This window comes from Microcebus murinus, chromosome 12 (assembly GCF_040939455.1).
Source record: "Microcebus murinus isolate Inina chromosome 12, M.murinus_Inina_mat1.0, whole genome shotgun sequence".
Lineage (NCBI taxonomy): Eukaryota > Metazoa > Chordata > Mammalia > Primates > Cheirogaleidae > Microcebus > Microcebus murinus.
The window spans coordinates 92,573,738-92,828,472 of record NC_134115.1 but is presented as its reverse complement, the minus strand read 5'-3'; the positions used below and the strand labels follow the sequence as shown (position 1 = coordinate 92,828,472).

Genomic DNA, 254,735 nt, shown 5'->3' with positions numbered 1-254,735 from the left:
ACGGGGCAGGTGAGAAGGGCTGCTCATCTTCTCTGCCGCTCCCCGACGAAATGCACGGGTCGTGCAGATGCGCTGCGTAGCCACGGCCGTCACTAGGTCTTACTTTCGGGGTAGGGCTTCTACTGCGCACGTGCTTAGAAATCCTGCTAGGGCTTATTGTATGGGTAGGTCCTATTTTCAGGGAAACACGGTAGAAGCTGAGACTGCAGGTACGCGTGCACAGCCCTGGCCGGCACCTCTCGCCCCATCAGGACGTGGGGTGTTTCCTGCACCCCAGGAGGGTCCTCCAGGAGGGCACGGTGCTGCTTCTATCATCAGAAAACTTTGAGAAGCTGCCAGAACGTCGAGGCCCCCGGTGGCCTGCCTGAGGGTGCCCAGGTCTCCATGGTCAGTGGAGAGACCACGTCGTGGCCACGAGGAATCTACTCTGGTGGAGAAAGAGATTCCACTGCAGTTCCTCCCCTCAGCAGCTCCAGACTCCCGGCGTCTGGCCCGAGAGGGCTGGGGTGGCCTGGTCCCTCTCTGAGCTCAGGGTGGGGGGACCCTGGGGGAGGCCCGGGTGCTGTGTAACAGCCCCAGGGTGGGGGGATCCTGGAGGAGCCCTGGGTGCCGTGTGTGGAACAGCCCCAGGGTGGGGGGATCCTGGGGGAGCCCCGAGTGCCATGTGTGTAACAGCCCCAGGGCGGGGTGGGGGGATCCTGGGGGAGCCTCGGGTGCTGTGTGTGGAACAGCCCCAGGGTGGGGGGATCCTGGGGGAGCCCCAGGTGCTGTTTGTGGAGCAGCCCCAGGGTGGGGTGATCCTGGGGGAGCCCCGGGTGCTGTGTGTGGAACAGCCCCAGGGTGGGGGGATCCTGGGGGAGCCCCAGGTGCTGTTTGTGGAGCAGCCCCAGGGTGGGGGGATCCTGGGGGAGCTCCGGGTGCTGTGTGTGGAACAGCCCCAGGGTGGGGGGACCCTGGGGGAGCCCCGGGTGCTGTGTGTGGAACAGCCCCAGGGTGGGGGGACCCTGGGGGAGCCCCGGGTGCTGTGTGTGGAACAGCCCCAGGGTGGGGGGATCCTGGGGGAGCCCCGGGTGCTGTGTGTGGAACAGCCCCAGGGTGGGGGGATCCTGGGGGAGCCCCGGGTGCTGTGTGTGGAACAGCCCCAGGGTGGGGTGATCCTGGGGGAGCCCCAGGTGCTGTTTGTGGAGCAGCCCCAGGGTGGGGGGACCCTGGGGGAGCCCCGGGTGCTGTGTGTGGAACAGCCCCAGGGTGGGGGGATCCTGGGGGAGCCCCGGGTGCTGTGTGTGGAACAGCCCCAGGGTGGGGGGATCCTGGGGGAGCCCCAGGTGCTGTTTGTGGAGCAGCCCCAGGGTGGGGTGATCCTGGGGGAGCCCCGGGTGCTGTGTGTGGAACAGCCCCAGGGTGGGGGGATCCTGGGGGAGCCCCAGGTGCTGTTTGTGGAGCAGCCCCAGGGTGGGGGGATCCTGGGGGAGCCCCGGGTGCTGTGTGTGGAACAGCCCCAGGGTGGGGGGACCCTGGGGGAGCCCCGGGTGCTGTGTGTGGAACAGCCCCAGGGTGGGGGGACCCTGGGGGAGCCCCGGGTGCTGTGTGTGGAACAGCCCCAGGGTGGGGGGACCCTGGGGGAGCCCCGGGTGCTGTGTGTGGAACAGCCCCAGGGTGGGGGGATCCTGGGGGAGCCCCGGGTGCTGTGTGTGGAACAGCCCCAGGGTGGGGGGATCCTGGGGGAGCCCCGGGTGCTGTGTGTGGAACAGCCCCAGGGTGGGGTGATCCTGGGGGAGCCCCAGGTGCTGTTTGTGGAGCAGCCCCAGGGTGGGGGGACCCTGGGGGAGCCCCGGGTGCTGTGTGTGGAACAGCCCCAGGGTGGGGTGATCCTGGGGGAGCCCCGGGTGCTGTGTGTGGAGCAGCCCCAGGGTGGGGGCATCCTGGGGGAGCCCCGGGTGCTGTGTGTGGAACAGCCCCAGGGTGGGGGGGATCCTGGGGGAGCCCCGGGTGCTGTGTGTGGAACAGCCCCAGGGTGGGGGGATCCTGGGGGAGCCCCGGGTGCTGTGTGTAGAACAGCCCCAGGGCGGGGGGATCCTGGGGGAGCCCCGGGTGCTGTGTGTGGAACAGCCACAGGGTGGGGGGATCCTGGGGGAGCCCCGGGTGCTGTGTGTGGAGCAGCCCCAGGGTGGGGGGATCCTGGGGGAGCCCCGGGTGCTGTGTGTGGAACAGCCCCAGGGCGGGGGGATCCTGGGGGAGCCCCGGGTGCTGTGTGTGGAACAGCCCCAGGGTGGGGGAGATCCTGGGGGAGCCCCGGGTGCTGTGTGTGGAACAGCCCCAGGGTGGGGGATCCTGGGGGAGCCCCGGGTGCTGTGTGTGGAGCAGCCCCAGGGTGGGGGGATCCTGGGGGAGCCCCGGGTGCTGTGTGTGGAGCAGCCCCAGGGTGGGGGGATCCTGGGGGAGCCCTGGGTGCTGTGTGTGGAGCAGCCCCAGGGTGGGGGGCATCCTGGGGGAGCCCCAGGTGCTGTGTGTGGAACAGCCACAGGGTGGGGGGATCCTGGGGGAGCCCCGGGTGCTGTGTGTGGAACAGCCCCAGGCCGGGGTGGGGTGATCCTGGAGGAGCCCTGGGTGCTGTGTGTGGAACAGCCACAGGGTGGGGGGCATCCTGGGGGAGCCCTGGGTGCTGTGTGTGGAACAGCCCCAGGGTGGGGGGATCCTGGGGGAGCCCCGGGTGCTGTGTGTGGAACAGCCACAGGGTGGGGGGATCCTGGGGGAGCCCTGGGTGCTGTGTGTGGAACAGCCACAGGGCGGCGGTGGTGGTGGCAGGACCAACCCCTGCCTGGGCCGTGGACGTCTGTCCTTTTGGCCCCTGCTGTGACCCTGGCTTCACAGTCATTCCTGGGAAGCCAAAATCATTTTGACCAAACTCAGCCACCAGGTGACCGGGAAGTGCAGCGGCCCACGGCTCTCCTCTCAGCTGGATGAAGGAGCGGCCGGAGGCAGGGGCCCCAGCGGACCAGGAGGAGGAGAGCGGAACGGGAGCTTGGCCGTCGCCCCTCTCGTGTATTCTGCACCGGAGGAGCCGCCAAGGAGAGGAGAGGAAAGCAAGTGAGGAAGAGTGGCCATGGTCCTCAGGCGCCTGCGGGTTGGACCCGTAAGGAGGCCGGTGAGGGGCCGCGGAGCTGCACGGCCACGGGCTCCCGTGCTCGGAGCGCCAGTGTCTCCTCTCTGCGATCACAGAAACCGTGCCGGAGCGGGCCAGACCTGCAGGCAGAGGGCGCCGAGCTTCCCTAAGGGCCTGAAAGGACGTTGGCGGGAAGCGGGGGCTCTGCGTGCTGGATGGAGCCCCTACGGTGAAACGGTGAATGCCACAGAAGTCTGAGTTCTCTGCAGACGCGGCCTGCATCCCACGCGGCCTGCATCCCACACGGCCGCGACCGGGACGGAAGGTAGATGGTGACAGGTTGGAAAGAGCTGTCCCAGGCACAAGGGCGTGTGCACAGCCAGCTGGGCGGGGCGGGGGGGGGGGATGTCCTGGCAGAGGGGAGGGGAAGGGACGAAAGAGAAGAGAGAAGGGGAGGAAAGGGAGAAGGGGAGGGAAGGGAGAAGGGGAGGGAAGGGAGGAGGGGAGGGGAGGGGAGGGGAGGGGAGGGAAGAGAAGAGAGAAGGGAAGGGAAGGGAAGGGAAGGGAAGGGAAGGGAAGGGAAGGGAAGGGAAGGGAGAAGGGAAGGGGAGGGGAGGGGAGGGAAGGGAAGGGAAAGGAAGGGGAGGGAAGAGAGAAGGGAAGGGGAGGGGAGGGAAGGGAAAGGAAGGGGAGGGAAGAGAGAAGGGAAGGGAAGGGATAAGGGAAGGGAAGGGAAGGGAAGGGAAGGAAGAGAGAAGGGAAGGGAAGGGGAGGGGAGAGAAGGGGAGAAGAGGGCAGAGCAGGGCAGAGGGAACAGAAAGGCGAGGCACAGAGGCGCAGAGGTGGTACGTGGCCAGGCCCGGGCGGGGGTGGGGGTCGTCCGTAGCCTGGAGAGTGGCGCGTGACAGAGCAGGTGGCTGCCTTCACCCCCTGAGCAGTGGGAGGCCTGTGGAGGGTGGACCTGCTGAGCATTGGCCCTGAGTGACCCCCATGGACGGCCCTGGGTGTCGGGCCCCTGCCCACCCAGCTGCCCTGGGACCGTGCTCCTGGGTGTGGCCACAGAGCAGGCGTGCTCTCCGGGCCGTGCAGACAGGCCTCCCAGCCGCCGGACAGGGGCCTCTCAATGTCACAGGCAGCCAGAGGCTGGGTCTCGGCCTCCCGCCCCAGGTGGCCCCACCTGCAGCCCCTGGCTAGACGCAGGTGTGGCGCTGGGGACGCCTGATCTGGCTCCCGCACCCCCGGCTTCCTTTCTGCTGACACAGAGCAGCACTCAGACGGGCGTCTCTGAGCGTCACGATTCCCTTCTCTCAAACCAGGCGGAAGATCCGGCAGGTGGGTTCTGTCGTGGCCCATTTACAGGATGGAGGATGAACACAGAACACAGAACACAAACGCAGAACACACAGAAAAACGCGGACACACACACAGACGGTTGACTCGAGTCATAATACACTGGGTCAGTTTTATTTTTGTACTCTAAAAAATTAAAGTTAGTTCCTTGTACGTAACCACCCAGGCATTGCAGCAATGGCCATAAATTCTGGAATACCCTTAGGGAAGCAGACGTCCCCTGACTCAGAATTTCCAGGTGGTTGCTCTAGGCGCCAGGCATAGATAAAGGACCGAGATTAGCAAGGATGGGCAAGGTGAGCCTCAGGGGGCATTTCTCATCCCCAGCTTCTCTTAGGGTGACCCCCTAAGATCTTTGGCTGAACCTCGGCCGCTGTGCCTGGCTTAGGTCGCCCCTCCCTTGAGGGGTCTTACCCGTCATTGACTAACCAGCCATCTTATGGGGTGTACGCAGCAATCACAGGAACAATGTATTTATCGTGTGGCCTCCAGACCCCCAATGCCGTGGGGCAGAGCAGCTCTTGCTTACTTGCAACTCAGGTCCTTTGTTATGCCTCTAGGCAACAGCCTTGTTTATCACAAGAAGCTTGTCCGGAACAGATTACTTTCAAACGCTCAGGGAAGAACACGTACATTACTCACTAACTTTAATTCTTAAACTAGGAAAATATATGTCAGTCCCCTACAGGTTTTCCATGGCAGTGGCTGTCCTTGTCACCCGGAGTACAACCAGTGGCTCCTTCTGCCCCTTCCCTTGCTGGGCTCCCTAACGCAGGTCTGCAGGGTGCAGGTGTCCCCCGAGATTTCATCACCAGCGGACCCTTCCCGGCACACTCCCTCCCCACCGCCTGTCACTGCCCCTTCCCGCTCTCTGTGTCGGGAACACTTAAAGGCCCCCTGGCTGGCCAAGCGTGGTGGCGTTTGCAACTAACCGATCACAGCCTGTTACAGATTCCTTTGTTCCTTCTCCACTCCCACTGCTTCACCTGACCAGCCTTCAAATAAAAACAAAAGAAAGGTCTTCTATTTACTTATTCACAAGCTGCCTTCCCCCGTAGACTGTGAGCTGCATGAAGTAGGGGTGGGCAGGACCCCCAGAGTCCAGGGCTCTGCCTGAGTTCGGGACACAACAGTCGTGAATAAACAGGAAAGCGCGGGAGGGAGGAAGGAAGGGAGGGAGGGAGGGAGGGAGGAAGGGAGGGAGGGAGGGAGGGAGGGAGGGAGGGTGGGAGTAGACACAGCCACGGGGGAAGGTGTAAGAGGACCCCAGGCCCACAGTGGCTGGCAGTGGCCGTCCCCGGCTGGGCCCGCACCTAGGACCAGCTTCCCCCGGTGCCCTGGAGGTGCCACCCAAGGACCCTGCCAGGTGAGGCCGCAGGTGCAGGGTGTTTGCTGCCGGTCAGTTCCTGCCTGCGTCTCCTGCGCACCTGCCCCCCAGGCTCCTGCAGGGACTTCCCAGACAATGGGCAGAACCTGCGGGCAGGTGCGTCATTATGACGCTGGCAAGGTCCACGGAGCCCGGTGATGTCACCACCCACAGAAGACTCCGGGACCAGGGTCTTTGATCCAGACCCGAAGACATGCTGCTCGGGAAGTGCCTGTCCTCCTGGGCCGAGGCCGGCCGGCCCTCCTAGTCCCCCTGACCCAAGATACGGGGGCCCTTGCTGAGGGACAGAGCACAGCTCGCAGGCCGCAGTAAATCGGGTAGGGTCATCCCCTGGCCTTGACCTCTGGCAGGCAGACGGTGCTCAGAGGTGCAGCCAGGAACGTGCCAGGGGGACGCCAGGGAGGAGGGCGTGCCGCCGAGGGGGCTGGCGGATGGCCCTGTCTTCACCCCTCCTGTGGCATTTTGGATGATCCTGAATTTAAAAGGTGGTCGATTTCAAATTGCAGGAGCGCAAAACCGTGCCCGGCTGAAGCTCGCCCGGGACGGCCTCACACGGAGCACTGCCTGCTAGGGATGGGACGTGGGCCACGACCGTGATGCCCACCTTCCCAGTGGCCACGTTATAAAAGGTGAAAAAAAAACAGTGAGCAGATTCTCATCGTTTATTTTTATTTAACACGGTTTATGCAGACTGCACTCCCCAGACTCAGCATTTCGACACACAGTCAACGTGTTATATTCGAGATTCACAGGGCCGCAGGGCAGAGAGACAGAATCACCGAGGCTGTAATTATCAAAAAGAGTTTTATTGTCTAGCTCGAGCTAGGGTCCGAGCCCCCAGAGTGCAGCGCAGTGGTCTCATCTCCGGGCAGGGACCTTCCTTTGTATATTAGTCCCTTTTTTATAACTCAGTTGTTTATACACTGGTCATGCATCCGCCCCACAGAGATTCTTACTTCATGCTGCCCCTGATACGCTCTAACCTGTTCTCGCATCTAGCTGAAGGACCCCAGTTGCCGCATTCCTTTGTCTTTTTCTTCTGCATCCCATAATGTACTCATAATGCCTTGCGGTTAGCAAACAAGCAGTAAACAGAAGCTAGAAGGTGTCCATTGTACTTACAGTGTAGTATCGTACTAACGTAAAATTATCAGCGAGCTGTTTAGATTCTATTCTCTCATGCAGTGTGTCCCCGAGACCCAGTATGTTATGCACACTTGCGGCCCCTACGTCCCAGGCTGCGGGTGCCTAACCCTAACCCTAACACTCTAACCCTAACCCTCTAACTCTAACCCTAACCCTCTAACCCTAACCCTAACGATCTAACCCTAACCCTAACCCTCTAACCCTAACCCTAACTCTCTAACCCTAACCCTAACCCTCTAACCCTAACCCTACCCTCTAACCCTAACCCTAACCCTCTAACCCCAACCATAACCCTCTAACCCTAACCCTAGCCCTAACCCACTAACCCTAACCCTAACCCTCTAACCCTAACCCTCTAACCCTAACCCTCTAACCCTAACCCTCTAACCCTAACCCTAACCCTCTAACCCTAACCCTCTAACCCTAACCCACTAACCCTAACCCTAACCCGCTAACCCTAACCCTCTAACCCTAACCCTCTAACTCTAACCCGAAACCTCTAACCCTAACCCTCTAACCCTAACCCTAACCCTCTAACACTAACCCTAACCCTCTAACCCTAACCCTCTAACCATAACCCACTAACCCTAACCCTAACCCAATAACCCTAACCCTAACCCTCTAACCCCAACCCTAACCCTCTAACCCTAACCCTAACCCTAACCCACTAACCCTAACCCTAACCCTCTAACCCTAACCCTCTAACCTTAACCCTCTAACCCTAACCTTAACCCTCTAACCCTAACCCTCTAACCCTAACCCTAACCCTCTAACCCTAACCCTCTAACCCTAACCCACTAACCCTAACCCTAACCCTCTAACTCTAACACGAACCCTCTAACCCTAACCCTCTAACCCTAACCCTAACCCTAACCCTAAGCCTCTAACCCTAACCCTAACCCTCTAACCCTAACCCTCTAACCATAACCCACTAACCTTAACCCTAACTCTAAACCTCTAACACTAACCCTAACCCTCTAACCCCAACCCTAACCCTCTAACCCTAACCCTAACCCTAACCCTAACCCACTAACCCTAACCCTAACCCTCTAACCCTAACCCTCTAACCCTAACCCTCTAACCCTAACCCTAACCCTCTAACCCTAATCCTCTAACCCTAACCCACTAACCCTAACCCTAACCCTCTAACCCTAACCCTAACCCTCTAACCCTAACCCTAACCCTCTAACCCTAACCCTAACCCTCTAACCCTCTAACCCTAACCCTAACCCCCTAACCCTAACCCTAACCCTAACCCTAACCCTAACCCTAACCCTCTAACCCTAACCCTAACCCACTGTGGCTGGTGGCTGCCACGCCGACCAGTGCAGAACCGATGCCTGCGTACAGACCTGAGCTACCAGAGAGCCCCGATGTCTTCAGCACAAAACTCAGAGGCGCTGCCCGCAGGCCGTCCACACACAAGCACGCAAAACTCCTGCGCCAGCTCAGGGTGCTGGCTGAGCCAGAAAGTCCGTTTTAGAGCTTAACGCCTTCCACTGAGACTTCACTCCCTGCTGGCGAGCCCCTACCTTTGAGAACACTCACACACTTTTATTTTTTATTTTTTTTTGAGACAGAGTCTCACTCTATTATCCGGGCTAGAGTGCCGTGGTGTCAGCCTAGCTCACAGCAACCTCAAATTCCTGGGCTCAAGCGATCCTCCTGCCTCAGCCTCCCGAGTAGCTGAGACTACAGGCATGTGCTACCATGCCCGGCTAATTTTTTCTACATATTTTTATGTTGGCCAATTAATTTCTATTTTTAGTAGACACGAGGGAATCTCACTCTTGCTCAGGCTGGTCTCGAACCCCTGACCTCGAGCGATCCTCCCTCCTCGGCCTCCCAGAGCACTAGGATGACAGGCGTGAGCCACCGCGCCCGGCCTACACTCACACGCTCTTAGACTAGTGTGATCCTGGGACAAATTACCCGTCTTACTATCTCTGTGAGGAAGAAAAGATGAAAAGTCAACTTGGGGGCCAAAATTCGTTCTCTCCCAGTGCAGGAAGTCGCCCTCGCCAGGACCTCGTTCCATGTTCACAGTCAGTGAGTTTCTCCCGCCTGGCCGAGGTCTGCTTGGCAGGCTCACGGGCACCAGACACTCGGAGGGCACCCGCCCGGCCTCGGGGAGCAGCCCGCACCGTGGGACCTTGAGGCAGAGCTGACGCTACCCCCGCACACCCTGGGCATCTCCCAAAGGCTGAAGGTTCTAGAAGCACGCCCTTAGGTTGGAGTCCTAATGCCTATCCATTAATCTGTTGTTAGAAGGTCACAAAGTCGTGGTTTTTTTACTGCTGAAAGTCTACTTTTTTCTCCCTTTTCCCCAGGAGACAATGAATTATAAAAGAAGGATGCTGTTACTGATCTCGTCTACTTTATTGCTGATCTTGGTGGACCGTCATTTCAGGTGAGTATGAAATATTGATGAATCGTCATGACCTTTAGCAATTGGCAGAGATGACCTACACCACTGAGTTTTGTCCAGAGATATTAATAACTGTCTCTAAATTAATCAGGAGTTACCTGCTGTTTCTGGGACAAAGCAAAGGAGATATATATATATATTTTTTTTTTTTTTTTCTTTTTTGCGACAAGGTCTCACTCTGTTGCCTGGGCTAGAGTGCCGTGGCGTCAGGCTCGCTCACGGCAACCTCAAACTCCTGGGCTCAAACGATCCTCCTGCCTCAGCCTCCCGAGTAGCTGGGACTACAGGCACATGCCACCATGCCTGGCGAATTTTTTCTGTATATTTTTAGTCGGCCAATTAATTTCTTTCTATTTTTAGTAGATACGGGGTCTCGCTCTTGCTCAGGCTGGTTTCAAACTCCTGACCTTGAGTGATCCTCCCGCCTCGGCCTCCCACAGTGCTGGGATTACAGGCGTGAGCCGCTGCGCCTGGCCAAGGATATATATTTTAATTCTTTGGTTTTAAACATGCAACAATGATTAATCTTCCCGGTGCCGGTCTCTGACCTGGGTGTGGGGACAAGGAGTGCCCACAGCCCCTGCCTCTCGAGCTCTGCGTGCTGGTGGGGCAGGCTGAGAACAGACAGACGTGAAATGCAATGCCAAGGGTATCGTGCTTTGTAGCATAAATGCCGTAGAAAATAAAGCAAGGTGAGAATGCTATTTTAGATAAATTATGAGCTTTCTCGAAGTTCCATCTTCGTGTCTAATGTAGACAAGACTGAAATCAGCCTGCTCTCTCTCTCTCTCTCTCTCACACACACACACACACACACACACACACATGTGTGCCGGAGGGTGAATCTGCCAACCTGCGAAACAACGCTCTCTAGAGAAATTCAAATTCTTCCTCCCACCTGACGGTCTCCTATGTAAATAAGCAAGGCAGTCTTTCCGGACGCTGTTTGAAGAGTAGCTGTATTGTGAGGGATAACGCCTCCAACAACCAAGCCTTTGCCCAGCACGTACCTGATAGGGGACTTACCTCGAAAATATGCAAACCGCCTTTACATCTCAACAAGAAGGAAACGAACGACCCAGTTTCAAAAAACGGGTGAAAGAACCGGGACAGACACCTCTTACCCTGGAGAGGACACAGGTGGAAAATGTCAACGGAAAAAAGCCAAACTCTGCAAAATAATTTTAAAGAGATTTATTCTGAGCCAAATTTGAGGACCATGACCCGGAGCCACTGCCAAGAGGCCTTGGGCAAGTGGACTCGCTGTGGCTGGGTTACAGTTTGGTTTTTATGCATTTTAGAGACAAGGGTTACGGGTAAAGCCATCAATCAATATGTGGGAGGCAGACATTGGTTTGGCCCAAAAAGGAGGGCCATCTCGAAGCGGGGGCTTACAGGTTATAGGTGGGTTTAAAGATTCTTTAGATTGTAATTGGCTAAAGACATGGAGCTTTGTCTAAAGACTTGGAATGGTCTCTCTTTGCCCCTCCTTTTACTGGCCATGCTGTGATGACGGGTCCGGTCATCATCTGTGGTGTACGTAATCCTATATCTTGCTCTTGCCCAATAATCCTATCTTTCTCTCCTCAGTGAACCTCATTTTCGAGCTTGCCTAACTTTGGCGTGTCTGGTCATTCTTTGGCCATGAGCGCGCCAGGAACAGACATTCCAAACTGAAACCTAACACTTGCAAGACATCTGCCCTTCCACCTAAGCTTTGAATCCCACCCTCTCTTCCCCCGGAATCTCACATCATCAGTTATTCCTTCTCTATGTCAATTTTTTTTTTTAACATTTCCCCATCTACTGGCTTCTTCCCGTTGACGTTGACCAGGTGCCTCCCAGCTTCAGGGAAAGCAGCTGATCTTTGGCTCTACTCACTCCCCTCCAGGTATCCTGCATCCTCTTTCCACAGGCAACCTTATCAAACCACCGAAGTTATTTTCCTTTACTCTTTCTATTCCCCTACTACAGTTATCTTTAGCTCACTCTGTCCTCTGCTTTAAGTATATCCCAGAAACAGTCCTCAAATAAAAATAATAAAAATAAAGACTTGGAATGTTTTAACATAAACTGTCTACCAGAGGTAAGCCACCATTTGTTGCATAAATTGAGGACCTGCAGGTTTGTCTTGCATACCCTTAGGCCTGTTAATGGGTTACAAAGGAAGTCCCCAAGGAGGGAGGGGGGCATGATGAGGCCTGTCTGACCTCCCTCCTCTTAGGATATTCCTTTGGCCACGAGGGGGTCCATTCAGTCAGCCGGTGGGGGGTAGTGGTGGTGGTGGTGAGCATTTTAGTTCACAAAAATAAGATGTAAAAAGATGCTTGGCACGCACCATTCCTCATGAGGGAATCACAGACTAAAACAATGGGGTGACGCCACATCCTCCGTGGAACGGCCAGCATCTAGCAATGTAACGTCCGAACACCCATTGCTGCTGGGGACACAGCCGGGGCCTGGCCCCGGGCCTGGGGGCTTCCTGCTCGAGGCTGCCCTCCCCACTTTGTCCCTGGGTAGAGGGCCAGCGCCAGACAGCGCCCGCGCGGCCGGACGGCACTCAGCCAGTGAGTGCTGAGCGCGACGGTGCCTCGAAATAACCTGATATCCTCCCTTTGTACCTAGGAAGCAAGAAGAACTTCAGCTCTCAGACTGGTTCACACCCAGGTGAGAATGAAAGGCTGTCATGTGCATGCAGAAATGATAGGTCTCAGTTTGAGGTGATAAGTCCCCCCCCCCCACACACACACACACACACGCGCCAAGTTACAGCTGTCCTGGGAGGTTCCAGAATTGGAGTTCTTGTTTTCAAGGCTCCTCTATACAAACCTAGGGTCTGGGCCGGGCGCGGTGGCTCACGCCTGTAATCCTGGCACTCTGGGAGGCCGAGGCGGGCGGATTGCTCGAGGTCAGGAGTTCAAAACCAGCCTGAGCGAGACCCCGTCTCTACTAAAAATAGAAAGAAATCAATTGACAAACTAAAAATATATATATATAAAATTAGCCGGGCATGGTGGCGCGTGCCTGTAGTCCCAGCTACTCGGGAGGCTGAGGCAGGAGGATTGCTTTAAGACCAGGAGTTTGAGGTTGCTGTGAGCTAGGCTGACGCCACATCACTCACTCTAGCCTGGGCAACAAAGCGAGACTCTGTCTCTAAAAAAAAAACACCTAGGGTCTGTTTATGGAGAACCGGGCAATGGCGATGGTTATGGAGAAGCTGACACACCCTGCCTGGCTGAACTCTCCTGGTGTGGTCAGTGAACGAGAATCTCTTTGGAAATAGCACGAAAATGCCACAGGGAGGACTCTTGATTTTGGAGCCCAGCCGGGGTGGCGGTTTATCCTTTGTTATGGTGGTAGTGTTCTGTGTGGTGTGGACCACAATATTCAACCACTTCCCTAAGGGGTTTACAATTGTTTATAGTTGGGGGCTATTGTAAACGAAGTCCTGGCGAATAACCTCGAACATGTTTTTGTACACCCATGTGTGGGAAACATTCTGAAAATGGGGTCAGTAGGTCAGAGTGTGTAGCCATTTAAACTTTTGATGTGGAGTTAAAACTGTGAAATTTCCCTTTAATAACTGTGCCCTGGCCGGGCGCGGTGGCTCACGCCTGTAATCCTAGCTCTCTGGGAGGCTGAGGCGGGCGGATTGCTCAAGGTCAGGAGTTTGAAATCAGCCTGAGCAAGAGCGAGACCCCGTCTCTACTATAAATAGAAAGAAATTAATTGGCCAACTAATATATATAGAAAAAATTAGCCGGGCATGGTGGCGTGTGCCTATAGTCCCAGCTACTCGGGAGGCTGAGGCAGGAGGATTGCTTGAGCCCAGGAGTTTGAGGTTGCTGTGAGCTCGGCTGACGCCACAGCACTCACTCTAGCCTGGGCAACAAAGCGAGACTCTGTCAAAAAAAAAACAACAAAAAACTGTGCCCTTTTATTTCCTCACCTGCAGCCGCTAAGCTAAAGTATCATCGAGGCTTCTATTCTGGGCGTAACTGCTGGTTAGAATATCTCAATTCAGTTTGCATTTCTATCATTGTTACTGTTCGAACATCTTTTTATGTGTTTACCATTCATTTCGCATTTTGCACATTCCTGTTTCCCCGGTGTATTTCCAACAGACCCCTGGGGACACAGAATCAGACTGGCCGTAACCGGTCATTGCTTGTCCGAGTAACACCTGCTCTGGGTGCTCATGTTTGTTTGCGTGTTTTTAATGAGACAGAAACCGGAACCTTCCACACTCACCACGGCCCATCCTGAACCCTGGCGATCGGGAGAATGATCCTGGTTGGTCACACTCCCGCTTTCCGGCTTATACAATTCTATCCCGTCTATGTTATTCTGGAAAGGCCCATTTAAAAATGTTGGTGGCTCATGACTCTAGCAAGAGGATCTCCTGCTTAGAGTCTCCTGGGACTCGCCTCATCCCTTAATGCAAGCGTCTTCAAACCACGACCCTCGGGCCACATGCAGGTGTTTTTTGCCCATTTGTGTTTTTTTTGTTTGTTTGTTTTGGTTTTTTTTGCTTCAAAATAAGATATGTGCAGTGTGCACAGGAATTTCTTCATAGTAATTTTTTAAACTGTAGTCCAGCCCTCCGACGGTCTGAGGGACAGAGAACTGGCCCCTGTTTAAAAAGTTTGAGGACCCCTGCCTTAACGAAACGTTGCTAAGATTCACCCAGATTTTGCGTGTCGCCGCAACTCATCTGACAGCTGTGTGACCAATCCGGTGTGGAGCTACCCCAGCTTATTTCCCACTGTCCGGCTCACGGTATTTCGGTTCTTTTTGCTATCATGGATAGTGCTGCTACAGACACCCTCAGCATTCTCGTCGTAAGAGAGAGCGAGATTTGGGTGCGGTCAGAGCCGTGGGCTGTCGGTGCCTGTGGGTGCCCAGCGTGGGAGACAGAGCCCGTCTCAGCCTGGCCAGGCTGCTGTGACAGAGCACCGCGGACAGACCGGGTGTCTCTTTGTAACAACAGGAATTTATTTCTCACGGTTCTGGAGGCTGGAGGTCCAAGGTCAGGTGCCGGCGGGGTCACCGTCTGGTGAGAACTCCCTTCCCGGCCGGCAGACAGCCGCCTTCCTGCTGCGTCCTCAGGTGGCAGAGAGAGAGAGAGAGAGGGCGTGAGCGCTCCTTCGATACGGGCGCTAACCCCACCCCGAGGGCTCCAGCCTCACGACCTCATTAACTCCCGAAGGCCCCACCTCTAAATGCCGTCACAGCGAGGATTAGGGTTTCAGCATACAGATTTTGGGGGGGGGGATGTTCCCAAGTAGTGTGCCGGTGTGAATTCCCAAAGGTCTCCCCGTTCTTTGATGCCGGAGCTGCCAAAAGAGCGGACATAAGAAGTATCTCTTGAGTTGTATCAGGAAAAATGACGGAGAAGGATCTCTACTATTCCCTAGTCCATCAAACCCATGAGAAAACGGGCAGTAACAGTCAGAATCACCGTTGCCAGAGCTCTGGGAATTAGCTGAAGGCTTGCAGCAATCTGGGGGCCCCGTGCTGAGCTGGATCTCAGTGAGGATGGCGGGATTTTCAGCATTTTAACTTGTATCTTCTATATAGACAATCGAGTGATCTGCCGGTAGGGACAGCATTATGTTTCCCTTTCCGATCTGCTGCCTTTTATTTCATTTTTCTTGTCTTATTGCAGTGGCTACAACTTGCATTACTGTGTTAGAATGTCTCATCTTCCTGATTGTAGGGAGAAAGCTCTCACTCTTGCACCGTTTAGTACGTTGGTGTTTTTGCAGGTGTTCTTTACCAAGTTGAAGCGACTCCCCTCTATTCCTGTTTGCTCCTGAGAGATTCTATCACAGATTGGGTATTGGACTCTGTATCATGCTTTCTCTGCATCATGGGGCGTGGACACGCGACTGTTCTCTAGCTTTTTTTTTTTTTTCTTTGAGACAGAGTTTCATTTTGTTGCCTAGGCTAGAGTGAGTGCCGTGGTGTCAGCCTAGCTCACAGCAACCTCAAACTCCTGGCTCAAGCGATCCTCCTGCCTCAGCCTCCCGAGTAGCTGGGACTACAGGCATTTGCCACCATGTCCGGCTAATTTTATATATATATATTAGTTGGCCAATTAATTTCTTTCTATTTATAGTAGAGACGGGGTCTCGCTCTTGCTCAGGCTGGTTTCGAACTCCTGACCTGGAGTAATCCGCCCGCCTCAGCCTCCCAGAGTGCTAGGGTTACAGGCGTGAGCCACTGCGCCTGGCCTGTTCTCTAGCTTTTGACCTGGCTGTTTCCACAGATTGATTTTCATGTGTGTGGAACTGGTCTTGCATAATTTGAATACTGTTGTTGTTGTTTTATTATTATTTTTATTTTGTGAGACAGAGTCTCACTCTGTTGCTTAGGCTAGAGTGCCGTGGCATCAGCCTAGCTCACAGCAACCTCAGACTCCTGAGCTCAAGCGATCCTCAGCCTCCCGAGTAGCTGGGACTACAGGCGTGTGCCACCATGCCTGGCTAATTTTTTTCTATATATTTTTAGTTGGCCAATTAATTTCTTTTTATTTTTTAGTAGAGACGGGGGTCTCGCTCTTGCTCAGGCTGGTTTCGAACTCCTGACCTTGAGGGATCCTCCCTCCTCAGCCTCCCAGAGAGCCAGGATCACAGGTGTGAGCCACCCTGCCCGGCCAAGTTTTATTATCATTATTGAAAGCAAATTCTCTCCCTTTTTGGACTCGTCTTCTCATTTCTGCTGTACCGCACGGGTGGCTGAAGGTGTGAGGGAGAAGGTGAGAAAGGGCACTCCTAGAAACGTCCGGGAAAAGGGGAGGGAGAGAAAGAAAGAGGGAAAACAACGGGATCGCTAGGGAGGCAGCGTCGGGCCCAGCCCTGGCTCCGGGAGACGCCGGGGCAGGGCCAGCTCTGGGCCACCTCGTTCTGAGCCGCGGTGAAAGCTCAGCAGACACAGTAGCTCCTGGGCTCACAGGGACATCGCCAGGGGGGACGAGTGATCTAGAGCTCAGACGCGGGTCCTGCCCGCGGAGGCGGCTGCTCTCCACGCGGTGGGTAGGGGTGGCCGCCGCTGCCTTCCCGAAGCCACCCCCGTCTGCCTCAATTCTTGCTTGCTCCGCAGTAATCGCTTTGATGTCATCACGACCACGGACTGGCTGGCTCCGGTCATATGGGACGGGACTTTCGACAGAGAGGCCCTGGAGAAGCATTACAGAGGGCGGAACATCACCGTGGGCCTGGCTGTCTTTGCTACCAGCAGGTGGGTGCCGCTGGCCTCTGCCTTTTTTATTTAGGGAACATGGGGACATACACACCGGGGGCCCTTCCACCTTTGGGCAAGGCGCCGTAACCAACGGCAACCATGGCCGTGCTCTCCCTAGGCAGAGTCTGCTGCCGCTGTTTTCTCCGCCCCTTGGGAACCTGCCGACTGATGCCCGAGGACTCTCGCTCCGTTTCCTCACGCATGTCAGCGGTCCCCAGCTGCCGGGGCCACGCCCAGGCCTGCGGGGGCCACGATCTCACGCACCGGGAATTCTTTTTCCTTTTTTTTTTCTTAGAGTCTCGCTCTGTCGCCCGGACTAGAGTGCCGTGGCGTCAGCCTAGCTCACAGCAACCTCCAACTCCTGGGCTCAAGCGATCCTCCTGCCTCAGCCTCCCGAGTAGCTGGGACTACAGGCATGCACCACCATGCCCGGCTCATTTTTTCTATATATTTTTAGCTGGCCAATTAATGTCTTTCTATTTCTAGTAGAGACGGGGGTCTCGCTCTTGCTCAGGCTGGTCTGGAACTCCTGACCTCGAGCGATCCTCCCGCCTGGGCCTCCCAGAGTGCAGGGATGACAGGCGTGAGCCACCGCGCCCGGCCTCACCGGGAACTCTCTGGCCTCCCGGGGCCTGTTCCGGCCGGCCGGGCAGTGCGTTCCGTTCCTCGGCGTCCCCTCTCCCGGGAAAGTAAGTGGGGACTGGCGAGCCTCTCTCTCTCTCTCTCTCTCGCTCCCTCCGTGCGCCGTTTCTTCGCAGGGTCTCAGAGAAGTACGTGAGGACCTTCCTGCTGTCGGCGAACAGGCACTTCATGCCGGGCCACAGAGTGATCTTCTACGTCCTGGCGGGCGCCCTCTTCAACCGGCCGGACGTGGTGCTGGGCCCGCGGCGCTCGCTCCGGGTGCTGCCGGTGGGCAGGGAGAGCTGGTGGTTCGACGCGAACCTGGTGCACATGAGGAGCCTGGGGGAGTACATCGTGGGCCGCATCCAGGCCGAGGTGGACTTCCTCTTCAGCATGACGCCCAACCAGGTGTTCCAGCACGAGTTCGGGGTGGAGGCGCTGGGCGCGTCCGTGGCCCAGCTCCACCCCTGGTGGTACTTCAGAGACGCCAAGGACTTCCCCTACGAGCGGAAGCCCGGCTCGGCGGCCTACATCCCCTTTGGGCAGGGGGACTTCTACTACGACGGCTCCCTGGTGGGCGGCACGCCCCTCCACGTCCTCAGCTTCATCGAGAAGTACCTGTACGGGGCCACCCACGACGTCCAGAAGGGGCTCAACAGCACCTACGAAAAGCACCTGAACAAATACTTCTTCCTGCACAAGCCCACCACGGTGCTGTCGCCCGAGTACAACTGGGACGCCGCCTTCTACCCGCCGGCCCAGGTGCACTACGTGCGGGTGGTGCACCACTCGGGGAGGAAGCTGGACGACCCGCCCGGGTTTCGCGAGGACTGGTAGGCGCGCCCCGGCGGGCGGCGGGGGACGACGCGCCTCCTCACCCTGCGTCTCCCAGAGGCGAGAGAACCCACGCCCTTCCGAAACGCACGCCCCTTCCTCCCGCGGGCCGCGAGCCGCCCAGGCCAGCCAGTGCCGGGCAGAGCGGCAGCGCCCCTGCGCCTGACGCCACTGTGTACACGCCGTGGGCAGCGTGGGGGTACTTCCCGCGTGGAAGGGACTTTATTTTTTTATTTAACGTTCACAGCGTGGGAAAGTGCTGATATGCGAAGGGGGAAAATAAATCTTAGCTCCTCTGCAAACAAACGTGCAGCCGGCTTCACAGCGTTGGGGGGGCGAGGGGGACGGCCGCGCCCTTGTGTCCCCCTGCGCTGTGCACCCAGTGAGTCCACAGAGGGATCCAGCAGGCACTCATCTTAGTGGGGTTTTTTTAGACATTGTCTCTCTGCTAGAGTGCCGTGGCGTCAGCCTAGCTCACAGCAACCTCACACTCCTGGGCTCAAGCGATCCTCCTGCCTCAGCCTCCCGAGTAGCTGGGACTACAGGCATGCGCCACCATGCCTAATTTTGTCTATAAATATTTTAGTTGGCCAATTAATTTTCTTTCTATTTTAGTAGAGACGGGGTCTTGCTCTTGCTCAGGCTGGTTTTGAACTCCTGACCTCGAGCAATCCTCCCACCTCGGCCTCCCAGAGTGCTAGGATTACAGGCGTGAGCCACCTCGTCCGGTCCTCCTAACCTGCCCTTTTTTGTTTTGTTTTGTTTTTTGAGACAGAGTCTCACTTTGTTGCCCAGGCTAGAGTGAGTGCCGTGGCGTCAGCCTAGCTCACAGCAACCTCAAGCTCCTGGGCTCAAGCGATCCCCCTGCCTCAGCCTCCCGAGTAGCTGGGACTACAGGCGAGTACCACCATGCTCAGCTAATTTTGTCTCTCTATATATTAGTTGGCCAATTAATTTTCTTTCTATTTTTTAGTAGAGATGGAGTCTTGCTCTTGCTCAGGCTGGTTTTGAACTCCCGACCTTAAGTGATCCTCCTGCCTCGGCCTCCCAGAATGCTAGGATTACAGGCGTGAGCCACCTCGTCCGGTCCTCCTGATCTGCCCTTTTGATGAGGACACCAGTCACACTGGATAAAGGACCCCCCCACACACACTTGTAACCTCTGTAAGGTCTCCAAACACGGCCACGGCCTGGGCTGCGGGGCGCGGCATGGCTCACCCTCCACACCCGCTGGGGCTGTCCAAGCTGCTCCCCACAGCTCGTCGGGTCCTGGACACTCTCCCTCCGTGGCCGCAGCTGCCGTGAACCGAGATTTCCTGACCGACACCCCGAGCTCAAGGCCTGGCCTTGTCACTGCCCACACGCTTAGACACGCAAAGAAAGTGCTGCAGCCTCAGCCCCCGCTAGACTGTGGCTGCTAAAGACACAGCCATGTTCCGGACACTTCTGTCCCCAAGCACTGCTGGCAGAGGGCCTTTGCCACGGAGGAGGGTAAATCTCTCTGCTTTAGATAAAATAAAGCGCCCGTGGCTTTAAGACGACAACCCATCATCTGTCTTTGTAACAGCAAAATTAAGCTGAGGCCGGCGCGGTGGCTCACGCCTGTAACCCCGGCACTCCGGGAGGCCGAGGCGGGAGGATCGCTCGAGGTCAGGACTTCGAGACCAGCCTGAGCAAGAGCGAGACCCCGTCTCTACTGAAAATAGAAAGAAATTAACTGGACAACTAATATATATAGAAAAAACTAGCCGGGCATGGTGGCGCATGCCTGTAGTCCCAGCTACTCAGGAGGCTGAGGCAGGAGGATCGCTTGAGCCCAGGAGATTGAGGTTGCTGTGAGCCAGGCTGACGCCAGGGAACTCACTCTAGCCTGGGCGACAAAGCGAGACTCTGTCTCAAATAAAAAAAGAAGGGCAGATCAGGACACTGGCACCCACGGGGGCGGGCTGGGGGTGGGGGAGAGCAGGCCCAGCCCCGCCCACGCCCTGGTCGCAGCGGTCCGGCCTCCAGGACCGGCAGAGGTGGCTCCTGTCTGAGCCACACCCTGTGTGCCTATTCCTTCCAGCAGCCCCGGGGGGACTAACGCAGGACACAACCCCAAAAATCAGGGCCACTGAAACGCCTGGTTGGTGGCGCTGGCCGCCGTGCTGTCCTCCCAGCAGCCCCCTGAGCGCAGGCCGGACCCGGAGCCAATCCAGGAGTCCTCTCTGGCCGCTGCCGCTGGCCTCCCTCCTGCTCCCAGTTCGTGGCGAGGACCTGCGTGTGGGGGGGGGGCTCGCCCCGCCCTTCTCCGCACTTTGTCTCCTTTGGCTAAAATGAGATGACGTTTCAGAGGAGCTCTCGGTTCTAAAGAATCTATGCGTGTTTCGGAAGGGAGACAACAGATAAGATATCGGCCACAGACCCTCTGTCGGCCATATCCGTGATCAGCAGTCCGGGGCCAGGTCTGGACGTGGGGGGCGGGGGTGGGGGAAGACCCTACCACTCGGGACAAAGCTAGCTTTTGCTGCCAATGTACGGATGAGGCTAGAAAACTCACCGAGAGGGTTCCTGAAATTTGACCACTAAAAAAACCATGGGCTCAATGTTAAAACATTATAAAATCCTTGATATATTGGGGAGGACGGCGGGTGACCCCAACTCTAATGCTTAAGAGTTTCCCCCGGGGCAGAGAGCGAGCCCAGGTAGGAGACTCACGGAACCTGGTCACCGCCCCACGGTGGACGCTAATTCACTTTCTAAACTTTAATTTGCCACGTTGCTAAGCAACAAAAGCATCTCTTTTTTATTATTATTATTACTTATGAAGCCAAATCTTTTAAATTATATTTCCCGGCCTTTAGACCTGTGCATGCAAATAGCCTTTTTCTGTCTTCTGCTCCTTTTTTCTAATGCTTCTTTTGTCCTTGGAGGATTCTGATGTGTGTACTCAGGCCGTGGCCGGGAGCCTCGGTCAGGTTTGCTGCAGAAATTATCTCTTGTCATCAATTGCTTTTTTTTTTTTTGAGACAGAGTCTCACTCTGTTGCCCTGGCTAGAGTGCTGTAGCGTCAACCTAGCTCACAGCAACCTCAAACTCCTGGACTCAAGCAATCCTCCTCCTCGGCCTCCCGAGTAGCTGGGAACACAGGCATGTGCCACCATGCCCGGCTAGTTTTATTTATATATATATATATATATATTTTTTTTTTTTTTTTTAGTTGTCCAGCAAATTTCTTTCTAATTTTTTAGTAGAAACAGGGTCTCACTCTTGCTCAGGCTGGTCTCGAACTCCTGAGCTCAAACGATCCACCCACCTCGGCCTCCCAGAGTGCTGGGATTACAGGCGTGAGCCACCGCGCCCGGCCCCATCAATTGCTTTTAACTTTGTTGGTGCCGTCTCTGACATCACCAGAGCTTAAAGCTTTCGTAGCTGCCGTCTCCCCCCCTGCAGTGTTACAGAAATTCCCCTCCCCGAGTCACAGAAATTGTAGAACTTCACGTTTTCTTTTTATTCAGAATGAGGAATCACTTTAAGACAATATGCTAGGTGACATATCTAACCTCGTCTTTCCCCTACATGTCTTGTTCATTTCCTCCGACACGATTTTCATGGGATAAATACGCTCTTCTCGAAGGGCTGCCGTGTGTAATGTTGGGGTTTCCCGCCGGGCTGTGTCCGTCCCCCGACTCCCTGTCCGTTTCCCGGACTTTGTGCTGGTTTCCCCGGCCTGGCGGTCCCCAAGCTGCCGCCATCGCCGTCACGGTTCCACAGGAGGGCGGAATCCTGCGTCCACCCGCATCACTCTTCTTCTTAGAACGTGTTGACACTTTTTATTCCCTCCTGTAAATTTTAGATTCAGCTTTTCAGGTTCAGGGGGAAAATCCCACTGGAATATTGACTGAACCGCTTCAAGTGTGTAGATCGATTTGCGGGTGATTAGGTCCGTGCTGTTGGGGAGTCACGGAAATTCGAGAGCTCGGTTCATTGGAGTCAGTCAGTGCCGGGAACCGGCCGCTTCTCACCGTCCTCATACGGGTTCCCTGAGTCTCTCGCTAAGTGGATGGGCAGGTACCGTGTTTCCCCGAAAATAAGACAGGGCCTTATATTTATTTGTCCTCAAGAAGACACCCTAGGGCTTATTTTCAGGGGATGTGTTATTTTCCCCTCAAAGCCTCAGCTTGCAGCACGCACAGGATGGCCGGGACCCGACAGGGGGAGCTGACCTTGTTGGTGGGGCTGCCCGCACCCTTCCAGTCACCTCTGGGGTAGCAGCTGTCACGACGGGGCGGATGAGAAGGGCTGCTCATCTTCTTTCCCGCTCCGCGACGACATGCACGGGTTGTGCAGACGCGCTGCGCAGCCACGCCCGTCACTAGGGCTTATTTTCGGGGTGGGGCTTCTATTGCGCACATGCTTAGACATCCTGCTGGGGCTTGTTTTATGGGGAGGTCTTATTTTCGGGGAAACACGGTACTTGTCGTTTCCCTCACGTGTTTCCGGCTGGACTCGCCGGTTTGCGGGAAGCGACGGTGAGTCTCGTGTGATTTGTGACCACGCCCCTCGCCTGCTGGCCGGGTTTGTGTCGCCGAGGTGGATCATGGTGGGAAAGGTTTTGCCGAAGGGCGGCGTCACTAGGGCGTTTTCCGGGCAGCGTCTGGCTGTGCCTGTCTCAGCCTCTCCCAGAGGGTGAGCACCCAGGCCGTGACCCGGTTTCTCAGGGCCTGTCCTGCCGGGCCCCGGCGCAGGAGTGGCCCCGGCTCCAAGGTGTGGCCTCGTGTCTGCTCACCTGCGCACAGGTGCACAGCCCTGACGCGCACGGCTGACGCCCCGGCCCTCGCCGAGGCTGCTCTGCCTATGACACGTTCCTGAGGAGCCTGGGGGCCCCTCCTCACCCCACCCCCAGGTGTTCTTCAAGCCTGTGGACCAGGCTGGAGGACAGCGCCAGTCCCTTGGCTGTTGGTGACAGGACCCGGTGACCCACAGGGAGGAGGAGCCCTTCCCAGCAGGGGTAGGGACAGAACAGAGGCTCCAGACGGACGGGGCCAGGCGGGAGGGCCCAGGAGGCGGCTGGACTAGACCCGGGGAGGGGGACACTGGCCTGCGGGAGGAAGAGGAAACGCGGGTGATCTCCATTCGTTCATTTTGAAATCGATCAATCATCCGCCACGCAGGACAGAACAGACCGTGGCCGGGACCACCCGGCCCCTGCTGTCCAGCCCCCCACGGGGCTGTGTCCCCCTAGTCCTCACGGGACCCCCAGGCCCCACCTGCCCTTGGACTTTGCCCCACTCCCACCCCACCACCCGCTCCGGCCGCCATGCCAGCCGCATGATCCCGGCAGCCACGGGCTTCCTCCCCCAACTTCTCCCGGGATGTCCACCTGGCCGCCCGGCACACGCAGCCTGGCCACGCCCAGTCACGCTGCTGCCCGCAGTGCAGCCCGCACGGGGCTGGGGAGGCTGCCTGTCCTGTTCTGAGTGCATCCCACGCCCCCAGAACAGGCCTGGCCCGTGTGTTTGCTGATCGACTCAATGATGCCCAGAGAGGTGGCGCAAGGGGGAGGCCGGCAGGGCACTGGGCTCAGGAGGCAGGAGCTGTGGGCCACTTCCAGCTCCTCCTCTTCCTCCTGGCTGTGCGGCCTCAGCCTTGTCTCTGAACGTCTCTGCGCCACATCGATGCGAGGGACCCGGCACTGTGCCCGCGTCGCCGGGTCACTGGTGCCCCGTGAGGCCCGCGGGGGACGCGCCCGCAGGGGCGGAGCTGGGCTGCAGGCGGCGCTCACCGTCCACGTTGAAGACCGGAGCTTCCTGCAGGTGGAATTTTCCCACGAACCCCAGGTACTTCCCCAGCCACTGCGGGTCCTCCAGCTTCCCTCTGGCTGAGGGCAGAGCAGGGCGGGTGAGGGGCCAGGCGGGAGCCTCTGTCTCTTCCGCCCCACCCCCACCAGGACCCAGGCTGGACCTTGTGCAGCCGTGCCCCACCCCCACACTGGCCCCGGGAAGCCCCGGTTGCAATGGCCACCCGCCCGCCCGCCTCTCAAACGGGCTGCTCTGGGCACAGCAGGCAAAGTGCACCTTGCAGGGGTGCGTCGGGCCCCGCCCACCTCAGTGGAGGGTCCCCCTGCAGCCCCCACCCTGCTCCGCTGCCCCGGGCTCTGGCCAACGCCCTGTCACCGGGCTGCCCGGCCCCTCCCGTGTCTGTGTGTCACTCAGGCCGTGGCATCTCCCAGTGCCCACCCCTCCCCGGGTCCCTCCCAGCCAGCACGGAGACCCCCTTCCCGACAGCAAGCCCAGCGCCCCTCCCCCTCCCCGCCGTCCGAGGGCCCCTCCCCCTCCCCACCATTCTGGGGACAGCCGCTGCCTACCCAGCAGCACCCACAGGCTGGTGACGTCCTCGTCCTCGAAGCGCACGTGCAGGATGAGGCTGCTGTAGTCGGTGCCCACGAAGCGCACACGCAGGCGGCCCCCCTCGACTGCGGACACCCAGCTGGTGATGGGGGCCCCTCCCCCTCCGCCCCCCCCGCCCGAACCCCCACCCCAAGGCCTCGTGGGCTCCCCCAGTGTCACCGCCGGGACAAGGACGGGGTGTCCGTGTGTCCTGTTGGGGGGGACGCCCGAGAGGGGTACTCACAGGAGCCTCGGTACTGGCCTTGCAGCTCAGTGGGGTGGACGGTGACGTTTTCTCCCCCGCACACCCCCGCGCCCCTGGGAGGAGGGACAGGGACTCAGGCCGGCCCCGCTCGCCCCCGTTGCCCTACCCAGGACTCGGTGGCCACACCAGGGGGCACCAGAGCTGCCCGGCAGGTGCCCGGGAGCCCCTCCCCCGGCTCAGAGGCCTCGTGGGGCCTCGGGAGGAGGGGTGTCCGTAGGGCGCCAGGGATGGGGCTGGAGGGTCCTCCTGCAGCGGGGGAAGCAGGGACTTCCTCGCTTCTGCCAGGAAGCCAGCCTCCCTGCAGGGCGGACCCGCCGGCCTTGGCTCTGAGCCAAAGTCTGGGGCGGGGCCAGAGCGGGTGTCCGTCCGTCCGTCCTCCCCGGCTGCTGCCACTCTGCGCACAGACAAGCCCCACCCCACGCCCTTGCCGGGGTCCTCAGCCTCTCACCTGGGGCGGGGGCCCTGGGACCCCACAGGGCTGCCGTGGGGTGTCTGTGACTGAGCGACTGGCCAGTGTCACAGCTCGGAGGGGCTTGTCCCCCCCCATGTTTTCTGTTGCCGACGGCACAGCCCCCCCCCCAGCAGGACCACCCCCCCGGGAGGAAAGGGGTTTGTGCGGGGCGGCTGGTGGGCCCAGCGGTGCTGTCGGGAGCCGGGGGCCACTCTGACACCGGAGCCGGCCCAGCTGAATGCCACGCCGGGGCTCCCGCTGCGGCAGGAAGCTGCGGCCACACCGGCCCACGTCCTTGACGGGCGTCCCCCCCCCCCGGAACTGGCCGAAGCCCTGCGGCCGGGCTGCGTGTCCTTCCTGCTGGCCCGGCCCCCCGGAAGCCCGGTAGCGTCCAGCTCCCTGGCGGGGCGGGTGGAGGGGCAGTGCCATGTGTCCCGGCTCTGACGGCCGTCACTGCCCCCTGGGTCTGAGAGCCACGCCTGGGTGCCGGGGCCCAGGCTCACCTCCAGAGCAGCAGGAACGCCACGTCCCCGTTGTCCTCGACATGGATGGAGTGCAGAGCGAGCCTCAGGGGGTCCGTCGGGGACACTAGGTCCCCGTGGCTGGCCGCCAGCCGCAGGGTGAACCAGCGTCCCTCCACCTACGGGGACCGCGGGGCCAGCTAGCCCCTACGTGGGGCACCCTGCCGCTGCCCACCACCCCGTCCGGCCTGGTCTGCGGGGCCAGGCGGGATGAGCCCCCTTCCTTCCTTCCTGGGGGTGTTCGCCTCCACCCCACCCTCAGGGCCCCCACTTCCCCCAGCTCCTCCCCTCCTCAGTCCTGGGGGGCTGAGGGGCCACCCTGCCCTGGAGCTGAGCCCTAATTGGGACCCCAGAGGAGGGCAGGGGGGCCCTGCAGGGAGGAGGCACAGGACACTCTCCTTGCCCCCAGGGCTGTCCCCTTCGAGCTACCTGGGCGGATGCCTGGCCCTGCCTGGCCGGCTGAGGGCTCTGCTTCCCCAGCCCCCGCCTGGCCGCCTTCAGGGCTGGCTCTGGGCCGGGAAGAGCAGGAAGGGCCGGAGGAAACCGGCGGCCTGTGCACTGAGCAGGACAGAGCTGGCCCGCCTAGGTGGCCAAGGCCTGGCACAAGCTGCCTCCAGGGTTCCTCAGGGCCAGGCTGGGCCTGAGTCTTGCCCCCATCATGGCCCCCCACCTGACTCTGATGTCCAGGTCTCGTGGACCTGACTCACCCTCCGCGCCTCAAACCCCGGCTGCAGCGGCACTTCTTCTAGCGTCTTCTGGGCACCGGCCAGGCCCAGGCCCAGCACCAGCAGCAGGAGAGCCGCTCTGTCCAGGGCCATGGCTGGGGCGGGCGGCAATCCCCGCTGGCTGCCTGTCCCTGCCCAACTCCGGCGGCCCCGAGCCACCACCGACCAACCCTGCCGTCCCACCCGGCCTCCTCAAACGCCGCACGCCCTCCCCGGGAATGACGCCGCCCGCCCTGTCTGGGGCGAGGGTGTCACCCGGAGCAGGGTGTGGAGTGGCTGTCGGGGCGGTTCAACCGCATCGCGAGTCCATCCCGGGTGTCACGGGCGAGGCTTGTGGCCGGGCGCGGGCAGAGGAGGGCGCGGAAGGGGCGCAGGAAGGGGGCGCAGGCCCTGTGTGCCGCCCGTCTGCCCTTAGCTGCCGCTGCCAGCTCTACCAGGCCCACCCCACGGTTCTCCGGAGCCCCTCTTCGGGCAGGACCGCCCAGGCCCCCAGACCAGCCCTTGGCCCCCACGGATGGGGCCTTTCGTGGGTGACTGTTTTTTTGAGACAGAGTCTCACTCTGTTGCCCGGGCTAGAGTGCCGTGGTGTCAGCCTAGCTCACAGCAACCTCAAACTCCTGGGCTCAAGTGATCCTTCTGCCTCAGCCTCCCGAGTAGCTGGGACTACAGGCATGTGCCACCATGCCCGGCTAATTTTTTATATATGTTTTTAGTTGTCTAGCTAATTTCTTTCTATTTTTAGTAGAGACGGGGTCTCGCTCTTGCTCAGGCTGGTTTTGAACTCCTGACCTCGAGTGATCCTCTCGCCTCGTCCTCCCAGAGTGCTGGGATTACAGGCGTGAGCCACGGGGCCTGGCCTCGTGTGTGACTTTTTTGGCTCTGCGTGGAGCCTGCTGTGTGCACAGAGATTCCCGGCGACCGCTCACCCGTTCCCGCTGCACGGGCACCTGGGCTGCCTCTCGGATTGGCGCCGGTCGGCGGAGCTGCGGCGGGCACTCACGCGCACGTCCAGGTGAGGGCAGGCGCCCCAGCCGCCCGCCGACACTCAGGAGGGGCGGCGGTGGGGCGGTCAGAGGGGGAATCGGAAACAGGAGAAACCGCCCGTGGGATCCAAAGTGGCCACTCCCCTCCTTGCGTCTCCCCTGCCATCGGTGGGTGAGGGTCCTGCGGCCCCCCAGCCCCGCCCGCGTTTAGCGCTGCGACTTAGTGAGATGTTAGCCGTGCCGCTAGGTTGCGGGGGCGTCTCGCTGTGGTCCTGATTCACGTTTCCTGGGTGACGAGTGGGTCTGAGCACTCTCCCCGGGCTCATTCATCATCCCTGTCGCTCACTTGGAGAAGCGTCTGTTCAGATGTCGCGCCCACGTCAACAAGCTTCTTATTTTGAGAGATGATTTTAAGACTCAGAAAAGCCGTTCCGTGCCGCCTTCATCGAGGGTCCCCCAGGTTAACATCGCACATGACCACGGGATGTGCACGCGACACACACACATGCACACAACACACACACATTCACACACATGCTACACATGTGCACACGTACACATGGCACACACGTACACATACACACGACACGCAATGCACATATAGACGACACGCACACGTGCACACGTGCGAAATGTGCGCGTGCACATACACACTACACGTGTGCACATGTACACGCCTGCACATGCACACGACACACACACGTGTGCACACGCGCGACACACACACGTACTCGACACCTCCCAGCTCTGCGGGAGGATGGCACTATGACTCAGATCACGGCCACACTGCTGGCCTGACCGCGCCCACACCGACCAGCCCTGGACTTCCCCAGGAGCCCCCGCTCCCTCCAGGGCGCCCCGCTGCCCCTGCGCAGCCTGGAGCGGAGCTCAGCTCTTCCCGACCCTACGCGCAGAAGTTGCTGAGCTACTGCAGGAGCCGCTCCGACAACGGGCTGGAAGGCTGGCCGAGACCCGGCCTCCCGGCCTCCTGCAGGGGGGCTGAGCCAGGGGCTGTTTCTAGCGCAAGGATCTGCACCCGTGGGCTGCCGGGATCTGCCTCCCTCGGGCGTGGCAAGGCAGTCGTGGCCACCACTGTGTTTAGGGCAGAGGTTTGTTCCCTCACAGGTGCCAGGGACAGGGGAGGGCCCGTGGGGAGCGCCGGGCCGGGCGAGCAGGTCTTACTGGCGCAGCACCATGGCCACTGCCCTGCCCCCCCCCACGGCACCTGCCACCCAGCCCTGCAGCCCCGTGGGTGGCCCCTGCAGGAAGCACCACGGGACCCTCGGCAGAGCCGCCTACACCCACCTTTGCCCAGCCCTCGTGCCCCTTGGCCTGTGGCACCCACTGCAGAGAACCAGGACGAGGCTGGGTCCCCTGGTGCGCCCCACCCCCACGCCCCTCCCCCTCCCAGCAGACCCCCGAGGGGACGCCCAGGGCAGCCCACCCGAGGGGCCCCACAGACAGGCAGAGTCACTGGGCACGGCTAAAGCTCTTTATGCAGAACCAGGGGAGGGGGTACGGGGCGAAGTGGGGGTGGCAAGAGGGGGTGCAGCTGGCCAGGCTCCGGGGACTCTTCCCATATCCCTGCGCAGGACACAGGAGCTGGGTGGTGCCGTCATAGGGTGCCGAGGTGCACTCTGACCTGGAAAGGAGTCGGGGTCAGTGAGGACAGGATGGGGGTGGGGGACACATGGGGGCAGGGTGGGGACACATGGGGGCAGGGGACACCGGGTGGGGACACATGGGGACAGGGGAACACAGGGTGGGGACACATGGGGGCAGGGGACACAGGGTGGGGACACATGGGGGCAGGGGACACAGGGTGGGGACACATGGGGGCAGGGGGACACAGGGTGTGGACACAGGGTGGGGGCACATGGGGGCAGGGGGCACAGAATGGGGGCAGGGGGCACAGGGTGGGGGCACATGGGGGCAGGGGGCACAGGATAGGGGCAGGGGACACAGGGTGGGGGCACATGGGGGCAGGGGGGCACAGGGTGGGGGCACATGGGGGCGGGGGCACAGGGTGGGGGCACATGGGGGCAGGGGGCACAGGATAGGGGCAGGGGACACAGGGTGGGGGCACATGGGGTCAGGGGACACAGGGTGGGGGCACATGGGGGCAGGGGGCACAGGATAGGGGCAGGGGACACAGGGTGGGGGCACATGGGGGCAGGGGGCACAGGATAGGGGCAGGGGGCACAGGGTGGAGACACAGGGTGGGGGCACATGGGGGCAGGGGGCACAGGGTGGGGGCACAGGGTGGGGGCACATGGGGGCAGGGGGCACAGGGTGGGGGCACAGGGTGGGCTCTGGGTTTGCAGCCACCAGCTCAGAGCAGACAGAGCAGGGCCCTTCCCGCAGGCTGCCCACAAAGCTCAGCGTGTGAAGAGGTGACAGGAGCTTTCAGGCCAGCGGGAGGGTGAGGGAAGGACCCGATGCTGTTCTGGATTCTGGCTCTGCCCACACCTGGGCAGGTGACCTTGGGCAAGTCTCTGAGCCTCCAGTTCCCAAATGACACGCAGCCATGTGGGACCCAGGAAGCCCGAGTCACTGTGGCACGCCCGCCACGTGCCTGAACCTTGCAAGCAACTCATCGGCTAACGGGGTCACGGTGACTGCGGAGGGGTGGGGGGTGCTGAGGAGGGATCTGAGTCCCACACCGGCCGCAGGCCCCTTGGGGACCTGGGGGATAGGCATTGTCCCCCACCAGCCGCCCAGCAAAAGGGGTGTTCACCACGGAGGGTTTCCCAGCTGCCCACAAGCTACACCCAGACCGGGGTCACCGCAGCCCAGGGGGGGGACAGGGGTGGGTGGGAGAGAGACCGCATGGCCTCTCCAAGTGCCACTGAGCCCCAAGACTCGGATTTTCCCAAGTGTCCTCTAAAACTGTTACTTACCTTTTTGTTGCCTGGAGGACAGGTTTCTGCAGAAAGAAGGAAACACACCTGGCTCAGGAGCCCCCAGGGACCCAGGGCCCTCCGTCAGCCAGCATGTCCCGTGACCCCAAAAGGACAAAGTCAAAACAGGATGCAACACGTTCCCGTACAACGTCGCTCTGCTGGCTTTCCGCCATGGGGACACGAGAGGGCAAAGCAAGTGAGTCCTTCCTACCGGTCTGCTTGAGCACAGTGACGCGTCCCGAGCTGATTCCTCTGGCCGCTGCAATCTCCTTAAAGTCCTCCAAGGCTTCCTGGTTGTTCTCGGGGTCTCTGCCTGCAGGCGACCAGGAGGAGCCGTGAGCGGCCCGCAGAACTGGGGGGCCGCAGGCGCCTCCGTCCAGCCTGGAGGGCTGAGGAGCCGCTGGGCTGGGGAGGAGGACGGCCCACTGCCGGACGGGGACCGGGGCCCTGTGAACCTGCCCCGAGGCTCTGCGGCAGCAGGACCAGGAGAAGCTGGCCGCGCTCTCCACTCGGCCCCAGCATTGCCCGGGAGGGAGGGTGGGCGGCGGGACCCCAGCGTGGAGAAGACGAGTCTCCCCCCGGGGGGAACCAGGGCACCACGCCTGTCCCGCTACTCTGTCCTCTGTCCTCTGCACGCTCCCGGCACCAGGGAGAACACAGGGCCTCCCGGGGTCTTATCTTCAGACGGGAGCGGCCCCGATGCCCCCTGTCTGCTGGCGCCACCGAGTCGGGGCTGTAACCCCAGGAGCGGGAATCTCCTCTCCACGCAGACCCCTCTTCACACCCTCCCCTGCCGGACACCCCCAGCGGTGGTGCTCAGGGGTGGCACTGCAGGCCCATGCTGTGGCACTGTGGCCTTCGCATCTGTGCCCACAGCGGCGGCTCCTTCCTGCAGGGACCTGCACCAGGACACCCTGATGCTGGACTCGGGGGCGGGAAGCGGGGCTCACCCACGAGCTTCGCCATCCGGACCTGTATCCCGAACAGCTTGCCCTCACAGTAGAGGACGTAGTGGTCCTTCACAGACGACTTGATGATGGACACCCGGCGCATGCCCCAGACTGCAGAAGGACAGCGACACCAGGCCTGAGTTGGCAGCCTGCGCCTTCCCAGAGGATCGGGGGACCCCCCAGCACCCAGCCCCACACAAGCCCCTCTGGCCGCCCAGAGCTCCCAGAGACCCAGGTTCCCCACCAGGCCTGAGCCCCAGTCTCAGCCCAAAGCAGCGGGTCACAGGGAGGTTTCAGGGGGAGAGGTTCGCAGGGGCCGGAGCCTGGGGTGCTCAGCACTGCCGGTCAAATATGACCCTTCTCCTGGCTCCTGCCAGGACACGTCCGAAACCACAGGGAAAGCCCTGGGTGGCCCAGTCCCTCCAGGGACGAACCCACCACACCTGGCATTTGGGGTCAGGTGTTTGTATCCGTAAGTCAGATTGACCGGGGGAAGTGGAGGGCGGGGTTTCTTTTTGAGACAGAGTCTCACTCTGTTGTCCAGGCTGGAGTGCCGTGGCGTCAGCCTAGCTCGCAGCAGCCTCCAACTCCTGGGCTCAAGTGATCCTCCTGCCTCAGCCTCCCGAGTAGCTGGGACTACAGGCATGCACCACCATGCCCGGTTAATTTTTTCTATACATTTTTAGTTGGCCAATTAATTTCTTTGTATCTTTTTAGAAGGGACAGGGGTATCGCTCTTGCTCACGCTGGTGTCCAACTCCTGACCTTGAGCGATCCACCTGCCTCGGCCTCCCAGAGTGCTAGGATTACAGGCGTGAGCCACCGCGCCCGGCCAGGGGTGGGCTTTTCATGGTGTCAGAAGCCTGCCCTACAAAGGGCCCAGCTCAGGCTCCGGGACTCACAGGCCGTGTATTTGCCAGGCTTGTCCGCTTTCTTGAGGTCGACCTGCATCTCCTCGCACTGGCCGTTTGCCCTGGAAAACAGAAGTTCCGTGGGCAAAGGGGTCCTGGCTGTGCCTCCCCTGCCTCGGAGCAGCCCCGCTAACACGCCCCGCGAAGTCCAACAAGCCCCCGGTCCGTGGCGGGGCCTGGGAGGCTGCCTCTCTGGCAGCCGCTGGGCCCTCTGGTCACGGGTGGCGGCCCCCGCAGTTCTCGCGGTTCTGCTCGGGGCCTGCCTCCCACCCCACCCTCGCTGGAGCTGGGGGGCCCCGGGCCGCCTGCTTTGCCGGCAACATCTGTGGCCACGGGCCTGCGCCCTAAGCCACAGTTCGTGGACCTCTTCCCCCCAGCGTCCTCTCCTGCTGGCCCGCTTCCTTTTGGAGACATTCAGGGACGAGGCCCACATCACCAAATCTGGCCCAGTGAGAGGCTGAAGTGGGGGCTTTGGGGAAAAAACGCAAACATCTGGGTCATTTCCGGGTCAATGGCTCCCTAAGGGTTGGCCCCAGGACCGGAGCACAGACACTGCTATACCACGCAGGTGGGAGCTGCACAGGTGTGAACCATGCAGGTGGAAGCTGCACAGGTGTGAACCACGCAGGTGGGAGCTGCACAGGTGTGAACCATATACAGGTGGGAGCTGCACAGGTGTGAACCACTCAGGGGGAGCTGCACAGGTGTGAACCACTCAGGGGGGAGCTGCACAGGTGTGAACCACTCAGGTGGGAGCCACATAGGTGGGGAGTTGTGTAGGTGGGAGCCACACAGGGATTTCCAAGCAGTCTCTGCCTCCCTGGTATTTCCCTGCTATCTCACCTTGTCTCTCGGTCATCCTGAAAGCCCGTGCCTGTGGTCTCCAAAGCAGACAGTTACTGCAAGTGCAGAGCCTGCGAGGCCCAGCCTGCCAGTGCTGACTCTGGCCTGGGCCGAAGACACCTTTTCCCCAAAGGGCCTGCGCGGCAGGCAGGTGCTCCCCAGGCAGCGGGCGGGGTGGGCAGTGCCCTGCCCCTCACAGCCACGAGGTTTGATCCGGGGACGCCCTCAGTGGCACCGTTTGCCCTTGAAGCTGCCCGGTGCTGAGTGTTTCAGGAGGGGCTGAGCACGGCCCCCCAGCGTGGCCTGCCTACCCCTCCCCCGGCCCCTGGGTGAAGCCCAGGTCCCCGCCGCCTGGCCCCAGACACTCACACCATGGTGACCTCGATTTCCAGGTTGCCCCCCTCCAGGGCCGTGATGGTCATGGGAGTCACAAATTGCACCTTCCTCCCAGGCATCTGCTTGTCGGCTGTCATGGCCTTCATATACCACCTTCCTGACATCTGGGGAAGGCTCCTCTTCATTAGGGCTCCGGGCGACCCCTCCAGGGCCTCCCCCTTCCCTCGTCTGCAGCCCCAGAATCTGTCCCTGCCCAGAAGGGCTGGAGACATGCAGCGTTTCCCAGTTCCTCACCCAGCCAGGACATCGCCAGCGCCTGCCCCAGACCCACCAACGCCGCCCCCAGCCCCTGTGAGTCAGCCAGGACCCCGGGACCCTCACTCCTGGGGGACAGGTAAAGCCACCTTTCACAGACTCCCGTCCTCCTAATCCAGTGCCCTGGCACCCTGGGCCCACCCTCTGCTGTCTGGCCGTTCCCCCAGGGTCGGGTTTAGTGCCGACCCTAAATGCGGGTCTCTAACCAGCAGCCTCAGCCTGTCCTGAAGCCCCGGCCCGCCCGCCTGCCCCGTCTGGGCCTCACATCCTCAATCTCCCCATCCTCGGCCGAGGGGTCCTGGGCCTGCAGGGTGGCAACGAGGCCGAGGCTGATGGCCAGGAACAGGGTCTTCATCTCTGGGGTCTGCGCTCACGGCCACCGACGGGACACTCGCTGCAGCTCGGAGAGGCTGTGCCGGCTCCCGCACGGCGGCCCTTTATGCCGCTACACGCGTGTGCCCCAGGGCACTTGGCTCCCGTGACTGACCAGTGCCTTCCTGGGCGTGAACCGTGGCAGCTCTGCAACGGAGCAGGTAAAATGTCATTATTGTTGGACGTTGATGAATAACAGTTTGTTCAATCCCCAAAGGACCATCTAGACGGGCACCTGCCAGAGGCTGCAGGCTGGAGTCAGAGGGGCGTGGGGCTCAACTGACCTTCCTGTGTCCTGGGGCAGGTCACTCACCCTCAGATTCATCATGGAAAAGAGGGACCCTGCTGGGAGAACAAGGTACCATGTGCGTTTGAAGAGCATGTTCATGCTCCTGAGCAAGGTGTGCAGTGAGGCCCCTGTGTGCTCCACACACACAGCATGACAGGTGATATATATATATATATATATATATATATATAAAACCAAGACAGGTGTGTGTGTGTGTGCTTGTGTATGTGTGCACATATGCATGTGTACACACACACTTACATACATAAAACCAGGAATGGAAGAGAAGCACAGAGTGGTGAAGGGGGCGGAGGCCAGGACCCCCGGCTCCCAGCCCTAAGGCGGCAGAGAGGGCCTGGGGTCCAGCTCCCGGGGCGATGGGTGGGGACCCTTGACTCCGGAGAGGAGGCTGAGAAGCCCTTCCCGACACATCCGGGGCCGTAGCTCGTCATAACTGAACGGGGAGCCATGGGCGCAGGGAGGTGAGAGGGCATCAGTGCAGCCTCCGGGGCAAAACCGAGACACGCCGTCCTCTGACAGGGTGACTTCATTGGTGACACCCTCCGTGTCACAGCAGAACAGAAGCTTGGGACCAGGGACGGGGCAGAGGCTATGAGACACTGCTGCACAGAGAATAATGACAACAAGGTGACAAAGAAACGCAGACATACACAGACACGACAGCCTCGCCTTAAAAGGAGCCAGCAGGCCAAGGCTCCGAGTTACCCAAATACACACCACACTGGGAAAGACAGACGACAAATGAGCCACTGGTGCGGGAATTTATTCCAGCTAACAAAGTCTGACACGTTAAAATTGCAATCGTATAACGAAGATGCCTAAAGATTAAAAAGAATAAGAAAATGTAAAATTAAAACTGGCCAGGACATTTAAAAAGGAGATATGAAATAGTTATAAATCAGCTGGGTGTGGTGGCTTACACCCATAATTCCAGCACTCTGGGAGGCTGAGGCGGGAGGATTCCTTGGGCTAAGGAGTTCGAGACCAGCCTGAGCGAGAGCGGGACCCCGTCTCTACTAAAAATAGAAAAAAGTTAGCCAGGTGTGGTGGTGGCGCCTGTAGTCCCAGCTACTCAGGAGGCTGAGGCAGGAGGATCGCTTGAGCCCAGGAGTTGGAGGCTGCAGTGAGCTATGAACACACCACTGCACTCCCGCCTGCGTGATAGAGTGACAGCCTGTTTCAAAAAAAAAAAAAAAGAGAAAGAAAGAAAGAATTATAAATCCTGAAGATGAACATGCAGGATAAGGTCTAGACTCAACGTGGTGAAAGAGACTTTGTGTGATACAAGAGAAGGCAGTACTGATGAAATCAATGAAAACACAGAAAAACTTGAAAGAGAAATTTAAGTGTTAAGAATAGATTCAGGCCAGGCGAGGTGGCTCACACCTGTCACCCTAGCACTCTGGGAGGCTGAGGCAGGAGGATCGCTCAAGGTCAGAATTAGAAACCAGCCTGAGCAAGAGCGAGACCCTGTATCTACTAAAAAAAAAAAAAAAAAATAGAAATTAATAGGCCAACTAAAAAGATATAGAAAAAATTAGGTGGGAATGATGGCGCATGCCTGTAGTCCCAGCTACTCGGGAGGCTGAGGCAGGAGGATTGCTTGAGCCCAGGAGTTTGAGGTTGCTGTGAGCTAGGTTGATGCCACGGCACTCTAGCCTGGGCAACAGAGTGAGACTCTGTCTCAAAAAAAAGAATACATTCAGAGTCTCCAGCCTGTTTCTAGGAATAAAATGAATGGTATCGAGGAAACCAGCCAGAGTATAGCACCTCTGAAAAACAAAAAGAAACACACATAAACATGCACACATACACACACATACACATATATACATATACACACACAATATACACGTGCACACAATACACTAATATACATATACATATACACACGCACAATATACAAACTCACATACACATATACACATATACACAAACACTAATACACATGCACATAAACACACATATACACATACACATATACACACATACGAACTCATACACATATACACACATGCATGTGTGCACACACATACACATACACTAATATACATACACATATATACACACACACAATATACAAACGCACACATATACACACATACACTAATACACATGCACATAAACACACACACATATGCACACAGACACATGCACATATACACACATACGAACTCATACACATACACACATGCATATGTGCACACACATATATACATGCACACAAATACACATATACACACATGCACACATACATACACTTGCAGAGACTAGATCAAAAGGCTCCAATAGAAATGCAATAGGAGCTTCAAAAGAAAAGCATTAAAAAATGGCAGAAAAGCAACGTGACAGCTAAGTTACAAGCCAAGTGAGGATCAAAATAGAGAAGTGCACTCCCGGGATATGCAGTAAGCTGCGAGTCCTCCAGGACAGACAGAAAACATCAGAACCACGGGACAGCAGTGACGCATCACCCGCAAGGGACGTGGGCGTAGACTGACGGCAGTTCTCAACAGCGACGCTGAATTCCGCGGCGCAGACCCAGGCAGCCGGCGGCGCAGGCGTTGGGCAAACCCACCGTCAGAACTTCTCTGCCAGAAACAGAGCAACGGCTTCGAAAGTTCGTGCCACCGTGGAAGATTTGAGAACAAAAACTACAAAATATACAAGGACCTTGCCCCCAACAGCTAAACAGTTATATCCTCTTTTTTTTTTTTTTTTTTTTTTTTTTTTGAGACAGAGTCTCACTCTGTTGCCCAGGCTAGAGTGAGTGCCGTGGCGTCAGCCTGGCTCACAGCAACCTCAAACTCCTGGGCTCAAGCGATCCTCCTGCCTCAGCCTCCCGAGTAGCTGGGACTACAGGCATGCGCCACCATGCCCGGCTAATTTTTTTTATGTATGTTTTTAGTAGGCCAATTAATTTCTTTCTATTTTTAGTGGAGACGGGGTCTTGCTCAGGCTGGTTTCGAACTCTGGACCTTGAGTGATCCTCCCGCCTCGGCCTCCCAGAGTGCTAGGATTACAGGCATGAGCCACCACGCCCGGCCCATCCTCTTTAAGTACACACAGAATAGTTATAAAAATTGACGACGTACCAGGCAGCATAGGAAATTTCACAGAATACAACAGAGCCTGTTCTTCTCAGCTGCCAGGCAATGAGATTAGAATCCATAACGAAGAGAACGTTATATAAAGTTGAATATAGACTTTTAAAATGCACTCCTCTGGCCGGGCACGGTGGCTCACGCCTGTAATCCTAGCACTCTGGGAGGCCGAGGCGGGAGGGTCATTCAAGGTCAGGAGTTCGAAACCAGCCTGAGCAAGGGCGAGACTCCGTCTCTACTATAAATAGAAAGAAATTAATTGGCCAACTAATATATATAGAAAAAATTAGCCGGGCATGGTGGCGCATGCCTGTAGTCCCAGCTACTTGGGAGGCTGAGGCAGAAGGATGGCTTGAGCCCAGGAGTTTGAGGTTGCTGTGAGCTAGGCTGACGTCACGGCACTCACTCTAGCCTGGGCAACAAAGCGAGACTCTGTCTCAAAAAAAAAAAAAAGAAAGAAAGAAATTAGGCCAGGCGCTGCGGCTCACGACTGTAATCCTAGCACTCTGGGAGGCCGAGGCGGGCGGATTGCTCGAGATCAGGAGTTCGAAACCAACCTGAGCAAGAGTGAGACCCCGTCTCTACTATAAATAGAAAGAAATTAATTGGCCAACTAATACATATAGAAAAAATTAGCCGGGCATGGTGGCGCATGCCTGTAGTCCCAGCTACTCGGGAGGCTAAGGCAGGAGGATCCCTTGAGCCCAGGAGTTTGAGGTTGCTGTGAGCTAGGCTGACGGCACTCACTGTAGCCCGGGCAACAGAGCAAGACTATCTCAAAAAAAAAAGAAAAGATGGAAAATGCCTTTGAGACCTGGAGGCGCGCCCGGAACCACGTCTCACAGAAGCCGAGACGGGCCGGGCTGGCGGAGGCCTCGTGGTACGCACAACAGCACAGTTTTGGTGCGGGCGCTCGAGGAACCCCCACAGGTGATTCAGACACCAACAGGTGGAGGGGAGTGGGCGAAGGACGTGAAAAGGCAGAGGCGGGAGAGGAGACCGGACGGCAGTGCGGACGGGAAGAGCTGCTAAAAAGGAGGTGAATCTAAGAGGCCTGGGGGTGAACACATCGTGCAGTCCGGCGGTGAGGGTCAGCGGGGCCGGGTGAGCTGCCACACGCACCAGTCCCCACCCACGGAGCGACCGCCCCGCAGAGCCACGGCTCCGGCTGGCAAGGCTGCAGACGGCAGGCCCTGGGACTCGGTGGTTCTGCTGGCCCCCAAAATGCCCCCACGTGGCCTCTCCACGCACAAGCCAAGCTCCCCCCCGTCCCAGGATTCTGCACGACTGACCAAAGCCGTCTTGTTCTGAGGCGCTGGCAGGGCCGCTTGCTGGTTTGGTTTGCGCTAGGGCCAGTGGACGCTCACGGCCACGCTGGCGTGGGGGCTGGGCTCCCGGCCTTCCCAGGGTGGCCTTGTTTTCCGGAACATTCCCACCTGTGCCGGTGGCCCTGGCGTCATGACCCCAGGATGCTGGGCCTGCAGGTGGCAACAGGGCGTCGTGGAGGCCAGTCGGTGCCACGTGGCCAGTTTCGTTCCGAGTGAGGCCAAAAGCCAGTCTGTGGCCGGGTCCCCGAGCCCCCAGTGAGCCCGGCTGAGCTCGGAGTCGGCCAGTCAGCGTCCGCCGGGAAGGGAGTCCCCTGTCCCAGATGCGCTTGGTCACGCAACACGCACAGACGTCCCGGCGGCTTTCCGCTGTTCCACGGTAATCACGCAGAGTGGGAGCGCTCAGATCTCTTGTTTGCGGGGCGAGAGCCACCAAGGGACCACGATAAGCGCGTGTTTTCTGCAGGAACGTTGAGCTCCCTGCTGGAGGATCGTCTGAATTGTCTTCACAGGGCCGGGCGCGGTGGCTCACGCCTGTAACCCTAGCACTCTGGGAGGCCGAGGCGGGAGGATCGCTCGAGGTCAGGAGTTCAAAACCAGCCTGAGCAAGAGCGAGACCCCATCTCTACTATAAATAGAAAGAAATTAGCTGGACAACTAAAAATATATATACAAAAAATCAGCCGGTCATGGTGGCGCATGCCTATAGTCCCAGCTACTCGGGAGGCTGAGGCAGGAGGATCGCTTGAGCCCAGGAGTTTGAGGTTGCTGTGAGCTAGGCTGATGCCACGGCACTCACTCTAGCCTGGGCAACAATGTGAGACTCTGTCTCAAAAAAAAAAAAAAATCAGTTTCACAGGAAGCAGCAACCAAGGAGCAGCAGCGAAAGATAGAGAACAACGTTGTGTAGACTCGCCAGGTGGTAATTACTCAAGTTCTGTGTATTTCCCCTCCCTCTGGTGCTGCTTACCGCAGTTATCAGGCTTATTTATTTTTAGCTACTGCTCATTCAGGAGAGACCAGCTTTCTGTTTGTTTGTTGTTTTGAGACAGAGTCTCGCTCTGTTGCCCAGGCTAGAGTGAGTGCCATGGCGTCAGCCTCGCTCACAGCAACCTCAAACTCCTGGGCTTAAGCGATCCTCCTGCCTCAGCCTCCCGAGTAGCTGGGACTACAGGCATGCGCCACCATGCCCGGCTCATTTTTTATGTATATTTTTAGTTGTCCAGCTAATTTCTTTCTATTTTTTTTTAGTAGAAAGACAGGATCTCGCTCTTGCTCAGGCTAGTCCCTAACTCCTGACCTCGAGCAATCCTCCCGCCTCGGCCTCCCAGAGTGCTAGGATTACAGGCGTGAGCCACCTTGGCTGACCAAGACCAGCTTTTAAACGTGTGAGCTTTTGTGATTTCTTTCTCGCCCCAAATAAATATCTATTTCCACACCTGGACAGGGTTTGTAATTTGTATTATTGTTTAAAGTGGCCTCCAAATTTCACACACATCTTGAGCCCCTCGGAATCCATCCATTCCCGGCTGTATCTGTGAGTTTCATTTCCTTTTAAAACAATCCGAAGCAGAGAAATAGATAGCTACGTGGATGTTTTTCAGAGCCGGGTGAGGGTGTCTGTAGTCCCCGCGTGCTCCCTGGGTGCTGAGCCGCGGCCAGGCAAAGCCCACCCTGGGGAGGGCCGGCCGCACTGGGATCCATAGGTAAGCGGGAAAGGGGGCGCTGGGGGCTGTGCAGTCTTTCATTTGGATTTTTGCCATTTCCGTAAATTACTGGAATATTTTTTGATGGAGTTTGGGCAGCAGACGCCCCACGGCCAGCACGGCGGGGGGCAGGGGCCAGTGGCCCCAGTGGGGCCGAGGGCAGAGCCTCCCCTGTCCCTGGGGCGTCGTCCCTCCTCGGGGCCTGGCGGGCTCTGCCCGCTGCCCTGCAGACCAGGCCACGGTCAGGCTGCACGGATCCCTCCCACCCCGGAGCCACCCGCGGCCACCAGGGGACACGGGCAGAGTGCCCGTCCACCGTGGAAGGTGAGCAGCATCCAGACGCACACGGCGAGGGAACGCTGGGACTCCTCCTGCGCGGACACAGCGCCCTCGTGGGGCCGCCCCTCAGCACACGCGTGTGGCATGACACGCGTGTGCGACCCCGTCGTGGACGCTGGCAGAGGAGGGACAGTCACCCGCCATCCAGCCGTTCCGAGGGGCTCACTGTCACGGCCCGGGCGAGTCCCTTCCACCCGTTTCCTAGCAGAGCCCCTTGCTGGACGCAGGAGCAGCAGACGAGTGAGGAAGGACGCCGCGGGTGGACACAGGGACTTGCCGCCGCCCGCCGCCCTCTGCACTCCACACGCGACGGAAAGGGAGGCCAGGCCCGCGGACGTGACCGGCAGTTCCGCCGCCAACTCGGTGCCGTCTTCTCCAAGGGGCCAAGGTTCCGGGTTCCCGTGTGCGACGGCCGCCCCCAGCAGCACCCTGTCCCCTGCCTGGCCCTGTCGCCCCGGGTGTGGACCCCACTGTGTGTGTTTGGGGCCTGCACGGCCTTTCCCGCCCATCCCCTGCGTCCCGCGGCCTCAGTCGTCCTTGGGAGCCCAGCACGTGCCACCTCCTGGGGGAGGAAGGGCCCTGCCCGCCCGCCCGCCCGGCCTGCGGGCCTCTCTGGCCAGGCCAGCCCTGGCCGTCCCTGCGTGTCCCAGACGCGGGCGGTGGTGCCTGCCCCCAAGGAGCTGGGTCATTCGCACACTAGGGCCTCTTCCCGCCACGCGGCCTCGCCCGCCCTTCCGGGGGCTCGGCAGGGGCCTGAGGACCGGAGCGAGCGGATCCGCACCCGGCCACAGAGCCCGGGGCGGTGGGGAGCTGCTCCCCAGGAAAGGTCGGCCGTGTTTGTGTTCCGGCTCTTTCTCCTCCCTGAGGTCATGCGAGGCCCGGCTTATCTGAGCACAGAACCTCTTTGTGCCTCGGCTGGCACCGGTCACGATGAATGTCACGCAGAGGGGACGTGCCTGGAGGCCACCTGGACCCGCGTCCCCCGACCCGGCTGCCAACCCGGGGCGCCCCTCCCGGGCCCTGGGCACCCCCACTCCCCAGGCCGGGCCCAGGATGGCGTCGCCGGTGCTGGGCAGCCACGGCCAGCGTGGGGTCCTGGCAGACGGCCTTGGCCAGGACAGGCCACGGACAGTGGGGGAGGGGACACGGCACGGGCACACACGGGGCCCTCAGCCTGGCTCGTCCTCCTGGAGGACCAGCCACCCTCCCGAGCAGCTGGGGCTCGGGGAGCCGGGACGTGAGGCCCAGCCCAGGAACAGCCTCCAAACCTCACTACAGGACTCGCTTTCCCGAAGACCCCAGGAATGAGGGAGAGGGGAGCAGGCGGGAGGGAGGGAGTCCCGAGCCAGGGACCACTGGGAGCGAGCAGCATGGACCTGTCTGGCTCACCTCCTGGGAAACTGAGTCCCAGCCAGGCAGAACCGGGTCTCCCGCTCCAGTCCCGCCCACCAAACAGGCACCTGTTCTGTGGGCGGCAGGAGACATTCGAGGTGGGACCTTCAGCCCGTGAGCCACGTGGGAGGACACGTCCTGCTGTCCCTGCACCCGGCACCTGCCCTGGCCCAGGTGAGCACCAAGAAGCCCCTCTCCAGGTGGGATGTGACGCTAACGTCTGTGCAGCTGTCTGATTCAGAGGAAGGTGCGTCCAGGTGATGGGGCTCGGAGGAGGCTGCCTCAGACGGCTGGTGCCGGGCTTGTGCTCCCTCGGGGAGCTGCCATCCTGCACCCATTCCCCGGGAGAGGGAGGCTGGGCTGGAGGGCCAGGAGGGGCCGAGCTCGCTCAGGGGCCGGCACGGACCCCAGACTCACACCCGGCGCCAGGCAGAAGGCCCGTCTCCCTTCGACCCTGCTGAGCCCTGTGCAGAGCGTCCCTCACGCTGCCCCGTGGCCCAGGGCTGAGATGCACTGCAGGAACCCCTCCCCCTTGGCCTCAGCTGAGATGCACTGGAGGGCCCCTCCCCCACAGCCTCCCCTCCCCCTCCCCCGCGGCCCCAGGCCCACGCCCGGCTGGGGCCCAGCAGAGCCCCCTCCTCAAACGGTCTCCGTCTCTCTCCTCCTTCTGCTCTTGGTTTCTGAGCTGCAGCTGTGACTGTCGGTCAAACGTCCCCACCAGGAACCAGGGGCTACGGACAGGCCGCCCCCTGCGTGGGGACACGTGAGGGTTTTAGCTCCTGCTTCTGAGTTTTCTGCACTTCCTCGGTCACCTGTGTGACCACATCAGAAGGGCTTGGCACCGAGGAGAGCACAGTGTATCTGTGTTATAGACAATTTTATATTTTTAAGAAAAAATACAGAAACCTCTGCATCCAGTTCCCTCTTCCTCACCCCCTAAAAAAATGCAAAAAATACAAATTGTCTATGTCACACACCCCCCCCAAATAAGAGCTCCTTAGGGCCTTACTGGGCTGCTGCTGGGTATTTAATTAATTTGGGACAATTCTCCCCATCTCATTTGCTCCCCATTTAACCTGTGGCCGGCAGCGTCCTGCAGGGCAGCTGGTCTCTGCCGTGTGCGTCGTGCACTCTTGGGGGGCTCCGGGCACCTCGCAGGCCTAGTGAGACTGGCCCCAGCAGTACCTGGACAGGTGCGCACACCGGGACGCTGTTCGAGCAGGAAGTCAGGGCCATCGGGGCCTCGGGAGGCTCCGTGTACGGCTGACCCAGACCCCGGCCCCTCCGTCCACCCCATGTCCTGGGGGACTAAGGGATGAGGGCCGTACTCCGGCCCAGGGCAAGTCGCACTGCGCTGGCGTGGCCGTCCCTCCGGTCTGCGACTGCTCCGGAACGGGCCGGGAGTCCTGAGAAAAACACGCAGGGGGCACCTGAGACCCCAGCAGAGGCCCCCGTGGGGAGGGGCCCACCCCGGGACCCTCAGGGAGAGAGGCAGGGGGCACCGGGGTCCTCGAGGACACCAGGGACGCCCGTCTGACCCTGGACCCCGGCCACGTGGGCCGACGCCTGGCCAGGCTGACCCAGCAGTTCGAGGCCGAGCACGGTGCCCAGTGTGGGTGCCGCCGTGTGTGCCTGAGCCAGCTGCACTGTAGACGGGACAGTGACAGCGGGGGGTGGGGGGGGCATGGGAGTGGGGGATGAGGGTGGGAGATGGGGGTGTCCGGGGATGGGGAGCGACAATTGCTGTGAGTGTCATGGGGAGCGTGGTGCTGGGCAGCAGGGAGAGGTCGGGGGTGGGGGTGGGGGTGGGGCCTCGGGACGGCCACTGGCCACCGGCCACCATCGGGGGCAGCGCCACTGCCGATTCCCAGCCACGGAGCTCAAGGAAGCTTGGCAAGCAGCGGGCTGTGTCTTCAGACCTGCAGCAACTGACCTTTAAACATCAGAGGCGAAGCACGCTCGTCTCAAAACGTTTAGGGCCTCACCCCTACGATTGTGCATGTCACTGTGCCGGTGGACAGCCAACATCAACACTGCGTGCTCACTGGCCTCGCCAGCTTGGCCGTTCCATGGGGGAGGGTATCAAGCCATTGTGCAGGCCACTGTGCCCAGGGAAAGCCGGCAGTGACAACTGTACACGATGGCCCTGCCAGCTTGGTCGTTCCATGGGGAAGGGTATCAAGCCATCGTGCAGGTCACTGTGCCCATGGAAAGCCGGCAGTGACAACTGTACACGATGGCCCTGCCAGCTTGGCCATTCTATGGGGAAGGGTATCAAGCCATCGTGCAGGCCACTGTGCCCAGGGAAAGCCGGCAGTGACATCTGTACACGATGGCCTCGCCAGCTTGGCCGTTCCATGGGGAAGGGTATCAAGCCATCGTGCAGGTCACTGTGCCCATGGAAAGCCGGCAGTGACAACTGTACACGATGGCCCTGCCAGCTTGGCCATTCTATGGGGAAGGGTATCAAGCCATCGTGCAGGTCACTGTGCCCAGGGAAAGCTGGCAGTGACAACTGTACACGATGGCCCTGCCAGCTTGGTCGTTCCATGGGGAAGGGTATCAAGCCATCGTGCAGGCCACTGTGCCCATGGAAAGCCGGCAGTGACAACTGTACACGATGGCCCTGCCAGCTTGGCCGTTCCGTGGGGGAGGGTATCAAGCCATCGTGCAGGTCACTGTGCCCGTGGAAAGCCGGCAGTGACATTTCTGCACGCTGGCTGCAGGTGGCGTGGACGTGAGGAAGTGAAACTGGTCACCAGCTCGAAGCCCCTGGCGCCAGACGGGGGACCAGGCCGGTCCAGCATCTTCCAAGGTCAGTTCAACCACAGCCCTTCTGTGGCCCCAGGGAGCCAGAGCTTTCTTCACCCCCATTCTCAGAGATTCCTGCCTTCCCTCCCTCCCTCCCTTCTGATTTTAGGGGATGGGTGAGCTGCTTTGTTCCTGCAGATGCCACCCCAGAGCCGGGTGGGCGCTAACCGGGCTGTCACCCCTCAGCGAAGAGCTTCAGCCCGAGCTCTGCTGCAGCCGGCCAGCAGTGGCCAATCCCTGTGAAACTGCTGCTTTTGTTCTAGGAACATCTTTAAGTTCTCCCTCCCTCCTCTCCCCCGGCGGTGGGGCAGAGTCACTTCGGGGTCACCTCTGACCGCTGCCTTCCACAGCTCAGGGACAACAGCGTAGGCACCACGATGCCACGCCGTGGCGTTCACCATTTACCCGGGCGGCCCCGTGATTTCAACGCACCTGCGGGCTGTGCCGCCCCGTGGGCGCCATCCGGCTTCGGAACACCCCCACCGCCACCCCACGACAAAGGCCCTCCCGCCCCGGCAACCCATTTCCAGCTGCACCCACCCCCACGCCCACCCCGGACGCAGGAGCCGACTTGCACCTTGGAGGGCCCCTCCATTCCGGGCCCTTCCGAGAGTGGGGCCGTGCACCTGTGGGCTCCGACCCCGAGCGTGACGGTTTCGGGGTTCCCCCGCGCCGTCTGTGGCACCTGTGGGTGCGTCACGCAGAACAACGACGCTCCTTCGTGCGGAGAGGTCGAACTTCGCCCGCGCGTCCCCTGTCGATAGGCGCTGGGGTCGCCTCCACCCCGTGGCTGCGACGGCCCCTGCGAACTCCCGCACCCGGGTTTCGCGAGGGCGAGTCTCCCGCGTGCTCGGCTGTCTCGTGCGCGCCCCGGGGAGGAGCCGCTGGGCCGCGCTAGATGCGCCGTCCCGGCCACGGCCGGGGGGTCCCCGGAGGCTGCGCCGTCCACGCCGCCGCAGCGCCAGGGCCCCTCTCTCCACGTCCCCGCGACACACGTGCCGCTGTCCCTTCTGGGGCTGGCGCCGTCCTCGTGGGCGTGAGGCGCTGGCTCACTGCGGGTTTGATGGGCGTTTCCCTGACGACCAATGACGTTGAGCGACTCGTGGGGCTCACCACGCCCACCCTTGATCACCAAGCACAGGTGAGCGCCCCAGAATGCTTGCCCCGCCCCGCCCCGCTCCCTCCGCCTCTCTCCATCCGGGCTAAGCTAAGCCCCCGCCGGCCCCCCGCCAGCCCTGGGCTCCCCCAGGCCACGGTCTTCTCGGAGGTTGTTTCCTTGTGGGGGTGCCGCCTCTCCCCCCCCACCCACCCCCGGGTCTCGGCGCAAATGCCGCTTCCTCCGAGAAGCTCGCCTGGGCCCAAGAAGGAAGGAGTCAGACCCGCTGTGCCCGGACGCGCTTCTCGGGGTTGAGACTTGTGGGGGGTGGGGGTCACGGCCGTCTGCCTCCCCTGGCCGGAGCCGCCGTGGCCTGCCTGGCCCCTGCCCCGCCCCGGAGTGGCGCGCGGAACGGGCGCGTGCGCACGCTCGGCTTCCAGGACAGCGTCGGCGACGAGGACACGAGGCAGAGGGAGGCACACAGCGAGGACCGTGTTGGGGCCTCTGGTCTATTTGGCGGCGGCAGGTGAGCAAGGGCAGCACGGCTGCTGCAGTGGGGGGGGGGCGCCCGGGAGGGCACGGGGGAGGGGCCTGGCTTGGTGCACCCTCCCTGCCCATCCCTCTGCCCCCTAGAGCGTCCCTCTGAGGTCAGAGACCCTCCAGCGTCACGCCGTCAGTGGCCTGGGGTCACCAAACACTTCTGAACGGCCGCTGGACGGAAGAGCTGTCTTCTGGAACAATGCTCCCGGGGTCTGGGAGGACCACAAGTCGGAAAGAAAGAGCAGAGGACGCTGGGTCTCATGGCAGGATGGTGTGCGCACAGGACGCTGCGGGGAGGACAGGGGCTATGAGTGGGCCGGCTGGGGGGGTGGGGGGACACATCCGCCACAAGCATGTCCCGGGGGGCCACGGCATCGCCTGGTCGGGCAGCACTTGTGCCACCTTCTGCAGTCTGCGCGAGGCCCCGCACAGGCCAGGAAGTGCGCTCAACTCCAGGTCTTTAAAAATGCATCCGGGGAAAACGGACCCTTTGGTCTCACTCCCTTGTTATGTTTTATTTTTATTTATTTATTTTTTAGACAGAGTCTCACTCTGTTGCCCCAGCTAGAGTGAGTGCCGTGGCGTCAGCCTAGTTCACAGCAACCTCAAACTCCTGGGCTCAAGTGATCCTCCTGCCTCAGCCTCCTGAATAGCTGGGACTATGCGCCACCATGGCTGGCTGATTTTTTTCTATGTGTTTTTGGTTGTCCAGCTGACTTCTTTCTATTTTTAGTAGAGACGGGGGCCTCGCTCTTGCTCAGGCTGGTTTCAAACTCCTGACTTTGAGCGATCCTCCCACCTCGGCCTCCCAGAGTGCTAGGATGACAGGCGTGAGCCACCGCGCCCGGCCTCCCTCTCCTGTCAATCAGCTGCCTCGTGGGCCCAGGCAGGCGAAGCCTGGGTCAGGATTTACCGTCTTTCGGGAGAACGACAGCGGCCTCGCTGAGCGCCAAGACGTCGCACTTGTCCATGAATTCTTTCAGATTCTGGAAGCTCGATACATTCTGTCTGTCTGCGGTCGGGGGTCAAGCCCACGCATCAGGGACTCCACCCGGCCATCGGGGGGCTCACGCTGACCCCCACCCGGGGAGAAGCCACCACCCCATGAGCGAAGGAGCAGCTGGCCGGCCACGACTGGCAGGAGCCTGCACCCCCATTCCAAGGCCTGAACACGCCCACCCCTCGGCTGAGACCCAGGACCCCCCTCCGGCCCCAGTAGGCTGCTCCTACCCGTGTACCCCGAGTGCTGACTTGGGTCCCATCCGGCCACCTCCACGTGCCCCCCATCCGGGGCAGGCCCTGCCCAGACCCCTCCCACACCTCCTCCCCCTCCCTGGCACCCAGGACTTTGGAACCTCGACCCGCCACCAGCTGCCCCTCTCCCGTGCCCTCGCTGGCCCCCCAGGCTCCTCCTCCTCCCCCCTCCGCGCCCCCCCATAGCACTCACGGAAGAGCAGCAGGGTCTTGTGGTTGCGGTCTGCACGGCCCAGCTGCAGGTAGACCAGGCCATAGGTGTAGTCGGTGGACACCACGCGGAAGGCCTTCACCCCTCTCACTGGAAGAGACCCCGGGGGGCTGGGAGGCCCTGCGGCTGCAGCCCTGAGCTCCGGGACCCAGCCAGGGCAGGCGGCGGGAGGGAGCAGGGGCCGCACCCCCACCTCACCCCCCAGGCCTGGCCAGCCCAGAGCCAGCCTGACCCCCCTGCCCCCACCTTTCTCTCAGCCCCCCATACGCACAGGTGTTGCGGAACACGGCCTTCTTCCTGTCCTTCTTCAAGGTCACCTCCTGGGACTGGCACCCCTGCGGCCTGCGGGGAGGCAGGGGCTGCAGCCTCCAGCCTGCGAACCCCTCCTCCTGCCCTCCGGCCACTGAGCCCCCCAGGAGAATGTCTGGGCCCCTCTCCTGCTCCCCCTGGACCTGGGGGAGGCAGGGGCCTGGGGGCTGGTGGCCATCTGGGGCTAGCGGGGGTCTGGGGGTGCTGGGGTCTGGGGGTGGCTGGGGTCTGGGGCTAGTGGGGGTCTGAGGGTGGCTGGGGTCTGGGGCTAGTGGGGGTCTGAGGGTGGCTGGGGTCTGGAGCTAGTGGGGTCTGGGGGTGGTTGGGGTCTGGGGCTAGTGGGATCTGGGGGTGGCTGAGTCTGGGGTTGGCTGGGGTCTGGGGGTGGCTGGGGTCTGGGGCTAGTGGGGGTCTGGAGTAGCTGGGGTCTGGGGGTGGCTGGGGTCTGGGGCTAGTGGGGGTGTGGGGGTGCCTGGGCTCTAGGGATGGCTGGGGTCTGGGGGTTGTTGGGGTCTAGGGGTGGCTGGGGTCTGGCGGTGACAGGGGCTGGGGGTGGCTGGTGCCTGAGGTGGCTGGGGCCTGGGAGTGGCTGGGGTCTGGGGGTGACTGGAGTCTAGTAGTGGCTGTTGCTGGGTGTAGCTGGGTCTGGGGGTGGCAGGGTCTGGTGGTGGCTGGGGTCTGGGAGTGGCTGGGGTCTTGGGGTGCCTGAGCTCTGGGTGTGGCTGAGCTCTGGAAGTGGCTGGGGTCTGGCAGTGGCCGTGGCTGGGTGTGGCCGGGTCTGGGGGTGGCTGGGGCCTGGGAGTGGCTGGGGCCTCGCAGTGGTGGTAGGGGGAGCCTGGGTCTGGGGTGGTGGGGGGCAAGCTCCCCAGTGTTTTCTCTGCCCCCACCCTGGCTGGCTGGAGGCTCTGGGTGGGGCCTTCTCCGTGTGGCCGGGGCCTGCCGCCCGGCTCGGGGACACAGCAAACTGCACCCCCATGCCCGGACTGCAGCTTCTGCCAACATCTGCCCTGTGCGCTGTCGGGGGCAGGGGAAGTGGGGGGACAGCCCTCCCGCCTCCGGAAAGGGGCTGCCCCTCGCCGTGGGGGAGGGCGTGCTGGGCCCCCACCAGTGCCCACTCACCGGCTAAAGGCGACGACCACCTTGAGCTGGGCCCTCTTGTGCACCCGCAGCACGGACGCCCCCAGCTTCCTCTTGTCTCTGGCCGGCAGGAACCCCTGCGTGTCCGTGGCGACAGCCAGAATATACCAGAAGCCTGAAAGCTTCAGGGGAGGTTGGGGGGACAGTGTGGACCGTGGCCCCCGGCCAAGAACCCGGCAGACAAGGGAGCCGTGCCCTGCGCCCGGCCCCACCATGGCGCACCTGCAGGCGGGCTGGCAAAGGCTGCCCCCAGAGTCTGCCCAGCACAGTTCCAGAACCTTCTACTGACCAGAGCCGTCTCCCACCCCAGGACATGCCCCCCATTCTGCATCCCACTACCCCCTCCATGTCTCCCAGGGCCTCTGCACCCTGACCCCTCTTGGGGTGCTGGCCCTGGGCCCTGCACCTCTTGGGGTGAGAGGAGAGACTGTGCCACAGGGCATGTGTCCGGGCTGCCCTGCCGCCGTCTCCAGTCTGGGTGGCCCGTGCCCCTCTCACCTTGTTCCAGTTGAGGGTGTGGGCCTCCTTGGGTTTCTGCTCCTGTGGCAGGGGCCTCACGGCCAGGGCCGGAGCCAGCACCAGCAGCAGGACCGGCTGCCCCGGCCTCATCCTCTCCCTCCCTCCTCAGCCAGCCGGGCTGGACACGGCGTTTAAATCTCCCTGTGCCCGCCCCATGGTGGGCGTTGGGCCTGGGCTGGGCCGGAGGGGGGGGGGTTCGGGCTCGGCGGGCCCCAGGTGCTCGGCCTTGGCAGCCCCCAAAGGCAAGTGAAGCCACGTGTGCACCCGTCATATCCCTGGGCCGTCTCACCTGGGCAAGATGGGTGCTCACCTTAGACCCCCCCCCAAGTGAGAGGCAATAGGCTGGGGCTTCTCAGGGCCGGGTGGGCGTGCAGAGTGCTCTCTCTGCGACCCCGGCTCAGACCTGGCCACCTGTTCCAGGCCTCACTGGCAGAGCCTGAGCAGGTGCCGGCAGGTGGGCGGGGCTGGATGAGCGTGTGCACAGGCAGGTGGGTGCTCGGGGAGCACGCGTGTGCCTGCCCAGCCTGGAGGGCCGAGTCACCTTGTGGGCACCCCACCTCCGTGAGGACGGCAGGCAGCCCCCAGCCTGCGTCCTGCCCAGCAGCTCCTGGGCCTGCGCCTCTCCCGGGACTCCCAGCAGCGCGGCCCCCAGAACGCGGGGTTACCCGTGGGTGCAGGCCCTCCAAGACCCCAGGCCCCGCAGCAGCCAAAGCCCGGGCCCAGGAGAGTCAAGATCCCTCCCAGGCCCCCAGGTGGGTCCAGCACCTGCGGCAGCCCCCTCGCCCTGGGCGGGCCGTGGACACCAGTGCCAGCTTCCTCGAGGGCCCCACGTTGGGTCCGGGCAGGAGAAGTGGCTGTGGCCCGTGATGTCCCCAGACCAGCCACCCCCTCCGCCCGGGGCCTGAGCGAGCTGCCCCGACCCAGAGGAGCCCCCGGGAGGGGTCAGGTGCAGCCTCTCATTGGATGGCTCTGGGTCCTGTGGTTTGGCCCCTGGTGATGTCCACTGGCCCCGTGCCTGTCTCCCTGGGCGGATCAGAGCCCACCTGGCCCCTCTGCCTGCCCGTGGGGCACCACCTGGCTCACGCTCGAGACGTTGGCGGGTTTCCTTGCAAATCACTTTATTCTGATCTGGATTGGGGGGGGGCCTGACCGACTTCCACCGGGACTCGGCGGGCAAAGTTCCCGAGAGCTGCAGCTGTCACTGAAAACCCAGAACAAGAGTGTGGGGACCCCGGCTCCCCAGCGGGGCCCCCCAAGCCCTCAGCCCCTTCAGGGCAGTGGAGCCACCAGCCCCGCCTACTTGGGGGAGGGTCCAGGGGTGTGGGCGGTCCCTCCTGCCCCCTGGGGGCTGGGGAGGTGCTGGAGATGGCGGCTTACCTGCAGGATCCTGTGTGCGCAGGTGACTAGAGGGGGAGGCGAGACGGGCTGTGAGGTCCGGCTGTGCCCAGGGCCCCGTCCCTGCCGCAGGCCTCGCCTGGCAGAGGCCAGGAACGGGCCCCAGGTCTACGCCACCCGTCACAGTCCTCGGGCACTGGCCCGGGCCACCCCTGCGGCCACCTCGGGGACACTCACGGTCCTTGCGCAGCTGGGCCTGCTGCTGAGACAGGAAGCCCAGGCCACGGCTCCACTTGGAGAAGAGCCCCAAGGCCTCCTGGCTGGCCGTCTCGTTCCGACCTGCGGGCGGGGGGCGGGGGTGGCAGCTCTGAAGGCAGGGAGGGGATGGGGGATGGGGCGGGGAGGGGTCCAGGGTCAGGGGGCCGGGGAGAGGCCCTTGCGGCCACTCACTGTACAGCTCCACGGTGTTGAAGGCCTCGTCCCCAAACTCGAGCTGGGTGAAGATGATGGCGTAGTCTCTGAAGTTGGTGCCCAGCACGCGGTACTCCAGCACGCCCAGGGCTAGAAGACAGCCCGGCCCCCAGCACGGTCACTGTCCGGGGGCCGCTGAGCGGGTCTGGCCACCTCGGGGGGCCAGCACAGGGCGAGAGCCGTCAGACCCCGGGAGACCCCTCCCGGGGGCCCAGAGCCCCCAGGTTCTGTCTCCCCCAAACCCCACCCGGCGCCCGAGTGGAGCGGCTCAGTGACTGACGGACAGACGAACGGACGAGCCCTGGCCCAGCCCCATCCCTGAGGGAACAGACGGCCGCCGGCCGGGCACGCGGGCCGTGCAGCCGTCTGGGGCGGAGACCTGGCTGGGCAGCGTGGCGCAGCCCGAGCTCCCTGCGCCCCCTGCACCTGCCGGCGGCCCTGGCCAAACCAGGCTCTCTAGCTCCCCGGAGAAGAGCCACACAGAACTCTCCGGAGTGGAGCTGGGCCCTCCCTGCCGGTCACCGGCGCCTGTGGCCACACTTACAGGGGTTCTCAAACACCCATCCAGAGCTTTGTTTCTGCAACTCCACGACATTCTGGTTGCACCCCTCCATCCTGCAAAAGAAAAGCCCCCCGCCCCCAGCGCAAGGTCAAGACCCCGCGACCCCGGGCCAGGAAACAGGAGCTCGGTGGTGGCCGCAGAGGGAATTCCATGTTCTTGGTGCCCCCAGTTACTCGGAAACCTGCCCTGGGTCAGTCTGCCCCGTCTGGGTCACAGGTGGCCTCCAGGGTGGGGGGCCTGGGCAGCAAGACCCCTCGTTCCCCTGCCGAGCCCTGTGGCTCCAGCTCTCCACACGGGACATGGCAGGAGCCCCGGACCGGGGGCGGGAGGTGAGTGTGTCTCCGGGGAGAGGCCCCCGGGCTCCCTGGGCTGCCTGTCCACAAACGAGCGACCCGGTAAGGTCAGGTGTTTGCTCGGAGAGAGGGGCTGGTGCCCAGGTGCACGCCGGGAAAGGCCGGTGGGAGCTGCCGCCTCCACGCAGACCTGCCCCTGCCTGCGCTGCGGCCAGGAGGGGCGGCACCTCGGGGAGGGGGGAGGGCCTCGTGCCTGGCGTGGTGGCGCAGCCTGCCGGGGGTGATGCCTTGGTGCCACCACCAGGCCCTCCGCCCGGTGAAAACAGACGGGTGCTGACACCTGCCACAGCCCGGCTCCCCCGCCCCGCCCCCAGGTGGCCTGGCCTCCCCGGCCTCGCACGTGGTCTGCCGTGGTGAGCACGCACTCATGGCTCTGTGGGCCGAGACAGGCTTGGCAAATGGCCACGGGGCCCCGTTCTGTGGGGTTCATGCTGCAGAAGAGTCAGGGGCTCTCAGGCCCGGGGCACGAGCTGACTCTCGGGACCGTGCTCGAGAGGATCTGCACAAAGGGGAGGCTTGCCCCACTCTGCAAGAGCCCCCAGCAGGGGTGACCAAGGACAAGTGGCACAGGCGGGGGGGGGGGGGGGGGGGAGGGGGTGTCAGAGGCCGCCCGGCTGCGACCTCCAGCGCATGCGTCCTGGCCGGACGCCAGCCAGGCCCTGGGTCCTGGGACGCAGACGGGAGTGGCGGGGCGGAGGGCGGGCAGCTTGGAGCACAGCCCGGGCAGGCGAGCAGGTCCACGGGGCTCTCGCCTGAGCCGGCCGGGCCCGGCCTGTGGGACCCTTGGCCAAAGACACCTGCCAGGAAGCCCGGGCGGGGCCCGGCGCACACGGGACACGGCCTCACTCACCCGTGCCGGGAGGACAGCACCTTCAGCTTGTTTTCTGGAGTGAGCGTCACCATGACACCCTCAATGTTCCTCAAGTCCTTGTCCACGGCAAAGTCCCTTTCCCGGGAGGCCACAGCCAGGACATACCAGGGCCCGAGAAGCTGCATTGAGGGCGTTCAGTGAGACAGCCCCCCTCGGAGACCCCCGGTGCTGTCCCAGAGCCCCGGGGCCCCCCATGCAGGCCTGGCGCCCACCCCCGCCATCCCTCGGCCTGGGCTGGCATCGGGGGACCCAGGAGCCAGGCGGTCTCGGAGGAGGGGCCCGGCCAGACCCACTGCGGGGCCCACGCTGAGCAAACCGCGCTGTGCACCCCCACGGTGCACCTGCTTGGGGTCCAGCCTGCCCAGCCACACCGCCTGGGCCCTGGGCACGGAGGCCAACACCAGGAGAAGGCCCAGCAGGAGGCCCCCCATCTGCCCGGAGGCCCTCACGCCCCAGCACACACGGGCCAGGTCGCGCGGGCCCTCCAGGCCCTGGAAACCGTTTATAGGGCCCCGAACGCCTCCATGTGGGCGGCGTTTAACCACAGGGCACTGTCCCGGGGCCTCTTGCAACGTGGCAGAATCACCCAGGGGGGTATTATGCCGGGGGGACCTCTGTCCATGGGCATGCCCCCTGCAGAGCCGAGACAGGTGCCGGAATGTTCCAGAACAAGCACCCTAAACCCGGGCCGTTCGCCTCCCCCTCCCCGGGGATCCGACCCTCTCCCGTGCCGAGTCTGGGAGGCAGGAGGCCCCGCTGTCCACCGCCAGGCCCGTCCGGAGGCCACGCCAAGTCCAGGAGAGGCACAGACTGGGCAAGGACAAGTAGTTCTTCCAGAAACTGCGGTCGGGGTATCTTTTGTTCCCATCGTTAGAGGTACAAAAAGTCCCAAAAGTGTTCCTTCCTGGCCTGCCCACCTCCCGCTCTTCGTGCCGGGCCTCCCGCCCCCAGCCGGCACCCGCCAGCCAGGCCAGGCCGTTCCCGCCACCCCCGCACCCCTTCCGGGCTGCCCGCTCTGCAGCCTGGGCTTCGCCCCCGGCCGTCCCGGACTCAGAGGACAGACGGGCTCCGCAGGGTCTGTCTGAGCCCCCGAACCCCTCGGGGTGGCCGGGAGGGTTTGAGGATCCCTCAGCCACCTGCCGAGGCCACAGCCTTGGGCCTCGCCCTTCGCGGGTTCACCGTCCACCCGCCGGGTGCACTGAGCCTCTCTGCCCAGCCGCAGGCCCCTCTCAGCCAGGCGCAAATCGAGACCCGGCCCCTAAACGCCAGCCGGCTGCCGTCCCTCGGGGCTGTGGCCCCGAGGCTGTGCCACGGCCAAGCGGGCAGGGGAGGAAACCACGACCCCCCGGGGGACAGAGGCAAAGGCTGTTTCCCCAGAGCCCACCTCCAGAGGTGGCCGCGTGGCCCCGTCCCTGCGTTTGGCGGGACCCCCAGGCGAGCGGGGACGGAAGCTCCCCAGTGGGGCCGCAGGTGGCTCTTCGAGGGATCAGCCAGGGCCTTTCACTTTCTGTGCGTGGCCCTAAGTCGGAAGCGGAGAGGAAACTTAGGGGAGCGGCCAGTGACGGCTCACGTCCTGGCGCTTTGGGGCCGATGGCGGGAGGGGGGCACTGGTAGCCTCCGGCTGTACCTGGAGATAGCAGCCGACTTCCCGCCAGGTGGCTCGCTGGGCCGGGGCTGCTGGGTGTGGGTCTGGGCCCTCCGCCTTCCGACTTCCACTCACCGGGTTGCCAGCTGGGCAACAGAGCATGACCCTGTCTATACAAAAAAAATAGTAAAAAAAAAAAAAAAATAGCCAGGCCTGGTGGTGTGCACCTGTGGACCCAGCATTTTGGGAGGCCGAGGCAGGAGGATTGCTTGAGCCCAGGAGTTCAAGGCTGCAGGGAGCTGTGATCACTCCTGCCTTGGGGACGGAGAGAGACCCTATCCCTAAAAAAGAAAAAAAAAAAGTGCAGGAGAGAAGTACAGGGTCCTTTAAGATAAAAGAGAACCAGCCAGGCACGGTGGCTCACACCTGTCACCCTAGCACTCTGGGAGGCTGAGGCGGGAGGATCACTTGAGGTCAGGACTTGGAGACCAGCCTGAGCAAGAGCAAGACTCCGTCTCTACTAAAAATAGAAATTAATTGGACAACTAAAAATATATAGAAAAAATTAGCCGGGCATGGTGGCGCAGGCCTGTAGTCCCAGCTACTCAGGAGGTTGAGGCAGGAGGATCGCTTGAGCCCAGGAGTGTGAGGTTGCTGTGAGCTAGGCTGACGCCACGGCACTCACTCTAGCCTGGGCAACAGAGTGAGACTCTGTCTCATAAAAAAACAAACAAACAAAAAAAAAAAAAACCAGAAAAATTCCTCGGGGCCTCCAGGAAAAATGATGGAATTGATTTCGAAGGTGAAGGAGGAGCTGGCGTGAGACTCTCTAGGAGCGATGTACAGAGGGAGCCCAGCGGGCGGGTGCACCAAACCCTGGCAGACCCTCACCCTCCCTCGATGTGTCCTAGAGCACGTGGACACAGTAAGCAAAACAGAGACGGCTCAGAAAACGTTATGCCGTAGATCTGTGGATTTACATGTAATTTTTATCTCACTAGTACAGAGTAAAACATGCACGGAAATGGATCGTTTGTTAGGCCACAATGAAAGCATCAGTCAGTTTCTTACATCAGAAATATTACACAAACAGCCCTCTCTGATCACAGTACAATAAAACTGGGATACTTTAAGCATGATAGTTAAAAAAATACTCTTGACACTACTCATGGATGAAAAGAAAAATACAGACTGAGATGATAGAATTCCGTTAAAATAAGTATAATAAAAATACAACGTGAACGGTGACCGGAGGAAAAGTCATACTTTAAACGTTCTCACCATGAAAGAAATGAAAGAATGAAAATAAATGCATTAAATTCCCAACTCAGAGGCTAGGAAAGGGACAACAAAGCAGCAAAAGGAAATCACGAGGAAGGAAATCCGGGACGTCTCCGAGTAATTATAGTTTCGCTTCCAGGCCGGGGCAAGATAGCACCCACCCGCGCACAGCTATTCGTGGGAGCGTTGTTTGTAACTGAGAACTATGAGAAACCACCTGAATGTCCACGCACGGAAGACCCGCCAGATAAGACTCTGCAGCCACAGTCGAGCCACGAGCGGTTGTAAATCCACAAGGACGGCCTCTGCGAACTGAGCTGCAGGGCCAGGCTGGGCTGCAAAGCAGGGAAGCAATGCGCCGAACGGCAGGTAAGACGTACACAACTTTTCCTGTAAGACCGAAGGGAAATTTTAAAAATGCACATGCGGGCCGGGCGCTGCGGCTCACGCCTGTAATCCTAGCACTCTGGGAGGCCGAGGCGGGCGGATTGCTCGAGGTCAGGAGTTCAAAACCAGCCTGAGTAAGAGCGAGGCCCCGTCACTACTATAAATAGAAAGAAGCCACCGGGGCGCGGTGGCTCACGCCTGTAATCCTAGCACTCTGGGAGGCCGAGGCGGGCGGATTGCTCAAGGTCAGGAGTTCAAAACCAGCCTGAGCGAGACCCCGTCTCTACCATAAAAATAGAAATTAATTGGCCAACTAATATATATAAAAATCAGCCGGGCATGGTGGCTTGTGCCTGTAGTCCCAGCTACTCGGGAGGCTGAGGCAGGAGGATTGCTTGAGCCCAGGAGTTTGAGGTTGCTGTGAGCTAGGCTGACGCCATGGCACTCACTCTAGCCTAGGCAAGAAAGCGAGACTCTGTCTCAAAAAAAAAAAAAAGAAAGAAAGAAAGAAATTAATTGGCCAACTAATATATATAGAAAAAAAAAACTAGCTGGGCATGGTGGCGCAGCCTGTAGTCCCAGCTACTTGGGAGGCTGAGGCAGGAGGATCCCTTGAGCCCAGGAGTTTGAGGTTGCTGTGAGCTAGGCTGACGCCATGGCACTCACTCTAGCCTGGGCAACAAAGCGAGACTCTGTCTCAAAAAAAAAAAAATGCACATGTGCACGTTTATTTCTGCAAAAAGAAACACAAGAAGTAGGAATCGGAGTCTAAGGAGACTGGTTCCCCACGCAGGGTGAGCTGGAATGTGCAGCTTGACTCTGGAATCACGGTGGTTTGGTATAGCACACTCAAAAATAAAATGCGCAAATCCTTAAAATGCAGTGCAGTTGTGGTGTGAGTAAATGCCATAGCCACACCGAAGGGAAAAAAAAAGAGCTACCCTGAGTATCTTTTGGACAGAGTACGTTTTGCTCTGCATTCTCAAGCTAAAGACTGAAGAAGCTGTGAAACACAGAGTTCCAGTTAGCAGGTTTGCTTTTCCTGGTGGTTTGGACGAGCAGTTCTGAAGCTATTTCCACCTGCTCCAGGGTAGATCAGGTGAGTGAATACATGGAAGGGAATGGGTTTTCCAGTGTTGGAAAAGAGAGTCGCAAATGCAGAGGAGAAGAAGGAAGGGGGGTGTCCACGCTCTGCCTGCTGAGAAGGTTAAGATGCAACTGCCTCCCAGTGAGAGCAAAACTGAGCACACCAAGCACTCGGATCTTGGTTTTTAAAACACTGTTCTGTGCAAAAGGAACCAGGACTCCTTGGAGAAATTATCCGGAGCCTGTGTCGCAAAAAAACGTAAGAGGAACTTGGAATGTTTTTGGTGCCAGAAGCAAATGTGCTCAAGGCATCGTGGGGGTGTCACACTCTGAAGCTGCCTGGAAGGCACTCCCACTGGGTGGATCTGAGCATCAGAATCAACGATAGTACCGGGTTTCCCAGAAAATAAAACAGGGTCTTATATTTACTTTTCCTCAAGAAGACAGCCTAGGGCTCATTTTCAGGGGACGTGTTTTTTTTTTTTTTAGTACGGTACAACAATCTACGTTTATTCAAATAGAGTTAAGTTGTCTTCTTCTGGAACATCATCATCACTCTCCAAACCCCGAATTCCATCCTGAATGTCTTGTGACTCTATTTCCGTTAGAACCAACGGCCCCAATCTCTCATGTGGAGCCATAGAGCTCTCATGGGGCAGATGAGAAGGGCTGCTCGTCTTCTTTACCGATGTGCGACGACATGCACGAGTTGTGCAGATGCGCTGTGTAGCCACGCCTGTCACCAGGTCTTATTTTCGGGGTAGGGCTTCTATTGTGCAAACACTTAGAAATCCTGCTAGGGCTTATTTTATGGGCAGGTCTTATTTTCAGGGAAACATGGTAATAGACTGTAGCCTACATAAGGAAGTAAGAGCCCTGCATCCACCTGGTGTAGATAAACAAGTAAACAGAGGAGAGGAGAATCGTGTGCTCATAGGACCCGGGCAGACCCCAGCCCTGGCGCACAGCTGTCCTGCTGGTGGATCCGTGTTGCCGTCTACCATCATTTCCTTCTCCTGGACAACATCCTTAGCACTTACCTGTCGTACGGAATATGCACTAGACATAAATCCTCTCCACTTCCTTTTGTCTCCAAATATCTTTATTTCACCCTCCTATTTGAAGGGCATTTTCCCTGGGCACAGAACTCGAGGTTGAGTCTTTCCTTTTGGCAAAGATGCACTTCCATTGTCCCCTGGCTTCTACTGTCTGCCGCGAGAAGTCAGCCGTCGTGTCCCCTGCCGTGACCTGTCTTTTATCCACGGCTCCTGTAAAATTTTCTGCTAATCATGGTTTGCAGTACTTCGAAGACGGTGTCCCTGGCTGGGGATTTTGTGAGGCTTTTTCCTTTATTTTATCTTGCTTAGGTTTCTCTGAACTTATGGGGTCTCTAAGATGATGTCTTCTGTCAAGTTTGGGGGTATTTTGGCCACCATTTCTTCAGATAATTTTTCTGCCCAATTCTCATTCTCTTTTCTTTCTGGGACTATGTTACAGGTTTGATCTTGCCCCTCCCCCCCAGGTCTCAAGGTGCTGTCAACCACTCCCTTCTCTGTCCCTCAGATTGGACAGCTTACATTGCTTTGTGCTCAAATTCATGGACACTTTCTTTTGTCGTCTCCAACCTACTATTAAGTCCACCCAGTAAATTCATCTTTCATTTGTTGTACTTTCCAATTTGTTTCCATTTGTTGTAATTTCCATTTGTTGTACTTTACAGGGGACTGACATATATTTTCTGAGTTTAAGAATTAAAGTTAGTGAGTAATGTACGTGTTCTGCCCAGAGTATTTGAAAGTAATCTGTTCCGGACAGGCTCCCTGTGATAAACAAAGGTGTTGCCTAGAGGCATAACAAAGGACCTGAGTTGCAGGTAAGCAAGAGCTACCCCGCTTCACGGCATTGGGGGTCTGGAGGCCACACGATAAATACATTGTTCCTGTGATTGCTGCATACACCCCATAAGATGGCTGGTTAGTCAATGACAGGTAAGACCCCTCAAGGGAGGGGCGACTTAAGCCATGCACAGTTGCCAGGGTTCAGCCAAAGATCTTAGGGGGTCACCCTAAGAGAAGCTGGGGATGAGAAATGCCCCCTGTGGCTCGCCTTGCCCATCTTTGTTAATCTCGGTCCTTTATCTATGCTTAGTGCCTAGAGCAACCACCTGGAAATTCTGAGTCAGGGGATGTCTGCTTCCCTAAGGCTATTCTGGAATTTATGGCCATCGCTGCAATGCCTGGGTGGGTACGTACAAGGAACTAACTTTAATCTTTTAGAGTATAAAAATAAAACAGACCCGGTGTATTATGACTCGAGTCAACCGTTTGTACGTGTGTCTGCGTTTTTCTTTGTGTTCTGCATCTGTGTTTTATGTTCTGTGTTCATCCTCCATCCTGTAAACAGGCCACGACAGTTCACTCATTTATTCTCTCTTCATTAATTAATTAATCTTTTAATTCTATCATGCCATTAATTAATTGTTAGGTTTGTTTTTTTTTTTTTTTTCCTTTTAACTACTTATAATGGCTGCTTTAGACCTTTGTCTTTGAAAACCAACTTTAGGTTTTCTCAGAATCCATTTTCAGTAACTTTATTTTAACCATAGGTCTTATTTTTTGTGTTTCTTTGGATGTCTAGTAACTTTGCAGGACATTGCTGATGGTGCGTTGTAGAGACCTGTATCCCATGATCACCCTCTGAGTCATGTTGACTTTTGTTGTAGACCGAATTGTGTCCTCCCAAAATTCGTATGTTGAAGCCCTAACTCCCAGTGCCAATGTTTTGGGAGACAGGGCCCTTAGGAGGTAGCAAAGGTGAAGTGAGATCAAAAGGGGGTGGCCCTAATTCCTTGTGATAAGAGGAAGAGACACCAGATATGACTCTCTCTGCCCTGTGAACACAAGACAGGACGGCTGCTACCCATAAGCCAGGCAGAGAGTTCGGAGATTGAATTTCCCAGGACATTAATCTCAGACCCCTGACCTCCAGAAATGTCAGAAAACACATTTCTTTCTTTTTTTTTTTTTTTTTTTTGAGACAGAGTCTCGCTTTGTCGCCCAGGCTAGAGTGAGTGCCGTGGTGTCAGCCTAGCTCACAGCAGCCTCCAACTCCTGGGCTCAAGCAATCCTCCTGCCTCAGCCTCCCGAGTAGCTGGGACTACAGGCATGCGCCACCATGCCCGGCTGATTTTTTCTATATATATTAGTTGGCCAATTAATTTCTTTCTATTTTTAGTAGAGACGGGGTCTCACTCTTGCTCAGGCTGGTTTTGAACTCCTGACCTCGAGCAATCTGCCCTCCTTGGCCTCGCAGAGTGCTAGGATTACAGGTGTGAACCACCGAGCCTGGCCAGAAAACACATTTCTATTGTCTAAGCCACCCAGGCTGTGGTATTTCACTCAGCCAGTCCCAGCAGCCTAGAACCTTCTAGCAGGAAATCCAATCCCAGGCCGAGCTCCTTGGAACTGCCGCAGCTCTGGACAGGCAGGTCTGGGGAAAGTCGCAGGTGGCCCCCAGCACACCTTACCTGCTCTGAAATGTCTTTCCTGTGGGTCTTCCGGGGCTCAGTTCAGGATTCAAGGTGAGTCTAGGGTGTTGTCTTTGCCCCTTGCAGGGACCTTCCGGTCCCTGTCAATACCTGAGGGTCAACGAGGTCCCTCCACAGTGTTGGGTGACCCCCAGCCCCAGCACTGCATGACCTCGAGGATGAGTCCCACCTCAAGCTCCGGCAGCTGCTCCGTCCGGGAGCTGCTCCCGCTCACTGTCCACTTCCTCGGTGCGGAGCACCCGCCACCCTCCCCCCTCACTGACGGGGCAGCACGGCCCTCCTGGGACACTCACGGAGCCAGAGAGGACACCCCCAGCCTGGTGGGGACACCCCAAAACTGACACTGAGAAGCCAGACCAAGTGGGGGGCCCAGGGAAGCCCACCCACCTGCCTCCCACCAGCCCTCGCTGGGCCTGGCTGGAAACCTGGTGCACACAGGGACACACAGGGACAGTGACCTGTCTTCTGTGACCAGGTAAGAGGCCAGGCAGTCACTGGGACTTAGGTTGGTGCCCACATCCCTAAGCCTCACCTCGGTGAGCCCCGCCCGGCCCCCCGCCGCCATGCCACCCTCCCTCGGATCATTGCCCAGGAAGGACATGCGGGGCCGTGGCTTTGGTGGCACAGTTTATTCAGAGCAGGTGCAAGAGCCCCTCAGGTAGGGCTGGAGGGGGAAGGGGAGGGGGAGGGGGAGGGGGAGGGGCGGGTCTTGGCAACCGTCCGGCAGCAGAAGCTCCGCTAAATCCCCTCCTGTGGCGAGAGGGCAGGCTCAGCCCGCTCCGCCCCGGGGACTGTGGCCAGTGGGGGCCGCGTGCCTGGCCGTGTGCAGCCGCCTGGCTCTGGGCAGAGCGCCCAGCTGCCTGAGCCGCCACTCCTCCGTCTGCACGGTGGGGTGACAGGCCCCGCCTCCGGGGGCCAGTGGAGGTGACGGGCCAGCACAGCGCCAGACGCGGGGCCCCGAGACGGCCCCCCAGGGCCCCACCCGACCTTGGGCAGACCCCGCAGGGGCGGAGCCGGCCGCAGCCCAGTGTGGTTCTGCTGGACAGAAAGTCGGGGCCACGGGGCCACCCCTTCCGCCGCCCTCTGCACCTCCACCTCCCAGCACCCAGCGTCCCCGCCTGGGCCCAGCGCCCTGGAGGCTCCAGCTCCATCTAGGATCCCCATCGGTGCCGGGGGGCGTCCTGTTCAGAGCCAGGGGCGAATGGGCCCTCCCACCAGGCCCGGGGGCATCAGTGTGGCCGAGGGGCACAGGCTTACCTGCTTCAGGGGCTTGGTGTACTTGCCTGCGGGACAGGGTGGGTGAGGGGCTGGGGGGACCCGACGGCAGGACACCAACCCAGCCACTGTGGCTGGAGGCGGAGCCGGCCCCGAGAGCACACACCGGACCCCGAGGCTGGCTCTGTTCCCCGGATCCCGGTCTCCCCACGCCAGTGAGCGTGGCTGACACACTGGGCCAGCACGCCGAGGACCCCAGACCCCTTCAGCTCGGCCCTGTCACAGGTCCCCAGAGGACCCTCCCCCGGGTGCCCAGAGCAGCCCCCGGCTCAGGGACAGGGTGCACTCACAGGCTGCAGCAGCTTCACGCAGGTCACTGTGGGCAGAAGCGCAGGGGTGAGGAATGGGGAAGGCGGGCCGGGTCTGTGCCCGACCCTCCCTGGGCGGCCACTCACGGTCTCGCTCCAGTAGGTGGATGTCCGTGCTGCGGAGCCCGCTCTTCTGGGCCAGCTGCCGGAACATCCCCAGGGCATACTCATTGCTGTCCGGGGTCCGGGCTGCGGGCGAGCGTGGGTGCTAGGCTGGCTGGGGCCTGCCTTGGCCTCGGGGCTCCGTCCTGTCCCCTCTCAGTGGCGAAGTCCCCACGGCCCTGCCAGTCCAGCCCCGGCTTACTGTACAGCTTCAAGATCCTATGCGGAGTCACATCCTCTATGGATGACACATCCATGATGGCGAAGGTCCTGTAGTCCGTGTCCATCACGAGCACCTCCTTGTCCCCTGCGGGGCCACCGCCCTCTGAGTCTCAGCCCCGGGTGGGGCTGCCCCGCCCAGTCCTGCAGCAGTGAGGGCTCTCGGCCCCAGGCACACTCCTGCCTGGCCCGTGTCCACATGCATACACACGTATACACACACATACACATGCATACACATGTATACACACACATACATACACATACACACACATATATACACATATACACAGGCATGCACATACAAGCACAAGCATGCACACGGCTCAAATGGGCCTTTGGTTCTCTGAAAAGACCTCCCTAAGGATAGGGGACAGGGACTCTCATTGACCAGGACACATAGACGCCTCCACAAACATTTTCTAGCATTCGAAAGAGGAGGAGACGCTGGGCACCGGGCATGGCAGGCCTGGCGCTGGGGGCTGCACGTGAGGACTCCTAGCCGGGCGTCCACACGGCGCCCACGGGGGCCGGGTCCTCGCAGGAGGGGACAGGCCCTCCTGCTCAGGGCAGCCGTGAGCGGGCGGGACACAGTCCCAGAGCAGGACCCAGCACAGCCGAAAGACGCACCCCACCAGCCCCCAGCCCCTGGCGGCACTTACCAGACAGTCTTGGGATCACAAACCTCCCCGAGTAGCCCACCTGCATAGCCCCGTCCTTCTCCGTCATACACTGGCCCCCTCTGGAAGGACAAGGACACGCCTGCCACCAGCTGCCCTCAGCCCCACCCAGCAGGAGGACAGGCCCAGAGTCAGGGCCTGCTGACACCCGGCGGCAGGACCTCGCCCAGCCTTAACCGAGCCCGGCGGGAAGCTGCCCGGTGCAATGAGCCACCTCCCAGACACACCACCAGGAAGACTGGGCCAGGCCCCAGGTGTGGCAGCAGGTGGAAAGTGCACACCGGAGGCCTGGCCAGGCTCCGCCCCAGTCACACACAGGCCTGTGGGCATGGCTGCCACCTCCCCAGCCTCGCAGGCGGCACAGTGGACGTTGGAGGTGGTGCCGCACCCTACACTGTCCCTGAGGTCGTAGGTCACCCCTTGAAACTGCCTCAGGAGACACCAAGGGGCGTCCCCAGAGGGCAAGATCGTGTCCTGCTCTGGGGACTCTCTGCCCGCAGGCCAGTCCGACCCCCAGCGAGCAGAGACCCCAGCAGAAGGGCTCGCGGCCCCCGGTCGCCCCGCCCGGCCGGCTCACTCGAAAAACGTCCTGATCAGGACCGGGCCGTTCAATTCCAGCTCAAACGCCACGCCGCCCGTCTTCCCCACCTTGCTGTGGGCGCCGTGCACACCCCTCTTGGCAGCGAAGGCGATCTCGTACCAGAGGCCTGTAAACTGAGGGGTGGCGTTTGCGGGGCCACCCGGACGCACTGCGTCCGGGATCGGGGCCCTCGGGGAAAATTCCAGGGCAGCCTGGGTCCCCCCACACAGCCGAAGGCCCCAGAGGCACTGGGTCCGGAGAGCCTCCTGGGCAGCCGGGCAGCGCCTGATCCTCGGGGACTTGCGCTACCTGGATGAGGTCCAAGTTCTCCAACTCTGTGACCCATGTGCCAGCGCTGCCCAGCGCCACGCACAGCCCCAGCAGGGCCAGCACGGGACCCTCCATGCTCCTAAAGCACAGGGGCCTCGGCCGCGGCCCCAGCCCGGGCGCACTTTATACCCCACCGTGGGCGAGGCTGCGGCACAGGCAGCTCCCATTAAGCCGCTGGCAGCACACCGAGGGCCGGCCGGCGGCTCGCCCACCTGCCAGGTGGCCAGGGCCTCCGGGAGACTCCGGGACAGACGCTGGACGTCCACCCAGTTACTCATGCGTGTGTTCAGTCGTGCCCGTCACAGGCTGCCGCATGCGGTGGACGGCACTGGCCTCAGTGTGCGGTCCAGGCCCCACCTCGCTCCGTGGATGCGGGGCTCCCGCGGAGGCACCGAGCACCCGGCCCGAGGGGGCCCCCTGCCCTCCAGGGCCCAGAGTGGCGGGGAGGGGGATGGGCAGCCGGGGATCAGACACCCCTGAGCCCCCCAAGTGACATGCAGTCCTTATTCTGCCCACGGAGTGCAGGACGGTGGCTCTCGGCACACATAGACAGAGCAGCCATGGTGGGGGGACAGAGAGAAGGACGGAGAGCGGGACAGAGCGGGGGTGGGGGAGTCCTCAGGGACACCCCGGTGACAGGTGGGGTCCCCGGTCCCCAGGGAGCAGCCAGGTGACACAGACGAGGAGCCAGGGGGCAGTTCAGATCCGCTGGCTGCGGGAGCAGCTTCCCGTCTTCCCTCATTCCTAAGAGCTGGGGGACAGCTACTCGGGGGCCGCCCCAAGGGCCCCGGCTCCTCTGCCTCGCCCCCGACGGTGTGTGGCCCCACGTTCCGCCCGCGTCTGCCCCGCTGCCCCCTGGGCTGTGCTGACGGCAGCGACCTCGCCCTAGAGCTCCTGCTCCGTACACGAAGTCCACGGACAGGGGGCCGGAGTCTGGGTCTCGGGTCCCCCATCAGGCTGCGTGCCCGTGTCCTGATCTGGGGCGCGGCTGGTACCTGCGAGGTCTGGGCGTAGAGAATCCCGTGCCCAAGGAAGGAAAAGGCGGGTTCTCTGCTCCATGAACGGAGCGCCCGCGTTTCCACCGTGCACCGGCTCTTACACGTGACGCGCCTGGCCCCGTCCAGCTCCCGGCAAAGGCCACCCCGCCCCGGGACACCGGCCCGCCTGGCCTCAGCCGGGGTTGGGGCATGCCCAGGCAGGACGTCCTGGGCCCCAGCCTGCGTGTGCGCCTGGCTCTGCCGCCCAGCCATGAGCACCTCCGCCTCTCTGAGCTCCGTTTGCCCAGACAGGGAGGCGAGCAGGGCGGTGGGAGCCCCCGGCAGGGGAGTACGGCGAGCTGGGGTGCCCAGGAGCAGCGGCGCCCACCTGCCGGGACCAGACACCTCCTTACGCTCTGGGCCGGGAGTGTGAGGCTCGGGCACTGCCCCGGCCGGGGCACGTGGTACCTGGCCCACACCTGAGGCCCTGGGCCTGCCCTGCCCTCCGTGCCCAGGGCCTGGCTGGCGGGGCCGCGTCCCTCTCCCCAGCGCAGGATGGTGGAGAGTCAGGAAGGCCAGTGCCGCGGGGCTCCACGTGGGGCGGAGCGGGAGGGACCCTCGGTGGGGAGGACAGGGCTGTTCCCAGGGTGAGCCCCAGCTGTGGGGTGCCGTCACTGCGATCCCACCGGTGGCAGCTGCTCTAGGAGCCCAACCTGTAGGCCCTCAGCTCCCCCGGGACAGATGTGCGGGCGGCGGGTTCACGCCAGGGGGGCCTGGGCTGGGACACCGAGCCCGGGGAGACGGGTGCACCGGACTCTGGTGAAAACCCTCGTGCGGGGGCTGCCACCGGCCAACTACTTCTTCTCAGGCCGGACGCTGTCCCCCAAACCTGCCCTGTCCCCGCCGAGCCCCCACAGTGCAGTTCACTCACAAAATGACCCAAAAGGGAAATGCAGAGACACCCCCAGCCAGGGGGGACACCCCAAACCTGACTCTGAGAACTCAGACACAGGGGCTTCCGGGGAAGTGCCCACCTGCCTCCTGCCAGCCCTCACTGGGCCTGGCTGGACACCCGGTGCACACAGGGACACACAGAGACAGCACCTGTCTTCCGTGACCAGGTAGGTGGACAGGCAGTCGCAGGCACTTGGGTTGGTGCCCACATCCCTAAGCCTCACCGCTGTGAGCCCCCCACCGCCCTGCCGCCCTCCCGAAGTGAGTGCCCCACCATCCTACCACCCTCCCGAAGTGAGCACCCCACCGCCCTGCCACCCACCCGAAGTGAGCACCCCACCGCCCTGCCACCCTCCCGAAGTGAGCACCCCACCATCCTACCACCCTCCCGTTGTGAGCCCCCCACCTCCCTGCCGCCCTCCCAAAGTGAGCACCCCACCATACTGCCACCCTCCCGTTGTGAGCCCCCCACCGCCCTGCCGCCCTCCCGAAGTGAGCCCCCCACCTCCCTGCCACCCTTCCGTTGTGAGCCCCCCACCGCCCTGCCACCCTCCCGAAGTGAGCTCCCCACCTCCCTGCCACCCACCCAAAGTGAGCCCCCCACCGCCCTGCCACCCACCCGTTGTGAGCCCCCCACCTCCCTGCCACCCACCCCTTGTGAGCCCCCCACCTCCCTGCCACCCACCCGTTGTGAGCCCCCCACCTCCCTGCCACCCACCCGTTGTGAGCCCCCCACCTACCTGCCACCCACCCGTTGTGAGCCCCCCACCTCCCTGCCACCCACCCGTTGTGAGCCCCCCACCTCCCTGCCACCCACCCGTTGTGAGCCCCCCACCTACCTGCCACCCACCCGTTGTGAGCCCCCCACCTCCCTGCCACCCACCCGTTGTGAGCCCCCCACCTCCCTGCCACCCACCCAAAGTGAGCCCCCCACCTCCCTGCCACCCACCCAAAGTGAGCCCCCCACCGCCCTGCCACCCACCCATTCTGAGCCCCCCACCTCCCTGCCACCCACCCAAAGTGAGCCCCCCACCGCCTTGCCACCCACCCATTCGGAGCCCCCCACCTCCCTGCCACCCACCCAAAGTGAGCCCCCTACCTCCCTGCCCTCCACCCGTTGTGAGCCCCCCACCTCCCTGCCACCCTCCCGTTGTGACCCCCCACCGCCTTTCCACCCTCCCGTTGTGAGCCCCCACCTCCCTGCCACCCCCCCAAAGTGAGCCCTCCACCTCCCTGCCACCCACCCAAAGTGAGCCCCCCACCTCCTTGCCACCCTCCCGTTGTGAGCCCCCCACCGCCTTTCCACCCTCCTGTTGTGAGCCCCCACCTCCCTGCCACCCCCCCAAGGTGAGCCCTCCACCTCCCTGCCACCCACCCAAAGTGAACCCCCCACCTCCCTGCCACCCCCCCAAGGTGAGCCCTCCACCTCCCTGCCACCCACCCAAAGTGAACCCCCCACCTCCCTGCCACCCACCCGTTGTGAGCCCCCCACCACCCTGCCACCCACCCAAAGTGAGCCCCTCACCTCCCTGCCACCCACCCAAGTGAACCCCCCACCTCCCTGCCACCCACCCATTGTGAGCCCCCCACTGCCCTGCCACCTTCCCTCAGCCCATCCCCCGGAAGGACACACAGGGCCGTGGCTTTGGTGGCACAGTTTATTCAGAGCAAGTGCAGAAGCCCCTCAGGTGGGGATGGAGGGGGCAGGTGGAGGTGGCAGGGAGGGGGAGGGGGAGGGGCGGGTCTTGGCAACCGTCCAGCAGCAGAAGCTCCACTAAATCTGCTCCTGTGGCGAGAGGGCAGGCTCAGCCCTGGGGCCTGTGGGCAGTGGGAGTCGCTCCTCCGTCTGCACGGTGGGGTGACAGACCCCACCTCCGGGGGCCGGTGGAGGTGACGGGCCAGCACAGCGACAGACGCGGGGCACCGAGACGGCCTCCCAGGGCCCCGCCCGACCTCGGGCAGACCCCGCAGGGGCGGAGCCGGCCGCAACCCAGTGTGGCTCTGCTGGACAGAAAGTCGGGGCCACGGGGCCACCCCTTCCCCCGCCCTCTGCACCTTCCACCTCCCAGCACCCGGCATCTCCGCCTGGGACCAGCGCCCTGGAGGCTCCAGCTCCATCTAGGGGCCCCAATCCGTGCTGGGGGACGTCCTGTTCAGAGCCAGGGCCGAACGGGCCCTCCCACCCCAGGCCGGGTTGGGGAGCCAGCTAGGGGCCGAGGGTGCGGGCTCACCTGCTTCAGGACCTTGGCGCACCTCCCTGCGGGACAGGGCGGGTGAGGGGCTGGACGGACCAATGGCAGGGCCCAGCCCAGCCACTGTGGCCGGAGGCAGAGCCGGCCCCGAGAGCACACACCGGACCCCGAGGCTGGCTCTGTTCCCCGGATCCCGGTCTCCCCACGCCAGTGAGCGTGGCTGCCACACTGGGCCGGCACGCCGAGGACCCCAGACCCCTTCAGCTCGGCCCTGTCACAGGTCCCCAGAGGACCCTCCCCCGGGTGCCCAGAGCAGCCCCCGGCTCAGGGACAGGGTGCACTCACACGCTGCAGCAGCTTCACGCAGGTCACTGTGGGCGGAAGCGCAGGGGTGAGGCGTGGGGAGGGAGGTCCAGGTCTGTGCCCGACCCTCCCTGGGCGGCCACTCACGGTCTCGCTCCAGTAGGTGGATGTCCGTGCTGAGGAGCCCGCTCTGCTGGGCCAGCTGCCGGAACTTCCCCAGGGCATACTCATTGCTGTCCGGGGTCCGGCCTGGGGGCGAGCGTGAGCGCTAGGCTGGCTGGGGCCTGCCTTGGCCTCGGGGCTCCGTCCTGTCCCCTCTCAGAGGCGAAGTCCCCACGGCCCTGCCAGTCCAGCCCCGGCTTACTGTACAGCTTCAAGATCCTATGCGGAGTCACATCCTCTATGGACGACACATCCATGATGGCGTAGGTCCTGTAGTCCGTGTCCATCACAAGCACCTCCTTGTCCCCTGCAGGGCCACCGCCCTCTGAGTCTCAGCCCCGGGTGGGGCTGCCACGCCCAGTCCTGCAGCAGTGAGGGCTCTCGGCCCCAGGCACACTCCTGCCTGGCCCGTGTCCACATGCATACACACGCATACACATGCATACACATGTATACACACACATACATACACATACACACACATATATACACATATACACAGGCATGCACATACAAGCACAAGCATGCACACGGCTCAAATGGGCCTCTGGTTCTCTGACAGGACCTCCCTAAGGATAGGGGACAGGACTCTCATTGACCAGGACACATAGACGCCTCCACAAACATTTTCTAGCATTCGAAAGAGGAGGAGACGCTGGGCACCGGGCATGGCAGGCCTGGCGCTGGGGACTGCACGTGAGGACTCCTAGCCGGGCGTCCACACGGCGCCCACGGGGGCCGGGTCCTCGCAGGAGGGGACAGGCCCTCCTGCTCAGGGCAGCCGTAAGCGGGCGGGACACAGTCCCAGAGCAGGACCCGGCACAGCCCGAAGACGCACCCCACCAGCCCCCAGCCCCTGGCGGCACTTACCAGACGGTTTTGGGAACACAAACCTCCCCGTGTAGCCCACCTGCCTAGCCCCGTCATTCTCCTTCATACACTGGCCCCCTCTGGAAGGACAAGGACACGCCTGCCACCAGCTGCCCTCAGCCCCACCCAGCAGGAGGACGGGCCCAGAGTCGGGACCTGCTGACACCCGGCGGCAGGACCTCGCCCAGCCATAACCGAGCCTGGTGGGAAGCTGCCCCCAGGGAGCAGATGCGGGTGACGGGCTCCCCGGCCGGTGCAATGAGCCACCTCCCAGACACACAACCAGGCGGACTAGGCCAGGCCCCAGGTGTGGCCGCAGGTGGAAAGTGCACACCGGGGGTCTGGCCAGGCTCCGCCCCAGTCACACACAGGCCTGCGGGGATGGCCGCCACCTCCCCAGCCTCGCGGGCGGCACAGTGAACATTGGAGGTGGTGCCGCACCCTACACTGTCCCTGAGGTCGTAGGTCACCCCTTGAAACTGCCTCAGGAGACACCAAGGGGCGTCCCCAGAGGCAAGGTCGTGTCCTGCTCTGGGGACTCTCTGCCCGCAGGCCAGGCCAACCCCCAGTGAGCAGAGACCCCAGAGGGAGTGCCCCCTGCCCCCCGTCGCCCCGCCCGGCCCGCTCACTCGAAATACGCGCTGTTCAGGACCAGGCTGCCCGATTCCAGCTCAAACGCCACGGCGCTCGTCTTCCCCACCTTGCTGCGGGCGCCGTGCACACCCTTCGTGGCAGCGAAGGCGATCTCGTACCAGAGGCCTGAAAACTGAGGGGTGGCGTTTGCAGGGCCGCCCGGACGCTTGCGTCCAGGATCGGGGCCCTCGGGGAAAATTCCGGGGCAGCCTGGGTCCCCCCACACAGCCGAAGGCCCCAGAGGCACTGGGTCCCAGAGCCTCCCGGGCAGCCGGGCAGCGCCTGATCCTCGGGGACTTGCGCTACCGGAAGGAAGTCCAGTTCCTTCATCTCCGTGTCCCGTGTGCCGGCGCTGCCCAGCGCCACGCACAGCCCCAGCAGGGCCAGCACGGGACCCTCCATGCTCCCAAAGCACAGGGACCTCGGCCGCGGCCCAAGCCCGGGCGCACTTTATACCCCACCGTGGGCGAGGCTGCGGCACAGGCAGCTCCCATTAAGCCGCTGGCAGCACACCGAGGGCCGGCCGGCGGCCCGCCCACCTGCCAGGTGGCCAGGGCCTCCAGGAGCCTCCGGGACAGACGCTGGACGTCCACCCAGTTACTCATGCGTGTGTTCAGTCGTGCCCGTCACGGGCTGCCGCATGCGGTGGACGGCACTGGCCCCGGTGTGCGGTCCAGGCCCCACCTCGCCCCGTGGGCGTGGGGGTCTGGCGGAGGCACAGAGCACCTGGCCCGAGGGGGCCCCCTGCCCTCCAGGGCCCAGAATGGCGGGGAGGGGGCTGGGAGCCTGGGATCAGACACCCCTGAGCCCCCCAAGTGACACCTAGTCCTTACTCTACCCACGGAGTGCAGGACGGTGGCTCTCGGCACACATAGACAGAGCAGCCATGGTGGGGGGGACAGAGAGAAGGACAGAGAGCGGGACAGAGTGGGGGTGGGGGAGTCCTCAGGGACACCCCGGTGACAGGTGGGGTCCCCGGTCCCCAGGGAGCAGCCAGGTGACACAGACGAGGAGCCAGGGGGCAGTTCAGATCCGCTGGCTGCGGGAGCAGCTTCCCGTCTTCCCTCATTCCCAAGAGCTGGGGGACAGCTACTCGGGGGCCGCCCCGAGGGCCCCGGCTCCTCTGCCTCGCCCCCGACGGCGTGTGGCCCCACGTTCCGCCCGCGTCTGCCCCGCTGCCCCCTGGGCTGTGCTGACGGCAGCAACCTCGCCCTAGAGCTCCTGCTCCGTACGCGAAGTCCAGGGACAGGGGGCCGGAGTCTGGGTCTCGGGTCCCCCATCAGGCTGCGTGCCCGTGTCCTGATCTGGGGCGCGGCTGGTACCTGCGAGGTCTGGGCGTAGAGAATCCCGTGCCCAAGGAAGGAAAAGGCGGGTTCTCTGATCCATGAACGGAGCGCCCGCGTTTCCACCGTGCACCGGCTCTTACACGTGACGCGCCTGGCCCCGTCCAGCTCCCGGCAAAGGCCACCCCGCCCCGGGACACCGGCCCGCCTGGCCTCCGCCGGGGTTGGGGCATGCCCAGGCAGGACGTCCTGGGCCCCGGCCTGCGTGTGCGCCTGGCTCTGCCGCCCAGCCATGAGCACCTCTGCCTCTCTGAGCTCCGTTTGCCCAGACAGGGAGGCGAGCAGGGCGGTGGGAGCCCCCGGCAGGGGCGTACGGCGAGCTGGGGTGCCCAGGAGCAGCGGCGCCCACCTGCCGGGACCAGACACCTCCTTACGCTCTGGGCCGGGAGTGTGAGGCTCGGGCACTGCCCCGGCCGGGGCACGTGGTCCCTGGCCCACACCTGCGGCCCTGGGCCTGCCCTGCCCTCCGTGCCCAGGGCCTGGCTGGCGGGGCCTCGTCCCTCTCCCCAGCGCAGGATGGCGGAGAGTCAGGAAGGCCGGTGCCGCGGGGCTCCACGTGGGGCGGAGCGGGAGGGACCCTCGGTGGGGAGGACAGGGCTGTTCCCAGGTTGAGCCCCAGCTGTGGGGTGCCGTCACTGCGATCCCACCGGTGGCAGCTGCTCTAGGAGCCCAACCTGTAGGCCCTCAGCTCCCCCCGGGACAGATGTGCGGGCGGCGGGTTCACGCCAGGGGGGCCTGGGCTGGGACACCGAGCCCCGGGAGACGGGTGCACCGGACTCTGGTGAAAACCCTCGTGCGGGGGCTGCCACCGGCCAACTACTTCTTCTCAGGCCGGACGCTGTCCCCCAAACCTGCCCTGTCCCCGCCGAGCCCCCGCAGTGCAGTTCACTCACAAAATGACCCAAAAGGGAAATGCAGAGACACCCCCAGCCAGGGGGGACACCCCAAACCTGACTCTGAGAACTCAGACGCAGGGGCTCCCGGAGAAGTGCCCACTTGCCTCCTGCCAGCCCTCACTGGGCCTGGCTGGACACCCGGTGCACACAGGGACACACAGAGACAGCACCTGTCTTTCGTGACCAGGTAGGTGGACAGGCATTCGCAGGGACTTGGGTTGGTGTCCACATCCCTAAGCCTCACCGCTGTGAGCCCCCCATCGCCCTGCCACCCTCCCGAAGTGAGCCCCCCACCATCCTACCACCCTCCCGAAGTGAGCACCCCACCGCCCTGCCACCCTCCCGAAGTGAGCCCCCCACCTCCCTGCCACCCTCCCGAAGTGAGCCCCCCACCTCCCTGCCACCCTCCCGAAGTGAGCTCCCCACTTCCCTGCCACCCACCCATTGTCAGCCCCCCACCTCCCTGCCACCCACCCAAAGTGAGCCCCCACCTCCCTCCATCCACCCAAAGTGAGCCCCCCACCTCCCTGCCACCCTCCCGAAGTGAGCCCCCACCTCCCTGCCACCCTCCCGAAGTGAGCCCCCACCATCCTGCCACCCTCCCGTTGTGAGCCCCCCACTGCCCTGCCACCCTCCCGTTGTGAGCCCCCCACCACCCTGCCAGCCACCCAAAGTGAGCCCCCCACTGCCCTGCCACCTTCCCGTTGTGAGCCCCCCACCGCCCTGCCACCCTCCCGTTGTGAGCCCCCCACCGCCCTGCCACCCTCCCGTTGTGAGCCCCCCACCATCCTACCACCTTCCCTCAGCCCATCCCCCGGAAGGACACACAGGGCCGTGGCTTTGGTGGCACAGTTTATTCAGAGCAAGTGCAGAAGCCCCTCAGATGGGGGGGGAGGGGGAGGTAAGGTGACGGGGAGGGGGAGGGGGAGGGGGAGGGGGAGGGGCGGGTCTTGGCAACCATCCGGCAGCAGAAGCTCCGCTAAATCTGCTCCTGTGGCGAGAGGGCAGGCTCAGCCCGCTCCGCCCCGGGGACTGTGGGCAGTGGGAGTCGCTCCTCCGTCTGCACGGTGGAGTGACAGTCCCCGCCTCCGTGGGCCGGTGGAGGTGACGGGCCAGCACAGCGCGCCAGACGCGGGGCTCCGAGACGGCCCCCCAGGGCCCCACCCGACCTCGGGCAGACCCTGCAGGGGTGGAGCCGGCCACAGCCCAGTGTGGCTCTGCTGGACAGAAAGTCGGGGCCACGGGGCCACCCCTTCCCCAGCCCTCTGCACCCTCCACCTCCCAGCACCCTGCGTCCCAGCCTGGGAGCAGCGCCCTGGAGGCTCCAGCTCCATCTAGGGGTCCCCATCGGTGCCAGGGGGCGTCCTGTTCAGAGCCAGGGCCGAACGGGCCCTCCCACCCCAGGCCAGGTCGGGAAGCCAGCTAGGGGCCAAGGCTCACCTGCTTCAGGACCTTGGCGCACCTCCCTGTGGGACAGGGCGGGTGAGGGGCTGGACGGACCAATGGCAGGACCCAGCCCAGCCACTGTGGCTGGAGGTGGAGCCGGCCCCGAGAGCACACACCGGACCCCGAGGCTGGCTCTGTTCCCCGGATCCCGGTCTCCCCACGCCAGTGAGCGTGGCTGCCACACTGGGCCGGCACGCCGAGGACCCCAGACCCCTTCAGCTCGGCCCTGTCACAGGTCCCCAGAGGACCCTCCCCCGGGTGCCCAGAGCAGCCCCCGGCTCAGGGACAGGGTGCACTCACAGGCTGCAGCAGCTTCACGCAGGTCACTGTGGGCAGAAGCGCAGGGGTGAGGCGTGGGGAGGGCAGGCCGGGTCTGTGCCCGTCCCTCCCTGGGCGGCCACTCACGGTCTCGCTCCAGTAGGTGGACGTCTGTGCTGCGGAGCCCGCTCTGCTGGGCCAGCTGCTGGAACTTCCCCAGGGCATACTCATTGCCATCCAGGGTCCGGCCTGGGGGCGAGCGTGGGCGCTAGGCTGGCTGGGGCCTGCCTTGGCCTCGGGGCTCCGTCCTGTCCCCTCTCAGAGGCGAAGTCCCCACGGCCCTGCCAGTCCAGCCCCGGCTTACTGTACAGCTTCAAGATCCTATGGGGAGTTGCGTCCTTGTTGGACGACACGTCCATGATGGCGTAGGTCTTGTAGTCCGTGTCCATCACGAGCACCTCCTTGTCCCCTGCGGGGCCACCGCCCACTGAGTCCCAGCCCCGGTGGGGCTGCCACGCCCAGTCCTGCAGCAGTGAGGGCTCTCGGCCCCAGGCACACTCCTGCCTGGCCCGTGTCCACATGCATACACACGTATACACATGCATACAAACGTATACACACGCATACACATGCATACACATGTATACACACGCATACATACGCATATGCACATATACACACATATACACAGGCATGCACAAACAAGCACAAGCATGCACACAGCTCAAATGGGCCTCTGGTTCTCTGAAAGGACCTCCCTAAGGATAGGGGACAGGGACTCTCATTGACCAGGACACATAGACGCCTCCACAAACATTTTCTAGCATTCGAAAGAGGAGGAGACGCTGGGCACCGGGCATGGCAGGCCTGGCGCTGGGGGCTGCACGTGAGGACTCCTAGCCGGGCGTCCACACGGCGCCCACGGGGGCCGGGTCCTCGCAGGAGGGGACAGGCCCTCCTGCTCAGGGCAGCCGTGAGCGGGCGGGACACAGTCCCAGAGCAGGACCTGGCACAGCCCGAAGACGCACCCCGCCAGCCCCCGGCCGCGGGCGGCACTTACCAGATGGTCTTGAGATCACAAACCTCCCTGAGGTGTCCACCTGCAAGGCCCCGTCCTTCTCCATCATACAGCGGTTCCCACTGGAAGGACAAGGACACGCCTGCCACCAGCTGCCCTCAGCCCCACCCAGCAGGAGGACGGGCCCAGAGTCGGGACCTGCTGACACCCGGCGGCAGGACCTCGCCCAGCCATAACCGAGCCTGGTGGGAAGCTGCCCGGTGCAATGAGCCACCTCCCAGACACACCACCAGGAGGACTGGGCCAGGCCCCAGGTGTGGCGGCAGGCGGAAAGTGCACACCGGGGGTCTGGCCAGGCTCCGCCCCAGTCACACACAGGCCTGTGGGCATGGCTGCCACCTCCCCAGCCTCGCAGGCGGCACAGTGGACGTTGGAGGTGGTGCCGCACCCTACGCTGTCCCTGAGGTCGTAGGTCACCCCTTGAAACTGCCTCAGGAGACACCAAGGGGCGTCCCCAGAGGCAAGATCGTGTCCTGCTCTGGGGACTCTCTGCCCGCAGGCCAGGCCAACCCCCAGTGAGCAGAGACCCCAGAGGGAGGGCCCCTGCCCCCCGTCGCCCCGCCCGGCCGGCTCACTCGAAATACGCGCTGATCAGGGCCAGGCCGTTCAATTCCAGGTCGACCACCACGGCGCCTGTCTTCCCCACCTTGCTGCGGGCGCCGTGCACGCCCCTCGTGGCAGCGAAGGCGATCTCGTACCAGAGGCCTGAAAACTGAGGGGTGGCGTTTGCGGGGCCGCCTGGCCACACTGCGTCCAGGATCGGGGCCCTTGGGGAAAATTCCGGGGCAGCCTCGGTCCCCCCACACAGCCGAAGGCCCCAGAGGCACCAGGTCCTGAGAGCCTCCCGGGCAGCGGGGCAGCGCCTGATCCTCGGGGACTTGCGCTACCTGGAAGAGGTCCAGGTCCTTGATCCCCGTGTCCCGTGTGCCGGCGCTGCCCAGCGCCACGCACAGCCCCAGCAGGGCCAGCACGGGACCCTCCATGCTCCCAAAGCACAGGGGCCTCGGCCACGGCCCCGGCCCGGGCGCACTTTATACCCCACCGTGGGCGAGGCTGCGGCACGGGCAGCTCCCATTAAGCCGCTGGCAGCACACCGAGGGCCGGCCGGCGGCCCGCCCACCTGCCAGGTGGCCAGGGCCTCCAGGAGCCTCCGGGACAGACGCTGGACGTCCACCCAGTTACTCATGCGTGTGTTCAGTCGTGCCTGTCACGGGCTGCCGCATGCGGGTGGACGGCACTGGCCCCGGTGTGCGGTCCAGGCCCCACCTCGCCCCGTGGGCGTGGGGGTCTGGCGGAGGCACAGAGCACCTGGCCGGAGGGGGCCCCCAGCCCTCCAGGGCCCAGAATGGCGGGGAGGGGGCTGGGCAGCCCGGGATCAGACACCCCTGAGCCCCCCAAGTGACACGCAGTCCTTACTCTGCCCACGGGGTGCAGGACGGTGGCTCTCGGCACACATAGACAGAGAAGCCATGGTGGGGGGGACAGAGAGAAGGACAGAGAGCGGGACAGAGTGGGGGTGGGGGAGTCCCCGGTGACAGGTGGACCCGGCTGCTCCCCAGTTCCCAGGGAGCAGCCGGGTGACACAGATGGGGAGCCAGGGGGCAGTTCAGATCCGCTGGCTGCAGGAGCAGCTTCCCGTCTTCCATCATTCCTAAGAGCTGGGGGACAGCTGCCTGGGGGCCGCCCCGAGGGCCCCGGCTCCTCTGCCTCGCCCCCGACGGCGTGTGGCCCCACGTTCCGCCCGCGTCTGCCCCGCTGCCCCCTGGGCTGTGCTGACGGCAGCCACCTCGCCCTGGAGCTCCTGCTCCGTACACGAAGTCCAGGGACAGGGGGACGGAGTCGGGGTCTCGGGTCCCCCATCAGGCTGCGTGCCCGTGTCCTGATCTCGGGGCGCGGCCGGCACCTGCGCGGTCTGGGCGTGGAGAATCCCGTGCCCAAGGAAGGAAAAGACGAGTTCTCTGCTCATGAACAGAGCGCCCGAGCTTCCACCGGCTCTTACACGTGACGCACCTGGCCCCATCGAGCTCCCGGCAAAGGCCACCCCGCCCCGGGACACCCACCCGTCGTGAGTCCCCCACCGCCCTGCCACCCTCCCTGGGCACATCCCCTGGAAGGACACGCGGGCTGTGGCTTTGGTGGCACAGTTTATTCACAGCAGGTGCAGGAGCCTCTCAGAGGGGCCGGGAGAGGCGGGGGGGGCGGAGGTCGGTGCATCTCGGGCACCGTCCTGCAGCGGATGCTCTGCTAAATCCGCTCCTGTGGCGAGAGGGCAGGCTCAGCCCGCTCGGCCCTGGGGCCTGTGGGCAGTGGGAGCCGCGTGCCTGGCCGTGTGCAGCCACCTGGCTCTGGGCAGAGCGCCCAGCTGCCTGAGCCGCCGCTCCTCCATCTGCACGGTGGGGTGACAGTCCCCGCCTCCGGGGGCCGGTGGAGGTGACGGGCCAGCACAGCGCCAGACGCCGGGCCCCGAGACGGCCCCCCCAGGGCCCCATCCGACCTCTGGCAGACCCCACAGGGGCGGAGCCGGCCGCAGCCCAGTGTGGCTCTGCTGGACAGAAAGTCGGGGCCACCCCTTTCCCCGCCCTCTGCACCCTCCACCTCCCAGCACCCAGCGTCCCCAGCAGGGCCCAGCGCCCTGGAGGCTCCAGCTCCATCTAGGGGTCCCCATCGGTGCCGGGGGCGTCCCGTTCAGAGCCAGGGGCAAACGAGTCCTCCCGCCTCAGGCCGGGGGCGGGGGCGGGGGAGCCAGCTAGGGGCCGAGGGCTCACCTGCTTCAGGAGCTTGGCGCACCTCCCTGCGGGACAGGGCGGGTGAGTGGCTGGCGGGACCCGACCCACCCCTCCCCCACTGCGCCCCGCAAAGCACCCGCCCCAGCGGCCCCCTGTCTCACCGGCCCGGGCCGCCAGGTAGAGGCCAGTGTCCGCCGTCAGCTCTCGGAACTTCCAGAACCCCGGCGGGTCATCGTCCTCCAGGCTCCGAGCTGTGGGGCACAGGGGCTGGGTGGACCGTCCCCGGGCGGGGGGGGGGGGGCGCGGCAGGGCAGACCCCGGGGGGAGCTTACTGAAGTACTTGAAGGCATGGAAGTCCCTGTTGTTCCAGCGCAGGGACACCCTCAGGATCGCGTAGCCCTGGTAGTCCGTGTCCAGCACGTGGATCTCCCTGTGGCCTTTGGGAGCCAGCGCGGGTTGGTGGGGGCCTCCCGCGGTTCCGGGCGCCTGAGGGGCGGACCTCGGAGGCCAGGGCCTGCAGAGTCCAGCTCCGTGCTGTCCCCAGCCCATGCCCAGGCCCTGCCATGGTGCCCTGGTGGGGACACCAGAGCAGCCGGCCAAGGGTGACCCAGCATGCTGTAGAGAGGATGGGAGGGTGTGGGGCACGAAGGACAGGGAACAGCATGGGGAACAGCAAGGGGAACAGCCAGAGGAACACCATAGGCAATAGCACCAGGAACAGCGTGGGGAACAGCACCAGGAACAGCATGGGGAACAGCACAGGGAACAGAGTGGGGAGCAGCACAGGGAACAGAAAGGGGAACAACAAGGCCTAGTGAAGCTCTTGAGTGTGACGCCAGGGTTGTAACTGTAGCAACAGGGCAACAGCACTTACCAGGAAAAGCAAATTTCCCTGAAACGTCTATTTCTGAGCCCACTATGTTTTCTGTCTCACAGCTTCCTGAGCTGAAAGGCAGCAAAGTGCTCATCAGGGAAATCCCAGTCTGCATCCCATCTGCTGGGCACATTCCCAGAGCAGGGCGTGTCTTCGGGAAGGGTTCAGGCAGCCCCTGGAGCACCCCGGAGTCTGGAGCAGGACCGGGAAGGCAGAGGGCAGGGCGGGGGCTGCACCGGCCTCTCCCCTGGGGCTCTGTCACCTGCAGTGAGTCACCTGCCCGGGGCCCATTTTCCTCCTTTATAAATTATGTTTGGAAATGTAAGTCTGGGGCCGGGCGTGGTGTCTCACGCCTGTCATCCTAGCACTCTGGGAGGCCGAAGCAGGAGGACCATCGCTCAAGGTCAGGAGTTTGAGACCAGCCTGAGCAAGAGCAAGACCCCCCCACACCCATCGTCTCTACTAAAAATAGAAAGAAATTAATTGGCCAACTAAAAATATAAAGAGGGCCAGGCGCGGTGGCTCACGCCTGTAATCCTAGCTCTCTGGGAGGCCAAGGTGGGTGGATCGTTTGAGCTCAGGAGTTTGAGACCAGCCTGAGCAAGAGCGAGGCCCCGTCTCTACTATAAATAGAAAGAATTTAATTGGCCAACTAATATATATAGAAAAAATTAGCCGGGCATGGTGGCGCATGCCTGTAGTCCCAGCTACTCAGGAGGCTGAGGCAGGAGGATCGCTTGAGCCCAGGAGTTTGAGGTTGTTGTGAGCTAGGCTGATGCCACGGCACTCACTCTAGCCTGGGCAACAGAGTGAGACTCTGTCTCAAAAAAAAGAAAGAAAATGTAGGTCCGGGAGCCCGGGGTTCCGGCTTTCCCTGGGGTCGAGGTCCCAGGCAGGTAGGCGTGGGGAGGTCCCACCCAGGGGGGGCCCGCAGCCCAGGTCCCACTGAGGCGTGTGGGCCGCAGCCGCACTTGCCTCTGCCTCCCGGCGGGGCCCAGGCCGCTTACTTGTTATATGCAGCCTTCACGGTCAGGTTGCTCCCGCTCAGGGTGAGGAACAAGCCCTCCACCCTTTTCGGCGCCTTCAGGGCCAGGTTTTGGTCCGAGGCCACACCGACTTCCCTCCAGAACCCCGCGAGCTGGAGAGAAAGCCGGAGCCGCGCCCAGCTCTGAGTGGCTGGGCTGACCGCCCCGCCCAGGGGGGCATTTCTCAGACCCCAGGAAGGGAGCTGGGGGCTCTGAGAGGTCCGCGGATGGCTGCAAGACGCCCCTGAGCCCACGTGTCCCCACGTGCCGTCCTGCCGGGGGTCCCCAGGCTGTCAGGCGGTGAGGCCCCATAGGCAGGCAGCGCCCCCCCCCCCGGGGGCCACCTGCAGCTTCTGCAGGGCCCGCACCACCACCACCACCACCACCCCTGGGCCAGGCGCCAGTGGGCAGCAGTGGTTGGGGCCGGGAGGCGCCCGGAGAGCAGAGCAGAGTGAGCGGCTGTCGGAGCCTCAGCCCCGTGGGAGTGGCGAGTCCTGCAGCCAGCGGTCCTCCCCGAGCCTGGAACCTCCTCTGCCATGTTTGCACACTGATTCCTTGTACAAGAGAAAAGAATCGGGGTCCTCTAAGATAAAAGAGAACCAGCCGGGCGCGGTGGCTCATGCCTGTAATCCCAGCACTCTGGGAGGCCGAGGAGGGAGGATTGCTCAAGGTCAGGAGTTCGAGACTGGCCTGAGCAAGAGGGAGACCCTGTCTCTACTAAAAATAGAAAGAAATTAATTGGCCAGCTAAAAATATATAGAAAAAATGAACCGGGCATGGTGGCGCATACCTGTAATCCCAGCACTCTGGGAGGCCGAGGAGGGAGGATCGCTCAAGGTCAGGAGTTTGAGACCAGCCTGAGCAAGAGCGAGAGACCCCGTCTCTACTATAAATACAATGAAATTAATTGCCCAGCTAAAAATATATAGAAAAAATGAGCCGGGCATGGTGGCGGATGCCTATAGTCCCAGCTACTCGGGAGGCTGAGGCAGGAGGATCGCTTGAGCCCAGGAGGTGGAGGTTGCAGTGAGCCAGGCTGACACCACGGCACTCTAGCCCGGGCACCACAGTGAGACTCTGTCTTTAAAAAATATATATCTGCATCTCCAATGGGGGTTACCTCGGGCCTGCTCAGGTGTGCCCGGCCCAGCGGCCTGCACGGACACGGCGGAAAGCACCGGACGGACATCAGCGCCCCCACCCAGCCCCCCAACACACCGGGAAGGGCCTCTGGCTCCCAGAGTGAGCCAAGCCAGGGAGGCAGGAGGAGCCCCCACACCCTGCAAAACCCCAGGACCGCCCAGCCTGTGCCCGCAGAGGACCCCCAGGCAGGCCCTGGCACCCGGGAGAGGAGGGACCAGCCCGGCCGGGCATGGAGCCCACGACCAGGGCCCTCCGCTGCCTGGCTTCCTGGGCGTCCAAGACCGGGCGGCGGGGGTGGGGCTGGGGTTAGGGCTGCAGCAGCCGGACACTCCCTGGGGCCCTCCCCGCCCCCCGGCCCCTCTCCGCCCCCCGGCCCCTCTCCCCCGGCGTTTGCCTTCGTGCTGACAAGGAAAGGCCACCTTCTCCCGGTCCAGGTCCTCCATGGCGGCCTCCGGCTGTGCCTGGAGCACCAGGAAGACGCCCAGGACGGCGGCGCGCAGCAGCTCCATGGCGGGGTCTGGGCTCCCGCAGGCAGCTCCGCTCCTGCAGCGCCCGGGCTTTTATTTGGGGAGAGAGCGCGGTCGCCGGGGACTGTCGTGGGGCAGACTGGGCTGCCGCTGCTCAGGGACTCCTGGTAACTCTGCACAATGCCATCCGGCCGGGCGGCTCCACACCCACAGCAGCCGCCGCGGCCGCCTTCCTGGAGCCTGGACGCGGGTGGACACGGTGGCGGGGCCGGCGGGGCCCGGGAACAGGAGCAGCCCACCCACGCCAGGCTGGAGCTCTCCCCCCCCCCCCGGGACACTTGCTGGCTCTGTGGGTTCTTTCTGGTCGTCTGGGGACCGCAGCACGCTGCCCACGGCCTGCCGCCAACAAGCACGAGGGGGGACTTGAACCCGGGCCCATCCCTCGGGCGCCTGGCCTGAGCCCCCCCCCATCTGTGCCTCGGACCCCCCCCCCCGTCTGTGCCTCGGACCCCGCCCCCCGTCTGTGCCTCGGACCCCCCCCCCCAGCAGCAGCATGTTCTGAGCCGCACCAGCAGGGACGGCTGTGTGACTTGTGGGGCGGGGGTGGGGGGACAGAAATCGGGCTTGGTGGCCCAACCCCAGTCTCGGCTCGCACCCCTCTCCCCGGGGGTCTGAGCCTCTTCCTCCCAGTGACTGACGGGCCCCACCGGGGACCAGAACGAGCCGGGGCACACACGGAGCCCAGCTTCCAGACCTGCCCCAGCTCCTGCCTCCGGCCGTGTGGCCCAAGACAGCGCTCTGCCTCAGTTTTCCCATTTGCCACGGCAGCTGCAGGCATTAAACAAGCACGGGCCCTGCGTGACGTCTCCCCCAGACCCTCCCCCTGCACCCTCGGGGCCGACCCCTGTGTCCAGCTTCTCTGGGCCACAGAGACGATTTCTTTTTTTGAGTGACAATTTTTATCTTCAAAAACAACTTTATTTGTGATGCATACTTAAAAAAATAAATAAAAATCAAAAAAACTCCCACCCTCCAGAAATGAGCTAAAACATGGAAAAATCTATCTTCCCCCTCCCGTTCCCACTCCCTCCTTCCGGGCCGTCAAATACGGGGAAGAGGCCAAGGGTGGCGCAGAGCACCCGTCCGGGACACCCTCCTGCGGCGGGCTGGGGGGCGTGGCAGGCTCCGGTGCTGGCACCAGGGGGGCCACAGCCACCCCGGGGTCCGAGCTCCGGCTCCCAGCACAGGGCAGGTGCCACGTGGCCAAGGGGGTCCAGGGTGCCCGAGGCAGCTCCTCCCGGACCAGCATCCCGACCCGGCCCCGGCGGGGGGTGGAGGAGGAGGGCAGCCATCCCACCACTGGGGCTGGAAAAGCCCACCTGGAATGGCGCAAGCAAGGCCCGGCCAGCTACGCGGTCGGTCCCCGTCACCAGACCCCACTCCCCAGGCCGCCCGGGTGGGCTGGGACCCCGGACGGGCGGTCAGGCAGCACAGGGGCAAGTCAGGGCCGGGCCACCCAGAGCCGGCCGGCACTCTGGAGGCCCAGAGGGATGCCCAGAGGGCAGGAGCAGCGCCTGGGGGACAGCCGGGGGGCTGAGGAGCAGGCCCCAGGGTGGCTCCAGGCAAAAGAGGGAGGTGGAGGCCCCTGGCGACCCGGGGCAGGGTAAGGGCAGACGGCCTCAGGGATGACCGCTTCCGCCCCTGCCCTGCGCGGGCGGGGGCACTCATGAGCATCGGACCGGAACCTCCAGCACCTTCCTGCCACCCCACCATGCGCCCTGTGAAGTGTGTGCCAGACCGCAGGGCCTCAGAGCTCCCATCAGGGCCCCAGGGCACAGCGCCAGGGACAAGGAGGACAGCTGGCACAGCCCCCAAGGAGGGCCACTCCCCTGCCCCAGTCTCAGGGGCCCCTGGAGCCCCAGCCCGTGGCTGCTTGCTGGCCATGTCAAATGGGGTGAGTCCCCTCCCTGTGCCTCCCTTTCCCAACCTCTGAAACCGGGAGCTCGGCAGGGGCACTACCTGTGCCCAGGGTGTCTCCTGGGGAGCCCCAGGCCAAGGAGCGGGGGCCAGGAGCCCACTTCCGGGGCCTGAGTGAAGCGCCCACGGCCACGCCAGCGGAGGGAGATAAAACCCACAGGTGCCCGACCCCAGGCCTGTGCTTGGCCAGCGGAGCCACAGGGCCGTCTTCATGTGAGCCTGTGGGGCTGGGCCCGGGCACGGGGTTCCCCCTGGGGCTGCAGCCCCCTGCCTCAGTCTCCAGGAGCGCTGGGGTCGGCGTGGGGCCCCCTGCGGCCCCCCCAGGGCCTCTCCAGAGAGGCAAGAAACCGTTGGTCATCGGGCTGCAGAATCTGTTTATTGAGGAGCAGGAGGAGGGTCCCTGGGGGCAGGGCTGGCGGGCGGAGGAGGGGGCCACGTCGGTCCCCCCAGAGCTGGGGGTTTGGGCTCCTGGGGCGGCAAGGCCTGCTGCCGGGGCCACCTGCAGGGGAAGGCATGGCTGTTCCGTCCACCCGCGCCCCGCAGAGGCCCTTGCTGCCCCCATGGGCAGGGAGAGCGATCCTGCCACGCCTGTTAACCTGGACGCACCTGCCCACCGCTGCCCCGCCTGCCCTCGGGGGTCCCTCCCTCGCTCAGTGGCAGGGATGACAGCCCCTGCCCTCGGTGAAGAGGGCAGCGTGGCAAGGAAGCCACGGGACGGCCACCAAACCACAAAACCCACAGCCGCTCTGGTCCCTTGAGACATTGGTGGGGAGGGGGAGGGCGGGGGCAGGAAGAGGGGGCTCACACTTTCTGCCAATAGAACCTTCTGGGGGGTGACTTGGCAGTGACGCCCACCCCCACCCCTGTGTCCCAAACTAGCAGGTGTGACATGGGAGACTCAGCAGCCCCGATGTCCCTGCGGCAACCAGCAGAGAGAAGGATGCCGGCCGCTGACCCGAAGCTCATGGACAAGTGCAAAGACACAGGAAATGCGGGTGCCAGGACAGGGAGCAGGCTGCAAAGCTGAGGGCACGCCACCCCCAAGGGGACCTCAGGAACATCTCTCCTCGCAGGGTCCCTCCAGAGGCTGGGGGGGGCGACCTTGGAGTCTCAGCTCTTATCCCCGGCTTTGCGGGGGTGCCACGTTCTTGGCAATGAGCCTGGGTGAGCCGCCCAGCGTTTTCCTGGTGCCTGGTGTGGGGGAGGGTCCCCCCAGGACCTGGGTCTGGGGCCCTGTGACAGGCACTGAAGGACAAGGCTGTGGGTCTGTCTCACGCGGCCCTCAGGGGGAGACTGAGGACCAGTAACCCCAAAGCAGGGTCCGTGCCCTGGGAGGGGGCCCAGGCTCCGGGGACACAGGGTGTGGTGAATCAAATAGTGTCAAAACTTCACGTCCACCTAGAACCCCCAGATAGGACCATGCTTGAAAATAGGGGCTTTTCAGATACCGTTAGCTAAGGATCTAGAGATGGGATCATCTTGGGTTTAGTGTGAGCCCAAATGCAAAGCCTGGCGCCCACACAACACAAGGAAGATTCAGACGCAGCCCTCGGAGGGAAGATGGCCCTGGGACAACGGCTGCAGAGATTGGGGTGATGCCTGTACATGCCGAGAAGCGCCAGGACCACGGCACCCCCAGAAGCTGGAGTGGCCCGGGGCAGACTCTCCCCAAGAGCCTCCAGAGGCCCTCGCCCTGTGGACACCTGGACTTGGACTTCTGGCCCCCAGGGCTGTGAGGGGACAGTTCCTGTTGTCCTAAGCCACCCAGTTTGTGGGACTTTGTTGTGGCAGCCCTAAGGCACCAGGGGGGCTTCCCAGGAGAGGCAGAACCGGGGCCTCGGGGGTCTACACGTGCAGAACTCGAGCTGCAGGGGAGGCAGGGAGGCGGGCAGCCCTGCGGGGCCCAGAGAACCCGGGGAGTCGCCCTGCCCCACCTGGGGAGGGCTGAGGTGGTGTCCGGAGGTGTCAGGGCGCCTCCTTGTCCTTGCGGGAGCACAGGTCTGCAGGAAGGAGGACGGCGGTGACATGCCCAGCTGGCCGGGCTGCCCTCCACTCCCCGGTGAAGACCCCCCACCATGCCACCGGGACCTGTCCCTTAGTCTGTGTGGGGGATGGTGGGGCTGGAGGGGCTGGAGGGGCAGCCAGCCCACCCCTAGAAGAGAGGACCACCTGCCGCCCCTCGCTCCGGGCTGGGGCCGCGCTGGGCCACGCACCTGACTTGGGCAGCAGGACCATCATGTCGTCAGGCAGCCCCACGGTGGGGTAGAAGTCCCGCAAGGCCTTCACCGCCTCGGGACTGGCATCCTGGGTCCTGCCTGGGGCGGAGCGGGGGTCACTGTGAGCCCAGCAGCTCACAGGGACTGTGGCAGGGGCAAAGGGCAGGGGGAGGAGTCTCCACTTCCCTGAGTGCTGACAGCAAGGCGCCCAGGTGAGGCCAGGCAGGTTGCCCACCGCACGAAAGCGCCTGCCTGGCTGGAGTCACACGACTCCCAATTCACTCGATTCACCCTGGGGGCTGGGGTGCCCTGGCAGCTCTGGGCCAGGTTCTGCTGGGCCCCACGCCCCCTTAAGCATCCTTCTCGGCAACTGGCATCCTTCCTGCCAGCCCCCAGCCTCACCTAGCCCTCGCCACCTTGGGGGGCCCCAGGAATTAAAGGAGAGAGCCTCAGCCCCAGTTCAGGGACTCAGGCAGCAAGGCCAAGCAGGGCAGGGCGCGCCACCACCCCCAGGAGGCCGGCGTCTGGCCCTCAGGGACCCCCTGCAGCCGACCCCCTTCCCATCCAAAGAGCCGTGGGGTCCCACCCCAACCCCTACGCCCAGACTCGGGAGTGAAGAGGCGGGGGCAGGGGGGATGGGGCGTGTCCAGGGAGACGCTGCCCAAATCCTGGGCAGGGTCCAGACGGTGGGGGCGGGGCCTCACTGTAGAGCTGCACCATGGTGCTGAGGGCCCCCTCCAGCTCCTTGTAAATGTAGATGAGTGCGAAGGAGCTGTAGTCCGTGTCCACCACACGCACGTCCAGGTAGCCCAAGGCTGCGGAGGAGACAGCGGCCGTGGAGAACTGGACAGAGCCCAGCGCCCGCCCACCCACCCACGCCCGGCCCTGCGGGGCTGTGAGCCAGTGGGGGGCAGAGGGGGAGAGGGCCAGCGGTCACCCCTGGAGAGAGGGGTCCAGGGCCCCAGCGCTGTGTAGGGCAGGACCTACCTGGGACTCTGAAATGCCCCGGGGAGCCCACCTTCAGGTACTCAGCATCCACCTGGTTACAGCCGTCTGCCCTGGGGGTGCACGGCCCGCGTCACTGCCGAGCCCATAGCAGGTCCCTAGCCCAGCCGGCCAGCCCGGGCGGCTCACCTGGGGAACTCCATGTGGACACTAAGGCCGCCCCCCGCGGTGGCCGTGATGGCCCTGGTGGACATCCGCAGGTGGCCCTTCTTGCCCAGGAAGACTTTGCAGTCGGACACCATGGAGACCACGTACCAGAGGCCTGAGAACTGTGGGCGGCTCCGTGACCGCCAGGCAGGGCAGCCCGGGCAAGGGCCCTCCTTCCCCCGGGGGCCCGGAGGAACAGGGCCCTGCCTGCAGTCACACAGCGCACGGTCTCAGTGTCCACCTCTGGCCCAGCGTGGGCAGGAACTGGCCTCGGGCAGGTCACAGCCCAGCTCTGAGCCTCAGTTCCCCCAACTGTGAGATGGGCCCAGGAATTACCCCAGGTGCAGGGTGGCTTCGGGGCTAAACGGAGAGCAGCTCCACAGCATGTGCAGGGCAAGCCCTCCAGGAGAGGGGCCGTTTCTGTCACCACCGTGGCTGTCTATCGCGTGCAGCAAGGGCTCGGCCCCACCCACCTGAGGCACAGCCCAGGGGTCCCTGGTACCTTTTCGGCATCAAAGTCGGGCTGCACCAGGACCTCAGCCTGGGCTGTGGACACCCAGAGCAGGGCCAGGACCAGGCTCAGCAGGAAGGACTCCATGGCCACGCTGCCCTCCGGCCCCTGGTGCCCTGAGTCCCCAGGCCCCAGCAGGCCCAGCTTTATAGCCCGGCCCACCCCCTGGGCCCACCCGCGGAGCAGGCTGGGCAGCTCCAGCCCTTGTCCATTGTTGGGCACAATCGCCCGAGTGGCTCCACCAGCTCCAGGGGTCACTTCCTGGAGGGCTCCAGACAGCCGGGCTCTCTCCTGACGCACACAGCCTGAGGATTTGTCTCCCAGACCTGCCAGGCACCTGACCAGGTGACCGGCCTCAGGGTCCGAGCGGTCAGTGCCCCGCTGAGGCTCTCCCAGGTTGACACCTCAAGCACCTCTGTCCACCCTCCGGCCTGGCTGGGGCCGGGGGCCCAGAGAAAAGTTGGGGTGCAGCTCTGGCCAGCAGGCCCCCACCTGGGACCTGAACACCTAGCAGTCCTCACTCCCTCTCATCCCCAACACAGGGGTGGGCTCACCCCTGGCCAGACCTCTGGACAGAGCCTGCGCTAGCACAGCCGTGAGAAAGGCCTGGGCACCCCTCACTCCCGACACCCCACTGCCCCCAACACATCAGCAGCAGGGCCTCTAGCAGGCACACCTGGGACAGGATGGGGCTGGGCTGGCGCTTAGGGAGGATTATGGTACCGGACGCTGCCTTATCGCTGGTTGTGTAAGTGTACAGGTGGGAGCGACGCCAGGAGGCGCCGGGGGCTGCTGGAAGCTGGAGCCTGGGAAGGTCTCTCCGGTGACCTCTGTCCGCACAGAGCACCCCGGGAGACTGGACGGGGTGCAGCACGTGGCCTCGGGGCCCACCACCCAGGGAGGAGAGCGCTGCCAGCCCTCCAGAGGGGAAGAAGGAACAGGGTCAGAGACAGACCTTCACCGCCCAGCCGGGAGGGAGGGGAAGGAACTGAGGGCTCCTCCTGGCCACCGCCCACACCCCGGGCTTCAGGAGGTGCCAGTTCTCAGGCAGGTCCCTGCCAAGGCCACCGAGAGCCACCAGGTGCAATGCCGTCCAAAACGCTTGCAGAACTCCCGAGAGTCAGCGATAAGAAAACAAGCATGCCGGCCGGGTGCGGTGGCTCACGCCTGTCATCCTAGCACTCTGGGAGGCCGAGGCGGGTGGATCGCTAAAGGTCAGGAGTTCAAAACCAGCCTGAGCAAGAGCGAGACCCCGTCTCTACTAAAAATAGAAAGAAATTAATTGGCCAACTAAAAATATATAGAAAAAATTAGCCGGGCTTGGTGGCGCATGCCTGTAGTCCCAGCTACTCAGGAGGCTGAGGCAGGAGGATTGCTTGAGCCCAGGAGTTTGAGGTTGCTGTGAGCTAGGCTGACGCCAGGGCACTCTAGCCCGGGCAACAGAGTGAGACTCTGTTTTTTTTTAAAAAAAAAAAAAAGAAAGAAAACAAGCATGCCGATTTAAAAACCAAAGGCAGGCAAAATATTTGAAAGGACCTTTCACCAAAGAAGACATCTACATGGATAAGCAGAAGAAAAGGTGCTCAGCGTCATTAGTCATTAGGGAGACGTAAACTGGAGCCATTTCAGGGCACGGCGGCTGCACCTGTCAGAACGTGGGTCCCAAGAGCCCGTGGCTGAGCTGCGGCAGGGCCTGCTCGGGGAGACCGGGGTGGTTCCACTCCCTGGAAGGCGCGCCGGCAGATTCTCATGAGGCGAAACATCCACTCACCGTGCAGTTCAACACGGCACCCCCAGGCGTTCCCCGAGAGAAATGAGACCATGTTCCCACCAAACCTGCCCCTGGCGGTCACAGTGACTTCATTCGCAGTCACTAAAAACCCGGGACAACAACCAAATGCCCCCCGGTGGGCATCTGGATGAGCAAGCCGTGGTCCATCGTGCCCTGGAATATCACTCGGAATAAAGGAACCGGCCGCTGACCCACACGGCACCACGGCCGCGCTCAGACGTGCAGCGCTGCGGCCGGTGTGAAAACTCTGCAACCCGAGACTCCTCTGGTGTGACACTCAGAACCAGGCAAGACCACGGGCACAGAAGGCTGCTCCGTGGTTTCCAGCGGCTGGGGGTTCGGGAGTGATTAGCGGCAAAGGGCTACAAGGAAGATTGATTTGGGGTGACGGAGCTGTCCTGTGCTGTGACTGCAGGGGTTCCGGGACTGTTTGCAGCTGTCAAAACGTGCGCCACTGTACCCTCGGAACTAAAAATAAAATCCTAAGCCTCGGCCAGGCGAGGTGGTTCACACACCTGCCGTCCTAGCACTCTGAGAGGCCGAGGGGGGGAGGATCGCTCAAGGTCAGGAGTTCGAAACCAGCCTGAGCAAGAGCGAGACCCCCGTGTCTACTAAAAATAGAAAGAAATTAATTGGCCAACATAAAAATATGTAGAAAAAATTAGCCGGGCATGGTGGCGCATGCCTGTAGTCCCAGCTACTCGAGAGGCTGAGGCAGAAGGATTGCTTGAGCCCAGGAGTTTGAGGCTGCTGTGAGTTAGGCTGACACCAGGGCACTCTAGCCCAGGCAGCACAGTGAGACTCTGTCTCAAAAAAAAAATAAAATCCTAAGCCTCCCTGCTGACGGAACAGACCCCCTCGGCCTAGAGGACGCCGGCTAAACCTCAGAACTAAGTTCCCAGCAGTGATGGGAGGGGAGGTCGAGCACACCATTGTCACCCTGTCTTGCTAAAGCCACCAGACTTTAGTCCCTAAGGGCCAGACCGGCACTCCCTCCTGATAAAAGACCACTAAGCACAGAGTGGTTATCATGGTCTATGCAACTTGGCAGACAGGGTGTCCGTGTCCTTGTTTCACATTTTTGACATAGAGGGGCCGTTTGTAACACGGACCTCAAAAGAACAGAAAGCCCCACTGTGCAGGCACCTGGCTCCCCTTCCACAAATACTCAGGACTCCTCCGATAGCTTGTTGCATATGCGTATAGCCACCCTGCTCAGTATAAAGTCCTGTTCCCTGCCGGGCGCGGTGGCTCACACCTGTAATCCTAAGCACTCTGGGAGGGCGAGGTGGGAGGATTGCTCAAGGTCAGGAGTTCAAAACCAGCCTGAGCAAGAGCAAGACCCCGTCTCTACTAAAAATAGAAAGAAATTAATTGACCAACAAAATATATTTAAAAAAATGAGCCAGGCATGGTGGCGCATGCCTGTAGTCCCAGCGACTCGGGAGGCTGAGGCAGGAGGATCGCTTGAGCCCAGGAGTTTGAGGTTGCTGTGAGCTAGGCTGACGCCATGGCACTCTAGCCCAGGCAACACAGTGAGACTCTGTCTCAAAAAATAAGTAAATAAAAAATAAAGTCCTGTTCCCTTTGTCCCTGCCTTAAAGCACCTGTTCCTGGCTTGTGTCCGGGAGCCCTGTTTCCCAGGCTGCTGGAACGGCCACCTCGGGCTGATAACCTTTATAAGAAACAAAGATTTCCTTTTCCAAATTATAAACCTCATTTTTTTTTCCAGTTAACACCAAAAAGGGTGACTTCTACTGTATATAAATCATACCTCAATTTTAAAAAGCAGGTATATAAGTGTGCTGTCTCTCTTTCCGTGTGTGTGTGCGTGTGCGTGTGTGTGTGTGTGTGTGTGTGTGTGTGTGTATGAAAAATCTTCCCTAGAAATGCCACCACCTGGATTTAGGAGCAGGGAGGCCCGAAGGAGCATTAGCCCAAACCCACGAGGTGCACCCCAAGGATGACAGCAGATGACTCAGGTGAGCCCGTGGAGCTGAGCGCAGGGCCAAGCCCAGGACCACGTCACATGTCCTGCAGCTCCTGCAATGCCCAGAGCTGCAGAGCTGGGGGAGGGGGGGGTATGACAAAAGCCATGACCTCCAATGACAGGACTACTGGACAGAGAGCGAAGCTTCTGGAGAGAGAGCTCTGGATCAGCAAGGACAGAGGGACAGACTGGCCCGCAGACCCCTCAGCATGTGCTGGCGATGAGAGGTGCAGGGCGGCCTCCTGCCCAGGGGAAACTGCACCCACCCCCCTCGACCACCATCTCCTCCCTGGCCTCCCCACTCCTCCCACCCCTGTTCTTCAAAGGCCATTCTCCACTCAGTGGCCAGAGCAAATCTTTTCTTTTTTTTTTTTTCTTTTGAGACAGAGTCTCACTTTGTTGCCCAGGCTAGAGTGAGTGCCGTGGCATCAGCCTAGCTCACAGCAACCCCAAACTCCTAGGCTCAAGCGATCCTCCTGCCCCAGCCTCCTGAGTAGCTGGGACTACAGGCATGTGCCACCACGCCTGGCTAATTTTTTATGTATATATGTTTTTAGTTGGCCCATTAATTTCTTCCTATTTTAGTAGAGACGGGGGTCTCGCTCTTACTCAGGCTGGTCTCAAACTCCTGACCTAGAACGATCCTCCCGCCTCAGCCTCCCAGAGTGCTAGGATTACAGGTGTGAGCCACCGCGCCCGGCCCTGAGCAAATCTTATGAAGCATAAATCCAATGCATCCTGCTTAAAATCTTCCTGGGTCTGCCCCAGCCCCACTCTGCACCCTCCTACCCCTCCCTCCCACCCTGCACCCTCCTGCCCCTCCCTCCCACCCTGCACCCCCTTACCCTTCCCTCCCACCCTGCACCCTCCTACCCCTCCCTCCCACCCTGCACTCCCAGCTCTCCGGGCTCCTCGTCTCCCTCCTCCCTCGCTGGCACTGGGCCCAATGCATGTGGCCTCCCGTGTTTGGGCAGTGCCTGCTCCCCACACGTGCACATTGTAAACTGCCTAGAACAGCATCCTCGCTTGGGGTGTTCACTCCGATGTCCCCAGCGCCTACAGGGGCCCCGAGTTAGAAAGCAGGTGCTCGGTGTACCTGTGCCCGTGAGTGAGGCTAGGTTGGCCTGCAGCTCACTGAAGCCTGGGATCTGCAGCTCACGGCAGCATTTGCAGCCAGATGGCTTGGCAGCAGCAGCACATGCCCAGCAGGAGGCTGCCTCAGTCCCCAGCCCCCACCCTGAGGTCCAGCACAGGCTAGGCTGCCAGGGCCCAGCGTCCTGTCTGCCGGGCTCCCCGTGCATGCTGGCACGCCCGGGATACCCGGTGGGCAGCGTCCCAGAGGTGCATGTGGGGCCAGGTGGACAAGCGTCCTTAGGGCAGGAGTCAGACCTGCAACTGTGAAGCCCCTGGACCTGCTAGAGGAGCCGGCAGGTGCGGTGCCCACCATGGCCACGGGGACGGGTCAGAGCGGAGGGCGCCGGCAGGACCCACAGGCAGGCAGGTAGAGTGTGGTCTAACCTTGCACTGGAAGGGAAGGAGGCTGGCTCACCCAATGAGTGGGGGAACCCTGAAAACGTTATGCTCAGCGAAAGAAGCCAGACCCATGTCTTATGATTCACTTCTCACGGAATGTCAGGAACAGGCAAATCCGGAGGCGGGAGTAGATGGGTGCTTACCGGGCTGGGAGAGGCACAGGCAGTGATTGTTAGTGGATGGGGGGTCTCTCTTTGGGGTCATGAAAATGTCCTAGAGTTAATAGTATGGCTGCAAAACTCTGCTGATGTACTAAAAACCACTGAGTCGAAACTCTGTGGTCCGCGAAAAAAATCTCAGTAAAGCTGTTAGAAATAAAATTTGCTGACAACCACCATCCCACCTTGCAGAGGACAGAAGCTGAGGTGCTCTGAGAATGGCAGAGACAATCTCAGGGGAAAAGAGGTGCCCCTGCGCCCCAGGGTGCCCTTTGAGCCCCTGTTTACCCTGGGTACCCCCTGCACCCTCAAGTAGCCCCTGTGCCCCCTGGTAACCCCTGCACCCCCGGTTCCCCCCTCCCAGTTCCCCCTGCATCCTCTGGTAACCCCTGCGCCCCTGGTTCCCCCACCCCCCCAGTTCCCCCTGCATCCTCTGGTAACCCCTGCTCCCCCATAATGCCTGCGCCCCCGGTTCCCCCAGCTCCCCTCTCCCAGTAACCCCTGAGCCCCCTGCATTCCCCTGAGCCCTGCGATGCCCGGGGCCCAGGCCCCCGCCGGCTTCTTGCTCCAGTTCAGACCAGCTAAGCCTCCACCGTGGGCGGGGCTGGCACCCTGCACTGATTGGCTGAGAAGAGCTGCCTGTGCTTTGCTCTAATTGGCTGGAAGCTGTCCAAGGCTCAAGTTGATTGGCTGAGAGAGCTAGACTCATGCTGTGTGCTGATTGGCCCGGACGGTCTGGGTCCATAGTATGCGCTCAGCAGGTGTTGCGAGCCAGGTGTGACCTGACCTGTCCCCCTACGCGCCTCCCTTCCAGGGACATTGTGGCTCCCAGGCTGAGCGGGACTCTTTCTGAGCCTCGGAGACGGCTCCAGGCTCCAGTTGGCGGGCTCCAGGCTCCAGTTGGCGGGCACCAGGCAGACGTCACTGCTGGGCAACGGCTGACTTTGTTTCCCTCTCAGTTCCCTTGGGGACAAAGGAGCAGGTGGACCTCAGTCAGGGCCAGCACCCTCCCTGCCCAGCCTCCACCCGGCTACAGACACACCCTCCGAGCAGGACTCTTCGGGCAGGGGCTGGTCCGGCCTCCTACAGGGCTCCTCCAGGGGCTGCCCCAGGAGCGTGAGCTGCGGCCTCGGCCTCGGAGCCCAGCTGAGCCTGCAGGACCACGTGGGAGCACTCCGGACCGGTCAGGCTGGGATGTGGAAAATGCAGGGAAGGGGGTCTCTCCAAGACAGACCACATCCTGGACTTTCCTGCCCCCGCCCGCACTCACTGGACACCTCTTGGGGACACAGATTCTCCACGGGGGGATCCCCGTTCTAGGGGTTGGAAGAGGGGCCCACTAAATATCAGGGAGTCCGGGGCCGCTAGAGACGGTCCCCTCACCCATCTTAGAGGAAGACACCCTGGGCCTCAGAATATGATTGTATTAATATTTGGAGACAGGGCCTTCAAAGAGGTCGTTAAGGTAAAAAAGGCCAAGGTGTGGTGGCTCACACTGTAACCCCAGCACTTTGGAAGGCTAATGGGGGAGGATCTCTTGAGGCCAGGAATTCGAGATCAGCTTAGGCAACATAGCAAGACTCCGTCTCTACAATTAAAATTTTAAATTTTAAAAATTAGCTGGGCGTTGTGGCATGTACCTGGAGTCCCAGCTATTCAGGAGGCTGAGATGGGAGGATCGCTTGAGTCCAGGAGTTCCAGGCTGCAGTGAGCTATGATTGCGTCACTGCATTCCAGCCTGGGCAACAGAGCAAGAGTGTGCAGCAGAGTCGGCGCCCAAGGTCCCGCATCCACTGCTCTGAGAGGGCGCCGCCGGCGCAGGGCCGGCAGTGCAGGCCCCGCCCCGCCCAGCCTCTCTCCCCGCCCTCTGCGCCGGGCTGCCTCAGGCCCCGCCCTCCAGGCCCCGCCCCTGCCCAGGTCCAGCCCTCCAGGCCCTGCCTTCTGGGCCCCAAGCTCTCTGCCTGCTCCTGAGCAGGTCCCGCCCTCCAGGCCCCGCCCCTGATCAGGCCCCGCCCCTAGGCCCGGCAATAGACCCGGGGCTCTCTGCCCGCTCCTGCGCAGGCCCGCCTTAGGCCCCGCCCCCTAGACACCGCCCCGCCCTGCCCAGGCCCCGCCCTCCAGGCGCCTCTCCTAGACCCGTGGTCTCCGCCTGCTCCTTGCAGACCCCGCCCTCCAAGCCCTGTCCCACCTCTCTCCCCCCTCTCTGCTCAGACCCCGCCCCTAGTCCCCGCCCCGCCTCTGCCCAGGCCCCGCCCTCCAGGCCCCGCCCTCCAGGCCCCTCTCCAGACCCGCGGTCTCTGCCTGCTCCTGTGCAGACCCCGCCTTCCAGGCCCCGCCCCACCTCTTCCCCCGCCCTCTGCTCAGGCCCCGCCCCGCCCCTGCCCAGGCCCCGCCCCGCCCCTGCCCAGGCCCCGCCCCAGGCCCCTGCGCTCTCAGCCGGCGGCTGCGCGGGCCCCGCCCCAAGCCGGGCCAACCATGGTGAACCTGGGCCTGTCCCGAGTAGACGACGCTGTGGCCGCCAAGCACCCGGTGAGAAGGCCGGGATGGGACGTGGGCCCAGACCTCACTCTGACCCGAGCGGGGCAGGGGACCGGCAAGGGCTGCGGGGGCCCGGGCGGCCTGGGGGCGGCGAGTTGGGCCCAGGCCCCGGTCTCCGCGCAGCCCGGCCAGGAGGGGCGGCGAGGGAGGCGAGCTGGAACGGAGCCTTCCTCCCCCGCCCCCTGCAGGGACTCGGGGAGTATGCCGCGTGCCAGTCGAGCGCCTTCGTGAAGGGCGTCTGCACCTTCGTCACAGGTAGGCTGACCCGGGCGTGGGAGAGCTCGCCTCCTGTCTCACCCCGACGCGCCAGCAGGTGGCGCCAAGTCACCTGCCCTGGGTGCTGGGGCCTGGCAGGTGCCTCTCAGGCCGCGCCAGGTGGGCCCCCGGCCAGCCCCCGCGTACAGGCTGACTGATGGGGACCTCGGCTCCTGGCAGGCACCGGTGCGACCCTCGGCCTGCAGATGTTCCTCCAGAGGCGGTGTCCGTACCCTTTCCAGTGGAGCCTGCTGGTGGCCGTGGGTGGGTACTCAGGGTCTGCGCCCCAGGGTTGGTGCTCCGGCTCCTCGGCACGGGTGGGCTTCCACTAGGGGTGGGAGCTGTGGTGCTGCCACCGCCCCCGGCGAGGAGCCCTGCCCAAGCCCACCCAGCATCTCCGCCGGGGCCTGCGCCAGTTCCCTCACGCCCAGGCCCAGCCCGCTGCCCTGCCCCTTCCTTGTCTTCAGTCGCAGGCTCCGTGGCCAGCTACGGGGTGACAAGGGTGGAGTCGCGGAAATGCAGCGACCTCTGGCTCTTCCTCGAGACAGGGAAGCTCCCCAAAGACGTGAGCACAGGTGAGCATGGCCTTCAGTCCCCCCCAACCCCAGGCAGGGCCTGGAGGGTGGGACCTGGGCAGGGGCGGGGCGGGGGGGGCAGCGTGGAGTGGAAACCGAGGCTCTGCTGCCCAGACTTTCAGGCAGGCCAACCCGGGACCTCAAGCGGTAGGCTGGACAGGGCCCCTCTGCCAGGCCTGTGCGTCCTGGACGGCTGACCTTGCGGGCAGGCAGGCACAGCGTGCCCTTGGAGGGCCCCCTTCTCAGGAGGAGACCAGGAAGGATGAGGTGCCCTGAGAGGCAGGGGAGGAGTGTGGGTGCCACCGCAGCCACATGGGCCCCACAGGGAGTGGCTGGACTGAGACACCCCTTATGGAGCACCACGCCAGTTGATCTCAGGCCTGGCCTCCACTGCCTCCCGACCTCCTTACGGGACTCGGGTTTTGCCATGATAACGCGGGTGCTCAGAGCGGCAGTGGATGTGGTTCTAGCCGTCTCCCCTTGTCTCCTACAGATCAACGCAGCTAGGAGAGCTCCGGCCGTGCACGGGGGACCTGGGCAGGGGGCATCCTGGAACATGGCCCTCAGTGCCCCCCAACCCCAGGCTGGCCCTCCCCATACCCTGGGGTGCCCCAGCCGTGTCCTCTGCACGTGTGCATGGCCAGGCCGGACAAACCTGTGTGCACTGTCCCTGCCCCAGCCTGGCACCTGCCCCGGAGTGGGGATCAGAAGAGTTCTGCCCAGGTGGCGTAACAGCGCTGCTCTGGGGCAGCAGGAACCAGGGTGGGCACCGTGAGCACACGCCTGTCTGGGGCGCGGGTGGAAGGACTTGCTCGCCCTCTCTGGTGCTGTAGCGCCCCCATCCTGGCCCTGCACCCTCACGAGCCCAGGGTAACAATTGGTGCTGGGATAGGAGGGCTAATAAATGACTTGTCCCTTTCCCCCACCTGAGCTCTAAACTGAGAAACAAAGAGGTGAGAAGGGAGATCAAAGGTCACCTTCGTGGCCACAGCCACATGTGAGGGTAACGTACCAACTACACACTGAGGATGTTCCTAACGCTGAGCCCAGGATTAGACCCTCCTCCCAGCCCTGCAGGCCGTGTGAGACCACCAAGGCCTGAGGCCAAGGGTGGGAGGTGGGGGCAGGGGTCTGAGTCGGTCCCACTTGCGCAGGTGCAGAGCACAAGGGGCGCGGGCAGGGCCAGCTGCCGATGGTTCCGCACCCACCGGTCAGGTGGAACCGCCCCCGGCCCTCCCCACCTAGCTGGCAGTTGGGGTGCTGTCCTCCCTGGGCACCCGGCCCGGAAGGAGGCGGAGAGGCTCCAAGCCTTGGCGAGTCCGTCGTTGGACACTGGACGCCCGGTGACAAGCAAGGCCGCGCAGGGCTGTGCGCTCCAGCCCCGCTTAGCCTCACCTGGGCCTGACTGGTCGCTTGAAAGGATGTTACAGAGTACCTGGCGCACCCTCCGAGTAGGCAGGAGGACAAAGTGACAGAAAGCCCAAGAAGGGGGCTTAAGCAAGCTAGAGCTTTTATTTTTTCGTTCATGTAAAAGTGCCGGTGGGTGGGTGAGGCTCAGCAGGGAGCCGGGCCCCCAGCTCTGTCCCTTGAGTTAGACCCTGCTGTGGTGACCTCCATTCTCAGAGCGCCTCCCTTGCTCGCCTCGGGTCTCAAGCAGCTGCACCAGCCTCAGCCATCGTGTCTTTATCCCATTTAGCAGGAAGGAGAGAGGGGGAGGAGGGCGCTCACCGGCCACTTCTGCTCACACACTTCGCCAGAGCCAAGTCATGTGTCCATCGAGCACCAAGGTGCCCAGGAAGGGCGACTGCCCCACCGAGACTTGGGCTTCTTGATCTGAGGAAGAAGGGAGAGCCCAAACTCGGGGACCGCGGGTGGGCTCTGCCTCAGCAGGACACCAATCCGGGCCCCCTAGAACCAGGGGAAGTGAGCGGACCACACCTCTGGCAGGTGCTGCCAGCCCCTGAGGGCAAGGCCTGGGCTGGGAGGAGGGCAGGGGTGAACGTGGAGTTTTAGCCTGGACTGGCCTTCTAAAAGCAGACAGTGACCAGAAACATAAGGGATCCGTGTGAGAGGTCACAGAGGACGGTGGGCCCTTTGTTAGGGGCTGAATTGTGCCCCACAGTTACTGCTTTGGAGCCCTAGCCCCCAGGACCTCAGCATGTCACCGTGTTTGGAGACAGGGTCTTAACGGTGTAATTAAGGTTAAAATGAGTCCATGCAGGTAGGCCCTAATCCAACGCGACAGGTGTCCTAAGAAGTGGAGATGAGAACAGGGACGTGCACAGAGGGACAGCCATGGGGGGACACAGGGAGAAGACACCCATCTGCAGACCAAGGTGGAGGCCTCAGGAGGAACCAGCCCTGCCCACACCTTGATGTCCGACTTCCAGCCTGCAGAACTGTGGGAAAATAAATGTCTGTTGTTTGAGCCTCCAATCCATGGTGCTTTGTCATGGTGGCCACAGCAAATCAACACAGCAAGGCTGGGGGGAAAGTAGCCCAATGCGTGTGTACCCCATGGAGTCTCAGGCTGTTGGGTGTTCTGGGCACGCCATTCACTCGAAGGGAAGGTGGGGGGCTGCAGAGACCGGCACGGACCTCACCCCTCCTGGGGTGAATGGCACCTGCACCAGAAGACCCAGGAGTTCCCAGAGGGAAGTAGGGGCAGAGCAGCAAATGTCAGGGAGGGAAGTGGGAGGTGGTGAGGTGGTGAGGGATTCGGCTTGGGGTCTGGTGAGCCAGGTCACTCAGGGCATGGCGTTTGAACTTGGGGAAGTGGTGGGGAGCAGAGATGCTGTGAAGCAGTGGCAGTTGCAGGAGGCACAACCCAGCTTTGCGCAGGGCAGCCCCGGGGGCACGGGTGTGGCATGGGGTGCTGTGCCAACCCATCACACATCACCTGCCCAAGGAAAGAGGCACCCCAGCCCCAACACAGCTCCTGAGCCACGGCCAGCCTCCACAAGACTCATCTAAATTAGGACAAGAGGGTGGGGCAGGGAGGGCCGGCAATTCCAGGGTTACCTGGGCATCGAGAACCTGGCCCCCGTCACAATGGGCTGGGATTCTGGGGGACCCCCTGGACCTCAACTCTGTTGAGCAGGCCAAGGCGGAGGAACGTGGGAGGTGCACAGGGTCCCTGGGGGACCATGAGGGCCACCATGAAGAGCCTCAGCGAGGCAGATGTGGAGGAGCAGACGCAGGAGCTGAGGACCATCACTCGACTCCAGGGTAGGCCGACCAGCTGCCCTGGCCCACCTGTGGTTGGGGTTCTGGGAGCAGAACTTTCAGTTTTAACACCAGGAGGTGGAAGGGCAAGCAGACACTCTATTGCCCACTCCTAACGAGGCCTGGGGGAGGGATCAAAGGGACCTCCCATGGGGGGGGGGTGTGTTTCAAGGAGATTCGTGGGCATACAAGCAAATGGGCCCCAAAGCCAGAAGGAACCCACCTGCCTCTGTGGGCAGCAGCTCTGGAAGGACCACAGGACACCGACACCTCACCCCTGTCCTTGGCCTCAGCCTCCCCACTGCCACACCCTGGCCACTGAGAGCCTCTCAGATAAGCAGTGGAGCCTTGTCCCCAGGGCCAGGATGGGAGGACAGAGCCCTGATGCCAGCCCCTCCCTGGGGGATTCCGGGCTGGGGGGCGGGGGGCCCTAGCCTACATCCTGGCCACCCTGTCCCCTCTGCCCGCAGAGCAATGTCGGACGCTCCAGATCCAGGGCATGAAAGAGAAGTCAGCCCAGAACAAGGCCACGATAACCCTCCTGCGTGGCAACATCCGCCGCGGGATCCATGACTGGGCTTTGGCCAAGAAGGTGCACGAGCCCCACCCCTCCCAGCTGCCTGGGCGTGAGGGGGCCCCTGCCAATCTTTCTGGAGCCGGGGTGCATCCCGGAAGGGGCTCCAGTCAGCCCAGCAGCGTGGCCGCAGGTTCCTCCCCACGCACCCCGTGAGGGTGCCACCTCCGGGTCCACGTCCTGCAGCGGGGCCCCTCTGGCTCTCTGGCCAGCTAGGGAGTCCCGGGCCCTCCTCACCTACTCTACCACAGAGCTGGGATGCCGGTAGGGCCCGCAGCAGGGCCTGACGGGGCCCTGAGGAGGACGCCTGCGGGGCTGCGGCTGGGGGTTCCCGCAGGGGCGCTCCGACTCAGCCACCGCCCTCCACAGTGCGACCAGTGGACCGTGTCCAGGGCCTGCGGGAAAGACACGCTCTTGAGGCTGGCGCACTGCCGCAGCACCGTGGAGGTAACGGGGCAGGGGCAGGGGCGGCCCTCTGAAGGACCTCCACCCCACCCCGACACCCTGCCTGCGCGCCCCGCTAAGCCCGCGAGGGCAGAGCAATCCACCTCCTGCAGCGGGGCCCCTCTGGCTCTCTGGCCAGCTAGGGAGTCCTGGGCCCTCCTCACCTACTCTACCACAGAGCTGGGATGCCCAGCCCCGGCCCTGCGTCCCTGCGGGGTGGCCACGGACGTGTCCCTCCCCTGCCGGCTCCTGGCACTCTGCGGCGCCCCTTACCCCGCACCCACGCGCGGATCGTGCCCTCCCGAGCAGGTGGCGCGGGAGAGGCTGCGCAAGTACGTCTTCGACCGCGTGAACGTGCACAACGTGCTGATCCACCTGGTGCGGCGGCGCGGGCAGAAGCTGGAGAACATGCAGCTGGAGCTGGCAGGCCTGAACAGCTACCCGGACGGCAGCAAGGAGGAGCAGCAGCTGCTGCAGGTGGCCGGGCGCCAGGCCCCGGGGAGGGCGGGGCCCCGGGGAGGGCGGGGCCCCGGGGAGGGCGGGGCCCCGGGGAGGGCGGGGCCCCGGGGAGGGCGGGGCCCCGGGGAGGGCGGGGCCCCGGGGAGGGCGGAGTCTCTGGGGGCGGGGCCGCAGCGGGGGCGGGGCTAGCGGGAGGAAGGGGCGGCGTGAGGCAAGCACCCCTCCCCACCCCCCACCCCCGGAAAAAGCCCAGCCCGACGCCCTGGGGCGGGCCCCTGGGCCCCCGGTTGCCAGTCCCCGCGCACTCTCGAGGTGCCCGCGGTCCGCCGCCAGGTCATTCGCCAGCTGGAGAACAACATCGAAAAGACAGTGATCAAGATCACCACGAGCCAGCACGTGCAGCTGCTGTACGTGGACCTGCTGGACTACCTGAAGCAAGTGAGCCCCCCACCAGTAGAGGGCGGCCCGGAGGGGCAGGGCCAGGGCTGGCACCCGCCGCTCCCCCAGGGCCCGCAGGAAGACCGAGTCCTGCTTTGGGAACCAGCTAAGCGGGACACTCCTTTACAAACTTGACCGTTTGCTAATCCAGAAAAGCACGTCGTGGGCGCATCAGAACCCCTTGGACTTGCTTGTACTTTTTAAATGGTTTGGGCTCCTTTGTACTTTTTCATTGCCTGGGCCCCCTAATATATTACAAGGCAGGGCGCCTTCTGCACGTGGAAGGGTCTGCTCCCCACTCGAGCCAGCCCCACCGCCAGCCCTGCCCCTCGGCCTCCCACGAAGCAGAGCACAGGCCTGTGGACAGTAGATGAGGAGTAGGAGGAAGACAGGAGGGGCTGGGGGACAGTGCTGAGAAGAGCAGCAGGGATGGGGCAGGGAGAGAGAGGGGCTGCAGGAGCAGAGAGCCTGGGAAGTGGTAGGGGAGCCCCCCAGACACCCTCCCCCTACAGCTGGGCAAAGGGGAGCCTGGAGGGTGGTGTGTGGCACAGCCACATGGTGGAAGTGCAGTGTGTGTGGGGGTGAGGATGGCTGGGGCACTGCAGCTGTTTCCTGCTGGGGTCCTGCCCCTCCAGTCCTGTCCCTGCTGTCCCTCCTCCTACTGCCTGTCCCTCTTGCCTCAGCCCCTGGTCCTGGGGTCTCACCTGGAGGCCTTACCCACCTTTCCTTCCTGGCCTACCCCTCCCACACCCCACCTACACCTGGGTGCTTTATGTCCCCCTGGTAGCACCTTCTTCTTACTTTTTAAAATTTATTTTATTATTTATTTATTTTGAGACAGAGTCTCGCTCTGTTGTCCGGGCTAGAGTGCTGTGGCATCAGCCTAGCTCACAGCAACCTCCAACTCCTGGGCTCAAGCTATCCTTTTGCCTCAGCCTCCCAAGTAGCTGGGACTACAGACATGCACCACCACACCCAGCTAAATATATATATATATATATATATATATATATATATTTTTTTTTTTTTTTAGTTGTCCAGCTAATTTCTTTCTATTTTTTTAGTAGAGACAGGGTCTCACTCTTCCTCAGGCTGGTCTCAAACTCCTGAGCTCAAACGATCCACCCTCCTCAACCTCCCAGAGTGCTAGGATTACAGGTGTGAGCCACCACACCCAGCCTAAATTTATTTTTTAGAGATAGGGTCTCACTCTGTCACCCAGGCTGGAGTGCAGTGGTGTCAATCATAGCTCACTGCAGCTTCGAACTCCTGGGCTCAAGTAATCTTCCTGCCTCAGCTTCCCCAGTAGCTGGGAATACAGGTGACACCACCGCCCCTGGCTAATTTTTGTTTTTATTTTTGTAGAGACAAGGTCTTGCTATGTTACTCAGATTGGTCTCAAACTCCTGGCCTCATTCAAGCAATCCTTTTGCCTCGGCCTCCCAAAATGCTAAGATTACAGGTTTGAGCCACTGTACCCAGCCTCCTCTTCTTTTTAGAATATACACACTCAAAAAAAAAAAAAAATTCCCGTAGTCTTCCATGTTTTTTAAAAACTGACAAAAATTCGACATTTATAGTCATTAAAACCAAAATACTAATAGCAAAGCTATCTTGGACCTTTATGCAGCAGGTCTGGGCTAAATACTTAATTTTACATTCTCAATTGATCCTGACAACAACCTTCTGAAAGAGCCATTATCTATCACCTTTTACAGATAGGGACACCCGGAGAGGTTAAGTAACTTTCCCAACTTCACACAGTTATCTAGTCTGAAGCAGCCTTGGCCTGAGCCCTGACTCTGACCCTTGGCTTCACTTCAGACGAAAGCTGTTCCCAAGCAGAGTGCCTCCCTGGGTTTCAGCCAGCCTTTCCTGGGCAGAACATCTCACTCACTACCTTTTTCAGTGTCTCTGGGCCGCAGAAGAGTCCACCAGGCCACGGCTGTCTGCCCCTCCCGAAACACTTCCTTTCACCTGCTCGGTGCCCGGCTGGGGGCTGGGGCCGTAGCCCAGAAGCCATCGTGGAGGGGACGCACTCGAGCTGCCTGTGGCCCCTGTGCCCACCTGCCCTTGCCCTCACAGGTGCTGGTGGTATACCCCACAGAGCTGGACAAGCTGCAGAATCTTGTGACCAGCTACTGCTCTGAGCTGTCGGATATGACGGTCATGTCCCAAGACGCCATGATGATCACAGATGAGGTCAAGGTGAGCTGGGGGCCCGGGGTTGAGGGCCTCCAGGGCTGGCTCTCCCAGACCCATCTGGCCCCATCGGTCCATCAGGAGACCCCCACGCCCACACTGCCTACAACCCCTGGAGGGACCCAGCAGCCAGCCCCCAGCCTCTGCTCACCCACAGGACAGAGGGGGTCCCACTGGGCACAGAAGCCATGAGGTAGGCGGGAGGGAGAGTCAGCCTGGCCAGGGTGGGGTCACCCATTCACCCCATCTGTGCGAGGCCCCCACAGGGCCCTGGGGATGCAGCTCCTCCTCCTGGAGCAGGCAGCAAAGGAGGCAGCTGCTAGTCCCATGTTCTATGAGAAAATGCTGCGCAGCTGCCGGGCCAGGGTGGCAACAAGGTGTTGGCCGCCGTGGGTGCCCATCCTGGGGTACTAGCCTGTTCCAAGGAGGCAGGGCTCGAGCTGGGCTCTGAAGGAATGAACGAGCAGGGACAGGGGTAGCCGGAACTTGGCAGGAGGAGAGACAACGAAGGCAGAGGTGTGGGGTTGGGAGAAGCATGACATGCAGGTGACATGGCTGGGGGCAGAGAAAGTCCAAAAGGTTCTGTCCCCAGGAGTCAGTGGAGACAGTGGGGCCAGCAGGGCCAAACTCCTCACCTGGAGCCCTGGGAGGAGATGGAAGGGACATGACCAGATTTGTGCTTCAAAAAGGGTGTGTTCTAGCTGCAGGGACTGGACAGTGCCAGGGCAGAAATGCTGGTCACTTGGGCAGGCCAGAGGGGGAGTGGGGGTGGCCAGAAGTACACGGAGCAAAGAAGCCTCTAAGAGGTAACCCTGGTGAGCTGTGACGACGGCAATGGTGAGGGAGGCAGTGCCCAGGACGTGGAGGCAGGGGCAGATGGATGGTGGCTTTAGCGACCAAAGCAGGATGCACTGGGAGAGACCAGGTTTGACGGGACAATGAGTTAGTGTTTAGAGCTGGAGAGGGAACACTGGGCGCGTGTGAGCCAGGGGTCCCAGAGGACTCTGGGAAGCAGGTGGTGGTGGAGCCGGCAGCACTGTTGGTTTGGGAAGAAGGCATGGCCCACAGCCTTGGGTGCTGTTCCAAAGTCTAAGATGAGGGCTGACGCCCACCCACGGGCTTCAGTACCAAGGGGGGCCTTGGTGAGACAGCCCCGCCTTGTCCCCAGAGGAACATGAGGCAAAAGGAGGCGAACTTCATCGAGGAGCGCAGGGCACGGGAGAATCGGCTCAACCAGCAGAAGAAGCTGATTGACAAGATCCATACCAAGGAGACCAGTGAAAAGTACCGCCGGGTGAGCCCCAGGCCTGGCCCCTCCACCACCCCTGCTGAGTGGACGCTCCACCCCCTGCAGAGGGCATGGCTCACCCTCCTCCTCCTCCCTCTGCCATCAGGGCCAGACGGACCTGGACTTCCCTACCAACCTGATGAGCATAGATACCCCGAGAGGCAAGTGCTCCGCTCCCTGCCTGCCCCCGGCCAGGGTCTTGAGAGGCCAGCACTGGCTCAGGCAACCCAGTCAAGGCCACCCTGAGGCAGGTGTACCATGCAGTCACTGGGGTGAGGGACACAGACGAGCCCCTGCCTGTCCCCAACGACCCCTGCATAGGCTGACAGCCTGTGGGTGATTATGGCCACAGTAATGCTGTCCTGCCACCCCAGGACTCTGTCACTCAGTGACTTCTCAGAGGGGATGAGTCCCCTGGACCCCAAGCTGCCTCTGAGGAGCATCACTAAGCCCCACGGTGCCAGGCCCTCCCCTGCACTGGGGCTGCCTGGAGCATCCCAACCAGGCAGATAGCAGGTAAAGGTGCAGGGCCCCAGCTAGAGGGCATCAGCTGCTTGGGTGGCCTTCTAGACACTGGGCGTCTGATGGCCTCGCACAGAGCCCCTGGTCGTCCTTGCATGCTGACAGCCTCTTCCCCTCTGCCAGTGAGGAAAAAAGAAACCTCTACAACTGACATTGAATACCAGACGGATGTGACCGCTCTCGTGGATAAAGTCAAGACTGCTGTGCGGTGCTCCCACCTCTGGGTAATGTTCCCTGCGCTCCCCGGGCTGAGCTGGGCTGGGGTCTGCAGGCCCCCTGGAATGGACACAGAAAGCTGTAGCTCTCTCGGAGGACCCCGAACCTTCAGGGCCAGCCCTGCTGCTCCCAGGACTGGAAGGAGACTTGGGACCCGCAGAGCAGGTTCGGGGCAGAGGACACTCTCGGGACTAAGCTGCGTATCCCATCCCCACTCCAAGCGCAGCAGGGCACCTGCCAGAATTTGAGGATCCAGAGGCCAAGGATGTGGCCTCTGCTTCCAACCCCCAGTCTCTTCCCAATCTGACACTCACAGCAGGCAGCTGTCTCCACCTCCTGCCTTTCATTTTAATTCCATCTGGGTTTATTATTAGGTCCTGACACAAGCTTGTTCACGGTCAGACAAGTGACTCAAAGTGACAGAACGTCCCTCAGCGGTGGTCTCCTTGTCTCTCCTGGGGTTATCCACCCTCTCTCCCACGCAAAGTGCTTCACCCCTGCCAGGGGGTACCTGTAGTCCCAGCTACTCTGGTGGCTGAGGCAGGAGGATCATTTGAGCCCAGGGGTTTGAGGTTGCAGCGAGCTATGATGATGCCACTGGGCTCTAGCCTGGATGACAGAGTGAGACTCTGTCTCTAAAATTAGAAAAAAAAAAAAAAAAAAGCGCATCACCCCCTGGCTGGCTCCTCACAAGCCCATGATGCTGGCAGCAGTTCACATTATCACTAAGCCCTGAGTGCAGACAATCTATGCTGGCCACTGGGAGGGCCCCAGAGGAAGCCAGTTCTGTGGAGCCTTCACCTGCCTCTCTCTCTCCTGGACCGGCCAGGACATCGCTGGCCGGTTCCTGGCCCAGAAGAACACAGAGGAGAACCTGCAGCTGCAGATGGAGGACTGTGAGGAGAGGCGGAGGCAGCTGGAGGCCCTGGCCAAGAAGCTGCAGCTGGAGGAGGCAGTGCTCAAGTTCCACCAGGCGCCGGATTCTGTCAGGTGCCCCAGGGCTTCCAGGGCGGCTGGGCCACCCCAGACGCCTCACAAACAGCCCCTATGGGCTGGGGCTGGGCTGGAAGCGTGCTCACCCCTGCAAATGAGCAGGGGACCCACGGCCAACATCTGAGCCCGACCCTGACCTGAGGACAGCACCCAGCTTCCTGAGGGGCCGCTCATCACTGTGCTCCCATCGCCACCCCCAGCTATAACTCCATTGAGAAGAAGATGAAGGACACACTGAGAGGGGAACAGGAAAGGCTCCAGGTGGCCTACGCCAACCTGACCAAGAGCCAGAAGCTACTGCTAACCCTCCAGATGGGCATCGACAACCTCTACATCCGGCTGGTCGGGGTGGCCCCGTCTTCTATCCAGGTATGGAGTGGGGGAGCTGCCTGTACACAGGTCCCCGTAGGGCCAGAGGGGAGATGAGCCCCTCTCCCGGCCTGCAGAAAGAAGCGGTGGTCCCCGACACCCTCGATTTGTACAGCAAGCTGGAGTACTGCGAGGGGAAGCTCATGTGGCTGATCGACCGAGTGCAGGCCTTCTCCAGGACCGAGGAGGTAGGCTGGGCCAGGAGCCGTCCCCAAGGCCTGTCCGCTCAGGGAGGGCCACAGCTGAACGGGGCTGCCCCACAGGTCAACACGATGGTGAGGGACGCCCTCGAGTCGTCCACGCTGAAGGAGAAGCACAACACCAGGATCAGCTTTGAGGACCTGGAGGAGGATATGATCGGTACAGGCCCAGGCGCTCAGCCCCAGGGGCGCGAGGGTGGCGGGGTGGTGCCGCCTCCCCTCGCCCAGGACGTCCTGGAGGGCAGTGGGGGCCGCGGGGTGTGTTGCGCCGCGGACTTTCACGAAGGAGGGGCTTAGTGATGTGTGTGCGGGGGTGAAGCCATGGCAAAATCCCACTGAGTGTTCCCGAGAGGAGGGGCCCGGTGCCTGGCGGGGCCGCGGGCTGGGGGCGGCGCGAGGGGACAGCGGGGCCACTCGGGATCCCGCCCGTCCGCCCGCAGAGACCTTCCAGTTCGCCGACGTGGACCACAGCTACGTGCCCTCGCGCGCCGAGATCAAGGGGCAGGCCCAGCAGCTGATCGAGGGGAAGCTCAAGGTGGGGAAGGTGAAGAAGAAGAAGTAGCCCCGCCCGCCCCGCTTCGTTACACAAATAAACATTTTTCCAGGACCGCCCGGCTCGCTGGGCGACAGGGGCTCGGAGGAAACAGCCCAGGTCGCGGGCCGGCGCAGGGAAGCCGGCGGGAGCGGGGCGGGAGCCGGAAGCAGAGCCGACGCGGCCGGCGCCGGAACTGGGTGTGCGCATGCGCAACCCCGCCGTGGCCCTCGCGCCGCCCCGTAGTCGCGCGCCCCGCGCAGCCGGCGCCAAGATGGCGGCGCGGACCGGCGGAGAGCGGCTGCGCCAGGGGCCGCGGGGCCCGGAGCGGAGTTGCCGCGACTGAAGTACCCGAGGTGCCGCTGGAGGCCGCGCCCCGCCGCCGGGACCCCGGCCTGTGGCCGCGCCGGCTCCGGCCGCGGGGAGGCCCGGGCCGCCGGGACATGGTGCGAGCCACGCCGCGCCGCCGCTGAGCTCGCCGGCCGCGCCGGGGCTCGGACGTCTGAGCAGGAAGATGTTTTCCGCCCTGAAGAAACTGGTGGGGTCGGAGCAGGCCCCGGGCCGGGACAAGAACATCCCCGCGGGGCTGCAGTCCATGAACCAGGCGCTGCAGAGGCGCTTCGCCAAGGGGGTGCAGTACAACAGTGAGTGCGGGCGGCCGCCCTCCGCGCCCGCGGGTCCCGGCGCGCTTGGCAGGGCGCCCGGCGCCGGAGGAAAGTGGGACGTGTCGTCGGGGACGGGCGCGGCGCGGCGCGTGCGGGGGGCCCTGGCCGGCCTCGGGGGCGGGCGTGGGCCCCGCGGGCGCCGGGCACGCGGCAGGTGCTCCAGGGGCAGGTCCGGAGGGACGGGAGGTGCTGCCTGGCGGGGCGGGCCGGGCCCTCGCCGACCCGAGGGCGGGCTCCTCCGAGCGCCGTCGGTTCTGAGGAGCGCTTGCCTGTGGGAAAGCCGTCCGGCGCGGCCTCGAACCGTAAACTCGGTCCCAGCGGTTGCGGTGCGTCATGCGGTGCCCCGCCGGCCCAGGCGACCTGGCCGAGGAGGAATCGTTACATAACGCGAGGGAAGAGCCGGTCTGTCGGTCGGTCGGTCTGTGGCGCTGCTGCTGCTGCCGCCGCCCGGGGACTGTCTCGCGACGCCGGGCGGGGGGCCGCTGGCTGGGGGCGCTGCGCCCACCTGCACGAGGGGCGCCAAGATCCAGGGGCTCTGGTGGTTTGCGCCCTGGGATTTTTCTTTGTTGACTTCTGCCGAGTTTGAAGACGGAATATCACCTGCGCCACGCGTTCTCGCTTTTCTTTTCTTTTCTTTTCTTTTTTTTTTTTTAAGAAGAGTTTGTAAGAGACATATTTAGAAAAGCTCCAGAAGGCACAGCCTTCTTGTGATTGTAGGAGATGTCCTTTTCCCTGTGGGAAGGAGGAGTTATTTGCAGACAGACTCGGGAGCGCCCTGTCCCTTGTTATAAGTTATGTAAATTGTCCTCGTGACCTCTTTTTACTTTTTCCGTTTTGAGGGTTCTTTCTCCGCAGTATTTACAGGCTTTTATGTTGTTCCCTGCTTCCCCCCCCACACCCCGATTCCGAGACAGAGTCTCACTCTTGTCACCCTGGCTAGAGTGCCGTGGCGTCAGCCTAGCTCACTGCAGCCGCAAACTCCTGGGCTCAAGCGATCCTCCTGCCTCAGCCTCCTGAGTAGCTGGGACTACAGGCTCACGCCACCAGCCTGGTTAATTTTTCCATTCTTTTTTTTTTAGAGAGGGGATCTTGTTCTTGCTCGGGCTGGTCTGGAACTCCTGGCCTCACTCAGGCAATCCTCCTGCGTCAGCCTCCCAAAGTCCTAGGATTACAGGCTTGAGCCACTGCGCGGGCCATGCTTTCAAGTTGTTTCCCTTTCAGCTGTGTGCGTATATTGCTACCAGATTTTAGACGCACACACCCCTTTGGTCACTTTAAGGAGAGCCTTACAGGCTCAATATTTTGATGATAATGTGAGATATTGGGAACTATTGATTAGGAAGACTTTTGTGCAGGTTTTAAAGTGGACTTGATTTTAGATATGTCATACTTGAAATTTTGTGTGTATTTCTCTCACATTTGCAGAAGAGAACATTGAGTCAAAATACTCATTCACTCAAGTGTTTAGAATCTGCATTTGGATCCCTTGTTTAATTTTTTGCGTACAGTACTATTTTAAACTTAATATTAGTCTCTTGGAAATTAGGCCAGAAACTGGAAACTGTTCCCCTTCTGAAAAGGCTCCCTAGTTAGTCACACCCCTAGGTGTGACCAAAAAGACAACCCTCCGGAGGAGGAGACCCAGTCTCCAGTAGTTGGAGACCAGCCTAGACCTATGTGAAAAGGGCTGAGATTGAGAGAAATTTGGATCAGTTCCTAAATTACATTTGAGAGGGATATTGTCTCTCTAGTTGAATAATATGTGCTAGGTCCAGAGGAGAAAGACACGCGCATCAAGCCTTAGGTGCAGCAAAATGCTATTTATTTTTGGGCATCTGGGTGCAGATTGTCTCACCCCGCAGAGAATAAGGGAAGAGGGTAGTTCCTTATCTGGGGGGATAGGAATGCCTGGGCATCTGCTTGTTAGATTTTACACCCTCCTGGGACTCTCCAGACCCCTGATGCTATTTCACAAACCTCCATGTGTACTTTTCTGAGTTCCCACTTGGCAACATACACTTATGAAACTTTGTAAGTTTCTGTGTTAGTAGAATAGAAAGTTTCTAGTATTTATTTTTCCACATATCTTACTTAAGAAAACAAACCAGGAATATAATAATTACAGATTCAGGATTTTTATAGGTAACTGTTGCTGTTAATTATTGATGTTTTTCCAGTGTCTGAGTATCTCCTGTAGAAAGTTATCCTCTTGGGCCAGATAAGTTGTCTTCTTTTAGATTTGCTAGGATAATGAAAAATGACTCTTGCCAACTGTGCGTAGTGCATAGAGTCCCAGGACACCCGTCAAAGTTTGAATCAAAACTTGAATGAGACATTGGACCATATTCCCAATTTGGGAGTCATTTGCATATAAACTCAGAGGAAAAAACATTACTTATGTGGGTCTCTTTCTGCTGGGATTGGACACAGTGTATTAGCTGTGTTTGGTGGACAAGTTTCCATGTGGGGCAGCCTCCAGAATGAGGCGATATTGGGACAGCCAGAGTCCTTTCTAAATAGGTCTCAGAAAATTTAAAAATGGGAAACACCTCCTCACTAAGAAACTTTGTGGAAGGTTGATTTCAGGGTAAAACAGCTTTTCCTTTAGGAAGTAAATAGCTTTGTTTAGCAAATTATTTGACCTGCCGATTTGCAAATTCCTAAATCTTTGCTGGCAGTGATATGACATATATTTTTTATAGTTTTTTCTTGTCTAGCATTCATTCCTTTAGCAAATATTTATTAAGTGTCCATCAGTGGGGAAAAAGCAGACAAAAATCTCTGCCTTTGTGAAGCTTACATTCTGGTGTGAGGTAGAAGACAGGACAGTAAGCACTAAGCATAATAAAGACATTAATTTATAATTTGTTCCAGGATTAAGTGCTATGAAAGCAAATAGCACCAAGTAGAATGGTAGGACATGTCCCCAGATAGGGACGGGCCTGCACTTCACTCAGGATCAGAGAGAAAGGTGAGGTACCCCAGGGCAAAGGGAGTCCTGCGGGTGAGGTGCTCTGGGTGGAAAGGGCTGGGTGGGAGGGGAGTGAAGCCTCCAGGCCATGGGATGGGTTTTGACTTTTGCTGTTACGGGATGGGAAATTTAGAAGGGCTTAGAGTAGGAGAGCAATCAGACTTGACCGGCACTGACTGCTGGACAGGGAAGCTAGCCCGTGTCTTGCAGGGTGCTGTCAGAGTGAGAGGGCACAGTCGGGATTTAAAGATTGTGCATCTGAGATATTAATAAATCATATGCTCTTTGGTATGAAAATACAGGGAAATGATTCCATATCTTGGAGAAAACGTATGGGAATGTGAGTGAATTAAAATTGAATCAGGGTAAGAGAAGTTCAGGCTTCTCTAATAGAGCCGTGTGTTTTCTGCACTCTGTCTTCCAAAAGCTTAGAACAGTGACACTTAACAGCCTGCTTAGTGAAACAGCTGGTCTACTACGTGCTTCTTGAGTAAAGGGCTACTTTTGTCACTTCTTGGATGGATCTTAGAGGTTTTCCAGGTGAATCGCTTATTCAGTTTATTCCAGCCAACATCTAAGGTTCTGATTTTTTTTTTTTTTTTTTTTTTTGAGACAGAGTCTCACTCTGTTGCTGCAGCTAGAGTGCCATGGTGTCAGCCTAGCTCACAGCAACCTCAAACTCCTGGACTCAGGTGATCCTTCTGCCTGGGCCTCCCGAGTAGGCATGCAGGCATGCGCCACCATGCCTGGCTAATTTTTCTACATATTTTTAGTTGACCGATTAATTTCTTTCCATTTTTAGTAGAGATGGGGTCTCGCTCTTGCTCGGCCTGGTTTTGAACTCCTGACCTTGAGCCATCTTCCACTTCGGCCTCCCAGAGTGTTAGGATTACAGACATGAGCCACCGTGCCCGGCCTAATGTTCTGAGATTGATAAGACTTTTTAACTCAAAAGCAGAGGCTAATTACTTTTTTAAAATGATGAAACTAGATTATTTTACTTATTTTATTTCTGATAATAGTTATTTTATTTTAAGATATTTTATTTCTTTAATTAACTTTTAAAAAAAGTAAATTTCAGTTCAAGGGAGAAAAAATAGACTTTTCATCCCCCAAATCTGAAGGAAAATAGAAAACAAATGTATGTTCACATTGATAAAGATGTAAAAGAAGGAAGCAGCCCTAAGACCTGTATATCAAGACTATGTCCGTAAATATGTATAATTATTATATATCAGTTATAAATTAAAAATTAACACAAAAAAGACTATGAACAGACAAGTCGTGTTTGAAAAAGAACAAAAAGAGAACGAAAATGTCTAGACATGAAAAATATGGTCATTACAATTTAAACAGTCAACAGAGAAGTGAAGCAGGGCAGTAACTCACTGAGGAGAGAGAGTTAGTGTCTGGAAGAGACTTGTGGCCCTAGATTAAGCCGATTCCAGCACATCTGGTACAGCTTTCGAAGGAAGGGTAGCAAGAATGGCAAAGAGGCCATATATGAAGAAGTGGAGACTGAAATGAAATACGTGAAACCCCACGAAGTCCAAGTCCAGAGTTAAAAAACATTCATAGCTAGACACATCATTGGAAATTTTCAGGACATCAAGAAGAAAAAAAAAAAATCTCACATGCAACCAAACAAAAAGACTGCCTTTACAGAAACAGGCAGTGAGCCGACGACAGAGCTTACGGCAGCTTCCGTGGCTGCAAGACACCGTCGCCAGCCTGGGCATCTCTGTCTCATTAAGCAGTTATGCAAGAGCCAGCATGAGTAGACTTAATTTTTGTCTACGATCGACAGTTTACCGTGCAAAGATTTTTGCAGAAATAAATAAAGAAGGATATACTTTAGACAGGAAGAAGCTGAGCTCAAAAGATAGAAGTAGGGTTCAGAAAGCAAAACTAGGCAAAGACGCTGGTAAGTATGTGGTGAAGTCTAACTAAATGCTGCTTATATTGATCACTGGTGATGAGTAGAGAGGGAACACAAAGGAAGAAACCAGAATGCTGGGAATAACACACACCCCAGGACGGAGCTGGCGGGACCAAGGCGTCCGGAACTCTGACGTCACGCAGAGGAAGGTGAACGTATTAACCTTGGGCTTCACTGCGGCAAACGTGAATGTGGAAAACGTAAGGGTCGCCGTGCAAAGACTAAACATAGATCGCATCGCAGGGCAGGTGCCTGTGGGGGGGGAAATAGATAGGTTGCAAATCTTCCAAATAAATACCAAACAAAACAAACAGTTTTAAAGAAAACCCTTGTTCAACTTAACAGAAGGCAGAAAAGGCTGGGGGTGGGGGTGGGGAAGAAACCAGGGTAGAAACTAAAAATTCTGAAATGAAGTGGTATAAATAATCCCACTTGTATCAGCAATCACAGTAAATGTAAGCAAGCAAAACTCACCAGTTCAAAGAAAGAATGTGAGATTTGATTTTTTTCTTTAATTTGGTTATTTGGCATATGAGAGACATGTCTATCACACACTGACATAGAAGGGTTGAAAGTAAGGAGTTAGAAACAAGACACAGGTAAACATTGACATACGAAAGCTGCTCCAGCTGTAGTCATAGCTGCTGTAGCTATGGTAACTCACCCAAAGTGCACTTTAAGATAAAAAAGCATGGGTGGGAACAAGAAGGGTTACTGCAGACTCATGAAAGAAGCAAACCATCTGTACCTAACCGCTCTCAAAGCAGGAAACATTCATAAAAATTGATTATCTCAGCAAACACCCAAGAATATACATCAAAAAGACCCCAGTCTGTGATGGCAATGAGTAAAATTAATTTTTTTTTCTTTTTAAGAAACCTTGTCTTTTTGTTTGTTTTGTTTTTTGTTCTGTTTTGAGACAGAGCCTCACTCTGTTTCCCGGGCTAGGGTGCTGTGGTGGCATCATCATAGCTCACGGCAACCTCAAACTCCTGGGTTCTGGTGATCCTCCTGCCTCAGCCTCCCGAGTAGCTGGGACTACAGGCACATGCTACCATGCCCGGCTAATTTTTTCTATATATTTTTAGTTGTCCAGCTAATTTCTTTGTATTTTTTTTTTTTAGTAGAGATGGAGTCTTGCTCTTGTTCAGGCTAGTCTCAAACTCCTGAGCTCAAAGGATCTGCCCGCCTCCCAGAGTACTAGGATTACAGGCGTGAGCCACCACGCCCAGCTAAGAAACCTTGTTTTGTTACCCAGGCTGGAGTGCAGTGGCTTTTCACTGGGGTGTTCGTAACTCACTGCAACTTCTAACTCCTGGCCTCAAGTGATCCTCCTGCCTCAGCCTCCCAAGTAGCTGGGACTACAGGTGTACCTCCATACTTGCCTGATTTTTTTTTTTTTTTAAACAAGGTCTCACTATGGTGCCCAGCCTGGTCTCGAACTCTTGGCCTCAAGCAATCCTCCTGCTTTGGCCTCTCAAAGTGCTGGGATTACAGGCAGTGAGCCACTGTCCCCAAGCAGAAGGAACTTCTTTTGTCTACCAAAGGGTATCTACCAAAACCAATATGGAATAATGACACATAGCATTCCTTTTAAAACCTGGACCAAAACAAGGACACTCCCTGCTTCTACCAAGTTTTTCATTGGTATACTGAAGTCCAGCACAAGATAAGGAAAATAAATGTATGTGGGGACAGGAGAGGTTATCCCTTTTTCAGGGGTAAAATTAACATAAAATTAGAAATAATGAGTTTTCTCATGTGTAAGTAACTATACTAAAACATTAGACTAAAAAATAGCTTTTACATAGCACGCAGTTTGGTTTTGGCAGGATAAAGTTGATAACCCGAACAGCCCCGTCCCCGAAAACCACAAAAAGGGCTTAAATAAAACATTTAGAAAAACATTAACACATCACATAGTTCTTGAATTTGGATGCAGGGTACCCAGCTGTCCAGTCATCTATTCTCAGAAACAAGGTGGGAGTCGGATGCCGGGAGGGAATCGGCGCCGGAGCTGCCTCTTCCCCAAACCCCCGTGGCTGCGGTTCTGTTCCGACGGCCGTGGGCGAGAGGGAAAGGGCACTCCAGAAGGGGCATCTGGTGTGAGCGCCTGGCATAAAACTCGGTGCCCAGTGTAGGGACCCTGTCTCCTGGTATCTGTAAGCACAAGTTGGCCCCCATGTGGGTTTGCCCTCAGAGTCATCTGTGTGGTCCCAAAAATCTCAAATGGAACATTGGGGTGTTCTCTTGTTGGTAACAGTCTAGGCAACTGGCAGCCACGTCATAGATACTTTCTGATGGATTCAGCTTCCACCCATGTGTCAGAGAGGTCCCACGGATAAAGTTCCAGGAAACAGGAGCTGCTGGTAAAAGATGAGAACGTGCAGGGGGCAGGACACGGGGAGCGGGAGCCGCAGATGCAGCGAGTATCAGACTCTGGCCTGTAAAAGATTTCAGAGTTTGGAAAAGAACTCCCTCCCACAGCTAAGAAAAGAAACTACAACTACGAAATAAGGATGATTCTTAATTTTTTTTGAGAGAGAGTCTCACTTGCTCTGTCATCCTGGCTAGAGTGCAGTGGCATCATCATAACTCACTGCCTCACTACAACCTCCAACTTCTGAGCTCAAGCGATCCTCCTGCCTCAGCCTCCCAAGTAGCTGGAACTGCAGGTGCACACCACTATGCCTAGCTAATTTTACTATTTTTAGTAGAGATGAGGTCTCGCTCTTGCTCAGGCTGGTCTTGAACTCCTCAAATCGAGCAGTCCTCACACCTTGGCCTCCCAGAGTGCTAGGATTATAAGAATATGATTTTATAAAGAGTAATATTGAGAAATTTAAAAAGTTATTAAAAATAAAGGAAATAAGATTTAAAAATAAAAAAATTAAGGAAATGAAATAAAAAATAAATTCAAAAAAGAGTTTAGAGGATAAAATTAAAGGAAAATCTCAGTGCAAAATGACAGGTGGTAAATGATAGGAAAAACATTAAATTTGAGGGTCAGTGGAGAGGTCCATTTATCCAGATAATACAAGTCACAAAAGGAGGCCCAGCGCCATGGCTCAGGCCTTTAACCCAGCACTCTGGGAGGCTGACATGGGAGGATCACTTGAGCCAAGGAGTTTAAAACCAGCCTGGGCAACATAGTGAGACCCTGTTTCCACAAAAAATTTAAAAATTAGCTGGGCATGGTGGTGTGTGTCTGTAGTCCTAGCTACTGAGCTGGGAGCATTGCTTGAGCCCCGAGGTTATGGCGAGTCACGATTGCACCACTGCACTCCAGCCTGGCTGAAAAAAGAAGGAAATTATGGGGCTGGGCATGGTGGCTCACGCCTGTAATCCTAGCACTCTGGGAGGCTGAGGTGGGTGGATTGCTCGAGGTCAGGAGTTCGAAACCAGCCTGAGTGAGACCCCGTCTCTACTAAAAATAGAAAGAAATTAATTGACCAACTAAAATATATATATATAAAATTAGACAGACATGGTGATGCATGCCTGTAGTCCCAGGTTCTCGGGAGGCTGGGGCAGGAGGATCGCTTGAGCCCAGGAGATTGAGGTTGCTGTGAGCTAGGCTGATGCCACGGCACTCACCCTAGCCTGGGCAACAAAGTGAGACTCTGTCTCCAAAACAACAACAACAACAAAGGAAATTACAAAAGGAGAACAGAGCAAAGAGAATAATGTCAATGAAAATTCAGGGAAAATAGCAGCCAAGATGTCTTTCAGTAGGTGAATGGGTAAATTAACTAATACATCCAGACAATGGAGTGAACATATATACATTTTGTATATTTTTTTCTTTCTTTCTTTCTTTTTTTAAGAGACAGGGTCTCTGTTGCCCAGGCTGGAGTACAGGTAGTGCAATCATAGCTCACTGTAACCTTTAAATTCTTGGGTTCAAGTGATCCTCCTGCCTTAGCTTCCCAAGTAGCTGGGACTACACAGGTGTAAGCCACCAGGCTCCGCTAATTTTTTGTAGAGACGGGATCTTGCTATGTTGCCCAGGCTGGTCTTGAACTCCTGGGCTCAAGCAGTCCTCCTGCCTCAGACTCGCAAAGTGCTGTGATTATGGTCGTGAGCCACTATGCTTGGCCCAGACAATGGAATATTAATTTGGTGCTGAGAAAAGAGCTGTCAAGCCATGAAGAGGCAAGAAGGAAACTTACATGCATGTTGCTGTGTGAAAGACACTGGTCTGAAAGGACCTGATGATTCCACTGTTACGACATTCTGGAAAAGGCAAACCTGTGGAGATGGGAGAAGGTTCAATAGACGGATCGTGGGAATTTCAGGGCACCGAAGCTATCCTGTGTGCTACTGCACTGGACACGTGTCACTGCGTTTGCCCAAGCCCCAGGGCTGTGTGTGGGGAGGAGCCCCTGATGCAGACTGTGGCCCTGGGTGACTGTGACAGGTCAGCGTGGGATCATCAGTTGTATCAAGTTGGCCACTCTGGGGTGGGGTGGGGTGGGCTGCTAAGTCTGTTAAATGGTTTAATTCAAGAACACAACGTGAGAACTGGCGGATGTGTGTTTTCAGGTGGAAAGCGCCCCCTGCATGGTGGTAGGAGACGCTCCCACCAACGGATGTCGTGGTGGCATTTCAGAATATCACAGGAGGAGGGGAGAGACGGGCACAGGTCTGAAGGGACGTGATTTCCAGCCTGGAACCCACGTCCAGCCAGGTGTGAGCGTCACATGAAGACATTGTCAGGCACACAGGCTTTCAAAAATTTGACCTCAGTTCTCTCATCAGGAAGATACTGGAGGGTTTGCTTAACTGAAACGATGGGACAAAACCAAGTAAGAGAAATTCAGTGTAGACCCGGCATTAGAGACAGGCATAGTGGCACCGGGGCTGAGGGCTGAGGGATCTCCCAGGGTCATGGCAAGGACTGACCCGCCCCCCCACAGTCCTGGGGCCCGAGAGCTGGGGAGAGACTGGTCCAGGGGGACGGACAGACAGAGCACACACTTCTTAACCTCAGGAGATCCAGACAGCTGGCACAGAGCATGACCCACGGAGAACTTAGCAAAGCAAAACGTGAATGAAAACTACGGGAAATACAGGCACCGGGGGAAGCAGGGACGCGTGGACGGGCGCTCAACACTCTTCGTTAGAGGGAGATGAACGGGTAATGCCTAAAATGGAGAAGTAACAATAGAATTTCGTTCAGAGATTTGGAAACAAATACCAAAGGAATTAATAAAAGAAGTGACCAACCCGAGCAACATAGCGAGACACTGTCACTACAAAAAAAATTTGTTTTAATTAGCCAGGCGTGTTGGCACACTCCCTAGTCACAGCTACTCAGGACGGTGAGGCAGGAGGATCGCCTGAGCCCACGAGTTTGAGGCCACAGTGGGCTATGATCATGTCACTGTACTCTAGCCTCCGTGACAGAGCGAGATCCCATCTCTTAAAAAAAAAAAATCGGCCGGGCGTGGTGGCTCACACCTGTAATCCTAGCACTCTGGGAGGCCGAGGCAGGCAGATTGTTTGAACTCAGGAGTTCAAGACCAGCCTGAGCAAGAATGAGACCCTGTCTCTACTAAAAAAATAGAAAGAAATTAGCTGGACAACTAAAAATAGGTAGAAAAAATTAGCCAGGTGTGTTGGCCCATGGCTGTAGTCCCAGCTACTTGGGAGGCTGAGGCTAGAGGATTGCTTGAGCCAAGAAGTTTGAGGTTGCTGTGAGCTAGGCTGATGCCATGACACTCTAGTCCAGGCGACAGAGTGAGACTGTCTCAAAAAAAAAAGACATATGCCAGAAATGCTAACCGAAGGTTGATTTCATTATATTAAATTCAGATAAATAGACTGAGGCAGAAAGCAGTATCAGAAGTTGAGGATCACCAAAAATGACTTTTTAAATGTTCAGCTTACTAGGCAGATAATTATAAACTTACTGTACCCAGTAATATATCCTGCTATACGCATAGGAAAAATAACAGGTCTGCAAGAAGAAACTGACTACTGTACCACTATGGCGAAAAATTTCAACTGGTTTCTTTTTTTTTTTTTTTTCCGGCATATTATGGGGGTACAGATTTTAAGGTTTCAATAAATGCCCTTTCCCCCCCTCCCCCCACAAGTCTGATTTTCCAGCATGACCATCCCTCAGATGGTGGACATGTCACTCATTATGTGTGTATATACCCACCCCCTCCCCCCCCTTCCCCAATACCCTATTACTGTAGTACCTATGTGTCCACTTAGGTGCTGCTCAGTTAATACCAGTTTGCTGGTGAGCATATGTGGTGTTTTCAACTGGTTTCTTGCAGTAAGTGAAGGTAAAGCAGCCAGAGGGTCGGAGTAGAAGAAGAGGATTTGACTAGCGCGATAAGCAGGATTTCTAAGCATGTGCGCAGTAGAAGCCCCACCCTGAAGATAAGACCTAGTGATGGGCGTGACTACGCTGCATATCTGCACAACCCATGCGTTTCGTTGCAGAGCAGTAAAGAAGACGAGCAGCCCTTCTCATCTGCCCCATGAGATTGCTCGACATGAGAAATTGGGGCCAATGGTTCTAAAGAAAATAGAGTCACAAGAAATTCAGGATGGAATTTGGGGTTTAGAGAGTTATGATGATGTTCCAGAAGAAGGCGACTTAACTATATTTGAATAAATGTAGATTGTTGTACCATACTTAAAAAAAAATAACATATCCCCTGAAAATAAGCCCTAGGGTGTCTTCTTGAAGAAAAATAAATATAAGACCCTGTCTTATTTTCGGGGAAACATAGTAGTTCAAAAACACATTCTTGGGCCGGGTGCGGTGGCTCATGCCTGTAATCCTAGCACTCTGGGAGGCTGAGGCGGGCAGATTGCTCAAGGTCAGGAGTTCAAAACCAGCCTGAGCAAGAGCGAGACCCCGTCTCTACTATAAATAGAAAGAAATTAATTGGCCAACTAACATATATGTAGAAAAATATTAGCCAGGCATGGTGGTGCATGCCTGTAGTCCCAGCTACTCGGGAGGCTGAGGCAGGAGGATTGCTTGAGCCCAGGAGTTTGAGGTTGCTGTGAGCCGGGCTGACGCCACGGCACTCACTCTAGCCTGAGCAACAAAGCGAGACTCTGTCTCAAAAAAAAATAAAAAACACATTTTTTTCAACCCATGTGAAAAATTAAGAATGACCATAAAGCATGTTTCCATACACTTCAAAGAATTAGTATCCTACCAATTTCTCTAAAAGTCAACAACAAATGATAATCAAAGCTTTAAATCTTGCATTTGGGAATTTAATCACAGGCACAACTTTAAACAGAAGGAATCATGGAAATAGGAAAGTACTTAGAAGTGAATAACAGAGAAGCCACCTGTCAGAACTGGCAGGACACGGCCAACGCAGCGCTGGAAAGAAATTTATAGCATTGTCACATGTTTAGTAACAAAGAAAAGCTGGAAAGTACTGAGACCACTTCAGACATTTTTTTAACAGAACAGTGGAACAGACCCAAAGAAAGCAGATAGGAAGACCATCAAGACCAGAGCAGAAACAGCACAAGTACACAGTTGGGGGTAGCTGATAAAGTTCAGAGGCAGTTTTTTTAAAAGACTAATAAATTTGTCATACCTGGCAGGAGAGATCAGTAAAAGATAATGTGTACAAATAAACTTAACTTGCTAAAGGACATGAGCGTACATAAGCCGTCCCTGGTGTACTGGGAGACCGGTTCCAGGACACCCTCCGCCGCCAGCATCTGCCGCAGTCCACACACGCTAAACACAGTCCACACACGCTAAAGTTCTGCATTCAGCCCTTCAGGACCCAGGTGTCTGAAAAGTCAGCCCTCCGTATACACCGATTTCGCATCCCTCAAAAACTGTATTTTCAATCCACATTTAGTTGAAAAAAATGCAAATGTAAGTGAACCCTCACAGGTTGAACCGGTGTTGTTTAAGCATCAACTGTAGTTGCTCCAGAAAAAACAGGAGAGGAATTTTAAACAATGTCATGTCAGTAAGTTTGGGAAAATTGGATGTAATCGATAAATTCTTGGAAGAATGAAACTTGTCAAAACTGGCTCAGGAAAACCTGAAGTCCTACAACCTTGAAGTAAACAGAATCAGGTTAAAGAGCCCCGAGAAAACACCAGGTGGCTTCCCTGGAGGTTCCACCGAACCGTCAAGGAACAAATAAAACCTTAACAGATGCTTCTGGAAACTAAAAAAGCACAGAAGGAATACTCACCAACTCATCCATCTCACGTGTCCAGTGTCACCTTGACACTCACCCAAGAGGGATAGTTCTAGAAAGGAAAGCCGCACACCGGTGTCGCCCACGGGTCAGGAGGCAGGGAAACAAACCCAGCAGACAGAGCCCGGGGTCTTCCCAGCCCACCGCCCAGGAGTACGGAAGTGGTGTAACCCTAGACAATCTGCTAACATAACTCACTTCAAGAGACTGAAGGGGGAGTTGGGATTTCTAATATCCATTTGCAAAAACAGCAGTAACAGGCTTTTGGCTAACCAGGAGTAGACAGGACTTCCTGAGGTAAAAGACTGAAAAAATTGGCACATTCACACCGTAGAGTGCACAGAAAGGGGGACGTTCACACCGTGGAGTGCACAGAAAGGGGGACGTTCACACTGTAGAGGTGATGAGGGTGAGTTTTGGGCTTTGGTATGTGGAAGTTTTTACGTTAATTTTTGTACTTCTCTACCTTGTTTAAGTCCTTTAGAAAGACATGTATCCTTACAAAATCATAGTGAATTTTCTTTAAAAATACAAAGATCAGGAACAGATACATCAGGATGTTAGTATGGGTGACCCTCTGCCCCCAGGGGAGGACAGACCTCGGCTGTTACATCTTTTATCTCTGGCATTGTTAAAGCTCATACCCCCGCCCCAACACAAGAAATGGAAAGACTAGGTAATTATATACTATATAAGAAAAGAAAGTAAAAATTATATGAAAACCGGAGAACATGGAAAGAATCGTGTGGGGGCAAGAAAGAGCCCAGAGGTCAACCCGCAGTGTGTGCCTGTGGGCAAGCAGGACAGGTGGTCGCCCTGGCACCCCGGGTCTGCCGCAGGGCCCCGCCCACTCTGTGGCTCGGGGCAGTTACTTAAGGTCGCTGAGCTGCAGGGTGGGCGTGGACTGACAGCACCTTCACGTTGAGGTTCCGGTGAGATGCTCACACGGCCTGGCTCGGTGCATTCCCTGCAAGACCTGCCAGCTGTGCATCAGAGCAGACGGTGCTCTCACGACCCAGTCGAGCCGGGACAGTGGGCAGGTCCTCAGGTTCCTGCCTCGTGGCCACGCCTGGCAGAGGAGAGCAGCACCTGCCGTCCCCATCTCTGATCCTCCCACACCCTTGTACTTGTCTATCCTCGTGACCAGCAAAAGGAAAGTGCCTTTCCTGTGGCTGCATCTGGACACAGTGTCTTCCTTCTCAACCCTGGCCAGCAGTGTCCTGGGATACTGGGAGCCGGCCATGTGGCCGGGTTAGGTTGCAGTGGGCCTCTCTGTCCACCTGGTCCCCAGAGAGGGGAAGAGGAGCCTTACTGTGGGCGTGGACCTCCATACACCTTGCACGTCAGCTCTGGCTCAGCACTTGGGCATCCTGGCTTTTCTCGGTGTGGTGCATGTGGGGCCGGCCACAGCCTCGTAGTGAGGGCCTCTTGTGCGCTCTGGTGACATCCAGAGGCTGGAGGACCACTTCTGAGATCTCACGAGGGACTTTCAGACGGCTGGAGTTGGGCTTTGGGGGACACGTGGAATGGGGCGAGGAAATTAATCCAGTGGACGAGCCTCGTGGAAGAGGAGCTGAGGGTCTGTGGGGGTGGAGGCTCCTCACAGGAAGAGGACACAACACAGGTCAGCACACACCTGCCGGCTCCGACAGGTGCCATCTGCGCCTGGAACCCAGGTCCTCCGTTACCACAGGATTTGGATAGGGCGGACGTGGTGTTGCCGTCGTCAGGGAGATGTCATGGGGAAGAGCAGAGAGTCAGTGGGGGAACCTTCCACCTGCTTCTGGCCTCGGGCCCCCACCTTGGAGGGCTTCTTGATGGCGTCTTCCTTCCAGCCCCCACCAAGGGCTGTCACCTGGAGCCAAGCCCTTGCCCCACACCTGTTGCGGGCCCTGCGCTTCCCCTAACTACTCCCCTTTCTAAAGTAAACTGAGTCACCATTCCCAGGAAACCACGTGGTGCCTCTGACCCTAGCCGCGCCCAGCCATGGGGTGTGCCCATCCCTGCGGGCTAACACTCAGATACCCACAGGCAGGGGTCCCGGCCTCAGGTTCTGGGAAAGACTATTGTCCTCCAGGTAAAATCCTGACCCAGGTGTGGTGGCTGTCAGCCTCTAGGCAGGGCACCACCTGCCAGGCACCTTCATGCCCTGGGAGCTGTCCCCGCCTGTGCAGACTGTCCCCTGCGTGGCAGTCACCTGAGAAATAGCAATGGTGTCTCAGCAGAGCAGGCTCTGTATATATCTGAAGTTGCTTCTAAAGTTGCAGCTTCGCTTGGTTAGTCTTATGGGACTGTCTTTCTCCCCGCAGTGAAGATAGTGATCCGGGGGGACAGGAACACGGGCAAGACGGCGCTGTGGCAGCGGCTGCAGGGCAGGAGGTTCGTGGAGGAGTACATCCCCACGCAGGAGATCCAGGTCACCAGCATCCACTGGAACTACAAGAGTGAGTGCTCCCCACACCGGGGTTCGGCCTTGGATTTCTCTCCCTCAGCACCGCGGTTCCCGGCAGACGCTGCCCTGGGTTTGGATCTTCCCGGGGCGCCGGCTGAGGGAACGCCGCGTGTGGAGCCCCTGTGAGCGCAGGCCCTTTGGGGTCTCCCGCTGTCTGGGTGTTGAGCTCTCACGCTGGACACGCAGGCCTGGGGGCAGGAGCTGCGCGAGAGCCTGTCCCAGCACGCGGGGCCGGGGCTGACGGAGCGCCCCAGCTGCCACACGGCAGCAGGAGCCCCCGCTCCTCTGCGCCTGGACTCCTCACAGCTCACAGCGACAAGGAGGCGCGCAGTGGCTGGCTGGCTGGGTGGGACGGCCCCTCGTCCCTGGTCTCTGCTGAGGGGGGCTGGGCGCTCGCTGGGGCCGCAGCGGGTGGGGAGGGGCGTGTGGGAGCACCAAGGACAGCGCGCACTTGGGCCCTCGGGGAACAGGACGGCTGTGGGCAGACTGGCTGCCACAGGAGGCAGGGCAGCTGCTGGCCCGTGCGGGAGTGCTGACAGCAAAAGGCCTCTGAGCCATTTTAAACACTTCTTGTTTTTATTAGAAAAAAAAATCTAGTGGGTTAACAGTGGGATGGGACACATAGGAGCCTTTTAGGAGATGACTTCCAACTCCCGAGATGTGACAGTTGACACCCTGGACAGCTGAGGGTACGGCCTGGGGTCAGTTTGGCTGCTGCCCCTGGGGGGGTGCTGGCTGCCCAGAACTCAGAGCCTGCAAGGCCGGCAAAGAAGCCCTGCCCTCCCAGTTTGGGGTGAGGCTGGCGTGAGTCCCCACCACCACCACTGGCACCTCGCCCAAGCACGCCCCAGAGCATAAGATCGCTGCTGGGGATGGGGCGCAAGGGAGCGTCAGAACAGGGGCCCTTCCCCACGCTGTGTGAAGAGACGAGGACCTGCAGCTCCCAGGAAGCCTGTGGAGTGGACCTGGCCAGATAGGGCCCGGGAATCATGGAGCTCCAGCCTCCACAGTGAGCGGTGGGCACCGCCCTCAAACTGAACTGGAGCCGGTCACCAGAGGAGGTGACGCGGGCAGTCAGTGACCTTCTGACCTGTCCTACAGGACAGCACCTGCTGGGGCCCGAGGGGTCTCCTGCAGGCCCTGGGGTCTGCACGAGCCTTGCCTCGTGCCGTTTACAGGTGGGAAACAGACCCGTGAGGCGGGTGGCCGCCACAGGGCAGAGTGGCGACCAGCCCTCCTGAGCGCAGCACGGGGCGATGCCTGGAGGGGACGTGTGCTGATGTCCGGCATCCGCCTGCGTGCAGAGGCGCTGGTGGGGGCAGGTGGCCCAAGGGCAAGCAGAAGCCCACCTCTGTGAGGCTAGAAGTTCGTGCTGGGCGCTAATCTTAGGATTTTTCCCTGTTTCAGCCACGGATGACATCGTGAAAGTTGAAGTCTGGGACGTGGTTGACAAAGGTGAGGTGCATCTTCCCGTCTCAGGTGTTCTGCTAGCGTTTCACTCGCTGTGTGAACAGTGAGTGCTTTCCTCCCCTCCCGTCACGCGTGTGGCTGTTGCACTGACCGTGGCTGCTCATCCGGGCTGGTCAGACGTGGCTCCTGCTCTACTCCAATCAGACACACATCCAGGGTGTGTGCCGGAGACTGTGTCGCAGCTGTGTCCCAGGGGCCGGGATTGGGTTTGTTGCCAACTGCTCATTTAGGGCCGGGTCCCGGTCAGGGCCAGATGCACGGCAGCGGGTCTGTCAAGTCACTGCACTTTGCTGCCTTGAGCATGTGTTCGATCACGGAGCCACGGAGCCCACACAGTGCGGGCGGGGCAGGGGCGTCTCGGGGCCTCCTGCATTGCCACTGCCAAAGCGCCCGGGGCATGCGCTGCTGTGCCCGTAGCTGAGGACCCAGCTCCTTCACTTCTGAAGCTGCCGTCCTCCTAGGTGGACGTGTCCCGCTGGCTGCTGGCTCACCAAGCTTGGTGCTCGTCAGGGTCCCAGCCCCCACACAGACCCCAGCCAAGCTTATGGGAGTCCTGGGAGGGCCGCAGCAGGCCCCACGGTGTCCACACAGCATCCTTGGCCCACTGTTCCAGTCTGGTCCTATGCGTGGGAGCACACGTCCCTCCCAGGTGCCAGCTGTGTGGGCCAGCAGCGTCACCCAGGGCTGCAGGTCCCTTGTGGCCGTGACACTGCCCTCCCGGTGTTGGCTATTCTAAGTAAGGGGATGTCAAAAGCTGTCTCAGAAGCTCTACCCAGGGGGAGGCCGCCGGCCCTGGCCTCAACACCCTGCCCCAACACCCCTGCCCAGCAGCTCGCTCACCCTGCAGGCTCCACCTCGCTCCTTCCAGCACAGGCTCCTCTGTGCGCCCGGACGGCTGTGAGGCCGATGGCCTCTGCCTTCCTTCCTAAGTTCAGGGAGCCAGCTGGGGCTGCCCAGGAAGCCTCCCTTGGGTCAGGGCTGCTGCAGGGGTGACACTTGGGGTCAGCTAGCAGAGCAGGGATGGGGAGTGGCAGCTGCTCGAGCTGAGTGGGCACAGGGGAGCGCAGCAGCCTTGAGCCCAGCGATTCCACCCTTGATTTTTGTTTGTCTTTTAACAAGGAAAATGCAAAAAGCGAGGCGATGGCTTGAAGATGGAGAACGACCCCCAGGAGGTGAGCCACACCCCTGTGCTGCCTGCAGTTGCATTTTGGGGTGGCAGCTCCCCTGAGTCACCTGCCACAAGTTAGCGCCACTGCCTTGGCCCCACTCGGCACATGTCACCCTGGCCTGACCCCAGTTTGAGTCTGAATGACCTGAGAGGCATTTAAGTGAACCGGACAAATGTGACATCTGCGTCATGGCGGCCTGAAGCCCTCGAAGCACAGGACGCATCTCAGAGCCGTGGCCGTGTTGCTGGCTAGTGCCAGCTTGTCTCCCTCCTCAGAGCCGCCCCGGGGCCACCAGAGCTGCTGACGCCCCTCCAGTCACTAAAGGGTCCCAGTGTCAGCTGTGTCCTCCTGCCCCATGGGCAGGGGCCATGTCCTGTCCCTGTAGGGCAGGGGGCTAAGCGACCCCACCCGGCCCCTCCGCTGGTGTAGGGCTCCTGACGTGGCCGCAGCACCATAGCCACCCGTCTCTGGCTCTGGGAAGTTCTGGAAGGCGCGTCTGACCGAGGGTAGCCGACCGCCGGTACCGCTTCTGTTCCTGAGTGGCGCTTTGGCAGTTCGTGAGCCCTGGGGACGGTGCTGCTGGGGGTCAGTGACTCCCCAGGGCAGGCAGCTTGTCCAGGGCCACCAACAGCAGGGTTGGTGTTTCCTGTCAGAGCCTTTCAGGCAAACTTCTGACCCTCGTGCTCAGTAGCCCTGGGTTTACTTAGCAGTAATGTCTCTTTAGCCTGTTTTTTTCCAAATAAAAACAGCTCTGTTACCTTTTCAGATTAGGAAAGTCCTGTTGGGCTGTTTCTAGGTGACCATGGTCCACATGGGTGGAACCTGGCCCAGAGGAGCCTCACACCTGTCCCCTCCCGTCCCCAGGCGGAGTCCGAAATGGCCCTGGATGCCGAGTTCCTGGACGTGTACAAGAACTGTCACGGGGTGGTCATGATGTTCGACATCACCAAGCAGTGGTAAGGCGGGCGCTGCCTGTGACTCTGCCCCACGTGACCTCTCGGCCACCCTCTCTGTCCACCAGTTAGCAGACCAGCGTGCGAGGGCCACCTGGCCTAGATGTCCCTGGGCATGGGGAGAGGGCGTGTGGTCACGTCTGTGCAAGGAGGGTGAGGTGGGCTGGTCAGGCTCAGGCCAGTGGCAAAGGGTGGTCTGGGGTGAGGCGCACACCTCTGTAGTCCTTCCCGAAACGCCACCCAAGACTGCTGTCCAGGGCCCACTTGTGCTGGCGGCTTCCCAAGACCCCGACCTTCGGTGACTCGCCAAGAGGAGCCACAGCTCAGGTTCCTTACAGCGAAGCAGCAAAGGGAAGAGGTCGCCAGATGACATCTGGGGAGACTGGGCCTGAGCCCCCAAAGTCCTCTCCACGTGGAGTCACGTATGAGATCGCCACAGGAAATGCTGGAGCCTTAGCACAGCATGCTGCCCACACGCGTGAGCTCCAGGCTCCGGAAGAAGGAGTCCCGGTGAAGACCAGCAGTCTGGGAGCAGGGCCTCTCCTAGCAGGGTGCTGGCAGCAGCGGGAGCAGCAAGTTCCCTGACACGCGGGCACCTGTCTTTCGCAGCGTTGGGATCTTGCTACACAGGCCCACACAGCAGCTTCTTTCACTCAGAGCACAGCCACGCCACTGTAGCCACATGGGCCTGCCACAGGTCAGCGTTCTAACCTGGGGCCGGAGCTCACACCTGGCACACGTCGGCCACTCAGGCCCGAGAGACAGGCCCGCCGCTCCCTGGCCATGGCCCAGCCAGCACCACCTCTGCCAGCCTTTGCCCGCATGCCTCGACCTACCCTCCCAACGTGCCAAGGCTGACCGCTGGCACGTGCGGAAGAGGCCTCGGGTGGCTGTGAGCATACGCACCGGAGAACCACGTGCAGGGCAGGCAGCTTCCCCCGGCCGTGAGCTCCAGCTCGGCACGGCACCAAGAGCCGTGCGCCAGGTGAGAGGCCGTGCTCCACTCCACAGGTGCAGGACCGGGAGGACATTTTCTCCTGTCTTGGCGGCAGTGGTCCACTGTCCTGCTGGGCGGGAAGTGGCTTTTCTCACATCCGGTCAAGCCTGGACACTTGAGTGGCCATGTGGGCTCCACCAAAGCGCCCTGTGTGTAGCCTCTGCCTGACAAGCTCTGCGATGCCTCCCACAGCCACCAGGGGAGCAGAGCGCTGGGGACAGCAACGTGTGGGCACTTGGGACAGTTGGCTGCCACCTGGGTGTGAGGAGTGGACAGGAGGGACAGGAGGACACGAGCCAGCCGGGGAAGAAGTGGCGCAGACGCTCGCGCAGGGGCCGTGCGACCCCGTTGGCAGGGAGCGCTCGGCAAGCACCCGGCACGGACAGGCTGCTGAGACTGGTGCCTGGGCTGCATGTGGAGGACAGAAGATGACCAGCCGGACGGTGGCTCTTGGCGCTGTGTGGGTTGGTGTACTTGCTCCCCAGCACACCGAGAGGCGTGTTCTGAGCCATGAGAGGCAGGAGGTGTCCAAGGGCAGGACGCAGGAGGCTGCAGGTGGCCACAGGCCTGGCCTTTGTTAGTGGTTAGTTTAAGTTACTGTGTACAAAGTGAACTCCAATTAGGAACATCAGTACACGCATTTTCCACTCAGTTGTATTGGTTTTCTATCATGAGGTTTGTTATGCTTGTGTCATTGGTTATTCTTCTGCAAACCATTCGGAGAACGATTTAGGATGACCCGTGAGGCCATGCAACTAGAAACTCCGCGGCGGGCACGGGTCCTGCAGAGGCCACTGAACCTTCCTGACGGTGACCGCTGAAGAACAAAGCCCTGAAGACAACTTGGCCACGTAGCACGTGCCATGAGCGGGGCTGGGTGCAGGAGCAGGACGCCGGGCGGAGCAGGATGAGGGCAGACACAGGCAGACGGGGACATGTCCGGGACGGGGCAGGCAGGGCCTGCAGGGCCGGCGAGGGCTCAGCGCCCACCCCACTTTGTTCTGTCAACTCTGCGCACATGTGACACGCTCCTGCAAGCAGGGTCCTGGAAATGACAGGCAGCCACGGTCCTTGGCCCAGGTGCACACCAGCTTCCCCGGGAGGGCCTGGCGTGCCCGGGCGGAAACTGAGGCAGGTCTCCCCCCAACTCTCCAAAGGACCTTCAACTACATCCTCCGGGAGCTGCCCAAAGTGCCGACACACGTGCCCGTGTGCGTGTTGGGGAACTACCGGGACATGGGCGAGCACCGGGTGATCCTGCCGGACGACGTGCGCAGCTTCATCGACAGCCTGGACAGGTGGGTGCTGGCCGCCTGCTGCTCCTCAGTGCACTCAGGCAGTGCCAGGGAGGGACACTGAGGCAGCCACGGTGCTCGCCCCCTCTCTGAGGCCAAGTCCCAGCCTTGGTGGGGTTGAGCCTCTCAGGACAGGGGGTAGGAGGGGGCTGGGCTGGGCTGAGGGGGCCGCACTAGGCTCATAACACACCCGGGCCAAAGCAGGAGGCTGGTGCATGGGAAGCATGACTCGGGCACTGTGGGGCCACCTGTGGGCAGGTCGAGCTCCGCCACTGAGCAGGCCTCAGCAGGGTGCTGTGCCCACAAGGAGCCTCCTGGAGTCGGGAGGCCAGTGTGGACAGGGCTCAGGCCCAGGTATGTCCTTGGCACAGGAGGGGCCAAGTCACACCCCCCACCAAGGGTCCATCTGCTTTTTTGAAAATAGACCTCCAGGTGCCTCCTATTTCCGCTATGCTGAGTCTTCCATGAAGAACAGCTTCGGCCTCAAGTACCTTCATAAGTTCTTCAATATTCCATTTTTGCAGCTTCAGGTGAGTCCTGTGCCTCCACCCCTGGCCCTGAGACAGCTGTGTGTGGGCTGGAGGCTGGGCCAGCCAGAGCGGAGTGGCCTGCCTCGGCCGCGTCCCCCTCTGCCGGGCAGCAGAGCGGACACTTGGGCTGCGGTGCCTTTTTCCACTCACGGACCCTGCGCCCCAGGTGCTGTCGGGATGCTGGCTGGGTGCGGGTCCCTCCACCGCCCTCACCTGCCTATGCACACCTGTGTTCCTTGGCATCCCCAGTGTGGCCCTCCAGTGACCTCGTGCAGCCTTTTTACTGTTTATCAACGTGCGCCATAAACATCCCGTCTCTCCTAGTCCATGGACGCACCTGCTTCCTTCTCGTGGTTTGTTTGCTCTGTGCTGTAAAGTCCCCCAGTGTGGGTGCAGGGAGGCAGCCTGTGGCTGTGTCCAGCCAGCAGAGCTGCCGTGGCGGCGGAAAGGCACGGCCCTGCTGTCCCACGGGTCCCTCCTGCCACTGTGGCTGCCGTGGCTGAGGGTCTGACGTTGGCATTTATTTGCCGGGTCTGAATGTGACACACAGCCCAGAGGCCCCGTCAGATCAGATATGGTCTCAGGCCACTCGTTCCTGCCCGTGAGGGGGTCGTGGCAGCCACTGTGGGGCCGCCCTGCCCAGGAGGCCTGTACTGGAGGGGCAGGGCGGGAAGGCCTTGTTCTCCAGAGGCAAACGTTGGGGCTACTCAGCCTGGGGGGCAGGTCATATGAATAGGAGGGGTGCTTTCTGTCCTGGTCTGCTCCTGCGACTGGCATCTGTCCCCCAAGCCACACTAGCACCCGGGCGTTGTGCTGACCACCAGGATGAGATCGTACGGGCCTCCAAGGTCTCTGTGGTATTGCACTTGGCAGCTGGACCTGCCGCACCGAGTCCTGACAGCCACACGTCACCACCACACTGAGCTGAGCAGGGCCCTCAGAGGGCAGAGGGGAGCCACTTGTCACTCGAGGGCACCTGCTCAGGGCGGCTGCCCCCCTTCTGCAGAGGGAGACGCTGCTGCGGCAGCTGGAGACCAACCAGCTGGACATGGACGCCACGCTGGAGGAGCTGTCCGTGCAGCAGGAAACCGAGGACCAGAACTACGGCATGTACGTGGCCCTCGGGGCCAGAGTCCCGTCCCCCCGCCCTGTACGAGTGGGGGGTGGTGCCACGCCGTGCTGCAGACGGCCGTGGTGTGCACTGGGGACCGGACAGGGGAGCGCCACACGTCTGGGGTACGTGAGCTGTCCTCAGGGGTCGCGGCACGAGCGTGGCGGCGCTCAGAGAAGGGAGCGCAGTCCCAGACTCTGCATCCTCTCAGCCCACGGCCTTTCCCAGTCTTGTATTTTGGGGTTTTGTCATACATGTGCAATAGTAAATCATTTAGATTAAAATAAGTTTACATTGATGTTTTAATGGGAGCTAGGCTTACCTTGGCAGGCAGGACCCTGGCTGTCCCAGTGGCTGCTGGTTCCTGGGGACGGTGGAGGCAGACGCTACCTGGGGGGTGGCCATCAGGGCCAGGCATGTGGGGTACTGCCCCACGCCCAGCACTTTGGGGCTCTTTGGTAGGCCTGGCAGGACTTCCCAGGTGCTGCGCTGCTGGCCAGCACAACAGTGTGGCCAGGCTGCTTTTTGTGTGGACTCCTGACTCGACTTGCCTCACGCAGAATGAGCCACACCTGCTGGTTCTTATGTGTGTGGCACCGGCACTGCTGACAGGGTGGCCAGACTGGCTGGTCCTGGTGCATCCTGGCTGTGGCCACGTTCCCTGTTAGGGGACTTGGGTTTGCAGATTGGCACCAGCGTGGAGTCAGGCTTCTGAGAGCTCCTCGACTCACAGGCCCCTTGGGCTAGAGGCACATGGGGCGGGACGTGGACCCTCCGTGAGCTGAGCAGAGGGCAGCTTAGCATCTTCCTGAGTGTGCGCGGGCAGCGCAGGCTGCCCTGGGGGCTGTGGGTCAGTGGCCCGGCCTGTCACCCTCTGGTTCCTCAGAGGCACTTCCTCTTCCAGGGAAGCTGCAGCCCTGAACCTGACTTGGGGGCCTGGCGAAGGGGCCGGAGGGGCTGTGTGTGCCCATGAGCTGGGGCCGCACCTCCCCCAGGACCCAGACAGGAGCATGGCACCAGTGGCCGGGGTGGCCCTCCCAAGGCCCCCAGCAGGCTTGTCACCAGGAGGAGACCCTTGGGGGTCTCCATGGAGCCAGCCTTGGCTGTTGGCTCTGGACACAGGAGTTGCAGCCAGGAAGGCAGCTGGGTGCCGAGACAGCAGTGGTGGCCTTCGCGCACCTGGCTGCCAGGCTGGCCCCAAAGGGAACCAGTGCCCACCCAGGTGCTTCTCTGTTAACCAACCTGGTGTTTCCTCTGATGGAGAGCTGGGCAAGCAGCCTGGGACAGGGCAGGGGTCAGCAGCACAGTGACCTGGGCAGGTGTCCACCAAGCCCCACTCTCTGTCTGCTCTTCTCAGGAGGTCCCTTTGCTCGGGCAGCCAGGCCCACCATTACCACTCGGCAGCCTCCTGCGGGGAGTCCCTGCAGGTTGTGCCTCGGACAAGGAAACCTAGCAAATAAATCTGGAGGATGTTGCAGGGAGCCAGACGCCCTAGGTGGTCATCTGTCTCTGTCACACTGTTGTTTCCTGCCCTTAAGACCCTCGTTCAGTGTTGCCAACAGTCAGGAGTTACTTTGTGTCCCACCAGGGTGTGCCGGAGCCCCTGGGGAGAGGCAGGGGGTGGCCGCTTCTCACTCCCTGCCTTCCCCTCCAGCTTTCTCGAGATGATGGAGGCTCGGAGCCGTGGCCACACGTCCCCGCTGGCAGCCAACGGGCAGAGCCCGTCCTCAGGCTCTCAGTCACCGGTCGTGCCTCTGAGTGCCATGTCCACGGGGAGCTCCAGCCCCAGCACACCCCAGCCCGCTCCACAGCTGCCCACAGACGCCCCCACAGCCTGCCCAGCCCCGCCAGCCCCTGCGGCCCCCTTGGAGGCCCCCGCTCCAGCCCCGAGGCGCAGCATCATCTCTCGGCTGTTCGGGGCCTTGCCTGCTGCCCCTACGGCACCTGCCCCTCCAGGTGGGCCCCAGGGCAGCCCCTCAAGGTGGGCTTGTGCAGTGGCTCCCTGGCCATAGCTCCACACTGGGCCCTGTGCCCTCACACTGCAGTGTGGCCCCGGGTCCCCGGAAAGCTCCCCTCTCCCACCTCCTGGGTGGGGCACATGCCCCTCGCCCCCACCCCCGGTCCCAGGATCCCAGTCCTGCCTGCTCAGCCCTAGGGTGGCCCTGGCCTGGGGGACCCTAAAGGGTCACATGCCAGTGCCTGCTGTTCACAGAGCCAGCCCCTGTGGCCGAGGCCCCCACTGAGGTCCAGAACGTGGAGGACTTTGTTCCTGACGACCGCCTGGACCGCAGCTTCCTGGAGGACACAGCCCCCTTGAAGGACGAGAAGGGAGCTGGAGCCAAGGCCCCGCGGCAGGACAGTGACAGGTCTGGGATGGGGCTGGTGGACCTCCTAGCACAGGCCTGGGCCCTTGCAAGTGCCCTGGGAGCGGCCTTGGGCCAACTCCACGTTGGGGCATAGGCAGGGCTGCTCTGGGCTCCCAGGAGGCCCCCGTGCAGAGCGCCAGGCCACGAGATGCTGTCTCCCGGTGGCCCAGACTGGGCTGCATGGAGGAAGAGCCCCCAGGCCTCAATTCCTGCCACAGGTGCCAGGGCTGTGCCCTTCCCCTTGGGCTGCTGACCCTTCCCAGGGCACTGTCCATACCCCCTCCCACCCACGGACCAGCAGCAGGCACCATTGTCTGTCCAGCTGCTCTGCTCAGGAGCCCTATGAGAGCAAAAGTAGGTCTCCCCACCAGAACACGGACCCAGGCAGGGCTGCCCCAAGGCCAGGGCATGTTGGATACCAGAGGTGCCAAGAGATGGGGTAGGGGCCCAGCCACCAGACCCCACCTCATGACCTGACTGCCTGCTCCTTTGCAGTGACGGAGAGGCCGTGGGAGGGAACCCCATGGTGGCAGGTTTCCAGGACGACGTGGACTTGGAAGACCAGCCACGTGGCAAACCCCTGCTGGCCTCAGGCCCTGTCCCCAGTAAAAACGTCACTCTCTCCAGCGAGGAGGAAGCAGAGGCGCCAGACTTCCCCGGCGTTGCTGCCTCGGCCCCCCAGCACTGCTCAGAGCCAGAGACACAACGGTATGGGCGGGGTCCTCAAGGGTGTGGCCAGGAGGTGGCCTCGGTACCTGACCCTTCTGCTTCTTCCTCAAGGTCCTCCGCCAAGGCCTCGAGGCCACAGAAGGGGGCAGCACCCCCAAAGGCTGAGGTGCCCCCCCAGCCGGGAGGCCCCCCCATGCGCACGGGTCCTGAGAAGCGCAGCAGCACCAGGCCCCCCGCTGAGGGCTCCTCCCGTGGGCCGGAGGAAGGCAAGGCCCAGCAGGCGTCCTCGTCAGAGAGTGACCCCGAGGGGCCCATTGCTGCACAGATGCTGTCCTTTGTCCTGGACGACCCCGACTTCGAGAGCGAAGAGTCGGACACGCAGCGGAAGGGGGTGAGTGCACCACCGACCAGGAGGGTGAGGGGCTCTGGGGCGGAGTCTGCGGGTAGGCTGGGGACGGCCCCGAGCTGGGCTGGGGAGTGGACAGGAAGCTGGTGGGAGCAGTGTCCCGTGTCACCACGCTCAGGCCTCGCTGGACACTAACGCTGGGTTGGGTCTGGGGGTCCTACAGCCTCGGCCCCATGGGGTGGGAGTGACAGTGGCCTGACCAGGCACTCGCTCTCCAGGCGGAGTTCCCCGTGCGAGACGACCTCTCCGACACGACTGAGGACGAGGGCCCTGCCCAGCCACCCCCGCCCCCCAAGCCCCCTGCCCTCACCTTCAGGCCGAAGAACGAGGCGGATCTCTTCGGGCTGGAGCTGGAGGCCGTCCCCAAGGACAGCAGCGAAGAGGGTGGGTGGGCCCCGGGGGCATATGCCCCACCTTCTGGAGCCTGGGGGGGACTTTGTCCCTTGGTCCTTGCCCTGTGGTGGCCCAGGAACCTGCCTTCAGAAAAGAAAGCCCAGCCAGACACCTTTTCCCATCTGCTGACCGTGGGCGTCTGGAGGCAGAGGGGCTGTGTCGGGCTTCCTGGCTTTGCCCAGGACCTGGGTGGCCCCGAGTCTAGCTCTGTCTGGTGTCTGCGGCGTGGTTCAAGGCCCCTCCTGGAGGGCCAGGGCTGACTGGTCTGTGAGTTTCTGGACAAGTCCTATCACTGTCTGGGGTCCCCCGTGCGCCCAATAGTTTGAGCTTCCGCATCCCAGGTGCCCATGTCAACTACAACAACCCCGGCGAGGGGGGTGGGCCTGGCTTCGTGTCCACATGGGAGGCGTTCCGTGGCCTGGGCAGTGCTCTGTGGCTGCCGGGGAGCTCATTTTACTCTACGTTCAGCCCTCCTGTGCGGGAGGCTGGCGTGGCCTGTGGCTGCAGCCACGCTCTCGTGGCTCCGTGCCCCAGCCAGCCTGGTCCTGCCCAGCAGCTTAACCAGGAACTCATCCCGCAGTATCCTTGTCCTCAAAGGGAGAGGCGTGTCGTAGTGGGAGGGCATTTGCACACCGCGAATCGTCACCAGCATTTGGGGTGCCCCAGCCACCCGTGCAGGGCAGAGCTGAGGCCAGGGACAGCTGACCCCACCCTGGTCCCTGCCCAATGCTAGGCAGGTGGGAGGGGACAGTGGCCTGGAGGTAGGCCCCTTGCCCCGAAACGGGTGACATGCTGGCCAGCTTCACACCATGTCCTGCCTGCTATACCAGGGGACCGGCAGGCCCCGAGCTTCAGGCTGCGCAGGGCACTGAAGTGCGTGTCACCTGTGCAGGTAAGGAAGGCAGACCGCCCTCCAAGGAGAAAAAGAAGAAGAAAAAGAAAGGCAAGGAGGTAGGTATCCCCCTCAGGCTGGCGGTGCCTGGGAGAGGGCCCTGGTCCCCGCCTCCAGGTGACACCCTTCTACCCCAGGAGGAAGAAAAGGCTGGGAGAAAGAAGAGCAGACACAAGAAGAGCAAGGACAAGGACGAGGACAAGGACAAGGAGGAGCGGCGGCGGAGGCGGAAGCCCCCCCGCAGCAGGGAGAAGAAGGCCGAGGACGAGCTGGAGGCCTTCCTGGGCGGCCACCACCCTGGGGGTGGGGACTACGAGGCGCTCTAGGCCTTCGACTGCCCTGTGCTCGCTGCCGCCTGGGGGGGCCTGTGCCTGGCGGCCTCTGGTCGGCGGCCCCTGGACTGGGCGCTGCAGGTGCTGGGCCTCCAGGGCCAGCGTGCACCTGCCCTGCAGGGAGGGAGGGGACAGCTGAGCTCAGCCGGGCTCAGGACGACTGGCCCTCGTGGGGCAGAGCCACAGCCAGTCCCCAGCATTTCTCAGGGAATTGACTGAGGCGGAGGAGGGACCCACCAGGGTCTGTTTACAGAGGCAGGGCCCGGGCCGCTTGGCTTCTCGGACACCCACCACCCAGCGCCCGCTGCTGCTTGCCCTCCCGCGCCCACCCAGGCCTCAGCATGCCGGCAGCCCACTTCCAGCCACGCTGCTCAGGCTGCCGACAGCCCCCGGCTGGCCCTGAGCACAGGTGTGCAGCCCTACGGGAGGGCGAGGCGGGCAAGACAGTGTCGCCGGAGGTCTCTCCTGGGGGGAGTACCTCCAGGGACAGTCTTCCCACTGTGGCCCCAGTGGGCACCTGCTCAGGTGAGCCCACAGGCGGGAGCTGGGGTGCTGCTCAGACACTCCACCCGGACCATAAAGCTCTCCTGTTTTACCGCTGCGTGTGTGTGTTCATCTGCCTGCGCCTGCTCCAGAGCCGCCTGCGGGCCCAAGCCCCCTTCGCCCAGGTTGCAGGGGGTTGGCAGAAAAGCCCTGAGCACCCTCCCTTCAGGCCAAAGCCCTTTTACCCAAGGGGCAGTTGCCTCTGGGACAGGAAGTGGCCCAGTAGCGCTGGCCCCTGATGGTGTGAGGAGGATCCTACCTCAGGTTCCCCAGCTCAGCCAACAGCCAGCCCGTGGTGTCGGGGGTGGAGCAGTGTGGCCACACCCGGGGGGCCCAGCCCTTCAAGACACCTGTCTGCACGCTACAGGGCCTCCTGGACAGCCACCTGCATCTCTTGGGCCCCTGCCCCCTCCAGCCCCCAGTTCCACCAGCCCCACAGCCACTGCTGCCAGGAGAAGGGGGCGTGGGGTGCTGCTGGGCCCCCTCCCTCCTAGGTCTGCCCCTGGGTTCCTGTGTTGGGGGAGCTGTGCCCCTGGGCGGGTGCTGGGGGCTAAACCCTTCAGTCTACAGTCTGCAGCCAGTGCACCCAGGGCTGCCTTTTGGGGTCAACATTAAGTGAACTTGCCCAGGACCCCACAGGGAGCAGCAGTGCCAGGGTCTCCGTGGACCCTGCATTGAACGGGATGCAGCATGGGGCAGGTCTCCCCTTCAGGGCAAGGGCATCTGTGACAATCGCCCCTCTGCCAAGCTGGGCTGTGCCAAGGCCCAGCACCTTGGGGAGGGGGCTGGCAGGGTTGGGGCGAGGATGTCTCTGGGCAGGTTATGAGTGGGCCACATGACAGCCCATGCTGGCTTCACCCAGGAGGGGCTGGGTTCCTGGGGACACAGGAGTCTGCAGGCCCCACTCGGGCCATCTGGCCCCAAGTACCTGACACGATTTTGGCATCTCTGGTGCTGAAGTGGATAGGGCCTGGGGAGAGGCCAGTGGGCAGGGAGTAGCCCATCTGCTCCTGCCTGAGCCCAGCGGGCCCAGGCCAGGGCTTGGCTCCTTCAGTGCCCTGCCAGGCTGCCAGCTGCCCAGGCAGGTAGCCTGGGGGCTGGGCTGGGGGACTGGCAGGCTGCTCCTGGGGCTCGAGTCCCTTGCTTGCACCCTGAGATCTGTGCTGGGGATGCCGCAGGGACCCCGCACTGCACAGCACCAAGTCGGAGCCAGTGAGGATCACGATATCCCGGCCCCACTACAGCCCCCATCGGGCGCGGCCCCTTTAAGTGTGGCTCCCCTAGCTGCCACTGGGGGCAGCACTGAGCAGCCAGGCCGGCGCAGCTGCCTCGAAGCTTCTGCCGGTGCCGGGGACGCAGCGGCGCCGCGCCGGGGACACAAGACCAGGCGTGGGGGTGGCACAGCCCACCGGGGCACAGTCGGCAGAGCAGCACCCAGGTAAGGGGTGGGGGAAGAGCTGCCCAGCGTGTCGCTCTCATGGGCAGGGGCTGCCTTAGTGTCTTCCGAGAGGATGGGGAGTCCCCGCCCCCAGGCGGCTCGGCGGGTCCCTGGAAGGGCCGTTCCAGGCCTGGGCTGGGGGAGGGGGACGCCCCCCGGCCTTCCACGTGGGTTCCGGAACGCCTAGGGCCCCGGAGGAGGCCGACCCCACCCCCACCCCCACGGAGAGGGGATGTCACTGACAGCAAGGCCGCTGTCACCTCCGCGGGGTGGAGCCTCACACCCTGCCATCCAGCCGGTTCTGGCCTGGCCTTGAGCTTAGGATCGAAAGAGCAGGAGGGTGGATGGTCCTGCCATCGGGGTAGAGACTTGGGTGGGGCTGAGCCAGGGGTGGGGACAAGGACCAGGACTTAGTGGCCTGACCCAGAAAAGCAACCCTGCAGGAAGCCGGTTGTACACCTGGGACATAGAGGGTTGACCCATCCAGACCGGGGGAGGCCCATCCACTAGGGGTCCTGCCAGGTGAGGGGCCTGGCCACCCCCCTTCTTGCCCCCAGCTCACCTTGGGGCAGACTCCTCTGGACCAGGTGCTGGGTGCAACAAGGCCGGGGGCCGTTGCCACCACCCACCTCCCCAACCGGCAGGACCCAGGCTCTGGGGACCACAGAGGTGCCCGTGGTCCACATGTGAACCCTGGCCCATCTTGCAGCGTGGGGGCTGAAGAACCACGGGTTTCCAAGGAGCCCTGCGGAGCCACAGTGGGGAGGGCCCTCTGCTGTGAAGCGGAGGGGGGGGCTGCTTCCTGGCCTGGTTCACGCCTCCGGGGAAGAGAGGCCGCCATGAGCTCATGGCTCTCAGAGCCTGGCTCCCAGGCTGCGTGCACCTCCGGAGGGTGTCCTGTGCGCTTGTGCAAGGCTGGGGGAAAGTTTTCTCTGGACCTTGTCTTAAGCACCCCAAGATAGCTGGGGTCAGAGGAGGTATCTGGAAAGGAAAGGGAGCTTTAGGGCCCAGGTATGCTGTCTGGGGGCATTTCCCTGGCCTGGGCCACAGCAGGAGTTGACACTGGGCTGGATGCGGCGGACTCTGGAGTGCAAGCACCTTCTCAGGTCTGGGGCAGGGGATCTGTGCTCAGCCTGGCCAGCAGGTGGGACGGTTGTGACAGACACTTCGTGCAGAGGGGCTAGGGCCCAGGGACTCGCCCTCGGGCTATGCACTCTCAGCGGGGTCGCTCTGCAGTGGACACCCGGCCGGGGGGCCTAGGTCTGCGGGGACTGGTGGAGCCCGCTCCGCAGGCAGGTCTGTGGATGTGCCCGAACGCGCCCCGTCACTCCAGCCGCGGACGGCAGAGGGCGCGGTGCTAGGACCCTTCTCCTGCCCCGGAGCCGGCCCCGCCGTCACTCGTGCGGTGCGGGAGGGAGACCAGGGACCTCCGCGCAGGGCTGAAGGGGGCAGGAACGCCGCAAGCCCCGCCGCCGCCTCCGGGAGAGGGAGGGGGAGGGGCAGGCCCGGCGGCTGCACAGCTGGTTCCTCCCGCAGGTGCTCCCGACGCCGGCATGGAGCGAGCGCCCCAAACCGTGGCCAAGGCTGGCAGCCGGGGCTGTTCCGCCCGCTGCGCCCCAGGTAAGCCGGGCCAGCGCGCGAGAGTAGCGGGGCCTGGGCTGCGGAGGGGGCCGCCCTGACCCGCGTCTCCCTCCAGGGCAAAAGCCCCGCAAGGCCGAGTGAGCTGGAGCCGCCAGCCTGGGGACCTCTTTTAAGATGACCCGTACGGACCCGCCGGACCTGCTGGTGTCGACCGTGTACCAGGACATCAAGGTGGCGGCCCCGGGGCCCGCGTCCAGGCGCCCGCCATGTGAGCGGCCGGTGGCCCGGCCCGCCGCGCCCGCGCCCGCGCCCGCGCCTTTCAACAAGCGGCACTGCCGAAGCTTCGACTTCCTGGAGGCGCTGGACGGGCCGGCCATGGAGGCGCGCTCGGAGCCACCGCCCGCGGAGCCCGCCGCGCCGCGTGCCCGGCCCCGCGACGGCGAGCCCCGGCGCCGCGCCCGCTCCAAGAGCGCGCCCCGCACGGCCCCGAGCCTGGCGCCCGCGCCCGCCTCGCCGCCGGTGCTGCCGCGCCGAGGCCGAGAGGCCCAGCGCGAGAAGCGGGCCGAGGCATCGCCGCGCCGGGAGCCCGCGTACCCCGCGCTGCGCGCGCTCGCCAACGAGCTGCACCCCATCAAGCTGCAGCCGCAGCGGGGCGGCACCGGCCGCATCGCGCCCCTGTGCGCCGCCACCGGCCGCTGTGCGCCGCCTGAACCACCCCCGGGGCCCGCCCCCCACGTCCGCTGCCGCCTGGACATCAAGCCGGACGACGCGGTGCTGCAGCACGCCGCCCGGGGCTCGCGGCCCTGCGGGCCCACCGAGGCGGCGCCCTGGGCCCGCACTGTCCCACAGCTCCACGGCCTCACGGTGCCCGGGCCGCGCCACGTGGCGCTGTCCCGCACCCCCACCCCGAGCGACTCGTACTGTGCGGACCCCCGAGCGCTGTACTGCGACGGGCCTCTGCCCGGGCCGCGGGACTATGCGGAGCGCCGCACTCTGCACTTCAGCGCCCCGCCGGGCCCCACCCAATTCTTCTACACCGAGGATGCCGAGGGCTACTCAGGCGGCTTTACAGCCAGCCCGGGCCCTCCCTTCGACGGCTACTGTCCCAGGCCCTACCGGTCCGAGGAGCCCCTGGGACCCAGCCCAAGACGTGGGGGCGGCTATTATGCAGAAGAAGTTCGCACCTTCCCGATCCAGGAACCGCCCTCCCGCTCCTACTACGGGGAGGCACCCCGAGCCTATGGCCTGCCTTTCGGGCCCCACTTTGCCCACATTGGCCCCCAGGAGCCCCGGGCCCACCCCGCCACCCGCCCCTTTTATACAGAGGACTTTGGGCGGTACCGCGAGCGCGACGCCCTGGCTCGGACTTACCCGTACCCGCGCAGCAGCCAGTCCTGGGCTGACTGGGGCCCGAGGCCTTACCGCACCCTGCAAGTGGCGCCTCCCCACGACCCCGGCCCATTGCTCGCCTCATGGCACGGCGGCACCGGTACCAGCCCTCCCCGACTGGCCAGCGACAGCCGCCACTACTCGCGTTCTTGGGACAACATTCTGGCCCCCGGGCCGCGCCGGGAAGACCCCCTGGGCCGTGGCCGCAGCTATGAGAACCTGCTGGGGCGCGAGGTGCGGGAGCCCAGGGGCGCGTCCCCCGAAGGCCGGCGCCCGCCCGTCGTCGTGAACCTGTCCACCTCGCCCAGGCGCTACGCCGCTCTGTCCCTGTCCGAGACGTCGCTGTCAGAAAAAGGCCGCGGGGGCGAGGGCCTGAGCCGCAACTGGTACGTCACGCCCGAAATCACCATCACCGACAACGACCTGCGCGCCGCTGAGCGCCCCACCGCCAGGGCCTGGGAGCTGCCCGGAGGCCGCCCGCGGCCGCATCCGCCCGCCGCCCCCGCCGGCCCCACCTCTGGCCGCCAGCGCAGCCTGGAGCAGCTGGACGAACTCATCACAGACCTGGTCATCGACTCTCGGCCCGCGGCCGGCCAGGCCCCGGAGCCCGTGACCGACGGCCTGGGCCCCCAGCTTCGCCGCCTGCTGGACTCGCGGCCCGCGGGGCCCAGGGCTCCCTCGCTGGCGCCGCCACGCTCGCCCCCAGCCTCGGCCGGCAGCGCTGAGGAGCCTGCGGGCGCGGGGGAGACGGCCGAGGCTTCTCCGGAGCCCAGCGCAGACGAGGACGACCTGATGACGTGCTCCAACGCGCGCTGCCGGCGCACCGAGACCATGTTCAACGCCTGCCTCTACTTCAAGTCGTGCCACAGCTGCTACACCTACTACTGCTCCCGCCTGTGCCGCCGCGAGGACTGGGACGCGCACAAGGCGCGCTGCGTGTACGGCCGCGTGGGTAGCGTGTGCCGCCACGTGCTGCAGTTCTGCCGCGACAGCGGCCCGGTGCACCGCGCCTTCTCGCGCATAGCGCGCGTCGGCTTCTTGTCGCGTGGCCGCGGGGTGCTCTTCCTGGGCTTCCCGAGCCCGGGCTCCGCCGACAACTTCCTGCGCTTCGGCCTCGAGGGGCTGCTGCTGTCGCCCACCTACCTGTCACTGCGTGAGCTGGCCACACACGCGGCGCCCCTGGGCAGCTACGCGCGCGAGCTGGCGGCCGCTGGGCGCCTCTATGAGCCGGCCGAATGCTTCCTGCTCAGCGTGTCGGTGGCCGTGGGTCCCGGCGCCGCGCCCCCAGGGACCCCCGCGCGGCCTGCGCCCGCGCCACGCAGCTCCGGGCCCACGGTGCGCAAGTTCGCCAAGGTGGCACTGGCGGCCGGCAGCCCGGCGCGTCCGCCCCCGGCGCGGGGCCGCGAGCCCGACATGGAGACGCTGATCCTGACTCCGCCGCCTGGCACGGCCGGCCTGGACCAGGAAGGCGAGGCGGGCCGGCGCGCTCGCGAGGTGGCTTTCATCCACATCCAGCGCGAGCTGCGGCTGCGCGGCGTCTTCCTGCGCCACGAGTTCCCGCGCGTCTACGAGCAGCTCTGCGAGTTCGTCGAGGCCAACCGGCGCTTCACGCCCACCACCATCTACCCCACTGACCGGCGCACCGGCCGCCCCTTCATGTGCATGATCATGGCTGCCTCCGAGCCGCGCGCGCTCGACTGGGTGGCCAGCGCCAACCTGCTGGACGACATCATGTGAGCCACGGGTCCGACCAGGCTCAGCCCCGGCCCTGCCCTGCCCGCTCAGGGCCCCGCCCCCGTCCCTCCTAAGCCCCGCCTCAAATTCCTCCAGCCGTCCCTCCCAAGCTCCGCCCGGTCCCCAACTCTAGCTCCGTCCAGGTCCCCTCCAGGCACTCGGTCCCTCTCCCGCACCCCAGGGTGTTCCCTACAGGCCCGTCCTCCGTCCTTCCCCACCCCCAACAGCCCCTCTGCCCCCGGACCCCTCCCTCCTCCAGTTCCCCCTTGAGGACCCCCGCGGCCGGTCCTTGCCCTCGGTGCTCCCCGCTGGGAGGCGGGGTGGGCCTGAGGACCGCCCAGCTCTGCCTTCGCGCGGAGGGGTCGCTACTGCACAGACCCCACCCGCACAGATCGGGTCTCGCGGAGCTCTCGCTGGAGCCTCCTCACCCCGGCTCCGCTGCGTCCAGGAGCCGGAGTTAACCAAAGCCTCGTCTCGTCACTTTAAACGCGCCCGGCCCCGCCTCCTGTGGTCTGGGGTGCCAGCCGCTCAGAGACCTTTCCTCTCTGGGGGGCACCCTGGTCAGCCTCCGTGCTTGTTGTCCCGAGCGAGAAAGCCGCGGTGCGTCCCAGAGAGGCGGTGGGCAGGGTGTGCGGTCCAATCCGCACACTGACAGTGCTGCCCACCCTGCCGTCCCCTCCTCTGGCCGCCCTGGTTCGGGCCCTGCAGGGGCGGCTGGAGAAAGCAGCTGGAGGAAACTCAGAGGTCTTCAGGCCAAGGCGCCAGCCACCCAGCCAGAGGGGCGGGAGACCTGGGCAGAGGAAGCAGAGCCTATGAGTGGCGGTGCTGGCTAGGCCTGGCTGCGCGACAACTGGGGTGCCCGCCCACGCTCCACATGGCGGCCCCACGCGGCTGCCGGGGCAGAGAGGGGATGCGAACAGCCCCGCAGGCCCTAACGTCACAGGGAGGCGGGAAACCTGTGCGGAAGGCGGGCCAGCTGGGGGGACGGTGGAGACCTTAGCCGAAGCGGCTCCTACCCGCTGGAGTAGGAAGGGCCAAGGAACAGCCCCCGGCTGGGAGCCAGCGGGGAAAGCGTGCTGGCAGCAGGTGCGGGGCGAGCTAGTGGGTCAGCGCCAAAGCCCACCTGTGAGGGTCGGGATCTGTCACGAGACTCAGATTCTTTGCACCCAACTTCCCGCGCGCCCGCTCTGGCCGCGCGCCCTGGGCCCTGGAGGTGCGCCCTGGTCGGTGCTCGGGGCTCCCTGGAGGGGCGAGTGACCGGGGAGGCCAGGCGCTGCGAAAGGCCCTCCCCGGGTCCCCAGCCCTCCTCCAGAGCCGAGACGGGGTGCCCAGTCAGAGAAATTGTGACCCCTCCTCCGCCCCCTGCTCTCGCCCCCGACACGCCTGCGCACCTCTCCAGGGCCGTGCGTCCGCACCCGCCCCGCGTCCCGCTTGTCCCACCCGCCTACGCGGCCCTCCGGGTCTGGCCGCCGCGCCCCCCGCTCCGGGGCCTCCGCATTCGGCCCCACGCCTAACGGCCGGCCTGGAAAGCCCCTGGACAGGAATATTCCCAGTGGGCGAGCGCTTCCGAACCAAGTAAAATAGAACTTGAATGTAGCTGCTGCCTTCTTGTGTTGGGGGAGCGGGGTGGGAAGGAGGGTTTCGGGCTGCGGAGGAGGAGAGAGGGACCTCGGAGCGGGGAGGAGAGGGGCCTTGGGACGGTGGGGGGCCGATGGGAGGGGAGAGGATGGGGATGGGGCCTTCGGACGGCGGGGGGCCCAGGGGAGGGGAGAGGATGGGGCCTTCGGACGGCGGGGGGCCCAGGGGAGGGGAGAGGATGGGGATGGGGGCCTTCGGACGGGGAGGGGCCGAGGGGAGGGGAGAGGATGGGGATGGGGCCTTCGGATGGCGGGGGACCCAGGGGAGGGGAGAGGATGGGGATGGGGCCTTCGGACGGCGAGGGGCCGAGGGGAGGGGAGAGGATGGGGATGGGGCCTTCGGACGGCGGGGGACCCAGGGGAGGGGAGAGGATGGGGATGGGGCCTTCGGACGGCGGGGGACCCAGGGGAGGGGAGAGGATGGGGATGGGGCCTTCGGACGGCGAGGGGCCGAGGGGAGGGGAGAGGATGGGGATGGGGCCTTCGGACGGCGGGGGACCCAGGGGAGGGGAGAGGATGGGGGTGGGGCCTTCGGACAGCGGGGGACCCAGGGGAGGGGAGAGGATGGGGCCTTCGGACGGCGGGGGGCCGAGGGGAGGGGAGAGGATGCGGATGGGGCCTTCGGACGGCGGGGGATCCAGGGGAGGGGAGAGGATAGGGATGGGGCCTTCGGACGGCGGGGGATCCAGGGGAGGGGAGAGGATGGGGATGGGGCCTTCGGACGGCGGGGGACCCAGGGGAGGGGAGAGGATGGGGGCCTTCGGACGGTGGGGGGCCGAGGGGAGGGGAGAGGATGCGGATGGGGCCTTCGGACGGCGGGGGATCCAGGGGAGGGGAGAGGATGGGGATGGGGCCTTCGGACGGCGGGGGACCCAGGGGAGGGGAGAGGATGGGGATGGGGCCTTCGGACGGCGGGGGACCCAGGGGAGGGGAGAGGATGGGGGCCTTCGGACGGCGGGGGACCCAGGGGAGGGGAGAGGATGGGGGCCTTAGGACGGCGGGGGACCCAGGGGAGGGGAGAGGATGGGGATGGGGGCCTTCGGACGGCGGGGGGCCGAGGGGAGGGGAGAGGATGCGGATGGGGCCTTCGGACGGCGGGGGACCCAGGGGAGGGGAGAGGATGGGGGAGGGGGCCTTCTGACGGGGGGAGGGGGCCTTCTGACGGAGGGGAGGGGGGAGGGGGCCTTCGGACGGTGGGAGGGGGGAGGGGGCCTTCGGACTGAGCGTGGGGTGGAAGTCGGGGCCCGCCCGCGTCGATGGGCCTCGCGGGCCACCTAACTGCCCGGCTCCCAAGGTGCCTGCCACCCGACTCCGCTGGAGAGGAACTTTTCCGTCGGCTGGATTTAATCACCACCCATTCCCGGGTCCACCTTTCCTTTAAGCGAGGCCGGTGTGGCCAAGGCTGCAAGGAGCCGGGCTGCGATTGGCCAGTCCGTGCCTCGGGCGGCGGCACGATTGGCTGGAGCTCCGGGCCTCGGGCAGCATGCGCCCGCGGGATTGGCCGCGGCTCTCCCGAGCCCGCACTGTCCCAGCAGCCTCGGTCGGGCGAGGGAAGGGGCCGCCGGGACCGCGGGGCCTGGCGCGCTCGGAGGAACATGGCGGCGGCGAGCCTCGCTCAGATTCCTGATGTAGACATCGACTCCGATGGCGTCTTCAAGTACGTGCTAATTCGGGTCCACCTGGCGCCGCCCTCCGGTTCCCCGGCTGCGGAAAGCAAGGAGATCGTGCGCGGCTACAAGTGGGCCGAGTACCACGGTGAGGGCGGGGCCTGCCTGACAGTGGGCGGGGCGGGGCGGGGCGGGGCGGGGCGGGGGCGGGCCTGACTTCCAGGGGCCCGGGCAGCTCTGCCTGCCAGGGGCGGACGGGGCGGGCCCTTCCTGCCAGGGGGCGGGATCTGCCTGCCAGGGGCGGGCGGGGCGGGGCCTTCCTGCCAGGGGGCGGGATCTGCCTGCCAGGGGCGGGCGGGGGGCGGGGCCTTCCTGCCAGGGGGCGGGATCTGTCTGCCAGGGGCGGACGGGGCGGGGCCTTCCTACCAGGGGGCGGGATCTGCCTGCCAGGGGCGGGCGGGGGGCGGGCCCTTCCTGCCAGGGGGCGGGATCTGCCTGCCAGGGGCGGACGGGGCGGGGCCTTCCTACCAGGGGGCGGGATCTGCCTGCCAGGGGCGGACGGGGCGGGGCCTTCCTACCAGGGGGCGGGATCTGCCTGCCAGGGGCGGGCCCTTCCTGCCAGGGGGCGGGATCTGCCTGCCAGGGGCGGACGGGGCGGGGCCTTCCTACCAGGGGGCGGGATCTGCCTGCCAGGGGCGGGCGGGGGGCGGGCCCTTCCTGCCAGGGGGCGGGATCTGCCTGCCAGGGGCGGGAGGGGGCGGGCCCTTCCTGCCAGGGGGCGGGATCTGCCTGCCAGGGGCGGGCGGGGGCGGGCCCTTCCTGCCAGGGGCGGGATCTGCCTGCCAGGGGCGGGTGGGGGGCGGGCCCTTCCTGCCAGGGGGCGGGATCTGCCTGCCAGGGGCGGGCGGGGGCGGGCCCTTCCTGCCAGGGGGCGGGATCTGCCTGCCAGGGGCAGACGGGGGCGGGGCCTTCCTGCCAGGGGGCAGGATCTACCTGCCAGGAGCGGATAGGGCGGGGCCTGCTTGCCAGTGGGTGGGGCGGGATCTGCCTGCCAAGAGCTAACGGGGGCGGGGCCTCCCTGCCAGTGGGTGGAGCGGGATCTGCCTGCCAGGGGTGGGCAGGGCGGGGGCGGGGCCTGCCTGCCATGGGGTGGGGTGGGGCTGCCTGCCAGGGGCAAGCAGGGGCGGGCCTGCTTGCCAGGGTTGGGGGCGGACGCAGGGCCGAGGGCACAGCGGCCGTGTCCTGTGCCCAAGTGCGCCCAAAGGTCTGGTCCGGCTGGCCTGAAGAAGTCGAGGTCCTGGTGGGAGGGTCGTACCCCCACCCGACCACTCTCTCCCAGTCCCAGTCCCTGCACCAGCACAGCGCGTCCTTCTCCCCTTTATCCCAGCCCCAGCCTGGGGCCTTTGTCTCCGCTGGGGAAGGGGCTGCCCAGAGCTGGGCTGGTAGACAGATGGGAGTCCCTAGGCCTCGTAGGGGTGGCCAGGGCACGTCCTGAGGCTGCTTTCCCCACCCCAGCGGACATCTACGACAAAGTGTCCGGCGAGATACAGAAGCAGGGCTATGACTGTGAGTGCCTGGGCGGCGGGCGCATCTCCCACCAGAGCCAGGACAAGAAGATCCACGTGTACGGATACTCCATGGTGAGCCTGCAGCCCCTGCCAGGCCTGGCTGGAGGCGCCAGTCCAGAGTCTGGGCAGCCGAACCCTCCCTCAAGGGCCTTATGGTATCCCACATACCGCGTACCACCAGGGGTAGGAAGCACATGCCAGACCTCTGAGGCGAGGGGGAGGCCCCCAGACACAGCAGCCAAGTCCTCTGCCCACCCCAGAGGCCTGGCCAGGCTCTCCTGTCCTCAGGGAGCTTCAGAGTCCACGCTGTGTCTTCACACAAGCCACCAGCAGATACACACTGGCCCTCACACAGCCCCCACCTTTGGTCTGCTCACCTGTGCGGGCCACCTCTCCCCAGGAGAGCTCCCCAGGGTGATCAGGGCAGTGGGTTTGGCTCCGCCCTGGGGCACCCAGGCTCTGCCTGTCCCCTCCCACAGCTGCTCTTGGTGTCATTGCTGACCATTGATGCCCAGTGCCAGGGCAGAGGGCGAAGGGCCAAGTGATGCTAGTGACCATCTTCTCTCTCCAGGGCTACGGCCGTGCCCAGCACTCCGTCTCGACTGAGAAGATCAAAGCCAAGTACCCTGACTATGAGGTCACCTGGGCCGATGATGGCTACTGAGGACCCCCCGCCTGAGGCCTGCCTCCTCCAGCAGCCAAGTCGGAACTCTGCCCTTGCCAGGTCCTCCCCGAGGGGCTGGCCTTGCCCTTTTCTTCTGCACCCTCTGGTGATGTGCCACCCTGCCAGGCCTCTGAGACCGACCAGCCTGGCCCATGGGAATTAAAAACATTGCTGTGCCTGCTAGTCTTCAGACTCTGTGTCTTGGCTTCCCTGTCCTGGGTCCCCACCTGGGCAGGGCTGTCCTACGCCCTGACTGAAGCAGGTGGGTGGGAGAGCCCGGGAGCAGCAGGGCCCCACCCCGTTCCACCCCAGAGGCCCCCAGGAATGGCAGTGCACACTCAGCCCTTTGGGGTCTGATAAAGGGGTCACTGCCCCATTTATGGCCTGATGGCCCCTGAGCTTGGCTGCTGTCCCCAGGGACATCTGGGTGGAGGCCCAACAAGCCCTTGCGCAAGGCGTCAGTGCCTGGTCCCTTGGGCTGGCCAAGGCCTGGGGCGCCCAGGAGTGCCCCCTTCCTTGAGCCCACCCCAGGGCTCCCTGCAGAGAGGGGCACCGGTGACCACTGTCCGGGCTGGGCTGTGCATAGGGTGTGGGCTCGGCCCCACATGGTGACCCTTGGACGGTGATGGTGGGGTGGGACACTGCGGGACAGCTGGGGGCTGAAGCACATTTGTTCTCGTGGGTGCCCATCACTGGCAGTTGTGCTGGCCTTTTTCAGCATGCTGGGTCCTCCAGGTGGCCACTCCTGGCAGGTGCTGTTGTGACCATGTCTACAGACCAAGAAACTAGGGCTCAGGTGAGACAAGCTCCTGAGGGCAAGTGGCAGCTCACAAGCAGAGCCTGGCTCCAAACGCCACACTCCTTGCAGCCTCAAAGTGCCCAACCCCAACTCTAGGTCTGTTCCGTGAAGACTGGAAATTTCTGGGTTCACAGGGACCCTGTGCCTGGCACCACTCAGCACCTGGCTGCCCAGGACAGGTGTAGGAGGGCGGATACATGAAGGGACAATATCCCCAGCCTGTGTGACAGCCAGGGCAGGCTCGCGGCCCCACCGGACTGCTGCTTGCCTCCGCTGGGATGAGTCGTGTCTCTGCCTCCTTGGCCAGCACCGGGCTGGGGCCAGAGGCACAGTGAGAGACGCCTTGGCGGCCCTGCACCCCCCTACACACCACTACACAGAGTCCCTCTCCTGGGGTGCCTGGGCCCCTCCTTGCTCCACTGGGAGCCTCCACCGGGCAGGGCATGGCAGGTGGGCACGACGGCCAGGGTCTGACCTTTAGTCTGCAGGAGCCAGGCAGGTGGGAGGTGACCCTGGGCCGGGGGCCCCCTCCTGGGGCACGTTTACAGCCAGGCATGCAGCACCATCAGCACTGGGTGGGGCTGGCCGAGGGGCCACAGGTTCGGGAGGGGCTAAAACCCTCCAGTTAAAGCAGAGTCAGCCTGTGGGGCCACTGCAGGCTGATAACTGGACAAAGTCCCCACAGGCTGCCAGCCTTGCAGCCCCTGGGCTCACTCCCTCAGGCCTGACCATGAGTCTGCCCGGCCACCTCCTGCCCAGCCTGGTCCTGCTTGTGGGTGAGTTGTCTGGCCCCGCTGCTGTGGCAGGATGGGGCTCTGGGTCCTGAGCCTGTTGTCTGGGTGGTGTTGAGAGATACTGGGGCTGATGCCTAAGCCCCCCAGGGAAGGAGGGGTGCAAGGTGCTGCCCTGACATGGGTTATAAGGGGACTCAGGATGAGCCATGTGGTCCTGGGGATGGCCTACCTAGGGAGGGGTCAAGAATTCTCTCCCAGGCCCAAGACAAGGGGACCAGCTCCCTGGGGCCTGTCTGCCACACTTGGACTGCGTGGAGTGGCAGAGGCCTGGGCCCCCCTTGGATACGTCCGTCTGGGGCACTGTCCTGGCAGCCCCTCTGGCTCCTGTTCCCTTCCCCAGGGCTGCCCACATCCTCCCGCCCGCATCCTGACATGCAGCCTCTGTGGGGTGGAACCTGGGGGTGCACCTGCTCTGTCCTGACACGGAGCCTGGATGGCGGCTCTCTGTGGGTGCCAACACCCTCCGAGTCCCATCTCCTGGGCCTGATTCCCAAAGTAGGTGCCGAGTGTCCTGGGTTGGACAGGAAACTTCCAGGGCTAAAACTGGACAGTCCTGGGCCAAGGGGGATGGCTGGTCACTTGCCTCCAGGCCACCTGGGTGTCGCTCTGCCAGCAGCAGGGTTCCCGGGCTGGGCCTGGGTCCCCAACCACTGCAGGAGCCCCGGCGAGGCCGTGTGCAACTTCGTGTGTGACTGCAGCGACTGCTCAGACGAGGCCCAGTGCGGTAAGCCGGGGCCACACGGGAGCGGACAGAGCCCGCGCTCAGGGCAGCACCCCTGACCACCTGCTCACCCAGGTCACCATGGGGCCTCGGCCGCTCTGGGCGCACCCTTCACCTGCGACTTTGAGCACGACCCCTGCGGCTGGCGGGACATCAGCACCTCAGGCTACAGCTGGCTCCGAGACAGGGCAGGGGCCGCCTTGGAGGGTCCAGGGCCTCGCTCAGACCACACGCTGGGCACCGACCTGGGTGAGGCTGGGGCAGGTCTCCACGTGCACCCGCTCCCCACCACCCCCTGCTTCCTGCCCCATCTCCTGACCTCTCCCCCGGGCCAGGCTGGTATTTGGCTGTCGGGACACACCAAGGGAAGGAGGCAGCCACCGCGGTCCTGCGTTCCCCCGTCCTGCACGAGGCTGCCCCCACCTGTGAGCTGAGGCTCTGGTACCACTTGGCCTCTGGAGGTGTGGCTGGGCCCCCCAGGACCCATGGGTGGGGTGCTGGGGGGAGGGAGTGGGCGGGCATGGCAGGGAGGGGCGGGGCTGCAGCTGCCCAGGGCCCCCCATGGCACAGATGCGGCTGAGCTGCGGCTGCAGCTGACTCACGGCGCAGAGACACTGACACTGTGGCGGAGCTCGGGACCCTGGGGGCCCGGCTGGCAGGAGCTGGCAGTAACCACCGGCCGCATAAGGGGCGACTTCCGAGTGAGCTGGGGATCTGGGTGGGCTAGGGAGGGGAGTGGGGTCTGGGCCCTGACACAGGTCCTAAGGCCCCCCACTCTCTTCAGGTGACCTTCTCTGCCACCCGGAATGCCACCCACAGGGGTGCTGTGGGCTTGGACGACCTGGAGTTCCGGGGCTGTGGGCTGCCCAGTAAGGCCCCGTGCCACCGACCCACCAGGAGGGCCATGGGCTCATGGGGCTCCCCTGCCCACCCTTGCCCAGTCCCACTGAGGCCTCGCCCCCAATGCCAGGGGTCTTAGGCCAGGCTGAAAGGCAAACCCTCCTGCACCCCAGGCCCCCAGGCCAGCTGCCCCCCGGGGCACCACCACTGCCAGAATAAGGCCTGCGTAGAGCCCCACCAGCTGTGCGATGGAGAAGACAATTGCGGGGACCTGTCTGATGAAGATTCACCCACCTGCGGTGAGACGGGGAGACCTGGCCTCTCGGCTATGGCTCATGCCATAGGGTGTACTGTACGTGGTCTTCCTGGCGTGGCAGCCACTGTCCCCCTGAGCTGGGCCATCAGCTGCGGAGGCCCTGCTGGGTGGCCTGAACAACCTCACCTGCCACCCTAGGCCACCACATGGCCACTGACTTTGAGACAGGCCTGGGCCCGTGGAACCACTCGGAGGGCTGGGCCCGGAACCACAGCGCTGGCAGCCCCGAGCACCCTGCTTGGCCGCGCCGAGACCACAGCTGGAACAGTGCAAAGGGTGAGACCAGGGAGGACTCGGCCCCGCCCACCCACCTGGCCACCACCCATCGGCCCTGGCCCACACCTGTCCTCTCCCCAGGCTACTTTCTGGTCTCCCTGGCTGAGCCCGGCACCCCCACTGTCCTCTCCAGCCCCAAGTTCCAGGCCTCCAGCCCCCACAACTGCTCGGTAAGACAGGTGGGGCACAGGTCTCCCACCCTGGCTGCCCAGTGCATGGCCCCCTGACCAGCAACTGTCCCTCCCCAGCTGGTCTTCTACCGCTACCTGCACGGGTCTGAGGCCAGCTGCCTGCAGCTGTTCCTGCAGACGCTGCAGCCCGGCGCCCCCCCAGCCCCTATCCTGCTGCGGAGACACTGCAGGGAGCTGGGGGCTGCCTGGGTCCGAGACCGGGTTGACATCCAGAGCGCCCACCCCTTCCAGGTGAGGCTGAGCAGGCGTCCTGGGGACAGGAGGAGGGTGGGGTCCAGGGAGCCCACAAAACACCAGCTGTGGGTGGACGGAAGAGGTTTTGGGACAGCAGGCCCCTGGGTTGGGGGGGACAGACGGGTGCTGGGGCACCCCCTGAACCCCCTCTGCCCTCAGATCCTCCTAGCTGGGCAGACAGGCCCAGGAGGCGTCGTGGCCCTGGATGACCTCATCCTGTCTGACCGCTGCAAACCCGTCCTGGGTGAGCCTGCTGGAGCCCCAGGCCCGTTCCGCCCAGAAAGCTCAGTTGCTGCTCCAGCTGACCCGGTTCTGCCCTGCAGAGCCAGCCGGCCTGCAGATGCTGCCTCCTGCACCCTGGGCCCCGGCCCCCGAGACCCCGCCATCCAGCCTGGTGCCCCAGAATTTCTGCGATCCAGGGCATCTCTCCTGTGGGGACCTGTGCGTGCCCCCGGAGCAGCTGTGCGACTTCCAGCAGCAATGTGCGGGGGCTGAGGACGAGCAGGACTGCGGTAAAGGGGCCACTGTGGGCCGGGTGGGGGGTGCTCGGGCGGGCTGGGGGGCTGGGGTCCTGGCTGCTGAGCGCCAGCTGCTGTTCCAGGAACCACAGACTTCGAGTCCCCCACGGCTGGGGGCTGGGAAGATGCCAGCATGGGGCGGCTCCAGTGGCAGCTCTTGGCCCAGGAGGCTGCTGGAGGTGAGGCCTAAGCCCGGGTCCCTGCCAAAGTAGCGGCATGCCTGGAGGGAGGGATCTGGGCTCTTCGGCTGTACTAGGGAGGCCTCTGGGTCCCTGAGGGACAGATGGTTGCCCTGGCCAGGAATGAGGGCTCTGAGCCCCTATACTACCCCCTAGGGCGCTTCCTGTCTCTGCAGAGGGCCTGGGGGCAGCTGAGGCCTGAGGCTCGGGTCCTCAGCCCCGCCCTGGGTCCCTCTGGTCCCAGCTGTGAACTGCACCTGGCCTACCACTTCCAGAGCCAGCCCCGAGGTACGGCCGCCTGGGCTCCCCACCCACCCCCTGGGGCTCCCTGACAAGGGAGGGTCCAAGGCTGGGTCACCCATGGTGACCCATGGTGACCGCCTGGCCAGGCTTCCTAGCGCTGGTCGTGGTGGACGGCAGCTCCCGGGAGCTTGTGTGGCAGGCCCCAGGCAGCAGCACCGGGGGCTGGAAGGTGGACAAGGCCCTCCTGGGGGCACGCCGCCGGCCATTCCGGGTAAGGAGGGCAGCACAGATGGGGGGGTCTGCTGGAGCCAGCCCTGACTTAACAGTCCTCTCCCTCCTTCCCCCCACACAGCTGGAGTTTGTGGGTCTGGTGGACTTGGATGGCCCTGGCCAGCAGGGGGCTGGGGTGGACAACGTGACTTTGAGGAACTGCAGTCCCACGGAGACCACCGAGAGAGACGGAGGTCCCTGCTGCCCCACTAGGGGGGCTACCGGACCACCTCGAGGGACCCTTTGAGCCTGCACTTGCTCGGGGCTTGGGAGGGCGGGGGTGGGCAGTGGGCTGGGCTTGCTGACACCCCTGTCCCCCCAGAGGTCTCCTGCAACTTTGAGCGGGACACATGCAGCTGGTACACGGGCCACCTCACAGACGCACACTGGCACCGGGTCCAGAGTCATGGCCCTGGGTACGACCACACCACTGGCCAAGGTAGAGTGGGGGCTCCAGGCCGAGGGCCACTCAGACCCAGGAGTGCTCGGGGACTCGGGGCGTCTCTGCAGTCGCCCCATGTCCCCTACAGGCCACTTCATGCTCCTGGACCCCACAGACCCCCCAGCTCGGGGCTATGGCGCCCACTTGCTCTGTAGGCCCCAGGTGCCGGCAGCCCCTGTAGAATGCCTCAGCTTCTGGTACCAACTCCACGGGCCCCAGATCGGTGAGTCGGGGGGCTGGGGCCTCCTGCCTGGTGCCCATCGAGGCCTGAGGAGGGTCAGGAGCTGGGGCTGGTCCCCTCAAACCCTGCCTCCCTTTAGGGACGCTGCGTCTGGCCATGAGACGGGAAGGGGAGGACATGCTCCTCTGGTCGAGGTCGGGCACCCACGGCAACCGCTGGCAGGAGGCCTGGGCCACCCTCCACCACCAGCCCAGCTCCCGCACCCGCTACCAGGTGAGGCCTGGAGCCCCGGGGGTGGGAACGTGGGGCAGGGCCCCTTGCCCGCTGACACCGTCTGCCCCCAGCTGCTGTTCGAGGGCCTCCGGGATGGATACCATGGTTCCATGGCCCTGGACGACGTGGCCGTGCGGCCTGGCCCCTGCTGGGCCCCCAAGCGCTGCTCCTTCGAGGACTCGGCCTGTGGCTTCTCCACTGGGGGCCAGGGCCTATGGAAGCGCCAGACCAACGCCTCGGGCCACGCCGCCTGGGGCCCCCGGACAGACCACACCACGGAAACGGCTCAAGGTACTGGGGCCCCACAGGGACGGGGCTGGGGGACCAGCCAGGGGCTGGCAGACTGACACTGGCACCCCCAGGACACTACATGGTGGTGGACTTGAGCCCGGACGCACTGCCCCAGGGCCACGTGGCCTCGCTGACCTCGGAGGAGTACAGGCCCCTGGCCCAGCCTGCCTGCCTGACCTTCTGGTACCACCTGAGCCTGCGCAGCCCAGGTGAGGTTGTCCACATTCCCGGGGCTCAGGGAGGCTCGGCCTGAGGTCCCCACGGGCCCCTTGCCCGGTGACAGGCTGGGGAGCCAAGGGGGATGGGGCTGAGGCCGTGTGGGCATTGCTGCCCCACTGCCGCTGACCTGGGTGGCCTCGGCACGCAGGCACCCTGCGGGTCCATGTGGAGGAGGGCGGGCGGCACCCAGTGCTCAGCATCAGTGCCCACGGAGGGGCTGCCTGGCGCCTGGGCAGCGTGGACGTGCAGGCCAGGCGGGCCTGGAGGGTGAGTGCCTGGGCCCTGGGGGCACCCCTTCCTTCTCACCCCCTGTAGGCCACCCAGACCAGGCTGAGAATGCCCTGCCTTGCCCCACCAGGTGGTGTTTGAGGCTGTGGCCGCAGGTGTGGAGCCCTCTTACATGGCCCTGGATGACCTTTTCCTCCAGGACGGGCCCTGCCCCAAGCCAGGTGGGAGCCCTGCTGGGGCCTTTGGGCTGCAGCAGATCTCGCCTTGGCCTGGCTCCCCCCGGCAGTGGTGCCCGGGGCTTGGGCAGCACCAGTCACCAGCAGGTTCCTTGCAGGTTCCTGTGACTTTGAGTCTGGCCTGTGTGGCTGGAGCCACCTGGCCTGGCCCGGCCTAGGCGGGTACAGCTGGGACTGGAGCGGCGGTGCTACACCTTCCCGCTACCCCCACCCCGCCGTGGACCACAGCCTGGGCACGGAGGCAGGTGCGCACTTACTGGATGGTGGGCCCCGAGGCCACCCACAGCCACTCTGCCTCCCACTGCCCACCCCGGGGCACTCGGACTTGGTGGGGCCCCCTTGGGGCAAGGGGCTGGGCTCACTCCGCCCACTGGGGACCCCACTTTCTTGTTTCCAGGCCACTTTGCCTTCTTTGAAACCGGTGTGCTGGGCCCGGGGGGCCAGGCGGCCTGGCTGCGCAGTGAGCCTCTGCCGGCCACCCAGGCTTCCTGCCTCCGCTTCTGGTACCACATGGGCTTCCCCGAGCACTTCTGTGAGTCCGGCTGGCTGGTGGGGGACTGGGCAGTGGGCGGAGCCCGGGTCTGGGGCAGCGCTTGGGGGTGGCCCCCTTGCACCTGGTCAGGCGTGCAGGTGCCTGCCAGGCACCTGTGACCTGACCCACCCGGCCCTGCTCTCAGACAAGGGGGAGCTGAGGGTGCTGCTGGTCAGCACCCAGGGCCAGCTGGCCGTGTGGAGCCAGGGTGGGCACCGGCGGCACCAGTGGCTAGAGGCCCAGGTCGAGGTGGCCAGTGCTGAGGAGTTCCAGGTGAGGCTGGCTGCCCTGGCCAAGGGACCTCAGGGCCGGCAGGGGGGGGGCCTCCGTCTCCCCTGGGTCCTCATGGCCTTTCCTTCCTGCAGGTTGTGTTTGAGGCCACTCTGAGTGGCCAGCCTGCCCTGGGGCCCATCGCCCTGGACGACATTGAGTACCAGGCTGAGCAGCGTTGCCAGCAGCCTGCGCCCAGCCAGGGTGAGCACAGGGCTGCCACTGGGGTGCTCGGAAGGCCCAGGTCAGACAGCCTGCTCTGAGTCTGCCCGGCTCATTGCCCTGGCAGCTGCCAGCGCCCTGACCCAGCCCAGGACGCCAGGGGAGCCACCAAGACCAGGCCCTGGGCCTCCCCGCTCTGCCCCCTGGCCCCTGGGGCACCCCCTTCTGGGCCCACTGTGCCCATGCCCAAGGCAGGCATCAGTGGCTGTTGCTGTGAGGAAGGGGGCGTCTTGCTTGGGGCCAGGACCCCAGTCTGCAGACAGCCTCATCCTGCAGCCTGGCGCTGGCACGGCCGAGGCGCTTCCTTCTAAAGGGCTAAACCCCAGGAACCCACAGGCACCCAGGGGACCAGATAGCCCCAGCTGAGGATGTGGGGGCCACTGCGGAGGGCTCAAGCCCCAGGGTTCACGTGTCTCCACCACCCACAGGGCACATGGCCACACCCGTGTCCGTGCCAGCCGCGGTTGGCGGCGCCCTCCTTCTCCTCATGCTCCTGGTGCTGCTGGGACTCGGGGGCCGGCGCTGCCTCCGGGAGAGGGGAGGCTGCCCCTTCTGGAGTGGCAGGGAGGCTGCGACACCCAGCTTCGACAACGTCCTCTTCAATGCAGTAGGAGCCGTGGGTGGGGACGGGTGGCAGGAGCCCACAGGGAGGAGCCCGGCACCACTGCAGCCCAGCCCCCGCTGCCCATGGCATCACAGCATGAGTCCCCTCTCTTAGGATCACGTCACCCTCCCGGAGTCTGTCACCAGCGACCCACAGGCCACCACATGAGACCGTGGCTCCTTACCTGAGCACCCAACCCTCCACCAGACCCTGCAGGGACTGGACACCTACTCCCTGCTGGCCAGCTGGGGTCTCAGGACACGCTGAGCCTCTGCGCCCCCTGCCCTGTCCCTTGACTCTGCTGTCCCCGAGAGGGTAGCCTGAGCCTCCAGGGCGAGGTCAGTGCATCCATGCGTTGCCGGCCAGCAGGACCGTGGGCCTCCAAGGACGCCCAGACCTGACACAGACCTAGAGAACTTGCCTGGGGCACCTCCTTGATCAAGGCAGCTCAGGAAGCAGACAAGGGACACTCTCCCACAGGACAAGGCGCAGATGGCAACCGAGAAGCCACTGCCCCACCCTGCTGGGGCTCTGCACTGAGAACGGGGACAAAACCAACCACGGTGCAGGGACACGTGGGAGGCAAAACCTGAGTGTGGCAACATGGAGCTGGCCTGGTGGGAGGAGGAATGTCCTGCTGCGTCCCCAATAAAGGACCCCGTGTCCACTGTCCCCGTCCCTGGTAAGGGACCCCACGTCCATTGTCTACCCTCATGGCGCTGCCCCCACTGCCCGCTATCCACCTGAAGGTCTCAGCAATCCTGGCTGCAGGTCACCGTGCTGAGGTGCCCTTGTCCCCGAGGCCCCCGAGCAGGTCATAGCCACGCAGGCTGACCCTGGCCTCGCTTGGCTGCCAGACCTGGGAGAGAAGGTGACTCTCCGAAGATGCGTGAACTAGCCTGGGACCCTGACAGAGGGTACAGTGGGCCAGTATCTCTGCCCCAAGGCTCAAGCCTGACGCCTGCTCCTCCCCGCGGGCAACTCCCACACGCCCTGCTGCAAGGACTCAGTGTTGAGGCCTGGGAGGCCTTACTTTGGGTGGCTGTCCTCAGGGACGGTGGTGACCATCTGCACAGCCAGGTGCTCCCTTCCTTCCCCCAGGAAGGCTCTGCCCAGCCTCTCAGACACCCATCTGTCCCAAGGAGCCATTGCTGTCCTGGTGGGCACAGCACCCTCACCAGGCACTGGGCTCCTGCCCATCCCGGGGACTCAGCCCAGCTGGACAACACCCCTTGCGTCTGGGAAGCGTGAGGCTGACTGACGTCCCGGCAGATGGGTGCAAAGGTGAAGACGCTGCAGGGAAAGAACAACCCACACAGCCCCTGGGGGACCCTACAGGGCCCGCCATGAGACGCACCCTCTTTTCCCACAGCTGTGGTCCAGCGTGCCAGGCGCAGACCACAGGCCTAGGTGCTGGGACAGATGAAGCACGAGAGGGTAGGATTTGCCACTGGCAGGCAGGGCACAAACTTTACCAGCTTCTCTTTAAAAGCCGCATTAGAGGCCGGGCGCAGTGGCTCACAGCTGTGATCCTAGCACTCTGGGAGGCCGAGGCAGGAGGATCGCTCAAGGTCAGGAGTTCAAAACCAGCCTGAGCAAGAGTGAGACCCCGTCTCTACTAAAAATAGAAAGAAATTAGCTGGACAACTAAAAACATATAGAAAAAATTAGCCAGGCGTGGTGGTGCGTGCCTGTAGTCCCAGTTACTAGGGAGGCTGAGGCAGCAGGATCGCTTGAGCCCAGGAGTTTGAGGTTGCTGTGAGCTAGGCTGACGTCACAGCACTCTAGCCCGGGCAACAGAGCCAGACTGTCTCAAAAAAAAAAAAAAAAAATACCCACTTTAGAGAAGCAGCATCCGGTGACGTTCTCAGTCCCATCCTGCCTGAGAGGTGGTCCCCAGCACCCACCCTCGCCCCCAGGCTTCTGACAATGGCTCCCGGGCAGACGTCCCTGGGAGAGGAAGGCCACACTCTGTGCCTCCATCCGAGGGACGGGGAGGGAAGGAGAAAAAAAAGTCAGGAAAAGCAAGTAGTTTGCAAGATTTTCTTAGTTTGACAGCAGGTGTGGGTTGGGGAGGGGCCCGCAAGCCTAACCCCGCGCTCCGCTCAGCCAAGCGAGGAGGCGCACGTCGGTGCTGGCAGTTGAGGGCACCAGCCAGACGAGATCAGCTGGCACACGCTGATTTCGAGGCTTTGTGCTCACTTCGCCCTGGGCCCCTTCTCGATGGGCTTTCCAATGTCCTTCCCCCGGAGCTTGAGGCCTGAAACGAGCCGTTGGCCCACTGACCACCACTGCTCCCCTCTGCAACGTCGAGGGACAGGGCAGCGCCAGGGTGTCCCCGCCCAGCTGCCGTGAGGGGCAGCAGGAGCCCATCTACCCTGAGCACCAGCTCCCTCTGGGTGTCAAGCTGCCTCCACATCTGCTAGGGAGGGAGGTAGGGGAGGGCACCACTGTAACCCTCTCACCAGGCTTTTAGCACCCAACAAGCCCAGTTTCACATCTAATGCTGAAAAGAGGGTGAGTCTGAGAATCCTAGGTGGCATGGAATCAACACCTCTTCCCAAGAGGACTAGGGCAGAAGTCCCCTGTGGGCACCGCCTCCCACCCACGCTGACGCCAAGGGGCGTGAGGGAGCAGGATGTGGTGTGTGGGCAGAGCAGCCAAGGGAGGGCCACTGAGGTGCTGTGTCCAGGCTGGGCTGGCCAGCAGCGAGGGGCGGAGGGAATCTGCACCCGGGAGAGACTGAGATACCACTCCAGAGGCCCTGCCATCATCCTGACAGCCAGCACTGCCGGGAGCAGCACAGCTCTCGGAGACATCCCAGCAGCTTCAGAGAACTGGGCGTCCCCGAGGGCACGCCAGCCCTCCCAAGCCCTGTTCTCACCAGCTCCACCCAGAAGAGGGGCGGCCACCCTGCCAAGACGGACACTCACCAATGGCCCTCTCGATTTTGCCCAGAACCTGGTTATTGGGAATGGCCCGTCCACTCTCATAGTCTGCGATCACTTGCGGCTTTTCGTTGATTTTCTAAAGAGAAGATGTGCTTTATACACATCAGTTCAGTAAGGACACGTTGGAAAACTGAAGTGAGAAACCCAGGGGCAACACCTTCCAGGAGAGTGTGGCCTCAGCCACCGCCCCACCAGCTCAGGCAGAGAGCAGCTCTCAGAGGCTGTGGGGCCTACACCCTCGTGTGAGGAAGTCACAGCTGGTCTGACAAGGCCTGGGGGTCCCTGGGGGCGAGGGCATACTGAAGACCCCGAAGTCACAGGTGGTAGAGCCCACCCTCCAGGGGCTGGCTACACGCCAGCCACTGCCTGCCTGTACCACAGTCCCAGGAGAAGGGAGAGCTGTCCCGCCTCACCGTGGCCAGGTCCTTCTGCGTGAGCCCCTTGCTCTGCCGGCCCTGCTGGATGACTTTGCCCACTTCCAGGGTCACCCTGTCATGGTGCAGCTCCTCCGTCTCCCGGTCCAGCTTGGCTGTGTTCTTGGTGATCGAGTGCTGTTTGTTCTGGCCCGCAGCCCCTGCAGCAAAGTGAGAGCAGAGGAATGGGTTCAGAATTGATCCAACGTAGACCAATTTCAGAATGGCAACCAGATCCGGAGGATGGGCTCCACCACCTGGGGACTTTGGGGCCTTCAGTTTGCCCTTGCCCCCAGGGACCCCAATTCTGCCCAAAACTCAGCCCTAAAAGCCTGGAATTCCAGATTTTTCTCTGTTATGGGACGTGGGCAGAAGGCAACAGTCCCTGCTGCCCTCACACCAACCACAGCTGCTCTGAGAAAACCCCAGACACTTCCTGGCATCAGCAGTACACAGTTCCTGAGTCCTGACACGAGTCCCGGTGGAAACATGGGTACCTACATTTCTTGGAAGTCTCCACATCTTCTCCTCGTCTCTGAGCTGCTAAGATGGCCTAGAAAATTAGAAAACGTTTTTTTGATCAAAAGTAGCTTTGGCAGTGTCTAGCATACACAAATTTAGGTTGCTGCTCACCAATTCACATGTTGCTAATGACTAGTGGTTTTGAAGGACTGATGTACAATGCTGAGTTTAAACCCAAGATCATTATACAAAACCCTCTAAATCAAATATCCTGGAGACTCACAATAAACTGCTGCTAAAAAAACAAAAACAGATCACTTCATTTGCTGTTGAGAAAGACAAGCTAATGGATTCTTCTCTTTCCCCTGGCTGGTCTTTAACTCCTGGCCTCAAGCTGTCCTTCCAAGTAGCCTGGATTACTGGCAGGCACTAACGGATCCTTTCTAGAAATCATACTTGAAACACATTAACTTCTCTGTTAGACTCGCCTGCAGAAGCAGGAAGGAACGCCAAGTGTTGGCCTAGTATGGCCTTCCTCCCTGAATCTGGCTCCTAACAAACAGAGATGACACATCTCATGGAAACCTGCATTCCCCCTGGAAACACTGCCAATAACAATGACGCTATAGTCACTGAATATTAATATAACAAATTTGTTGATGCTTCTAACAGTTCAGAGGAGTGGCTCACAGGACATTCTAAGTGTGATATGTTCAAAGATGCTTTCTACAAAATTGTTCACGTGACTCCTGACTTGTGGCTATTAAGTTTCCTTTAAAAGAAAAGGACATCTGCTAAAGGCTTACTGCTTGCTGGTAAAAGAAAAAAAAGAAAAATAAATTAAATAAATCTAAAAAAATAAAAAAGTAAAAAAAAAGAAAAGGACAAGTGGATTTGGTTTTGAGCATGCAACTGGTAAGCCCACAGCAGGTCAATACATGCCTGACACCAGGATGCCCAGGACCCCAGCTTGTCCTGGTCTGACTGGCACTGAGTGCCATCCTGAGGGTACAAACCAGAAACAGGCAGTGACCAAATGGCACTCCCCACATTACATGTGAGTCACAACTGACCTGAGAGTGGGTCACCCATACTAGCAACTTCCTCCACGTGAACAGTGCTCAGAGCATGCCCTTTACCCTTGCAACTGGGGGAGCAGGATCCATCCGCACACGGAGTTTCTAGGCCACCCCAGACCAGGGACCAGGCGCTCCCTGTCCCCAACCTTCCTCTGGTTACCCAGCTCTGTGCCTTCCCTATCTCCCACTTTGCCTCTTAACTGCTGTCCACCCACTGGCCCCTGCAGCCCAGTCCCCACCCCGGCCCTGTCCCCTGCCATTGGGCCCCACCTCCTGCCCCATTCTGCCACCTGACTCCAGCAACAGTCCCCGCCCCGTCCCAGTCCCTTCCCTGAGCTCATCCTCCCTGGTCCCAGCCCGGTCCCAGGTCCAGCCTCGCCCTGTCCTCTACCCCATCTCCCGTCCCGTCCTCTGGCCCTCGCCCTCACACTGGTTCCCAAGCCCTAAGCCCGCCCCAGTCCCCTGACCCTTGTCGCTGTCCATCACCCTGTCCCCCGACCCCGCCAGTTCCCTGCCCCTCCTCCTCCCAGACCCCCGGCCCCGGGCCCATTTCGGCCCCCCGCACCCTAACCTCAGTCACCCCGCCCTGCCTCTGTCCCCTGACGGGGCCCAACCCCCGCCCCGGGCCGCAGCCCCCTATCTCCCGTCCCAGCCCTTCGACCGCAGTCCTCCCGTCAGCCCCCAGCCCTGCCCCGGCCCCGGCCCAGTGACCGCCCAGCCCGGCCCGGCCGCTCCGCGGCGAGGCACCTGCTTGGACTTGGCCTGGGCGGCTGTGGGGCCCTTCTTGCGCAGCACTGTCACGGTGTCCCAGTCGCTCTCGGCCATGGCGCGGCGGGCGGGGGCGGCGGTCCGTCCGGCGGCTCCGCAGCAGCTGCTCGAGACCCGGCGCAGTGACGCGACGTCCCTTCGTCGCCTCCTCGCTTCCGGCGCCTGCGCCGCGGCCCCGCCTCCGGCTCCCATTGGCTAGGGATCTGGGGGGCGGGCACTTCCCGCGGTCCCAGACCAATCCGCGCCCGGCTCGTCTGAGCAAACGCCAGGGCCGCGCGCGGGCGCCGTGAGGAGAGCGACGTCGGGGCCCGGGCAGCCGGGAGAGTCACCGCCGCTGGGGGGCGCATGGCGGGGGCAAAGCTGGCGGGGAGGGCCGCCCTGGGGGGGCGCGGACTGGGGGTCCGCGAGGACGGCGGGGTGCGGGGGAAGGTGGGGGGAAGGAGGACTGGGGGTTCGCGAGGAAAGCAGGGTGCGAGGGCAAGGTGGGGTAGGGCCGACTGAGGGGTCCGCGGGGTGCGGGGAAAGGTGAGGCAGGGCCGACTGAGGGGTCCGCGGGGTGCGGGGAAAGGTGAGGCAGGGCCGACTGAGGGGTCTGCCGGGAAAGGTGGGGCAGGGCCGACTGAGGGGTCCGCGGGGAAAGGTGGGGCAAGGCCGACTGAGGGGTCCGCGGGGTGCGGGGAAAGGTGGGGCAGGGCCGACTGAGGGGTCCGCGGGGTGCGGGGAAAGGTGGGGCAGGGCCGACTGAGGGGTCCGCGGGGTGCGGGGAAAGGTGGGGCAGGGCCGACTGAGGGGTCTGCGGGGAAAGCGGGGTGCGGGGAAAGGTGGGGCAGGGCCGACTGAGGGGTCCGCGGGGTGCGGGGAAATGTGGGGCAAGGCCGACTGAGGGGTCCGCGGGGTGCGGGGAAATGTGAGGCAAGGCCGACTGAGGGGTCAGCGGGGAAAGGTGGGGCAGGGCCGACTGAGGGGTCCGCGGGGAAAGCGGGGTGCGGGGAAAGGTGGGGCAGGGCCGACTGAGGGGTCCGCGGGGACGGCGAGGTGCGGGGGAGGTGGGGGGAGGGCGGACTGGGGGACTTCGGGGTGCAGGGATAGGGAGCCCATCCCAGGCCGGACGGGGTGGGGGGCGGACTGCGGGTCCGCGGGAGGAGAGTGGGCACGGGGAGCCTGGGCCCAGAGTCCTTGGCCCGCGGGCCTGTGCTGCCACGCTGTGGTCTTTTGGGGGGGGCCGCAGCCGCACACGACTTGCGACTCGCGACTGGCCCACGCCTGCCTTTCCCGGTCCGCAGCCCGGCCACGTGAGCGAAGCGGTCCGGAGCAGCTGCTGGAGGCCGCCAGTTCGGTTTCCCTGCGCTTCGACTTAGCTTCTCTTTCCTCCCCTTTTGCCGCCCTGCGCACAATTTGAAGTTGTGTTTGTCAGGAGCTGTGTTCATATGATGCAAACGTGTTGGGGCCAGAGGCAGGTGCAGGTTTTGTGGGTCCTGAAACATAGACAACTGGGGGGGGGGCTCTCTTTCATAATTCTGTAATAGTGTAGTTTATAGTTATTTTACAATAATTTTTTATAATGAGAAAAATAATCAAGTTATAATTCTTTATTTAAAAAAATTGTTTTAGTTTTTTTTTGTTTTTTTTTTTTCTTTTGAGACAGGGTCTCACTATGTTACTCAGGCCGGACTCCTTCCTGGGCTCAATGGAGCCTCCCCCCTCAGCTCCGGAGTAGCTGTGACTATAGGCGTGTGCCTGGCTTAGTTACAGAATTCTTAAAAACATAGTCTGTGGCAGACTTAGCAAGAAACACAGAATAAAAAGAGAAAAAAAATGAAACATCAATGCCACAAGCATCACAATAGTCAGAAAAATAACAATTATATGAATTAACTGATACAGCTTTTTAATGCTTTTGCTTACCATTTCTGGCTGCATTCTCTTTGATCGCTGCATCACAATTTTACAGAATTATAGAAAAAAGAGAATGATGATTCAGACATTTTTCTAATGTGTGTGATCAAATCTGTATCTAATAGTATTGACATTGGTTTGGGTAAAACAAGGTTTCCAGGCTTCAAATGGATGAGTTCGCTGTAGCACTATTGAGTCTGAGCACTGTGTAGGTGAGTATTTGCAGCCCTGGAAGACGTTCCTGCCCCCTGACACCCAGCAGACACATGATTGGACTGTATGAAGGTATCCCATAAACCCTGACTAAGTGCACCTCAACTTAAGTTCCCCTTAGTCATGTGCTAAAAATGCCTGGAGCCACTCCAGTGGCATTGGACCTCAGGGAGAATGTGAGGAAGGTGGATCTGTCTGGAAAGAGGCAGCGGTCAGAGCAGATTGCAGTTGAAGCGTCCTGCTTGGCCAGCGTAACCAGCACCAACCTCAGGAACCCATTGGGAGGCCCCTTCCACAGCTGTGGCGGGAACAACCTGCATATGAAGCTGAGCCAGCTTCATAGTGTACGTGTTCTAGTTGGCATCTGCTGGGAGAAGGGACATCTAGACCTAACTGTCCTCTGTAGGTGTCCACCACCAGGACAGCCATCATCCTGTCTGGCCCTCAGGAGTCCATGCCTGATGACACAAAGATGCCCACTGCCGTGTCCTTTGCACTCCCTACCACCAAGGTGCGGGTGAATACGAGTGTCTCTGTGAGGCGCCTTCACCAGCCACTCATTCCCTCTCTGTGTCCCCTGTGCACTCTCCTTCCTGGCTCTGGGATTCTTCCCATTTATTCAGGGCCTGGAGGAGAGCAGCCTTGGAGGTGAAGCCACAGCAGCTGGTGTGGACAACCGGCTATGGAAGGTACAGCAGGCAGTTTGTATCACTAGAGATGCCACACCACTGTTGTACTCCTCTGCCTGCATTGTTTGAGATAAGACATCTTCCAGAGTTACTCATTTACCTTCGTGCATGGAGAAAAGAAAATTCCAAAGCCTTCTGGAAAACAAAAAAAATGTCTATTAGGCCGGGTGTGGTGGCTCACGCCTGTAATCCTAGCTCTCTGGGAGGCCGAGGCAGGCGGATTGCTCGAGGTCAGGAGTTCGAAACCAGCCTGAGCAAGAGCGAGATCCCGTCTCTACTATAAATAGAAAGAAATTAATTTGCCAACTGATATATATAGAAAAAATTAGCTGGGCATGGTGGCACATGCCTGTAGTCCCAGCTACTTGGGAGGCTGAGGCAGGAGGATTGCTTGAGCCCAGGAGTTTGAGGTTGCTGTGAGCTAGGCTGACGCCAGGGCACTCACTCTAGCCTGGACAACAAAGTGAGACTCTGTCTCAAAAAAAAAAAAAAAAAAATGTCTATTCACGTGCATCTGTAAATAAGAGTTTCTCTGGCGTCATTTTGTTTCAGCCTTGAATAGTTTTCCTTAGTGTTTGGTAGTACTGTCTGCTGTAAATAAATGGTTTCACCTTCCATTTAACTGCAAATGTCTCTATTTTACCCTGCTCTTGAAGGATACAGTATACATGTCATCCAGTTGCCTTCTGACTTCCATCATTCCCAATGAGAAGTCAGCGAGTATCTCCCTGTTCCCCTGCAGGTAGTGTGACATGTCCCCTGGCTACTTGCGAGATTTCCCACGTGATCTTCTGTGTTCCTGCCATGTGCCCAAGTGTACTTTCCTATGTGTCTGCCCTGCTTGGGTTCACTGATCTTAGATCCTATACATTGGCAAAGTTTCACTGGTATTTAAATATTTTTATTTTTCTCTCCCACTGTTTTTTTTCCTTCTGGGACTCCAATTAATGTATGTAATTCCACTTGATATATCCCGCAGTTCTTTTTCTCGATCTTTATTCTCTTCAAACTTCAGGCTGTATACTTTCTGTGGCTCTTTCTTCAAGATTACTGATCTTTTTATCCACCATCTCCAATATGTTAAGCCCAAACAGAGACGTTTTCATTTCAGATACTGTACTTTTTATACTTTTCAGTAACATGATTTCCATTTGATTCTTTTCAATGGTTTCCACTTCTCTGCTGAGATTTCCCATTTGTAAGTTAAACTATGTTTTAAGTCTTTGGACATTTTTATAACCAATGCATGAAAGTCTTCGTCTTCTAAATCCAACATGTGGGTCAGCACGGCATCTTTTCTATTGATTGCTGTGCTCCTTGGTTACAGGACACGTTTTCCTGCTTCTCTGCATGTCCAGTAAATTTGTGCGGGACACCGTGGAAGTCACGTTGCATGGAGTCTGGATTACAGTGTCTGTCTTTGTAGAGTTTTGCATTTATTCTGGCAGGCAGCTCATACACTGATGGCTCTCCTTGATCCTGCCGAGACTCGGTTTAAGCCTTGTTTGGGCAGCTCCAGAGTAGGTCTTAATCTAGGTCTTGGCCCTTGTTCTCCACTTTTCTGGAGATTCAGCTGAATACTGGGGTGTTAACAAGGACTCTGATATGGGTAGGGGAGACTTCCGGCCTCTCAGTGCTGTCAGCCTCTGGCGTCTTCAACCCCTCAGTTCTGCAGCAGCTGCTCCACGCCAGACTGCTGGGGATCCTGCCCTCCCTTGTGCAGTCACTCACTCAGCTGAGGACCCATGAGACTTCTGGACCCTACTGTGCAGCTCCCTCCTCTCTGCTGTTCCATTCTGCCAATTCCAGCTAGTCATGCTGCCCTGAACTCTGACTTCCATCTCTGCGCTCCAGCCGGACTGCCACGTTTGCCTGGTTTAGAAATTGTTCCCAAGCAGAAAGCCAGAGAGAACGTGGGTCGACCTCGTGTGTTGCCCTTCTCTCGGATTCTCAGTCTTATGCTGCCTGTTGTCCCCTGGCTGAAAACAGTCACTTCCTGTATTTTGGCAAATTTTATAGTTGTTTATGGTGAGTGGCAACACCAGTGACAGTTACTTTATGAGTAAAAGTGGATTTTCCAGAATTTCGTCTTCTCAAATGTTTCTTGGTCTGTAACTTCATCTAAAATGCTTCTTAACAGAGGACTGTTTAGAATTCTGACTCTGACCGCCCCTCCACCATTCTGAGCCCATCTTTCTGGGACTGACCACTGAGAAGGCTGCAGTTGCAAGGACTCAAGCAGGATGCCATTTGACAGAGTGATGCAGAAAGTGTTTGGCAAGGCCGAGGCGGGTGGATAGCTCAAGGTCAGGAGTTCGAAACCAACCTGAGCAAGATCGAGACCCTGTCTCTACTATAAATAGAAATTAATTGGCCAACTAATATATATAGAAAAAAATTAGCCGGGCATGGTGGCACATGCCTGTAGTCCCAGCTACTCGGGAGACTGAGGCAGCAGGATTGCTTGCACCCAGAAGTTTGAGGTTGCTGTGAGCTAGGCTGATGCCATGGCACTCATTCTAGCCTGGGCAACAAAGCAAGACTGTGTCTCAAAAAAAAAAAAAAAGGAAAGTATTTGGCAAAACACAAAACTTTCCAAAATGGAAAACAGCTTTGTTCATAGAGTGGGCCATGCAGTATTCTGCGTGCCTCTTCATGGTTCTGAAAGTGATTATTAATCTGATGTAATGCTTTCTTGGGTTTCTGTTTGCCTTTGATGCTTAGTTGAGTGTTACACTGAAAGGACAGGACCCCTGATCTTCCATTATCATCATCCAAAGACATCCTTATGTTTGAATGCCAGGAACAGGAACATAAAGTTAGGAGGACTATACATTACTGTGATAACAGGTGCACACCCTGCACCGTAACGCATCACTGGAGAGGACCATGCTATTGTTCTTTCCATCCATCCACCCGTCAGCCCATCCTCTGATGGAGCCCTTGTTTTTTCCAAGCAGTGTACAGACATTGGGGACGTGAAACTGGGTCACACCATCCCTATGGAACTCAAATGGGGGGAGAGTAAGATGGCCACATGAGCAGAAAGTCTCAATCCAGTGTACTAGTAGTACAGGGAGAGAGGCAAGAATGGGGATTGAGGGGGCACGAGAGGCTGAGGAGGATGACACTGGAAGGGGATGCCTGGGCCTAGTCTCCAGGTGGGAGGTGTTATGAGAGCTGCCACCTCCTGACAGACACAGTCTGAAAAGTAGGAACTTCTGGGGGATTCCATCATGAGGTGACCCACTCAGGTCTGCATTTGAAGAAGAGCCCTATGGGCATGGCGTGGGGGATGGGTGGCACTCGGGGGCTGAGGCAGTACTCGGGGAAGGGGACATGGTAGGAACTGGCCAGCACAGGCAGAGTGGACAGGGAGTCGGTAAGGGGCTGAGTCCCCAAGGAAGCCAACAACATCAGTTAGGATGGACAGACTAAAATGCAGCTGTTATTGAATTTTTAGCTTAAAATTTATTAATACAATCAACATATTTAAAAGTCAAACAGGATGGTCTGGATTAAAACAAAACCCAGTGATTGACCCCCATTACTCCTCCCACCACATTCCTAATCCCCAGAGGTTACTGCTCCCAACTCCTACAGCTGCGCCGTAACTTCTCAGTGTGTGTCGCCACGTACTTACATGACATGTTCACTCTGCTCTCACTGGGGTTTCCTGTTTGGAACATTACTGTACCCTTTGAGGACTGAAAGCCCCTACACACAAACACATACAACATCACCTCAGCTCCTCCCCACATCTTAACGTGACCATGTCACAGGTACTGGTTCGAGAAAGTTGTCAGAATCATCATGGAATCACTAATGCTAAGCACACCCTGACAAACAGTGCCACGGAAGGCCGTGACAAGAGAGTTCTCACACTTGCAAGCCTGATAACAAGACTGCAAACACCACAACCTTGCACAAAAGCCATTGCAACCTTACACAAAAAATATTTCTGCAGGGACATCTGCCCAGCAACTGCTTGGCCAACCTTAGACAGGTGTCATCCTTGTTATTGATGTTTGTAGCCAAGAATTATTAAAAGACACGTAATCTCCTCATTTTTTCCTTTAAAAACCTTTGTCTTCCTTACCTCTTTGCATATGCACATAGTTTACTATGGCGTACATATTGCCATTGCAATGCTCTATTCCCAAATTAAGTACCATTCCTTTTAGAGGGCCTCGCTCTGGTCGTCATTTACGTTCACTGAATATGGTGTCAGAAGTGGGATCTGAACAAATATCACCAACAGAAGGAATTGGGCATTGCTGGAACTGGTGTGAAGTACCCACCTGAGCTCTCCACTCCACAGCTCACCTTTTCTATCCTAGTGAGTCTTCTCTCAGGCTGAGCCCTGCTGCTTCTGGTAGAGGCTTTTTTTTTTTTTTTTTTTTTTGAGACAGTCTCTCGCTATGTTGCTCAGGCTGGAGTACAGTGGCATCATTACAGCTCACAGCAGCCTCAAACTTCTGGGCTCAAGAGATCCTCCTGCTTCAGCCTCCTTAGTAGCTGGGACTTTAGGCATGCACCACAACACCCCACTAATTTTTAAATTTCTTATAGAGATGGGGTCTTGCTATTGCTCAGGCTGGTCTCGAACTCCTGGGTTCAAAGGATTCTCCCACCTTGCTAAGATTAAGGTGTGAGCCACCACACCCAGCCTGCTTAGATTAAAATTTTAGGCTGGGCGCTGTGGCTCATGCCTGTAATCGTAGCACTCTGGGAGGCTGAGGTGGGCGGATCCTTTGAGCTCAGGAGTTTGAGACCAGCCTGAGCAAGAGTTGAGATCCCATCTCTACTAAAAATAGAAAGAAATTAGCTGTACAACTAAAAATATATAGAAAAAATTAGCCGGGCATAGTGGCACATGCCTGTAGTCCCAGCTACTTGGGAGGCTGAGGCAGGAGGCTCACTTGAGCCCAGGAGTTTGAGGTTGCTGTGAGCTAGGCTGACCCCACGGCACTCTAGCCTGGCCTCCTCCCCCATCTTGGCTCTCCCACTCTTCTGCCTGGGTGAGAATGAGGCTCCTCCCTCCAGAGGATGCCAAGTCTAAGGCGCCATCTCAGAAACAAAGATCAGGCCCTCCTCAGACTGCAAACCTGGCTGGCACCCTATTTTGAGCATCTCAGTCTACAGAACTGTGAAAAACAGACCTCTGTTCTTTACAAATTACCCAGCTGCAGGTGTTCTGTGGTAGCAGCACAAAACAGAGACAACCATTAGCATTTATTCCCACTTTCTATAATTCCTCTTACTAAGACTTTAGGTTTTAGGATTCCTGGATTAAACTCTAATGTTATCTTTTCTTTTCCTTTTTTTTTTCTTTGAGACAGGGTCTTGCTTTGTCATCTGGGCACCATCCTGGCTCACTGCAAACTCAAACTGCTGGGCTTAAACAATCCTCCTGCCTCAGTCTCCTGAGTAGCTGGGACTACAGACACGCACCACCATGCCTAGCCTCTTTTCTATTTTTAACCTCCTTTTCTTTCTGTTCTAATTTTGGGAGATTTCCTCAATGTATAACCCTTTTATCTACATCTTAATATCACATTTTTAATTTCTAACCACTCTGTCTATATATTCGTTTTATAGTACTGAATTTTACAGCGTTCTGTTTCACGAATGCTTTTTCCTCTGAGATGACTAATTTAGTTCTTTCCTTTTTTTTTTTTTCTGAGAGAGAGTCTCATTCTGTTGCCTGGGCTAGAGTGCCGTGGCATCAGTCTAGCTCACAGCAACTTCAAACTACGGGGCTCAAGCAATCCTCCTGCCTCAGCCTCCCCAGTAGCTGGAACTACAGGCATGCGCCACCATGCCAAGCTAATTTTTTCTATATATTTTTAGTTGTTTGGCTAATGTCTATTTTAAGTAGAGACAGGGTCTCGCTCTTGCTCAGGCTGGTTTCGAACTCCTGACCTTGATCAGTCTGCCCACCTTGGTCTCCCAGAGTACTAGGATTACATGCGTGAGCCACCATACCCAGCCTAATTTAGTTCTTTTCACATGTTCTTCTGGTCCCTGCACCTGGACTCCTCCTTCAGTATGGGGCTCTGTCTTTTCCTCGAGTGTCTGAGGGTCCTTGGCAGTCTGTCCCCCTGAAGCTGACAGCCTTCTGTGCCTGGCAGGATTTTCCAATGTTAGTTCCACTGCAGGACGACTGGGTGGGAAAGGGCTTTTTCTTCTGGTGTCTCAAAGAACAACATGCAGCCCCCCTACCGTGTTCTGCTTAGCTTGGCTGCTGGCCTCATGGGAGCCACAGGGGAAGGACTAAGCCTGGTGTCCCTTAGGCCAGAGAACCCCAAGGTTTATCACCTCTGGCCTGCTGTAGGAGAATGGGAAAGTCACCTTGCTGTGCTAGCTGAGCAGGGGCTCTGGGGGCCTAGCTGCTCCTCACACAGGCTCCTGGCCAGTCCTGGAGTGTTCAGCCCATCAGGGTAGCCCAGCTGGCACAGGTGTCCAGGCCTCTCCATGTGTACAGCGCCAGTGCAGCTCATCAATCCGACCTCACCTCCTCCTGCAAACTGGAGGGAAAACCCAAAGAGTAGATTTTAAGTAACAAAATTCACTAAAAGTTCATTTGCTTTCTAATGTTATTCCTATGTGCCAGGAATCCTACATAATTTTGTTGGATTAAGTGCTAAACAGCTGTTGCAATGACTGCTGAGTTTTGACACAGAGCTAAGCTCTGCATGACATACCTTCGCGTACTACATGGAAACCAGCTGCACACTGTTTCTAGAGGAAGTTCCTGGAATTCGGTGCAGTGTGTACTTCCAACCCTGGGGCGACTCTGTGCTCCTCCATTTCAACAGCAAAGTGGGATGTTAGCTATAGCTAAATGATTTCCATCGTCAGTCCACGTGGCCACATGGAGTTTCATTTGAATTTACAATTGTTTTCAACTGCATAGACCTCTGAAGGCCACTAGGATTGGTTTCAAAGAAACAAAGACAGAATCAGTTTCTGGAATGTACCATGAAACAGGTCGTAAGACTCTGACGGTTCATCTTCTGCTCAAGGTTCTTCCTTGTGGTTTTAAGTGAAAGAAAACTTTCAAAATTCAGGTTAATAAAAAGTGCTCTTTGATCAACAATGAAGAAAAACAGACGAGCAAACATGGCTGGAGTGTCTATTAAAACAGTACAAAGAAAAGACCAACTTGACACAGTTGTCAAATTTGCAGACATTAAAACTCAAAACCAGAAACTGGACTATGATGTTGTTATTTATTAATGTCAAAATCTGATATATTGCTGATATAAGTACCCCTCCTGTCTTGTTTTTAGAAAAGTACATTAACATAATGGCAGTTTTAATTTTTTTTTTTTCAGATCTCATTCTGTTGCCCAGGCTGGAGTGCAATAGCATCATCACAGCTCACTGCAGCCTCCAACTCATGGGCTCAGGCAATCCTCTTGCCTCAGCCTCCCAGCCTCCCTGTATCTAGGATTATAGACCATGCCTGACTAGTTTTTTCTTATTTTTGTAGAGACAGAATCTTGCTATGTTGCCCAGGCTGGACTCAAACTCCTGGCCTTGAGGGATCCTCCTGCCTCAGCCTCCCAAAGTGCTGGGATTATAGGTGTGAGCCCCTGTACCCATCCTGATGTAATGTAAGTTTCAATACATGAGCTTTTTCCCTTTTTTTGTAAAGTTTATTTAATGTACTTGCCTTCCTGCCCTGGCCAAGTGGGTGATCCCCTTGCTGCCGTGCTCTGATCCAGGCTCAGGCTGCACCTCTAGCCAGGGCCACCCACTCCCTCAGGACAGGGCACCAAGACTGCCTCTGTCCCCCATCCCCAGGCTTGAACTGAGGTGCTGTTCGCTGTTCCTGAGTCCCTAGCCCCCAGGGAGTGGGAAGATGCTGGGGCCCTTGCTAAGTCTGTCCAGGGACATCCCCCACCCACCCTTGCCCTCGGTGGGGTGACTTTTGCTTTCTTTTCGGCAGGAAGAAACCCCTGTGGGAATCCCCTGAGAAGTCCAACGACCAGAGTGAGTCACCCCTTTCTGAGCCAGCAAGAGGCGAATTTCCAGGACATTAATGTCACCCGCTTCCGAGCTGGTGGGTGGGGTGGGCTGGACACTTCCCCATCAGGGCACGCCTCTGGGCCCCTCTGCCTTGAAGGCTTGTCACCTGAATCTTTGTTTTAAAGTGTGTGAGTGAGAGAAGATATTTTGCAAACAGTAAAGTGTAAATAAACAAAGACATTTTCGTGGTAGAATCACTGGGGCAAGTACTGAGTTCGGCCTGCATGGTGCTGTCCATCCTCAGCCTTCCCTGCCACCAAGGGCGGTAGGTGTCCGTCACGCTCGGGAAATCCATCTGGACGGACGGCAGGGTGCGGTGGGCCTGAGGCCGGTGGAACGATGGCCCCTTCCCCCGAAAGAGGCAGGGCGCTGACTGCAGGTGCCACGCCGTGCGGGGCCCGCTCCCTACACAGGGCGCTCGGTCAGCGCCTGGGCCTGAGTGACACGCCCTAGACTCTGCGGGGCTCATGGCGACTCAGTCTCAAGGAAGGCCACAGAGCCCGGCGCCTCCGAGCTCCACCGGCCCGAGCTAACCCGGCAAGCAGGCCCGGGCAGGGGACCGACCCCAGGCCGAGTGTGACGCGAGCGGCGCGACGCCCGCGCGCGCACGTGACGCGGAGCCCGCCGCCTCTGGGCGTCCGGCCCGAGCCCCGGGCCAGGCGTCCCCGGCGCGGCCCTCCCCGTGGCGCAGCCCTCGCCAGCCCCGCCACCGCTCCGGGGCCGCGGCTGCGCGCGGCGGCGACGCCCCCACGACACGAACTCACCGCCCCGCCATCGGAAGCGCGCAACCCAGACGCACTCGGCCTACGTCCAGGGCATCCCACCGCCCGGGAGACGCGCTCCCCTCGGCCCCTATGGTGTGGGCCCCCCGCAGGGAGGCCCCGCTCCGCGCGGCTCGGGAGGCGTCCGAGGAACCCGGTCCCGCGCAGGGCTCCGTCGGGGATCACAAACGGAGGCCTCGCCGTCGCGCGGACCCCGCAGGGCACGCTCTGCTCGCGAGAGGCGGGAGGGCGTTTTAGGTACACACGCCGCGGAAGCACCGACCAATCGGCGCCCGCTGCGGCTCTTTGCGCGCTCCTGGTAGGCTGTCCCGTCAGGCCGTCAGGGGGGCCGGGCCAGCAGCGGGGCGGGCCTGGCCAATGGCCGCCCGCTGAGGTGCCCTGTGGGTTCGTCGGTAGGCTCCCGCGTCAGTCCATCAGGCGGGCTCGGGCGGGCCGGCGACCGGCCGGTGGCGGCGGCTGTGGCGCCGGGGCGGGCACTCAGTTCCCGGCGTGCGGCGACCGTTGGGTGAGACGGGCGCGGGCTGTGCCCCGGGCCGGGGGCGGGTTGCGGGGTCGGTGTCTGGCTCCGGCGGGGTCCGGGCCGGGGCCAGGGCGGGGTCTGGCCGGGGGCGGGGCCGGGCCGCTGCTGGCCTGAGGGGATTTCTCAGAGCGGCCTGGCCGGAAACGAAGTCGGAGCGCGGCCGGCGCCGGAAAGTTCGCGAACGCGCGGGGCCTTCCACGGGGCGGCTCTCGCCTGGGCTGTCGCCCGGGGGTCTCGCTGTGGACCCCGCTCGGCCCGGGCGGCCTTGCTGACCCCTCGGGGGATCGCTATCCCCGCGCAGCGCTTCCGGTCCAGGGGTCAGGGTCGGGGGGCGCGGCCGACCTCAGGGGCCGCGGCTCCGGGACCCCTGGCACCCGAAGCCCGCCCAAGGGGCTGGGGCGTCCCGTGCGTGCGTCTGTCTGAGCCCAGTTCTCAGCCGTAGGTAGGTGGCGAGGACTGGAAATGGGCCGAAACCCACGGCGACCCCCGGGGCTGCAGAGCTGGGGACTCGGAGAGGAGGCAGCCGCCCGGGGAGCCTGGGGCTGGGGCCGCCGGGCACGGGGCCGGCAGGGTTGGCTGGGCCGCGTGGCTCACCGGCTGGAAGTGTGGCCGGGCCGGCAGAGGCCACACCTGGCCCTGCCACGTTGCTCCTGTCAGCCTCTGGCAGGGGCTGCGTCTCACCTGCGAGGTGTTTTGTGACTCAAAGTTACTGTTTTTAGGTGGAGGCCACAAACAACCCAAAACTGATGTTTGAATTTTGCCCTTTAAAAATACCTTTATTGCGGTATACTTTGCATATCACAAAATTCGCTGTTGTTTCCGTTTTAAACAAAAGCCTAAGGGTTGCTTTTCTGAAGGCCTTGTCTGAGCAGTAGAAAGACTGAAAGGCTTCCAGCAGGAGCATCTGGGAGGGAGCGCAGGGTCCTGGGTCTCTTGGAGCTGTGCCTGGCCCGCCTAGACTCTGGCACACTGCCGGGACTCCCAGCCTCCGACAGGTGGGCTGTCCAGAGTAACGGAACAGATCATATAGCATGCTAGGTGGCAATGAGTGCTAGGTGCCGGCAGGGGCTCAGGAAAGGCCTTGCTGAGAAGAGCAGTGCCCCTGACAGCTGCGGGCAGGGGAAGATTGTGCTGGCTGCAGTGAGACTGGCAAGATGGGAGGCCACTGGGGGCTCTGAGGGGAGGAGAGACCCAGTCTTAGTCCTGTGTTCAAGGTCTCTCTGGCTGCTGGAAGGAGAGTGGGGGACTGGGATGGCCAGGGTGGCATCAGGGAGGCCAGTACAGTGACTTGGGCCACAGTGGATGGTGGCCTGGGCTTGGCAGCAGTAGTGTGGTCAGACTTTGGATGTTTGCAGAAGGTAGAGCCACTGGGATTTCCTAATGCATTGGAGGTGGGTGTGTGAGAGGAAGAAGAGTCGGATGTCTGCAGGAATCTGGCCTGAGCTACTGAAGGGGGTGGCAACTTCGTGGGTTGAGATGGGGAGGTGCAGCTCCCGTGGAGTTCTCATGGGCAGGTGGAAGTGCAAGTCTGGGGTCAGGGGAACAGTCAGGGCCAAAGTTGTCCATTTGGAGTTGCCATGTTGAGGTCCTGAGGGGCTGAGGGTTGCTGAGGAAGAGCTCAGAGCCCACGCCTGGAGTGGTGGAGACGGGGCTGGTGGTGTGGTTATCTGGGTCATGGGAGACAAGGACTGAGAGCAGACTCTGCTGTGTGGCCATATGATCTTGAAGGAACAGAATTACTACATCATTATTTGTCAGTAGCCCTAGTTTTTTTTTAATTAAAAAAATTGATTAAAAATTTTTAATTTAAAGAAAAATTACTTCCACTTTTCCCTTTGGTATGATCCTTAGAAGTAACCCTAGTTTTTAACAAAAGAAGATAAATGTATTGATTGTGTGAGTAATTATCAACCAACACTTGTAAGATCAAGTGTTGAGGTCATCTCCTACAACATTTGCTTTTGATAATTTTGTATAAACACTTGTCAGGAGTTAAAGTTGTTACCAAGCTTCTATTTGGTATTATGCTGAGTCTGAAAAAGATGGGGTTCCATATAAAATTATAACTTTGAAGTAGATTTCCAGTACTTGGGGGAGAGGTCTCATACTCATGGCTGTGCACAGATTGAAGCTATTGCGTTAAATAAGTGGGTGAGAACTGGATGCAACCAAGTGAACTCTTATGTGGATCTCAGTATTGTGTAAAACAGTAGTGGGCTGTTGTTGGAGACAGGAATTTGAGAAGTTTGAATTTCCAGCATTTGGAGCATCCTGGAGTTTGCCTGTGAGAAGAGTGAGATCACAGGTTGAACCCGAACATTTGCTGATAGCAAGGCCACTCCCACAGCAGCCAGGTCACACCCATATCTGATTTGGTGTCATGGTTTGGGCAGTGTTTGACTTTCGTCACAGCTCGCCCTTTTGAGACTTATTCACTGACACCACTGAACTGTGTTCACTCTCCAGAGTCTGGACGTTGGATCTCAGTTGCCAAGTGACTCCACCTCAGTCAGAGTCTCTGTGATTTCTTTCAGGAACGTCCTCTTCTCCCCTTGGTCCTGCTCCTTCCCCAGGACAGTGGCACTCAGGCTGGATCTGGGCAGGTGAAGGGAGCCTGCAGGCCAGCTCCATCTGCAGCAGAGGGGTGCCGGATGCCTCTCACTCCTATGGGAGGGCGTTGGGGGTTCTTTTATATTAAAACTTCATGTTGAACTTTCTCTTTGCCATTTTTAATATTATGAGACTGGATTATGTTTGAGAAATATGCATGGGTACACCATAATCAGGATTTCACCATCTTTTTTAGCTCTTTAGAAATAGAAACTATATGTTTTTGTTTTGTGTGCAAGTGCTCAGTGTATATCCAGATGTATTTTTGTCTGTGTGCATGGTTTCTAGTCTCCAGAATCCCCCATTGTGCCCTTCTAGGCAACACTGGTCTTTCCCAAAGGTAACTGCTATTCTGACTTCTATTGTCATAGATTCATGTTGCCTGTCCTTGAACTCTATGTAACTGGAATTATTCCTAAATACTGTTTTGTGTCTGACACAATTGCCCTTTTAACAAAATGTAGGTCTGTTGTATAAAGTTGGTCCATTTACATCTGGAACACATTTTTGCTATTGAATTAAGTATGAAATCACGGATTATGCCTGTATGAGGGTAATCACTCACACACTCAGATAAGTCACTGCAACTGGGTGTTGTTTTTGTTTTTAACCACCTAAGCTGATACAGTCAGGGTTTTTAGAGTAAAACTGATCCGGAAGCCTGAAAGGACCAGCAGTGCTTTCTATTTCCAGGTTTAATTGAGAATAAAGTCTGACCTCTCACACCTCACTATGTCTGAAAGGCGGGAGCAGCCCAGGCCGTCTGGCCCACGCACAGGGTCTTGGTGTGCGTGTTTGGTGCCAACAACCATAGTGGCTAGCTGAGGGAATCCCCCTGCCTTCGCTGTGCCTTGTGTAAGTAGATGAGTAGCCCTGTGCAGGCAAACGAGAGCTCCCAAGCCTAAGCCAGAGGAGGTTTGGATAGATGCCAGACACTGCAGAAGTTTTGTTCGCAAGTTTGAGCAAATTAGGGTACTGTGTCAGAGGGTTTAAAGAGTTGGTAGGTTTCAGTGCGCTAAAAGTTTTGGCATAGCACTTTTGAGTCTTCACCATGGTTTTCATTACAGTTTTAAAATGTATTCTTGGATGAGATTCAAATCAAATGTTTACGGAATCCCTTAAGCACTAAGAATCCCAGTGTGCAGCATGGGCACGGATGGGACCTGAAGGCCTGTGACTACTACCTGCTGTGGGGCTGGCGGCCTGATGCCTGGTAAACTTCTCAGACTCGTGGGGTTCATGTTCAGAGCAGGAGTAACGATCCCCAGCTGCTTCAAGACAAGTGTGGCCAAGTGAGGCCACGCCTCCAAGGAGTGGCAGAGGTCGAGGCCCTGCTGGGTTGTGGCCTCTTCCCTCTTTTAACACTAGAGGAAAAAAAGACCATTTTTGCAGTTCTTTTATGTCTGACAGGAGTAAAACATTGATGGATTAATAAAATGTACTTATTCTGCCACAGAAGCTGTGGCCATTCGGACCAAAAAGTGTTTCTCCAGCAGTGCCCTGTGGTGTTTAGGAGGAATGTTGATGTGAATGGAATAAAGCCTTGTCTGAGATGTTGCGGGACACTCCTCAGCAGCATTTTGAACAAAGAGAACTATTGCCCTAAAACCCCCACCTCACAGGGATCTTCAATTTCTTATTTTACCTTCTTGCCCCATCTCTATACAGACACAACCAGTCAGAGGTCTGTATGTTTTATGTTCTTTTTTATCTAACATCTTATACCACATATAAAATAGGGTTCAGACCTAAAGAATGTGGCTTTTTTTTTTACTAGTGATATTTAAAAGTAGAGAATCCCTCTGTCCAAAGTGGCTTAGAGCAGTGCTTTGAAACCATTAATGGTTCATGAAATCAATTTAGTAGCTTCTGACCAGAGAAAAGAAATAAAATAGAAATCTCAGAATACCTCTTATAAAGAATAAATACAGTTTTATGAAGCTTTTAAGTTATGTACATGTATGTAGCAAATCACCACATAAGATGAACACCATGGGTTAGGCAGTGGGGAAAACAGAGCGCCACTGTATGGCCATGACAGTGACATGGGTCACCTGGTCCTCACAGTCTTACTTGAAGGCCACTGTCTTGGGACCATTGTCCAGGCATAGAGCAGTTAGCATCCTGTGTCCTTTTCGGAGAAAAAGAGGAAAATGCATTTGTCATTTAAATGTTGGAATGGTTTTGAGAAGTCTTTCCTTAATTTTAAAAAACGCAGCCTTGAGGTTGCACTCTGGAGGGCTCTCTGGAGGCCGTGTGTTCCCTGGGAGACCAATTTCTGCCTAGTGCCTGCCAGTCCCCATCTCCCTGGGCTCCCTCCAGGGAATTTCACCAGACACCAGGCCCCTCTGCTTCCTGCTCTGTGTTCTCAGAGCATGCTTTGCCCTACTGCCTGGAGCCCGCCTGGCAGGAGGAGCAAGCCCCTTTTGGGGGTGGGCAGCATGGGGAGTCCCTCCTCTCCGGGACAAGCCTGCTTTCCTGCTAGAGAGACAGCTCTAATTCCTACCTCTTTTCAGGCATGACCCCTGACTGGGAACAGAGTGTGCCTCAAGCTAGCTGTGGCTTTCAGGCTGCTTTTGGAGGGGGGGGGTATTACTGGTGTGCATGAGGTGGCAAGTGCCACTTGCAGGCACAGCAAGAAAATACTGTGTGTTCCAGGTGTGCAGCCCACCCTGGTACCAGGCACGGGGCTGCTGAGAAGCACAGGTCTGCTTGTCTAATTCAAGGCTTCCTCCTACACCTTGGGTATGCCTAGGCCCCCCGACTCCTCTGTGGGTGACCGTCCAGCCATGTTCTGGTTCATGTCTGTTCTCATGGGCATCTGTGACATGGGCATTCCCTGTACCTGAGTGGGGCTAGCACACATGGACCAACTTCACTTCAGCCAAAAGCTTTAAGAGCTTTGTACTAGGCTGGGCGTGGTGGCTCACACCTGTAATCCTAGCACTCTGGGAGGCCAGGGTGGGTGGATTGCTCTAGGTCAGGAGTTTGAAAACAGCCTGAGCAAGAGCGAGACCCAGTCTCTACTATAAATAGAAAGAAATTGATTGGCCAACTAATATATGGAGAAAAAATTAGCCGGGCATGGTGGCGCATGCCTGTAGTCCCAGCTACTCGGGAGGCTGAGGCAGGAGGATTGCTTGAGCCCAGGAGTTTGAGGTAGCTGTGAGCTAGGCTGACGCCACAGCACTCACTCTAGCCTGGGCAACAAAGTGAGACTCTGTCTCAAAAGAAAGAAAAATAAAAGAGCCTTGTACTCAAGCTTTTACCCATACCACTCTTGGGGTTTGGGGTACCGAAGTGTCCCTGTTGTGGACAACAGAGGACAGGATGGGACCAGCATGTGGTGGGGGGCTCTGAAGGCCATGTGCTCAGTCTGAAGCAGTGGGTGCTGTGATACCATCACCAGGTGGGCCACGCTCCTGGTCTAGGGGCTGCTCTGATGCTGTGGCCATCTGGGTGCCGACTAAGGCTGGAGTGCTAGCAGATGGGCATTTCCTGCGCAGCGGGTTTGTTAAGATGTTTTAGAAGCTATCCACCATTCTCAGACATATGTATCATAGGAACCTCAGGGGAGAAGGGCACAGAGGATTGAGGGCCACTGACCATTAGTGTCAGGGGGAAGGTGTCCTGTTCCCCAAGCTGGAGGGATGTGCTCAGCAGGAAGCTTTTGGGTCTGTGCCTCTGGGAAGTTGTGGGTCGTGTGTGGGGGTGCCAGCCGTGTGGTCACCTTGCTGAGCCTTAGTTTCTGTGTTAGTAGCAGGAAGTTGGACCAGGTTGTCTCCAGGGCTCCCCAGAGCTCTAGAGCTCTGCTTCCCAGACTCTTGACCACAGGTCAGTTGATGGCTTCTCACCGTTGCCTGCTGCACATCGCCGTGGACTTCGTTTTCTCTCGAGAGGATTGTTCTGGAATTGAGACATGATGTGCTCTGTGTTCTTCCTTAGGGCTTGGCAGTTCTCGGGGGTCACGGCTCTCATGGCTGCAGCTAGCATGAGCCCCCCCAGTTCCCTGGACTTGCTGCAGCCTGGCTTCTCCAAGAGCCTCCTGGGGACCAAGCTAGAGGCCAAGTACCTGTGTTCTGCCTGCAGGAACGTCTTGCGGAGGCCCTTCCAGGCCCAGTGCGGCCACCGGTACTGCTCCTTCTGCCTGACCACTATCCTCAGGTGCGTGTGACCAGCAGGCCCCCAGGGACAGGGGATAGGTGGGCAGTGCTGGCTTTAGAGCCGCGCTGCCTAGCATGGAGTTCCCCAGCAGCCTGGGCCCAGGTTAGATGTGCTTGAGGTATAGATAACTCTGGATTTCAGAGGCTTAGCACAAAGAACATGAAGTTAATAATGTAAAAATACTAATGTGAGGCCGGGCGCGGTGTCTCACGCCTGTAATCCTAGCACTCTGGGAGGCCGAGGCGGGAGGATTGATCGAGGTCAGGAGTTCGAAACCAACCTGAGCAAGAGTGAGACCCCATCTCTACTAAAAATAGAAACAAAGTAATTGGCCAACTAAAAATCTGTAGAAAATATTAGCCGGGCATGGTGGTGTATACCTATAGTCCCAGCTACTCGAGAGGCTGAGGCAGGAGGATTGCTTGAGCTCAGGAGTTTGAGGTTGCTGTGAGCTAGGCTGACACCACAGCACTCTAGCCCGGGCAACAGAGTGAGACTCTGTCTCATAAAAAATACTAATTTGAAATACTATTTTGGATATATGGCGTTTTAAATACAATATATCATTAAAGTTAATTTCACCTGGTTTTGGGGGCACTAGAAAGTTTAAAGTTGGGCTATAGGTTGCTTTCTGGCTGCTCTAGGTAGTTAGAGGAGCCTTGCCCTGTGAGGTGACTGGCCGGTAAGTGTGGTCTGAGAGGTGAAGACTCTGTGCCTGTCTTCAGCAGGCCGGTCCCATAGGGAGAGGGAGCAGTCCACGTCCCTGTGTTTCTGAAGCATTTACATCACGTGGGGAACTCTTCGGAGCACCCTCTTCACAGGTGGAAGGGATGATTCTGCCAGAGATTCAAACCCTGGGTATCCCCTTGTAGGATCCCAGTTTTCTCATCTACTGTATTAATAAATCTTTAAACAATTGTACAATTAATATATGCTTGTTCTCATTAAAGATGAGACAGCTTACAGAAATGGTGGTGTGGAGCTGTTTGTTTGGACTGAGGCAGAGGTGTTCATTTATTCTCTGTAGTAGGTTTCACAGTGAGATTTTTTCTTCCTTTTTCCCCACTAGCTCTGGGCCTCAGAATTGTGCTGCCTGTGTTCACGAGGGCATATATGAAGAAGGCATTTCTATTTTAGAAAGCAGTTCGGTAAGTAAAATGTCTTGAAGCTGAAAATGTCGAAATGAACAGAAAATGTTTTGTAATTTCCTTTAACAACACCGGTGGCAGAATGAAACTTTAGAAGCTAGAGCTTGCTTCTTAGCACACTCTGTGGTATTTAGGGCTTGGAAAGGTTGGCACCCAGAGGTGAGTTAGTCCTCGGAGCCGCCTCCGAGGCATGTGGAGCAGGCCTTGGTTTGGACGAGTGTGCTGCGCCCGTCCTTCGCACTTAATAAGCAGGTGGCTGCAGGAGGCTTAACCTGAGGGCCGCTCCTCTCTGCAGGCTTTCCCGGATAATGCTGCCCGCAGGGAGGTGGAGAGCCTGCCGGCCGTCTGTCCCAGTGATGGGTGCACCTGGAAGGGGACCCTCAAGGAATACGAGGTAAAGATGGGTGTCCTTGCACTGGCACGGCGGCTGCCTGGGGCCTGAGTGTGGCGTGCTGGCTGGAGCCCAGCAGTCGGCATCGTCCTCCCACAGCAGGTCCGATGTTGGCCTGCGCTCTGCTTCCCTGGGACGGCCTGTCTGGGCGGAGATGCAGTTGCCCCTTAGAGTCTGTCTATTTAGAAACGCAAGTTGTGCAGGGCACAGCACTACACTGTGTGCCTCAGTTTCCTTGTCTCTCAGCGGGGAGCAGTCCTCTGCCATCTTGGGGTGGATGTGAGGGTTGGAGGTGTCCGTGCAGAGCGCCGTAGCTATCTAAGCAGCAGCATTTCCTGGAAATGGAGGAACGGTGAGCTCTGCACTGGAGACTGCTGCTTTCAAGCGTGGTGGGATTTTTTGTTGTGTCTCTTGTGTCCTTAAGAGATTCTTAACTTGAAATTGTGTTCACACTAGAAATTGCACAAATAAAGGGCACGTTTGTTCTGTAGTCACAGAAAGGTTCTGGCTAGTGACAAAGGCAGTGGCCTTTGGCTGTGGTTTGACTCTGTGTGCCAGACGGGGTGGGCTGGCATGCCTGCGTCGGCATATTGGGGATTTCACTGTGACCCTCATGTCACCTGTTAGGCATTTGGCAACTAAACCTGCAGTGTAGAGGTGGCCATGGCTGTCCAGGTTATGCATTTCTTGTCTTCACGCAGCCCTTTGTCCAGGAATGTTCATGGCAGTGTTATTCACAGTAGCCGGGAGGTGGAAACAACCCACATGTCCATCGACAGATGAGTGGGTAAATAAAATGTGACCCGTCCACACAGTGGAGTCTTTTTCTGCCCTAGAAAGGAAGGACTTTGTGACACACACTACAGCAGAGATGAACCCCGAGGGCACCAGGCTCAGTGAAATAAGCCAGTCACAAAAGGAGAAACCCTGCAGGATTCCACCAGTGTGAGGTCCTTAGAGTCATCAGATCCATAGCAGCAGGGAGTAGAATGATGCGTGCCAGGGGCTGGGGGAGCAGGGGTCATTGTTCAGCAGTACAGAGTAAGTGGGGAGGTGCCCTAATGCCATCCAGTCTGGCATGAGGCTGGTGAGGCTGTGAACGGCTGTTTGCTGGGAACCCCGCCTTTCCTGTGCTTAGGGGAGCTCCCAGCCCAAGGCTGCTGGGTCCCGAAGCCCACAGAGAAGCCTTGTGCCTGGTCAGTGGGTTGGGCTTCTCCCGCTGACCTGGACCCTGGGCACTGCCTGTCAGGTTTGGAATTGGGATCCTGAATTACTGATGGGTTTCTCCTTTCCTGCTCCCCGCCTGTGTGCCTGACTGTGCTTTCCTCGTTCTTTTGACCAACTCTTCTTTGTGGTGTTTGGGCCTTCAGTTTTGTTTTGCCAGAAGAGCAGCTTTGGCCACATCTGGGGTGAGCAAGGAGACCACTCTCCTTCCTAGCATGGTGGCCTGGACATGGAGCCACAGCTCTGGGCACTTCCCCAAGTGAAAGGCTTCTGCCTCCTTAGGCAGAGATGCCAAAATGCCCAAACATTCCAGACACTGGGGGGCACATGCAGCGTTGGTAGGTAATGTTGTACACCCCATTCCCTGCTTAGCCAAGGAGGCCTGCAACTTGATTGTTGCTTGGTGCTGTCTGAAAGGGACGTGGCTCTGTGGGGAGGTCACTGGGGTCAGGTTCTCTCCTGGGAGAGTGCCAGGAATGGGGATATGTACGCTATGCTGTCTTTGAGGGGACCGGTGGAATAACAGTCCCCAGCTCTGGGCTGGGCTTCCAGTCTCTGGGGTCTCAGCTGCCTCTAGGCCCATAATATATAAGGTTGGCGGCTGTGTGGGTCTCTGGCTGAGGGCCAGGGACTCCAGCCAGCCTATGGGCTTGGGCACCATGCGGCCCTACAGGCATGCAGGGTGGAAAGTCCCCGGCTGCGCCCTTTGAGAGCTCTGGAAAGTCCCTGAGAGGAGTCGGGTTTGGTCATGTGGGGGGCGGGCCCTGCTCTGGGATCGCTCTGCGGTTGCTTTTGATTTTATTGATAAAACCTCTCACTGGTTGTAAATGTCACAAGCAGGGCCTGAGATCCAGTCCTCTGTGTATGGTTCAGGTCCCCCTTCTGCAGAGTGGCCCTGCCCCTCATCTGCCAGGCAGGCACGTGCTGGGGTTTTCCTGTGAAAACTGGTACCAAGGCTAAAGCTTTTTTTCCTTGATAGTCTGAATTGTTGGATAAAGGAGAGAAAATCCTGTTAAGCTTTTTTATGTTTTTCCTTTGCGATGATGCCTTTCTTTCTTTTTTTTTTTTTTGTATTTTTTTAATTAATTAATTTTTTAATTAATTAATTTTGAGTGTATTATGGGGGTACAAGTGTTAAGGTTACATATATTGCCCATGCCCCCCTCCCCCAGTAAGAGCTTAAAGTGTGTCCATCCCCCAAACGTTGCACATCTTACTTGTTTGGTTGTATATACCCATCCCCTCCTCCCCCCTTCCACCCTCCTGACACCCGATTAATGTTACTCCTATATGTCCACTTAGGTGTTGATCCATTAATACCAATTTGCTGGTGAGTACATGTGGTGCTGGTTTTTCCATTCTTGAGGTACTTCACTTAGTAGAATGGGTTCTAGCTGTATCCAGGAATATACAAGAGGTGCTATATCACCATTGTTTCTTAAAGCTAAGTAGTACTCCATGGTATACATATACCACATTTTATTAATCCACTCATGAATTGATGGGCACTTGGGTTGTTTCCACAGCTTTGCAATTGTGAATTGTGCTGCTATAAACATTCGAGTGCAGATGCCTTTCTAAGAACTGAATGATTTTAAAACTAAAAAATGTTTATGGTGCGCCTGTTAAGTGCTAATAGTAAAACTGAATTTCACAGCCAGCCCTGGAGCTGCAGGTGCTTAGAGGAGGGGCCCTGGGTGAGGGGTGGGGTTCAGGAAAACTTTCCAAAGAGGATAAAGGTCAGCCCACATGAACAGGTAAAGGCCAGGTCAAGTATGCTCGGCCTCATTGCATGTTCTGGTGAAATTCAAGGTACGATGACTATATTTGCTTAAAACATTTGATTTGAATGCTGGTTGAACAAATACTGATGTCTTTGAAAGTGTCCGCTGTGGGGAGGGAGAAAACAGCTTTGTTCTGATTACGTGGGTTCAACGGGGGACCTCAAGCAGAGTGCCAGGAGAAAGATTGTATTACTGAAATTTCAAACACACAGCATGCTTGAGAGCAGAGGCCGACCGCTGCCCTGGGGACCCTCGCATACTGCCCCGCAGCACTGAACCTGCCGGCCTCTCCAGGCTTCCAGCTACACCCCCGTATTTTCCTTTTCTACATGAGTTTAAAGCAGATGGAAAATGTCATGTCATTTCATCTGTGAGCATTTCACTGAGCATTACAGAACGGTCTTCTAATGATATCTGAGTCCTTAGCTATTTGTGCTTTAGCCTATGTGTCATAGACCATAGTAGTGCCCAAGACTCCTGATCGGTTCGGTTTGATAATTGCTGTTACACACTGAGGTGGCTGAGGGTGGCAGTGGCATCCCCACTGTCATCAAGTTCAGGGAGTTGGTTCCTTCAGCAGGTGATAATTGGGCCTGTACTGCTGGAGGTCTTGGGGCCATGTGCCCTGCTGGGGTGCCTTTGAGGATTGTCTGCCACGTAGCTGCCCTGCCTGTGTGAGGGTTCAGAGGGAATGTCCCCGGGGAGGTTGAACGGAAGCTGGCCCAGGGGTCCCTGCTGTGGCATACAGTGTCAAGGGGCTTTGTGCAGTTCCTGCATGTCCTGGTCCTGCCCCTGGGGCTGGTCTGGAATGCTGCCCTCTGGGGCCAGGAACATGTGGGACGCTCCTGTGGGGTCTTACCTGTTGGGAGCCCCAGCATTGGGCCTGGTAACTACCATTTCAGCCACTCAGCAGGGTTCTCTTTGGGCTCAGGCATGAGGTTAGGTGACAGGCTGGACCTGCTCTGGGAAGCATATGGTGTGGGGTGCTCTGAGGCAGTGTGGACACCACCTGGACACCACCTCTCCATCCAGGTGCTCTCTGGAATTCACCTGTCGCTTCCTGCCTGTTCCCAGAACGGATAGACCTGGGAGTGTGGGTGTGCATCTGCAGAGCCCTTAGGGCACAGAGGTCGTGCTGGCCAGGACTTGAGAAGCCCTGAAGGCCCAGCCCCTTTGACCTGAGGCGGCTTTAGCGCGTTTGTCCTGGACCTCATCCTGTCTCAGCTTGGGGCCCTCAATGCTCAGGCCACAGCAAGGTGACAAGGCCTGACTGAACCCTTCAAGGACTTTGAGGGAAGGTTGGAAAGCTGGGGAAGCTGCCGTGGTAACAGCAGGAAGGGTGAGGGGCAGGCACAGGGGAGGAGGAGAGAGGGCTGGGCCCGGACTGTCCTGGGAAAGTGGCGTCTCCTGTGAGCCCCACACGTGCTGCCCCACAGATGAGGTGTTCCCTTATCTAGAAACCCACCCACTTCCCAGATCTGAAAGAGGGTCCCTCGGCCCCCATCGCAACTTTTCCTGAGTTGTCTGGGAGGCACTGAAGTTACATCCCTGTGGGGAAGCACCCTGCAGGTGGGTCCTCTCCTGCTTGGGTGCCCTTGCATCTCCCAGGACCCTTCCTTTCTCAGTGTGTCTTCCTCCTTCCTTGTCATCCTCTCCTGTTGCCAGGTTGTGCCCATCAGCACAGAAAACGCCCGCTAGTGTTTCCTATCTCAAACCTAATGCTGTGCTTAGCAAGATAAGCCAATCTCATGTGATTCCACTCACAGGAGGGCCCAGAGAGACCCATCGAGACAGCGAGGGATGGAGAGTGCCAGGGCCGCGAGTCAGTGTTGCCTGGGGACAGAGCATCATGCTGGGAAGATGGCAAGTTCTGTGGGTGGAGGGTGGTGATGGCCGCACAGCAGTGGGAATGTGCTTAGTGCTCCTGAGCTGTGCACTTAGAAGTGGTGAAGATGATAAATTTTATGTGTATTTTATCACAAAAGGAACTTAGCCAACAAATCTCGTTCAACTCCACTTCCTCTGACTGAGCTCCTTTCTCTATCCCCTTCACAGCTCCCTTCTCTTAAAAGACTTGTCACAGTTCTATTTCTGCCTCATTGGCCTCCTCTAGAGGCTGGTCAGGACCCAGGGGCTGACTTCATCCATCCTGTGCCTGGGGGTCATCCTCGACTTCTCTCTGTTATTGTCAGCAGCTCGCTCAGTCAGCAGACCCACCTGGCTCCCCGAACACATCCAGGATCCAGCCTTCTCTCCCTTTCCCCTGGGTCTGCCCCCTCGTTCTTCCTGCTGTTACGGCAGCAGCTTAACGACCTTCCCCGAAGTCCTTGAAGGGCTAAGTCAGGCCTTGTCACCTTGCTGTCCAGACCCTGCGCAGTCGGGCATTGTCTTCGAGATGGTCTGCGAGGCCATGCCCCAGGCAGCAGCAGGCCTGAGAGGTGGCTGGCTTCTGGGTGCTGGGTCCTGGGTTCCTGACCCAGCGTGGTGAGGAGGCAACAGCGTGCCTTTCCCTCCACGTCCTTGCGCGCCGCCCTTGCTCTCCCTGGGGTGCTCCACAGGCCCCTCCTTGCAACACCAGGTTCCTGCCTTCCCTAGACCAGGCCTTATGGCGCCTCCCCCAGTCTTGCCTCCTCCACTGTCTCTGGTCTCACTGGCTGAGGCGTTCCTGCGTTGGTGACCACCAGGTCCTCAGTTCAGGAGGGCGGTGGCTCTCAGCACTGGGACGAGTGGACTGCTGAGGGGCCTGGCCCCTTCGTCATGGTGCAGGGACTGCACCATACAGCCCGTGCTCAAGCCTCAGCTGGGTGGCCAGGCCCACAGGCCTCCCTCACTGTCTCCTTGTCCCCTGGTCCCCTGTCTGCACCTCTGCCCCTTCATGCCCGTCTCCTATAACGACAGCAGGCCTGGGACTGGCAAGATCATGCCCTAGCACAGACCACCTTTTGCTTTTGGTCTAAAGAGATGCCTTCTCAGTGAGGAGCTGGTGTGTGTGGTGGGGACATGCCAGCACTGGGCAGAGGTCATGCACTTGGTGGTGGGAGCTGGGCAACCCTGGGGGTGCTGAGGCACCCACTGAGACCAGTTGTAATTGATCATCTCCTTGGTCCAGTCTGGAGCAAGGACAGGAAGAGGAGAACACACCAACCTTCCCCGTCTGCTGTCTGGCCTGTGGGCGCCCTGGCAGCTGTCTGTACAGGGCAGCCTCGAGGGGCTGGGGTGCTACACACAGCACCGGCAGGCGGACCCTGAGCCACCTCTACACGCCTGGTGCCCATACAGTTCCATAAGCTCTGTTGATCTCTTCCCCTTTTGTCGCCAGAGCTGCCACGAAGGCCGCTGCCCACTCATGCTGACCGAGTGCCCCGCGTGCAAAGGCCTGGTCCGCCTTGGTGACAAGGAGCGCCACTCAGAGCATGAGTGTCCGGAGAGGAGCCTGAGCTGCCGGCACTGCCGCGCACCCTGCCCTGGAGCAGACACAAAGGTGCGTAGGGCATGGAACAGCCCGTGCGGCTGTGGCTGCGCTGGGACGGGCTGGCTTGGCTTCTTCATGGTTGTCTCTGCGGGCCTCAGCCCTCTCCCTGAAGCAGAGAGAGGGACTAAGCATGGGTGTGAAGGCAACACCAAGTACTTGAAAAAGTGTGTTTATTCTAGAAAAGCTGGAACACTCCCAGGTAGAGAGTGGCAGCAGGTGTTGCGTCACCTCCTCCATGTCAGCCTCACAGCTGGAAAGGCCTGGACATCGCACCCCCAGACTGTCACTCAACAAGTCCGCCTTTGTGGCGTTTCCTCCCAGATTGCTCAGAACATGTCTCTGCAGTGCACAGAGCTACGCCGCGTTGTTCCTGCTGTAATTGCTCTGTCATTTGCTGGCTATGTCCACGTTCCCCGTGTCTGTGCCTTTCCCGTTGATTTATTTGAGGTATAATCCAGACAGGGTCCCTCTGCATTTTGTCAAAATGTCTCTGGGGTCTCTCAGTCTTTTTTTTTTTGAGACAAAGTCTCATTCTGTTGCCTGGGCTAGAGTGCTGTGGCGTCAGCCCAGCTCACAGCAACCTCAAACTCCTGGGCTCAAGCAATCCTCTTGCCTCAGCCTCCCAGGTAGCTGGGACTACAGACATGCGCCACCATGCCTGACTAATTTTATATATATATATGTGTGTGTGTGTGTGTGTGTGTGTGTATCTTTTAGTTGTCCAGCTAATTTCTTTCTATTTTTTTAGTAGAGATGGGGTCTCGCTCTTGCTCAGGCTGGTCTTCAACTCCTTAGCTCAAACGATTTGTCCGCCTCAGCCTCCCAGAGTGCTAGGATTACAGGCGTGAGCCACCACGCCCAGCCTAACTCTTGATTAATTCTCCGTGGGTGTCTTGTCTTCATCCTTCAGGATTCCCGCTGCTGTGTTTTGCTGATGGTGTCCCCAGGTGTCAGTAAGGTGCTCTTCTGCCCCTGCTTCCCGTGAACCATCAGGTAGACAGGCCTGACCAGGGTTGTCTGGGGCAGGCGGGCAGCCCACAGCAGCATATCAGGCCCCTCTCGGAGGTGTCCTGTGCTCGGCCAGCCCAGTCCCTCTGTCAGAAAGCACCACTAGCTTCACACCTCTGGCAGAGCAGCTGTTCTCCATCCTCGTGCAGGACTTACGTTTCGGTTAGGGCTGCAAAATGCTTACACTCTCCTTTCAGACCATCTCTCATGACTTTGTCTTCCTCGGGTTGCCCTGGAGGCCAGCAGGATGCAGAAGAGAGTTTTAAAATCTCTGCTGCTCCTGGGTGGTGCCTGCAGGATCCCGCACAGGGTGGAGGGTGGCCACTTGGGTGCCAGCCACAGCCTGAGCGTCGTGCACATCCGCGCCCCGATCCCACTCACCACCCTGGCTGTCATCCCTACTGACGCTCCCGACTGCTTCTCTCTAAGGCGCACCACGAAGTCTGCCCCAAGTTCCCCCTGACTTGTGACGGCTGCGGCAAGAAGAAGATCCCTCGGGAGAAGGTAAGTTGTTCCTCATGCCTTCTGAGGGCCACAAGGTCAGGGCCCGAGCATTGGCAGTGAGGGTCCCTCACTGCATGGTGTTGGGGAGGACTAGGACCTTGTGTGCAAAGGGTCACGGTGTAAATGTGCTCAGGTGCGATGGCCACTCTACTCTCCTGAGTGTGCCAGTGGCTGAGTCTAGAACCCCTTCCTTTATCCTCCAGTATATGTTGTTACTTTTGGGCAAGCCACTTCTAATTATTCTTCAAATTAAACATTAAAGTTGTCATTACCCTCCATGTGTGTGTTCTTTATGAGAAATGGTGTTGACCTTGAACTTGGTATTTGCAGCAGGTGCTTTGGGTGTGGAGACGGGGACCTCAGGTGTAGTCTGTAATAGCAGCGAAACACCGACGCCTTGGCACTGGCGGGATTTCACTTCCCCACATCCTTAGTCCTATAAGGAAAATGGCTTCTTGCATAGGAGTGAGTTCTCTGCTCTGATGCCGCCATTAAGAAAGGAAGTTGGAGCTGAGCGCAGTGGCTCATGCCTATAATCCTGGGTCTCTGGGAGGCTGTGGTGGGCTTGAGCCCAGGAGTTTGGGGTTTCTGTGAGCTATGATGACATCATTTCACTCTAGTGGGAGCAACAGAGAGAGACCTTGTCTCAAAAAAAAAAAAAAAAAAAAAAAGGAATTTGGGAAATCTACATGGACACGTATTTTCCCAGGGCTGGGAGGTGAGAGTAGCTTGCCCAGGGCGGCTGAAGCTGCAGAAGGGGCTGCAGCGCCTGCTCTGGTGGCCGCAGGCAGGTAGGGAGCTCTCCTGGGCAGCGCAGGCCTCAGGCAGGCAGAGCCCTCTGCTCGCTCAGCCCTCAGGTATGCACCATTCGTCTGCCTGTCTGGTTTGCTGTCATTTTTAAATGCAAGTCACAGCCTGAGTTCTGAAATGGGTGGGGCTGGGGGTCAGGGGAGCCTTTCTTCTCCCCTAATTCCAGTTGTTATATTGAGTGTCTTGCACTATGGGTTTGGCCAAGTGCCATTCGACCTTCCCCTGGGTGGTGGTGCTCACTCTAGAAGCTTGATGTGGGGTTCAGGCTCTGTTGCTTTCTGGGAACATTGTAGAGGGCTGTGGCTGATGGGAGGCCAGCATGTCTGCCTGGCACCCTGTGTCTGCAAGGACAAGCTTGATCTCTGTGACAGGTGCTGTCCCTGCTGGGCATGGCCTGGAGATTCCCCTGCCTATGCCCTCATCTCCATCAGCTTTTTGGTTGTCCTGGGCTGGTTCGTACTGAGCAGTGAGGAGTTTATTGTTTACCTGTGATTTTCTTTTTTCAGAGTAAAAGACAGATGCCCAGTCAACTCATTGGTGTCAGTGGCTTTGTTCCTCCTCCCCCAGAACCTGTGTCCCTTTCTCTCTCCCTCTTTCTGTCTCCCTCCTTCCCCTCCCTTCTTCTTGTGGTGAGTGCGCCTGTCCTCTTCTCCAGCCTGAGCTGCCTGGTGTGTCTCTCCAGGCTCCTCCCCATGGTGCTGCCAGGGCTGTGGCCTGGGCTCTCTGGAGGCCCCAGCTCTGGCCCCTCAGTGCAGCGTGGCCTCAAGGGCCTGTGGTCCCGTGCCCCTGTGGGGGTTTGTGCCCTGAGGCTTTTCCTGAAGAAGGGGCTGAGCAGGATTTCACAGTGACGTTTGTGCTTTCTCTGTGATATTATAGGGAGTTTTTCTGTCTTTCTAAATTTTATATTTGTATTTCTTTTATGCTGAAAATCTTGGTTCCTAGCAGTAACGTATTAACTTACTTGCTTTATCTTTTACATACAGTAGATTTAAAATAAAAAATAGCTATATTCTGATAATACCACTGAATTAAGTTTACTATTTCTTTGAAGTTCTTTTTGTCTTTGACAGTACATCTTACAGAGATATGTGGTCCAAATACTGTGTTCTAAGGTCAATTGGAATGAATTTTTTCTTTGCATTTATATCAAACTTGGTAAACAGTTGATTTGCTTCAGTTTCTTTTTAAAGTTTAGGGATTTAAAAAAAATTTTTCTTTTGTGCTTTCATTATGTAAAACATGTACATAATCAGACAGTCATTGTGGTGACTAGGAGCAGCCCCCTCCTGGTCCCATTCCCTCCCCCGCCCCACTTGCTAGAGTGGTGCTCCTGGGGGGACTTGGGTTGGTCTCCCCACCCCTGTTTCCTGGGACACTTGCAGGACTGAGCAGAGCAGGGACATGGCCTGTTGGGAGCTAGTTCTTTGGACGCTGGTCTGTGGGGCCTGCTGGACAGGAGGAGGGGCCTTTGGGCCTTTGGGAGGCTCAGTGGGCGGCCGCCATGCCCTGGTGTCAGATGGGGCATCTGCCTGTTCATGATGTCACTGACAGTAACAGCAGATGGGGGTTGAGGGGTTGTTTGCATTTGTTAGGGGCTCTGGGAGTTCTCCCTGGCCCTCACAAGAACCCCAGGGAGTGTCACTTATCAGGGGAGGAAACTGAAGCTCAAGGAGGCCAGGCAGTTACCTGCCTTCCATCTCTGCGGACCTTGCTGTGGGCAGGGTGGTGGGACTCTGGTCTTCTTATTTTCAGCAGTGCCTTCTCCCCAAACCTGCCCTCCTCAGGCGTTAGCGCCCTGCCCCCAGCACACCACAGGCCTTCCAGGTTCCTGTTGCTTCTCGTTCAGCTGTGGCAGAAATTTCCAAGCCCCACAGAGCTAGAAAGAATGCAGGGGCCCTACAGAGGCTCAAGATGAGGGTGCCTGGTGCCGGTTTAGCTCATCCCTGCCTCCACTTCACCCAGCCCAGTGTTTCATCTGAAAGTATTTTGGCAAGAGTGGAAGGATCTTTGCTTTATTTTTGTGAGAGATACATCGTGGATTCATACTGATGTTTCCATTTCAGATTCTTAACTAACTTACGTATCTCTCCCTCTTTCTGCAGAAAATCTTAGTTTCTGATGACATTAATATGTTTGTTTTATTCTACTGTACATAATAAAAGTACCAACGTGGGTTAGTACTAACTATGATCAGTAGCTACTTCCATGACGATGAAGATTTCTTTGTCGTTCTCTTTGCTTTTAGAGTCGGTACATTCGAATTGTCGCATTGTGGACACTTGAAGCAGCCTTTCTCAGCGGGCTGTGTCAGTGTACTGCTGAGGCATTTATTTCATTTTGCTTTTGAGTTTTAAAGATTGTTCTTTAAAAAAACCAATGTTTTGCAGTCTTATAAAATGGTTACGGGGCACCAAGGTGAAAGCTAAAGAAAGGTGCCTTCCAGGACATCAGAGGGGAGTGTGTGTCAGGTTCCCCTTCCAGCTCTGGTCTGGCAGCGTAGAGATCTGCATCCCTGTCCACAGTGTGGGAAAGCTGTCTCCGCAGACTTGCCGACCCTGTGCTGCGGGACTTGGATTTCCGCCTGTATGATGGGTGAGTCTGTGGGTTCTACAACTGGGGGTTCAACTGACTACAGGTCAAAAATATTTAGAAAGAAAAATTGCATCTGTACTGAGCATGTACAGACTCTGTTTTCCTGTCAGAAGTGCCTAAACAACACAGTACAGCAGCTATTCACATAGCATTATGTCATGTTAGGTGTCACAACACAAGTGACCTAGCAACGCGGTCGAGCTTGCAAGGGGACGTGCCGCATGGGTTATGCGCAGATGCCACGCCATTTCACGGGGCCAGCGTCCCCTCCAGGAGGATTCTGGTACCTGCAGGAGATCCGGGACCCAATCCCTAGGGATGCTGAGGGCAGTTGTGATTTGTGTCTCGGACTGTGGATGTGATCGAACACCTTTGCTTAAGGTTCACCTGCATTTCTCTTGCAGAGAAGTGTCTGTTCATGACTCGCCCCGGTGGTGGTTTTGGGTTTTTGGTGGTCTGAAGGGGCACTGTTCAAAGTTTTTCTGTTATTGTTTCTGGAAATAGATTCATAGTTAAGACCTTGTCCCGGCGGAAACCCTGTGCTTCCTTCTGGTATTGGTAGGTTTGATTGTCACACATTTGAAGCTCTGACAGACTTGCCACGGCGCCTGGGAGAGGGAGGAGAGACTTGTGTTCAGTTCTATCCCTCTGGCTGTTCCCTCATCCTTACACGGGTTAGTAAAATGTTAGCCTTTTTTCCTTCACTGATCTGAGATGCTGCCTCCATCATGTACAAAGATCTGTGTGCGGCCGGCCCCTTTCTGGATTTTGCGTTCTGATTCGTGTCCCGCACCACCGCACGCTAAGCGAGTGGTGGGCGTTTGACTCCGGGGGAGGCTGGCCTCTCCTTATGCGAGGTGACACCCAGGCCCCGGGGCCTCACCCTGCACATCCTAGAGAGGTGCTGCTTTCTGCGACACTGCAGGCACCCGAGACACTCGCCCACGCCAGTTATGGGCAAGCGCGTGTGCACTCGTGTATTTGCGTGTTTGTGAGTGTGCGTGTGAGAGAGAGAGAACATGCAGCTTTGGAAACGGGCTTTCAGGTTTATTCAGCGTGACGACAAGGAGGCCAACAGCACTGGTCTAACAGCCCTCTGTGTAGAGTCTGGCTTGGTCAATGCAGAGGTGGTGAGTGCCAGAACAAATGTGACTTGTGACATTGTCCCTTTGTAGTTCCAGGACCACATCAAGACCTGTGGCAAGTGTCGAGTCCCCTGCAGGTTCCACTCCGTTGGCTGCCTGGAGACGGTGAGTTGAGGGCTGGTGCTGAGGTCTGGGAGCTGGCAGGCCACCCCCATCCCAAACACGGTCTTCACTCAGCCTCCAGCCCAGCCCCTCCAGGTTTCCTCCCAACATCCCTGACGGCCCCTCCTCCCGCCCAGAGTGTCCTAATGTCCCGGGCACAGTCCCAGGCCGACACCCACTCCCATCCTGTCGGTGGTCTCATAGTGCCCCTGGCTTTGACCAGCACTGTCCCTGAGAGTGCCCAGATGTGAGTATCCACCTGTTACCTTGAGCCTCCTCAGGTGTCAGGTGGACATCTCAGCCTTGACCACTTTGCAGCTGCTATCCATGTGCCCCCGCCTTGTCCTCCCAGTTCCCCAAAGAGAGTAGTCTGATTCCGATTTGCAGTCCATGTCCCACACCACCACACGCTAAGTGAGTGGTGGGCATCTGATGCTGGGGGAGGCCTCTCGTGCAAGGTGACACCAAGGCCCTGGTGCCTCCACCCTGCACATCCTAGAGACGGTGGTAGAGACGGGAGACAGGTGCTGCTTGAGCCCTAACCCTTGGCTCTAGCCAAAGCCCCTGGCACTGGGCAGGCATCCAGGTCCCTCCTCCTGTCTCACACACTTGTCCAGTCTGACCGGGAACCTTGACTGCCTTCAAGTGGCACCTAGAGCGCCCCCCCCCCCCCGCCATCACTGCCTTGCCCCGGACACGGCCTCCAGTGCTCACCTGCCTCCCTGACCCCTCCTACTCGTTCTGTTTGTTTATACATGGAGATCAGACCACAGCACTTCCTGCAGGAGAACCTTTTTGTGGCTTCTGCCTTCACACCTTACCAGTGGTTCAAGAATCATGTCCCCCGCTGCCTCCCCTGCAACCTCTAACTTCACCTCTGCTGCCTGCTGTCTGCCTTGGTCGTTGGCCTGGCCATCCTTGAGCACACCTGCTCTAGCCCAGGCATGTTGCACACCAGTCAGGTGTCCAGGCCTCTGTCCGTGTGGACCCCATCCCACCCATGCAGACAACCCCACCCCAAGTCGGCACTCAGCGTCCTTGTTCCTTGTCTGTCTTGCCCCATGCAGCCAGTGCCCCTTGAGGTCAGGACCCTGTTGTGTCCCCTTGAGGGGCACTGGGCCTGGAGGCAGCTGCCAGTGGAAGTGATGGACCCTCCCCTGGCCAGCCGAGGGGCTGGACACAGGCAGGCACCTCCCCTGCTGTGAAGACAGGGACCCTTCACAGCGTCTGTAGTGAGGAGGTTGAGGTAGTGGTCTTATTTGGTGACTTGATCATATGTCATATATAACTTTAGCTATTTGGGTTTTTTTGTTTGTTTTTATTTTTTGAGTCAGAGACTCACCCTGTTGCCTGGGCTAGAATGCCGTGGCATCAGCCTAGCTCACAGCAACCTCAAACTCCTGGGCTCAAATGATCCTTCTGCCTCAGCCTCCCAAGTAACTGGGACTACAGGCGTGCGCCATCATGCCCGGCTAATTTTTTCTATATATATATATTAGTTGGCCAATTAATTTCTTTCTGTTTATAGTAGAGACAGGGTCTCGCTCTTGCTCAGACTGGTTTCGAACTCCTGACCTTGAGCGATCCTCCCACCTTGGCCTCCCAGAAAGCTAGGATTACAGGCGTGAGCCACCACACCCAGCCAGCTATTTTATTTTTGTTCTTTTCCAATAATGGTAAAAAGGACCATACCTGCCTCCATTTCCCTCGTCTGAGTTGGGTACTCTCCTGCTTTCTGTGTGGCACAGGTCTTGTCTGTTTCCTGCTCAGACCTGGCATCTGCCACCTCCGGGCAGCCTGGGTCCCTGAGCAGGATGAAGTTTTAGAGACCACCACCTGGGCCGTGGTGCTTGCTGCCGCCACCCTGGTCCTTGCTTCTGGGCCTTCTTAGAGGTCAGAGAGAAGATAAAATGCACCAGGAGTCTGTGGTGATACTTCCCGTTCAAGCTGAGCACGTTTGCATTGGTCTCCCCAGCCGGGCAGACCCGCTCCCAGGCTCAGCCGCAGTTTGCTTGTTCCACGTCACACGTCACAGTCCCAGCAGCGACACTGCTTGGAAGGACGTCAGTGTTCCCCTGCCCAGCTCTTGTCTTTGCATGCCCTCTGCTCTCTAACTGGGTACACATTTATTCATAGATGCATTTGTTTCTTTTAACTTTGATTTCTAGTATCTTTAACATTTTTAAATGTTGTTGTAGAAGTTTGAAATTTATTTAGTAGCAAATTGAGCTCTGTAAAGTATGGTGTATCTAGGGAAGCCTGGCTTCCACCCTGTGCTTCGTTTTCACCTTACCCCTGTGAACAACTTATGAAAAATGGCGTTTTCTTCCTTTTTGTTTTAAATAAAAGCAAGTAAGTTATACATGAAGGTTAATATTTTTTAAATATACTTGACTTTCAGTGACAAATGCTGTCTTATAAACAAGAAGGTTAAAAGTCACTAAGGCCAACCCATGGCCAGGTCCTGGGCATTCCTGTGCTCTGACCTCTGCCCCAGGTCGGAGCTGACTGGTGCCAGCAGCCTCCCTACCCTGTGTCCGCAGGTGGAGAGAGAGAAGCAGCAGGAGCACGAGGCACAGTGGCTGCAGGGGCACCTGGCCATGCTGCTGAGCTCTGTCTTAGAGGCAAAGCCCCTCTGTGGAGACCAGAGCCAGGTGGGATCGGAGCTTCTGCAGCGGTGTGAAACACTGGAGAGGAAGACGGCCACCTTTGAGAACATCGTCTGTGTCCTGAACCGGGAGGTGGAGAGGGTGGCCATGACTGCCGAGGCCTGCAGCAGGCAGCACCGGCTGGACCAAGACAAGATCGAAGCCCTGAGTAATAAGGTCTGCACCAGGGGGGAGGGGAGGGTTGCCCGTGCCCAGCAGGTTCTGGCAGGTCAGGAGCTCCAGGGCCTGGACAGTAGAACTCCATTTGCAAACCCCTGTCCAGTGTGGTTTCTCCTGGAGGCTTTGGCCTCCTTGGTTTCTGAGCCCCATTCTCTGAGGGACCCAACTCCAGAGTCATGGAGGGCACAGGCTGGAGCCTCTTCTCTCCAGCCAGGAAGGCAGAGTTAACGATGGCACGTGCCTGGCGTGGTTTGACTCCTGAGTGTGTTTCTGGCCAGGAGCCTTCTCTGTGGACTTGGACCTCCCACCTCACACCAGGCAGCGGTGGGGTCCCATGGGGAGGGGCAGACTTGACAGAAGCCTCACCTGAGGTGCCCCAGGAGCCATCCTGCTGGGGACTGGTGGTGTGGGAGGCAGGGCGCGGTGCCCACTCCCTTCTTGTGAGCAGGAAGGTGGTCTTCCTTCCGGGCAGGTGCAGCAGCTAGAGAGGAGCATCGGCCTCAAGGACTTGGCGATGGCTGACCTAGAGCAGAAGGTCCTGGAGATGGAGGCGTCCACCTACGATGGGGTCTTCGTCTGGAAGATCTCAGACTTTGCCAGAAAGCGCCAAGAAGCTGTGGCTGGTCGCACGCCAGCCATATTCTCCCCAGGTGTGGTTCTAGAACTGCTGCCCCCATCCCTGCTGCTTTCCTGGGTACCTGGGTCCCCTCACCTCAGCAGCCACGTGGAATGGCTCCCAAGGGTAGGGCTGGGACGTCCTCAGCTGACCCAAGAGCATCTGCACCTCCCTGAGGGGCGAGTCAGGCAGCTGAGGTGTGGGTCAGGCGGTGTGTCCCCTTGGTCAGGAGCTGCCCTGCCCATGCACCTGCCCTCTGGCTTGCTCCTTATCACCCACACAGCCTTGTCCTTGGGCACACGGAGCGACAGAGGGCTGTGGGGGTGGCTGTGGGGTTGGGGAGGTGCTGCAGGAGGCAGAGGATGGCGCTCTCAGGTGTCAGGGCTGAGCTAGTCCTACCCTCTTCAGCTTCCTCCGCCAATCCAGCTTCCAGCTTTTGCTGCAAGCAGCCCTGTGAGGGTGTCTTTCATACTCTCTTTTCCTCATCCCCAACTGTGGGGTCTGTTGAGGGGTCCATCTAGGGTCTCCTCAGGAAGGCAGTGCTAAAGGGGGCGGGCCAGAACAGGGCTGCTGAGCCTGCAGGCTTCTGCCAGGACCTTGGCTCCCAGCACTCCTGAGGCAGCCCTTCCAGGTCCCCTGGGGCCTCCTGATGGCCCAGCCACTATCTGTGTCCCTGCTCACATGCTTCATAGACTTGCGCCATAGGGGGTCAAAACATGCCTTGTGTGTACGATGTGTTCACGTTTACCTGCTGCTGAGATTGTGGGCTCCTCTGCTGTGCGAATTTAACTTGGCTCTGCTCAGTAAGTCCCTGAATGCCAGGGACTGCCTTGCTGGACTCCTGCGCCATCCAGGGAAGGGAGACCCAGGTGGCATCTGGAGGGGGCACCTCCTGTGGAGAGGCCACTACCCTCTTCTGTGTGGCATGTCCTGACTGTCTGCAGCAAGGGCCAGATATGAACAAAAATCACACATTCTTTCTTTTGTGAGTTGAGATGGAAAAACAAGTTTGTTGTAGGGAAAACTTGAGAGTGTGCTCTTTCTGATGGCACCCTCTCCTGTGTAGATGGGCTGGTCCAGCAGAATTGTCCCTGCTGTGATTCGGGTCCTGGGAGCTCTGGGAGAGAGTGAGGTGAAGGGTCAGTGGCGCAGAGGCCTGGCCACGGCAATGGTCTTAGCAGGAGCCTCGCTTGGACGAGAGGCGTGTTTGTGTTCAGCGTCTGCTTTAGGTGACGCTGGTGAGCTAGGCTTGCACGTTGGACGAGGGTCAGGATCGCTGTCTGCAGATTTTCTTTGCATGTATTATATCAAGTGCCTTAAACACCCAGCCTCAGCTACGTCACGGCCATTGCTCATTTTCTGTGCATCTTGCTGGGGATGAGGGATGTCTGTCTACTCTGCTGTTCTGGGTTTCCCCCCAGCTTGCACCCTCTCCAAGGCAGACGTGGCTCCAACCCACAGCCCCAGGCCAGCCTGGGCTCCCTCTGAGGCTTTGCCGGGCCACCATTGGGTGGTTCGTGCCTTGTGTGCCACCCACCCCAAATTCACAGTTGTTCCATGCATTGCCAGTTTGGGGGCTACGGTTGTGGTTCTTAAAAATGCTATTTCTAATTACTGTGCTTTTTTTTTTTTTTAGACAGAATCTTACTTAGTTGCCCGGGCTAGAGTGCCAGGGTGTCACCCTAGCTCACACCAACCTCAAACTCCTGGGTTCAAGTGATCCTCCTGCCTCAGCCTCCCTAGTAGCTGGGATTACAGGCATGCACCACCATGCCCAGCTAATTTTTTTCTATATATATTTTTTAGTTGTCCATATAATTTGTTTCTATTTTTTTTTAGTAGAGACGGGGTCTTGCTCTTGCTCATACTGGTCTCGAACTCCTGACCTCAAATGATCCTCCCGTCTCAGCCTCCCAGAGTGCTAGGATTATAGGCGTGAGATACCATGCCTGGCCTACTGTGCTTTTTTAAGAAAGAAATTTGTTTTCATTAGCAACTAACTCTGCACAGTTTGAGAAAAAAATGCTGTCTTTGCATCACCAGAACCCGAATGTTTTGTGTGTTTCTGTTCTCCGGGGAGAGCAGCAGGTGGAGAGAGCTGCTCCCTGCCCTGCCTTTGAGGGGTGTCTCACTGATGCCTCTCCCGCTCCCCAGCCTTCTACACCAGCAGGTACGGCTACAAGATGTGTCTACGCATCTACCTGAACGGAGACGGCACTGGGCGCGGGACACACCTCTCTCTCTTCTTCGTGGTGATGAAAGGCCCGAACGACGCTCTCCTGCGATGGCCCTTTAACCAGAAGGTGCGAGGGCCTGTAGGCCTCCCTGAGGGCGGCACTCGGGGGCCCTGGGGCAGTGCAGCCTCTGTGTGGTCTGGTCGTTGGGGACAGGGTCACAGGGTCGCTCAGACTTGCTGGATCCTGGTGTCTGCAACAGGCATGTCCTCCTGTGGCACTGCCACTGCCAGGACCAGCGGTTTGAAAACACTACTTTGGAGAACATTTTTCAAAGAAAGGGGTACAACTACTGGGCCCTCTTTATCTGAGGTATAATTCAATATTTTAAAAACCAGAATCTATTTTTGGTGGAGGAATAGAAGATGAGACTAGGTTGGAACCGGTCCCTTCCTTCCTGCACACTGGGTCTTGGCCCGGCCACGGGCCCTCCCCTCCCCCCCCCCCCCGCCCTGTAGCCAGGGGAGGAGGCAGAGCAGAGTGGGTGGGGTGGGCGGTGGGACCCCCATCTGTCCTGGGTGCCGGGTTCCCGGGCCTGGCAGAGGTAGTCTCGGGTTCTCCCTGAAAAGGGCTTTTTCTCTAGGGTAGGCATTGGGTGCTTCATGATCTCTGGCAAGAAAATGTCTTTGTCAGGTTGTCACCTGAATATTATGAAAAAGCACAAAATGACACAAATTCAGAAGTGCCAAGCTTCGGCTAAGAGTCCAGATGTCAGTGAACGGGAAATGCCAGCACAGGCAGGGTCTGCAGGCGCGACGCTCGGCGCACCATGGCTGACGTGCTGGGTGCTCCCTCCCTGCGGCCTCGGCCTCTGCTCTGGGCCCGGGGCGGGCAGGCGTGTGGCTGTGTGTGTCCAGACCCCCAGGAGTGGGACTCGGGCACTCACGACCGTGTCTCTCCCTGGGGCTCTCCCTCCAGGTCACCTTAATGCTGCTGGACCAGAACAACCGGGAGCACGTCATTGACGCCTTCAGGCCGGACGTGACCTCGTCCTCTTTTCAGAGGCCGGTCAACGACATGAACATCGCCAGCGGCTGCCCCCTCTTTTGCCCCATCTCCAAGATGGAGGCTAAGAACCCCTATGTGCGGGATGATGCCATCTTCATCAAGGCCATCGTGGACCTGACGGGGCTCTAGCTACCATCCACCAGAGGCCGGGGCAGCCGGCATAGCCGGCTCAGTGAGGGGCCGCCACGCTGGGCCAGGGCCTCACCGCACAAGGGTGGGTGGGGGCCAGGCTTGGGCGCTTGGGAGGGTGTCGCCCGAAGCCCACATCAGCGCCACACAAAGGAAGGCGCTGCTGGACAGTCCTCAGATCTCTGACTGCGTGGAGGGCCCTGGGGGATGGGCACAGCCCAAGGCCCTGGCGGGATCAGCTGAGGATCTTCAAGGGCTCCCGGTGGAACCGCCCTTGCTGTCTGCTCTATACAGGAGGAGGGCCCCTGGGTGGGGGTGCTCGGAGAGGAGCACATTCTAGCAAGGAGCATGTTCAGAGCAGGGCGTGTGTAGCAGGAGCGTGGCAGCTGCTTCGTGGTCAGGAGGTGGGGCTGCCCCAGTCCATCCACAGAGCAGGGAGCACCAGGTTACTGGGTTTTGCCCTCTGGCCCCTCGGGGGAAGGGAGCGTTGTTAGACCCCTGGGTGCTCGTCTGGGCAGAGCTCCTGCCAGTGCTGGCTTGGCTGGGCCAGCGGGCAGGAGAGGGTGCTGGTCCCGCGCAGTCCAGCCCTGCCGGGCGACGTGTGTTAGCTGCACCATCCGGCTGAGAAGTCATTATTAAACCGTTCAGATCTCTGTGGCGAGTGGCGTCCATTCGGCTCTAGGTTGCCTGCAGCTTCCAGCCTTGGCAGCAGTGACTCTCTGGGGCCCTATGTCTCCCTCCCCTCAGGGTGCCTGGCCCTAGCCCACTTCTCCAGCCAGCCACGGGCCTTCCAGGGGCTCCTGTGAGAGCAAGGCCACATGCATGCCACCCCACCCTGCTTGAACTCAGAGCTGACGGGTGGGGGGAGGACAGTCCCCAGGCGCATTGCCTACCATGGTGGGTGCACTCGGGGTGGCGGGTGCTGCACTACCTGGGCCTGTCAGGGCATCCTTGTTAGGGGGTCTGTGAAAAGCTTGACTTTCCCCTGACATCCTCACTCTCTTCTGTAGTTTGAGAAGTTAACACAGTGGAAAAGCACAGACAGCAGCAGCCCAAGCACCAGGAACACTGTGTACACGTTTGCACTGTGTGCGTGTGCGCAGTCATGAAAGCAGGAGCGTGGCAGGGTCGGCCCCTGTGTCCCCTCTGCAGCCCATCACCATAGCTGTCCAGGGCAGCTTGCCATGAGTCCTGTGCCTGTTCTACCTGGGGTTTAAAATTCTGTTTCTGTGCATTTGTGTATCCACAGATGAGAGCATTGCATTTTAAAAACACAGGAAGCAGGTACTGATTTGTCCTCAGGTAGCTGTCTAATACTCCTCCATCATGGTCGTGCTGCTATGTGGTATCCCAGGGAGAGTGCGCCCCAGTTCCATGGTGCTCCGGGGCTCTGTCTTCGGTCACGAGGGGTGGGGACAGTGGCGCAGAGTTGCTCTCTGGCTTTGCGGGCCTGGAGGGAGAGCCGAGGGGTCGAGGGACCCTGCCTTGCCTAGTGGTTGCCAGCTTGCTCTGCAGAGCTCTAAGGCAGGTTCCCATCGTCTCCCGGCCCTCCCAGCGCTTCATGTTGTTGGGCTTTGCCTACTGTGTGCAGTCTGCTGTGTGGGAGATGACATGTCATTGTGACTGGTGTTTCTCTGGTGACTCAGTGGGGTCAGTCATCTTTATCAGGCTAGAGTGCAGTGGCACCATCGTAGCTCACTGCAGCCTCAAACTCCTGGGCCCAGCGATTCTCCCACCTCGGTTTCCCAGAGAGCCAGGATCACAGGTATGAGACTCTGCACTAAGCCCTATTTATGTCTTTGTCCACTTTTCTGCTGGGTTCCTGGTCTTGTTTTCTGCTGGTTGGTTAGAGTTCCTAGGACTCATGAACACTAGTCCTTGGTTGTATCTTTGAACTGTGTTTGTTGTTGATGTACAGAAATTCAGGATTTAGATATGACTGGTTGAATAATCTTGTAATAGTCTGTTATATATGATGTTATTTCTGACTGAAAAATCCTAACCTTCCCCAAGTTTGAAAGATACTGTAGTTTTCTTCTAATGGTTTTAGTTTTTAACATAGTGGGTTTCTGCATTTGGGAATTTGTTTATATACGATACTGTTTTTGTTAGGTCAGTGCAGGTTAAAGAGATAGATCATTGAGGTCATTTCCTTTCCCTTAAAACGAAATAGAACCGTGGAGTGAGAAGAGTGGAAGGTACCCTCCCACAGGGATAAAGGGAAGGAGGCAGCAGCAGGGGAAGGATCTGGGCCCACTCTGGAAGGTGGGGAGTGGGTTGAGACGTGCAGTATCTGAGCAGAAGGCGGCTGAGGGTGGGGAGCTGCCCACTGTGTGAGCCCCGGGGGTAGGGGAGAATCAGAGCAAAAGGGGGGCTGCTTAGAGACTGGGTAGAACAGCCACCTGGCGGGTCCTTTGCTGTCCCTTGCCTCCCCCCGGGAAGGAGGTCTCTGCCCCTCCCCACCCTGGAGCGAGAATAGGGCTGGGCTGGAGAGAACAGGCTGCAGAAGGGGTGCAGGTGTACGCGGAACTGCTTCCTGAGCGCCAGCCTCCAGGTGAGACACTCCCAGGGGGACTGAGCCCTCTGGGGAGACCGACGCTCCAGGCAGGCACGGGCAGGCCTGGTCCCTGCCTCGGTGCCTCTGCTCACACCCGCTGCGTTCCCATTGTGGGGTATTTCGTTACCCAGAAAGAAACTTTCCATCAGCATTTACTCCATCCCCTCTCCCCAGCCCCTGACAACCATAATCCATCTCTGGATTTGCCTATTCTGGACATTCTTTTAAGTAGAATCCTGTGATGTGTGGCCTTTTGTGTCTCGCTTTTACACGGCATATTTTCAGGGTTCATCCATGTTAGGCATGTGTCAGAATTTCATTCATTTTTTATGGCTGAATACTATTCTGTTGTGTGGACAGACCAGTTTTATTTATCCGTTTATCAGTCCATGGACAGTTGGGTTGCTTCTGCTTTGGGGCTATTATGGAAATGCTGCTGTGAACACACGTACAGTTTTTGTGTGGACACACGTTTCCATTCTGAGTATTCCCAGGGGTAGAAACTCCAGGCAGTGTGTTCGGCTCTTTGAGGAGCTGCCAAACTGCTTCCTGCAGCGGCCGCACCGTTTTGTGTATTCACCAAGAAGCAGTTTTTAGTTTATGCTTTCATTTGGCCATCTCCTCCTGTATCTTGCACGTTATCTAGAATTTTAATTTTATCATATTTTTCAGCACACTAATTTTTAAAAACCCCAGTGACTGAAGCATTCTGTGTATCTGTCTGCTCATGGTTGTTCTGTGTCCTGTCCCCTTTGGTTTCCATGACTTGAGAAAGAACATCACTTAACACTCCTGAGCAGTCTGGGGTGCTGACCTTGCAGGCTCTGTGTCTGCACACGGCTTTGTCTTTGATGTTGATTATCTGGGTTAGAATTCTGGATGGATAGTCCTTTTTTCTCCGTGACTCCACTGTCACTTGGATATATTGCCAGTGTAATGTCTGCTGCTCATTCATTATTCTTTTTTTTTTGAGACAGAGTCTCACTCTGTCACTCAAGCGGGAATACAGTAACATCATCACAACTCACTGCAGCCTCCAACTCCTGGACTCAAGCAATCCTCCCTCCTCAGCCTCCCAAAGTGCTAGGATTACAAGCGTGAGTCACTGTTCCCGGCTTCTTTTTTATAGGTAAAATGCATTTTCTCCTTGATAACTTTTAAATTTTTTTGCATTGTAAAATTGAGTTTTTCTTTTGGTATGCAGTTCTGTGACTTTCCTAACCTGTGCAGGTTTATGTAAGTCCAGCCACAGTCAGGATACAGGAGAGCTCCGTCACCTGGGAGACGTCTGCACTCCCCGTGTGGTCCCCCTCCCTCACCCGTACCTCCAGGCAGCCACTTCTCTGTCACCGTTGTTTTGTCACATAGATGGAGTCATGCAATATGTTACTTCCTGAGACTGGCCTTCACTCAGCAGAATGCCTTTGAGATTCATCCAGATATGTGTCAAAATTTGTTTCTAGGCCGGGCGCGGTGGCTCACGCCTGTAATCCTAGCTCTCTGGGAGGCCGAGGCGGGCGGATTGCTCAGAGTCAGGAGTAAACCAGCCTGAGCAAGAGCGAGACCCCGTCTCTACTATAAATAGAAAGAAATTAATTGGCCAACTGATATGTATATAAAAAAAAAAAAATTAGCCGGGCATGGTGGCGCATGCCTGTAGTCCCAGCTACTTGGGAGGCTGAGACAGAAGGATCACTCGAGCCCAGGAGTTTGAGGTTGCTGTGAGCTAGGCTGACGCCACGGCACTCACTCTAGCCTGGGCAACAAAGCGAGACTCTGTCTCAAAAAAAAAAAAAAAAAAAATTTGTTTCTTTTTTTTTCTTGCTGAGTACTATCCCATTATGAATGGATCACAGTCCGTTCACCTGTTGAAGGGTATTTGAGTTGTTTCCAGGGTTTTGCAATTATGAACAGAGCTGCTATGAACATTTGTGTCCAGGTGGTTAAATGGGCTTTCATTTCACTAGAGTAGTTAGGAGTGGGGTTGCTGGGTCGCACAGTGGTGTATTTTGAATTCATGAGAAGGTGCCAGCCGCTTCCTGGAACGCCCGTGCCTCTTTGTGGAGCGCCAGCGCGGATCTCAGTTCCTGTTGCTCCACTTCCTCTAAGCACTTAGTACTGTCCGTGTCTTTTACCCTAACTGTTGTAATAGGTGTGTAGTGGTATTTTGTCATGGTTGTAATTTGCATTTCTCTTATATCTGATGAATGATGTTCTTCTTTGGTGAAGTGTCTGTGTCTTACCCGTTTTTAAATTGGGTTGTATGTTTTCTTATTGAGTTTCAGGGTTGTTTATATGATCTAGATACAAGTCTCTAGCCAGATATATAATTTGCAAATATTTTCTCCCAGTCTGTAGCTTATCTGTTCAACATCTTCTTAACAGTGTCTTTTTCAGAACAAGTAAGTTTTAAATTTTGATGAATCCTGTTAACCAACTTTTTCTTCCATGATTGTGCCTTTGGTGTCATGTCTGATTCTTTGAGTAACACCAGACCATGATGGTTTTCTTCTATAATTTATTCTAGAGTTCTAATTGTTTTACATTTTACATTTAGATCTGTTTTCAGTTAATTTTTGCATAAAGCATGAGGTTTAGGTTGAGGTTCTTTTTTTTTTTTTTTTTTTTTACATGTAGAGGCCAGCTGTTCCAGCATCATCTCTTCAGATGACTAACTCGTGGCTACACATAGAATTACAGCCTCTCCTTTCTCCATTAACTTGCTTTTTCACTTGAAGAAAGATCCTTTCTCCATTGAATTGGTTTTTTTTCCTTTTGTAAACGCTAATTTGAAGGCTGGGTGCGGTGGCCTGTAATCCTAGCACTCTGGGAGGCCGAGGTGGGAGGATCACTTGAGCTCAGGAGTTCAAGACCAGCCTGATATTGTGATGTGGATGTCCTAAAAAAGAAAAAAAAAAAAAAAAAAAAGACCAGCCTGAGCAAGAGCGAGACCCGGTCTCTACCAAAAATAGAAAAAATTAGCTGGGCATGGTGGCGCGTGCCTGTAGTCCCAGCTACTCGGGAGGCTGAGGCAGGAGGATCACTTGAGCCCAGGAGTTTGAGGTTGCTGTGAGCTAGACTGACGCCACGGCACTCTAGCCGGGGCAACAGAGTGAGACTCTGTCTCAAAACAAAACAAAAACCACTAATTTGTCACATTTTTTTTTTTTTTTTTTGAGACAGAGTCTCGCTTTGTTGTCCAGGCTAGAGTGAGTGCCGTGGCGTCAGCCTAGCTCACAGCAACCTCAAACTCCTGGGCTCGAGCGATCCTTCTGCCTCAGCCTCCCGAGTAGCTGGGACTACAGGCATGCCCCACCATGCCCGGCTAATTTTTTATATATATATATATATATATCAGTTGGCCAATTAATTTCTTTCTATTTATAGTAGAGACGGGGTCTTGCTCTTGCTCAGGCTGGTTTTGAACTCCTGACCTTGAGCAATCCGCCCGCCTCGGCCTCCCAGAGAGCTAGGATTACAGGCGTGAGCCACCACGCCCGGCCTAATTTGTCACATTTATGAGACTTGTTATGTTCCTTTGATCTGTCTACCTGCTTCTTCCCTCGCACTGCTTGGTCTTACTGGTTACACTCTAATAGTATTAGGTCAGTGCTGTAATTCCTCTAACTTTATTCTTGTCTTTCAAAATTGTTTTAGCTATTTTTGTTCCTTTGCTGGTACATAAAAATTTTAGAATCAGCTTATCTGTATCTACCAAAAATCCTGCTGGGATTTTGATTGGAATTTCATTAAATCTATAGATCAGCTTGGGGAGAATCAACATCTATGTTGAGTATTTAGGTCTTTGGTTTCTTTCATCAGCATTTTATAGTATTCAGGGTACATATCTCATGTGTGTTCTGATAGGCTCATGCCTCAGTGTTTCTTTCTGTTTTGAGCTGTTGTAAGAGGTGTTATCTTTTAAATTTTGATCTGATTGTATATTTCCAGTGTGGAAACATGGTTAATTTTTGTGTCTTGCCCTTATATCCCATAATCTTGATAAATTCACTTACTGGTTCTAAGAGGTTGGGTTTTTTTGTTTTTGTAGATTTGGGTGGATTTTATGCATAAACAATCATGTCATCTATTCACAGGGGCAGTTTTATTTTTTCATTTGCAGTCTCCGTGCCTTTCATTTCTTCTGCTCATTTGTTCTCCCTGCTGAGACTTCCAGCCTGAGGCGGAACAGCGAAACGGGTCCTTGCCTTGTGTCCCGTGCTGGGGAAGGCCTTGTTACGTATGGTGTCACCTGTAGGTTTTTTGGTTGATGTCCTTTATCAGGTTGAGCAGGTTTCCTTCTACTTCAAGTTTGCTGAGAGTTTTTATCATGACTAGACATTTTATCAAAATGCTTTTTCTGTACAAGTGGCGTGTCCTCACGGTCTGTTCTGCACAGTTCGCCTGGCTTACGGTGGTTGCTCTCCACACACTGCCCAGCCTCACGCTTCTGGAGTAAACCCTACTTGGTCACGGTGTGCTGTTCTTTTTATTTTTTTTATTATTTTTTTTTTTTCTTTCGAGACAGAGTCTCACTTTGTTGTCCAGGCTAGAGTGAGTGCCGTGGCGTCACCCTAGCTCACAGCAACCTCAAACTCCTGGGCTCGAGTGATCCTTCTGCCTCAGCCTCCCGAGTAGCTGGGACTACAGGCATGCGCCACTATGCCCGGCTAATTTTTTTATATATCAGTTGGCCAATCAATTTCTTTCTATTTATAGTAGAGACGGGGTCTCGCTCTTGCTCAGGCTGGTTTTGAACTCCTGACCTTGAGCAATCCACCCGCCTCGGCCTCCCAGGAGCTAGGATTACAGGCGTGAGCCACCGCGCCCGGCCTGTTCTTTTTATATATTGCTAGCTTTGATTTAATGATATTTTATAAGGACGAGGGGTGTATAGTTGTCTTTTTGTGTTATTAATATATGCCTTTGGTTTTGGTATCAGGGTACTGTAAGACAAAAAATTGGTATCAGAAGTGGGGTTGTCATTACAACAAATATCTGAAAATGTGGAAGCAGCTTTGGAACTGGGTAATGGGCAGAGGCTGGAAGAGTTTGGAGGGACAGGCTAGAAAAAGCCTAGAATGCTATAAATGGAACATTGGGGTAATACTGATGAGGGTCCAGAAGAGAAGAACTGTAGGGAAAATCTGAAACTTCTTAGAGATGACTTAAGTAGTCGTGATCAGAATGTTGGTAGAAATACAATAAAGGCCATTCCGATGAGGCCTTAGAAGGAAATGAGAGGCCCAGGATGCCCTCAGGACCACGGGGCTTGCCACCCAGGGCCACCTCACGTCTCTACTCCCTCCATTCCAGTACAGCGCCCTTCAGCAGCCGTGTCTCACATGGGCCTGGGGAAGGTATGAGCCACAAACCTTGGCGGAGCCCACGCAGGTGGCAGAATGCAAGGGCTGTGGGGTGTGGCTTCTTCCTCGTAGATCTCAAAGGATGTTGCAGACTTGTCACAGGACAAGTCCCTTCTAAGACAAAGCCCATGGAACCATGGGGTCAGAGCCACTGCAGAGTCCCCACCAAGGCAGTGCTGTGTGGGGCCACCCCCCAAGACCCCGGCACTGTAGAGATACCAGCGGTCAGCACCAGCCTGGAGAGCTGTGGGCTCGAGACTCCAACCCGTACGGCTGCTCACAGGTGGAGCCCAGCAAGGCTAGAGATGGGGCACCCCAGAGCCTCGGGGGCCCAGCCCCTGTCCCAGTGTATCTAGAAGGCAGGACATGAAGTCAAAGATTATTCTCAAGCCTTGGGTTTAGTGTTGTTTGCATTGTTGGGTTTTAGACTTGCTTGGGATCCATTATTCCTTTCCTCTTTCCAGTTTCTGCCTTTGGAATGGAAATGTCTGTTCTGAGCCAGCCTCACTATTGTCTTTCGGATGCACTGAACTTGTTTGACTTCACAGACTCACCTGGTGGGAAACTTGCCTCCACCTGTGAGCCTGCGAGGGTGATCCTGCCTTGAGTCTCACTCACCCACACCTTGCTTTAGATGAGATTTGGCGCTTTGGACGTTTGAGTTGATGCTGGAACAAGTTAAGACTTTTGGGATTATTGGGATAGAATGAATGTATTTTGTATATGAGAAGAACATGAATTTGGGGGGCCGGGGCCAAAATGCTAGGGTTGGAATGAATGTTAGTCCCCTCCAAAATTCATGTTAATATTTAACTGCTATTGTAACAGTATTAAGAGGTGATTAGGCCATGAGGGCCCCACCCTCCTGGGGGGCATTGGCACCACTGCGAAAGGGCAATTTTGGCACCTGTCCTGCCCTTCCACCTTCCACCTTCCACGATGGTGTGACGGGAAGGTCCTTGTCAGATGTCAGCACCTTGCTCTTGGACTTCCCAGCCTCCAGAACTATGAGCCAATAAATTTCTGTTAATTACAAAGTATCCAGTCTCAGATATTCTGTTATAGCAGCAAAATGGACTAAAATAAGGCTGAATATTTGTGTCCGCCCTAAAATTCATATGTTGAGGCATAATCCCCAATGTGATGGCATTTGGAGGTGGAGCCTTCGGGAGGTGATTGGGTCACATGGGTGCAGCCCTCATGAATGGGATTGTCAACGGAAAGAACGCGAACTCTGAAATAATGTACAGGTTTATTCTGAGCTGAGTATGTGCGACCAGGGCCCAGAGCCACGCCAGCAATCCTTGAGCAAGTGGTCCTGCTGAGGCTGGGTCACAGTTTGGTTCATACATTTCAGGGAGACAGGAATTACATATAAAGTCATAAATCAATACATGGAAGGCGTACATTGGTTTGGCCCCAAAAGGCGGGACATCTCAAAGCAGGGGATTACAGGTTATGGGTGAGTTTAAAGAAATAAAGTTTTGTCTACAGGCCTGGAATGTTTTTTGTTTTTTGAGACAGAGTCTCGCTTTGTTGCCCAGGCTAGAGAGAGTGCTGTGATATCAGCCTAGGTCACAGCAACCTTAAACTCCTGGGCTCAAGCAATCCTACTGCCTCAGCCTCCCGAGTAGCTGGGACTACAGGCACGCGCCACCACGCCCGGCTAATTTTTTCTGTATGTATTAGTTGGCCAATTAATTTCTTTCTGTTTTATAGTAGAGATGGGGTCTCGCTCTTGCTCAGGCTGGTTTCGAACTCCTGACCTTGAGCGATCCGCCCGCCTTGGTCTCCCAGAGTGCTAGGATTACAGGCATGAGCCACCATGCCAGGCCAGGCCAGGCCTGGAATGTTTTAAATTAAGATAAGGAACTCGGTTAATCAGAGACAAGGCCCTAGCCATATACCCAAGTGATTTGTTATATAAATTGAGGACCTGCAGGTGTGGGTTAAGCTGTGTCTTGCATGGCCTTAGGCCTGTTGATGAGTCACAAAGGACATCTCCAAGAAGCGAGGGGGGTGTGACAAGGCATGTCTGACCTCTCTTCTCAGGGCCATGAACTCAGCTTTAGGGTATTTCTGGGGTCCCCTTGGCCAAGAGGGGAGGTCCATGCAGTTAGCTAGTGGGGAGGGACTTAAGATTTCATTGAAGTTCAGGGATTAATGCTAGTATAAGAGAGGCCCCAGAGTTCTCGTCTCCTTTCCAACGCATCAGGTTTCAGCAAAAAAAAAACCCTAAAAAAACGCCTCTTACAAAGCCGGAGGCCAGTGACACCAAATCTGCAGCACCTTGACAGTGGACCTCCCAGCCCCAGACTGTGAGAAACACATCTGCTGTCAACGAGCCACAGCAGCCTGAGACAGCTACGTGGCTCACACGGGAAGAAACTGAAGGTGCTGAGGCTTGTTTCATGACTTGTGCTGTGGGCCGCTGTCATGTGGGACGGTCCACACACACCGAGTTCTCAGTCCCTGGTTGTTAGAGTTGAATTGTACCCCCCTCCCCCGCCAGAAAAGAGGTGTTGAAGTCCTAATCTCCCAGTAACTCAGAATGTGGCCTTCTTGGAAATAGGGTCTCCACAAAGGTAATCAAGTTAAAATGAGGTCACAAGGGTGGGTCCTAATCCAGGATCACTGGTGCTTTTATAAAAAGGGGACATTTGTACACAGATGTGCTGAGAGGGAAGGTGATGTGAGGGCTGGAGCAGACTACCAGGGTTGGGAAGGGGCCAGGGCCTGCCGGCACCCGGACCTGCGACTTCTGGCCTCCAGAGCCGTGAGACAATACGCTTCTGTTGCCGCCTGGTTTGTGGTGTTGTGACAGCAACCTCAGGTGTTCGGCTCTCTGTCCTCGCTGACTCTGTTACTGAGTGAGGAGTCTGATGTCTGCCACAGTCAGTCGTCACGGGCTTGTCTGTTTCTCCTCTGTCCTGTCACTTTTTGCTTCATACATTTGGGGGCTCTTGTCAGGTGCATACACATTTGGTGAACTTGCCCTTTTGTCATGTGATGTCCCTTTACTGCTAGGAATACTTTTTCTGAGGTGCACTTTGCTTTGTCAATGTCCACATAACCAACCCTGTTTCCTTTGATTAGTGCTTCTGTGGTTTTCCATCCTTTTGCTTTTAACCTACACGTATCACATTTGAAGTGAATTTCTTCCAGATGGCAGAGTTGTATAATTTTTTGTTTGTTTGTTTAAGGTTAATTTTGATATAATGTAGTTATTGATAGATTTCAGTTTACCATTTGTCTCCTGTTCTGTTTTTATTCCTCAGTTTCTTCTTTCCTGCCTATAATGATACAGTTGTTGGCTGGGCGAGGTGGCTCACGCCTGTAATCCTGGCACTCTGGGAGGCCGAGGCGGGCGGATTGCTCTAGGTCAGGAGTTCGAAACCAGCCTGAGCAAGAGTGAGACCCCGTCTCTACTATAAATAGAAAGAAATTAATTGGCCAACTAATATATATACAAAAAATTGGCCGGGCATGGTGGTGCATGCCTGTAGTCCCAGCAACTCGGGAGGCTGAGGCAGCAGGATCGCTTGAGCCCAGGAGTTTGAGGTTGCTGTGAGCTAGGCTGACGCCATGGCACTCACTCTAGCCTGGGCAACAAAGCGAGACTCTGTCTCAAAAAAAAAAAAAAAAAAAAAAGATACAGTTATTTGAACACTTTTTAGTATTCTGTTTTAGTTTATTATTAGTATTGTTATTTGAGACAGAGTCTCGCTGTGTCACCCAGTCTGGAGTGCAGTGGTACGATCATAGCTCACTGCAGCCTCCAACTCCTGGGCTCAAGCGATCCTCCTGCCTCAGCCTCCCAGTTGCTGGGACCACAGGCGGCACCACCAGGCCCAGCTAATTTTTCTGTTTTCAGTAGAGATGGGGTCTCACAAAGTTGCTCAGGCTGGGCTCAAGCGATCCTCCACCCCTCAGCCATCCAAAGTGTTGGGATTACAGGCGTGAGCCACCAAGCCCAGCCCCTAAGCCCCCCAACTTTAAAAATGGGCCATTTCCTATGGCCTCTGTGGATTCTGATGAGAAATACACATTCATTCAAATCAGAGTTTCCCTAGAGGTAGTGTGTCAGTTTCCTAACTACTTTCAAGAACTTTTTTGTCTTTAGCTTTTAGCAATTTTATATGTGCTGGTATAGATTTATTTCTTTGGGTTTATCCTGTTTTGAGTTTGCTTGGCTTCTTGAATCTGTAGATTTATACTTTCATCATATTTGGGAAATTTCTAGTCACTACTTTTGCAAATCACTGTCTCTCTTCTCTTTCTGAGCTTCCCATGACACAAATGTTAGACCTTTGGCTACTGTTCCAAAGGTCCTTTGAGGCTCTGGTTTGATTTTCTTTTTCCTCCCAATTTTTCCCTCTCTGTTCAGTTTGGATCATTTCAGTGCATCTTTCCTCTCATTTGCTTCTGCTACTGAGTCTGAATGGACTCCGTACTTTTTGGTTATTTTCCTTTTCACTTCTAATATTTCCATTTGGTTCTTTTTATATCTGCTGGTTTTTTTGCTGAGACTATTTTTACATCCATTGCAAAATGTTTGTGTTTGCTTGTTTTAAAGCATTTTTATAGTAGCTTCTTTAAAGTCTTGGTCAGGTAATTTCAGTATCTGTGTGTTCTCATCCTTGGGATCTGCCTTTTCTCCTGCAAGTTGTAGTTTTCACGGTTCTTCATGTGTCAAGTAATTTTGGATTATATTCTGAACATTTTGAATATCACTTTGAGACCTGGGTCTTGTCTAAACATGTGGGAAATGATGTCGTTAGTAGGCGCCTGGTCTCGTCGGGGCCACACCCATGCGCTCACTGCCTTGTGTGGGCTCTGGTCTCCACGGCCACTGCACTTCAGGCTTGTCCTTCAGTCTAGGATGTTGGGGGCTGGAACACAAGTACTCAAACTCTTGAATCCGATCCAGGTGTCTGCTGTTTGAGTCAGGGGCTTTGCATTCACAAACCACTTTACAAGGCAGTTTTCCCAAGCTCCCCTGCTAGTTTTGGTTGCTGGGCGCCTCCCCCCATTGGTTCTTCAGCCAGACAAGTAGGACTCTGGTCACCCCACCGTGACATGCCCTTCCTTGTCTGGGCCATGTTAGGGTCCACGTGGCAGGAGGGCAGAGAGAAAAGTAACAGGCGTGTTGGCTCACGCCTGTAATCCTAGCACTCTGGGAGGCTGCGGCAGGAGGATTGCTCGAGGTCAGGAGTTCGGAGACCAGCCTGAGCAAGAGCAAGAGCAAGACCCCATCTCTACTAAAAATAGAAAGAAATTAATTGGACAACTAAAAATACATATAGAAAAAATTAGCCGGGCATGGTGGCGTATGCCTGTAGTCCCAGCTACTCGGGAGGCTGAGGCAGGAGAATCGCTTTAGCCCAGGAGTTGGAGGTTGCTGTGAGCTAGGCTGATGTCACGGCACTCTGGCCCGGGCGACAGAGTGAGACTCTGTCTCAAAAAAAAAAAAAAAAAAGGGAAAAGAAAAGAAAAGTAACAGGGCCCCTGGCCCCACCCTCCTGGAAGCCCAGCAGCCCCGGCATGGCTCTCGAGGTTCCTGGAGCCACCAGCAGCCCCGGCATGGCTCGCGAGGTTCCTGGAGCCACCGCTTCCACTGACACCAGGGGCTGCCTGGGCACAAAGGAACAGGCGGGGCGGCACCCAGGGCACCCCACGCTCAGGCGAGCAGCAGGGGCCCTGTCCCAGTCCGCAGGGTGGCTCCTGGGGCCTCTCTGCCTGGGCCCCGCACTCCCCTCCAGTGTCACGCTGGGTCGAGTTCAGTCTGCCTCTGGGTGTCACCGCCGTGTGCTGTGCACTCGGGTCTCACAGCCACGCTGCAGGGCAGGCCCGGGCTCCATCTTCCCTGGAACCGAGCCTCTCCCCGCGCACCTACGGTTTCCTCACCCTTTGACGCCCCGGTGCGCGCGCTGCCTCGAGACTTGTGCGGGTATTTTCCTTGTTCAGACCTCAGCGCGTCTTTTCTGTGCATTCCTGTCTTTTCGTAAGTTTTCTCTTTAGACACAGAGTTTCTACCATAGCCCCATAACGGGGACGGGTCCACGCCGCCTCCGCCTCTCCTGCGGTGGGACTGTTCGTGGACGCCCTGTCTTCGCTGCCTCTTCTTCACACCGGGCCTGTCTGGCCCAGCGTTTTTCACGTGTCGAACCTGCTGCAGTTTACGGTCGCCTTTTAAATTTCCTCACGTTCCTGACTTGTGTCCCTGCTTCAGCTTTACAGCTCTGTGTTTGGCTTTATCATTGTCATTAGTCTCCTGGACTTTAATAAGACACATCTTAAATCCCTTTCAGGAAAATTGCTCGGTTTTTCCCAACGTCTCAAAAGCGTATCTGCATTTGTTGAATTTGTTGGCCACTTTCTGTGATAAGAGGTATCCTTGTGGACTTTGGATTTTCAGTTTCAGCTCATCTGCTGACGTGTTTTTGGGATTTCCTTGTTGCTGTGTTGTCATCCTTTCTTCCTTTCCTCATTCTCCTCTGTGTCTGATGGTTTTGATTAACTCAGCGGCCCTGGGGCTTCCCAGTTGAGAACTAGGAGTTAGAGGGACAGGGGCTTCTGTCCCTCTGGGTAGCGTAGCCCACACAGGTGGATGCTGGGCTACCCCCACCCCCAGTTCCCTGTAGGGCACAATTCCCCCGACCCATCTGCTGGGGGCCCTGCCCTAGCCCTCTGCCCGTCCCCTAGCCAGCCTGGCTCTGCAGGGACATTTCCCTTGTTAGGCACTTAAGCCTCCCCTGTCTTTTTTTTCAGTTGTGTTGATTGTTGCCATTGGTGGAGCCAGGACAGTTTGACACAAGCCTGCTGCCCACATGGGTGTTGCCACTGGACAGCTGACACCCCCACCCCCAGAGCTCCAACCCCCCATCTTGCTCATCACCACCACCACCCCAGGAACCCGAGCTGAACGAGGTACCAGGCGAGCTCCCAGCACAGCCTGGGCAAAGCCTGTGAGGGCCAGCCAGAGCCACCCTCTGCTGCCGCTCTGGGTGCCGGGTCCTGTCCTCACCTGCCTGAACCCCACAGCGCGCTGCCCAGCCCTACTCCCAGCAGCCAGGGAACCCCTGGAGGATGTGACTAATTGCTGAAACCCCTGCGGACTCCGATGGCACCAAGAACTGGATGTTGCCCCACCCCTGGACTTTGTTCTGGTAGGGCCTGGACGCTGCTGCCCACTGCAGACATGTCAGGCATCTCCTCAAGATCCGGAGGGCGGACAGGGCAGTGTGACACAGTAGCTGGACGTGTACACTTGTGCCAGCACCTTCATCTTGTTCTCACCTCCTGGCACCTGTCAGGTGGTGGCCATAAGGTCCACACCCCTGGGGCCATCAGCCATCTGTGCTCTGGGCCCCTCCCTGCAGACAGAGGCTAGACGACAGTATGCTGTGGCCAACTGTTTATTCAGGGCCCCAAACAGGTGGCAGGTGGACATGCAGCACACTCAGGCCCACGGCAGGCCAACCCGGGCACCACAGGTGCACACACCAAGGCGCCAGAGACGGGAGTCCCCTGCCGGCCGGGGCCCTGCAGGACTGGCTGAGTGCGTGTCGTGTCGGGCTGACTGTCCCAAATGCCCTGGGCAGGGCCAGCTCAGCACCGCTGTGGCAACCAATAATCTCCCGCGCAGAGGAGGGGCGGGTGAGGAGCGGGGCCTCCAGTGTCTGTGCAGCCCGGGCAGGCCAGCGGGCCGATACCAGGTCTTTGGCATGGCCCACACCGGCCACCCTAGTGCTAAGTGTCACGGCTACGTGGGTGGGTTCGCTTGCGAGAGCGTGTTGGGGTCCGGCCGTCCCCTTTCTAAGGCGTTAACAGCTACGAGCTGAGCTTCTCTGCCCCCACTCGGGACGGAACCACAGGCCTTGCTGGTGTCCTCGGTGGGCCTGTGTGCCCCTCAGCGCCTCTGGCTGGCAAACCAGGAGAAGAAAGGGCGGGGGCGTGGGCGCGGGGCCTGGAGTATCCGCACGGTGCGTGGTGAGCGCCAGGCTTTGATGGTGGCATCGTCGCTGGCCGTCAGCAGGAGCTCCTGCTCCTGGGGACTGAAGGCCACCGAGTTGACCACGTCCTCGTGCCGCAGCTTGGCCAGGCAGATGTTGTAGTGGCGGTCCCAGATGTAGCCATGCCGGTCCTCAGCCCCGCTGCAGGACAGCGCCACGTAAGCCCGCTGCCCACCTGTGGTGCCACACCCGCCCTGAGCCCCAGCCCGCCCGAGCCTGCACCTGGCCACGAAGTCCCTGCTGACGTCAAGGAAGATGAAGAAGCACTCGTCGTTGGGCGTGTAGGCGCGGTGTGCTCGCAGGGCCCGCCTCACCTCCCGCATGGTCTTGAGGTCAAACACCAGCAGGTCGATCTCCTCCGCGATGGGTGGTGGCTGCATGGGGTCGGCCACCACTGCACCACTGGGCCAGGCGCGGCTGTTCACGTACAGGTACCTGGGCAGGGGGCACACCGCTAGGTACAGGCCACCTGCGGGCACCCCACCCAGGATGCCGTCAGGAGGCCCACCTGTTGTCGGGCGACAGGCCCATGCCGATGATGTGGCCGTGCACGTCGATGACGTGGTCCAGTGCATCAAAGAAGGCGTCAGAGCCCCGCCCCTCGCCCAGCACAGGCCCGGCCGTGGTCATCTGGTGCGGCAGGATCTGCTTGATGCCTACACAGAAGGCCAGGGTGAGGGCTCCACCCTGCCCTGGGGGACATCACCTCCAGGACAGCCCCCACCCTGAGGGCACCTTAGCGCCTGAGCACCCCAGAGGTCCAAGGGTCTGCCTGTGTGGGGGCCTCCAGATCTGAACCATAGAGGCCCATCTGGTCACTCATTTGCTGGGGCCCGGCCTGCTTCTGTCCTGCCATTCACCACTCGGCCCCACAGGACCAAGGCCAGGCCTGGGCCTGCACCCCCAGCAGCAGACGGATGATCCAAACTGCCTGTGGACACACGTGCTGTCTGGCCCCTGGGACCCCTGCCCAGCCTCCCCTAAGCTCTTGGGCCTGAGGAGGAGCCTGGGCAGCACCCAGCAGTGGTCCCCCCAGGCCAGCCAGGTCCGCCCTGCCCGTTACCGATCTGATGTGGGGAGTAGGTGAGGCAGCCTGTGGTGAAGATGAGGTACTTGTTCTTGGTGCTGGCGGCGCCGCGCTCAGGCGGCTTGGTGTGGCCCTGGGCCAGCAGCTTAGCCACTCTGGTCTCCAGCACGCGCTCCGATAGCTGCGGCTGCGTGCGCCCGTCCAACATACGGTCCAGGAATCGCTGCAAGCCCTCCTTGGTGTGGGCAGGGGCCCGGCCAGCCACCTCGTCCTCACTGTCGCTGCCCAGGTCAAAGACGCGGCAGCAGGGGGGCGCAGCAGGGTCCCCAGCGTCCAGCAGGAGGTCCGGGCTGTCGAACCTGCTGCAGTCGGCCACCATCACTGTGCGGATGGTGCTGGCGTTGAGGTTCTGGATCTTGAAGAGCCGCTTCACCACGTTGACGTTCTCCGACTCCACGTCCTGAGGGCGGGGCACAGCTAGGTGGGCGCCGGGCCTGGGGGAGGGCAGCCCGCTGCCTGCCGCAAGCCCTGCCCCGCCCAGCCCCACACTGCCCACACCTGGAAGGCGTGGTTCAGCCACAGCACCGAGCAGGAGGTGATGTCCCCGATGCGGTGCAGGTTCCCGGAGATGAGGCTGGTTTCCGTGAGCCAGCAGCCAAACACGTCGTAGGGCTTGTTGCGCACCCGGGACAGCAACGCGAAGGAGTCTGCGGGGAGGCCATGGCTGGGCAAGCTGCCGGAAGGGGGCAGGAGGTGGCCCATCCCAGGGCCCGTGCTCACCTAGGCTGATGACAGCAATCTCGCCGGATGAGGAGTTGTGCGGCCCCAGGAACACCCCAGAGGCCAGCAGCAGCGAGTCATCCTGGTTGAACTGGGAGAACTGGGTGTAGCTCCAGTTGTAGGGCCGCATGTCCGCGCTGTGCAGCAGCGAGATGTTCAGGTCGTTGTTCCAGATCTGCACAGCAGGGGTGGCAGTGGGTGACCACCCAGCCAGACCCAGGGAGAGGGGTGCTACCACAGTGCCATCGGGCCCTGGCTCTGCCAGCTCAGCCCAGAAAGCGCCATGGGGCAGGGACCCCTTCCAGCCAGCTGTCACCCACCCCGAGGCACATGGGTACAGACAGCTGGGGGCCTGCCTTTGGCGCAGGAGTCTTCCTGGGGGCCCTCTCCTCTCTGCTGGCAGTTAGGGTGGCCCTCTCCTGCTCCCAGTCCCGCGTGGTCCTGGCTGAGCTCGTTCTTCCGACCCGGTCCTCGCCACTGGATGCAGGGAGATGGGCCCGTCTCTCACCTCTGGCCTGACCCTCCTTCCCTACCTGGTTGAGAGGCCTGGCCCCAGACCCTCAGCCCTGGGGTGGGGTGTGGGGGGTGCCAGGCACCTGGGCATTCTCACCTTCACAGTGCAGTCCTTGGAGCAGGAAGCAAACTGGTAGCCCGAGTGGGAGAAGCTGAGGTGCAGGACCTGGTCGGAGTGCTCCCTCAGCGTCTGCACCTCCACACAGGGCACCATGTCATAGAGCCGCCGGAACTCCTCATACCAGGACGTGGCCGCTGCAGGAGGGGCAGTGTCACCCTTGGGCCTGAGCCTCCTTTCCTGCAGTCAGGGCCAAGTGCCCAGAGCGTGGCTGCAGCACACCTGACAAGCTCGGTGGTGGCCTGGAGACTGGCGGCTGTCCACTAGCTTAGGCCTCAGCTAGGGAGCACACCTTGTAGCTCTCAGAGACCCCTGTGCTCCCCACCCCCAAGTGACCTGGTCCACCCATTGCCTTTCACACACCAGACCCTGTGCTCTGAGAGGTGACCTGTGCTGGGTCCAACAGTCCTCGGTCAGCCAGGTGGAGGCTCAGGGCCGTGCACAGCTGGGCACGGGCCTGGCACTGTGGCTGCAGAACAAAAGGTGGGGCCGACCCCAACCTCCCACCCAACCTGACCCGGTGGACTTCGAGGCCATGCAGGCACTGACCTGGGTGTCGGGGCACATCTCTGGCCACCTGGTAGTAGCGGTAGAACTGCTCTCTCCACAGGAACTCATCCCTAGACACAGCCTGCCATTGGCGGCACACCAGCCCGGCAGCTAGCACGTCGGCGGGGCCCAAGTTCAGGAATATCTGGTAGATGAGGCAGTCGGGGAGCAGGGGCGTGCCCCCCTCCTCCATCGTGACATTCTGCCCGGGCGGTCCTGCAAGCCATGAATAGCTGCCCTTATCTGGTTGCCCCTGCACGGAGCAAGGGCACATGGGCTGTTCCTCCAGCCCCACCAACCGCCCCTGCGGGGAACTCCACTGGCCTGAGCGTGTGGGCAGGGGCGCCGGCACTGCCCCAACCAAGGACCCCGCGACGGGAGTCCCCCGGACGCCCCACACCGGGCAAGAGAGACACTGGGTGCCCCTCCGGCGGTGGAGGGCCGTGACCCCAGCTCTCTGGCCCGGCCACCCCGAGGCTTCCCCGCTGTCCGCACCGCACAGACCTCCTTCCCAGGAGAGGCTCGGCGCGGCTGCCCCTGGGTCTCTGCCCTGTGGCCCTAGGGAAGTCCAGAGGGACGGACAGCGAGTGTGGCCACTGCCCGGAGGGCTGGGGCGCGCCCATTCGCCCAGGGTGACGGCCGGACAAGGCCAGACGGGGCCGGACCGGGCCAGGGACGGACAGACAAGGCCGGACGGGGCCGCACGAGCCCAGGTGATGGCCGGACGGGACCGGACCGGGCCGGGGACGGCAGGACAAGGCCGGACAGGGCCGGCGAGGCGCAGGAGAGCCCGGGGTCACTCACCGCGGCCACCCCCGCCCGCTGCGCGGCCCTCCGCTCCGGCCGCCGCGTCCGCGTCTCTACGGCGGAGCCCGCCAGGCCCGACGCCACGATCCCCGGAGCATCGATGGCCGCGGAAGGCCGAGCGCCCGGGCCCTCCGCGCCGGCCTCTCGTGCGCCTGCGCCTCGGGCCCTGAAGGCTGACGGGTCCTTTTTTGTGCGCCTGCGCGGACTCCCTGCGTGCAGCGCCCCTGGCGGCCAGGAGGAACGGCGGCCGCGTACTGGGCCGCGGGCGGTGTGCGGAGGAGATCGAAGCCGCGGGTTCGAGACCCGCGTCCGGCGCTCGACGAGGTCGGACCCTGAGGAAGACGTTTCATGAACCCAGTGATGTTAACCATGAGGATAAGACCAGCTGGCGGTGGTTTAAGGGAGACAGACGTACAAAGGGGTGCCAGGGGACATGGGCCAACAGCTGGAGGTCAACTCGGACTTTGTCCGAGGGACACGGGGCCAGGGACCTGCCGGGGAGAGCAGGGCAGGCTGGGCTCCGGCAGGGCGGGCGCAGGCGACGCGGGGAGGGACGCGTTCGTCCTGGGCTGGGCGCCTGGCGGCTCTGGACGGTGGACTCCGACCCAGGACCCCTCCCCCAGTCCTGCCGCCGCCGCCATGCGGCCCTCGGGGACGGCGCTGCTCGCGGCTCTGCTCCTGGCCGGGGTGCTCTGCTCCCTGGGCCGCGGTGCTGGGCGGCCCCCGCGGCCGCCGCCCCTCGTCAGCGCCGTCCAGCCCGCGGCGGGGTTCGAAGCGCAGAAGGTAGAGGCGGGCGGGTGGGGGCGGGGCGGGCGCGGCTGCGGTTCCCGGCGCCCGTGAGCCCACCGTGGGGTGGGCGTCGCAGTTCGCAGGGACCTGGCTCCTCGTGGCCGCGGGCTCCGCCTGCCGCGCCCTGCAAGAGCAGGGCCACCGGGCCGAGGCCACCGCGCTGCACGTGGCTCCCCAGGGCACAGCCATGGCCGTGAGCACCTTCCGAAAGCTGTGAGTCCCCGGACATCCCCAACCCAGCCCCCACTCTCAGCCTGGCCCCCAGCCCCACCCCGCTGTGACCCGGACCCATGTCCTGGGTGGGGACCCCATGTCCCGGGGGTGGTCTCCCATGTCCCGGGTGGGCCTCCCCATGTCCCGGGTGGGCCCCCCATGTCCCGGGTGGTCTCCCATGTCCCGGGTGGGGACCCCATGTCCCGGGGGTGGTCCCCCATGTCCCGGGTGGGCCTCCTCATGCCCCTGGTGGGTCCCCCATGTCCCGGGTGGGCCCCCCATGCCCCGGGTGGGTCCCCCATGTCCCGGGTGGGCCCTCATGTCCCGGGTGGGCCCCCATGTCCCGGGTGGGTCCCCCATGTCCCGGGTGGTCCCCCATGTCCCGGGTGGGTCCCCCATGTCCCGGGTGGGCCCCCCATGCCCCGGGTGGGGCCCCCATGTCCCGGGTGGGGCCCCCATGTCCCGGGTGGGGGCCCTGCTCCCGCCATGCCTCCTCCCATCCCCGCCCTCCAGGGATGGGATCTGCTGGCAGGTGCGCCAGCTCTACGGAGACACTGGGGTCCCTGGCCGCTTCCTGCTCCAAGGTGAGGCGGGGATGGCCGGGTGTGCGGGTACTGGGCTGAGGCTGGGGCGGGGGCTGACGCGGCCACCGTGGCTCTGCCCCAGCCAGAGGCGCCCGAGGGCCCGTGCACGTGGTGGTCGCTGAGACAGACTACCAGGGCTTCGCCATCCTGTACCTGGAGCGTTCCGGCCGGCTGTCAGTGAAGCTGTATGGTGCGTGGCGCCCGCAGCCCTGCGGCGGGGGCGGCTGGGCGGGCCCAGATGGACACACAGACCCCCTCGCCCCATCCCGCCCCTCTTGCTGGGAGGCCCCCTGGCCTGGCCCAGCCTTGCCCACCTGGCAGCCGGCGCAGTCCAGACAAGAACAGGGCCCAGGGGACAGCTGAGTCCCAGACACGCACAGACCTTGTCCCCTGCCGGAGCCGGGCCCCCAGGAGCCCTGTCCTCCCCACAGCCCGCTCCCTCCCTGTGAGCGACTCAGTCCTGAGTAGGTTTGAGCAGCGGGTCCAGGAGGCCCACCTGACGGAGGACCAGGTCCTGTTCTTCCCCAAGTACGGTGAGTGTCTCGGGGTTCCGGCGCATGCTCGGCCTCCCCTCCCCCTCCGGGCCGAGGCCCCTGACCCTGTCTGGGCCCCCAGGCTTCTGCGAGGCTGCGGACCAGTTCCACGTCCTGGACGGTGAGTGGGCAGCAGGGCCGGGCCGGGCGCCGTGCGAGGGCCGCGTGCAGCGTGCTGAGCCCCTCTCTGCCGCAGAGGTGAGGCGGTGAGGCCGGTGCCCCAGAGAAGACCCTGCTGGAGGGGACCCCGCCGGCGGAGCACCTGCAGCCCCTCCTCACTGAGCCCCAGGGAACCACCAAGCGGTGGCGGCCACAGGTCAGGGCCTGCCCTACCGCGGGGTCTCCTGTCATCTGTCCTGGGTGGCTGTCCCTGCACCCGGATCTCAGTGATGTGGGGGGCACGCATCCTCATTAAACATCTCAGACCGGGCCCTGGACTCCTTCTGTCCACCCTGGACCTGCCCCGGCGCCGAAAGCTTTCTCCAAATGCCCCCTGCGCCACCCGCCCCAGGGCTCTGCTTGCTGGGGGTCACCACGCCAGCCGCTCTGGTAGCCTGGGAGGGGTGCTGCTCCCGGCACATGCCCACCCCAAGCCCCGATGGGGTCCCGGCGTCCAGCCTGTCTCCAAGGCTGTCCCTCCCCGGCCGGCCGCTGTCCTGCAAACCCCAGGCTGCCTCCCAGAGGGGCGGGCTCCACCCCACCGGCTGTCCCTATCAGCGTCTTCCCAGCTACACTGTCACCAGCCAGCGGGTCCACCAGGTCAGGGGTTGGCGCTGCCAGTCCAGGCCCTGCAGGCATTACCTTCAAGTCCCGCCCACCTTCACTGTCCCCACTGGAAGCTTTCAGGAGAGATTGGGGGAGGGTCTGCTCTGTGCTGGGGGCAAACTGCAGCCCTGGGCTGTGGGGTGGGGCCTCCAGGGAGCTGGGAGTCAGCTTAGCCCCTCCTCCCCCCTCCCCCCTGGCCTCAGGGTCGCTCCCGTCTCAGGCCTGGCCTGGCCCCCGGTATCCATCCCATAAGCATTTCTGAAGTTCCCACGGTGTAGCAGGTCCTGGGGCCACAGGGAGGGCAGGTGCCTACCCTGGAGCTGAAAGTCCAGCGTGCAGCCACCAATGGACCAGGTGGGGTGGAGGCAGCTCAGGCCGAGGGAGGACCCAGGACAGCCAGGCTGCAGGAAGGATCACTGTCCCCTGTCCCTGGAGGTCCTGGCCCAGCCCTGCCCACCTTGCCACTGGCCCAGTCCAGACAAGGACAGAGGGCATGCGGCTTGTGTGGGTGGTTGCTAGGAGGAGCCAGCAGCTGCCTGGGGGGGGCACCGTGCCCTGTGGGGGTGCACCGTGCCCTGTGGGGGTGCTTGCCCTGCTGTGCCCACCCAGTGTCGCTCCGCAGCTCGGGTCCCAGGAGGGCAGGCAGACAGGACTGGGGGAGGGGCAGGCCGTCTGCCAGCACCTGGGAGGGAGAAGGCCCAGGAGGCCGTGCCTTCCTGGGGTTCCGGGTCCCAGAGACCACAAAACAGACGACAGGGCCCCCCGCGTCACATGGGCTTCCAGACTCAGAGCTGGCAACTCGTAAAGTTCCTCCGCCAGGTGGCCGGAGCCCTGGGAGAGCCCCACGCCCTCCAGGGAGTGAGGGTCTTGCCCTGGGGCAGCTGGCGAGGTCTGGGTCTTCTCAGGGAAGGAATGAGCCGAGTGTCCACGGGGTGGCGCCAGAGACCCTCCCAAACAACCGCGGTGCCTCGATGGGTGGCGGCCCCTGGCCCAGGCCTAACCCTCCAGCCGCCCTGGGAACCCTGCAGCCTCCTGGCTCTTCGCACCCGCGAGAGCTGAAACCGCAGCGCATTCTGTTTTCACACAGTCACTTAATAAGCTCCAGTAAAGTTTTCTAAAATTAGAAAAAATTATGACAGCTCTATGTGAATCATTTTTATTGAAAAGTATTTCTCGGGCAGACACGGTGGCTCGCGCTTGTAATCCTGGCACTTTGGGGACTCCGAGGCGGGAGGAACCCCCTGTGCCCAGGAGTCGAGGCTGCAGGGAGCTGCGATGACGCCACCGCACTCTCCGCCCGGGAGACAGAGCGAGACTCTGCCTCAGAATAAATAAATAAATAAATAAAAATTAAAAATAAAAAAAAAAAGCATTTCTTATAATTTGCATTTTGCCCTTTAATTCTGACAGGTGATTTTCAGCACCTTAGAAGAAAAATAGCTTTAAAAATATATGGAAACTGGTTCACACCTGTAATCCCAGCACTCTGGGAGGCCGAGGCTGGCAGATCGCTCAGGGTCAGGAGTTCAAAACCAGCCTGAGCAAGAGCAAGACCCCATCTCTACTAAAAAATAGAAAGAAAATTACTGGGACAGCTAAAAATATATATAGAAAAATTAGCCGAGCGTGGTGGTACATGCCTATAGTCTCAGCTACTCGGGAGGCTGAGGCAGGAGAATGGCTTGAGCCCAGGAGTCTGAGGTTGCTGTGAGCTGGGCTGACACCATGGCACTCTAGCCTGGGTGACAGAATCAGACTCTGTCTCAAAAAAAAAAAAAAGAAAAGAAAAGAAAAAAACTAGCATTTAATTGTTAGCAATCTTGCCTGAGACCCACAGGCATCAGGGGACCTGGGGGGGTCTCAGGGTCTCATGAGCCTGGGGGTCCCGCCTGCCTCGTGGGGAAGGCAGGGTGCTGCTGTGCGGAAAGTGCCTGCAGGGGGGCGGCAGGACTCACATGCCCACCCCCACCGTCTCATCAAACAGGAGGAGCAACACCCGCAGCTGCCAGCGGTGGGGGAGGCACCCCAACCCACTTTCCAGCCCAGGAGGCTCTGGAAGGGAAAGCAGGTGCACAACAGTTAACAGCAGCCCCCAGCGGCTGTGCAGAGGCTCGCTCAGACCCTGGGGCGGGAGGCAAGGGTGCAGGTGGGGGCTGCGGCCTAGCCCTGCGCAGGGCCCAGGACCACGACCCAGCAGCCTCTGCTGCTCGGGACAGGCTGTGGCTCCAGCTGAGCCGGCCGGGGAAGGCCGGGTCCCCCGCAGGGCTCTGCATGGGTGGGGGTTCTGTGAGGGGCTGTCTCCTACTTGGGACATGCTATCAACCGCGATCCCAGATCTCCCCAGAGCGCCATGCAGATAGGACAGGTGCGGGAAGCGGGGCACCTGCCCGGGCTGGGTGCAGGGCTGAGGCTGCTGTCCTGGCGCCCGGGGAGGGGCTGGAGGAGGGTGAAGGCTCAGGAGAAGCTCAGGTGACCGTCTGCGCCTTTCCTATTCCTGGGCCTGTCCCTGGAATAGCAGAGTGCGCTGGCCAGGGGGGCTCGGCCACCTGCCCCTGCTCTAGTCTCCTGTGAGCAGGGCTGGGTGAGGGAGGACATTGCCCAGGGCAGGCCCACGCCAGCAGCTCTTGGGCGCACCATGAGCAGCCCTGGCGTCTGGCACAACCCTAGTGACCCCACGACATGGAGCCGCCCCCAGGCCCGGCCGGCAGCCAGGAGAGGAGGGTCCGCGAGTGGCTGTTCCTCCCCAGCCTGTCGTCTGTGGGGCTCAGGGTGACGGGAGCCCCAGCAGCCCCTGCTCTCCCCTCTGTGCAGAGGGTCCTTGGAAACACCCTCAGTCATCCTCCTGGGGCGCCTGCGTCTTCCTCAGGGCACCGCCTGTCCTCGTGCCAGTCTGACCGGCCTTCACCCCTGGGCGCACGGCTGCAGCCCACCTTGTCCTTGTTCCCTGCACAGCCAGCCCACACTGCGCCAGGGCTCCACGGCACGCTCTCTGCCTGGGAGGAGACGTTCTCTGGCGGGGGCGGCTGGGGGCAGGGAGCCAAGGGGGTGCAGAGCTGGGTGCTCGGGGTCCACAGGTGAGGCCTGGGGGCCCACAGGTGAGGCCTAGGGACCCACAGTGGGCCTTGCCCCTCCTGGTAGGGACCAGGGAGACCCTGGGGGGGATGGGCAGATTCAGGGAGGCCCTGCCCTGCCCAGCCCCCTCTGCACCTGCCCCTCCTCCTGCCAGTACTGGGAGGGGCCCCTGCCAGGTGAGGCCCTAGGAGGTGAGTCCTGAGCTGCCTGCCAAAGGCCACTTCCTCCCCCGTTGCTCAGGCCAGGCGGTGGCCAGGATGGGGCCTCGGCGCGCACTGTGGCTGCTGCTCACTCTGCCGGACGTCCTGTGGGGCCAGACCCTGAGCCCCCCGTCAATGCAGCCTGCGATGCAGAGCTTCCAAGGAGACCAGGTACGCGGCCTTCCAGGGAGGGAGGCAGCAGCTAGCCGGGGCCCGAGCGTTGGGGGAGAGGAGGCCGTGCCAGCCGGGGTCGCTGCCCAGGGAGTGCAGCGGGTCAGCTCACACCGCCCGGGGCCCAGGCCCTGCTCTCGGGACCCCAGGTCGAACCCCCAAGCCCCGACAGAAAAGGACCCTGGACGTGCCTTCCTGGGTCTCCCTTTCCCTCCTGCAACCCCTGCACACATGGGGAGCTGAGGCTCAGGGAGGCAGCCAGACCAGTGTCCCCGCACGGGCCCAGCCCCAGGGCCTCCAGAGGGGTCCTGGCTCCGGGCTGTCCAGGCCGGGTGGGAGGGACTCCTGGCCCCGCCACCGCCAGCCCATGCAGTTCCAGGGGGAGTGGTTCGTCCTGGGGCTGGCGAGCAACACCTTCAGGAAGGAGCACAAGGCACTACTGGGCCCCTTCACCACGACTTACGAGCCGAGGGACACCGGCGGCTTTACGGTGTCGAACGCCATGACCCGGTGAGTGGCCAGTAGGTGAGGTCTCCAGGCCTGTGCCCCAGGAGCCAACAGCTCCATAGCTCAGATGCCCCCCTGGGCTGTGGGGGCATGTCCTGAGTCCCCTTCTAATGCTAAGTCCAGCACTGGCGGCTTTAGGCCTGGCTGCCAATGGCCAGACCCAGCTCGGATGGTGTGTGCAAAGAAGGAAAGCATTTCCTGGATCACTGATCTGGATGTTGCAAGGGGAGGGATTTCAGGTACAGCTGGATCCAGGAGCTCAAACACTGTGCTCAGGCCCCACCTCCTCCCTCTCAGCTCTGCCTGTCCCAGCCTGAACTCTGTGCACAGTGGCAGCAGCCCGAGCCAACAGCATCTCAGGGCTCCCATCCCAACAAAGCAGGGAGCATCCAGGCCAGCCTGGGAACAGCCTCTGATTGGCTCTTCTTGAGTCATGTGCTCTTTCTGAGCCAATCACTGCACCCAGGGTGGCAGGTGCTCTGATTGGCCTGCCTGGATGCAGCAGGTGCTCTGATTGGCCTGCTTGGATGAAGCACACCCACCCTGGCAGGGGAGGAGTCTGTCCTCCGTGGGCAGCCTACGGGAATCTCAGGGAGGGCGGCACAGCCACCTTGGGGGACATGGGCACTGCTGCTGGCGTCGTCACCCTTGCCGCTCTCCCACAGCCCCAGCAACCTTGCTCTGTGGCCTGCCCAGCCCGCAGGGGAGGGAGGGGCCGGGTGGCCTGTTTCTTTGGAGATTTTGGTTTCATGTAACAGAAAGTGTCTGTGACACTCTTAGGCAAGGAGCCTTGTCCTGCAGACCGGGGTAGCACCTAGAAGCCAAGGGCAGGGGACGTCCGGGCTCAAGGGGACTGGGAGCTACACACACCTGTACAGACCCCCTTGCCAAGGAGTCTCAAGTTCCTGGGGAATCTCTCTTGCCCGGCTTGGGGCCTGTGCCTCATTAACTGGGGGGGGTCGGGGGGGAGGTCAGGAACCCAGTGCAAATTCACCTCCACCATAACACCACCTGGGCAGCGCGCCCCCCTGCCCCCCACTGCAGGCCGACTGCACTTTGTCACTTCTTAGAAAACCTCGTGCACCTCGAGGGCCTTGAGATTCTGGAGGGTTTTGTTTTGTTTTTTGTTTTTTTGAGACAGAGTCTCACTCTGTTGCCCAGGCGAGAGTGCAGTGGCGTCAGCCTAGCTCGCAGCAACCTCAAACTCCTAGGCTTAAAGCAATCCTCCTGCCTCAGCCTACTGAGTAGCTGGGACTACAGGCATGCACCACCATGCCCGGCTAATTTTTTTCTATATATTTTTAGTTGGCCAATTAATTTCTTTCTATTTATAGTAGAGACGGGGTCTCGCTCTTGCTCAGGCTGGTTTCGAACTCCTGACCTTGAGTGATCCTCCCGCCTCGGCCTCCCAGAGGGCTAGGATGACAGGCGTGAGCCACCGTGCCCGGCTGATGCTGGAGGTTTTTGCCAAGGACTGAGGGAGCCGCAGGGCTGAGTGACGCCCGCCCGTGGCCCCAGACGGCCCCCTCCACCCTGCGCCAGTGTGCTCACTTCTCACCCAGCACGCCCAGGGCTCACAGCTGGAGCACCGGCGTGCCGCCCGCTGGACACACCACCCTCCCAGCGGGGTCTTTTCTTCCTCATTGCAAATCCATGGGACTTGGGATCTGTTTCCAACTAAAGAGGAGCCCCCAGCGGGATGGTGGTCAGAGGTGGCTCGGAGGTCCGCTGTGCTCCTGGGAGGGGGATGTCACACCTGCCCCTCCAGGAGGGTCACAGGGCGGCTTGAAGGGCCCCGGGGACAAGCCCCCCATGCTGGGGAGGAGAGATGGGCTCAGTCTGCTGTGTCCGCTGGGAGGGGCAGGGCTACTCCCGGCTCCTGCCGCTGTCCCCTCCGGACGAACAGCTAAATGCTCCTCGGGTGGCACCTCTGGGTGGGCCTGGTCGGCTTCCAGAGCCTTCTGCTTCTGCCCTCCCCCAGGGGCCGGCACTGCAAAAGCTGGTTTTACGTGATGATCCCGGGGTCCCAGGCGGGGCAGTTCACCGTGGACCACGGTAGGGCTGAGACAGCCACCGGCGGGAGGGAGGGGCAGGGGGCCCGGCAGGAGGGGCCTGACCTCCGTGTCCCCTCCAGGACCAGGGGCCGACAGAGAGGAGATACGGGTGGTGGACAGCGACTACACCGGCTTCGCCCTGGTGCTCTCCCACAGGCTCACCAGCCACCTGACCGTCATCAGAGTCAGCCTGCTGGGTGAGCCCCTCGCCGGCCCGGGGAGCCCGGTGCTCCCGCACGTGGGGCCGGACCCCGCCCCCGCCCCCGCCCCGCTCACCAGGGCAGGCTGCGCCCACTCCCCGCGCCAAGCGCTGAGAGCCTCGCTGTGCTCGCCGGCCGCAGGCAGGAGCTGGATGCTGCCCTCCGGGACGATGGACAAGTTCATGTGCCTGGGCCGGACCCAGGGCCTGTCGGAGACCAACATTGCCTTCCCAGACCTGCCCGGTAACGGGGCCACCAGCTCGCACAGCGGGGAGCAGGGTGGAGCCTGGGGGCCCCTGCCCTGGCCCTCGCAAGCCCCCCGTGGGTTGGGGTGGGGTCTGGCTGGCCCCAAATGCCTGTTCTTAGAGCCCCGCCTGGGCCAGGACTGGGGGGCTCGTGGCCCCTTGGTCCCTGCCACCCTTGGCTTTGAGCCACCCCCTCACACCCTGGGGTCCCTGTCCAGGGCCACCCCCTCCCACACCCGGTCCCTTTCCAGGGCCACCCCCTCACACACACCCGTCCCTGTCCAGGGCCACCCCCTCCCACACCCGGTCCCTGTCCAGGGCCACCCCCTTCCACACCCCCGTCCCTGTCCAGGGCCACCCCCTCCCACACCCCCATCCCTGTCCAGGGCCACCCCCTCCCACACCCCCGTCCCTGTCCAGGGCCACCCCCTCCCACACCCTGTGCCTGTCCAGGGCCACCCCCTCCCACACCCCCGCCCCTGTCCAGGGCCACCCCCTCCCACACCCCCATCCCTGTCCAGGGCCACCCCCTCCCACACCCCCGTCCCTGTCCAGGGCCACCCCCTCCCACACCCCCATCCCTGTCCAGGGCCACCCCCTCCCACACCCCCGTCCCTGTCCAGGGCCACCCCCTCCCACACCCCGCCCCTGTCCAGGGCCACCCCCTCCCACACCCCTGCCCCTGTCCAGGGCCACCCCCTCCCACACCCCCGTCCCTGTCCAGGGCCACCCCCTCCCACACCCCCGTCCCTGTCCAGGGCCACCCCCTCCCACACCCGGTCCCTGTCCAGGGCCACCCCCTCCCACACCCCCGTCCCTGTCCAGGGCCACCCCCTCCCACACCCCGTCCCTGTCCAGGGCCACCCCCTCCCACACCCCCGTCCCTGTCCAGGGCCACCCCCTCACACACCCCGTCCCTGTCCAGGGCCACCCCCTCCCACACCCTTGCCTGTCCAGGGCCACCCCCTCCCACACCCCCGTCCCTGTCCAGGGCCACCCCCTCCCACACCCCGTCCCTGTCCAGGGCCACCCCCTCCCACACCCCCGTCCCTGTCCAGGGCCACCCCCTCCCACACCCCCGTCCCTGTCCAGGACCACCCCCTCCCACACCCTGTGCCTGTCCAGGGCCACCCCCTCCCACACCCCCGTCCCTGTCCAGGGCCACCCCCTCCCACACCCCGTCCCTGTCCAGGGCCACCCCCTCCCACACCCCCGTCCCTGTCCAAGGCCACCCCCTCCCACACCCCCGTCCCTGTCCAGGGCCACCCCCTCCCACACCCTGTGCCTGTCCAGGGCCACCCCCTCCCACACCCCCGTCCCTGTCCAGGGCCACCCCCTCCCACACCCCCGTCCCTGTCCAGGGCCACCCCCTCCCACACCCCCGTCCCTGTCCGGGGCCACCCCCTCCCACACCCGGGGTCTCTGTCCGGGGCCACCCCTCTCTGCACCCCGCCCTGCTCACAAGGCACGGGGCTCACCCAGGAGGTGCACTGTGCCCGTGCAGCCTCTGCTGGGCAGCGGCCCTGGCCCCCAAGGCCTCACCCTCATCCTGGAGCATTTCCCACCAAGCCCCGGGGCTCCTGGCTGTGGTCAGACCACAGGCACATTCTCACGTGTGCACACAAACAACTACTGACACGCACGTGCTTGCACACACCCACTCAGGTGCACGCATGCTGCACGCGCACACAGGCACACAGCTGCACACACAGCTTCAGGCTCCTTGCACGGGGTCTGCAGGAGTCTGGGGCCCGTGGGGTGGGGGATGGGGCAGGGACTTCCAGAGCACGTCTGGCGCAGGCAGCGCCCTGGGGGCGCGTCCCCCAGCCCCTTCCCAGAGCCCCCTCCCCGGCCTCCTCCTGGGTGCCGACCCACCGTTTCTCCCTCCACCCGTCCCCTCTGCCTCCCGCCAGGATGGCGGCCCCAGCCGGGCGCCTGTTGAACGGCGGAGTGGCCCCGCCCACAGCATGGTCCCGCCCATAACCTGGCCCCGCCCACCGCCTGGAGCCGCACCGGGGGACGAATAAACACTCCGCGCGGAGCCCACAGTGTGACCAGCCTGACCGTGGGGTGGGCGAGTCGCGAGAACAAGGCCTCGGCGGCTCCTCCCGGGGTGCCCAGCCGCCCCGGCCCTCCGGCGGCGTCGTGCGGTGCATGCGTGTCTGGGCGACGGCGTGCGAGTGCGCATGTGTGTCCCTGCGCGCCTTCGCGGCCCCTCGCCTGTGCGCTTCGCGGCCCCCGCGCACGGCCGGCCAGAGCGCGCGCTGCGGGACGGGCTGCGGCGGACCCCGGGCGGCCCGGCCTGCCCAGCCGCGAGCGGTTCGCGCAGGGCGCTCAGGCGAGCTTGGCGGAGCAGCCCGGGCCTCAGAATAGGCGGCGGCCCGGTGCAGGGGCCCCTGGCCTGGGACGCGGCGCGGGAGAAGCAGCGCCAGGCCTGGCCCCGCTGGGTGTCAGGAGACTGCTCCGAGACCGCCCCAGGCCCCCATCCCAGCCCCAGCACCCCCGCGCCGTGGCTGCCTGGCCCGCGGAGCAGCGGGTCCTCGGCCCCCCGCAGTCTGTGCCCCCTCCGCCCACACACGCTCCGGGCAGTGGAGCAGGTTGTGGCCCAGGGCAGCCACGGAGCTGGCCCGGCCGTCTCTGGCCTCACTAGAGCAAAGAGGGCCCAGAGAGACCCCCACGGGTGCCTCCCCACGTCCCCGGGTGACGGAGCGTGGTCCCAGGCCTGCTTCCTCCTGCGCAGGACCAAGCAGGTTCCGGAGTGCACAGCTGGGCCGGGACAGCAGACAGGAAGCCCCCCCCTGAAGACCCCGAAAAGATTGGCACCCATGGTGGGTGCAGACGATACCACATGTGCTCTGAGCAAGAACAGCTCAACAGTCGGGAGAGTCCGGCTCCCCCGCACGCTGTGGGGGGGCAGGCGCAGGTTCGCGTCTCCGTCACAGTCCTGGGCTCCACCGCTGGCACCTGCCACAGAGAAGGCTAAACACCTGTGATCGGAATGGTGGGTGGGTGGACAGGTGGATGGATGGATAGATGGATGGACAGATGGGTGGATGGATGGGCGGATGGGTGGATGAACAGATGGACAGGGGGTGAGTGGGTGGACGGATGGACAGGTGGACAGATGGGTGGATGGACGGATGGACAGGGGATGGGTAGGTGGACAGGTGGATGGATGCATGGGTGGACAGAGAGGTGGATGGACAGATGGACAGGGGGTGGGTGGACAGGTGGATGGATGGACGGATGGGTGGACGGACAGGGTGGATGAATGGACAGATCGACGGATGGGTGGACGGACAGGGTGGATGGATAGATGGATGGACAGATGGATGGAGAGGTGGACGGACGAATGGACAGGGGGTGGGTGGGTGGATGAATGGACAGATGGGTGGATGGAGAGGTGGATGGACAGATGGACAGGGGGTGGGTGGACAGGTGGATGGATGGACGGATGGGTGGACGGACAGGGTGGATGAATGGACAGATCGACGGATGGGTGGACGGACAGGGTGGATGGATAGATGGATGGACAGATGGATGGAGAGGTGGACGGACGAATGGACAGGGGGTGGGTGGGTGGATGAATGGACAGATGGGTGGATGGAGAGGTGGATGGACAGATGGACAGGGGGTGGATGGGCAGATGGACAGGGGGTGGGTGGACAAGTGGATGGATGGACAGACAGAGGGTGGATGAATTGACAAATGGACAGATGGGTGGACAGAGAGGTGGATGGACGGATGGACAGGGGGTGGGTGGACAGGTGGATGGATGGACGGATGGACAGGGGGTGGGTGGGTGGACAGGTGGATGGATAGACGGATGGGTGGACGGACAGAGAGGTGGATGGATGGATGGACAGGGGGTGGGTGGACAGAGAGGTGGATGCACAGATGGACAGGGGGTGGGTGGGTGGACAGGTGGATGGATGGACGGATGGGTGGACAGACAGAAGGTCAGATAGGTGGATGAATGGACAGATGGGTGGATGGAGAGGTGGATGGAAAAATGGACAGGGGGTGGGTGGACAGGTGGATGGATGGACGGATGGGTGGACGGACAGAGGGTGGATGGGTGGATGAATGGACAGATGGATGGATGGATGGATGGACAGATGGACGGGGTGGATGGGTGGATGAATGGACAGATGGGCGGATGGGTGGATGGAGAGGTGGACGGACGGATGGACAGGGGCGGGTGGGTGTTGCCCTGTTTCTCTGTGTCCCGGGCGACGCAGGCTCAGGCCAAAGGCAGGGAGGCTGCACGTGGCCCGACTGAGGGACGTTCTGTGCAGTGTGGAGATGAGGAGGTGACTCTGGGGTCTCACTGCGGGCCACACTCTGGGCCGTGGCCTGGCGTCTGCTGGGACTGGCAGTGGCAATGGCTGTATCTCGGCAGAAGGGGCTTCTCCGCTCTGGCCTCACCTTGCCCCTTCGCCCTCCCCCTGCTGGCCCGGGGCGTCCCCACAGGCGGAGCTCACCCCGCAGAGCCAGCTGCTAAGTCCTGGCCAGCCGGGGCCGAGCCGAGCCTGCCCCCAGTGCCTGGCAGAGGCAGGGCTGGCACCGGGAAGGGAGTAGTGGCCTGGGGAGGCTCAGCTGGACCGGGGGCCCCATCCTGCTCCTGGCAATGTGACCAGGACTTCCCAGGCCACCTTCCCCCTCTGAACCCTGTGTGGCCTTGCTGGGGCATCTCCATCAGTCCCTCTGCACTGAAGACAGGGAAACTGAGGTTTGGGAAGGCTGGCTGGCCATCTCCCCTCCCCACAGCGCTGGCCTGTGGTTCATCCTCACCCTTGGACAGGGAACCCCAGCACCAGCTGTGAGATCACGACCTGCATGTGCACCCACCCGGCTGGCTCCTTAGGTACAAGCATAAGCCCCGCATGGTATTGGGGCCACAGGGCTGGGCTGTCCCCCCCGAGGGGCTCTCTGTGAATCCCAGTAGAGGACCCCCTGCACCAGCCAATGCTCTGGGGCCAGCACCTGCCTCCTGGCTGGGGAGACACGAGATGCTGACTCTTGGCTCCCGGGGGAGGGTGGAATTCAGGCCAGGCTGGATCCAGGGCCCTGGCGGCCCTCTGGTTGTCCAGCCTGGGCAGGAGCAGCCGTGCACTCCCATGGGCCCACTTGGCCCCCAAAGGGGCTGCAGGCGTGTCTTCCTCAGCAGTTCTCAGTCCAGGGCAGAGGCCGTGTGCCCCGAGCAGGGAGCGGGTGGCCCCTCCAGGCAGCGCTCTCTGTCTCGACTGCAGTTCGCTCGGCCTCCCCTCAACCCCTCTTTCCCGGGGTGAAACGCTCTCTCAGCCACGAGCCCTGGGGCCTGCCCCGGTGGCAGCCCCGGTTTTAATCTCCTCTCTCCTCAGCCTGGTCCGAGGGGCTGTGACATCTTGCCTGAGCAGCCCTGCCCTGGGGGAGGGCCGAGACCAGGCAGGGCCAGAGAGGGCAGCCCCTGCCTGCCGTCTGCGTGCTGGCGTCCAGCCGGCCTGGCCCCTGCCCCTGCCTGAGCGCCGGCCGGCCCTCCCCCCTCCCACGGAGCAGGGCAGCGGATGGGGCGTAGGGGGGCTCCGGTGGGCGGGGGGCTGGCCCAGGAGGCCTCTCGCCTCTCTGCCACAGCCCCGCCCCCGGCTCGAGGGCCCCGGACAGCTGGCCGTGGTCTGTGACGTGTCCCCACTCAGCATGACCCAGCACTCACCAAAGCCACTTGGAGCCCATGGCTGTGAGGGTGACAACGGACAGGCCCCCGAGGGCTTATGCTGGGCACAATGGGGTCGCCCCACTGGCCTCCAGCCAGAGAGGCCATTTCCCAAACCCGTGTCCCCCAGCACCCCTGGACTGACCACGGTGCTGCAGGCACTGCGGCTGTGCCCACTTGTGCTCTGGGCGGCGCCATGTGGACCGGAGGGGGGGGGGACACTGGGCTGGGCCGGGCGGGGGCAGGCAGCACTGCCAGCCAGGGGAGCAGAGACACTCCCCCCCAGAGGATGGACAGAGGGGCTCACTTAAGCACAGTCCCTGGGGAAGGGGCTGCCTGCCCGGCAGGGCGGGTGTCTGGATTCAGGCCAGGGGACCGTGTGTGGTCAGCACAGCCGGCACCAGCCTCGTGTTGCCACAGCTGCCCTGCCTGCAGCGTTTCTCTGGACACCAGCCTGAGCACGGCCTGTCCCTTGAAGAGCGTGAGGCCACACGCCCCGGGGCCACCAAGGAGGCCCGTGCATCTGGCCGGCCGTGCTGGCCCTGGGACCCCCCGCAGCCCGTGTGGCAGTGGCACCAACACAGCACCCTTGTGGGTGGGGTCCCCTTGCCCTCACGGCATCCCAGAGCTGACGCTGAGCCCCCCGAACCCCCAGTCCCAGAGGCCAAGGGAGAGCGGGTCCGGGCAGTGCTGCCGGGCTGGACACGCTGTCCCGTGCTGTTCCCAGGACGGGACAGTGGACACAAGAAAGCCCCTGTGCCCTTTGCTAACCAGCAAACCCAGGCCACAGCCATGGGGGGGGGGGTCCAGCCGAGCCCGGACACAGGCTGCACGGGGTCCCGGTCCCTACGGCAGCCACGCCTGAGCATGCCGGGCACAGAGATGCCTGGAGACCACCTGCAAGTGGCACCTGCTTCGGTCCGGACTGTCTCCCTCAACCAAGCCGCCCCTGCAGCTGGGGAGGGTGGCCGTCACACGGCAGGCGGGGACAGACGTGGGGGAGGGCCACAGGTGGGGGGGGCACTAAGTCTGGGCATCTGAGAGCTGGTGCGGCAGATGCACTTTTCTTTTTTTTTTTTTTTTAGACAGAGTCTCACTTTATTGCCCAGGCTAGAGTGAGTGCCGTGGCGTCAGTCTAGCTCACAGCAACCTCAAACTCCTGGCTCAAGCAATCCTCCTGCCTCAGCCTCCCGAGTAGCTGGGACTACAGGCATTCGCCACCATGCCTGGCTAATTTTTTGTATATATATATATTATATTAGTTGGCCAATTAATTTCTTTGTATTTATAGTAGAGACGGGGTCTCGCTCTTGCTCAGGCTGGTTTCGAACTCCTGACCTCGAGCAATCCGCCCGCCTCGGCTCCCAGAGTGCTAGGATTACAGGCGTGAGCCACCGCGCCCGGCCTCTTTTTTTTTTTTTTTTGAGACAGAGTCTCACTCTGTTGCCCAGGCTAGAGTGAGTGCTGTGGCGTCAGCCTAGGTCACAGCAACCTCAAACTCCTGGGCTCAAGCCATCCTCCTGCCTCAGCCTCCCGAGTAGCTGGAACTACAGGCATGCGCCACCATGCCCGGCTAATTTTTTCTATGTATTTTTAGTTGGCCAATTAATTTCTCTCTATTTATAGTAGAGACGGGGTCTCGTTCTTGCTCAGGCTGGCCTCGAACTCCTGACCTTGAGTGATCCCCCCCAGCCTTGGCCTCCCAGAGTGCTAGGATTACAGAGGTGAGCCACCGCACCCGGCCTGATGACAATGTTCTTAAAGGGATCGTTGGTCATGGTCGCACATCTCCGTAAATGTACTAACGCTCAATGAACGCACGTTTTAAAATCATGACTTTTCTTGCTAATTCCCTCAAGTAAAGAAAAAAAAAATCATGACTTTTATAAATTTTATCTCAATTAAATACAAGGTGGGGCAAGTCCCAGGAGTCCCGGTGCAGCCGTGCCCCTAATACGTGCCTTGTCCCCCTGGGCTGTGGGCAGTGGGCACCTACCGGGGCCGCATTCCTGACCGGTTGACCCGGGAATGCAGCCCTGGCCCGGGGCAAGCGAGAAGAGGGTCCCCACCTCTGACACAGGCATCCAAGGCTGAAGGAGTCACATCAGGACAGTCCTCAGCCGCCAGCAGGGCCAGCAGGGCCAGCAGGGCCCCCAGTGCTGGCTGGACCCCAGCCCCAGTCTGGGACAAGGTGGGAGCCCCTCACCTTGAGGGTGCCAGGGTGCAACCTGGTGAGAAACTGTCACGAGCAGCCTGGGGGAGGAGGTGGCCCAGGATGGGGACTGGGGTGGGCAGAGACAGTGGGTCTGTGAGGTCCAGTCCTGGACCGGGAGGGGAGCTGGGCCCCTCTGGATGCTCGTTTCTAGAGACAGGGTCCTCTTGGGCCCAGAGCAGTTCCCAGGAGGATCCTGGGCCTTCACCCCAGAGCACCAGACCTGGAAACTGAGGCAGAGGTCAAGGGAAGACCCACCACGGCCACCCAGCTGCCCGAGCCGCTCCACGGGCCAGGAGAACCCTGCCCGGGCTGACCATCCTCTCTGGGCCCCACGCCGGCCGGCTCCGGTCGGAGCATCTGAGGCGGCAGCCTGGGGCGGGGACCCAGCTGTGCCTGGCCCCACTCACGTGGGAAAACAGACACCAAAGGCCGTGGTCTGCGGGATCCATCTGCAAAGCTCAGGAAGCAGCCACCCTCCTCTGCAGGGAGAGGAGCGGGGGGAGGAGGCAGCTGACCGAGGTGGGAGGGAGTGGGGCAGACCCTGGGGCTCGGAGCCAGCCACTCCCACCATTTATTCCTCCTCATGTCACCGGCCTCGCCAGAGCTCATGTTTTTATTTATTTATTTAGCCAGAGTCTCGCTTTGTTGCCCAGGCTAGAGTGAGTGCCGTGGCGTCAGCCTAGCTCACGGCAACCTCAAACCCCTGGGCTCAAGCAATCCTCCTGCCTCAGCCTCCCAGGTAGCTGGGACTACAGGCATGCACCACCACTCCCGGCTAATTTTTTTGTATATATATTTTAGTTGGTCAATAATTTCTTTCTATTTTTAGTAGAGACGGGGTCTTGCTCAGGCTGGTCTCGAACTCCTGAGCTCAAACGATCCTCCTGCCTAGGCCTCCCAGAGTGCTAGGGTTACAGACGTGAGCCACCGCGCCCGGCCAGAGCTCACGTTTCAGAAATGAGGACGGAATGAGGATTGTCTCCGATAAATGAAACCTGAAGAAACTCGTGGCCAACAGACTTTGCAATGAAATCGCTCTGGAGGGAGCTAAAAGACATAACAAAAATAGAATAAAAGAGGCTATAAATGGGCCAGGCGCGGGGGTTCAAGCCTGGCTTACGTAATCCTAGCACTTTGGGAGGCCGAGGAGGGAGGAATGCTCAAGATCAGTAGTTCAAGACCAGCCCGAGCAAGAGCAAGACCCCGTCTTTACCAAAAATAGAAATAAATTAATTGGCCAACTAAAAATATATAGAAAAAATTAGCCGGGCACGGTGGCGCATGCCTGTAGTCCCAGCTACTTGGGAGGCTGAGGCAGGAGGATCGCTTGAGCCCCGTAGTTTGAGGTTGCTGTGAGCTAGGCTGACGCCATGGCACTCTAGCCCGGGAGACAGAGTGAGTCTGTGTCTTAAAAAAGCAACAACAAAAAGAAACGACTTAATCCAAAAGGGGGCAGAAAAGAGGGGACAGGGAGCAGCAAGGGGTGGACAGACACTGGGCACATTTCCACCAGGGTGCCTCTCAGGATTGGGGGGGGGACAGCCCCATGTCCGTGTTCGTAGAACACGAGGACACGCACACGTCTGTCACACAGAGCCCTCCCGCCGCCCCATCTTCTACTCCCCAGCAGAGCGTGGCCGGCCCTGCTCCTGGGCCCGGAGCCGAGGGCCCCGCAGGGCGGCGGATCAGTGTCTTCTCCCTGGCACAGCCCTCCCGGTCACCATCTGGGCCTGCTGGGCCGGAACCAGCCACCCGCGGGTTTGCAGAGCTGACACCGCTTGTTTGGAGGAGGAGGAGGAGGAGGAGGAGGGGGAAGGGGGGAGGGGGAGGGGAGGAGGGGGAACAGCTGGGCCGGGCGTGGGGGGGTGGCATGGGGGCCGAGAGGCCAGCCCGGGAGCCTGACCATGGTGCAGAGCCCACTGCAGACCCTTCTCAGACCCCGTCCCTGCCACCTGCCCCCAGGTCCTCAAGGCCCCGGGGCTGCCCCTCTCCGTGGGATGCTCCAGCCCCCGGGGCAGCTCTTCTCCCAGTAGCCCCCCCCAGGGGAAACCAGGGCCTCCACCCCCAAAACCGGATGTCGTCCCATCCACAGGCAGAACCACGCGTGCCCTGGGCCCTGGTCCAGGTGTGACAAGTAGGGCAGAGAGTCCCTCTGTGCACTGGGGGCTGGGGAGGGACAGAAGGACCCTCTTCCCAGGGTTCCCGTCTGGGACCCCTCGGCTGGGAACAGGGGTGCTGGAAGCTTCGTCCCCAGATTTGTAGGTAGACGGGAGGTGGGGCTTTCAGGGGGCGCTTAGGCCCAGAGGGGTCAGGGCACGGGGCCTTTGCTTTTTTTTTTTTTTGAGACAGAGTCTAGCTGTGTTGCCCAGTCTAGAGTGCCATGGCGTCAGCCTAGCTCACAGCAACCTCCAACTCCTGGGCTCAAGCGATCCTTCTGCCTTAGCCTCCCGAGTAGCTGGGACTACAGGTGTGCACCACCATGCCCGGCTAATTTTTTCTATATATATTAGTTGGCCAATTAATTTCTTTCTATTTTTAGTAGAGACAAGGTCTCGCTCATGCTCATGCTGGTCTCAAACTCCTGACCTTGAGCGATCTGCCCGCCTTGGCCTCCCAGAGAGCTAGGATTACAGGCACGAGACACCGCGCCCGGCCGGCCAGCACAGGGCCTTGGCTCTGCAAGGAGCAGCAAGTGACGACTCCCACGGACCCTCGACCTTGGACTTCCTGGCCTCCAGGCTGTGAGAAACACATTTCTTTTCTCTGCATATCACCAGTCTTGGGTATTCTGTTGCAGAGCAGGAGGTGGCTACAGCTGTGGGCCCCACGGAGGAGCCCCGAGGAGGGGGCCGTGGCTCAGACTGAGCTGGCCAGACCTGCTGGTACAGTGGCTGGTGAGGTGACCCCCCTCCCGGCCGCTACCTCGATGGGACCCTCTGAGCAGGCGGGGCCTCCCCATGCCCCAGGCCCACACAGTCCTCAGGCCCCTCCTTGGTTGTGGGGGGTCGCAGCCCTGCTGCACGAGGCTCAGAGCTGGGGGTGCGCAGTGGCCAGGACGGCAGCGTGGCCAGAGCCGACCCCGGCAGCTCCACCCACCTGGTGGGCCTTTTGAGGGGAGCAGGAAGGGACACCCCACCCCGGGCACCAGCACAGGCTCCGCCAGACATCCGGCCACCCCGCCCCAGCCCTCCCACTGGGCGCCATGCCCTCCACAGCAGCTGCCCAGCCTGTGGCTCCAGGGCAGTCCCCCCCCCCCAGGGCAGGTGCACCCAGGGCCGACACAAGGACCAGGGTGGGGGCAGGGACCCCAGGCTGGCATCCCGGGACCTCTTGGTGTCCTGGCAAACTGTAAATGGGGGTGGGCTGAGGCCGTGGGGGTTCCGAGCAGGAGGGTCTGTGGCTCAGCCACATGGGTGAGGAAGCTGGGGTTGCCCAGGCTCGGTTGAAACGTGGTCTCCATGTCCATGTGCACACGCACACTCATACACACATATGCACACAGGCGCACACACAGGCACACATGTGCACACATGCACACACAGGCGCACACGCATGTACACAAAGGCACACACATGCACACAGGCACACACGTGTGCACACAGGCACACACGTGCACACATAGACACACAGGCACACATGTGCACATATGCACACACACAGGCACACACATGCACGCAGGCACACACGTGTACACACAGGCACACACGTGCACACACACAGGGCCTTTGTTCTGTGACACGCTGTCTCTCTTGTTTCTTCCGAGAGCTCCCCTGAGGGGAGCATCTGCGAGGAATGCTGGCGGAAAGCTATTTTGTTTTGCAGGAAACTGTCTCATGTCTTCGGTTCGTGCGGATTAACTGGGTCAGGAGTTTCCAGCCCAGCAGCAACTGTGCCCTGTGGTGATTGGGGCCGGCTCCATCCCCATCAGAGGGCTCTGCCCCAGGAGGGTGTCTAACGAGTGTCCCCCAAGGCGGACAGAGCCAACAGGCTGCCCACCCTCCCCCGCCCCGAGCTCAGGAAGCCAAGCCCCAGACACGGGGACGAGAAATGCCCAGCCTGCGACAGAGGTCACCAGAGGACAGGGGTCAGGGGACCCTGGCTCTAGCGTGACAAGGCACAAGCTGAGCAAGGAGCTGGCACGAGCCACCCTGCCACGGGTCTGAGTCCTTGAGGGATGAGAGGAGCCTAGACAGGACAATGTCACTGTCCCACTGTGGGGCTACGCTGGCCCCTGGGCCCCGGGCATCGGGCAGAGATGTGGCCTTGGCCAGAAGCCACCACCTCAGGCCCAAGTCACCAAGTGATGCCTGGTCCCAGGTGGCCTCAGACCTCACGCTCAGCGGGTAGGACTGACTGGCCTGGGGTCCCCCATACCCCTCTTCCTGCACCCCTGTGACAGTGGTTTTCGCAGCCTACCCGCCATGTGCCCGGGCAGAGCAGGGGTGGGGGTTGAGTGCTGGGGGGGCCCCAGGGGCTGCAACTGCCCCCACCCCGGCCAGCGGCTCCTGGGAGGCCCCCTCCTCCCAGAACCTTCCGGGGACAGCCTCGGGCAGGCCGGATCTCTGCCAGGCCACCTGTGCCTCCCTGAGAGCAGGACTCGGTCCCCGACTAGCCCAGGCTTGAGGAGGGCTCGAGGGTCCAGGGGTGACGATGACAGCTCACTTGGGCGGCCACGGCCTGGTCCACTCGTGGCCTGTGTCTGAGCTGGAGGGCAGGGACTGAGGGCCAGGGTGGTCTGGGCTGCCATGGACTCATCATTCGTGTCCCCCAGGCCCCTGTGCTGAGGCCCCAGCCCCCGGGGACGGCACTGGCAGGTGGGGCTTTGGGAGGTGATCAGGGTTAGAGGTCACGGGGGGGGGGGCTGTGCCTGTGGAAGACAGATGCTTGAGCCCCCCTGGGGAGGACACAGCGGGAAGGTGTGGCCTGCAAGCCGGGCAGGGCCCTCCCCGGAACCCAAGGCTGTGCCCGGACCCTGGGCTTCCACCTCCAGGACTGTGAGAAGCAAAAGCGTCCGTGCTGGAGTCCCGGGTCTGCAGACCCCCGGCCACAGCCCTTCCCTCCTCACCCCAGGGCCGCGCCCCATCCCTGGCAGACGGCCCGTTTCTGGGGGAGGGAGTTCCGTGGAAGCAGGAAACCCCCTCCAGGTGGGGTCAGGGGCCGCTTCATCCTTCAACAGGTCCCTGCCTGGGGCAGAGCTGAGCCCTGACACCCCCAAACCCTGGGTTCAGGGTTCAGCCCCCAAACCCTGAACCCAGAAACTCACACACACACGCACACCCAGACCCCGAGAACCGGGCTGCAGAGGGCAGTGGTACGGCCAAGGCCAAGGTCTCTCTGCAACATCCCCGCCTGGGTCAGCAGGACCCCCAGGGCCACCCCCTCCCCAGGGGACCCTTTTCCAGGACTGGGGAGGTGGGAAGTACCAGCACCCCCCCCAGCAGTGGTGTTGGTGCAGGGGTGGGGCCGCACTCAGGCAGGAGGAGGTGGGGGGCTTGTAGTCGGTGGCCCTGGCTGGCCTGGACCTGCGGGCAGAGCCGGGCACAGATACTCCACGCCCCCCACCCCCAGGAGCGCGCCCGCCACACGGCCCGCCTGCCCTGGCGCCAGCGAGCAGCTCTCTCAAGTGCTGGCCCCAGACCGGGCCGGGGCCGGTGCCAGGGCGACCAACCATGCTGGGCACACGCTGGCCCCTGGAGCAGGTGCCTGGCCTCATCCCGCCCAGACCCGGGGCCGAGCCCACAGTGTCCCCGTCCCCAGCCCAGCGTGGGTGCAGACAGCTCTCGAGGCAGACAGCGTCTCCCGGGCGCCCACCCCACCCCTGCACGCCCTCCTCGGGTGGGGGGGGCCAGGGGGAAGCCCACTCCCTGACTCAGCCCCGCCCCCACCCTGCCCCTGCACCCAGGAGGGTTTGGAGAGAGACAGGCTGCTCATTGGGGCAGGCTGTGTGTGTGTGTGTGTGTGTGTGTGTGTGTGTGAGGCTGGGGACCTCGCTGATGGCACCCCTCACCCACCCCTCCTCCGCCCACCTGCCAGGCCGCTGCAGCCCAGCATGGAGCCCCTGTGGCCCCTGTGGCCGGGCCTCACCCTGCTGGGGACAGTGTGGGCCCAGCACCCGGGCCCGGGAGGCTCTGGGGGCTTCAGCCACCCCTGGGCCCCAACTTGCCTTTGTGCAAGATCCACCTCCAGCCAGCCAAGGGAAGGAGGCATGAGTGGGGAGCAGACCCCCCCCCTGCAGGAGCCACAGCAGCTCCTGGGGCCCCCGGAGCCTTACCAAGTGGGAGCAGCCACTCCCTGTGCACTCGTGGGGGACCGGTGCTCCGGTGGGGTCATCCGTCCCCACCAGGTCAGGGTGGGCTTAGGCTCCTGCCAGCCGATGCGGGGTTCTGGCCCAAGGCTGCCCATGGCGGGCAGGTGGGAGGGGGCTCTGGCCCTGTCACCACCAGCCCCTGCAGCTCCGGGGCACGTGGTTTGTCCCTGGACTGGCAGTAACTCGCCTTCAGGAAGGGGGACAGGGCCCACTTCTGGATGTTGCTGACAACCTTCAAGTGCAAGGATCACCCCCAGATTGCAGTCTTGTCTCCCCACTCAGGTGAGGCCGGGTACCCAGGGCAGACCCTGGAGGGGAGGGGACCCCTCAGTGGATCTGGGGGCATCCCCAAGCCCCTGGGGGCACCAGGAGCTTGTCCTGAGGCCTGGGGGTTTTGGGGAGCCAGGGCAGAGGAGAGGCCAGGTGACCTGGGCACCCCAGCTGGGACACCCCAGCTCTGAGCACCCAGGAGGACCTTCGTGGGCTTGTGCTGCCGTGGGAGGCGTGGGGAGCAGGACCCTTCCAGGACTCCAAAGCGCAATCCTCCTGAGCTCACGCCACCTGCTCCTCCCACAGAGGCCCACCCTGCAAACACTGGGCCAGGACCCCTGTCCCCCAGGGGCAGCTGGGCCAGGACCCCTGTCCTCCCAGGGGCAGCTGGGCCAGGACCCCCTTGGACACCGAGGGCCTAGAGCTGCCCACAGGTCAAAGGACACTCAGGGAAGGTCTGGGTGTGGTGCCCAGAGGTGGTGTGATTGGCAGCCCACTCCCCACTGCAGGGTCCTGACCCCTCCCTGCTGCCCCCGGAGCGGGGGTTGGAAGGTCAGGAGATGGAGGTGTGAGTGCTCCACCTGAGTGCTCCTTGGTGCTCCAAAGGGAGGCCAAGGGTCCCGAGGAGAGTTCTAGAGCTCCCCTGCTTGGCGAGGGCCACGGACAACAGGCCTCAGGCTGGACACAGTGGGGGGGGTCCCCTGCAGGGAGCCCCCTGGCCAGGGCTGAGCACACTTTCCAGGCTCACCCCACTTCTTGGCACAGGGCGAAGGTAGGAGCTAGAGAAATTTGTCAAGTTTTCCCGGACCCTGGGCACGACCCCAGACCACACTGTCTTCCTGCCCAAAACCAGTACTGGCGGGGTTGGGGAGGGGGGCAGTGGGGACCTCACTGGTGGGCAGGCTGTGGGCCCAGAGCCCCCGGGGGCCGAGGCAGGGGGCCCAGGCCAAAGTGTCCGTGGGGATGGGGCGCTCTGGGGACAGACACCAAATGTCAGACACCTGACCCTGGCTGCTGGGAGGACTGGGGAGGGTCCCAGGCAGGACCTGGGGGTCACCGGAGGCCCCCGGAGTGAGCAGCAGAGGGTGCTGGGGACAGGGCGGGGGGGAGGGGGGCGACAGTGCAGGCTAGGCCCAGAGGGGGGGCTGCGGGAGGAGCAGCCGGGCTGCCTTGTTCTGAGCCGCAGGCCAGGGAGGGCTGGCGGCTGGGAGGGGCCAGGCCCCATTAGGGACCCGGAAGCCGGGGCACGAGGACCCTGCCTCCGGGGACAGTGGAGCAGTTTGCACTGTGGGAAAGAACAAGCACAAACTCGGAACTGGTCCGGCCTTGGAGGGGCTGCTGCAGGGAGGGCCCTGCCCTGGGCCACATTCCCACCGACCAGGATCTGGTGTGGGGGCGCCACGGGGCACATGCGCCCAAACGCCCCTTCCCGCCCAGCCGAGGGCCTCTATGTCCTGGGCCACCTCCTCCCCTCCCCGGGGTCCCTGTCCTGGCCCACCTCCTCCCCTCCCCGGGGTCCCTGTCCTGGGCCACCTCCTCCTCCCCTCCCCGGGGTCCCTGTCCTGGGCCACCTCCTCCCATCTGCAGCTATTGAACCAGCCCTGGGTGCAGGGCAGGGGCCTTGAGGGTCAGAGTTCGTGCAAACATGCCCTCGGGCCCTGGCCCCTCTGACCAGCTCTCTGTCCTCACAGACGAGTGTGTCCTGGAGGCCTGAGTGAGCGTGATATGACTGCTGGACCCACTGAGGCAGGAGGCAGCTTCCCCGGCCCTCCCTTCACCCCCTCGGTCCATGCCCAGCACCCCAGCTCCTCCCCCCGCCCCCCTGCTGGGGTCTGTCTCTCCCGGCCTTCTGGCTCCGGCCCTCCCCGCCGCTCTGCCCGGGTCTTCCTCCCTCCTGTGTGTGCGGAGATGCCCGGCCTGGCCTCAGCACCCCGCCCCGCCCCGGGGGAGTCTCAGCCACGGCTGTCCCCACCCCCCTTCAGAAATAAACGCTTGGTGCCAGGAGGAGCCGGGTCTGACCGTCCTTGACCACCGATGGCCTGTGGTGGGCAGGGGCTGCTGGCCGGGCCAGCGGGTGGCTCCCACCCCTCCCCAGCCCAGGACATTTGTCCTCCTTTAACCTTCTGGCGCCCTCCTCCCCGCCCAGCTGGGTGCTCTCCTGGGCTCTCAAAGTGAGCAGAGCCAGACCTGCCCTCGAACACACCTGCCTCACGGGGCGTCCAGCAGAATCTGGTCTCGGGGCTGGGAAGCAGGAGCACGGGGTGTCCAACACGCCCTGCACGGGGCCGGGGCCGCCTGCCCCCTTGGAGCTGTGGCTCCGTCTCCCTGGGGGTCACCTCAAGCCCCAGAGTGAGGTTTGAGGGCGAGCTGGGGCAAGAACCAGGCCCCTGGGCCCGGGCCCCACGGGCTGCCCTGTTTCCCCCAGGACCGGCCTGGCCTGAGTTGGCCGTGGAGGTAGGAAAACTGCTTCCAGCATCAGGAGTTTCTGTCCTGGGCCCCGTAGATCAAGCCCCTCTCTCTGAACACTCCTTCCGGCTTCTGGTCTTTGTGTGGGGACAGGGGGGTGCCCGGCCTGCCCCTGCGGTGACCCAGGCCGGCCCATCTGTGGGTGCCTCCTGGGACATTGTCCTGTAGGCCCCTCCCAGGCTTGGCCCCCGCCCAGCTCCCGCCAGCCCAGACCATCCGTGGCCGGGCTGGACGCTTCCAGAAGCAAAGCCGAGCCTCAGAGGTCCGCGGCACTGTCCGCACCGTGACCCCCGCACCCAGCATCCCCGCGGCTGTGGCTGTGGGGTTAGGGTCAGGCCGTGCCCTCCCTGCAGCCCTGCCGGCTTTGGGAAGCAGCAGCCCCCACAGGGCCTGCCCGATCCCGTCCTAAGGCAGGATGGCTGCAGGGACCCCCACACACACCCTGTGCCCCCAGCCCTGAGCTCTGCCCCCGAGGCCTGGCCGTGACTGTTCTGGGACCCCCAGGGGTCTGGCGGGTGATGTGCAGACAGGGACAGGGACAGGCAGGCTGGGCACAGAGTGGCCCCATGGTGGGGGCGGAAACTGCTCGGGCCTCGTCAAATTCCAGAACAGCTCGCCTTGTACGGGCCCAGGGAGGATATCTTGCCCCTAAAGGAGCCCTGGGCTGGCTGCCGACCGGGAACACTCCCGCTCTGCCCCGACTGCAGAGTCCGGAATATTTTACCTAGAAGCTTCTCCATGACCCAGGGCCCTGTCCCTCCCCTGCTCAGAATCCGCAGGGAAGCGTCTTGTGGGGTGGGGCTGTGAGGTCTGGACACCTCTGGAGGGCGGCCAGGCGGGGCCCGAGACGGGGGTCCATGGGGTGCCCCTGCTGATCCTCGACTCCCTCCAAGCCCCCCAGGCCCGCCACTCAGAGCCCCGGCTGGGGAGCCGATGCCCAGGCAGCCTGTGGGTTGGGGGGGGGTCCCTGTGAGCCCATCCCAGGCCGGCAGACACTCAGGAGCAGGTCCCACCAGGCGGTGGGACAGCCTCGGCCCCCGAGGGGCTGGGACCCACCCCTGCCCCTGAGGAGGCTGGCCGGGTGCCCGGAGGAAGCGGCTTCTCTCCAGGATAAGGCTGGGATCCGGTCCGGGCGCCCAGGCCTGGCTATCAGGCTTGCCCCTGACCTGCCTGGACTGGAGGTGGCGGATGGCCCCCTGGCCTCCCAAGGACAAGGCCAAGCGCTTGCATTTCCTGTGACCCAAAGCAACTGTGGCCCAGAGCGGCTGCCTTCCTGCCCAGCCCACCTCCCACCCCACCCCACCTCCCTGCGGATGTGCCGCGCCCTCCACGCCCAGGCCCCAGCTGGGTCCTGCCTGGCAGCCGAGTGGCCACATCTGTGGCTCACATGCCCCCTTGGGGTCTGTCCTGCTGGGCCCACGGAGGCCTGGGCAGGGCTGTGTGAGGGCTGCGGGGGGGGGGGTGGTGATCTAAGGCAGGGGGAGGATGGGGACCCGGGTCGGCCTCTCCCGTCCTCCTGCACCCAGCCCTGCCCTGCTGGAACATGCACTCCCAGCCACCCGCCCTCCTGTCCTGAGAACCAGGAGCCGCGCGGGGGCTGCAGCAGGAGGAGTCTCTGCCTGCCGGGTGGCCTCCCTGCCCCGGTGCCCAGCAGACACCCGCCCCACTCCCGGCCAAGGCCAGAGCGGGCACCCTTGTGCAGCTTGGAGCTGCGGACCACACACGGCCAAGCTCAGAGCCCAGGCACAGGCACGAGAGTGTGCACAGGGGCCCTGTCCCTGCCCAGGGTGCGGGAGGCTCTGGAATGTCGCCCCTGCCCCTACGCCCAGGCCTCTGGGCCTCCATCTCGCACAACCCCAGCCTGTTTCAGCAGGAGCCGGCAGCTGCCAGAACCTTCCCAGACTCGGGGAAGGATGAATTCCCCGGCCTCAGTGGACACAGATGTGCCCCAGAGTCAAGGCTTTTGGGGGCCCCTCGCTCTTGGGGACCCCTCATTCTTGGGGGCCCCTTGCTCTCAGGGGTCCCTCATTCTTGTGGGGTCCTCATTCTTGAGGGGGTTTCCTTCTGGGAGGCCCTCACTCTTGGGGGACCCCTCACTCTTGGGGGGGCCCTCATTCTAGGGGGCCCTCACTCTTGGGGGCCCCTTGCTCTTGGGGGGCCCTCCCTCTTAGGGGGACCTCCCTATGGGGGGCCCTCACTCTTAGGGGCTCCTCCACCTGCCAGGCCCAGCAGCTGAGAGGGCACCCACCTCGTGGGCCCCAAAATGGTGCCCCTGGGTTCCCTGCAGCTGGGCCTCCCCCGCTGGGGGCCCACAGACCCAGGCCTGGCCCTCACCGGACCCGCCTCTGCTCAGGGTCCCCTGCAGCCCAGCTTCCAGGAGACCAGCGAGGACGGGGCCACCTGAGCAAGGGCCTGGGGAGAAGGGGAGCAGCGGGAGGTCGGGGTCCAGGCCTCGGCCCACCAGCCCCCACCTGCAGTGAGGAGGGTCCCGTGACCAGACCTGCTTGGGCCCACACTCTCCACAGTTCCCACGAAGCATGTGAGGTGGGGACACACTCACTCTCTCTGCACAGGTGGGGAAACTGAGGCACTGGCCACTGTCCCTGCCAGACCCAAGGCTGCCTCCTGGGGTCACTGGTGCCGGCTTGACCTGGGGGCTGCCGGCTCTGAGCTACCTAGAGGTGGGCCGTGGTGGGAGGGTCTCTGGGGCCAGGGGAGACCACGGGGACAGCTTCGGCGTCTCCTCCCGGGAGCACATGGGGCTGCCCCCGACCCCAGGCCCTGAGCGGAGGACGCAGGGGCCCATCCGCTGCCCCGACTGGCCACGAATGCTGCGCATGCGTTTGTTCGCTTGTTCATTCCACCCCCATTTTGGGGGCCTCCGGCGCCTGCGCTCAGAGGACGCTGGTGGGAACAGACACTTGTCCTTGAAAATGAGACAGTGCGGGTTGTCTTAGAGCAGGAGGAGGGACAGCCGTCCGCCTGGAAGCACACCCATGCCTTCCTGGAGGGCTCCCTGGAGGTGGCATCTGGGCTCAGCCTTGAAGGAGCTTGAGAGGGTGGCATGGATGCTGGTGGCAGCACCCAGGGGCTCTGAGTCGGGGGCACCCGATGTGCAGCTGGGGGTGGCCGCTGGCCGGGGCCTCGGGGCAGCAGGGGGACCAGATGGCAGGTGCAGTCGGGAGTCAACAGAGGCCAGTGGTCATGGGGCGGGCCAGTCACACGAGCGGGAGGTGACGGGTGAGGCGGGGTAGGACTTGGGCCACAGATAACCCTCCCCCTCGGGCTTCTGGCTGTGGTCACTGGCTGGGTGGGGGGCGAGGGGCAGAGAGAGGGCAGGTCTGGGGAGCTTTGCCCGGGGTGCCAGGGGACTGAGGTCTGGACTGGCAGAGCGGGTGTGCTTGGCATGGGGCAGACCAGAGCCTCAGAGGAACACCCGCGGGAGACCACGGGGTGGGGGGGACAGGCACTGGGAACAGTTTATGGGAGGCTCCGGCAGCCCCAGGAGGCAGGGTCTGAGCAGGGCCCACTGGCCCGCACGGCAGACCAGCAGGGACAAGTGCAGGAGGAAGAGCCAGGCCGGTGGGGCTGGCTGGGGAAGGGGCTTCCTGCTGTCACAAGTGGGCCTGGCCTCTACCTGCCCAGCCCAGCCCCAGCCTGCGACGTCCCCTCCTCGGCCACTGCTGGCTCCACAGGGGCAAGCGCTGTGTCCACCAAGTCAGAACGTTTGCCCCAAGTCCCCAGCCCAGCCGGCTGGGCCCGGGGTCATTGCGCCTGGTGCTGAGCGGGCAGGGGCTGCCGGGATGGGGTCCTCCCCAAGGGGTCTTTCCACAGACCCTCCCCTGCGGACTTGGAGTGTCCCCAGCTGCCCACTGGCCACCTTGACCGCAGGGAGACGGATGGGCTGATTCCTGAACCGAGGGGCATTCATGGCAACTCTCAGGGCATCCGCGGAGGCCACACGCCCACTGGGTGGTGGCCCACGGGGAGGAGGGGACATGGGGACTGCTGTGCTTCTGCTGCCAACCAGGGAAAGATGGAGGGAGGGACTTGGGCCCCCCGGCTCCAGGTACTGGGTCTGAGGGGTCCCCCGGGACCCTCCTGGGAGCCCCTTTGCCACAGAGGACCTTGCCCCATAAGGCCCCGCCTGCCCCTCCCTGGCAGGTCAGCCCCGGCCTGCCCTGAGGAGGGCCGTTCAGACCCACAGCCGCGTCTCCCCCACACCCGGGGGCCCCGTCCTGGGCCGTCTCTTCCCCACCTCACCCTAGGGCCTGCTCCCCACTGGGAGGTGCCCTTGTCTGGGGCAGCCTGGCCTGGGCAGAAGCTTCCAGCTGGGCCACTCAGAGCCCCACGGGCCCCCCCAGGGCCAAAGGATCTCCAGGACTCAGCTAGCAAACAGGCAGGGACCCCCCAGGCCCACGTTCTTTTCCTGCCACTCCCCCCTCCTTGCCTGCCACTGCCCCCTCCTGCAGGGAATCTCCAGGTCTGCTACCAGCCCAGGCTGGGGCCCCCTACACCCCACCTGTCCTGACAGACGCTCTCTCAGCCCCTGCTCTGGGCTGGGGATGGTGGGAGGCCAGGGGTGGGGGTCTCAGGCCTGCCTCAGCCCCACCCTGCGCTGCTGCCCTCCTCCCCCGCTGGCCGGCTCTCAGTGCCACCTGACTTTCCAGACGCCACTCCCTCACCCAGGAAG

The 254,735-nt window shown here is 60.2% G+C and overlaps 17 protein-coding genes and 3 long non-coding RNA genes across 25 annotated transcripts; 10 read left to right on the top strand and 10 right to left on the bottom strand.

The window, feature by feature from the left end:
• The first annotated feature begins 5,972 nt into the window (after window positions 1–5,972).
• GLT6D1 (glycosyltransferase 6 domain containing 1) lies at window positions 5,973–18,401 on the top strand. Of its 3 annotated transcripts, none has more exons than XM_020289558.2 (7): window positions 5,973–6,157; window positions 6,347–6,469; window positions 8,995–9,216; window positions 9,317–9,396; window positions 12,040–12,081; window positions 16,519–16,656; window positions 17,418–18,401. In XM_020289558.2, the coding sequence occupies exons 4-7, from the start codon at window positions 9,323–9,325 to the stop codon at window positions 18,115–18,117; spliced, it is 954 nt and encodes a 317-aa protein (XP_020145147.1). In that variant the 5' UTR covers window positions 5,973–6,157; window positions 6,347–6,469; window positions 8,995–9,216; window positions 9,317–9,322; the 3' UTR covers window positions 18,118–18,401. The 3 variants fall into 3 exon arrangements, with proteins under 3 accessions (XP_020145147.1, XP_012637543.1, XP_012637544.1); XM_012782089.2 differs by having other exon boundaries at window positions 8,990–9,216; XM_012782090.2 differs by having other exon boundaries at window positions 6,347–6,483; window positions 8,990–9,216.
• Window positions 18,402–23,807: 5,406 nt separating this feature from the next.
• Window positions 23,808–26,537, bottom strand: LOC142874250 (lipocalin 1-like). Its single transcript, XM_076008447.1, has 5 exons — window positions 26,427–26,537; window positions 25,702–25,838; window positions 24,727–24,800; window positions 24,461–24,568; window positions 23,808–23,974 (listed from the first exon to the last, which is right to left on the bottom strand). The coding sequence occupies exons 1-5, from the start codon at window positions 26,535–26,537 to the stop codon at window positions 23,808–23,810; spliced, it is 597 nt and encodes a 198-aa protein (XP_075864562.1).
• A 20,401-nt stretch (window positions 26,538–46,938) lies between these two features.
• LCN10 (lipocalin 10) lies at window positions 46,939–50,200 on the bottom strand. Its single transcript, XM_076008446.1, has 6 exons — window positions 50,090–50,200; window positions 49,574–49,713; window positions 48,417–48,487; window positions 48,128–48,235; window positions 47,594–47,692; window positions 46,939–46,967 (listed from the first exon to the last, which is right to left on the bottom strand). Exons 1-6 carry the CDS (start codon window positions 50,198–50,200, stop codon window positions 46,939–46,941), a joined length of 558 nt encoding a protein of 185 aa, XP_075864561.1.
• Window positions 50,201–51,208: 1,008 nt separating this feature from the next.
• Window positions 51,209–55,449, bottom strand: LCN6 (lipocalin 6). The gene is made up of 8 exons (XM_076008445.1): window positions 55,273–55,449; window positions 55,087–55,188; window positions 53,682–53,821; window positions 52,461–52,531; window positions 51,896–52,006; window positions 51,683–51,784; window positions 51,488–51,513; window positions 51,209–51,311 (listed from the first exon to the last, which is right to left on the bottom strand). Exons 1-8 carry the CDS (start codon window positions 55,447–55,449, stop codon window positions 51,309–51,311), a joined length of 732 nt encoding a protein of 243 aa, XP_075864560.1. The 3' UTR covers window positions 51,209–51,308.
• Window positions 55,450–69,647: 14,198 nt separating this feature from the next.
• Window positions 69,648–71,575, bottom strand: LOC105882228 (uncharacterized). The gene is made up of 3 exons (XR_012922158.1): window positions 71,170–71,575; window positions 69,873–70,620; window positions 69,648–69,757 (listed from the first exon to the last, which is right to left on the bottom strand). It is a non-coding gene; the product is annotated as an uncharacterized LOC105882228 (long non-coding RNA).
• A 3,207-nt stretch (window positions 71,576–74,782) lies between these two features.
• Window positions 74,783–82,405, bottom strand: LCN8 (lipocalin 8). The gene is made up of 6 exons (XM_076009189.1): window positions 82,382–82,405; window positions 80,802–80,932; window positions 79,795–79,865; window positions 79,253–79,357; window positions 79,082–79,171; window positions 74,783–74,878 (listed from the first exon to the last, which is right to left on the bottom strand). Exons 1-6 carry the CDS (start codon window positions 82,403–82,405, stop codon window positions 74,835–74,837), a joined length of 465 nt encoding a protein of 154 aa, XP_075865304.1. The 3' UTR covers window positions 74,783–74,834.
• Window positions 82,406–86,371: 3,966 nt separating this feature from the next.
• Window positions 86,372–88,372, bottom strand: LCN15 (lipocalin 15). The gene is made up of 5 exons (XM_076008444.1): window positions 88,277–88,372; window positions 87,757–87,896; window positions 87,610–87,680; window positions 87,327–87,437; window positions 86,372–86,721 (listed from the first exon to the last, which is right to left on the bottom strand). Exons 1-5 carry the CDS (start codon window positions 88,370–88,372, stop codon window positions 86,372–86,374), a joined length of 768 nt encoding a protein of 255 aa, XP_075864559.1.
• Window positions 88,373–96,171: 7,799 nt separating this feature from the next.
• On the top strand, window positions 96,172–98,051 carry TMEM141 (transmembrane protein 141). The gene is made up of 5 exons (XM_012784547.3): window positions 96,172–96,287; window positions 96,485–96,551; window positions 96,732–96,815; window positions 97,019–97,126; window positions 97,620–98,051. The coding sequence occupies exons 1-5, from the start codon at window positions 96,234–96,236 to the stop codon at window positions 97,631–97,633; spliced, it is 327 nt and encodes a 108-aa protein (XP_012640001.1). The 5' UTR covers window positions 96,172–96,233; the 3' UTR covers window positions 97,634–98,051.
• A 563-nt stretch (window positions 98,052–98,614) lies between these two features.
• Window positions 98,615–100,170, bottom strand: LOC109731195 (uncharacterized). The gene is made up of 2 exons (XR_002224750.2): window positions 100,026–100,170; window positions 98,615–98,959 (listed from the first exon to the last, which is right to left on the bottom strand). It is a non-coding gene; the product is annotated as an uncharacterized LOC109731195 (long non-coding RNA).
• A 17-nt stretch (window positions 100,171–100,187) lies between these two features.
• Window positions 100,188–108,662, top strand: CCDC183 (coiled-coil domain containing 183). Its single transcript, XM_012784544.3, has 14 exons — window positions 100,188–100,354; window positions 100,822–100,943; window positions 101,295–101,372; window positions 101,679–101,846; window positions 102,162–102,266; window positions 104,352–104,474; window positions 105,637–105,762; window positions 105,863–105,917; window positions 106,402–106,502; window positions 107,324–107,484; window positions 107,688–107,856; window positions 107,934–108,044; window positions 108,120–108,216; window positions 108,497–108,662. Exons 1-14 carry the CDS (start codon window positions 100,273–100,275, stop codon window positions 108,616–108,618), a joined length of 1,620 nt encoding a protein of 539 aa, XP_012639998.1. The 5' UTR covers window positions 100,188–100,272; the 3' UTR covers window positions 108,619–108,662.
• Window positions 108,663–108,859: 197 nt separating this feature from the next.
• RABL6 (RAB, member RAS oncogene family like 6) lies at window positions 108,860–137,743 on the top strand. The gene is made up of 15 exons (XM_012784543.3): window positions 108,860–109,232; window positions 124,683–124,817; window positions 126,233–126,280; window positions 127,415–127,467; window positions 128,329–128,420; window positions 130,572–130,712; window positions 131,134–131,239; window positions 132,246–132,349; window positions 134,005–134,306; window positions 134,563–134,716; window positions 135,212–135,424; window positions 135,497–135,776; window positions 136,010–136,175; window positions 137,077–137,135; window positions 137,214–137,743. The coding sequence occupies exons 1-15, from the start codon at window positions 109,103–109,105 to the stop codon at window positions 137,400–137,402; spliced, it is 2,172 nt and encodes a 723-aa protein (XP_012639997.1). The 5' UTR covers window positions 108,860–109,102; the 3' UTR covers window positions 137,403–137,743.
• A 68-nt stretch (window positions 137,744–137,811) lies between these two features.
• On the top strand, window positions 137,812–145,692 carry AJM1 (apical junction component 1 homolog). The gene is made up of 3 exons (XM_076009188.1): window positions 137,812–139,389; window positions 140,926–141,009; window positions 141,086–145,692. The coding sequence occupies exon 3, from the start codon at window positions 141,145–141,147 to the stop codon at window positions 144,094–144,096; it is 2,952 nt and encodes a 983-aa protein (XP_075865303.1). The 5' UTR covers window positions 137,812–139,389; window positions 140,926–141,009; window positions 141,086–141,144; the 3' UTR covers window positions 144,097–145,692.
• A 1,530-nt stretch (window positions 145,693–147,222) lies between these two features.
• Window positions 147,223–149,752, top strand: PHPT1 (phosphohistidine phosphatase 1). The gene is made up of 3 exons (XM_012784546.3): window positions 147,223–147,485; window positions 148,853–148,977; window positions 149,477–149,752. Exons 1-3 carry the CDS (start codon window positions 147,326–147,328, stop codon window positions 149,567–149,569), a joined length of 378 nt encoding a protein of 125 aa, XP_012640000.2. The 5' UTR covers window positions 147,223–147,325; the 3' UTR covers window positions 149,570–149,752.
• MAMDC4 (MAM domain containing 4) lies at window positions 149,750–160,154 on the top strand. The gene is given in 26 exon segments (XM_076009187.1): window positions 149,750–149,831; window positions 150,288–151,886; window positions 151,959–152,132; window positions 152,219–152,344; window positions 152,454–152,584; window positions 152,668–152,752; window positions 152,897–153,022; window positions 153,178–153,485; window positions 153,564–153,737; window positions 153,900–153,984; window positions 154,064–154,252; window positions 154,342–154,454; window positions 154,575–154,725; window positions 155,273–155,389; window positions 155,481–155,615; window positions 155,713–155,846; window positions 155,918–156,137; window positions 156,209–156,346; window positions 156,505–156,623; window positions 156,715–156,805; window positions 156,919–157,065; window positions 157,218–157,352; window positions 157,498–157,625; window positions 157,718–157,826; window positions 158,273–158,451; window positions 158,563–160,154. Coding segments are annotated over 25 exon segments (3,975 nt in total). The 5' UTR covers window positions 149,750–149,831; window positions 150,288–151,279; the 3' UTR covers window positions 158,617–160,154.
• A 323-nt stretch (window positions 160,155–160,477) lies between these two features.
• Window positions 160,478–164,299, bottom strand: EDF1 (endothelial differentiation related factor 1). The gene is made up of 5 exons (XM_012784534.2): window positions 164,101–164,299; window positions 162,314–162,365; window positions 161,813–161,973; window positions 161,382–161,475; window positions 160,478–160,708 (listed from the first exon to the last, which is right to left on the bottom strand). The coding sequence occupies exons 1-5, from the start codon at window positions 164,176–164,178 to the stop codon at window positions 160,647–160,649; spliced, it is 447 nt and encodes a 148-aa protein (XP_012639988.1). The 5' UTR covers window positions 164,179–164,299; the 3' UTR covers window positions 160,478–160,646.
• Window positions 164,300–172,419: 8,120 nt separating this feature from the next.
• LOC142874331 (uncharacterized) lies at window positions 172,420–175,426 on the bottom strand. The gene is made up of 2 exons (XR_012922157.1): window positions 173,627–175,426; window positions 172,420–173,449 (listed from the first exon to the last, which is right to left on the bottom strand). It is a non-coding gene; the product is annotated as an uncharacterized LOC142874331 (long non-coding RNA).
• Window positions 175,427–175,892: 466 nt separating this feature from the next.
• TRAF2 (TNF receptor associated factor 2) lies at window positions 175,893–204,680 on the top strand. 3 transcript variants are annotated; one of them, XM_012784529.2, is made up of 11 exons: window positions 175,893–175,975; window positions 182,814–183,032; window positions 184,102–184,180; window positions 184,476–184,574; window positions 190,899–191,060; window positions 192,489–192,563; window positions 197,141–197,215; window positions 199,756–200,037; window positions 200,513–200,690; window positions 202,811–202,959; window positions 203,809–204,680. In XM_012784529.2, the coding sequence occupies exons 2-11, from the start codon at window positions 182,845–182,847 to the stop codon at window positions 204,025–204,027; spliced, it is 1,506 nt and encodes a 501-aa protein (XP_012639983.1). In that variant the 5' UTR covers window positions 175,893–175,975; window positions 182,814–182,844; the 3' UTR covers window positions 204,028–204,680. The 3 variants fall into 3 exon arrangements, with proteins under 3 accessions (XP_012639983.1, XP_012639982.1, XP_012639986.1); XM_012784528.3 differs by lacking the exon at window positions 175,893–175,975 and adding an exon at window positions 176,163–176,243; XM_012784532.2 differs by lacking the exons at window positions 175,893–175,975; window positions 184,476–184,574 and adding an exon at window positions 176,163–176,243.
• Window positions 204,681–219,352: 14,672 nt separating this feature from the next.
• Window positions 219,353–223,925, bottom strand: FBXW5 (F-box and WD repeat domain containing 5). Its single transcript, XM_012784526.2, has 9 exons — window positions 223,757–223,925; window positions 222,953–223,168; window positions 222,383–222,540; window positions 221,773–221,947; window positions 221,551–221,699; window positions 221,029–221,452; window positions 220,474–220,621; window positions 220,188–220,400; window positions 219,353–220,106 (listed from the first exon to the last, which is right to left on the bottom strand). Exons 2-9 carry the CDS (start codon window positions 223,143–223,145, stop codon window positions 219,863–219,865), a joined length of 1,704 nt encoding a protein of 567 aa, XP_012639980.1. The 5' UTR covers window positions 223,146–223,168; window positions 223,757–223,925; the 3' UTR covers window positions 219,353–219,862.
• A 147-nt stretch (window positions 223,926–224,072) lies between these two features.
• On the top strand, window positions 224,073–226,308 carry C8G (complement C8 gamma chain). The gene is made up of 7 exons (XM_012784533.2): window positions 224,073–224,542; window positions 224,625–224,761; window positions 225,275–225,345; window positions 225,428–225,535; window positions 225,777–225,878; window positions 225,961–225,999; window positions 226,075–226,308. The coding sequence occupies exons 1-7, from the start codon at window positions 224,108–224,110 to the stop codon at window positions 226,086–226,088; spliced, it is 906 nt and encodes a 301-aa protein (XP_012639987.1). The 5' UTR covers window positions 224,073–224,107; the 3' UTR covers window positions 226,089–226,308.
• Window positions 226,309–229,906: 3,598 nt separating this feature from the next.
• On the top strand, window positions 229,907–235,131 carry LCN12 (lipocalin 12). 2 transcript variants are annotated; one of them, XM_076009239.1, is made up of 6 exons: window positions 229,907–230,086; window positions 230,460–230,596; window positions 232,575–232,648; window positions 232,728–232,844; window positions 232,989–233,090; window positions 235,006–235,131. In XM_076009239.1, the coding sequence occupies exons 1-6, from the start codon at window positions 229,973–229,975 to the stop codon at window positions 235,032–235,034; spliced, it is 573 nt and encodes a 190-aa protein (XP_075865354.1). In that variant the 5' UTR covers window positions 229,907–229,972; the 3' UTR covers window positions 235,035–235,131. The 2 variants fall into 2 exon arrangements, with proteins under 2 accessions (XP_075865354.1, XP_012639979.2); XM_012784525.3 differs by having other exon boundaries at window positions 230,451–230,596.
• Window positions 235,132–254,735: the final 19,604 nt, after the last annotated feature.

What these genes read in the sequence shown, in the direction of transcription:
- LCN12 (XM_012784525.3), top strand. Translation starts at nt 229,973, where the DNA reads ATGGGGCCTCGGCGCGCACTGTGGCTGCTGCTCACTCTGCCGGACGTC. An exon ending in GTGTCGAACGCCATGACCCG is followed by an intron (nt 230,597 to 232,574) that starts GTGAGTGGCCAG and finishes GCCCTCCCCCAG; the next exon opens with GGGCCGGCACTGCAAAAGCT. An exon ending in GCAGTTCACCGTGGACCACG is followed by an intron (nt 232,649 to 232,727) that starts GTAGGGCTGAGA and finishes TGTCCCCTCCAG; the next exon opens with GACCAGGGGCCGACAGAGAG.
- CCDC183 (XM_012784544.3), top strand. Translation starts at nt 100,273, where the DNA reads ATGAGGGCCACCATGAAGAGCCTCAGCGAGGCAGATGTGGAGGAGCAG. An exon ending in ACTGCCGCAGCACCGTGGAG is followed by an intron (nt 101,373 to 101,678) that starts GTAACGGGGCAG and finishes CCTCCCGAGCAG; the next exon opens with GTGGCGCGGGAGAGGCTGCG. An exon ending in GAGCATAGATACCCCGAGAG is followed by an intron (nt 105,918 to 106,401) that starts GCAAGTGCTCCG and finishes CCCCTCTGCCAG; the next exon opens with TGAGGAAAAAAGAAACCTCT.
- AJM1 (XM_076009188.1), top strand. Translation starts at nt 141,145, where the DNA reads ATGACCCGTACGGACCCGCCGGACCTGCTGGTGTCGACCGTGTACCAG.
- LCN8 (XM_076009189.1), bottom strand. Translation starts at nt 82,405, where the DNA reads ATGGAGGACCTGGACCGGGAGAAG. An exon ending in AGGACCTGGACCGGGAGAAG is followed by an intron (nt 80,933 to 82,381) that starts GTGGCCTTTCCT and finishes CTTTCTCTCCAG; the next exon opens with CTCGCGGGGTTCTGGAGGGA. An exon ending in GTGAAGGCTGCATATAACAA is followed by an intron (nt 79,866 to 80,801) that starts GTAAGCGGCCTG and finishes GCTGCCTTTCAG; the next exon opens with CTCAGGAAGCTGTGAGACAG.
- C8G (XM_012784533.2), top strand. Translation starts at nt 224,108, where the DNA reads ATGAACCCAGTGATGTTAACCATGAGGATAAGACCAGCTGGCGGTGGT. An exon ending in GTGAGCACCTTCCGAAAGCT is followed by an intron (nt 224,762 to 225,274) that starts GTGAGTCCCCGG and finishes CCCGCCCTCCAG; the next exon opens with GGATGGGATCTGCTGGCAGG. An exon ending in TGGCCGCTTCCTGCTCCAAG is followed by an intron (nt 225,346 to 225,427) that starts GTGAGGCGGGGA and finishes GCTCTGCCCCAG; the next exon opens with CCAGAGGCGCCCGAGGGCCC.
- LCN15 (XM_076008444.1), bottom strand. Translation starts at nt 88,372, where the DNA reads ATGGAGTCCTTCCTGCTGAGCCTGGTCCTGGCCCTGCTCTGGGTGTCC. An exon ending in CCGACTTTGATGCCGAAAAG is followed by an intron (nt 87,897 to 88,276) that starts GTACCAGGGACC and finishes AGCCGCCCACAG; the next exon opens with TTCTCAGGCCTCTGGTACGT. An exon ending in CACCATGGTGCAGCTCTACA is followed by an intron (nt 86,722 to 87,326) that starts GTGAGGCCCCGC and finishes GCTCCGCCCCAG; the next exon opens with GCAGGACCCAGGATGCCAGT.
- LCN10 (XM_076008446.1), bottom strand. Translation starts at nt 50,200, where the DNA reads ATGAGGCCGGGGCAGCCGGTCCTGCTGCTGGTGCTGGCTCCGGCCCTG. An exon ending in GTGGTCGTCGCCTTTAGCCG is followed by an intron (nt 48,488 to 49,573) that starts GTGAGTGGGCAC and finishes GCCTCCCCGCAG; the next exon opens with GCCGCAGGGGTGCCAGTCCC. An exon ending in GGCCGTGTTCCGCAACACCT is followed by an intron (nt 48,236 to 48,416) that starts GTGCGTATGGGG and finishes GGTCTCTTCCAG; the next exon opens with TGAGAGGGGTGAAGGCCTTC.
- GLT6D1 (XM_020289558.2), top strand. Translation starts at nt 9,323, where the DNA reads ATGAATTATAAAAGAAGGATGCTGTTACTGATCTCGTCTACTTTATTG. An exon ending in TTGGTGGACCGTCATTTCAG is followed by an intron (nt 9,397 to 12,039) that starts GTGAGTATGAAA and finishes CTTTGTACCTAG; the next exon opens with GAAGCAAGAAGAACTTCAGC. An exon ending in GCTGTCTTTGCTACCAGCAG is followed by an intron (nt 16,657 to 17,417) that starts GTGGGTGCCGCT and finishes GTTTCTTCGCAG; the next exon opens with GGTCTCAGAGAAGTACGTGA.
- LOC142874250 (XM_076008447.1), bottom strand. Translation starts at nt 26,537, where the DNA reads ATGGCCCTGGACAGAGCGGCTCTCCTGCTGCTGGTGCTGGGCCTGGGC. An exon ending in GCGTTCCTGCTGCTCTGGAG is followed by an intron (nt 24,801 to 25,701) that starts GTGAGCCTGGGC and finishes CCCTCCTCCCAG; the next exon opens with GGGCGCGGGGGTGTGCGGGG. An exon ending in AGGCCAGTACCGAGGCTCCT is followed by an intron (nt 24,569 to 24,726) that starts GTGAGTACCCCT and finishes GGGTGTCCGCAG; the next exon opens with TCGAGGGGGGCCGCCTGCGT.
- EDF1 (XM_012784534.2), bottom strand. Translation starts at nt 164,178, where the DNA reads ATGGCCGAGAGCGACTGGGACACCGTGACAGTGCTGCGCAAGAAGGGC. An exon ending in CGCAGAAGGACCTGGCCACG is followed by an intron (nt 161,476 to 161,812) that starts GTGAGGCGGGAC and finishes TCTTCTCTTTAG; the next exon opens with AAAATCAACGAAAAGCCGCA. An exon ending in CAAAATCGAGAGGGCCATTG is followed by an intron (nt 160,709 to 161,381) that starts GTGAGTGTCCGT and finishes GGCTCGTTTCAG; the next exon opens with GCCTCAAGCTCCGGGGGAAG.
- TMEM141 (XM_012784547.3), top strand. Translation starts at nt 96,234, where the DNA reads ATGGTGAACCTGGGCCTGTCCCGAGTAGACGACGCTGTGGCCGCCAAG. An exon ending in CTGTGGCCGCCAAGCACCCG is followed by an intron (nt 96,288 to 96,484) that starts GTGAGAAGGCCG and finishes CGCCCCCTGCAG; the next exon opens with GGACTCGGGGAGTATGCCGC. An exon ending in CGTCTGCACCTTCGTCACAG is followed by an intron (nt 96,552 to 96,731) that starts GTAGGCTGACCC and finishes GGCTCCTGGCAG; the next exon opens with GCACCGGTGCGACCCTCGGC.
- FBXW5 (XM_012784526.2), bottom strand. Translation starts at nt 223,145, where the DNA reads ATGGAGGAGGGGGGCACGCCCCTGCTCCCCGACTGCCTCATCTACCAG. An exon ending in CCAAGGACTGCACTGTGAAG is followed by an intron (nt 221,948 to 222,382) that starts GTGAGAATGCCC and finishes CCTGCTGTGCAG; the next exon opens with ATCTGGAACAACGACCTGAA. An exon ending in GGCTGAACCACGCCTTCCAG is followed by an intron (nt 221,453 to 221,550) that starts GTGTGGGCAGTG and finishes CCCCGCCCTCAG; the next exon opens with GACGTGGAGTCGGAGAACGT.
- PHPT1 (XM_012784546.3), top strand. Translation starts at nt 147,326, where the DNA reads ATGGCGGCGGCGAGCCTCGCTCAGATTCCTGATGTAGACATCGACTCC. An exon ending in CAAGTGGGCCGAGTACCACG is followed by an intron (nt 147,486 to 148,852) that starts GTGAGGGCGGGG and finishes TCCCCACCCCAG; the next exon opens with CGGACATCTACGACAAAGTG. An exon ending in ACGTGTACGGATACTCCATG is followed by an intron (nt 148,978 to 149,476) that starts GTGAGCCTGCAG and finishes TTCTCTCTCCAG; the next exon opens with GGCTACGGCCGTGCCCAGCA.
- RABL6 (XM_012784543.3), top strand. Translation starts at nt 109,103, where the DNA reads ATGTTTTCCGCCCTGAAGAAACTGGTGGGGTCGGAGCAGGCCCCGGGC. An exon ending in TGGAGAACGACCCCCAGGAG is followed by an intron (nt 127,468 to 128,328) that starts GTGAGCCACACC and finishes TCCCGTCCCCAG; the next exon opens with GCGGAGTCCGAAATGGCCCT. An exon ending in GAGGACCAGAACTACGGCAT is followed by an intron (nt 132,350 to 134,004) that starts GTACGTGGCCCT and finishes CTTCCCCTCCAG; the next exon opens with CTTTCTCGAGATGATGGAGG.
- LCN6 (XM_076008445.1), bottom strand. Translation starts at nt 55,449, where the DNA reads ATGCTCTGTTGCCCAGCTGGCAACCCGGTGAGTGGAAGTCGGAAGGCG. An exon ending in CCACGCGGCCACCTCTGGAG is followed by an intron (nt 53,822 to 55,086) that starts GTGGGCTCTGGG and finishes CCCTCAATGCAG; the next exon opens with CTTCTCGGGCCCTGGTATGT. An exon ending in CAACACCGTGGAGCTGTACA is followed by an intron (nt 51,785 to 51,895) that starts GTGAGTGGCCGC and finishes CCCCGCCCGCAG; the next exon opens with GTCGGAACGAGACGGCCAGC.
- TRAF2 (XM_012784529.2), top strand. Translation starts at nt 182,845, where the DNA reads ATGGCTGCAGCTAGCATGAGCCCCCCCAGTTCCCTGGACTTGCTGCAG. An exon ending in GCCAGCCATATTCTCCCCAG is followed by an intron (nt 200,691 to 202,810) that starts GTGTGGTTCTAG and finishes CCCGCTCCCCAG; the next exon opens with CCTTCTACACCAGCAGGTAC. An exon ending in GATGGCCCTTTAACCAGAAG is followed by an intron (nt 202,960 to 203,808) that starts GTGCGAGGGCCT and finishes CTCTCCCTCCAG; the next exon opens with GTCACCTTAATGCTGCTGGA.